We start from the raw sequence: 205502 nt of genomic DNA, 5'->3' as shown, positions 1-205502 counted from the left end.
ATAACCAGGTCAGGATGTAGCTCAGTGGCACTGCGCCTGCCTGGCAAGCGCAAGGTCCTGAATTTGATCCCTGGTACCAAAAAAACAAAAAACAAAAACACATGAAAAAAACAAAAATAAGCTAGTTGTATGGTACATGCTTGTGATTCCAGCACTCTGGGAGGCTGAGGGGAGAGGATCATAGGGTTTGGGGGGGGGGGGGGTACCGGGGACTGAACTCGGGTCCTTGTGCTTGTGCAGCAGGCATCAAAACCACAAGCTAAATCCCCGGCCCAAGAATCATAGGTTTAATTCTCAACTGGACAATTTAGGAAGAGCCTTCCAAAAAAATAAGTAAAGGCTAGGGTCTGACCTCAATGGTACAGTACCTCTGGGTCAATCTTTCCCACAAAAACAGGCGGGGGTGGGGGGGTGGGGGGGGTTCGTTTCCTGGTAGAAAATGTACCAAATTTCAGCTAGGTGTGGTGGTGCACACCTGTGATCCCAGCACCTGGGAGGCTGAGGCTGCAAGTTCAAGACCAGCCTGGACTACATAGTGAGACCCTGTCTCAAAACCCAAAAAGTAAAAAACAAAAAAAATTACCAGATTTGAACTTCCTGTGAAATTTATAATACAGAGCATGTATCTTGTCTCAAATTTTAAAAAATTGAAAAAAGGAAACACAAGGTCCTGAATTTGATCCCCGGTACCAAAAAAAATTTAAAAAGGATTTTGGGCTATTGCTCAGTACAAAGGTTCTGGGTTCCATACTGCTCATTACTGGGGAAAAAAGGGGTGGAGATGAGCCTTAGATGGACATCACGTGTCAGCCAGCTCTAAAACAAACAACTGATTTTTTTAAAAAAAGAAAAGAAAAGAAACGACTGATATGCTGAATCCTCAAGTTGCATTAAAAAAACAAAGGTACTGGACTATATTATGTGAGTCATGGAAATGAAGTCAAGAACCTGGGCCAGGACCTGACCACACTGAAGGTGCAGGAGTGACAGGAAGTAGACCAAGAAGGTCTTAAAATAAGACCTGTGAGGTTCATCAGCAACTCCCCACAAGGAACGAGCCATTATGTACCGCAACATGGACTAATCACAATAGAAATGAAGAAAAGACTGTCTTCAGTGGACAGCACCCACAGGAGCACCCGAGGAGACAGAAACGTTAATGGACGTGTCTGCTGCTCTGCAGAGGCACCGGGCCACGCTGCCCAGGGAAGCACTGTATCCCTGCCCTTAGAAATGCTGGCCACTTTCTTCTCTCTTGAGAGTGGGGTAAAGGTTACTTCCCCAGACCTTAATTCAAACAAAACTCTGCAGAGAAATATAGTGGTGAGCTCTGTCTCCCCCTAGTGGACGGCAGATTTTTCACTCAAAAGATCTAAAGCCAAAGGGCTGGCACCAAAGTCTTTGTGAGGGGAATGAGTGTCTAAGTCTAGATCTTTTCTGTGCATTACGATCATGTGTATTTTTTTGAGACAGGGCCTCACTCTGCTGCACAGGCTGCCTCCAATTTCTGGGCTCTAGCAATCCTGCCTCAGCCTCCAGAGCACTGGGGCACAAGCAGACGCCCTGCACCCAGCTCCCAGGTGTGTGGATGCCCCTCTGTCTTCATGTAGGCATTTCGTCGTTCCCAGTACCATGTCATTTTCTGTTCTTCTTTTTCCTGTGTCGCTGTTGAGCTGGGGCCACCACAGAGTGGCTGAGGGGCGGCCCAAGAAGACAAGCAGGGAGCTGCAACTTCGGGCAGGAAGAGGGCAAAGTAAATCAGGGCAACAGTCAAGTGAGCAACTGAATGTAGTCCTTGAGATAAGAAAGTGGGGGAAAAAAAAGAAAGTGGGGTGCAGGACCAAAGACAGCCCCAGGTCCAACCAGTAACTGGCCCTATGCTTCTTTCACTGCAGTGCTTGTCAGCAGTCCCAGAGGGGACATAACACTTCTGGTTCTTTGTTTTGTTTTTTTGAAACAGGGTCTCACTGTGTAGTGCAGGCTGGACTTCGACTCACTACATAGCCCAGGCTGGCCTTGAACTTGAGGTGATTCTCCTGCCTCAGCCTCCTGAGTACTGGGATTACAGATATGCCAACATGCACAGCAGACATAACACAATCTTTTTTTTTTTTTGTACCGGAGATTGAAAACAACACATTCTTAAGCACATTTTGGGCCCTGTGTGAACTCACACCTGCACAGAAACTGCCCAGCCACCAGTTATGAGAAGGAATCCATAAATAATTTGGAACTCCGTGAAAGCAGAGTGCATCCTTTGTTGCAGCTGTCTCTGTCTATGGCAGAGCCAGCATCTCTTTCCTGGGGCTGCCTACAAGACAGCCAACTTTGTTTCTTTTCCGTGACAAACTTTTCAGTTAAAACCTCTGCCTGAGCTGGGTGTGAGGGCGCACACCTGGGATCCAAACAGGAGGCTGAGGCAGGAGGATCAAAAGTTCAAGTCCAAGGCAGCTGGGACTATGAACTGAACTGTGAGACAAACATTTCCTCCTTAAAGGGCCGGGGATTTAGCTCAATGGTTCCGCCACCTGCCTTGCAAGTGGAAGGACCCAAGTTTGATCCCTGGTACCAAAAAAAAAAAAAGAAAAAAGATAGGCCCAGGGATTTAGCTCAGTGCTGCCTGCCCTGCACGTGCAAGGTCCCGAGTTTGAGTCCTGGTACAAAAAAAAAAAAAATACACACATACACACACACACACACACACACACACACACATATATATATAAAAAAGGCATCTTAACAAACAAAAAAACCCTTTGCCTATAGATTTATGCTGTTGCCTCAGTTTTAATTTTTTTGTTTGTCTGTTTTTTGGGTTATTTTTGGTACCAGGGATGGAACTCTGGACCTTGCACTTGCGAGACAGGCAGCAGCACTACTGAGCTAAATTCCTGGCCCCTCTATTTTAATTTTCATTACCACTGAAGCATGACCCCAAGGTTCTATTCAATTAATATTGTTTTATTTCCCCTGGAGAGGCTTGAATTATATTTTTATTCTTTTAGTAGGTACATTTTTTTTTCACCAGTAAAATCATCTCTAACAAAATTATGAGTAATTTAGTGTGTTCACCTTGCACCCCAGTAAGACTTGGCTGGTCCCCCTGAGACAGAGGGCATGGGATTTCGTAGGTGGATCCTATTCCCACAGCCAGAAGACAAAGTCCCAAATGGGAAAGCAGCTGTGAGTAGTGAGACTTTTTTTGATGTTTGTTTTGGGACAAGGTCATGTTATACAGTTCAGGCTGCCCTTGAACTCAAGGCAATCCTCCTGCCTCAGCCTCTCAAGTGCTGGGATTACAGGTGTTTGCCACCACACCCAGCATGGTCAGTGAGACTTCCGAGGTGTCTTAAGTTTTTATGAGAACTGCTAAAGTTATCTTGCTGAAAACCTGAGGCCAAGACCAACTCTGAAGATGGAAAGCAAGCCGGGTGTCATAGCACATATCTGTAATCCCAGCCTGAACTGCATAGTGAGACCCTGTCTCAATCCATCCATAGATCAGAGATAGTCCCATAGTGAAAGAACTAACTAAACAATGCACTTTATAAGAAAAAAAGCAAACCAGTGGAAGAGTAAACATTTTAATTTCCTACTGGTTAGTCAAGTAAGTTTTTGTGCAGAAATAAAAGATGGAATTGTTTCTTGAGACAGGCACGGTGATACACATCTGTCATCCTAGCACTCTGCGAGGTTGAGGCAGGAGGACAACTAAGTGGTTCAATTAGATCTTGTGTCAAAATAAAAGAGAAAGAAGCTTGAAGCCCAGCATGGGCAATTTAGTGACTTAGTGAGACCCTGTCTCAAAATTAAAAATATAAAAAAGCCAGATGTGGTGCTGCATGCCTATAATCCCAGCACTCAGGAGGCTGAGGCAGGATCGCTGTGAGTTTAAGACCAGCCTGGGCTACACAGTGAATTCAAGGGCAGCTTGAACTACATGGTGAGACCCTGTCTATAAATAAATAAATAGTTGGGCCGGGATTTAGCTTAGTGGTTTTGCCGCCTGCTGTGCAACTGCAAGGACCCGAGTTCAATCCCTGGTACCAAAAAAAAATAATAATAATAAATAAATAAATAAATAAATAGCTGGGGATGAAGTTCAGTGCAAAAGCCCTGAGTTCAATCCCAAGTACTTCCTCCCAAGAAAACACACACATAGAATCTCAAGTAAGAATAAAAGAATACATGGGCATGTCATATGGAATTCTTTAGGCAATGAGGAATAGAAATCCTCACTATTAACAGGCTCAAAGTACAAGGAAATATATTTTTCCATTTTTGCTTGTCTGTTAACATACACCACAATGAAAATGTCTACTTTTTTTTGGTACTGGGGATCGAACTCAGGACCTTGCACTTGCAAGACAGGCGCAATCCTGCTGAGCTAAATCCCTGCCCCGAGAATGTCTACTTTTATAAATTGACATTTACTTGGTGTTCTAAAACACTCATTGAGCATTTGCAATGATTAAACCTGCAGGCATTTATTTCAGCAGTGTGACCCAGTCAGATCCCAGTTACTTCACTCAGTGAATAACAACTATGTCCTGGCAGCATCCAAGCTAAAAGGGTGGGTGCCTGGTCCTCCCACCTCTGGATGTGCATGAGGTAACCAGAGAGGTTTGTTCTTGTTTTTGTTTTTTTTGAGACAGGGTCTCCATATGTGGTTCAGGCTGGCCTTGAACTCACTGTATAGCCCAGGCTGGCTTCAAAGTTGTGGTGACCCTCCTGCCTCAGCCTGCAGAGTCCTGGAACTACAGGCATGTCCCATCACATCTGGTTTAGAGCTTTTGTTTAAATACTTGGGACCTGAGAGTGGTACAGCATGTCTGTAATCCCAGCACTTGGGAGGCTGAGGCAGGAGGTTCACTCTGAGTTCAAGCCCAGCCTGGACTACAGACAAGCAGGTTTAAACACAGACTGAACTACAAAGCGTGCCCTGTGAGCTCTGGCTCTCCAAGAGGCAAGTGAGTGGGAAACAGAGTTGAGACCACAGCAACTGTGATCTGAGGTAGAGCCCACCAGCATGGGTTGGCTCCAAGCCCTGAGGAAGTAGAAGCAAGGTGCTTGGCTCCAGTCTTGACTGCAACTCCAAGGAAATGTGTCATCTCACATAACAGGATGTTCTCTGGGAGGGCGTGTCTCAGAGGTGACTGATGGAGGGGCTCAGTTCCATCATCAGGGACACAGGTTCTAGCCAGGCGTGGTGGCACACACTTTGTAATCTTAGCATTCAGGGGACTGAGGCAGGACCACTGTGAGTTCAAAGTCAACCTGGGCTACACAGTGAGCAATAAAGAAAAAAGGACGCAGGCAGGCACAGGTTCTCTGCTGTCCACGTTTTGTTTTGTTGAGACAGGGTCTCCCTATGTAGCTCAGGCTGACCTTGATCTCGGGGTAATCCTTCTGCTTCAGCCTCCTAAGTGCTGGAATCACAGGTGTGCACCACCATGCCTGGTTAATACTTCATTTTTTAAAATAAGTGAAAGCTAAGTCAGCTTTTTCATACTGCAGGACATAATACTTATCTCCCAAGACTGCCTGCTGAAACCCCAACCCTGAGGAACAGCCCTGGCTCATGTATGTTTGACATAGCCAGTAACAATTTGTAGGGACGCGCGGGTTGGTGACAGATTGTCTCTCCTAAGAAATACTATCCATTCTGTGGACATCTGAAATTATTCATAATAGAATGAACATTTTATTACTAGTTTTTTTTTTTTCAGTAACAGGGATTGACCTCAGGACCTTGAGCTTGCAAGGCAGGCACAGTGCCACTGAGCTAAATACCCAGCCCAAAAAGTACATTTTAAAAAGAAATGTTCAATAGGACCTAGGGTGTATCTCAGATTGCATTTGGGAATAGGGCCTTGAGAGAGATAATTAGGGTTAAATGAGATCATAAGCCGAGGCCCTAATCAGGTACGATTGGTACCCTTTTAAAAAAAATTTTATTAAAAAAAAAATTATTAGTCCATGTTTGCAGTACATGATAATTACATTGTGGGCAGCTGGCACAAATTTGTAACACATCTTAATTCTTCTCACATCTCCTTCCCTCTCCTCCATCTCTTGGTGGTCATCGTGCAAGAAGAGCTAGGTCTGTGATGTGCATCTGCCACCCTAGCTACCAGAGAGCCAGGGAGACAAAGCAGTTCCACTGCAGGCCAGGTGACAGAGACTGTGAGGGGTAGCTTGGCGGCACAGTGCATTCTCTAGGGGCCTTGGTTCAAGCCCCAGCACTAGAAAAAACCCAAAACAAGCTAGGTGTGGTGATGCATGCCTGAAATCCTGGCACTCTGGGAGGCTGAGGCAGGAGGATCCCAAGTTCGAGCCTGCCCTGGGCAACCTGGTGAGCACCTGTCTCAAAAAACAAAACAAAAAAATGGCCAGGGACCCAGCTCAGTGTGAAGGCTCTGGGTTCAATCTCCAATACAGCAAAATAAATAAACAAACCTAAGTAAATAACATTTTTTTAAAGGGCTGAGGATGTAGCTTAGTCTCCATCTGAGCTTGACATTCCCAGGTCTTTCTTTTTCTATCTTATCTAAATCCTGCACATACCCGGAACCTTCCCATCACACTGAACTCTGTGTATTATTAGGACTTAGCTCCTGGGCACCTGGCTGTATCCTCTCACTGGGTACTTGGATTTAGTCATTCAGTAACCACTCCTTTCCCTGCAGCCCTGCAACATTTGGGGGGGGGGGGACTGGGATCGAACTCAGGACCTTGCACTTGCAAGGCAGGCACGGAACCACTGAGCTAAATCCAGGGCCCCCCTGCAGCATTTTATACCTCCCCTCCAGCGTTTCTCACTTCCTTCCCCTCCAGGGGATGTGTGGACCTGCACTAGTGACTAAGTGGCCAGGGGCAAGGTCTCTGTAGTCTGCACCTGCTTAGCCTCCAGCGTGTACGGTGAGTGTCTGGGCAAGGATCTCTACATTTCCCCACACAAAATACTACCAGTCCCTTTCCAAAGAAATAATTATTTGAATGGCATGTCACTCCTACCCCCCAGCTTTCCGTCCCACGTAGAGCAAAAAATATTTTTTTTAAAGATGGGGGTCTCCGCCGCCTGCCTCACAAGCGCAAAGACCCGTGTTCGATCCCCGATACAAAAAAAAAAAAAAAAAGATGGGGGTCTCGAAATGCCCTGGCTGGTCTGGAACTTGTCTTCTTGCCTCAGCCTCCCAAGCAGCTGGAGCTACAGGTGCACATCACCGCGCCTGACTACCAAACAGGTTTAATTGGTTGGATACAAAAATGACGGGCTCTTGCAGTATTTCTTCATATATTCCGAAAGGACACATCTTGAAACACCGTCTTTCAGCTATGCAACTTCTGGCCCAGCCTCAGAGCTACGCTGTTTTTTTTTTTCTCGAGACAGGCTCTCACTCTGTAGTGCACGCTGGCCTCGAACTCACGGCGATCTTCCTGCCTCGGTATCCTAAGTGCTGGGATGACAGGCGTGAGCCACCACGCCCGGCTTAGGCCCCCTTCTGAGGCCAGATGGCACCAAGCCCACACTGGAGCCTCCACTGGAGACTACTGCACACCGCCGGGAGAATCCTTCGCCACCCCGGGGCCAGGATGTGGCCGAGGGGGACCTTCAGACCCGCCCAGCGACCAGCGGTGTCACTTCGCCTTTTCCTAGCGTGTGACGTTCACAACTTCGTGAGGCCAACACGCTCACCTCCCTAAACACGCCGATCCGAGATGCAGGAAAGACAAGCGCGGCAAGGAACCGCGACTCAGAACGCGAGCGGAACCCGGAGCCCGGCGGACGTAGTTTTCGCCCCAGTCGGGTGGCAGAGGGCAGGCAAGACCTCCCCGCTCGCCCACCTTCGGAGGCCGAGGCTGCAGGAGCTGCGGCCCGGCCGAGCCCTCTTGAACCCGCCGGAAGCTCCGTCCGTCGCGCCTCGGGCCGTGCGGAGGTCTAACCACAGGCTGGCTGGCCGCCCCGGGCCCCGAGACCAGGGTAGCCACAGGGAGGCCCGGCCGAGCAGCGCCTAAGCGGCCGCTTCTGCGCGGGTTCGCGTGGCGGGGGGGGGGGGGGGGAGAGCGGGATTTCCGCCCCGGCACGGAAGAGATCGCGCAGCTGCTTGTGGGAGTTGTAGTCCGGCCGCGGTTGAGGGGCTGGCGGCTCATGCGCCGTGCACTGAGGCTTGTTTCACATCTGTAACAACAGGTGAATTGGGCTTTTAATTCTCCCGTTTCGTGCCCCCTGGAGGAGCATGCCGCGGCCAGGGGTGGTCGGTGTGAGGAGGGGGTCCTGGTCCGGCCGCCGGCCCCGCGGAGAGTGGGGCGGGGGAGCCGGCGCGCCGAGGAGAAGGCCGGGCATCCTGGGCCTGCCCGGGAAGCCGGCCCGGCGGAGCCTGGGACAGCCAGGCCTTGGCCCGCCGTTGCCATGGAGCCGGGGCGGGGGCGGGGGCCAGGCCGGTCGGCCGGGGCGGGCCAGGCCGCCTGGGGCTTGCCAGAGGCTGCGGGAGAGGCCGCTTCATTGGTGCAACGACGCCTTGGCCTCAAAGGATGCTGCGATTCCCTAGGCAGGGCCCAGGGGAAGTCTCCCGAGGGCCCCAGACCTTTGTCTGCCCCTCCTCCCCCGGTCTGGCCTGGACCTTTCGCGAAGAGGGAGGCGTGGTGCATTCTGAGCCCCCTGCTTTGCCCCGTTTTGCACCGACCTTGTCACTGGGGGAGGCCAAGGGGTGAGGTGTTCTTTGTTAGCTGGTGGCGACTTGCCCCATTTTGCAGGGGAAGACTTCATGCATGTTGGGTCCTTTGTTTGCAGTGAACTGGAGTCCCAGGGGTCCTTAGAACCCCCAAGCCAGGAGTATGGCGTCAGTATGCTTTCTATCGAGTCCTTGAGTGGCAACTTTGGTGATTTGCCATTTTGCAAATTGTGAGTGGCAGTCCCACTCACAGCCCCGGTTCTGGGGGTTTACCATGCACCGTAGCAGGTAGACTGCAGCGGGCCAGTTGCAGGCTCTCGACCTGTTTTGGTTGCAGCTTACTGGCTAGTATGAAAGGAGACGTTAATTTACACTTTAGTCTCACTGTCTTGGTGTTTGTAGGAAGGAGGAATCTTTTCCTGATATATGCATAATATTTGGGATTTATGCAAATGGCTCTTTTCTTGTGCACTTATATCCACTGCAGTCTGTTCTACCAATGTGGGTTGTCCCTTTCCTGCCGAAAGATAATCTCCAGTTATTTTAATTTATGTAGCAGTGGTCCAGATTCCAGCTGTTGGACCCTTCTTGTCCCCTTAACCTTTGAAGATGTCCATAGAAAATGTTGCCTCAAGGAATGAACCTTGGCACATTTAGGTGATAGCATGATATCCTAGAAATAAGAACAGTAGTGTAGTGTAAGCATGGGGTGCTTTAGCATCAGATATGTAAATGCAGATTTCCATTCTGCTCTGAGGCAGTTGTGCATCTCCGGCAAGTTTTATAACCCGTACATCAGTTTCCTTCTCTGGGAAAGCTAATTCCTACCTCACAGGGCAGTTGCATGTATTAAAGGGGATAAAGTCTAGGATAATTTTTTACCTGTAAAAATGGTATTCAATGTTAAGTTATTGTTATTTTCCCAGTCTAGAAGAGTGTTAGGCCTACTTTATCTGCCTTAGATTTATGTTACAGCCATTATGGTATTGGAACGGAAGCTGGTTCTGCTCCGGGCTTGGAGAAATGCCTTGCAGGCCTGTGGGCCCTTTTACCTCCTTGATGGCTCCTTCTTGGTGTCTTCCAGGTGTTGGTGTGGGGAGGATGGGTCTAGAGTGGGTCACGGCAGGTCCTGAAGGTAGGCCACTGTCTCTGTGTGTCTCATGCCACTCAGGAATCTTGTCCTTGTTGTTGGAATTGGTAAATGAGAGTGTATGATTGGAGCACTTCTGTTCCCTGTGGGGGCCACCACTCTAGTGACCCAGCACTGTCCTTCCCAGGAGGAGGCCCAGCCTCGTGATGAGGAATAGCAAGGAGAGATTTCAGCTCCAGTTAAAAAACTTGCAAAGCCTGAGCCCACTCCTGCTTTTATAAGGTGAGTTGACTGAACCATGCTCATTGCCCAGGGGTGGCTTCGTGCTCAGCCACTCTGGAAAGCAAGAGTCATGTGGCGGTTCCACTGTGACTGTCTTTCGAGGGGATTGTCACTGTCAGCCATTATGGAGTCTCTCCTGGAATCATCCCGTAGAAAGGCTACCTGAAATCATGTTATACTGTGGAAGAAGTCTTGACCTGATAGAATTGTATTTCTTTCTGATATTTGAGAAACTGAAGCACAAAGTTTTCTGCTTTTTTTTTTGGTACCAGGGATCGAACTCCAGTCCTTGCACTTGCAGGGCAGGCTGCAGAACCACTGAGCTAAATCCCCGGCAGTTTTTTGCTTTAACATTGCCACATTATGTTCTTTTAGATCCCTAGAAAATATTTTTAGAACTCTGTAAAATGTATCAAAATGATCCTTTTTTTTTTGGTACCGGGGATTGAACTGAGGACCTTGCGCTTCCAAGGCAGGTGGCAGCACCACTGAGCTAAATCCCTGGCCCTCTATCTTGAATTTTATGCTGTATTTTTTAGGCTAGTAGTATATGATTAGCAAAACCCAGAGTCTATTTACAAGCAGACTCACTTAAAATTTCTTAATGTCTCTCCTCTCATTTTTTCTTTCTCTCTTTAAATAAATGAGAAAATGGCCCGCTTCCCCAGTTTGCGCACCGTCCTTGCGCTGGGACCATGCTGATTGAAATCTTGGGTTCAGGTGGTCCTCTTGTCTTGGCCCTCTGAGCACCTCCAGAGTACAGGCACTTGCCATCCCACCTGTCCTGACTTAAAATTTCTTAGCAAGAAAATATTCTCACTTTTTTGTTCTTATGGTATTCTACCACTGAGCTACATCCCCAGCTCCCCCCACCCAAAATACTGTTATTTAATAATTGCTTAAGACATTTTTCATTTTAAATTATTTAGGTTTTCTCTAAAAGTAGAATCCCAAAATACACCCGTTGTCTTTATTTTAATTCGGATAGAAGGAGTTTGTAGAATGTGTAAAACATGTCACCGTTGACACTGGATTGAAGTTTTCTCTTGGAGCTACTGTCTATGTCTGAAATTTCTGGCATCCCGGGAGACAGGAAGCCACCAGGGCAGACCTGCTGTGGACCTGAAATATGTAGCCCCAGGTTAACCCTCCACATTCCCCCTCCCTGCAAATTTTTTTTTTTTTTTTTTTTTTGGTACTGGGGATTGAACTCAGGACCTTGTGCTTGTGAGGCAGGTGGTGGTGGCACTGCTGAGCTAAATCCCGGCCCAACCTCCCTGCAGTTTGAGAGTGAGAAGGACTAGCAATCAGGAACTAGTATTAGACCCTGCAGACGCCTGGTAATGTTGGACATTAACCTGGTGCACTAAGACATTGTGTGGATTTTTCTTTTTCTTTTTGGAGACAGGGAGGGTCTCACTATGTTGTAGTGCAGGCTGGCCTTGAACTCACTGTGTAGCTCATGCTGGCCTAGAACTCATAGAGATCCTCTTGCTTCAGCCTCCTGAGTGCTGAGATTACAGGTGTGCACTACTATGCCAAGCCATTGTGTAGATGTTTTTAAATTATGACTATTACAATTTATTATGCCCATTCCAGTAGTACTTATTACATTATAAAAACATCTACCAGTCTTGGGATTGAGTATTTTTCATAGCAAAAGTGTTAAATCAAAGTATTACTTTATCTATCATTTCTAGGTATGTTCCTCAGTTAAAAGTACTAATGTGTAAAATCTATCAAAACTTTTCTGCAATAGGTGTACTTTAATTTTAATATTTGTTATTTATAGAGATTCTGCTACAGACGTTTTACTCTGAGTCATTGTGCAGTTCTTTTGCTGCTGTCAGTCAGATCTTAATGGAAGCCCAGTAAGTCCATTTTTCCTCAAGAGTCCTCAGTCCCAGCCAGGTGTGTTGGTACATTCATGTAATTCTAGCACTCTGGAAGGCTGAGGCAGGAGGATCGCTGAGAGTTTGAGGCCAGCCTGGGTTACACAGCGAGACTTTGTCTCAAAAAACTAAAACAAAAGAGCCCTCAGTCCTCTTTCAAGATTCCGCCTGAGTCAGACTCTGTGTGGAATTCAGTTTCCTCTTGGATCTCTAGGAAATCTGCAGGCGGTGTCTGTTGTGATAAAATGCATTCCTTTCTGCTCAGCGGGCCTCAGGGAGGTTTAGGACGGCCAGAAGAAGAAAGCAGAGCGCTCAGTTAGCAGGAAGCAGGCAAGCTTGCGGACCCCAGTGCGGAGCCGCCTCCCACCCTGAAGCCTGGGGAGCGGTGTTGGGCTTTGCCTCTCCCCGCCTGGGCGGTGGTGTTCTCTGGGTTCCTGAAGACCAGCCACTCATCGCCTTGTCTGCTGACCTCTTCCTCCTTAGGACTCCAGCTTTCCCGTGTGGCCAGAAATGTTCACCCTGGACTCATTCAGAAAAGGTAGGACTGACTGACTGTGGCACCCACGCCCTCCTCCCTGTACCAGGCCTCTGGGAGGGCCGTGGAAGTCCCTCACCAGTGTGTGGCCCTGGGACCTCCTTCTGGTGGCTTCCCAAGGCCCTGTCCTAGCCGTCCTCATGTGTCTCCTAACCCTGGCCATGGTGTCTGTTTGCCACTGTTTCTCTGAATGCCTTCTCAGGGATGCTCACTGCTCATTAAAATCCTACCCTTTTTTTTCAAGCTAACCCTCCCGGGCCTCATAATGGGCACTGAACCCAGCGCCTTTGCACAGAGGTACTCCTCAGCCTTTTTTTTTTGGTACCGGAGATTGAACTCAGGACCTTGCGCTTTCGAGGAAGGCGCCAGAACCACTGAGCTAAATCCCCAGCCCTCCTCAGCCCTTTTTAATTTTTTGTTTTTGTTTTTATTTGTGGAGACAGGTTCTTGCTAAGTTGCCCAGGCTGGGCTTGAGCTTGGCCATCTTCCTGCCTCAGCCTCCAGAGTGCAGGGAATACAGGCCTGTTTCACTACACTCAACTCTAGGCTAGCATTTTACACCATCTCCTCCATGAACCTTTCCTGATTCTGTCGACCACTTGCAGTCTTTCTCCAGCTTCTCCTAGCATCATGTCCATGCTTTCTTGTGCTTAGTCTAGGCCAGATTAATCTTTGCATTCCTGAACTGGAATTCACGACATCCAGAGGTTGCTGCCTATTATTGTTGTTGTTGTTATTTATTATCCACAATACCTGGTATAGCATTTTGTGTGCTGAGGTAAGCCTCAGAAAGCACTGGGGGAAGTTGTCAGTTATTGTTATATCAGTGTCTCAGTTGCTCTCCTCATCACTGAGATGCAGCACCCAACACCTACAAGTTAAAGGAGGGGAAGTCTATTTTGGCTCACAGTTTGTAGAGGTTTCGTCCATAGTCAGCTGGCTCCAAGGCAGGGTGGCATGGCAGAGGGGCCTGGCAAAGGAGAAGCAGCCCATGGCAGGGCAGACAGGAACCGGAGAGGGATCAAGGGAGGAGGGAGAAGGCCACGCCCAGGTGACCACCTCCTCCCACCAGGCTTCAGCTCCCAACATCACTTTCGGCTATAAACTCGTCAGTGGACTATGGGGGCATCTCCTGTGATCCAGTCATCTCCCAAAGCCCCACCTGTGAGCACATGAGGCTCTGGGGGGACAACTAGGTATAAACCATAACAATTAGTGTTCGGTAGAAACTGGAAAGTCTTAAAAACTAGCAGTCTCTAAGAGACAGGCAAGGGGCTGCATGAGCCACGCACCATGGAACTCTGGCTGGGCCCTGGTGCTGTGGTGCTTGGTGTGAGATCTGCTTACAGGAAGTGAGGTAGCTGGTGAGAGCTCGAGGGGCCAGGTCCTGAGGGCTCTTGTACAAGAAAGGAACCCACAAGGAATGAAGAGTGAAAAGCCCGTCACTGTACTGAAGCTATTTGACAAAAGGAACCAGAACAGAACTTTCTTAACTTCGGATTACATAGCTCCTCACAACTGTGTCTCCTCTCCACGTTGTGTTCCTAAATTCTTGGGAGCCCCTGGCCCAGTGGTGCCCTGATCAGGCTGGAAGGAAGGCTGCAAGCACAATGTCCCAGGACTCCCTGCAGCCTCTTCCTGCCTCTGTGTTTTCTTGCTTTTTGTTTTTTGCAGTACCAGGGATCGAACTCAGGACCTTCCACTTTGGAGGCAGGTGCAGTGTCACTGAGCTAAATCTCTGGCCCCTGCCTCTGTGTTTGTCTTCAGTCCCTCTGTTTTCTTTCTTTCTTCTTCTTTTTTGTGGTACTGGGGATTGAGCCTAGGACCTTCACACTTTTTAATTTTTATTTTGAGACATGGTCTTGCTAAATTTTCTAGGCTAGGCTTGAATTTGGGATCCTCCTGCCTCAGCCTTCCAGCCTTCTGGGATTATAGGCATGTTCTAACCTCTGTCTCTTAGTATTTGAAAAGCTAATTTCTATCGTCCTGTTATTTCTTGTTTTTGTTATTGCTATTTATTTTTTTGGTTGTTTTTTTTTTTTTTTTTCTTTTTGAGACAGGGTCTGGCTAAGTATCCCAGGCTAGCCTCAAACTCATGGTGATCCTCCTGCCTCAGCCTCCCCAGTGCTGGGATTATAGGTGAACACTACCATGCCCACCTATTGCTGTTTATTCGTTTAGTGATTCTGGGGATTGAATTCAGGCCCTTTGCACTGAGCTACATCCCCAGCCCTTTAGTCATTTATTACCTGAAAATAGTCTTACTTGCCAGGCATGCTGGTGCACACCTGTAGTCCTAGCACTCGGGAGGCTGAGGGAGGAGGATCACAAGTTCAGGGCCAGCCTGGGCTACATAGTTGGTTCAAGGCCAGCCTGGACTGTATAGTGAGACTGTCTCAAAAACAAACCAAACTGGGCCCAGGATTTAGCTTAGTGGTTCCATCGCCGGCCCCGAAAGTGCAAGGACCTGAGTTCCTGAGTTCAATCCCTTGTACCAAAAACAAACAAACCAAACCAAACAACAACAAAAAAACATAGCACCTCACTAAATTGCCGAAGTTGGGCTCAAACTTAACGATCCTCCTGCCTCAGTCTCCCACCTGGGATTACAGGTGTGCATCACCACCCCTGGCTGGGTTTTGTTTTGTTTTGGTACCAGGGATCAAACTCAGGTCCTTGCGCTTGCGCAGCAGGCATCAAAACCACTGAGCTAAATCCCCGGCCCCTGGCTCGGTTTGGTTTTGTTTGGCTGTCAAAGGTAAAGATTGAAGTTGGGATTTGTGTGGAAAACACAGTGTTTTGAGCTGAACATTAAATATTCCTGAATTACGTTGTGCTGCCTCAGCCTTGGTGGGCTGTGTTTCTGCCCCGCGTGAGGGTGAGGGGCAGGGGCAGCAGTGGCCCTCTCTAGGTGCAAGGAGGGAGGGAGCTGGGTGGTTAGTGAGGATAGGGAGCCTGGTAAATCAGTCTCCCTTTTCCTTCTGTTTTTTTCTCCCCGCTGGGCTGGGCTGTGGTCCCCAGCGGGACCCCTGTGCTTGGTTTGTGATGTGATTTCTAGGGCACGGATGGCTTGGCCATTTGCCTTGGTTGTGACATCTGAAGGGCTTAGTTTTGGGGGAGCAGCAGCAGGTACCTGAGCAGAGCTCTGGACTACAATGCCCGCATCACATCCCGGCTCCGTCGCTTGCTGCCCAGGGACAAGGACAAGAGACAGGGCTGGGCAGGTGACCGAGCCTTCTGTGCCCCTTTATCTCCTGAATTCAGTGCAGGAAATCACAGGGTCACTCCCAGGACACAGGAGTTAATGCACATAAAGAGCTTAAACCGGTGCCCAGCCCAGCGGCAAATCACAGCCGGCAAATCACAGCCCGCAGCATCCCTAAGGAGCTTCGGGTGTAATGCACCCAGATTTCAGGCTGCTCTCTGCAAGGGTGAATATTATGTTCCTATACTTGACTGGCTCCGAGAAAACCACTAGTCAGAAAGATTATTGCTTTGAATATTCTGTTTCATGATTTCCTGGCCCTAAGGTGAAGGTAAATTCCATGGCCTGGCAGTCCTGTTGTGTGATGCCTTAACACTATCACTGTCTAGGACTGGTTGGGGTTTTTTTAAGACAGCACTATGTACCCAGCTGGTTCGGAAGGTGTGACCCTTCTGCCTTACCCTTCTGACCTCAGCCCTATTTATTTTTTGTTTTGAAGCAGGGTCTCTCTAAATTGCCCAGACTTCAAAAAAAAATAAATAAAAGTATCTATAATACATACCTATAATCACCACACTCTTGAGGCTGAGGTGGGAGGATCATTGTGAGTTGGAGGCCAGATTGAGCTACATAGTGTGTTCGAGGGCTGCCTGGAATACATACCAAGACCCTGTCTAAAAAAAAAAAAAAATTGCTCAGATGAGCCTTGAACTTGTGATCCTCTTGCCTCAGCCTCCCAAGCAGCTAGGACTACAGGTGTGCACCCCCAGCCCCTAGCAATGTTTAGGCTTTACTGATATCAGTTCCCTGTTTATCACTGGCATCCAAGCCACTCTGCGTTACAGAAATGGTCATGGGAGGAAACAGGCAGATCTTCAAAGGCCGAGTGTACGAGGCTCTCTCTGCAGTCCTCTTCTGCCCCACTTAGTATATCAAGACCAGTAGAGCAAACAGTGAAGAGCCCATGCATCTTTCCCCGGACCAGAGTCTCTGACGTGTTCAGTGCTCAGATGGCGTAAAAGGCCTTTGATCTTCCTCACGTGCATTTTTGCCTTCCTGTGGCCGACAGTGAACGTTGTAGTTGTATGTACTTCACCTAGCTCAGATTTTTTGGAGTTTATGTTTTGTTGTGTTTTTTTTGAGACAGGGTCTCACTTTGTAGCCTAGGCTAGCCTCAAATTCAGAGTGGTTTTCCTGCCTCTGTCTCCTGAGTGCTGGGAGTATAGGTATATGCTGCCATGCCCAGTGTGGAACTTCTTAAAAATGTTCTTTGTAGGGGGCCGGGAATTTAGCTCAGTGGTTTCACTGCCTGCTGCACAAGTGCAAGGACCTGAGTTCGATCCCCAGTACCAAAAAAAAAGTTCTTTGTGGGTCACTGACAAGTAGTGTTTAATCTCCAAATGAATCAAAATATAGGAAATGGCAAGTTACCTTTTTTTTTGGTTTTAAGATGGAGTCTTGGGCCAGGGATTTAGCTCAGTGGTTCCACCGCCTGCCTCGAAAGCTTAAGGACCTGAGTTCGATCCCCGGTACCAAAAAAAAGAAAAAGAGTCTTGCTGTGTAGAACAGGCTGGCCTTGAACTTGCCATCCTCCTGCCTCAGCCTCCTGAGTACTGAGTTCACAGGTGTGCGCAATGACACCCAGTTGAAGTTCACTGTTACCAAGAGGAGGGAGGGTTCTAGTGAAGAGCTAGCTAGTGAAGTGATCTGCTTTTAGCTCTCAGGCTGCACACCACTGATCAATTAGTCTTGCTGTCTTCCTAGAGGGAAAGAAAACTTTGAGGTTGGTAGCCATGGTGACCATCTGGGTGCCCACGGCCAGTGCTTGGATGGTTGCGCTGAGTGGAAGAGGCCATTGCTTGGGCTTCCATGGTACTGTGGATTTCAGCCTTCAGCCGCTGTCCTGTCTTGTGGGTGTCACTTCGTACTGGAGAAGCACACAGCAGGCTCGTTAACTCCCAGAGGGTCCTTGAGGAGAGAGGAAAAATCTGGTGACTTGTTTTTGTTTGTTTTGAGAAGCACACCACGTAGCCTAGGCTGCTCTCAAACTTGGGGTGGTCCTCCTGCCTCACCCTCCCGAGTGCTAGGATCACAGGTGTGCACCACCACGCCTGGCAGAGTTTGATGGCCTTTTGAGAGCTGGGAAGTGATCTCTACAGTGCTGTCACATGTTCCATCTATACAAGACAATTGCCTTTTCCCGGTGTGGCGTTGCCATCCCTATTCCTTTGAACCTGTGCAGAGCTTCCCAGGGTGCTGGGGGTGCATTGCAGGTGTTGTACTGTGGAAGGTGAGAGCCTGTCACTGACGCCGTGTCTCTCCCTAGATCGGGCCCAACACAGGCAACGACAGTGCAAGCTTCCACCACCCCGCCTCCCCCCAATGTGTGTCACCCCTGCCCCCGGAGGGACCATCTCTCGAGGTAAGCGAGGGGCCCAGCAGGTGGCTTGGGGAAGCCAGGGAAGAGGTGGCCTGGCAGAGCTGTTGCCTGGGGACTTGGGGGCCTGGCTCTGATTCCACAGTCTCCTGGGCCCTCAGCTGTGGCCTGGCATCTGGAGTGGGCTCGGCTCGGTGTGGGCTCCCCAACAGCCCCTTGTGGCAGGGACAGCACAGAGCCCTGCCTCAGCCAAACACCCCCCACTTGAAGGCTCTGGGGATGCTCCCAAATCACCTCCCTGTCCCCGCAGCACCTCAGGGCACCTCCCTGACCTCACAGCCTACCTCTTGGCCTTTGCTACAGTAGGCTTTCCCCTCACTGGGGTGGTGAATGTCACAGCACCCAGAGAAGTGGCAGTTCGCCCCAGGTTCCACTGGCCCCAGGGCCCAGGCCAGTGACAGGACCGTGGAAGTAGACTCCACTCTTTCCGGCTCCGCCATGTCCAGCTCTGCCGTGGTCACACCCCTGGTGGCCCATGGTCCTCCGTTCCTGCCCCTGGATCTCTGCTGTCTTCTGAGCTCTGTCTTGGAGGGTTTTGAGGGCCGAGGGCTCGGGAGGACACAGGGAACACAGCACCCTGTGTCCCTGCCACATGCTGCTGCCATGTTGCTGGGCAGTTCCCAGGCACACTGTCCCCTGGGCAACATAGGAATAAGCCCGGCCAGCCTCCTGATGCCCGGCTTCAGCTTGAAATGCTGCCCTACTGCTGCCGAAACTGGTGTTGATTGCCCTTTTTCCCCCTTAAAACGCCCTGTAACTTGAAAAGCCTGCACGTTAACGTTTCTGCCATGGCAGGTGAGTGGCTCGAGTGTCAAGAGTGCTTTGGCTGAGCTTGCAGATGGCCAGGGGGTTCACCAGGCTGGGCACAGGGTTGCTGCGTGGGGGGAGGCGGCCACCCTGCCACAGCCTGGCCTGGTTGTCCCTCCTCGAGCTGAGCCTCCTCAAGGCCTCTGTGAGTGGCACTTCCTGGCCGCTTCAGGCGTGTGACCTTTCTGCTATGCTTTCTTTCTTGCTGTTTCGTTTTTGTTTTGTTTTGTTTTTCGTTGAGTGGGGGCCTCACTGTGTGGCCAAGGCTGGTCTTGCATTCCTGGGCTCAAGGGATCCTGCTCCAGCCTCCTGAATCGCTGGGAGCCTGGGTGTGCACCAGCAGCCTGGCCCTGCCAGCCTTCCTAATTCCCTCGAGGCCTGCCTGGCACTGCTGCCTTTGAGAAGGAAATGTGCAGCCCCTGTCGCACCTACATGAGGAAGACAGCACAGCGCCCACCGGAGTCAGAGTTGGAGCATCAAAAAACAATAACCCTGGGCTGGGGATTTAGCTCAGTGGTTTCGCTGCCTGCTGCACAAGCGAAAGGACCCAGAGTTCGATCCCTGGTACCGGAAAAAAAAAAAACAAAAAAAACAATAACCCCCTTTTCCAGCCCTGCTGCTCTCCCATCTCCACTCCCAGCCTCTTTCCCGACTCCCTTCCCCGGGCAAGGGTGAAAACAGCAAGCGCTCACCCCCTCACCCCGTGTCCCTGTGCCCCTCCCCACCCCTAGAGTGAGGCACTGAGGACCAGAAAGCACTCGGTGAGCCTGCCTTCTACCTGAGCACTTTGCACTGAGCAGCAGCCTCGGCCCTCTGGATTTTGAGACAGGATCTTGCTATGTAGCCTGGGCTGGGTTTAAACCTAGAATCTGCTTAGATCAGCCTCCCAGAGTGCTAGGATTACAGGTGTGTGCCGCCACACCTGGCGTGTCTCCCTTTCTTGATGTGGTTTATGCCAAAGGACATGTGACTTCCTCCACTTGGGGACAGGTGACCTGGGAGGTAGGGCCATCGGGGTGCCCACCTGGCCTCGGTGGCTCCCCTTACCCTTCTCATCACCAGCCAAGTTGACCATTTCTTGCCATTTTATCCATCCCTAAAATACCTCAGAGTCCTTGGACAAGGACCCATGCTTTTTCTCTTTCTTTCTTTCCTTTGTTCCTCCTTCCCTTTCCTTTCATTCTTTCTTTTTTTTCTCTTGTGATACTGGGGATTAACCCCAGGTCCTTCACCCTGAGCTACATCTCTAGCCTTCTTCCCCCTTTTTAAAAATGTCTTTGTGACAGAGTCTTGATGAGTCTTTAAGTTGCCCAGGCTGGGCTTGAACTTTAGATCATCCTGCCTTGGCCTCCCAGGCACACACTTAGATGTCAGTGGCCCCTTCCACTTTCCCTTCAAAAGCTGGTCTGCCCTAAAGCTTGAACTCTGCTGCCTGACTCCTCCTTCCCCCATACTTGGGATTGAACCCCAAGGTGCTCCCAGCACCTTGAGGTATCTCCCAGCCCTTTTTATTTTTTCTTTTGTGATAGGGTCTCACTACATTGCTCAGGGTGGCCTTGAACTTGAGACCCCTTAACCTCAGCTGGATTGCAGGAATGTGCCACCATGGTAGGTTTCCTGTTCCCTATTTTGGGGCCTCCAAAGTTTAGAGTTCTAGAACATTCACTGTAGGTATTCAGCAGACCTTTTGCACCTCACTTCCACATTGCTAGATGTCAGTATTTAGGATGTTTAGTACCGGATGTTGTTTTTTGTTTTGTTTTGTTTTGTTTTGTTTTTGGTACCGGGGATCAAACTCAGGACCTTGTGCTTTCAAGGCAGGCGCCGGAACCACTGAGCTAAATCCCCAGCCCTAGTACCAGATGTTGTGCCTGATCCAGAAGTAGACATCGACCTCTCTGAGCCAGTAAATCCTTTCTGTTCTCAAGAACTTCCTTCCTTTTTCACGGGCAAAGGAAGTAACTCTCTTCTCCAGGACAGTGGAGGAGAAAGTTTACTGCTGGTGGGAAGGCGGGGTCATGCCTGGGCCCCTCTATCTCCAGCCTTCCAGAACAGGAGCAAGCAGGCTTTTCTTGGTAATGGTTAGGTGGTAAGTGTCTAGGTTTGGGGACTAGGCCATGTGTCTCATTTACTCACCCATGCTGTGGCAGCATGAGAGCAGCTGTTGATGCCCGGTCCCTGAGCCTGCACTGTGTTCCAGTCACACCATCCCCAGCAGCGGGTGGCAGGCGGCCTGTTCTGCAGGCTGTCATTTGCCAACACTGCCCTGGCCCGGGGGAGAAGATCATGGAGCCAAAAGGGTTCCAAGAGTTACACTCATTTTACAAGAGTTGAAGAGGTTTGTGGATGAAGCACCAGCCACCAGAACCCAGGTGAAAGGGTAAAACCCAGCAGACAGGAGTGGGGCACATAGTGCTCCCTAAGAACCAGCTCATTGATCGGTATCAGTTATTTTTAACACAATGTCAAACATCTCATGCATTCAGAATATGCTTTTTTCTTGAGACAGGGTCTCCTTATGCATTCCAGGCTGGCTTTAAACCCCCAGCAGTCCTCCTGCCTCAGCCTGCTCAGTGCTGGGATTATAGGTGTGCACCACCACACCTGGCCTTTTCTGTGATTTTGAGACAGTCTTACTATGTAGTCCACGGCTGGCCTCCAACTCACTTTGTAGCCCAAGCTGGCATTGAACTTGTGGCAATCCTCCTACCTCACCTCTGGCATGCTGGGATTAAATATAGGAGTGTGCCACCATGCCCTGCTCAGAATATGTGTTCTAAAATAGAGAAAATAATACAGTGGATGCTGTGCACCTGTCACCGTGCTTGAAGAGTTAAGTACTCATGGCCCATCTTACTTGTGTTTATCCCTTCACTCTGGCCCCTCGGAAGCAGATCCAGGAAATCGTGGCATTGGGCCTTGTGGTGAGCAGCAGCCAGAGCAGGTACCACACTGAAAGCTTCCTGAAGCCCACGCTCCCCGGGGGACCTTTCCGTCTAGGCTCCGTCTCCTTTAGCCTGCAGACACCAGTTTGCCACTGTTGCCCCAGCTGGCTTGGTAAACTTCTGAGGGAGATTGGGCTGCTAACAGTCCTCAGAAATAGTTGCGGAGCTCACTGGCTGCCCAGGCTTTTGGCAAACAAACGAGCCATGTGGCAAAACACAGAGCACTGGGAGAACTGTGCCTTGGTCCAGTGCTGGTGATCTGGGTAGAGGTGTTTGATACAGATAGTGTTGTTTCCTTGTCACAAGTGCTGTCATAATTGCTGCCAGAGCCACTTTCCTTTTGCCCCTTTCCTGGTAGAGGCCCACTGAGGCCTAAATAGAGGAGTTGGAATTGAAGCTCTATCATCCTTCCTGGGTCTGTCTCAGGCATCTGTCCCTTGTCCTCACAGACTTTTTTTTGAGACAGACTCTCACTTTGTAGTCCAGGCCGACCTTGAACTGAGACCCTCTTCCCAAGTGCTGAGATTACAGATGTGCGTCACCATGCCATTTGTCCTCTCACACTTCTGAGGCCAAAGACTTCACAAACAGAGGACTCTTTACAACCTTCTTCCAATTTTTTTTTCTTTTGGTACTAGGAATCAAACTCAGGGCCTCAAGCTTGCCAGGCAGGCACGGCGCCACTGAGCTACATCCCCGGCCCCCCTCTCCCAAATATTACTGTTTGATCCTAACCACAGCCACACCACATGAGTAGAGCAAGTTTGGACGAACTATTTCCAGTTGATGGAAGTTGCTCCCTGGGCAGGTGGAAGTGTTGAGTGGGACTAAAGCCAAGCATGAGGCCTCAGACCCTCTGTTCTCTCCATAGGTACTGTATAGTCTGCTCCTAGGCCACCAGTCAGCACCACCTGGGAATTGCTAAAAGGCAGATTCCCAGGCTACACTCCTGACCTTGTGCACATGAACCTGGGAGTAGCAGTCAGGAATGTATTTGAACCAGCTTTCTAGGGTTACGGGAGTCGCAGTCTGAATTCTAGAACAGACAGATGCCTGCGCACCACCTCTGGGCAGGGCTTCTGTGGGGTCACTGCGACCCCGATGTCCCTGCTGTCCGCTGTCACTGCCCGCAGTCTGCAGGTTCAGCCTTTGATTCCCTCCTGACACAGCCCAGAGCCCTTGGGGGCAGAACAGTGAGCCAGGCAGAAATCCAGGGATGGCAGCTGGGAACTGGACCCCATCTGGCTTTCGAGGAAGGAGGGAGCCTGCCTGGCACTCTCACTGTGGGACCGGCTTGGTTCTTGGTACTGTGTCCAGGGTTGGGTGTTTTCACCCTTGATTCCAGCCGAGTGGATTAGTTCAAGACGTCTGCCCTCTCCTGGGTCCACATTCTGGAAGAAATTAGGAGATCCCGAGTTCGATCCCCGGTACCAAAAAAAAAAAAAAAGGAGATGGAGGTGCCCCGGTTAGGAATTACACCCCAAGGGCGGTCTTGCAAAGGGACCTGGAGGGAACTTGGTTCGCTTCCTTGGGCGTACATTAAGCTATGTAAGGCCTGACACTGCCTCCCCAAATCTCACATCCCCCTTCGCGTTCTGGCTGCCGGGGCCAACCTTGGGGACAGGCCAGGAGCCTGGCCCGCCAAGCCAGCAGGGGGCGCGCGCTCTCCGACCGCCCCTTCCTCGCGCCTTTCGCTGGCGCCGCGCGGGCTGTTGGGAGGAAGATGGCGGCCGCCAGGAGGCTCATGGCGCTAGTGGCCGGCGCCTCTCCGCGCCTGCGGCTCCCTGACCCTCACGCTATCCGGCGCCAGGGACGCTCGCGCGGCCTCTCGTCCAGCCTCGCCCGCCTCGACGGTGCCAAGGAGGCGGCCGAGCTAGGGGTGGAGCCCGGAGAGCCAGGGGAGGGCGACGCGAGCATGGTGAACGGTGAGGCCGGCGGCGCGGCGCCCTTGGCTCCAGGGTTGGGCTGGGTGCGGACCAAATGGGCCCGAGGGCACCTGCCCCCGGGGCGAGCGGGCCGTGAGGGCGTAGGGAGAGCAGGTAACATCTAACATCTGCAGGGTCCCTGGGGCCATGCCTTGGCGGGACGTGTAGATTCGGTGTTTCGGCGTCTCAGACACAGGCAAGAGGACACAGCTTTGTGCCAGCTGAACAGTACAAAGCACGGAGCTGGTGAGGACGTCTCAGCCCATCAAGGGACTCCGTGCGCATCCGTGGTCCAGCGGGCCGACGTTGAGTCTGTCGGTTTGCCCCTCCCTGGAGTCACTTTAGACCCTGTTAACTGCTTGATTCCTAGTTGTTTTATAAGATGGCATTTAGGATGAGACAGATCCAGAACTACCCGCAACGAAACAGTTCTAAAGCAGGTATCGAGGTTACGTCAGAACTCCTGGAGCAACATCAGCAAATGGAGTGCACCCCAACATCGCTGTCATTCCCGGGTGCCCTACGGGAACCAGAGTTCCCAGTGCTGTGAAAAAGCTTCTCAATGATTATAACCAAGCAAGTACACCGGTACACAAATGTAGCTAGCCAGTTCCATTCTGGAGCAGGTTTAGCTGGAGGCTGAGAGTGGCAAATGAAAAGGCCCCTGTCTCCTCTGCAGATCTCTGTCTCCGTTTGTTGAAGGGCCACTGTGGTACCTTGGGACCAGACCTTTTTTATCTAACCACTCACTCCCCTCAGGTCTCTTCGTGGCCTAAGCCTTGTGTGGGTCAGAAACTTCCTCTAGGTGGATATCTCACCGATCTGTACTTTGGGGTTGATGCAAAAAACAAATGAAAGAAATGAGATCTCTTTCTTGGTATCTGATGCATTTTCCCCTTGATGGCAGAGAAATTAGGAAATAGCTCACACCTTTGTCTGCCTGGTGATCTTTTATCACCTTACGTATAGCCTGGCTTTAGGGAGGTTTCTGCAGTTTATTGAGGAACAGGTGAAATCTGAGGCATGGTTTTCAGAATCTGTAGCTCATCACTGACCTACAATCTTGTGTGTCTCACTCTGGGGAGTCCTTGGTCTCCAGTTTGTATGTATGGGGGACTTTTGTTCTTTGATTTAGAGCCTTCTTTCCTGCATCATATGTGCGTGTGTGTGTGTGTGTTATTATGTAGCTGATGTTTCATATCAGGAACCTGGGGGGCTGGGGATTTAGCTCAGTGGTTCTGGGCCTGCCTTGCAAGCGCAAGGTCCAGAGTTCGATCCCCTGTACCAACAAACAGACAAGGAATTTGGCTGAGGAAGAGGATATTGGCTGTTTGTTTTCCCCCATGGAGAACTTAGTTTATGGGTCCAGCCAAAGCAATGCAAAGTTGTTTCTGGTGTTCTTTTTAGACCAAAATGAATAAATGAGATCTATTGGCTGGTTCCCTCCTGTGGTGTATGGGTCATGGGCTCTTCAGATCATGCATGTGTGTGTCCCCATTCCCCTGAATGCCCTGCAGCTGGTCCTCCGTCCTTCTCCATTGTGCTTCTGGGTGATTTGGGGTCATGAGCCAGTTGCCTCAGCATCCAGTCATTGGTTGTTTTGTTTCATAGCCCATGGAGTTTTTAAAAGAAAATTAACAGCTGTATTGTCTTTGTTCTTATTTTCTTAGCCTCTAGGGACCTGTTAAAAGAGTTCCCACAGCCCAAAAACCTTCTCAACAGCGTGATTGGAAGAGCCCTTGGCATCTCACATGCCAAAGACAAGCTAGTCTACGTGCACACGAATGGACCGAAGAAAAAGGCAAGTGCACCAGTAGCTGGGAGCCCCGTTTACTTGGAGGAGGCTGTGTGGCCCTATAGCTAAGGTATTTCTTGTCACGGAGGCCAGAGTTAGGTTTTCTGAATTAAGACGGCCAGCAGAGTCTCAAAACCCAGTTAGGCTTGAGGAAGACACAGAATATACATGGGCTTGGTTTGGGGAAAAGGAACACAAGGCAGATGACGGAGGGAGTTGTCCTTGTGCCTGAGTCAGGCCCCTGCTTGGATCCCTAGTTCGAGTCTCCTACTGACCCACTAGGACCACAGAGGGCTGGAGGTGATGGTGAGGATTCCTACTTCTAGACTCTTATAGGTCCTAGGATCCACAGAAGCATGCACAGACCACTTGGAAAAGAAGATTTTTAAAGCCTGTCCCAGTGTGCCCTTTGTCTAGAGCATTTTCAGGAAGCCGAAGAACTCACATTCCTGAGGGCATTAGAGCATTATAGAGAGTCGGTGCTGGGCTGGAGTTCTGTCCTGCATCGAGGCCCAGAGTGGCCGTAATACATTGTGCTGCGATGAGCACAATTTTGCTGTTGCTTCTTCCTAGGATGTGCAACAGCTGTGTAATTTGGAGAGGCCACTTCCCTGATTGTTTCTTCTCGCCCCCAGAAAGTCACCTTGCACATAAAGTGGCCCAAGAGCGTGGAGGTAGAAGGCTATGGCAGCAAGAAGATCGATGCTGAGCGGCAGGCTGCAGCTGCAGCCTGCCAGCTGTTCAAGGTAACTCTCCTGCAGTGCAAACTGCTTGCCGGGACATCTTGGTTGGGTGGACACAGAGTTCAGCCATTCACCTGTTTGGAGCCCTTCCTACCTCCTGGTTCTTTTCCCTTTTTTCCCTATTCCATGAAGGAATAGACTTTTTCTGAGTTTCTTTCTCCTCCTTTGCCATCACACGGTGGTTATCTACTGTCTGGTTTCACAAATTGCAGAGTACCCTTCCATGGAAACTCTGTCAAGGATGGTGGCTATCTTTCCAGTTTGATTTCTGCTCTCCCTGTTCTCTCAAGTGGGTCTCACACATAGCCATAGTTCCCTCCTGCTGTGGAAGCATGGCATCACTGTGCTTGTGCCCCAGTGGCTGGGCATTAGTGGGCTGTCACTATGGCTCAGTGTCTCTCCCCAGCTGACCTCCTCTGTGACTGTGCCAGCCTCGACTCTTCTTGGGTTCCGAGGTCCACATCTCTACCCAGGGAAGAACAAAGCCTGGCACGAGTGTTCCTGCTGCTTCTCCTGTTCCTGTGTGGCTGCCTCCTTGTACGTCTTAGGAAGGGTGGTCCCTTGTCCTGGGCCCTGCACCACCTGCTGCTCTCTTCCTGGGTTGCCTGTCCATCCCCTCTTCCATCTTGATGGTGAACTTTCACATCTGTTCTCTTGTGATTCATAAGTCTCAAATGTACTGTGTCTTGATTGCTTCCCTTGGCTCTGCTCCCAGTGCAAATGGTCCTTGTGTGTGTGGTTTGCGTTTTCTCCACTCCAGTGTTGTCTCTGGTCTCCGTTACCTTTACATCCCCTTTGCACAGGGCATTGGCACTTCTCAGCCTTTCCTTGACCTCACTCAGCTCAGTGCTGTGGGTTTGGCATTTCCTGGTGACCCTGCTTGCCCTTTCTCTCTGGATCATATTCCTCTCCTCCTCCTCTCCCACTCTTTGAAACGTCTTCTTTATTCTTTGGCCCTGGGATCTTAGGATCAGCCAGCCTCTCTTTTGTGTTTAGTGTTTCAAAATCTCTCTCAGGCAGGTGTCTCAAGCGGGAAGGCTTTGGCCCCCCATGGAGTTTTTAGCCTTTTTGTTTCTGTTTTGAGACAGGTTGTCATTAAGTAGCCCAAGCTGGCCTTTGAACTTGTGATCCTTCCGCTTCAAGTCTTGAGTGCTGGGATCACAAGTGTGCACCACCATGCCTCACTCCCACCCCCACCTGGGATTGAGCCCAGGGCCTTTGTACTGATCTGTATCCCCAGACCTTTTTTTGAGACAAGGTCTTGTTGAGTCACTGAGTTGCTTAGGTAGGGCAGGAACTTACAAACCTCTTGCCTCAGCCTCCCACAGTGCTGGGATCACAGATGTGTTTTGGCCCATTTTTTTGTTTCATTTTGTTTTGAGACAGGGTCTTGCTATGTAGTGCAGGCTGGCCTTAAACTCACTGTGTAACCTAAGGTGGCCTCAAATTTGTGGCGATCCTCTTGCCTCGGCCTCCCGATTGTTGGGATTACATGGGGCAAGCCACCATGCTCTTTTTTGGGGGGCGGTACTGGGGATCAAACTTGGGTCCTTGCGCTTGCAAAGCAGATGGTTAAACCACTGAGCTAAATCCCCAGCCCATATTTTTCTTTTGATATAGTACACCTTGCTAAGTTGCCCAACTTGGATTCAAACTTGTGACCTCCTCCTTTGACTTCTGAGTTAGCAGTGATTTTTCTGTTTCTTTGGAAAATTCCACTGGAATTGTGATAGAAATGAACTGAGGCTGTATATAGCTTTTGGAAGTATGGATGTTTTTACAATACTCATTTTTCTAGTCCAGGCATAGCTTCCTATTTGTGTCTTCTTCAGTTTATTTCATCACTGTTTTATACTTTTCAGCATACAGATCTTTTACCTCTTTGGATTAGATTCATTTGTAATTATTCTTTTTTTCATTTTTTTTTATTAGCCCATGGTTGCAGTTACATGATAATCCGTTCCTTGTGGAGAGTCGGCACATGCATATAACACATCTTAATTCTTTTTATGTCCCCTTCCCTTCATCTCCCTCAACCCTGTATTTTTTGTTACTTCTGCTGGTTGGGTGGCTTTTGGTTTGTTCCACTTCACTGTCCCTGGGGTTTGCCTTTGGTGAGCTGAAAGTCTGTAGGGCTGCATCTTGTTTAAGTGTTTTCTCATTTTCTTTTCTTTCTCTTTTTTCTTTTTTTAAGTTTGATTCCTGAGTTAATGCTTGTAAATTGCTTATGGCAAGTAGCTTTATTGCTAGTATTCAGAACTCTTAGGAAATGACTAATGCTCAGAAGCATCTTCCAGGTGTAGCTGGCTTTTGGGCTTTGAGTCTGTTGCAGGATCCTACTTCTTCAATTTATTGGGGATGAGAAGTTTTTGCCTACTTGGCCTAGGTACCAGTTGTTTGGCACTGGCCTGTAGGATTTTGTTTTGTTTTGTTTTTAAGACCCTTAGGCAGTCTCAGTCTTGGTATACCAGGAAGAACAACTGATTAACACAATTATGTCACCTTGGTTAAAGTAGTACAATCAGCAATAACAATAGCATCAAATGTAGCCTAGGGAATGACAAATTGCAGCCCCCAATATGGCTTTTTTACCTTTAGGAGAGAAGATTTAAAAGGGGTTAGGGGGTTAAAAACAAATAGAAGAAGAGGTCAGAAGCAAGGTTGAAGGACAAGGAAGACAGGTGGGAAAGAAAAAAGGAAAAAAATAAAAACAAGAACAGAACAACAGCAAAAAATCAGAAACAGTGTTCAAGAAAAAACAAAAAAGAACTAGAAAGGAAGAAAAACAAAAAAAGAGAAAAAAAACTCCAAAATGTCCAATTCAAGGTGTGTCTCTGCTGTCACTGTTTGGTGATGTGGGCAAACAGTCCACAGCCAAACTGATTAATCCCAGCAAGCCAGCTGCAGCTTCATGGTGGGCTAGTGGAGAATCCCAGCCAGCTTGCCCCTTTAGTTCCTCTGAAGTTGAGGCTGGAACTGGATTCCTTGAGCATACAGTAGTCTCTGTGTCAACTGCCAGCTTGAACTCTGCTCCCTGACCTCCTGCTGACTTGAACTCAGCACCTGGACTGAGGTACCAGAAACCACTAGAATGGAGTCTGCCCAAAGTTGTTCTGAGTTCTGGGCTTAGTAGGCCCCTCTCCAAGATGGCTACCAGCCAATCGCCCTCTCCTGGTGAGGTGTGAACCTGGATAACTCACCCGGCGCTGCAGTCCAGTTTGTTCACTGCTCTGTTCCACTGGTGCGTTTTTCCATGGAGGCCTCTGTGGGTCTGTAGTCACTGTGCGTCTGCTGTTTTGGCCCACCGTTCCCTTTCAAAGAGGCCAGGCTCTGAGAGTGCTGCTTGGCACCTCCCTCCTCTTCATTAGTCTCTCTCTCTCTTTACTCTCCCTGTAGACTTCACTTCTCGCCTCAGATCCTTCCTGGGTCCTGGGGACCCTCTTCCCTCCTCCTCCTTCCACTGCTATATTCCAGTGTCAGGACCCCACATCTCAGCCTCTTTCTCTGTTCCTTGCCACTCCACCATCTTCCCCTCACCCCTGTATTATTGATGCTATTGTAAACAGGATTATTTTCTTGATTTCTTTGTCACATAGACTGTAATTGGAGCGAAGACAAATGCATCTTTTTTTTTGCTACCAGGGATCGAACTCGGGACCTTGCGCTTGCAAGGCAGGTGGTGGCACCACTGAGCTAAATCCTACTGCATTTTATTTTTGTATGTTGATTTTGTGTCCTTCAACTTTTACTGGATTGTTTTTATTGTAAGTGGCTTTAAAAACACTTGTCCTTTCTGTTCAGCCTATCTCCACCTCTGATTCTGCGTGTGAAGTTGCATCTGTTCAGTAGTGTGGGCTGCGCTCACCAAAGCTTCGAGATCTCTGCCCAAGTCTGTCATCTTCTGCCTAGCTCTGTGGGCCTCCTTTCCCTCTGTCTCCTGCTCAGATAGATGCAGGAGATGCAGGGCTTTCTCTTGTCGTTTAGTCAGTCGGGGCACAGCTGCCCTTTATGGCCATCCCTCAGCTGGGGGCGAGGTGGGTAGATGGATGAAAGGAGACTTAGGGTACAGCTGGCCATCGTCCAGGCTGAGCCCATAGCTCAGCCGATCCTCATACGGTCCCTTTTCCCCTCAGGGCTGGGGGCTGCTGGGTCCCCGGAACGAGCTGTTTGACGCGGCCAAGTACCGGGTGCTAGCGGATCGCTTCGGCTCTCCGGCTGACAGCTGGTGGCGCCCAGAACCCACCATGCCCACCACGACCTGGCGGCAGCTGAATCCTGACAGCATACGACCAGGGGGACCTGGGGGCCTGTCCCGCTCCGTGGGCCGGGAGGAAGAGGAAGATGAGGAGGAAGAGCTGGAAGAGGGGACCATTGATGTTACGGAATTCCTGTCCATGACGCAGCAGGACTCCCATACGCCACTCCGGGACTCCAGGTACGGTCGGGAGCTGGCCACACCTGCGTGGGGTGGGTGGGTGCTCCCTGGAGACAGACTCGAGGCTCTGTCCCACTGTCCACCTGTTACGCCCAGGCCCTCGCTGTGTGTCTGCCCACCCGTGGGGACACCCACCCTGGTCTCCATCGTCTCTCGCTGTGGCTGGGCTTCCCTCCATGGCTCCCTCAGGTCCCATAATCTCCGCGCCCCCGCTGCCCATGCTTGCCCTTTGCTCTGCTCTCTCCGCCTGTCCCCTGCACCCTCGCATGTCCCAGCCCCCAGGTCTCAAGCCTCAGGGGAACCTGGCCCAGGAGGAAAGCAGACTTCTTCACCTGAGCTCTTGATCCTCCCAGGGGGGGTTCCTTTGAAATGACAGATGACGACAGTGCTGTGCGGGCCCTGACCCAGTTTCCACTTCCCAAGAACCTTCTCGCCAAGGTGATTCAGATTGCAACATCCTCCTCCACAGCCAAGGTGAGCCGGGCATCCTGGAAGTGTGCCTGGGCAGCTCACTCATCTGCTTCCCCTGAGACGGGGGAGGAAGGGCGCCTCGGGAGCAGAGGGCTGAGGGTGCCCCTTTCCTAGGCTCATGCCTCAGCCAGCTGGAAGGGGAGGAGAGGCGGAAGGGAAGTTGAAACAGGAAGTGAGGTGCAGTGGCACACACTAATCTCAGTGCGCTTAGAGGCTGAGGCAGAAGCATCAGATTGTTCAAGCCCAGCCTGGGAAACCTGGCAATTTAGTGGAGCCTGTCTCCAAACAATGAATGTAAAAGGCTGGGAGTGTAGCTTAGCATGAAGGCGCTGGGATCAAACTCCTGTACAGTCTGTGCATACGCACGCGCAGACACACACAGGGAGCAGGCTGGGTACCAGGATTGGTAGGCCAGAATCCATTCCAGAGTGGGCGGTTGGGAGTGGGTGGCTGTCTTGTCAGGTATGAATCTGACCATCGCTGCTACAGCGGGGGCTAGGGCTAAGCAGGACTTCTGTCCAGGGGCAAGGCTTTTTGCCCTAGGAATGTGTCAGTTCTTTTACAGCTGCCTTAACGTGCCAAGGACACAGGCAGGGGATGGGCTGGCATTACCTGGGCACAGGAGAGGGTGGTCATCCTGCTGGGCCTGCTCATGGCTGTGCGCCGGGATTCCGGGCCTGGTACCTCCTGAGACTGGTTAATGCTCCCTCTGGGGCCCTTCGTATCCTGAGAGTGTCACAACTCCCCTTTCATCCCATTGTGACTTTGCCTCCCCTCCTTGTAGAACCTCATGCAGTTCCACACGGTGGGTACCAAAACCAAGTTGTCCACGCTCACACTCCTCTGGCCCTGTCCAATGACATTTGTTGCCAAAGGGCGCCGCAAAGCAGAGGCTGAGAATAAGGCAGCAGCCTTGGCCTGTAAGAAACTGAAGGTGAGTCCAAGAGCATCCCCAGGCTGTGGTCTGTGCACGCTGGTCCCCCTCTCCAAAAGTGACACTGCTTCACCAGGCCCTTGCCCTGGGCACACAAACAACCGGGGTCCTGGCCTTGCTTCTGGGCATGGACTGCTATTTCCACGACTTCCCCAGAGGTCCTGGAGGCTGCTGGGCCTGCAGAAGTGGCCTCCCAGCTTGGCTAGACCAAAGTGGAGCAAGAAAGGGCCCTCCTCTTCCTGAGCAGTGTAAAGCTGCAAGAGGGCAGACAGGTCCAGAAAGAGCCAGTGACCGGGGGCTGGTGATCCTGGGAGGAAGCTGGGAGAAGGAAGCATCGCAGTGCAAGTGTGAAACAGCTTTGGGATCAGCTGATGCCATGTGCCTGAGCAGGCAGGACCATGACTGTGGGCTTAGTGCCGAGCGCTCGGGCCATCAGCCCTGCTTTGATACGTGTGGCTCCAGTGCAGGTCCGGCTGAGGGCGAGAGGTGCTGCAGGCCGGGTGGAGAGGAGGGCAGAGGGGCGCGGTGTGCAGGCCGGATGGCCACACATGCACTGACAGGAGGAGGCGGCAGAGGCTGTGTGTGTGGGAAGAACGTCTCCAGGTGGCAGCAGAGGTGACAGATGAGCCGAAAGGCTGCTTAGCTCACCAGAGGCTGTGGGTGCCACTCCACGCTGCACTGCCGGAAGCTCTTTCCCTCTCCCGGAAGCTTTCCCTTTCCCGGCTAGTGGGGCCTTCCTGTTCAGGGAAAGGGGATGGGCCCGGTAGAGGGAAAGGGTTCCTTGGGGCAGGTGTGCTCAGTCCAGGCCTTGGAGGATGGGCAGAGCTGGCTGCTCCGGCTGAGGGCATGTGGGACTCGGCTGCTTCTGCACACGGCTCAGGGCTCTTGTGAGGTAGCTCTAGGCGTGCAGGGACATGAGCTAGTGTTTTCTGGTAAAGACTCATCCAGTCACAGCCTTTGGGGAAGTCTGTATCCTCTCTGGGATGGGGTCGAGGATGGGATGAGGGCCATGGGAGACCTGGAGGTATGGTTGGGGTTCTCGGGTCCTGTGCGAGGCCCCTGCGTCGGGGGAGCCTTGTCCTCAGCGCCACGCTGGAGCCAGGCTGGGCCTGTTCTCCTGGGACATGTCAAGCTTAGCTCTTGAATTAATTTTAGCTAGGTGACTTGGGTTATTTTGTGGAGATTCATGTTTTCCTAGTTCCTAATTTCTCGCTGTGGTTTGCAGTGAGAAAACTAAACTCTCTTGGAAAAGAGATCCCTTTACCCAGTGTCTCTCGCGGCGCTCCCAGCCTGTGTGGGCCCGGAGCACAGCCTGAAGCCCACATGTCTCCTCTGCAGAGCCTGGGCCTGGTGGACAGGAACAACGAGCCCCTCACCCACGCCATGTACAACTTGGCTTCCTTGCGGGAGCTGGGGGAGACCCAGCGCCGGCCGTGCACCATCCAGGTGCCAGAGCCCATCCTCCGCAAGATAGAGTCCTTCCTGAACCACGTGAGCGCCCCCTGCCACCCCTCGCCTTCCCATGGCCCACGAGGCCCTGGGGTGGTTGTGGTCTGAGTCCTCTGCCCTCGGGTTCGGCCCTAGCACCTAACCCAGGGAGTCCCATAGTGGAGGCAAATTGTATTGCCCTGTCGCCACTTCGCTTGCCTCCTTGTCCCCCAGTACCCCGTGGAAAGTTCATGGCTCTCACCCGAGCTCCGACTGCACAGTGAGGACATCTTGCCCCTGGGCAAGGACTCGGGGCCACTGAGCGACCCCATCACTGGCAAGCCCTTTGTGCCCCTGACTGAGGCCGAGGAGGTGCGCCTGAACCAGAGCCTGCTGGAGCTGTGGCGGCGACGGGGACCCATGTGGCAGGAGGTGCCCCAGCTCCCCGTGGACCCACACCGGGACACCATCCTCAATGCCATTGAGCAGCATCCTGTGGTGGTCATTTCTGGGGACACGGGCTGTGGGAAGACAACGCGAATCCCCCAGCTGCTGCTGGAGCGCTACGTGACCGAGGGCCGCGGGGCCCACTGCAATGTGATCATCACGCAGCCTCGCCGCATCTCGGCCGTGTCCGTGGCGCAGCGGGTCAGCCACGAACTAGGCCCCTCCTTGCGCCGGAACGTGGGATTCCAGGTGCGCCTGGAGAGCAAGCCGCCGGCACGGGGTGGGGCACTGCTGTTCTGCACGGTGGGCATCCTGCTGCGCAAGCTGCAGAGCAACCCCAGCCTGGAGGGCGTGAGCCATGTCATTGTGGACGAGGTGCACGAGCGCGACGTGAACACGGACTTCCTGCTCATCCTGCTCAAGGGCCTACAGCGCCTCAACCCCACGCTGCGGCTGGTGCTCATGAGCGCCACAGGCGACAATGAGCGCTTCTCCCGCTACTTTGGTGGCTGCCCTGTCATCAAGGTGCCTGGCTTCATGTACCCCGTCAAGGAGCACTACCTGGAGGACATCCTGGCCAAGTTGGGCAAGCACCAGTACCCACACCGACACCGGCACCATGAGGTGAGCGACTCCTGGCCCCAGTGGCCCCAGTGGCCCCTGGCCTGTCCTCTGCATCCCCTCCTCCCTGTCTGTGGCTTGGTGACCTAGGGCAAGTTAACCGCCCCGCCTGAGCCTCAGTTTCCTTGATGGAGACAGGAACGCTAGTGCCCAGGTGGCAAGTACGAGAGGCTTGGAGCACACATGTCAAGTGGCTCTGGCCCTGTCCTGCGCACCGCCCTTCCCCGGGCCTAACTGGGGCCTCTCTTCCCCCACCCCAGTCTGAGGACGAATGTGCACTCGATTTGGACCTGGTGATGGATCTCATTCTGCACATTGATGCGCATGGAGACCCAGGTGGGTGCTTCCGGCCCTGGCCCACCATCTCCACCCTGGCACCCGCTGACCGCTGCCCACTGGCCAGAGCAGCTGGCTCATGCGTGCAGGCCCTTTGCAGGTGGGATCCTGTGCTTCCTGCCCGGGTGGCAGGAGATCAAGGGAGTGCAGCAGCGCCTGCAGGAGGCCCTGGGCATGCACGAGAGCAAGTACCTCATCCTGCCAGGTGAGAGTGGGAGACCAGACTCAGGCACAGGGTTCTGACCAGTCGCACCACTTTTCCATGCGCATCTCGCTGATCTGGGCCTCGGTTTCACCAAGGTGGGGTCAGAATCCCCTCCTGGGGCTGGGACTGGCAGGAGCATGTCTGTAACCAGCGTGTGTCTTGCTGCCCGTCAGTGCACTCCAACATCCCCATGATGGACCAGAAGGCCATATTTCAGCAGCCTCCGGCTGGGGTGCGGAAGATAGTCCTGGCCACGAACATCGCGGAGACCTCCATCACAGTCAACGACATTGTGCATGTCGTGGACAGCGGTCTGCATAAGGAGGAGCGCTATGACCTCAAGACCAAGGTGGCGCCTCTGCCCTTGGCCTGGCCAGTTCCCGGCCGTGCCTGAGGTCTGTCCTGTGGGGAGCTGCCGAGGGTTTGAGCAGTGGGAAGGCACTGAAAGGTGCTGGTGTGTCGGCCCCCTGCCTCCCCCAGGTGTCCTGCCTGGAGACCGTGTGGGTGTCGAGAGCCAATGTGATCCAGCGCCGAGGCCGGGCGGGCCGCTGCCAGTCAGGCTTCGCCTACCACTTGTTCCCACGCAGCCGGCTGGAGAAGATGGCCCCCTTCCAAGTGCCCGAGATCCTTCGCACGCCCCTGGAGAACCTGGTGCTGCAGGCCAAGATCCACATGCCTGAGAAGACGGTGCGGCAGGGTGACGGGGCAGGTGGGCGGGGGCCAGCGGCTTGAGGCCCACGGGCGCTGCTTGTCCTCGCTAGGCGGTGGAGTTCCTCTCCAAGGCCGTGGACACCCCCAACATCAAGGCGGTGGACGAGGCTGTGATCCTGCTCCAGGAGATTGGTACGTGGGGCTGCCAGCCCAGGGGGAGCAGCACAGGGGCTTAGCTGGGGCTGACGGCCGCACGCTTGCAGGGGTGCTGGACCAGCGCGAGTACCTGACCACCCTGGGCCAGCGCCTGGCCCATATCTCTACGGACCCCCGGCTGGCCAAGGCCATTGTGCTGGCCGCCATCTTCCGCTGCCTGCACCCGCTGCTCGTGGTGGTCTCCTGCCTCACCCGGGACCCCTTCAGCAGCAGCCTGCAGAACCGGGCGGAGGTGGACAAGGTCAGCGTGCGTCCCTCCCTGCCCGTCCACGGTACGCGGGAGGTGAGGTGCCCTGGCCTCACCCAGGACCCCGGTGCCATCTCCCCCCAGGTGAAGGCACTGCTGAGCCACGACAGCGGCAGCGACCACCTGGCCTTTGTGCGCGCGGTGGCCGGCTGGGAGGAGGTGCTGCGCTGGCAGGACCGCACGTCGAGGGAGAACTACCTGGAGGAGAATCTGCTGTACGCCCCCAGCCTGCGCTTCATCCATGGTCAGCCCCGCCCACCCGCCCCGGCCGCCCCGCCCCGCCCCGCCCCGCCCCCCTTCACGCCCAGGCCCACGTGCCCCTCCCCAGGGCTCATCAAGCAGTTCTCTGAGAACATCTACGAGGCGTTCCTGGTGGGCAAACCCTCAGACTGCACACTGCCCTCGGCCCAGTGCAATGAGTACAGCGAGGAGGAGGAGCTGGTGAAGGGTGTGCTCATGGCCGGGCTCTACCCCAACCTCATCCAGGTGCGGCCCTGCGGGAAGTGGGAAGCGGGAAGCAGGCCCGGCTTCCCGGCCCCTGCTCATCCCCCTGTCCCTGCAGGTGAGGCAGGGCAAGGTGACCCGGCAGGGGAAGTTCAAGCCCAACAGTGTCACCTACAGGACCAAATCCGGCAACATCCTGCTGCACAAGTCGACCATTAACAGGTGAGGGACAGGCAGGATGGGACAGGGGGCTGGGAAGGGCCGAGAGGGCGGCCTGACTTAGCCGTGTCGCTTCCCCAGGGAGGCCACGAGGTTACGGAGCCGATGGCTGACCTACTTCATGGCCGTCAAGTCCAATGGCAGCGTCTTTGTGCGGGACTCCTCCCAGGTGCACCCGCTAGCAGTGCTGCTCCTGACCGACGGGGACCTCCATGTCCGGGGTAGGTGTCCACACCCTCTGCTCCTTCAATGTGTCCTCGGCCTGGCCTCGCAGTGACTGTCATCTTGCCCCTCCCCTAGATGACGGGCGCCGTGCCACCATCTCCCTGAGTGACAGTGACCTGCTGCGGCTGGAGGGGGACTCGAGAACCGTGCGGCTGCTGAGGGAGCTGCGCCGGGCCCTGGGGCGCATGGTGGAGCGCAGCCTGCGCAGCGAGCTGGCCGCACTTCCACCGAGTGTGCAGCAGGAGCACGGGCAGCTGCTTGCGCTGGTGGCAGAGCTGCTGCGAGGACCCTGTGGTAGCTTCGACGTGCGCAAGACAGCGGATGACTGAGCCCCTCTTCCGCTGGGGCTGTGTACAGAGTGCAAATGTTTATTTAAAATAAAGCTCTATTTATCCCTTGTGAGCATCGCTGTCCAGTAGGGGCGCAGCACTGTGGGCCAGGGGGGCCAGGGGTTGTGTGGCCTCTGCTGCACCAGGCCTGAAGCACGGAAGCCTGTGGGTCACTGGCCCTGTGGTCTGCATGGTGCTGAGCAGCTTCTCACTAAGACCTAGCCTGCCATGGCGACACTGCAGACATTTGCCCTTGGTGACAGCCGCAGGCCGGCTGAGTGGTGCTGCGGATACCCAGGTGGTGTGCACAGTGCATGCTGGGCCCCGATGGAAGGAGTGGAACAGACAGAGGCTACCCAGGGCCTGTGTGTGGAACATCAGGCAGCTTTATTTACTCAGATCAGTACAACAATCACAGACTGGTAACAGCTGAACCACAGCAAGATGGGGAGCACAGAAATGTCCGAGCTACGGTCCCCATCCGTCAGGTCGGCCTTTGCGGATCCTCTGGCTTGCGGGACACTTGAAGGGAGCAGGAAACAGACAGCCTCTTAGGGTGGACTTGGGGCCCAGCCCAGGCTCTCCACAGCCACCTTCCTTTCCCCAAGCCCTGGCCAAGGAGCACTTGGAGCCCTTCATCAACTTCAGCATCAACCCTAGGTAGGGAGAGATGCAGGTGCCTGCAGACCCAGTATCTCCACCTTGGCCTCCTCCTGCTGACCGCTCCGGTGCCCTAGTGTCGCTGGCACAGCAGACAAAATGGACTCTAGCTGGGCTCACTGTCCAGTAGGCGTCTTCCGCAAGGAAAGGACCACCTGAGGCGTGGGGATGCCCTCCCTTAACGTGGGGACCGGGGAGCGGAGTGGAGGGCCAGAGTGCCATCCAGGCTGGCCGCCACCACCACCTCCAAGACAAGTCTGCGCAGCAGGAAATGCCCCTCTGGAGAAGCCCTTGGAAGCTCCCAGGCCGCTTCACTACAAATTTGTTTTAATCCTTTATTAGAAACCATGCAAACTTTAATACAAAAAATACAAGTGCAATAAGAATCTTGTCCATACGGTCCCCGGGATCTCACTGGGGCTTGCCCACGGGCTGGCCCCTCCTCTCAGCCGGAAGGGAGTGGTGGCCCCAGTCTCAGGCCTCATTTTCCAATTTCCAGACCTGACTCCCCACTGTCCACATGAGACACATGGAGACCTTGGGTGTCCCAAGGCGACAGGTCAGGCTGCGGGACTGTGACCCCACGGCCCTCTCCTGCTTCAGCACTGGCCTTGCATCACACGGTGACCACCAAATCCCAGGGAACGAGACAGACAGATGCCAAACCCAGCCTCTTGGTTAGAAAAGAAAAGCAGCATACACACGAAACGCCAACACAAGCAGCCCACGCTGACCAGCGCATCACCAGGCTGCCTCCCTGCACCTCGAGTCCCTCCCCACAGCGCGCAGGGCATTCCCTCCCCACTCCCTTCACACCTACCAAGACCCTCACTTGGACATGGCTTCAACCTGCACAACTACTCCACTGGCTACAGGTTAGTGGGGGAAATGAGAGAAAGAAGAGCGTGACGGCAGCGAGGCAGGTACGGGAGCAGCAGGGTGCAGCATGGCTCCTAACTAATGTGGGGGAGCAGGACGGCCTGGTGCCGCCTGCACGGTGGGTGCTTTCGTGGTGTCACAGGGTGAGGCAGAGGCTTAGCAGGCTCCAGGGGGCACAGCCCAAGCAGGGTCACCACCTGGAACCACCGCACTCATCCCTCCAGGCTGGCCAGGGAGGAGGGAGGGAGGGCATGTCAGTTTCTTTTGGGTTTGGTCCAAAAAAACCAAACAGTGGAGGTAGGAATCCAGTTCCTCCCTCTAGATCCCACAGGACCCCCACTCCCCTGCCTACCCCGAGGCCAGCAGTGGCCAGTGATGGGACAGGAGCAAAGCAGGAGGGCCGGGCTGGGCCTGCGGCCGCCCAGAACCAGGGAAGGGCCTAACAGGGCTGCCCGGCGCCTGAGTGGGCACTCACAGGCCTAGTGGGAAGCCTGGGACAGGGAGCCAAGGGCCGGGAGCCAGGGAAGTGAGGGGCCGGGAGACAATGTCGGCCCCGTGGTCGGTGCGGGCCCTGGCGTTTGCCCGGAACGTCAGCCTGTAGGTCTCAATCTGCAGGGACACAGGAGCGGGGAGGGAAAGGGAGCGGGGGAAACAGGAGGGACACGGGGGAGACGGAAGACGAGACCAGAATGTCATCATTAGATGCCTGGAAAATAAAAGGTGACTTTGTTAAAACTCAGGCCACACTCTAGTCGAAAACAAAGGAGCTCAATTTCCGGCCAGTGGCGGGGCCCCGGCTGGCCCTCAGGCCCTCAGGCCGAGCCCAGCCACTTACTTGTCTCCGGGATCTGGCTGTCCAAGGTCTGGGCCTCCCTCTGGTCACCACCCCCTGACAGGGTGGGGAGGCCACTGAGGCCACCGGCTGGAGTGGGGGCGCCAGCGTCGGGCGCAGCCTCAGAGCCGGCCGGCTCCTCCCCTGCAGGGAGGCCTGGGCACGGAGGGGCCTCGTTGCCACCGCCCTCAGTCTACAATGAAACATGGAGACAGTGAGGGTCAGCGAGGGGGAGTGGGATGGTGGTGGTGATGGCGGTGGCGGTGGCGGTGGCATCACGCAAGTCCCAGACCTCACCGCCCCTCTGCCCCAGGATGCCGCCTGCCCCTGGCACCCACGGGACGAACTGCCAGGCCTGGGAGCAGCAGGCAGAGCAGTGGCACGGCATGGACCACCCTGCCTGGCCACTTTGGGGGTCCTCTCCATTGCCACTGCAGCTCCTCTGCATCAGGCAGCGCTTGGGACCCAGGGACAAGGGAGGCAGGGAGGAGGTGTGCAGGAAGGGGAGCCCAGGGAGAGCTGGAGCTTGAGCGGAGTGCCAGGGAAGGCTCGGCGTGGGGGCAGAGAGGAGGGAGTGGAAGTGGACACGCCTCCATGGGCTTCAAGCACAAGGGGGAAAGGCACAGGCCTGTGTAGTAGGAAAATAACACCAGAAATAGTGAAGAAAGGGAGAGACGGTGCACGCCTGCAGTCCCGGCCCTTGGGAGGCTGAGGCAGGGGGATCGCCTTGGGTTCGAGGCCAGCCCGGGCTACACAGTGAGCTCAAGGGCAGCCCGCACCACAGAGTGAGTACAAAGTGAGACTCTATCTCAAAAAAAGAAAAAGAGAAAAAAGCGGGGGGGAGGAAAGGGACAGAAGGTGAATAAAGAGAGGACGAGGCTTGAGCGTGATGGTGCGCCCTGTCCTGGCAATCTAGGAGGCCGAGGCAGGGGCGATTTAGGGAGACTGGTCTCAGAGGAAACGGAACCCCCATGCGGCTGGGGCCAGGAGAAGTGTGCGCCGCTGGCCTGCGGAGACCAAGCCGAGGCAGCTTCTGTGGCCCGCCCTCACCCCTCCCCGGTGCAGCACAGGGCCCTCACGCTGGAAGCCCACCAGCTGCCACGACTGGGACAAAGGACAGACGGCGCCCTGGCACACAGAGGGTCTCAGCACTGTGGATGGAGGCAGGGCGGGCGGGCGGGAGGGAGGGAGGGAGGGAGCCCGGCTGGCAGAGGATGAGCCGCTGCCGGGATGAAGAGCCTCCGCCTCCGCTGCAGCCCTCACAGGGCCGGGGGCCGGGCTCCCCACCTCTCCTGCCCGCCCACCAGGCTGATGGAGGACGATGGGAACAGCAATGGTGGGGGTGACGATGGCTCCTGGAGACTGAGGCCGGTGCCGACTGAGGCCGGAGAGAACCCTCTCCCACCAGCGCCTGCGCCGCATCGCACTGCGCACTCCTCATGGGGGGGGCGGACACTCACTGTGGCCCAGACCTGCCCGGCCCCACCCCAGCGCCCGGCCCACACCTCCCCCGGCGGCCCAGCGACCCACTCGCTACCTTCACGCTGCCTCCTGCGGGCAGGTGGCCCACGTTGTCCAGGGACCCCACCTTGGCCTGGGCCTTCTCCTTGAAGTTCAGCTTCTGGCTTTCAATCTTGACATCTCCTCCGCCTGGACAGAGAGGACCTGGTCACGGGGGTGGCAGGGGAGTGAACACCGTGCTCACAATGCGGGGAGCCAGGAGGGACCCGAGGCTGCCCCAGGACTCTGTGCCCCATCTGAACAGGGAGGCTCAAATGAGGTGGCCCAGTGAGCACGCTTGTCAGAGAAGGCCTGCTCTTGCCAGACGTGTGGCACAAGCCTGGGACCCCAGCAGTCTGGGAGACTGAGGCAGAAGGACTGCATGTTCAAGCTCGGCCTGGGCAACTTAGTAAGACTGTCTCAAATGTTAAAAACAAGCTGGGGATACAGCTCAGTAGGAAGGGCCTGGGTTCCATCCCCAATACTACACAACAGAAAGCAGAAAGGCTGCCCTTGTGGAAGGACGCAGACACTCAGCCCACAGGGAGGGAGGGAGTGCCGCCGGGCCCTGGGGCAGGCCCCACTCACCCGGCTTGTGCTTGATGTTCGCCTTGGAGCCGCACTTGGAAGAGACCTTGGAGATGTCCACCTTCTTGCTCTGGATCTGGACCTGCAGAGGAGCAGGAGCTCAGGTGCCTCGCACAGAAGGGGAGGCAGAGGCCAAGCCCACGCTGCCTTTGCCACCTCCGCCAACTGAGCTTCCTCTCACCCTCTCCCAGCCCCGCCCCAGGCTGTCGAAGGCCAGGGTCGTCACCCGAGGGCCAAAGAGCACTGGTCCATCCTGGCCCCAGCCCTCACCTCTGCCCCAGCAGAGCAAAAGCCAGAGCAAAGCCAGGTGGTTGTCACACAGCTGCAGAGCCCGACACGCGGCTTTCTGAAATGTTCCTGTAGCTCCAACTGAAAACCTTGCCCCTTCAACTCCTGCCTGGAGAAGTCCTCTGGAGTGACATTCTGGCCTACTTCCTTCCTGTCATGTGTTTTGGTGGTGCAGGGGGCAGGGTGGTGGGGCTGAACTCAGGAGCTGCGTCCCCAGGCAAAATTTTTAGAATTTTTTTAGCTTTGGAGATGGTCTCACTAAGTCACGAATCATCCAGGCTAGGCTTGAATTGCAATCCTCCTGCCTCAGCCTCTCAGAGGCCGGAACCACAAGTGTGCAGCACAGTGACATACGTAGTTCTGTCCTCCCACTGACTTCATGCAGTCATCAGTCTCCCACGAAGGATGGAAATGGAAAGGAAGGGTGCAGAATGATCTACGCTGTGCATCAATTGGTCCCACTGCTCATGCTGAACATGGAGGTCATTTCCACAAACACAGCAACAATGATCTCCATGGCTCTGATCTCCCCCTCAGGCATGATTGCTGGTCAAGGACTGAGACTGTTTTCCCCAGCTCTTTTGAGTTTTCTTTTACAGTAGGGTCTTGCTAAGTTGCTCAGGAGGGACTCAGATCTGTGATCCTCCTGTCTCAGCCTCCCTAAGTGCTGGGATCACAGGTGTGTGCCACCGCCACCGCTTGTTCTCAGGCTCTCAATGCCAACCTGCTTCCCAGCAATGCCACCACTGATGACTCCATCAGCACAGCTGGGCCCACCTCGCCACAGCCTCCCAGGGCTGCGTATTCTTACTAAAACCCTTGCAATTTGTAAGAGAAGAATGCTGCACTTTGGTGCCTTTGGTTATTACTTGTATCATTGCTATTTTGAGGTTTGAACACAAAAAGGGGGAGAAATATGGAGGAGCACTTGTAGAGGTGCCATACCACTGAGATACAACCTCAGCCCTTTGCACCTTTAGATACTCTCGTTAGGTTGCCCGAGTGGGACTTGAATCTGGGATTCTCCTGTCTCAGCCTCCCAAGTGCTAGGATCACAGGCGAAACTGCTGACTGATCTACCTGAACCTCACTATCCCACTACACCAAGGAAGAGCACTACAGGGCAGTGTCGGGTGTGCCCAGGACTGGGCTTTTCCCAGCTAGCCGCCCTGCTTCCTCAGGGTATACTCTTATCTCTCTTCTCCTCTCTCATTCGGCCCAAGCTCGATCTGCAGAGCCAGTTTCTCTCTCACGCTTCATTTACTTTTTCAAATAAACTCTGCTACTGCTAAAAAAAAAAAAGAAAGAAGAAAAGAAAAGAAGGGTGGGGATGTAGCACAGTGCAAGGCCCTGGGTTCAATCCCCCGTATTGCAAGGAAAAAACAAAACAAACAAAGAACAAATCGCCTTACACTGCCTCACAAGATTGTTTATTTGCAGTCCAGCATGGTGGCAGCCACCTTTGTAATTCCAGCACCCCAGAGGCACAGGCAGGAGGATCCCTGCAAGTCCAAGGACAGCCTGAACATCAATGTGAGTACCTGTCTTAAAAAAATCTCCCCAGTGGATCACGCAGCTATGGTCTGTGCTGGACAGTGGTTTACGCACTCTCTGTGCTTGGTCCTGCTGGCGTTTTGAGAGAGACGGACTTGCTGTATAGCCTAGGCTGGCCTTGAACTCACAGCAATCCTGCTGCCTCAGCCTCCCAAGTGCTGAGGTTACAGGCATGTGCCACCATGCCTGGTGCTTGGTCCTGCTTTTAAGGGGGCCAATAGATTGCTGTCAATGTCCTTCCTGCAGGAGCCTTAGGAGACTTCTGTGACCAGCTGACGCCCACCTTAGCATGACAACCACAGGATGGGGCACCAAGGGCCGCCCGAGGAAAAACCCCACTGGCCAGAAGAGCCTTGCCAAATTCTGAGGAAAAAAATGTAAAGTCCATTTCTGTAGGTGCAGGTGCACACCTGTAGTCCCACCTGCTCAGGACAATTAGGCAGGAGGATTCCAAGGTTGAGGCCACCCTGAGCAACTTACCAAGACTCCGTCTCTAAATACCACATAAAGGGCTGGGTGGAGCTCTGGTAGAGAGCTTGCTTGGCAGGTGTGAGGCACTGGGCCCCTCCCCCAGCCACACACAGGTATGTACATCAACAGAAGAAAACAGACAAAGGAGTTGTGCTGCAAATAAAAAACAATCCAGGCCCTAGGACAGCCCACTCATCAAAAAACAGTTAACTCATTGAAAAACAGGCACAGTGGCACAGAGCTGTAATCCCAGTACTCTGGGAGGCTAAGGCAGGAAATTTACAAGTTTGAGCCCAGCCTGAGCAAGCTAGTGAGATCCTGTATCAAAGTAAAAAATAAAAAAGGACTGGGTAGGTAGTACAAAGGCCCTGGGTTCAACCCCCAGTGCTGAGGGGGAAAACACAAAGAAGCACTAGTAGGGTACAATCTAAGATTGAAAGGGAGCATGTCACTAACACACCTGCCCCTATCTGCATCTGTCCTAAGGAGGTGAGGATGGAGCTATGCCTGCTATATAGAGACCCCAACACCAGTCTTGCAGAAAGTAAACAGAGCTTCATAAAAGATGTACCAGTACCAATTCACCTGATGAGTTCTGCCTACTTTATACATTTTAAATTCTCATAATAAAACATATTTTACAAGCCTGCGCTCACTCCCTTAACAAGATCCCTCCTCAGACTCAGCTCCCTCTGGAGTGAGCCCCATGTGCCGGCCCTGAGCTCCAGCTTCAGGGAGCCATGTGCTGTACCCCCTTTACAGCTGCCCCAAAGGCCCACTCACCAGCACAGCCTGCAGCTAGCAAAGCCACGCCTGTTCCTGGAAGGACACCTTCTTGGTGTGCAGCCAGCACTGCACCCTGCCCTTGCCCTCCTTGTGGGCCTACTGGGCATGCATGCTGACCAACCTCTGCTCAGAGGCAATACCTCAGCCCCAGGCAAACTGAAGCCAAGCTGCCAGCACACTGTGCCCCGGCCCGAAGGACCAAGGAGGCCCTGGGCTCCCATCAGGACATGTCTGAGTGCTGACTGGGTCTGCTCTGAGCCTGCATGTGCAGAATTCGCATGCACATGCGTGCGTGCGTGCGTGCGTGCGTGCGTGTGTGTGATGCTTTTCAGTCCACACAGCAGGCCTGTTAGTGACAGTGGGGTTCTGGGGTATGGGGGTGGAAGCTACAGGAGGAACCAGCACCGCCAGGAAACACCACTTGAGGCAGCTTCCCAGTGCTATCTATCTGTGGAAGGCCTGAAACAGGACATTCACACTACGAAAAGCCCTGCTGCCAGCCACGCACAGCCTGCATGGAAAGGTTGCAGAAGGTGACGGGGTGCTGATGACCATCCTCAGAGCTCCTGTGCACCCCGCATGCCACACGCAAACCAGCCTCTGTGTCGCACACTCCAGGGAGCCGATTTCCTAGGAATCCTTGCTCCCTGCTTCCCTGGGGGCAAAGAACCTAAAAGGGTCAGTGTCTTGGGGGCCCTCACAGGCTCACGGCCACAACCTCAGCTACGGTGGCCGGCCTTATTGCAGGGGCCACGATGAGGCCATCACCTGGCCAGGCTCCCATGTAGCCTGCAGGGTGTTGGGAGGCCAGGGCAACACAGCTGAGCTCTGGGAAAAGGGCCACCAGGTGAGATAACTAAGCCAGAGTGGGACAGGGTGTCACCCTGGAAAGGACAGGAAGAACACGGAACTGAACAAGCCCAAGGGAAATCCACATGGGATGTTCTCTCTTGCTGGGGCTGAGGAGAAGCAGCGAGAGGTGATGGCTCCCAACATGCCTCTCTGGTACAGCTCTGCAGAGCCCAGTGGGCTGGGCACTGTCTTGTGGACAAGGGGAAAGCACACTGGGTATTTTTTTTTTGGTACTGGGGATCAAACTCGGGTCCTTGCACTTGCGAGGCCAGCGGTGGAACCACTGAGCTAAATCCTGGCCTACACACAAGGTTTTAAGAGAGGGTCTTACTAAGTTTCCCAGGCTAGGCTAAAACTTGAGATTGTCCTGCCTCAGCCTCCCAGAATGCTGGCATTACAGATGTATGCCACCACATCCAGTTAATCAAGGGACTGAAAACAGAGGAATTGGGGAAAAAGAGTAGAAAGGGAAAAAAAGGTAGGGAGAGAAAGAAAGAAAAGGAGGAAGAGTGATCAATATAAAGGGAAAAGCAGAGATGGGGTAGGAGGAAAATCTAATTCTCTGACTTTATAATGGCAAGGACTCAAGGACGGGCTGGGGAAGAGGTGGACACTGGGAAGAGGGACTCACCAAGGAGCGCCACGACTGCAGGACAACAGGCCTGTGGCACTCAGGCTGGGTGTCTGCCCATGGGGTTAGAAGAGATCATGTGGGTGTCACTGGTGCGGTCTCGGGGCTCCAAGGGCACCAAGTCCATCACCGTTGAGCACCCAGGCCTCCCCTCTCTTGGCTGAACAGCTTCTTCGCGAAAGCCACAGCCTGGCCACCATGGTCCTGTCTGCAGGAGGTGGCCCTGTCCCTGGGGTCCCCACAGGAGGCTGTGCCTCAGATGCCGGTGTGTATACTTACATTCCCACCTCCAGGGACATGCTTAATATTGTCCTTGGAACCACACTTGGACTGAATATGGCTGTAGCTCACTTTTTTGGAGACTATCTGGACCTGGAATGTTAGAGAACAGAGAAAACAACACAAGGGGAGATGGCTGGTTAGAGGTGACACGGGGCAGGCAGGGAGTCCGCACGTGATTACAGTGACAGCGAGAACCCTCCGACCCCACCTGTGGTAGAGCAAGTGTGGGAAAGCACAGGAAAAGGATCTGGAAGGAGCAAGCAAGGGAACGAACACATGGACAAATAACATGACGACACAAGCAGGGGCGCAAGGTCCTCACTGTGCCTGGGGAGCTGGATTGTGGTGCACAAGGTCTGGACAATGGCCAGCCCCGGATGCCCACAGGCCCATCCACCACCTCACCCTGCCCACCCCCACAGGCCAGGCACAGGCTTGTCAGCTCTCTGCGAGGAGAGGACTGACCCTCAGTTTGGGGCTGGAGTGGATGCAGCCAGACTGTTTGGAGAAGCTGACGCGACAGGAAGAAGATGCTGTGCATAGGAAAATGCAAATGGATACAGACGCTGGGCAGCAGGGGAGCACAGGCCCCACGGCTGCCCCCATGCCTGGCCCATTTGTCTCAGGGCTCAAGAAAGAGAGCAACAGAGGTTTGGAACTAAATGTATTGTTTTCTTCTTGATTTTTGGGACAAGGTCTCACTATATGTAGTTCGGGCTGGCCTTGAACCTGCAGCGATCCTTATGCTTCTGCCTCCCAAGTGCTGGGATTACAGCTATGCCACCACACCCAACCCATATTATTTCTGTGGTCCTCGGGACTGACCCCAGGGCTCTGCATTGAGTTATGTTCCCAGCTCTTTTTATTTTGATTTCAGACAGTGCCTTGATAAGTTGCCAGGCTGGGCTCAGGTTTATGATCTATCCCCCTGCTTCCTAAGTAGTTGGGATAATGGCCTATGTTACCTGCCTAGACAGAACTAATTTTTTTTTTTGGTGCCGGGGATCAAACTCTGGACCTTGTGCTTGTGAGGCAGGCGGCGGAACCACTGAGCTAAATCCCCGGCCCCCAGAACTAATTTTTGATTCAAAGGTCCAACATCTCTTCCTTCTAGAACCCTCCAAATGTCTAGTCCTGCATCCTGTGAGTTTCATGTACAGAGAACAGCTGTAGGCAGGGCTACAAGGTGTGCGACCCTGAAAACAATCACTGTGTGTTGTTCACCAGTGGCTCCAGTAGTCCTGGCTCTCAGGGTCTGGAACAGAGTTCTTCCTGGGCCTTCTCGAGAACTGTCGCCAGCTTCTTTCTTCCCTTTGTGCTTCACAAATGATGCAGCCTCTGGACGGCAGAGCTCCCCACAGGATACAGAAATCCACCCTGAGAAACTCCAACCCACATCCCTTGTTGCATGCCTTGCCACTTCCTGCCTTCTTCCCACCTTCAGCGACGAGGAACGAGCCCTATCTGAACCTGCAGGCCTCTCCAAGTGACCAGAAGCTATCGTGTAAATTCCGCTGGCTGAGACTTCTCCCCCTGAGCCCTAAGGTTGGGCTGTGCCTGGGGTGCAGAGGCCTAGGGTTTCTTTCACTCGCCTCCGCTGAATTCCCTGTACTGGGGGGGATTTTGATTTCTACCGAGATGAGGATACAAGCTTGCAGTTAAAGGTGATGTGGGCAGCAGGATAAACAAAGTTATTGCTAGGCAGCAGTTTTATGAGAGGCATCAGGGTTCCAAGATCTGCCACATCTTATCAGGAATAACTCTGGGTGTGCCACATGTCTGCATGTGTAACAGCTGGATTTCAGAGCAGCATCAGTGAAGGAAGTGACGAGTTCTTGGATCCTATCTATCCATCCATCTGTCTATGAATGACTGAACCCAGGCCCTCTGAACTGAGCTGCATCCCCACCCTCTTTTTATATTTTGGGACAGGGTCTCACTAAGTTGCTAAGCTGCTCAGGCTAGGCTTGAACTTGCTATGATCCTCCTGCCTCAGCCTCTCAAGTGCTGGGATCACAGGTGTACACCATCCCACCAGGTTTCAAAATACAAACTTTAAAAAAAGGGCTGAGGGGCTAGGGATTTAGCTCAGTGGTTTTGATGCCTGCTGTGCAAGGACCTGAGTTTGATCCCCTGTACCCCTCCCCCCGCCAAAAAAAGGGCTGAGGATGTGTCTTATTGATAGACTGCCCCCAGGTTTGATCCCGAGTACCCCTCCACTCCCAAATAAAGAAGAGCTAATGAGTTCCCAACTCTGCACTTTCAGGGTTTATATAGAACTTTTCTGATGGGTGAGTCATCAGAGGCGGGAACATGGGGAAGAAGTGAAGCTAGTTAAAGACAGTACAAAAGTACAATAGAAGGGAAAGTGACTCAGGCTGGAAGAAAAATGTTACCATCTTTTTACCTCCCAGAGGTGAATCTAAATAAAACTCACTTTCCCAGCAGGTGATTTCTGTGCACTCGCAATGGGACCAGCTGTTTTAGTGACTGCATTAGGTTCAGGCTTTCGAGCTGTGACAGCCGCCTCTGTTTTTTTCTCTACTTTGGCCTGGATGGAGATAAAGGGAGGGCAAATTTCAAACCAAGAGGATGAAAGAGCCCAAATGCAAGAATGGAAGATGGCCGTAGAGATCGCAAATCCAGGCTAGGCCACCGGGCAGAAGCAGGTTCCCCTGGCCTGTAGAAAAAGCACCCCTTTCCCAGGACAGACCAACTCAGAGATCCCCGACCATAGGAGTGTGGGGAGAAGAGGCTCAGGCCGAAGTCCTGAGCCAGAAGCAGCAGCTGGGACATCATTCACAGCAACGTCAGAAGCGAGGTCAAGAAGAACACATTCGCGTGCACCAGTGTCCCCCATTCTAACATGCCGCTCTGCCTCAGATTAGCTGCCATGGCCACAGGGAGCCCTAACAGGTGGCAGGAGTGTCACACTTTTTTTTTTGGTACCGGGGATAGAATTCACGACCTTGCGCTTGAGAGGCAGGCGGCGCCACTGAGCTAAATCCCTGGCCCAGCAGCGTCACCTCTTCAAGTGCACTGAAACAGAAAAGAATTCAACCACCAGACCAAGTTACTCAAGACCTCCTTAACTCTGACATCACAAAAGAGTAAGAAGAATAAAGATGAGGGGAGCAGCAGGGCCAACAGCAACACAGGTCAGCCTTGCAGAGAGCGCCTCCAAGGCCATCGCTGTGGAGCTGAGCAGTGCTCCAGCCTCTGCCTTGCCTGACACTCAATGAGCATGCTAAGAACCCAGCATACTTCAAGTCTCAGGCCTCTACACAAAGACGTCAACCTAAACCCCAGGTACAGGACAGGAGTCCCCCAAGAAAGGAAGAGCAAGCCCAGCTTGGCCCTTCCCAGCCACCAGAGAGCCACCTGAGGTCTCCAAAGCCACACTCTGCAGCTGGCAGCCCCTATGAGTGGCAGATGCAGCAGGAAAGAAGTACCAAGGATGGGAGCCCCTGACTCACCCGGCCTCCTCCGGGCTGGTGCTTGATATTCTCCGTGGAGCCCACTTTGGAGCGGACATTCTTCAGATCGGGGGCAGGGGCTGCAGTGGCTGGGCGGCTCAGCTTAGGGGCAGAGGAGCTGGGCTTGGTGGTGGTGGGCTTCTTGTCCATGGAAGGAGACATGGTGGGCCGGGAAAGTGGAGTGGGCTTGACTCGAGTCAGGGCCGCTGCGGCCGTGGGGGCTGCCCCTGCATGAGTGGTGGTTTTCTTCACAGAGCTGGTGGGGATGCTCTTGGAGCGACTCAGGTCAGCTGCAAGGCAGGAGGGAGAGGTAGCAAGGATTGAGAGCAAGAGAGGAAAAGGGAGCCTGAAAGCATAGAAGTGGGCTTCGAGTGAGGCGTCTACAGCGGGGTGGGCATTACCTGGTGCAGACTTCGCCACTGTCTTCTTAGCATCTGCAGGTTTGCCCTCAGTCTTAATAGCTGCACAAACATATTAATACCACATTTAACAAATGGACCAAAGGACTAAGACTTGATGAATATATTCATTATGTATCACAAACATGGACTAATAAAAAATGTAACATAAAAATAGGAGAGAGCATTAAAAACCTGAAGGGCACATCTGATGCTAAGACTCATCATTCATTCATATTACTGGATGTCCAGTCTGAGCTGGACTGTGTGAGCCTTGGGAAGACACCACAAAGCTCTGAGGTCACTCACAAGGCCGGGAGCTGTGCCTCCTTATCCCCTGCAGTCCCAACAATGATTTCCACATGGCCTTAGAAGCAGGTGATCAACACATACTTGGGAAAGTGAATTTCCTATTTTCTTCTCTTCTCTCTTTTCTTCTTGCAGTGCTAGGGATTGAACTCAAGGCCTCACATATGCCAGGCAAGAGCTCTACCACTGAGCCCTGAATTGCCTTTTTTCCCAATTTTTCAGACAGGTTCTTCCTTTGTATTTCAGGCTGGCCTTGAACTCACTATGTACTGAACTGCCTTTTTTGTCATTTTGTGGTACTGGGGATTGAACCCAAGGCCTTCATACTGAGCTACTTCCACAGCCTTTCTTTTAATTTTTAGGCAAGGTCTTGCTATGTAGTTTAGGCTGGCCTCAAACTTGTGGCAATCCTCCTGCCTTAGCCTCTCGAGTGCTGGGATTACAGTGTGCACCACCACGCTCAGCATATTTTTTGTTTTGAGACAGGGTCCAAATTGCTAAGTTGCCCAGGCTGGGTTTGAACTTTCAATGCTTCTGCCTCAGCTTTCCAGAGGACTAGGATTCCAGGTGTGCACCACCAGCCTGGGTCCATTTCTTTCTTTTTTTTTTTCTTTTTTCTTTTTTTTTTTTGGTACTGGGGATCAAACTTGGGTCCTTGCACTTTCAAGACAGGTGACAGAACCACTGAGCTAAATCCCCAGCCTATTTCTTAACATCATTTAAACTCATGGTCACAATGTACTGGGAACTGTAGAGTTGCTAGGACAGGAACAATAAATTCTACCTGGGATTACACAAGATTCCTCTTTACTCTCAATGTTTCTGAATATGCACGGCTGCTAAACTCACATGGAGATCAAGGCTTGGTAAATACCCAGGACACCCTGCTCTCCTCCCCACGGGCCCCTACAGGAAGGAGGGACAGGTAATACTCACCAGCAGGCCTCTTGGACAGCAGCGCTGGGGGGCTTCTACTGCTTGGCCCCAAGGAAGCAGGAGCGGCAGCTGATTCGACCTTTGGAGCAGCAGAGGTGGTCTTGGGTCCAGGTCTGAGGGTCGGGGCTGAGGCGGGCTTGGACGGTAAGGCCTGCTTCTCAGAAACCTTCGCCTCTGCAATGTGCTAGACACGGGAATGTGGGAGGGGTAAGAGTGGCAGGTGAGCAACAGCCCTAAGACACGCCACAGAAGGTTTTATGTGAACTTGTCCCCAAGACTGGGGCCCTCAGGGTATGGCAGCTACTGATAGTGATAGTGCACACAGCTCTCAAACCCAATCCTCCAGACAAATCAAGAAACTAGCCTTGGAGGGGCCCGTGTGATCTGAGGTGAGGAAACAGGGAATCAGACTAGCTTGATGATGTGCAAACAAACAGGCCTGAAAGGTGCACCACACTGCCACAACTGCCTTGGAAGCTACTGCAGGCATATGGCCAGACAAGACTAAATCCACACATCAGCAGATCAAAAACTAACAGTGATGCTCAGCCACTGCCACCTTTGTTGCCACTGACATGCACCAGCAGGCATGTAACAGGGCAGGGCTGCTGTAGGTGGCAGGGCCGCCTGCCACATCCAGTCAGAAGCCTGAGCTGCAGCCCTAGTCTGGCCTGACTTGCAGTCCGGTCTTGGAGAGAGAACTGAGCCCCTCTGCGCTTAATTTCCTCATGTGGATACAGGAGATCAAATAGAGCAGCACTAAGACCACCTTAATGGTACATAACCTTAGGGTTAGGAAGGGAAAGCACTGATCTGGCCTAGTGGCTATGGCGATAGGGAGCAAAGACACTATTCTGATAAACAAACACCATGTCACTTGAAACAGGAAGCCAAAGTACAGACACAGTGACCTAGCATTTTTTCTAAGAGAAATGCCACCCAGAGGGCAGGGCACTGGTGGAGACAAGCAGGACACTTAAATGGAGTCTGCTAGGGAGGTGCTTAGAAATTACAGGGTATGCCAGGTGTGGTGGCGCACACCTGTGATCCCAGCTCTCAGGAGGCTGAGGCAGGAGGATCGCCATGAGTTTAAGGCAAGCCTGGGCTATACATAGTGAGTTCAAGGACAGCCTGAACTACACAGCAGGACCCTGTCCAAAAAAAAAAGTAAAAAAAAAAAAAAAAGTAAATAAATAAATAAACAAACAATGGGCTGGCATCTAATCAAATCAAGCCTAACTGCCAATATAGGGTAATGCCCATTTCCACAAATGGAGGCCTGAGTATGGGGCAAAGAACCTTGAGATTGGAATCAAGAATTGGCTCTGCTACCAGTTCTGATGGTAATGAATCATAGAACTTTATATAGAAGGGTTCCTTTGCAGGTCACTTGAAAATCTGAAGACAAAGCCAAATGCTCTATAGGATGTTCTTCAATTATCCAATATGATTATAATTCAGACAAACCTAATGTAGCCTTAGTATTTCACTAGTAAGAGTAACAATGATAAGCTGGGTGTGGTGGTGCACGCCTGTAATCCCAGCACTTGGGAGGCTTCGGCAGGAGGACTGGCAGGAGGATCGCTGAGAGTTAGAGGCCAGCCTGGGTTACAAAGTGAGACTCCGCCTCAAAAGAAATAAACGGGGCTGGGGATGTAGCTCAGTGGTTCTACCGCCTGCCTCACAAGTTCACAAGCACAAGGTCCTGAGTTCAATCCCCGGTACCAAAAAAAAAAAGAGTAATAATGATATAAGTTAGTAAAAGTTACTTGAGGAGGCTGAAGCAGGTTGCCTGCAGTGAGTTTGCAGCTAGCCTGGGCTACAGAGCCAGTTCAAGGCCATCTTGAACTACATAGTAAGACCCTATCTATCTCAAAGCAAAAACAAAATAAAACAAAACAGTTACCTGAGATGGAAATCTCTAAAGGATATGAAATCCTTCAGAGACACCAGGCTCTTGATCTCAGCAAGCTGACTCAAGTCATTTTGCTATTTCTTTTTTTTTTTGGTACCGGGGATCGAACTTCAGTCCTTGCGCTTTCCCAGCAGGCGGAGAAACCACTGAGCTAAATCCCTGGCCCTTGCTATTTCTCAGTTTATATTTTCTCCCCTGCCAGAGATCTACTTATTTTTCAGAACAGATTTTTCTCCCTTTGTTTTCTTTTATAAATCTTTCTACTAATAGGTAAAAATGATTTTATTAGCCTTCTGTTGCTATCAATTTCTCAAAAAGGTTTCTACCTGTGTCTTAGGTAAAAAGCAAGCCCAGCTACAGCTTGAAATGCTAAAAAGCTATACTAAAAAAGGTTGTGGGCTCCCACAAGCTCCAAACACTGGCTCTGCCACTTATTCAGACTTTAGGAAAGTGACTTAACTGAGCTTAATGTTCCTCAATATAACATGAAGACATTATTAGCTATATCATCAATGGCTGAGAGAGAATTAAAGGAGTTAATATATATAAAAACTCTGGGAGCATTTGCTTCATTACCGAAACCTCAATGGACACCTCTCCTCCTCCTTGTCCTCAGGAACCAAATGCTGAATAAGCCTCAGGGGGACCTGTCACCATGGCTCAGTCACCTGTCCTCTGTTCTCTCATTCAAATAAATTGTTTCTAAAGATATAGAGAAGCAGCCAAGTTGGTAAATGAGGATCAGAGAGAAAGCATTACAAGATTTTATCATTCCTACTCTATGAAACCATCTCTCACTTTCTTGGCTGGGGTTTCAACCTAGACGACAATTCCTAGGTTCTGCCAGTTTTCTTTACCAGATTAAATCAGCCCATGGCATGTTCATATGGGAGGCTTTGCCCACCACAAATGTGGAGCACTGGTAGACCAACGTACAGGCCCTTCTCCAACAAAACAAGAGGGTAAGGAGGCAGCTCAGCTTCCACTGACTCTCTGCTCCTCAAAAACTCTGTAAAGCTAATGTGGCTCTCAGTGTGATCGTTTTCTGGGTGATAAAGAAAGTGAGGGTGACCTGGGAAGGTGCAGAGCTTAGGAACAGCCTGGGGAGAAGTGGCCTAACAGCAAAAGCAAAGTAATCGGTCATGTGCTGCTGGAACATGCTGAGACCAGCTGGAAGACTGGGATAGCACTAATGTAATGCAGAAAATTCCCCTCTGTGGGATTAGACATTGGCAAATAATTAAATTAGATGTGGGAATTATACCTACAAAGAGTATCTGATTAGTATGTGGAGCTGGGGAACCTGGTTCATGGGTACATAAATAGGCAGAGTAAGAAATAGCTCTGAAAAAGGGAAGAGGTACCAAAGTAGAAGAATATTGCTTCTAAATGAGGCAGGGAACAGTAGAAAGAACAGAAGGGTTTCAAAGGGCCAGCGCTGTATCCATGGACCCCCAAACTGATTCTACAAGCACCCTATCCCTTCCTCAACTCTACCAGTCTGAGTCCACCGACGTGCAGAGGAGAAACTGCTCCCTGGCATGGGACTTGGAGACGACTTACCTTTGGCTTTGCATCTCTCGAAGATAAGGTGGAAGTCCTGGCAGTGGCAGCAGCAGAGCGTTTGGGTGGGGCAGCTGGTACTAAGCCTGAAGCAAGACTCATGGGTTTTTTATTCGCCCCACCGGAGGTGGCGGGGGCTGGCTGCTTAGGGACAGGAGTGAGCTGTGTTTTGGCTTTCGATGTTGCAGTCTTTGCTGGTTGAATGGTGGCCAAAGGCTTTAGGTTGATTGTTGTTTTTTAATATTTTATATTTTTATTTTTTAAAGACCAACATCAAAGACATAGACAAGAATAAAAACAAATTAAAAAAGTATAAATTGCACAGTTCAAAGTAAAATTATAAATAATGAGGATGATGCAACTGAAAATTAGCATTTTCTTTCTTCTGAGCTCAGAAAACAGGGAAACAATACCAGGATAGAAAGAAAGAAAGTGAAGAGATTTTTTTTTTTTCTTTTTGGTGCTGGGGATTGAATCTAGGGCTTCACGCATGCTAAGCATGCACTCTACCACTGAGACACACCACCAGCCCTGTGGAAATTCTTTAACGACAATACCACAAATCCCAACAGTTTGGCATCTGAATATTTAACATCAGTAATAGCTTTATATTATTAGTTAGCTTTTGGTAGCTATAATAATTGTATAAAGAAAATTATCAGCAAATGATTAAACCATTATTACCTGTATTTTTTTGTTGTTGGGTTTTTTTGGGTTTTTTTGAGATAGAGTCTTGCTATGTTGCCAAGGCTGGCCTTGAATCCACAATCTTCCTGCTAGCTGGGATTACAGGCACATGCTATGGTGCCCAGATTGTTATTCACTTATTTGTAATACTGGGCAATGAACCCAAGGCTACTCCAGCCCTTTTTATTTTTTATTTTTTTGAGATGGGGATTGCAGTGAGTTCAAGACCGGTCTGGGCTACACAATGAGTTCAAGGCCAGGAAGAACTACATATCAAGACCCTGTCCACTCTACCCCCTAAGATATTTTCTAAGCACATTCACACTTGAGGAAAGACTCATACTGGCTCAGAAAAAAGAAAACACATTCATGATTCAAGCAATAGTAGCAGAAGGCACTGTTTTTTAAAATTACAGCAGTAGAAAATAACCACCATTCTGCCACCTACCTTGGCTTTCTTCTCCGGGCTTGGTGGGAGCTCCTTGTTTGGTGGGGTAGAGATGTCATTTCCGGTCACACTCACCGCCGCCTTTCCTTCTTCTGGCCTGGCTATTCCTAAGAAGGGCCGTAACTGGGAATTACTCCAGGCAAATATTTTTTACATCCATTTTGAAAAAGCTAGGCATAGCAGACAGAGCAGTAACTCGGACTTCATTCTGAAAACAATTCCACAGGTTTGTGCTGCTGCAATGTGGACAAGACTCCCAAGCTCTCACTGTGACAGAAGACCATTTTAAGATTCCACAGTTTCAGGGAGCTTGTCCCCATGGAGAAGAAATCTATAAGGGTTTTGTACAAATGATCAGAGGAGGGAAACGGCACCTAAAAGTTTGGTTTCCCTTCCCTAGAGACCAGCAAAGAGTTGCTGTCACCCAACCAGTCCACACAGGGGACAAAAACCTCTTCAACCGGAATCTATCTCTTGGAATAAAGGTTGGGGAGAGATGGGGTAAAAGCCAGAATATCATCCAGTGTCCTCCCTTTCCTTCCTTTCCCTGTAAAGAACCACTGTATGGAGGATGTGAGATTAACCTGCTCCAGTTCTAGCAATGACCCAGATTTGCAACAAGGCAGAGGAGACCTTGGAACTAGACCCAGTGCTAGAAACAGTCAACTGCCTCAGGTAGCACCGCCGCCTCCTGGTGGAGGGGCTACTGCAGATTTCAGCAGGGCTGCACCTGAGAGCACTAAAGCACCACAGCATTTAGAACCCTGTGATAGGGAAGGTACAAGAGGTACAACATTCTGAGCCACAACAGCTAAGTGTAACTAAGAAAGAAAAACAAAGGCAAAGGCAAATGACAAGCAGAAAAAAATTTTGAGCCTCATATCAAAGACAATGAGCTTATAACATATATTATTCCTACAAATCAGTGACTCACAGGAAAAAAATGATCTAAAGAATATGCACACATTAAAAAAAAAGAATATGGGCTGGGGATTTAGCTCAGTGGTTTCACCACCTGCTGCGCAAGTGCAAAGACCTGACTTCTATCCCCGGTACCAAAAAAACGCAAAAAAAAAAAAAGAATATGCACACAGTTTATAGGAAATAAATGTCTTCTGAAAATATAAAAAAGATGTCTAATTTTAGTTATCAGAGAAAAGAAAATTAAAATTATGTTGAAACACTTTTTTTTTTGGTATAGAAACATCTTTTATTTGGATAACATGTCTCAAAACAGGTCAGTTAGTAAAAGAGATTTTAGAGAATATAGCCTATGCACAGACTTCTCTCCCCAAAAATGACCCCGGGGTGGACATTTCCTCTCCCTAGGCTCTTTGGGTATAAAAATGTTCTGGCAGGGCTGTGTTTGTAACCTGGGCATGGGACACCATGTCCACCCCCCTATGCCTAGGGTTCAGCAGCAGTAGGCAGCTGCAGGTCTTCACTCAGACCAGCCCAGACAAGATGTTTGCCCTATCTCAAATATGGAACCAAAACAAAGAGCAAGGAGCTTCCCTCCACTAGCCAGGTGTGATGGCACATGCCCATGCCAGCAATCCTAGCACTCTGGTACCCTGTCACAAAACAAAAGAAACATTTAAAAGAGAGAACGAAGCTTAGTATAAAACCCTTGGGTTCAAACTCCAGTACCTTAAAAAAAGAAAAGGAAAAGAAAAAAGCTCTTTTTAACCCAATATATTATCAAATGTCCTAAAATTTAAAAATAAGTTATTGGTGAGAAGGTGAGGTGAGGAAAAACACCATTGGTAATACTGGTAAACTGGCACCGGCCTCCGGCAGGGTGGTCTGATCTGACAGTGGCTCTGAAAATTGCATTGCAGAAAATTTCACTCGAGAAATACAACTTTGGGGGGGCCGGTTTACCAGGGATCAAACTCAGGACCTTGTGCTTTCCTGAACACAAATCCCCAGCCCTCAGAAATCCAACTTCTAAACCAGATGTGGTGGTACACACCTATAATCCCAGCACTTGGGAGGCTGAGGCAGGAGGATCACTGAGAATTCAAGGCCAGCCTGGACTAAGTAGTGAATTCAAGAACAGCCTGAACTACATAGTGAGACACTGCCTCAAAAAAAAAAAAAGAAAAGAAAAAAACAGAAATTCAACTTCTAAAGTTCATTTTAGAGATATATTTCACACAATAGCAAATATGGAAGATTTTACACTAGGCAATTATCTTGAAAAACAAAGCACTGAAACAACCTTTCAAAGTTTCTTAACAGGAAACAGAAATATCAGTGCGTGAAGGCAAATGCCTGCAATTCCAGTTATTTGGGAGCCTGAGGCAGGGAGACTCCAAGTTTGAAGCCAGGATGGGCAACTTAGTAGGATTCTGACTCAGAATAAAATAAACAAGGCTGGGCTTGAGTTCCATCCCCAGCACTGTAAACCAAGAACGCAGATATATCAGTATAATGTCTCTTCTGAAAAAATAAAGTATAAAAAGATTCTTTTATTACTGATATAGAATTATCCTTATCAACTGAAAAGTAACTAAAAAGGGCACAAATAACAGAATGTATAAACAGGAGACCATCTGTCTAAAAAGGGACTGGGAAAAATATACTACTGTAAATACCATTGTATATACAAAATGGTAACCTAATTTCTTTTTAGGTGAGGGGAAGGATGGGATACAAAATTGAAGAAGTCAGGAGGCTTAAAACTTTTTGTTTAGGGCCCGGGATTAGCTCAGTGGTGCCAGCCACCACCTGCCTCTCAAGCTCAAGGTCCTGAGCTCAATTCCTGGTACCAAAAAAAAAAAACCTTTTTGTTTAGAGAAATGTAAGAGATTCTCAAGAAGTTGCAAAGACAGCAGAGAGAGGGCCTGTGTACCCATCATCCCATCTCCCCCACTGCCGACCCCCTGCAGAACCTGAGCAAACTATCAAAATCGGCAAAACTGGCACAATCTTTAGAAGTTATTCAGATTTCTCCAGTCTTAAATGCATTCATTTGTGCGTGCTTCTATTCAATATTATGTGTCATTTCATGTTACCTCTACCAACAAGGAATGATTCTTCCATCCCCAGAGTGCTCAGTCGTGTTACCCATCCCTTCCTAATCCCTCAGTCTCCGGCAGCCACTTTGCTCTCATCTCTGAAATAACTTAAGGCCTATGTTGAGTTGAGTGGTAAGAAAGACACCCTCGCCCTACCCTCAGCCCTCGGAGGGATGCACTGAGTCTTTCGTCTCCAAGTGTGATGTGAAGTGTGCAGTCGGGTTGTCTGGAAGAGCTGAGTCTCACTGTGCTGCCCAGACTGGCTCCGAATCCCGGACTCAGATGTGGCCCCCTCAGCCCTGAACCACCAAGCCTGCTGCTGGAGGTTTCCTGAGGGTGCTAAGGAAGTTGTTGCTCTATTTCTCCTTTGATGAGAGCTTTCTCATGAATGGGTGTTGCATTCTGTTGAATGCTTTTTCCATGTTTATAATTTTCCTTTTTTACACTGCAAATATGGTGGGTTATTCTTGTTATTTTGATTACTGAATCAATCTTGTATATTTGAAATAAGTCTCACTTGGCTGTTATATATAATTTTTTCATATACTGCTTGGTGTGATTTGGTAACATTTTTTGTTAGAATTCCTCCATCTTAGTTTATAATGGCTATTAGTCTTAAATTTTCTATTTTTTTAAATATTGCTTTGTCTGGTTCTGGTCCAAAGATACTGACCTCATAAGAGTTAGGAAGTGTTCCTCCTTTAATATTTTATGAAAGAACATATGTAAAACTGGTATTAACTATTCTTTAAGTGTATAGTAAATTCTCCAGCAAAACAATCTGGATGAAGGATTTCTTTTTCAGGATCTTCCTTTTCTTTCCTTTCTTTTCTCCCTCTCTCCTTTTTCTTTCTTACTGTGGTGTGGGGGATTGAACATAGGGCCTCATACTAAGTAAATGCTTTATCACTATACCCTCAGCCTCCTTTTTATTTTTGAGACAGAGCTATGTTCAGCCTGGCTAAAACACAATTCTCAGTCAGACATGGTGGGACACATCTATAATCCCAACACTCAAGAGGCTGAGGCAGGAGAACTGCTGTGAGTTCAAGGCCAGCCTGAACTACATGGCCAGACTCTGTTTAAAAAAACCAAAATACAGGCCGGGGATTTAGCTCAGTGGTTCTACCGCCTGCCCTGCAAACACAAGGACCTGAGTTCAATCCCTGGTACCAAAAAAAAAAAAAAAGAAACAAAAAACCAAACTACATCTGATGTGAGAAACCATAAATGGAAATTAGGGCTAAAATGTGTGGGTTTTTTTTTTTTGGTACCGGGGATCGAACTCAGGACCTTGCGCTTGCGAGGCAGGCGCCAGAACCACTGAGCTAAATTCCCGGCCCTAAGGCTAAAATGTATAATAGACACTGAAAAATGGGAAGAAAATGTTCAAATAAGAAGGGCAACAAGAGAGGGGCTGGGGATTTAGCTCAATGGTACCACCGCCTGCCTAGCAAGCACAAGGTCCCGAGTTCGATCCCCAGTACCAAAAAAAAGGGGGGGGGGGGACAAGAAAAAAAAGTAAATAGAAAAAAATGGAAAAGCTTTTGTATATAAGGAAGGGAAGAGGGGTGGAAGGACGGGAGGATGGAAAAAAAGCAGTAAGAGATATCATATCATGTACAGGTACAAATTCTCTATGACGAATGTTATCATTTTTTGTATCTAAAATGTATTAATAAATGTTGTGCTTTAAATTTAAAAAAAACCCAAAACACAATTCTCCTGCCTCAGCCTCCCAAGTGCTGGGATTACAAGCATGCATTACTATAAGCAGACAGAATTACTATGTCGTTTTATTTATCTTTTGTGGGGGATCAAACCCAGATGCTCAGCAAGAGCTCTCCTCTGAGCTACACCCCCCGGCCCTTCTTATTTTTTGAGACAGGGTCTTATTAAAGTTGCTCAGGATGGGCTTAAACTTGTGATCTTCATGCCTCAGCCTCTCAAGTAACTGGATTTGGAGTCATGCACTACCGAGTCTGGCTCAACTTTTTTTTTTTTTTTTTTTTTTTTTTGAGACAGTGTCTTGCTATGTAGTTCAGGCTGGCCTTGAAATCACTATGTAGCCCAGGCTGGCTTTGAACTTGCAGCAATCCTCCTGTCTCAGCTTCTCCTGTGCTGGGATTACACGTCTGCACCACCATACCCAGCTAATAATGCTGAGTACACTGTTTTGGATGCTTTTTATAGTGGTTGCTCTAGGGATTACCCGCAATATACACATAGCCTACTGGTACCAAGGTTTCACTGCTCAGAGTAAACTACTGAAACCTCACTTCCGATTAGGAGCCTAACCTCTCCATTTTAAAAATAAAATATCAGGCCGGGGATTTAGCTCAGTGGTTTCGCTGCCTGCTGCGCAAGCAAAAGGACACGAGTTCGATCCCTGGTACCCACTCCTGAGAAAGGTCTATTATAGTCCTTCCTATTTCCTACCCATTCCTTTGCTATTCTTTCACTTGTGAAATTCCCAGCTTCCTCCTGTTAGCTTATCTTTCTGGAGAGCATCCTTCAGCCATTCTCTAGGGCATGTCTACTAGCAACAATACTCTCCTTTTCTTTATCTAAGAATCTTTATTTTCCTTTCATTTCCAGATAGCTTTACCAGACACAGAAGTTGACATTTCTTTTAGCACTTGAAAAGCACTGTGCCACTTCCTCTGGTGTTTTAAGGACTTTAATCTGTGTCCTTTACAAAAATCATTGTTAAATAAAGTTTGTGAGATATCTCGGCATGGATTTATTTGTATTTACCTACTGCAATGTGTTCAATCTCTTGAACCTATATGTTAATATCTTTTGCCAATTTTCAGGAGTTTTTAGTTATTATTTCATTCTTTTTTTTCTTTTCTTTTTTTGAGACAGGATCTTGCCAAGCAGTCCAGCCTGGCCTTGAACTCACTATGTAACCCAGGATGGCTTCAAACTCATAGTGATCCTCCTGGCTCAGCCTCCCAAGTGCTGGAATTGCAGGCATGTGCCGCCACTCCCAGCTTTAGTTATTATTTCTTTGCATAGTTGTTCAGCTTCACATTCCCTAGGACTCTGATGACACAAATGTTAGGTATTTTGTTACTGAACCACAGGTCTCTGAGAATCTATTCTTCCTTGGTCTATTTCCTTTTGGTTATTCAGATTTCATAAATTTTATTGATATATCCTAAAATTCATTGATCTTTTTTTCCCCAGATCTGGGGACTGAACACAGGGGTGCTCTATCACTGAGCTACATTGCAGCCCTTTTTTGAGACAAGTTTTCCCTTAAATTGTGCATTTATTATCTTTCTGCCTCAGCCTTCTGAGTAGCTGGGATCAGAGCCTGGCCGGCATCTCACTCTGCAGTTCAGGTTCCCCTTGAATGTGCAGTGATCCTCCAGCCTCAGTCTCTGAAGTACAGGGGTGATGGGCACAGCACCAGCTCTTCTCCTGTCTCTGCTATCCTGAGTCCCTCTGCCCAGAGGCCCTCCCTCCCTCCCTCTGCCTGCTCAGGCATCCACCTTTTGGAGGCCCAGCTCAAATGCCACCTCCTCCAAAATCCTTTCATGCCAGGCATGGTGGCGCACACCTGTGATCCCAGCACTTGTGAGGCTGAAGTAGGAGGATTCACATGAGTTCAAGGCCAGCCTGGGCTACATAGTGAAATCCCGTTTCAAAAAACAAAAACAAAAACAAAGAAAAACCCAAATCCAAACCTTTCATGATTCACAATTCTCTCAGTCTCTCTGCCTCCAACGAGGTCCTAAATTGCTTGAGCACAAGGATAATTTCTAGTGTCTAGATAGCAGTGGAAAACTGTAGGCACAATGAGTGGATGAGTCTTCACAGTTTTACCTACACGGTGTTTAGCAGAGCCCCCATTCAAACATTCACCAGGTGAGTGGGGCAGTGGATTTTTCAGCCACCTGAAATCTTTTTTCATTAGCACCAACTGCTCTCAGCGTGAACTAGATAGAATGAACTCGTTCTGAAACTAGGCTCCGCTCATTACCATCTTTTGTTTATTTATTATTATTTTTTTGGTACCAGGGATTGAACCCAGAACCTTGAGCTCGCCAGGCAAGTACTGTGTCGCTGAGCTAAATCCCTGGCCCTGCTTAGTTTTTGAGAAAAAGTCACACACTCTAGGGTGGCCCTGAACTCGCTGCATAGCTCATGCTGGGCTCAAACTCACAATCCTCTTGCCTCAGCCTCCATGCCCGCCTCACTCCTTCCCATCTAGACAGTACAAGGTACTGAGCTGGGTGGCTAGGGATCAACTGAAGATGACTGAATCAGTTCAGGAGGAGCTTGCAGTTCTCACAGTCAGAAGCCCATGACAACATAAGGGACCTGAGTTCTTAGGACGTGGAATTCTCAGAAACCCTATTTTCATGAAAAAGAAATAAATCTGGCTTATTCTGCTTACCACTGCCCTAGAAAAATCACATTTTTTATTTTCAGAGAGGGAAAGAAGAAATTTCATCAAAATGTATTGAAAGGAATAGAGGAAGAACAGTCCCCAGGAAAAGAGACTATTTTTCACTAATAAAACATATCTTTTAAATTATCATTAACAAGCTGTGAATCCTAGTCCTTTGTACTCAAAGTGGACTCAGAGAAAACCAGCTTTTTGAGACCACCAACAATAAGAGCCCAAGGGTGGGGATTGGGGCTGGGACACAAAGACCATAGCTCCACTGTTTAATTAGACTGCAAGTCTCTCCTCTCTGCATTCCCTTTCTTCTCCCTCTCCCCGAAAATCCTCCCAAAACACGCACAGAAAGAGAAAACTAGCAGCAAGATTAGGTCAAACATGACGAACAGGAAAAGAATATTAAATAGCCAGCTCTAAAAGGCTCTTTTTCAGCTTAAACAAAAGTAAAATGTTCTCAAAAGCCGAACGCACAACAGTTTCCACCCAGACTGCAACTTAATGAGAGGAGGTAGCGCTGATAAAACCATTGTGCATCCGCACAGTGATAGGTTTTCAAGCAAGACCATCAATCAGCTATGATTGGATGGTTTACAGCTCAGGATGCATCTGGTTCAAACCAAGTGGAGCTGAGGGGTGGAGGATGGGGGATGGGGTGAGCAGGGTGCCAAGAGATCAAGGAAGGGGCTCTAAATTTTGTGCGTCCCCGTCTGACCCCATCCACTGCCGGCGCAGCCCGCCTGCCCCCCAACTCCGGCCTGTCTGTCACTCGTGGAACGCCAGCTTGCCCAGCCAGATGTACTTGTTCCGCCCCACCTCGCTCCCAGCGAGAGGGATTGAGATTTGGCGTTCCCAGGGCAGGAGGGCAGGACAGACTCCACTGTGCTGCTGCCTGGTGCCTCTGGTGATCTATCACCTTGGTTCCTTCCTTGCTGTTTGCTTGTTCCCCACGGAAGCAAAATTTAGAAACATACCATCACGTGGGGTGTCCTCACACGGCGGGGATGGAGCGCTCTGGGGTGCACTGACCTCGATTTCTTTCTTCCCTGGTCCTAGCTGTTTCTTGCCTCCTTGGCAGACCAGAGAGAACGAATCAACTCTTATTTCATCAGTATCTTCCTGTCCTTTTTCCCGGCCGCTTCCTTCAGGAATCTGCTCCAGCTTACTGTGGGGGTGTAACCCAGCCGTGCTCGGTTCCTTCTTCCCAAAGTGGGTCAGCGCCTCTCCCCTTCTCGCCGGCGCTTCCTCGCAGAGGAAAGCAGGTGCCTCCTTAGTAGAGCGCAGCTCCCCGGGACTCAGCTGGCGGCTGGCCGTCTGCTCCTCGGCCACTGTCAAGGAGCGCCGCACGGCCGGGGGCCCCAGCTTCCTAGGCATGGGGCTGGGCGCCGGGCTACCATAGGGTGGCAGCAGGCCAGCGGGCAGCTTGCCTTGGGCAGGGAGCTCTGGGTACTTATCAGCCAGGTTCACGGTGGGGGGAACTGAGAGGTGAGAGCACTCAGACAGGGCCCGGCGCACCGCCTTCTTCTGCGGGGGCGCTTGGTCAGGCCTGGTCCCCTCCTCAGAACTCAGTTTCCCCAGCCCCTTGTCCTGGTCTCGGCTGACAGAGCCAGCATTCACGTAATCTGGAGCGAACTCCACCATGGTGATGGGTGGAATGGCAGCGGGGCAGCGCTCACTGGTGGGGGTGGGGTGGGTGACAGCCACCAGGAGTGGGGGCTCGCACTTGAGCTGCCCAGTGCTGTCATTAATCACCCCCAAGCGCGGGCAGCCAGGGGCGAGGCCATTCCCCTCCTTCTCTGGATGTGCTACCCTTGAGCCCCAGGGGGGCCCAGCCACTGGATGAAAGTTGGGGTTCCAAACACTGGTCTCCTGCTCCTTACCAAACCGGGTGGAGACTTGGGCAGCCTCAGGACAATCCAGATCCGGCTGGCTCTGGGGCTCCAGCCCATTCTTCCCTGGCTCGCTCTCCTGGACTGTGGTGGCTTTGTTTCTGTCTGGCCCCTCTACGAGTCCCAGATGGAACCTGGCTGTCTTCTGGTGTTCCAAGTTCCTCTCCAAGGGACAGCAGCTTTCTGAAATCACATACCTGCTCTCAAGGCGACCTGAGGTTGCTTGATACTCGTCCTGTACTTCAATGCTGAGCGCTTTGTCTTGCTTCCCCTTAAAAAAGCAGAGCTTATTCTGCTCCAGGAAGCTGGCATTCTTCACAACCCCGTCTTTCAGCTGTCCGTCCATGCTGACATTCAGCCCGATTTCATTCAGTTTGCCCTCTGTCCTCTGCCACTCAAATCCCTCTTGCCTGATTTCTTTTGGGAGATCCATCCGGCACTCTGCAGGCTTGCCCTGACAGAGCTGGCCAAGTGCAGCAGCGAGACAGGCTGGCTGGTTGTCAGAGAGCGACATTGCCTCTTCCACTGCTCTCCCCGGCTGGCTCCTGGAGCTTTAATACCACCTACGAGCACAGAGAGCTTGCGGTGACATCAGCAAGTCCCTGGCATTCAGGATGAAACTGTCTTTCCCCAGTGCCCCTTTCTCCTCAAGCACTGGATGCTAAACGTATTTACCAGGTAAGGAAGGAAGGAAAGAAGAATGAATGGAAGAGAAAGGAAGGAAACTACTGCTTTCCGCACAACCAAATGCCACGGTTAATCTGAAAATGTAATTTCCTGTTAACTAGCTCTCTGCTCAGACCTGCAATTTAAAATACAGTACAGTGTCAATCTGGGCACCAAGGATAGTCATTATTTTGGGTTTCACTGATATAGATACATGTGTGCCCACATATTCCCTTATGTGATACTATGCCTAACCTTCTACATTCACCCACTCAAAACACTGCTTTAAAAATAAGATTCATTTGACAATCCCCAGCTATAACCCTTGAAGAATAATGACTCCAGAAAATAGTTCAAAATTTCACTTAAAAAAGGAAAAAGCTTAATCCAATATCCCAATTGCAAGCATTCATTTCTCAGAGGAAGAGTGGGTTTGCTGTCATAGCAACTTACCAAATTCACTTGAAAACTGACTCGAGTCGGGTCCCCAAAGCCTCAGGAGACTACTGCTAGCAGCTCAGCTTGAGAAGAGCTCACTAAAGGGCTTATTTAAAGACACCCGCAGGGCTCTGGGAACGCACACCCCAACTATTAAACACCGGTCCAATTATACAACACACCCTTTGTGCTTCTGCTCCTGTCCTGCTCCCATTTGGTCCCTTGCGTGAGCTGGGTCCCCTGATGGCCCAGCCTCCCGAACTATTAGGGACATGAACACATGGAGGACAGCTCATCTTCCTCTGACTTCTGAACCTTAGGGACTCTGACAATCTGTGGCTTAGAATTTTTCCCACCCACCAAAGTGTACTACCCAAGTTTAGCTGAGGATGGTCCTTTGCTGTCCTGAACTTTAAATTTACGGTAGTACATTCAGGACGGAGTGATCCATAAAGCAAGTTATACTCTCAAGGACAGAGCACACTTTGAACAAAGCTGATTTTTGTTGTCTAGCCTATAAGTCATGTGATCTTGCACTAACAGAGTACCTGTGAAATAGTCTGTCAAGAATCCAAGGGTAGAGGGCTGGGGATTTAACTCAGTGGTTCCGCCGCCTGCCTCAAAAGCGCAAGGTCCTGAGTTCAATTCCCAGTACCAAAAAACCCCAAAAAGCCCCAAGAATCCAAGGGCGGGCCAGGGATTTAGCTCAGTGGTTCTGCCGCCTGCCTCAAAAGCGAAAGGTCCTGAGTTTGATCCCCGGTTCCAAAACAAAAAACAAAAAACAAAAAACAAAAGAATCCAAGGGAATCTCTTTTTTCCGACAGCAAGAAAAGGCAGTGTTGTGCATCCTAGCTACTTGGGAGGCTGAGGCAGGAAGACTGCTTTGAGGCCAGGAGTTTGAGGCAAACCTGTGTAACACAGTGAGACCCTGTCTCCATAACCAGAAAAGGTTTAGCTTGGTTTTTGTCAAACCAATAAACTTCAACAATTTGATTATAGTTGTTAAATAATGATTTTAGGGAATAAGAAAAAAGGGCAGGTTGAGATTGTTCCATCTCTGGCCTATTTGTAGACAGTGATGGCGAACCTTTTAGAGCTTTCAATGATAACAAACAGCCCACTGCAGCATGCATGCTAGAGGTTTGCCACCAGTGACCTATACTGGATATGGTGGCACACGCCTAGAACCCCAGTATCCAGAGGTTGAGGCAGGCAGACTGTGAGTTAAGTCCAGTCTGGACTACATAGTCTCTCTCAAAGAAGTAGATATTTTGGAGGTCTAGCCCAGGAAAGCTTGCTTAACTGGAACATTTGTCCTCAAGCACTTACCTTCTCTAACACTCAAATCACTCATATAATTTGCTCAAGCCCCCAAATAAGAGTGCAGCAACCACCCTTACAAGCCTTTTTGTTTGTTTTTTGAGACAGCCTCTTATTCTCCCCAAGTGTTGGGATTATAGGCATGCACCATGCTGGGCTTACTTCTAAGATTACATTATAAAAGACTGTAGCTTCAGGGCCAGGGATTTAGCTCAGTGGCACCGCTCCTGCCTCAAAAGCATAAGGTCCTGAGTTCAATTCCCAGAATCAAAAAAAAGGACTGTAGGGGCCGGGGATTTAGCTCAGTGGTTTCGCAGCCTGCTGTGCAAACACAAGGACCCGAGTTCGATCCCCAGTACCAAAAAAAAAAAAAAGATTGTAGCTTCTGGGAAAATAGCTGTTAATTTAGTAAGCAGCCCTACTGAGAAGTCTAAGCCACAAGGAACTGAGGCTTGCTGGGGACCAGAAGTGAGGTGGAAAGTGAATCCTCCATTCTCAACCTAGCCTTCAGATGCTAGCAGGGCTCCTTATATGTCTTTTGCATTAACTTCATACCCACACAGGGCAAATTGGTTCATAGTTTTAAATACCAGTGGAGCAATGCTTAAAAAATGTGAATTTCCATTTGAACTCTATTTGAACATGAACTGAGCCTCACCTTCCTCTTGGTCTTAAGCAGTTTATGTCAAAGCACAATAAGAGTTCACTGGCAAGGAATGAGGTGTCTGTAGTCTATAGCAAAGCTCTTGCTAAGCAAAGGGAAGTAGGATATATAATGAATGAAGGGGATGGCAAGAGGGTCATGATTCTAATTTTTTTTTTTGGTACCGAAGATCGAACTCAGGTCCTTGCGCTTGCGAGGCAGGCAGCGGAACCACTGAGCTAAATCCCCGGCCCTCTAATTTTTTTTTGTACCGGGGATCGAACTCAGGACCTTGCACTTGCAAGGCAGGTGCAGTGCCACTGAGCTAAATCCCTCGCCCCATGATTCTAATTACTAACAGGAAAAAATAAGAGTCTTTTGGGTACAGACAGACATTGTTATTGAAAGTTGAATTCTGCCTTTACTTTTTTATACATATATTATAGCTGAATAACATAAGTATGCATAATATGCAATAAAAATGATTACGGTCTGGGAGTGGGAAGGTATCATTGTAATGCAGTTCAAAATACCAGAGGAAGGACCTGAAGGCGATCTGGCTGTGACATCTGTCACCTCACTGATGGCCAGGGTTGATTAGGCAGATCTGGCTGGCTGGCGGGTGTCCCCTTCCTCCTTCAACACCCCACAAGGCTAGCCAAGTAGCTGTGCTCCCTTGCTAGAACCTCCAAAAAAGCTCTCCAATATACCAGAGGCAAATTTCAGAAACTGTATTAGAAATTCAGGCAAGCCTCAACCCACTCACTTAAAAATTAGTTGCTGCCCCCAAAACACACATATACAAACTTTTCCACTGACTGACACTGTTGAACTTTTGCTGGTGGGGAAAACACTAATTCAACTTGGAGCCAGAAGACCAGATTGTCCAAGCTCTTGGTCACTTAATAGTTAAGATTCTGACCAATATATTTAACCACTCTCTGCTTCTGTTTCTCCATCTACAAAATGTGGGGCATCTTTAAGGTGCTTTCCAGTTTCATAGTTTTACAGTCACATCTCAATTAAAAGGCCTGAAACATACATTCGAGGAAGCAGAGGTCTGCTGCTATGTGCATGTCACAAGGTGACTCCAGGCTGGGCTCCAGTGCCTTGGGCAAGGGTGCTGCCTGGTGGCAGAAGTAGGTGTGAGGCTTGCAGCAGCCGGTCCCAGCAGGGTGGCAGGCTGAGTCGGCCCTCGCTTTGAGCAGCAGGAAAGCCCTCACAAAGACCAGACATGGAGACTTGCTCCTTACAGCCAAGTAGTTTTAGCTCTAGCTAGCCTACTTAGACCTTCTGTACTAGTGCCAAACAAACCAAGGCTAAGACAGTTACTAGAACTGCAAGTCCCTTCAAATCTCATGTATCCTGCCTCAGTGGTTCCATTCATAAATAGCAGACCTCAAAATGCAAGTCAACCAAGAAGCCAAGAGCAGTAAAAAAGAAACACACCTTTCATATCATAGCTTATGTCATATAGACCAGAAATGTGGTCCCCCTGGAAAAAAAGCTAAGTGGTATGAATTGTGTGAAAGATAAGACGTGGAAGCCATATGGCAATCTTTTCTTTATATGCTGCTCTGGGAACTTCCATTTCTGCAAGAATGTGACCTGCCCATTTCTGCAGCACTAGTGACCAGTATAGGGCTTGACACGCAGTGAACTGGTTCTCAAAAAAGATCTGCTCAGAAGAAGAACAGATGCATTACTACACACTGCCTCCATTTATTATCTGCTCTGACTCGCGCCACCATTAAAGCTGTCTCCAACTCATCCTATGAGGCAAGGACATGGAATAAGGTTCTGGTTCATTCTGTTTACATCTGACAAGTGCATGGATTTCCCCATGTGTCTGATCAGAAGGGGGTTTCTAAGACTCTTACCAGACTTGCCAAGCTTCGAAGGGCTTTGGCACTGTCTCTAGTTCCCTGGTCCCAGCAGATGTACTGGTTTCTGTTTTTCCCTTGAGCCTAGAGCTGGTACTCAAAGGTTCAGGGCCTTCAGCTTTTTATATGTTGCATGACTGGTTTCTCACATTCTTTCTTATCAGTTACCAAGGCAATGTTTGTCTCCAGACTGACCAACTGTTCCTTGTTATTGTCTCAAGGAAACAATTCTAATAAATTAGCATTACAATGAAAGTCAATAATTCTATTTATTACAATGACTGATGACATTCTTTTTTCTTTTCGGTACCGGGGATCAAACTCAGGACCTTGCACTTGCCAGGCAGGTGCAGTGCTGCTGAGCTACATCCCTGGCCCACTGATGACATTCTTTACTAATACAAGCTGACGATTGTGAAGTTACAAATCTTTTTTCTTACCTAGAAACAAAGGGTGGCTGTGTAATATATACGCAAAACCATCTTGGGCTGGGGATGTAGCTCAGTGGTTTTGCCGCCTGCTCCCCAAGCACAAGGCCCTGAGTTCGATCCCCGGTACAAAAAAAAAAAAAAAATTCTCAAAACCATATTCTACTGAAGTTTAGAAGGGTTTCTTAGTACATGTTTAACTCAAGAAATCATGATGCTCCCTGATTAATTTTCAAAAGCTGAAAAGCAAACTAACAGAATGAAAAAGAAACATTGAGCTGGGGGGTATAGCTCTTTGGTAGCACTCTTGACCAGCATTTGCAAGGCCTGGGTTAAATTCCCAGCACCATGGGTGGATGGGGGAATTGAAGCTAGTAATTGGATTTATGTGAACCCAAAGCATTAAAATGCTTATATATGAAAAATTTGCTGGGCATGGTGGCGGACACTCTAGAGACTTAGGCAGCACTCCAGAGGCTTAGGCAGGAGGACTGCTTCCAGTTCCAAGCCAGCCTGGGCTACATAGTGAGTTTAAAGCCAGCCTGAACTACATAGCCAGGCCCTGTCTCAAAAATAAAAAATAAATAAATGAATCTTCCAAGTACAACTTGGAAATTCCAGGCCTGTGTTCTTTTATGCATGGTACTAACTCTCCATGGCCTCCCCACAAAAGAGGAAATCATTCAACTAAAACTAGGTAAAAACACCAGCCTTTGCTCCACTTGTCCCAGTATGTTTCTATGATCCTCTGCCTTAGAGGTAGGTACACTGGACATTAGGGCCTTGTAAGAATTTATCTTCCTTTTTCTAATCTCATCTCAAAACCCTTCTCAAATCTGTTTCCCAAACAACTTCTATGCCAGTCACAACCCAATGTGTGCTATTCCATAAACATTCCACAAACCTGTACATCACTATGCCATTATTCAGCTTCCCTCATTTTGCTTGACAAACTATTGACTACACTTCCAGACTCATTTCAGGCCCCAGACTCTCTTACTCTCCCAGGAGGGCTCTCAGTCCCATTTTGCTCTTTATGCCCAGGACCGGGGATTTAGCTCAGTGGTTCCACCGCCTGCCTAGAAAGCTAAGGACCTGAGTTCGATCCCCAGTACCAAAAACCAAAAACAAAAACCTGCCTCCTGTTCTATATGGCCATAGCATCTAGCTCGTGCTTCTATTCTCTCTCATAAAAGAACTTCTCTCACTGGGAGTAAAATCCTGTTTAAATTTGGTTTTCTCACTCTGGAATCCCTGGAGAGAATGTTTTATTATCTACTTTGGTTTTTTTTATTATTACCTATTTTCAGAATGTGGGAATAGCCTCACTTTGTATCTGTGGAATGGATGAAATATCAAGTTGTGTGCCCTCTATTTGCAGAACAATATACAGAGTTTATATGACAAGCAGATTTTGTCCAAACTTACACAAATCACTACCATTGCAAAATAGTTTAAAGGCTCACAATTTCAATCTGTTCAGACATGAGATAACTTGTTTCAGTGGAGGTATCATAGGGAAAAGTGAGAATGATAGCCCCTTGAATGTTTCCCTCATATTTTAAAGAAGGGAATATGGCCAGGTATGGTGGTGCACGCCTATAATCCCAGTACTTGGGAGGCTGAGGAGGACCACTGAGAGTTTGAGGCCAGCCTGGGTAACATAGTGAGTTCAAGGCCAGTCTGAACTACATAGTGAGATCCTACCTTAAAAAGAGGGTGGGGGGGGGGAATATATCTACAATGAAATTCAAAAGCTGAACTGTTTATTATTTTCTCCCAATCCCTTAAAACTATTATTACCTAGATGGTAAAAATGAGAGTGGAAGTGAAAGGTGGATGAGACTATAAAGGAAAAACTTCCTGAGCTAAACCCCAGCTCCCCTTTCTAAAACTTTTTATTTATTTGTTATTATGGGGGGGATTGAACCTAGGACCTTTGCACTGAGCTATATACACAGTTCCTTTTTGAATTTTGAGACAGGGTCTCTCTAAGTCATTAAGTTGTCCAGGCTGGGCTCAAACTTTTGATTTTCCACCCTTAGCCTCCCAGAATACTGAGATTATAGGTCTGTGCAACCGTGCCAGGCAAGAACCTCCTTTTAAAAGCAGGATATTAGGAGGCTGTGGATGCAATTGAATGGTAGAGCTCTTGCATATCCTTTGCCACCAGGTTTGATCCTCAAACATTCCAAAACACCAAAAGTAGGACACCAGCTCTGTGGTAGGGCAAGCACGAGTGAGGTTCTGGGTTCAATCCCCAGCACCCTCAATCAATCACTGTAGGATAATCAATAGTTTAAACCGATATTACAAAAAATACTTAATTTTTTTAATAAAACAAGAAAAATACTAGCACTGATCACATAGGATTGTTTGAAGGTAAAAGGGTTTAGAGCCAGGCATGGTGGTGCACCCCCGTGATCCTAGCCCTCTGGGAAGCTGAGACAGGAAGATTGAAAGTTTGAGCCCTGCCTGGGGCAATTAACTGAGACCCTGCCTCAAAATAAAACATAAAACTTTAGCCAGTGGAACATGCCTGCAATCCTAACACTGGAGAGGCTGAAGCAGGATGATTGTTGTTGAGTTTAATGCAGTCTGAGCTACATAGAAAAAAACAAAACAAAAAGACCCCGCCCAGGCACGGTGCTGCTTCCGCACCTTAGAGGCTGGGCAGGAGGATTCCTGAGAGTTCAAGGCCAGCTTGGGCTACATAGTGAGTTCAAGACTAGCCAAACTATACAGCAAAACAAAAACCCTATTAAAAAGGGGAGTTTGGGTAGCTCAGTGTCCAGGCCCTTAGTGTGTTCAATACCCACTACCATACCCACAGACACACATAAGTTTAGAATACTGTTGGACATATAAGAGTTTCAATAAATGATCGGTATTCTTAGCTGTGTGACATACAGAATCCTAGTAAATTTTAGTTGATATGATAGTAAGAAAAAAGCCACCAAAGGTGAGAGCAAGTGGGGAGAGCAATGAACAAAGGCCCCTCCCAAGGATACTATAGTCAAGGAAAGACACTGTAAAGTGGGTACTCCTTCAGTTGTAAAACAGTCGCAAGTTCTAAGACTACAAATGATTTTTTCATCTGCGGAGCATATTTTATTTATGTACAAGGACCTTGAAACTGTTAGGATTCTGGATTTATAAATTACTTTGAGTTTCACACCAAGAGAATTTCCCACCATAAACTGACATTCCCAGCTGCTGGAAGACAGCTGATGAGCTAAAGGAAACTGAAGAAACAGAAATGAAGCCAGATAAAAAGGAGACCAGGCTTCAAGATGACAAAAGAAGGGCCTCCTTCCAGGGGTCCCAGTAATGACACCCTACGTGCACTGCCATTCCCTTGGTTTCCAAGGATGCAGCTAACGCCAAGGAGATACTAGAGTGCAATATGGAACATCCTTTCAAATTGTGTTTCTGGTCCACAGAAGGATTTTTTTTTTCCCTGAAATAGGGTCTCAATAAGTACTTCAGGCTGGCCTTGAACTCACTATGGAGCTCAGGCTGTCTTCAAACTCATGGCAATCCTCCTGACTGAACCTCCCAAGTGCTGGGATCACAGGCATGTGCCACCACACCTGGCAAGAAGGCCTTTTCTGACAGGTTGAGCTCTGGCTTCCTAAGTGTTTTGTTAATCTTCCCTGCCTAGAACAATCTACACAATGTGAATAAGCCTTCTGCTTAAATTTCCCTAAATTTCAGAGTGGCTTGACAAAGAAACAGGAGAGAAAACAGTCGCTGGAAGCACCTGGAACAACATATCCATTTTGCCACCTTTAAAACAGGGTAAGGTCTAAAAAAGATAATTCATTTATAATTAAAACCTATCTTTAGGCATCACATACATGTAAAACTTTATGCTGTATAGGAATAGTGACACACAGACAAATCTACCACAGACTCTATGGGAAGAAGAAAATGCTAGACTGAGTCAAATGACCTAGATACTAATCCTAAATTAATTTGTTTCACAATTTAAGTCCTCATGATGTAGCTTTACATCTCTAGCTAGAAAGGTGTTTACTGGTACCTAGATACGAAAATAAAAATACATAGTTACTAATTGCCAATGCTCGTCTTTTTCTTTAGAGGTACCTAAAACTTCTGGAAAGTTATTCTAAAGGAAGAATAAAGAAAGCATGAGTCTCGGGCCAGGAATTTAGCTCAGTGGTTTTGCCAACTGCTGCACAAGCACAAGGACCCGAGTTCAATCCCCAGTACAAAAAAAAAAAAAAAAAAGAAAGCATGAGTCTTAGAGTTAAGAGACTTGGGTTCAAATTCTAGCGTGGCCACTTCACTATCTATGTGGCATTAATCTTGAGATTGCCCATGTTCTCACCTGTAAAATGGAGAGAATCTTTTGTAGTGTTGTGCACGCGCCTGTGTGTGTGTGTGTGAGAGAGAGAGAGAGAGAGAGAGACAGAGAGACAGAGAGACAGAGAGGCTAATCTCATCTATCTACAGATAACAGACACAATCTTCACTCAATATATGTTAAGCGTTATCATTTCTATTGAGACCACTAATATCTTTGCTCATGAAATATTGAAAACCATGGGTGATATTACCTGACCATAACACAAATGAGGACAGAATATGGAAGAATCAGTGGCATCTGGAGGTAGGACAGTTAGCACTGATGATTCAGAGAGGAGCAAAGATGACATTTACCAAGGCTGGTCTAGTAGCAGTCACAGATGACTGTCAGAGACACAAGCTTGCCTGCAGCTCAGCACCTGCCTCCTGGACACCGTGGAATAAGCTATACTAAGAACGTACAGGCTCTGCCCAGAGAAACATCACCATACAGTGACAGGTTAACACTTGGAAGTATGAATAGCATCAGTTGCTGAAGAGAAAAATCCAACCAACTCCTGGGACTGATTGATTATTTATCTATTTATCTATTTAAAGACAGGATCTTGGGCCGAGGATTTAGCTCAGTGGTTTCGCCGCCTGCTGCACAAGTGGCAAGGAAGCGAATTCGATCACCAATACCAAGCAAAACAAAACAAAAAGACAGGGTCTCACAATGTAGCCTAGGCTGGCCTCAAACTCACAGTAATCCTGCCTCCGCTTCCTTAGTGCTGGGATTACAGGCATGCACCACCATGCCTGGCTCCCTGGGGTAATTTATTTAGAACTTTCTTGCTTTCTTGTTTTCTTTTTTTTTTCCAGTACCAGGGATCGAACTCAGGTCCTTCCGCTTGCGAGGCAGACAGCAGAACCACTGAGCTAAATCCCTGGCCCTTCCCTGGGGTAATTTAGAAATGTTGCAATTTCAAAAAAAGTATTGACCAAATTTTTTTTTCTTTTACAAAATTATACAAGCCAACTCTCAAGTTTATTTGTAACAATAAACAAGCAAAAACCATCAGAACCACCCTGAAAAAGAGCAATAGGGGAAGGGAAGATGTGTAAAATACTTCTACAATTATTTTCCTCTGAAGAGTGAAAATTGGAGGGTAGAAGACTTAGACTTACTGCATATTCCTGGGTACCATGTAACAGTGCTAACCCATTTAAAACTTAGCAAAAATCAACTAAAAAATATGGAATGTTGCCAGGTATGCAGTCCCAGCATCCAAGGCTGAGGGTTCAAGGCCTACTGGGCTACATAGTGAGTTCAAGGCCAGCCTGAATACAGACCCTGTCAGAAAAAAAGCACAGAATGGCTACAGGAAAAAGGCTTGATGGGGAGTCCATTCTATCTAAACCTCATTATCCTCCGTCACCCTCAATCCCTCAGCTACTTGATCAGGTCACTCCCAGCACACACTCCCTGAGCTGGCCTGCCCAACACGGCACTCTGCAGCACTCATCTGCTTCCCAAGAAGAACAAACCCTCCTTTCTGCAAAGGCTACAATCCCTGTATTTTAGGAGGCTGAAGCAGGAGGACTGCATGTTGGAGCCCAACTTGGGTAACCTGGAGATTGAACAAGACCCTATCTCAAAATTTAAAAAAGGCTAGAGATGTAGTTCAGTGCGAAGACCCTGGGTTCAATCCCCAGTACTGCAAAAGAACAAATAAAAACCAACCAAAACAACAAAAGAAAATAATGAGTAAAAAAGTGTTTCTTTGGAAATGCAGGCTAGGTTTTCACAGAATTTACACATTGCCCTTTGGATCACTGCTAAAACTAAAGAGCTAGTTTACAAATCCAAACTAAAGAGCTGGGCAGGATGCTGGAAGGCCCTCTACACATGACTGTACTGCATTTCTGTCTTGGTGACAGGGTGGCTAGAGGAAGGGGAAAAGCAGAAACCATGAAAGTATCACATGTAAATAGCTATGGCTAACATTCTTCCCTCACAGCAAGTATTCCTTCCTGGGTACAAATCCATGCACAGCACAGCACACCCCAAGGATGGCCCACACCATGCAGAATGCACTCTCACAGCAAAGCCTCTGCAGAAGCTGGACTGGCTACTAAGATCAACATGAGTGCTTTTGTTGTGGCTTCTACTTTTTAAACTTCTAGTTAGCAGCTGTATCATGCATGCTGGAAAACTGTGATTAAGAGACAGCATCATTTGTGCACTGTGAAAGGCAAAGAAACAAGTTTTGTTTGTTTGGGGTTTTTTTGGTACCGGGGATTGAACTCGGGTTCTTATGCTTGTGCAGCAGGCGGTGAAACCACTGAGCTAAATCCCCTGCCCAAAGAAACAATTTTTAAGGTTAGGCTCAGGGAAGTCATTATTTTAAGTGTATGCTTTTCAGGGAAATAAAAAAAGTTATTTCTAAATCTTAAAGGAACCACTTCAAATTTTTTTTTTTTTTTTTTTTTTGAGACAAAGTCTCACTGTGTAATTCAGGCTGGCCTTCACCTCATTATGTAGCTCAGGCTTGGCTCTGAACTCACCTCAGCCTCCCAAGTGCTGGGATTATAGACATGTGCCACCACACCTGGCTTCTTTCTTTCTTTGAAGGATGGATGGTTTGATTGAGACAGGATCTGCTATGTAGCTTGGGCTGGCCTTGAACTCATAGTGATCTTCCTGCTTCGGCTTCCCCAGTGCTGGGACTACAGGCACATGCTATTAATCCCCCAACATCAATTTCATTCTAATTTGGTTAGAGTCCAAAAGGGCAAATTTACAAAGACTCCAATATGAACCAGTTTTATAGACTGTTTCACAGACACTGAGTATGCCCAAAACTAAGTCGCATGCAACAGTGGGCCAGCAGCTGTAAGCAGCAAGCTGGTCAAAGAACGTGGCTACATCACTGAGGCATCATTTTCTACTACTAGAAATGAAGTCTGTGCCTGTAATTCTGGTCTGAGGCCACCATATCCACAGAAGAAGATAGACCATTTTTATTTCATCTAAAAGCAGTTTAGATGTTTTGTTCCATGAGCACAAGCTATATATATATATATATATATACACCTACACATACACACTTATATTCTAAGCTAGGCATGAGTATTTTCTTTCCTCCTTTGACTCCTTACACCAAATAATGATTAAAATTTGGCTGTGAACTTTCCACATAGGAGGCACTTTTTTTTTTCTTCCAGATAACCAAATAAATGGTTTTATTTTTTTTTCCCCATTAACTTTATTGGTACATTTTAGGTATAAAATACAGTTACATTCATCATTGGGATAGGAGGCACTTTATTTTCCCTGACAGTGAGGGCTGAGGATTGAACCCAGGGCCTCATACATGATAGGCAAGTACTCTACCACTGAAATATATCCTCCTTCCTTAGGAAGCACAATTTGTTTTAAAATTAAGAACAGTGGGTGGTAATAGGGTTTCTAATTAACTTCACCTAAAACCCAGGGTTCGGTGCGAGTTAAAGGCATGCACCCAAGTTACCAGCCTTCTCAAGCTGGACAAGAGGCATGCCTTGGCTGCGGAAAGCATGTAAATAGCAGTTACAGGTTTTCATGCCAACAAACCAGTGATTATTGAGGATGATTAGAGTCTGGATGGCACCAAGGCACAAACTTTTTGCCTTGTGGATGCTGACTCAAGTCACAAGCACACACAATTCTCCATGGCAGGTTCATACCACTGGACTTTGGCTGCCTGGGTCTCTCTCGTTCCTGGACTGCAGATTTTGGCAAAAGTGGAGTAAGTCCTCGGGACTTGGTAGGTCTCATGTAGCCTTTCATTGGTTCTGCTGTTCTGCCTTTATCTTCCCTCCTCTCTTTGGCCAGTGTCTTTGGCTCAGATTTTTCTGTCATTTTCTGAGGTGCTTCTACGATGTTATCTTTGAGTGCTGGGAGCTGGAGACCCTTAGAAGCAGTCGTTACTAACTCATTGTCCATCCCTGTGGGAGGAACTTCAACTTTGATACATGAGAAATTGGAATGGAGTTCTGGTGTTGGCAAGGAAACACATTCCAATTCTGTGACTTTACAAGCTGGACTACTTTCTTTTGATTTACCCTTTTCACCTTGTGGAGGCAAAAGAGTCAAATCTACCTCCTTCTCCAAACTATCTGAGCCCCTGGAATCTCTATCTTTAGCATTTTGGTCCTCACAGAAGTTGAGTTTCTGTGCTTTGTCTCCCAGTGAGTCAGGAACCTGGGCTGGAACAGAGCCTCTGTCAGTTGCCTGCTCTGAGACTGCTGGAGATGCTGGGAAGCCACCCCTGTCTGTCTTTTCTCCTAGGCCTCGGGCCTCTCCTGGCAGATTCTGGTCTGCAGGCGCTCCAGGAAGAAGGTGACCTTGTGCTGCTGGCTCGGCATTTTGCCCTACTGACCACTTAGAGGCATTGTGGTGCCCAGAATCAGATTTCCCTGCCACTCGCCCTTCATCTGTCCCTGCTTCATTTTTCATGGGATCATTAAGCTCACCTTTATTCTTACGCCAGGGATCTCCATGACTGCTAACTGTTTCTATGGCTGCTGTGGAAGGCAGGGCAACTCGTGCTCTGCCTGTGGAGGGCAGAACAGCAGAGGGGGCCTTGGGTCTTTCTTGCCGTGAGACTTCATCTTTCTTGCAGCTATCTTCTGCTAATAACTTGGACATCGGGATTGGGGTTATTTCTTGCCCACTTTTTGCCAAAGTGTCTGGTAAGGAATCCCCTTCCTTTACTATTGGAGGAGCAAGATGGGGCAGTTTTTCAGAGGCTGCTAACTCCAGAGTCTTTGGAGGAGCTGACTTATTTATTAGCCCTGACAGTGTGCTGGGACAGGTAAATGTAATATTTCTATTTTCGTCCACATAACCCATTCCTTCCATTCTGTGGCTCCCTGAGGTTTCCATGGGAACATGTATTTTTGCTGTATCTATCTTATTCTCTAAAATGTGCTTCTCCGGCAAACTATTTTTAATCTTTTCATTTTTTCCGTCATTATTCCTGTTATTTGGTTTGTTAGCCCCTGTGGTGTGTCCCTTGGCTGCATGGGTCTTGTTCTCCTCAGACACGACTAAGGGAACAAATCCTGCCACCTGGGCTTGGTCTGGGCAGCTCACATCTGTCACACTGATAGCTGGGTCAGTAACAGCAGAATTCTTGATTGTGCATGTTTTGCTTCCCTCGAGAGCCCGAAGTTCAACAGAATTAACCTCAACGTTCTTACCCTTTCTGTCAGCTACTTCTACTGTGGGTGCATCTGATGTATGTGAGAACACAGGGCCTGGCGCTTTGGGGAAAATGAGGCCCAGTTCCTTATTTTTCAAGGAAATACTACAAGTACTGTCTCCATCTTTCCCTACAAAACATGGGTTGAGGATTTCCTCTTTGTCCTCCATTCTAGTAGGCTGTACAGGATAATTATTTTTAAACTTTTTGGTTTTGCCTTCATTATCTCTCTTTCTAGGCTTTTCAGAAATCCAGGGAGTTGGCTCATGTTCCACCCAAGGCCACTTTCCTTCCTTGCTCTGATTACTTACACCTACATTTTTGACTGTGGCTTTTTCTGTCCCATCAGAAGGCTGAGTCAAGCTTGACCCATTTTCCAGGGGACTCAGGGCCTGCATGGTACTTCCCACCCTCGGGCTGGTCATCTTCTTGGGCTCTCCTGTCGCCCCTGCTTCAGGGAGACCAGTCATAGTCCCTGGTAGCTTTGAAGAACTCAGTCCCAGCCCTGATCTCTTATCCTCAGCAGTCATCCTTTCGGTCTTGGGGACGGGCTCACTCAGCCCCAGAACAGCCCTTCCATCCTTCTCACCATCCAGAAGCAATGGCACCTCTGATTTTGCACTCATCTTCCCAGAACCCCCCCTCGCTCTTCCAGAACTTCCCCGCCCTTTCTTGCTTTTGCCATCACCTGTCACTCTCTTCAATGGCTCATTTCCTTGCCCAGGGGCCTGACCTAACATTTGGCCCTGTTCAAAAGCAAAGATGCTAATTTCTTCTCTTGGCTTGGGAAGTGCTTCCTTTTTTAGTTCTTTAACCTCTTTGGCTCCTTCTGAAAACTCTTTCTGTTTGACATCCTGGAATTTAGTCATTTTGCTTGCATCATTCCCTTCTTTTAGACTATTTTCTAATGGGTTACTTGTCACTGTGGCTGTCACAGTAGGCATTTCTTTTGAAACTCCACCCATAACCTTCAGGTCCAAGACAGGACAGCAAGTCACACCCTCTTTGGGTCTGGTCTCTGAAGAAGCTGCCACTGTGTGTGTAGGCACCTCTGTCAGGGGTCCTTTCAGCCCAGGGCCCCTGGTCTGGCTTTTATCCACAGTCTCCAGGTGGAGTGCAGGCTCTGGCTTGTATTTATTGTGCTGTGGCAATTTCTTATCTTGGCTCTTCAGCACCAAACTATTATCTTTTCCCTCTTCCTCTACTCTTAGTTTAGGCTCAGCACTGACTGTAGTTGCTGGAGGTTCTTCCAGACATGAAGGAGCTCTAATACTCTCTGAGAAGACGTTCTCACCTCCCTGTCGGGCTGCTCTGGAGTCAAGCATATGCTTTCTTCTCATGTCTTCTCTGGTGACAAATCCATATTCTGAGCCCAGCATGGAAGGCTGGCTGGAGAGGACAGCAGGTTGGTGGGGGCCAGCTGCAGAGGGGTTACCTTTAGGCTCATCTGCACTGTCACCATCCCATGGTCCCCCCACCCGGGGTTGAGAATATCTCTTTTGCTTTGGTTTCTTCTTCTTTTTCTTCATCATCATTGGGGTGCTCTCTATTTCCCAGGCCTCCCTGCCAAGATCCCTCTGGGGTTCAGGGAAGTCAGTATGAACATTCTTCTTTTGGCTCCCAGGCTCACCACAGAAAAATGAGCCAGAGACCCAATGTGACTCGGCCCAAGGGCCAGGGCCCAGCCTGGGCTCAAGAGTCTTCCAAGGAGAAGAGCCTCCCGGCAGCTCAGGAAGGTTCCTGGCGGGCCTGGGTCGGGCTGCCCTGTGGTCACTGGGTCTGCAAACTTGTCTGCCTTGTGTGAGAGGGGCACCTGTAATACATGAAGTCAGCTAAAATTCCAAACAACAAATTCCTGGTTATAGTTTCTTAACAACAACAAAAAAAGTTCATTTTAGTGACTCAGTTAAGTATTCTATTTTCACCATCACAGTTTTCCAAACATTTTTCACCCTTAACTGGGTTTACCAGAGGTCATCATCTCAGGCATGGATCTTTTTTTCAAAGATATTTACAAAATTTTCAAATCTTCTAAACTCTATAATAAGCACTTACTGCCTATAAATCTCACTTAATTTATTTCTATTTGTCATTATTCGTAATTCATATGTAAGTCCCAATTCTACAAGATAGTTAAGTTTCTAGTCCTTGTCTCTTTTTTGTGACATTTATTGACTGAATAAACTTATTTATGATTTTCAACAGAATTTACAGTTCTAAGAGTCTGTCACTAATATTACATGAATCCCTATCAAACTAACCAGCTTGGTTCTGGGAAGCAGACCAGAAGGCCAGCCTTATGCTACTTAAATGAAAGAAAGAAAACAAAATGATAGTGAATTTGTATTTTGGCCAGAGAAAAATTCTCATCATTCCAGAATCAGAGCTTCCTACTTTGGAAGACAAATATGCTACATTTCAATGTTCTGTTCCTAAATGTACTTCCCAAAAGTCAGAGAAATACAGATAATGTTAAATAATTTTAAAACAATTGTAACAATTAGGATGAGCATCTCCAGAAAAGTTTCAGGATCACAATATGGATTCAAACTCCTGGGAAGAGTCTCAGAATTGTAGGTTATGACTACTCCTGTTATGTCTGACCCAATGAACTGATTCAAAAAACTTTAGAATATTTAAAAATAGTACCCTTTATTCTTGTCCATATCCATTCTTTTTCTGGTACCGGGGATCAAACTCAGGACCTTGTGTTCGAGAGGCAGGTGTAGTGCCACTGAGGTAAATCCTGGGCCCATTGTCCATATCTTTTCAATGTCCTCTAAATCCTACTCTAAATAAACTTAATATCTCAGGTTAACTACAGCTTCCCTCAAAAATTTTGAAGCTGCAGCAATCTCCAAGTGCTTATACCATTTAATTTGGCAATTAATCAGAAGCTATTTGGTACCATCTCTTTTTCTATTTTCTTCAATTATTATGTAAATCTTTGTTTTCAGAGTTCATTCCTGGGAACTTCTCTTTTCATACAAGTTATAAACTAATAATAACTCAAGGGGAAGGACTAGGACTTTGATATATATATGCTGTAGTAGGGTCTACTTTGTATTTAGCAAGCACTTAATAAAATAGACCGATATGTCCCTAAGACATAAGTCCCTAAGATAACAGTAAAGAACTGACTTATTTAGCTCCTACTTGGTGCTAGATAGAATGCAAACAACTAGCAATTCAGCGTGAAATAAATCATGGCCTCTGTCCCCAAGGAGCTCATGTTCCAATCACAGTTACAGAAAAGGAAAAAAACCTGATAACCATGTTCCTAAATTTTCTGGCTTATCAACCAAAATATATCACCTTAGGGGTTGGGATTTAGCTCAGTGGTGCCTCGGCCTGCCTTGCAAGCACAAAGTCCTGAGTTCAATCCCCAGTACCAAAAAATAAATAAATTTTATTACCTTAGAGATCACTGAACAATCAAACTTTAAATTGGAAAGTATCCTAGAGCAGTACCTCTCAAAGTTTATATAAAGATTATCTTGGGATCTTGTTAAAAGGAGAATTCTATTTGGAAAGGTCCAGATCCTGCTTTTCTAACATATTCACAGCCAGTGGGGTACTACGGAGCCATGGGAACACATGTAAGGAGGAAGGGTTTACAGAGCAGCTGACCAATTTATTCAGCTAACAGCGGAGTAAACTGAGCTAAAGTAACACGCCAATAACCAGAGAACAGTCGACAGCTGGACTGGAGCAAAATTCAGTGACCTGAGTTGACACAGGGGTACCAAAGAGCCCTCTCTGTTTTCCTGACTTACCTGAAGTCGCTGAAGAAGGTTCAGAAGGCTGACTGTTGAGTGGTTTCTTCTGTTCTAATTTCTCTAACCCAAAATCTTCATCTGTGGGCAAGCTGTACTTTTGGCCTGAGGCTTTGATTGGTTCTAAAGGTAATAGTAAAAACCATATAAATTTCAGAGAAACATTATTTTAGCTACCTTTGCAACCACCAGATTTGAGAACAGAAATGGGTTTGTGTGTTTGTGTATGTGCTCTGTTTTGCTTTGGAGACAGGGTCTTGCTGTGTAGCCCAAGCTGGCCAGGACCTCAAGATCTTCCTGCTCAAGCCAAGTGTAGTGGTTCATGTCTGTAATACCTGCACTGTGGGAGACTGAAGCAAGAGGACTGCAAGTTCAAGACCAGCACGGGCAACTTAATAAGACCCTATTGCAAAACTTTTAGAAAAATTTAAAAAGGCTAATATGTAGGTCAGGGTGAAGACCGTGGGTTCAATTCTGAGCACGGAATCACAGGTGTACACCACCATAACTGCTGATGGGAACTGGTTTTTTTTGGTACTGGGGATCGAACTCAGGTCCTTGCCCTTGCGCAGCTGGCAGCAAAACCACTGAGCTAAATCTCCAGCCCCTAAATCTTTTTTTTGGTACCGGGGATCGAACTCAGGAACTTGCACTTGCCAGGCCGGCGCCAGAACCACTGAGCTAAATTCCAGGCCCTGTTTTTAAGCAATCTTCCAATAACAGGCAGCAGAAAAGTGAAAAGGTAGATGGAAGGTACAGTTAGTGCGGTGTCTGTTTTTGTCTATTTTTCTCTTTAGAACTGAGCTATGTTGCCCAGGCTCATTTTGAACTTGAAATCCTCCTGCCTCAATCTCCCAAGTAGCTAGGATTATAGGCGTGTACCACTACACCTGCTTTTGTCTTTTGAAATGAGAAAAATTACAAATGTTTATTAATTGGTAGGAATGGCCCAGTTGAAAGGGTATTAAATTGGTGAGTCCCAGAAAAGAGAGTAACGGATAGGACAACATACTTGACTAGGAAAGGAGAGGTGGAAACTAGTGTCAAGTGAGAGGAAAGGCTGGCCTTGATTAGCAGTAAGAACAGTTGGCTTATGAAAACAGGGAAGAAGGCAAAGTCTGTAACTACAGACACATTCCACTGGCCAGATGGGGTTAACAGAAGTTTGTGGATGTTCTAGTTCATTGCTTCAAATATCTGAAAGAAAACCAAAAAGATCAGCAGAGAATAAGGATGGACAAGATGCTGAAGTTGGAGGAGAAGGAAGGTGGGGAACCACTGTCAAGGAGAGGAGGAATATGAACAGACTTGGACAGCACAAGAAGCCTGCCTCCAGCTTACCTGGCCTGACATCCATCCCTTAGTCCTCTGGACATCAGACCTTCAGAACAGTAAAAGTAAGCAGAGACCCATACCTGCTGAAATCAGGCCAGGAGCTGCAGGTGCCTCACTCTGGAGAGACTCTAGCTGAGGATCCTCACTTAGCCCTTTCTGGCTCTGTGCCATTTCCGTGTCTTTCAGAACTGCTGCCACCTCTGTTTCTAAGGGTGGTGTAACATCCTTGACTGGGGTCACATTGTTGGCCAGCATCACATCTGTGCCAGAGGGCAGCACTGCATCCTTACCCAGGGCCACCTTTGTTTGTGGAGGCAGTGCTGCATCCTTTTCTAGGAGTGGAGTCACATCCTTTACTTGGGATACCTCTGCGTCTGGTGGGAGAATCACATCGTTGCCCAAAGCCACCTCTGTTTCTTGGGGTGTGGCCATATCCTTGGTCGGGGCCATTTCTGTTTCTTGGAGGACAGCCATATCCTTGCCCAGGCCCACCTTTGATTCTAGGGGTGAAGTCATATCCTTGCCCAACCCCATCTCTGTTTCTAGGGGTGGAGCCATATCCTTCACTGAGGCCCCCTCAGTTCCCAAGGAGAGAGCCACATCCTCGGTAAAGACCACCAGGGCTTCTGGGGACAAGGCCACATCCCTTGCCAGGGCCACCTCTGCTTCTGAGGACAAAGCCATCTCCATGGCTGGAGATATTTCCATGGATGATACACTGTCCTTAGCCAGTTCTGCCTCTGTTTCCGAGAGTGACATCACACCCATGGCCACAGTGATCTGTGTGTCTGTGGGAGGAACTATAGCCTGCCGTGGGGCCAAATCCTTCGGTACAAGTGGTGTACTCTCTGTCACACCCTTGCTTGGGGCCGCTTCCGGTTCTGTGGGCAGTACCATGTCCTTCATTGCAGCAGCCTGTGTTTCTGTGAGTAGTGCCATGTCCTTGGCCAGGGATGTATCTGATTCAATGGATGGCTGTGTGTTCTCAACTAGTGCCACATCCAGTTTGCTGGGTTGTTCTGTACCTTTAGCAGAGGCCACTTTTGTTTCTGTGGCTGGTCCCATGACGTTGGCCAGCACCACCTCTGTTTCTCTAGATGGTGCCATGTCAGTTGACTTCTGTCCTGTCATTATATCCAATGCGTTGGTCAGTAGTTGCTCTTCTACTGATGGCAGATCTATCTCCTTGGCCAGCTCTAAGAGAAATAAACATTAAGACCCTAAATAAACATTTAGCTGTCCACTCACAGTTCTGGATTCAAAACTTAATTTCTTAGGTCACAAGAGTATTTGGCTTTTGTGACCACAAAATACAATTAAAACACATGTATGCTGCCTGTTCTTTGATAATCCCAACACTTAGAAGAACAAAATATATGATCGGACAAGCAGTGTAGGAGAAAAGGCAAAGGAGGGAAAATATAGGCTTCAAGATATATATTATATAATCAGTAGTGGGACAGAAACCTGTGAGACATCTGGTCAGTACCCGTCCCATCAAGGAAAAAACCCCAGAGTTCTAAATCTGCATTCTTTGCTGCTGTGAGAAATGGGTTCACTTGTCCAGACTGCCCCCACCCCAAGGACTCCACAGGCAGAAAGAACAGCAAAAGTGAGGCTTCAGTGCGGTCAGTCTTGCAAGCCTGGGTGTCTGATGGACAGGCACACACAGAGAGGTCACAGCAAACAATTTATAACCCCAACACACAAGTCCCTTTCCCCACTGTTTTTGTTTTTTCTGGTACCAGGAATTGAACTCAGGACCTTGTGCTTTCGAGGTAGGTGTCAGGTGTCAGCACCACTGAGCGAAATCCCCAGCCCTCCTGTTGTTTTTTATTAGCTGAAAATTATGGGAGGTACAATCTTCCTGAAAGAGACCTATGAGTTCCCCAATCCCCCTCCCAATTTGAGTTTGGATTTCTTTATAGTCCTGGCTAGTCTTTATTTTGGGATTTTCCGAGAAGGAGACGTTTCAGGTGACTATACTCATGCCTATCTTCTGTACCAAGGCTCTCTTTTTGTCTTTTTTCATTCGTTTTGTTTTGCTTTGTTTTGTTTGAGACAGAGGCTCCCTATGTAGCCCAGGCTGGCCTCAAACTCATGGCAATCATCTGCCTCAGCCTCCCAAATGCTGGGATTTTCAGGCATGTACCACCATGCCTGGCCTACCAAGGCTCTCTTACTCATTATTTTTCTTTCCCTCAAGGTCTCACTTGACCAGACACTCACCAAATCCACGAACTCTGTCAGACAATTAGAAAACTGCCAGTAATTTTTCACTCAGAGTTTAACTATCTTTTTTTTTTTTTTTTGGTAATGGGGATTGAACTTGGGTCCTTGAGCTTGCGCAGCAGGCGGCAAAACCACTGAGCTAAATCCCCGGCCCCAGAGTTTAACTATCTTATCTTGAAAAATGGACCATATTAAATTTCCTTTCCCTATAGCTCCTTAACCCCAACTATCATAGTTCTACTACAATTCCCTCAGCTGTATCAATAATATAAGCTTAAAAATATTTGTGATAGCTGGGGATTTAGCTCAGTGGTTCCGCCGCCTGCCTCAAAAGCGCAAGGTCCTGAGTTCGATCCCCGGTACCAAAAAAAAAGTGATAGTTCTGAAAATTTTATGTGTGTCTTCTATAAGCTGCTAAAAGTGTGTCTGATGATTTATACTGACTATAGATACTGCACCCATTAACTGACAATAAAAGTGTAAGTAATTTATACCTGCAGCTGGCTGTGGAGGTTCCCCAAAGTCCTCCGGGGAAACAAAGGATTCTGAATGGGCAGAGTTTGGGGCTGGCATAGACCATCCGTGAGGTGCAATAGTGGCAGGAGCGAATGTGTCACAGGAAGACATATCTAATATTGAGACATAAATAACAGAGGAAAAAAGCAATTTGATACGTTAAACCAGCTGTATATATTGCCGAGAATATATAGGCCTGAGGACCAATAAAAAACAAAGCACTAAAGTTTTTTCGTTTGTTCTTGAGACAAATTCTCTCTATGCAGCCCAAGGCTGGCCTCAAAGTCAGATGATCCTCTTGCATCAGCCTCCGGAGTTCTGAATTTACAGGTGTGTGCCACCATACCTACCTAGCAGCACTAAAGTTTTCAAAAGCAACATTGTGGACATTCTTCAGGTTTTGGGTAGTTGTTAATATGCAGGATAGTATCATTACATCGTAGTAGTGCCATTAATCAACATTTATTGGCTATCTTCTAGAGTATGATAAAGATCCAAAATAAGTTGGGCATGGTGATATATAGCTATAACCCTAGTTACTTAGGACGCTGAGGCAAGAGGGTCGCTAGCTTAGTGAAACTGTCTCAAAATGATGAAAACAAAACAAACCAAAAATCTGGTCATATTGGTGCAGGCCTACAATCTCAGTACTTTGGGAGGCTGAGACAGAAGGATCACAAGTTTGAGCCCAGCTACGGCAATTTAAGGGACTCAGTGAAACCCTGTCTCAAAATAAAAAGGACTGAGGATGTAGCTCAATACAAAGGCCCTGGCTTCAATCCCTAGTACTACAATTAATTAATTAAGGGTTTTTAGGATTTTTGAGGCAAGGTCTCGCCATATAGCTCAGGTTGGCCTTGAACTTACTATGTAGCCCAGACTAGCCTCCAGCTTGCAATAATCCTGTGTTGGGAGCAATTCTACATGACTTTGGGGAAAAATCATTTCATAATTAAATCATGATTAGGCCTAGTTTTCTTGACTATAGGCAAGCCAAGGCATGTGGAGACATAACTCAGTTTTTGCCTCTGGTCACAGCTAGACCTAAATGGTCCTGTGATGCTGTGATGCTCCCAGGCAGGACCACACCAGCTGGAAACATCCTGGGAGGAGCCAAATCTTCATCCGCACAGTTCCTCATTGTTCTAGGATCACTGCAGAGCCCTCTGAGTCATCTGGTACTTTTGTTTTTGATTACTAAATAAAGGTGTGGCAAGCTCAGGGTCTGGGGTCTTTGCAGCCCAGAGCAGCATGGATCAGGCCAAAGTTCACCTTCCCTAAGTCTCATTTCTGTCTATATATTAATTAATTCACCTTGCGCTGCCGTGGCTCGCAGGAGACTAGGACCTGATGCAGAGGTTCTAGTAACGTGCTCTTTCCCTGTTCCCTACACTCCTGCCTCAGTGTCCTAAGTGCTAAGATTACAGCCATGTGACACCACACCTAGCTTTGCAATTAATTAATTAATTTAAATAAATAAAATTTTTAAAAGAAAGGGCTGGGTGTGCTCCTCTGTGATAGAGCGCTTACCTAACACGTTCAAGGCCCTGGGTACAATTCCCAGTAATGGAGGGGAAAAAAAAAAAGATTCAAAATATCAGAGACTAAACCTAGCAATACCGCAGCCAATGTAAAATAGTGTATAGTAAGGAACCATGAGCCTTAATTCATCTGAAAAGTGAGATTAACATCACCCTTTGTGAAAATGCTTTGTAAATTATTAACAACTAGAGAGCCACAAGAGGAATATTATTATGTCATCCTATGCCACATACCTTAAGAGTTAATACCAGCTAATTCTGGATATTAAGATCATGACAGAGCCGGGGATTTAGCTCATTGGTTCTAGCACCTGCCTCGCAAGCGCAAGGTCCCAAGTTCGATCCCCGGTAACATAAAAAAAAAAAAAAAAGATCATGACATTTTTTTTTTTTTAGAAATAGTCATGCTTTGTTGCCCAGGCTGGCCTGGACTCAGGTATCCTCTTGCCTCAGCCTCCTAAAGTAGTGTTGACTACAAGCACATTGCCACTATGTGTGGAAAGATTTTTACATTTCAGCTAAATTGTTACCATTTAGGCAGATATACATACACCAAATAATGCATATTGTATAGTACACTATACTATTGCATAGTACGGAGCAAGTTCTATAGGAGTTCAGAAGAACCGGATGGGAGGACCTACCACAGAAGGTCTCAGAGAAGAGAGCGGATGGTCAATTTCAAGGACAGAGACACTGGGCAAAAAAAGCATAAAGATGCCAGCAGGCCTTGGGACCAGCAGATCCATTTGTATATTGTATCTCAGAGATGGCAAAAAGGAATAAAATAAACAGTAGAACAAAGACCTTAAAAGCCAACAAAGAAATTTAGAAATGAAGAAAAAACAGTGTCTTTTAAGGTCTTAATCATGAAAATCAGATGAGTACACAACAGGAATTCAGGATGATGAATGTAGCAGTAATATTCAGAATGGATTAGAAAAAGGAGTTAGAGAGCTAGGCATGATGGCACACACTCATATACCCAGCCACTCTGGAGGCAGAGGCAGGAGAACCACTGCAAGTTCAAGGCCTGCCTGGCCTACATAGTGAGTTCAAGGCCAGCCTGAAACTACGTAGTGAAACTCTGTCTCAAAAAACAAAAATAAAACATAAAAAGAAAAGGGAAGACGACGAATTAGGAGGCAACTAAGGTGAAAGCAGAGGAAACTCAGAGAAAGAAAAGCACTGTGAGGAAGAAGGCAGTGCAGCAGGATGACTCACTAACTAGTGAGCTCAAAGAAAAGGGTCAGAGTCAACATCATCAAAGTATCAGGAGGCCAAATGGGGAACGTCAGCAGTCGACTCATTTAACATCCTTCTTCCAAAAGATCTTAAGTCCACAGAAGAGTAAAAGTGAAATATATTATCCAGATTATTCACAAATACAAAATTATAACCATTGTTTGAAGTGTCTTTTGTTATATGGGTCTCAAAAAATGAAATCTAGGAAACATTTTTCCTTCTCTATAGAATAAATCTGATTGGAGAAGCCATACCATAACTGTCCTCCTGGGGATCATTTTGCCCCATAAGCACTGGAACATTTGTTGTTCCACTGGAGAGAAAGAGCAGATCTGCAAGATTATCATCATGGTGCATCTTAAAGGGATCTGGAAGACAGAAGGGATCCAAATCTCACTCCCAATGTATGCAATCAGAAGGACTACCACCACGTAATACCCTGTGATGAATATGGTTACTTACATGTTGACCCTAAGTAAGCTCAGGTAATATGAGGCCATACCTGTAGGAATCAGTACTCACTGTATGATTTAATTCTCTTGGATTATCTAAATCAGTCAACAAATGTATAAAATGAAAAAGAAAACTAACATCCTAGAAGGTACAGACAAATCTAAATTTTCAAATATATTTACTAAAACTTGTTTTAAATTATTAAAAAATAATGTTTTCAAAAAAAAAACCCCAATGTTTTCCGAAAAAGTTCAAGGGACATTTTCACCTCAAGCAGACATAATCTGAAGTGGACCAGGTGAGCAGCTGTCATCCTGAAAGAAGGGAAAGGCTCTGGACTCAGGGTTGGCATGAGCAAGCCAGTCTTTGCGCTTTCGTACATAGAAAAAAAAGCCAAGCTGGTCAAGACAAAAAGAATCTTGCTTTCTAAGGAGGCTTTCTCAAATTTAGCTTCTGCATCAATTACCCTGAGGTTTTCAGCTGGGCCCTGAGAATCTGGATTTCTAAATAGCACCTCTGGTAAGGCTAATGCATCACTCCCTCAAGATGCTTCCAGGCCAAGCATGGTGGCGCATGCCTGTCATCCAGCACTCTGGAGGCAGAGGCAGAAGGATTGCCATGAGTTCAAGGCTAGCCTAAACTATATAGAGAAACCCCAATCTAGAAAAAGAAAATAAAAAACCAAAACCAAAATAATCTCAGAAAAAAACAAGTAGACTCAGACTTCCCAATTGCAAAACTTACCAAAAAGTTAACAGCAATCATGCCTGTGTACTACAGTTGTCCCTTGGTATGCACAGGAGATTGGTGATACCCCAACCACCACACGTATACCAAAATCCAAGGATGGACAAGTCCATTGCATAAAATGGCAAAAAATTTGCATAAAACCTATATGCATCCTGTGTATACCTTAAATCATCTCTAGACTACTTATAATACCTTAGGTCATGAAAATGCTATGGAGATAGTTGTTACTAAATATTAGTTAGAATACTTGTTAATAATGTATCATTTAGGGCCGGGGATGTAGCTCAGTGGTTCTGCCTCCTGCCTTGCAAGCAGAAGGACCAGTATTCCATCCCTGGTACCAGAAAAAAAAAAATGTATCATTCAGAAAATAATAAGAAATACATGTCTTTTATTTTAAGAAATAGATGTCTTTGCATGCTCAGTAAAGATGCAATTTTTCTTCTTTGAATATTTTGGGGTTTCTATTTTTGTTTGGTTTTTTGAAACAGGATCTTGCTATGCAGTTATGCAGTACAGGCTGGCCTTGAATTCACCATGTATCCCAGGCTGGCCTTGAACTCACAGGAATACTCTTGTCTCAGCCTCCCAAGTGCTGGCTGTAATACCTCTCATTATATATTAAAAATATGCTCAAAATGGACCAAAGAACCAAATGTAAGAACTAAAACAAAACATTGGGATAAATCTTTATGAATTTAGTTTTGGCAACAAATTCATAAATATGAATACCAAAAAACACAAGCAACAAAAGAAAATATAGATAAATCGAACCTTATCAAAATAAAAACTTATGCATCAAAGGACACTACCCAGAAGAGTGGAGAAAATGTTTGCAAATCACAAATCTGTTAAGCGCCTCGTTTGCAGAATATGCAAAGAACTCATAGTACAGTAACAGAAACACAAACAAAATGGAAAATGAGCAAAGGGCCTTGATACATATTTTTCTAAGAAATACAGACAAATGGCCAATAGGCACCTGAAAAGATGAAAACAAATTCAACATCATTAGTCATTATAAAAATGCAAATCAAAACTACAAGATGCACAATGCACTGGCTATAACTTTTTTTTTTTTGGTTCCGGGGATGGAACTCGGGTCCTTGCGCTTGCGAGGCAGGCAGTAGAACCACTGAGCTAAATCCCCAGCTGGCTATAACTTTTTTGAAAGGGAACACAATATTGGCGAGAATGTGGAAGAATGACTGATATAAAATGATGCAGTTGTGGGGCTGGGGATTTAGCTCAGTGGTTTTACTGCCTGCCTCACAAGCACAAAGACCCAAGTTCGATCCCCGGTACCAAAAAAAAAAAAAAAAAAACAGAAAAAAAGATGCAGTTGTTTTGAAAAATGGCTTGGTAATTTCTCAAATAATTAAGCATATAGTTACTATATGATCAGGACTTTCAATTTCGGTATCCTCCCCAGAGAAATGAAAATACATATCCAGATGAAAATTTGTATGCAAATGTTTGTAACAGCATTGTTCCTAATAGCTGAAAAACAGAAACCCCAATGTCCATCAGCCGATGATACACCCATACTGGAATATTAAAGGAAAAGAAATGAAGTGTTGATATCCACCACAAAATGCATGAGCGTTGAAAACATCCTAAGTTAAAAAAAAAAAAAAAAAAATGCCAGTCGCAGGGCCGGGCATTTAGCTCAGTGGTACCGTGCCTGCCTCGAAAGCACAAGGTCCTAAGTTCAATCTCCAGTATGGGGGGGGTGGGGGGATGGGGAGCCAGTCACTAAGGACCACATATTACATGACTCAATTTATAGAAGCTAATGTACACAAACAAATAGGTGATCGGTGGTTGCTTAGGACTGGAGTGGTTAGAGCTAGAGGGTACTATCTCAAGGATACAGAATTTACTACTATGGTGAGGAAAGTATTCTAAAATTTATTCTGGTGAGTGCTGTATATCTGTGAATATACGATATTTCACTGAACTATATACTTCAAATGGATGAACTGTTCAATGTATGAATTGTATCTCAATGAAACACTTTTAAAAACTTACTGTGTATTTAAGAAAGCCAATATTGGACAACAGTACAGAACACCAGGCACTAGGATACTTGAAACCAACTAAGAGCCCACTAGAAGTTAGATGGGCCAGGGGCCAGGGATTTAGCTCACTGGTTCCATTGCCTGCCTCGCAAGTGCAAGGTTCCAAGTTCAATCCCCAGTACCAAAAAAAAAAGAAATTAGATGGGCCAAAGGAAGCCCTATATGCATGGAAACAACTGGAGCTCTCAAAGTGGCCAACTGACATGTGAGAGGGGAGCAATGCTGCTCCTGGGAAGCCCTTTTATGGTTCATTCCTCCTGCTATCTCGAGCTCGGAGCAACTACAGATATGCTTTTTTTTGAGTAGGGTCTGTTCAGGCTGGCCTTGAATTCACGGTAATCCTCCTGCATCAGCCTCCCCAGTGCTGGGATTACAGGCATGCACACCACACTTGGCTCAGCTATGCTTTTTTTTTTTTTTTTTTTTTTTTTGGTACTAGGGATCAAACTTGGGTCCTTGTGCTTGCACAGCAGGTGGCAAGACCACTGAGTTAAATCCCCAACCCCAGCTATGCTTTTTAATATAAATTTTTTGTTTGAATTTTATAGAAATTGAGTTAGTTTTCTGTCACGTGAGAATAATAATATGTTTGGCACATAAGATCCATTTAGAGGCTGGCATCATGCTTGGCACAAAACAGTCAACAAATGGCACGATTATTGCTGTAATAATTCCTTCTTGAATAATTGAGGTTCTGATAGCCAGACATGGTGGTGCCCACCTGTAATCCCAGCACTTGGCAGTCTGAGCCAGGAGGGTTACCATGAATTCAAGGACCACCTGGGCTACACACTGAGTTCAAGGCCAGGCTGAACTACATAGTAAGACCCTGTCTCAAAAACAAAAACAATGGCCAGGGATTTAGTTTAGTGGTTCTGCCTCCTGCCTTGCAAACCCAAGGACCTGAGTTCAATCCCTGGTACCAAAACCAAAAACAAGGGCCAGGGATTTAGCTCAGTGGTTCCAGCACCTGCCTCACAAGTGCAAGGTCCCAAGTTTGATCCCTGGTACCAAAAAAAAAAAAAAAGAAAGAAAAATAAAATTAAAAAAAAACCCCAAAATAAAAAACAAACAATAACAACAATAAAAACAGGTTCTAAGACATTATTGATCTTTTAGTTTTTTGGGTTTTTTTTTTTTTTGGTATCGGGGATTGAACTCTGGTCCTTGCGCTTGCGCAGCAGGCGGTGAAACCACTGAGCTAAATCCCCAGCCTGATCTTTTAGTTTTGAACACATGAATTTCAAATACTTTATTAGAAACAGATTTTGAAAAGGAGAGACCTGCAGAGCATTAAGTGCCTCAGAAGAAAGGATAAAAAGGAGATAGGGGTGGGGATTTAGCTCAGAGGTGCCGCTGCCTGCTTCGAAAGCGCAAGGTCCCGAGTTTGATCCCTGGTACCAAAAAAAAAAAAACGAGGAGATAAAGGGCCAACCAGAAGCTCAGGAGGAATAATGACATTTTGGGTGTAATTTCTGAGCTGCATTTAGGCTAAAATGTTTTTTTTTGTTTTGTTTCTTTTTGGTACCAGGGATTAAACTCGGGACCTTGTGCTTGTGAGACAGGCAGTGGAACCACTGAGCTACATCCCTGGCCCTAGGCCAAAATGTTTTATCTGAATATCTTTCTGGTATACATATCATGCACACAATTATTTAGCAGGCACACAGGCCCACACTTACCAGTCTGGATTGGGTTTACCACTTCCCCAGGCTGGAAACAAAAGTCTGCATCTTCTGGCCAGTTCTGGCTGTTCTGATATTCTTGGAAGGTCATCGTCTCATCCAGGAATCCGGCTGGATACCCTTAAGACACAGATGCAAGACAAGTTAGACAGTACTGTTTTCTATAAAATGTCACAGCTAGTTCAATATAACATAATCCAATCTAGCAAATGCCTTTCAAGAAAACTTTTAAAAACTTTACAGATAGAAAAAAATAAATTACTGGAAGCATAAGGTCCTAATTAAGATTAAAAACACTACAGATTGGGCTGGGGATGTAGCTCAGTGGTTCTACCACCTGCCTTACAAGTGCAAGGTCCCGAGTTCGATCCCCAGTACCAAAAAATAAATAAAATAAAATAAAATCCCAGCAGAATTTTAAAAAGATACCAAGCTCATTCCATAATTCATAAGGAAACTTTAAATACCCAGAAAAGTCAAAAAACATTTTTAAGAAAAACAAAGGTAAAGGAATTACATTACCTGATCTCAAAAGTTACTATAAGTGCACTGACTTATTGTAGTACTGACCACACACTTAAAGAAATAGAACAAAGTTCAGAAATAATCCTACACAGTTATAGTCAGTTGGCTTTCAGCAAAGACGTCAATAAAATTCAACAGAAAAAGGAAAGTTTTTTCAACAAACACTACAGAAACAATCTGACACTTAACTCATCATTACAGACTGATTCCTGGCTTCAACTTCAGAGCACCAGACACATTGCTTTTCTCTTACAACTTTCTAGTTAATTTCTCTGTAATAACCTAGAAGGAAGTATATTATTACATTTGCACCTTTATGATTTAAGAACTGCAGCAAGCTGGGAATGGTGGTACACACCTGTAATCCCAGCACTCTGGATGCTGAAACAAGAAGATTTTCAAGAGTTCGAGGACAGTCTACATCACAGAGCCTGAACTACACAGCAAGACTCTGGCTCAAAAATCAAACAAAAAAACAAATGTAATAATGCACCCCCCTCTAGATTATTACAGAGAAATTAACTAAACAATTATAGCAGAGGTCCAGGGATTTAACTCAGTGGTTTCACCACCTGCTGCACAAGCGCTAGGACCCAAGTTTGATCTCCGGTACCAAAAAAAAACCAACCCAATTATAGCAGAAAAGAGATGCTTGTGGTGATCAGAAGTTGAAGCCAGGAATCAGTCTGCAACTGATTAAACAACATTCTTGAAGCCTTTGGTTACCTTCACAAACACAGGGGTTTTTTTCCCTCTATTATTATTAAATAGTCTAATAAATCTACAGCAGAGTTTAAACAACAAAAGGAGAGAGAGAGAGAGAGAGAGAGAGGAAGGAAGGAGAGCAGTCAAACAAGCATAGGGTTGGGCACCAGCAGAGATAATTGAGTTCCTTGTCCCTGGCTTTGGCACACGCTAACTGTGCAGTCAGGACAGCCAGACAGACCTAGCTCCTCTGCCCTGCCCTGCCCTCCCCTCCTCTCCCTTCCCTTCCCTTCTTCCTTCCTTCCTTCCTTCCCTCTCCCTTCCCCTCCCCCATTTCTTTCTTTTCTTTCTTTCTTTCCTTTCTCTCGTGTGTTTCTCAGCAGTGTGTGTGTTTTTAGCAGGTATGGTGCCGCTGATGTGTGTTGTTGTTGTTGTTGTTGTTTTGGAACCGGGGATCAAACTCGGGTCCTTGCGCTTGGGAGGCAGATGCCAGAACCACTGAGCTAAATCCCCGGGCCCTGTGTGTTGTTTTTTGACACAGGGTCTCAGTTTGTAGTTCTAGCTGGTCCTGAACTCCGTATGTAGTCCATGCTGGCTTCAAACTTGTGGCAATCCTCCTGCCTCAGCCTCTGGAGTGCTGGGATTAGAGGTATGCACCATCAGACCCAGCCTTGAGAGACCTTTTATTTTTCTTGGTCTCAGTACAGGTCTCTAAGGAAAACTGTTCAGTTCTACAATCACTATAACAAAGGAATATTCAGTAATCTTCTAATCACGTCCTATATAGGAAAGGCACACCTCTCTTCTGTTTCTAAAGCTAATAAAGACAACCTGTCTAGGGCTCAAGAGCACAAAAGCTTTTCATAAGACATTCCTCAGACCTGCACATGCTGGCCCCTCATTCCTCTTATACTTTGGTAAGGAATTAGGGTTTTTGTTTTTTTGGTACCAGGGATCGAACTTGGGACCTTGCACTTGCGTGGCAGGCACCAGAACCACTGAGCTAAATCACCGGCCCAGGAATTAGGGTTTTAATCGGAGAAGCAGATGTGTTTTCCTCATGCCTCTGGAGCAGGAACGTGGGGTATGCCGTTTGCACTTTCCAAAGCTGCATCAAGCACCATTAATTGATACAAGCTCCTGTCCACGCCTTCGCTCAATGCTGCTGACCTAGATTTCCTTCTTAAAACTCCACAGGTAAGGCAGGCAATGTGGGCTTTAAAAAAACAAATGCAGGGCTGGGGATTTAGCTCAGTGGTTTCGTCGCCTGCTGCGCAACTGCAAGGACCTGAGTTTGATCCCCGGTACCAAAAGATAAAAAAAAAAAAAAAAAAAATGCATAAATGCAATCTAGTCAGAGAGTCTAATTCAGTAAAAAAGTGAAAAATGAAATTTGAAACAAGAAACAATAACATAACACACAACAATTAGTCCATCCTAAATACCTTAGTTCTCCTGTTAAAGTAGAAGGAGGAAGAAAAGTAGCTAGTTCCTCTTTCCATGAAACTGAAGGCCTTAATAAGAAAAGGAAGGGTCTAAATGTCTGAAGTACTGAACAGCATATCTATGTATCAAAGTCAAACTAATTCTACCAGAAAATATCCCTTTCAAGTGTGAGAGAGACCAAGAGACCCTAACAATATAAAAAGCTAGTGATTTGGTTTCAGATTCTACACTGCAAAGAACCTGTAAGAAACTATCATTTGTCAAGTGTTTTTTGTTTTTGGTACTGGAGATCGAACTCAGGACCTTGCACTTTCGAGGCAGGTGGCACCACTGAGCTAAATCCCCAGCCCTCATTGTCAAGTTTTTTTGGTTTTTTTTTTTTTGGTACCAGGGATCAACCCTCATTGTCAAGTTTTGATGTCAATGCAAAAAATATCCAGTTACCTCCCTCAAAAAAACTACCAAAATACTCCTCCTCCTGACTACTTATATGTGTAAAACAGATCTTCTTCTTTCTTCCTCTTCTTCTTCTTTCCTCCTCCTCCTCCCCCACTTCTTCCTCTTCTGCTACCGCTGCTCCTTTCTCCTTTTCCTTCTCCTTCTTCATTTTTTTTGAGACAGGGTCTCATTATGTAGGTTTTTCATGTTTTCTTCATTATATATAAAATACTATATATATAAAATGATAGTATATAATGATAACACTCATTGTAGGGAATTTGCACCTGTAGCACTATGTAGTTCAGCCTGGCCTTGAACTGACTATGTAGCCCAAGCTAGCCTCGAACTCAGAGCAATCGTCCTGCCTCAGCCTCTCAAGTGCTGGAATTACAGGTGTGCTAGTCCTCTCTTCTTTTACATAAGCTGCTGCTTTCACCTACAGTACTGGCCTTAGCTTCTTTCACACTATTGAGCTGCTCCAGCCTACTCATCTTTTGGGGGTCACCCCTGTAGGAAATACTTCAAGCACAAGCCCTCTTAGGCCTGTGGAGCCATCCCTCCATGTTCTCACAGCAGCCTACACAGACACTCTGTGCTCAGCCCCCTAAGGAGGACTGTGCCTTTCAGCTGTGTCCCCAGCCTACCAATCTCACCTGACACCCAGCTAGTGTCCAGGAAATGGCTGCTGAGTGTTGTAATTCAGACAAGGAAAATTCACTTGGAGACAAAAATATTGGCTGGTAGGGTTTTCTTATAGATACAACTTGAAAATTAAGATTCTATTTTTGTAACATCTTTGCTCCACTGAATTTTATTCACATATTTTTGCTGAATATAAACTATTATAATCAGTGTATAATTTACATTTTCTAAACATACAGAACTATTACACAATAGAAATTTACAATAAACTAAACTGCTCATTCAAAGACTCAAATCTGTCTGGTCAGAGTAGACCAAGACACATAAGAAAAAGGGAGCAACCATTAATAATTAGGTCAGGACAACAGACACAGTAAATCAGGACTGTCATATTTATGACGTGACATACAGCTACTTTACTCAGAGAAATACGGAACTAGGCTCTTGGTGCAGTCACAGTAGGAATTAAAATATTTCCTTTCTGTCAAAAACTCATAATGAACCCCATTTATATATACTGTTTGTTTCTGTTTTTTGAGACAAGGTTTCACTATGTGGTCCAGTCTGGCTTTGAACTTACAACCATCCTGACTCAGCCTCCTAGGATTATAGGCACTCACCACTATGCTTAAACAAGTTACATACAGAACATGAAAGTATTGAAATTATAGTAGATGTTAACAAACCTTCGGGTTAAAGACAGGAAAATTACAAATAGCCATAATTAAAATTCAACCAGGGTAGAAATCACATGTGAACAATGAACTGCATTCTTCTCCATATCCCATATTCAATGGCTTCTATTCATTTGACCAATTTATTCCAGACAATTATGGCTGGCTGACCTTCTAGCTCTAAAGAAAGACGAAACACCACTCTCTAAGGAGGGTAAATTATTCAAGCACATTTAATATTCTCATTATGGATGATTACTGAAACCCTAAACACAAAGAAGGAAATTAATATTAATATCCACACCCTGGACGTGGTAAAGCAAAGCGACTCACTTCACCGTGGCCAAAGAGAGATCTGGCCCCAAAGGGACCCCCAGTGACCCGCCTCCATCTGGGCCCCACCTTCCTACCAGCGCGTTCTGCTAGGACATCAGCAGTCAACTCACTGGTGAGGGCACCACATGAGCCAGGCTGACAATCAACCTGATCCCATCCCCTTGCACACCAAGAAAATCAAGACACAAGTAACAATGCAGTGCTGGAACCCTGACAGCACATAAGGCAGCAGATCCCATGGATGCTGGTGTGACACTACGTGGACACGGGTGCCCTTACTAGAGATCCTGGATTGAATCTGCTACCTCATGCGGCTGGAGGTGGCTCTGACAGAATGTTCAGCTGGCCAACGAAATCTGGGGTGAGTGGTGTTTAGTGAGGCAGGGATGCCAAGGCTCTCCTGGCAAGGTGCCGAGAAGGGCTCCAAAGGCTTAGGGAGGCCAGGTGTCGGCACAGACTTTTCACATGTGAACTGTGCTGGTTAGGAGGGCTCAGAAGACACTCCTTTCACTCAGGCTTTGGGAAACGCTGTAGTGAGGGAGCCACTCCTCTTTCAAAAGCTCTGTGGCTGTTCTCTCGTGTAATGTGGATCTGTTCCTCTCGACTGGGACTGGCAACTGTCACAACCTCCCACATTACCATGGAGGACACCACCACTCGAGTGAGCTCCCTGATTTCACAGGGATGATGGGATGCTGGAATAGCAGAGTCCAAGGGGCAGCACTTAGTCATCAAAGACAAGGCAGAAACATCTGCTATACAGATGGTAGGGTTGTACCAGAAATCAGAACGCCTTGGCCCACCTGGTTTTGTTTATTTGTTTTGCTTTTGAGACAGGGTCTTACTATACAGTTCAGGCTGGCCTTGAAACTCATGTTAATCCTCCTGCCTCTGCTCCCAAGTGCTGGGATTACAGCCGTGCACCACCAGACCCAGCTCCTTGGCCCACCTGGAACTTTGGAACTATTAATTGATCACTGTTCCAGAGGCAGCCTTACTAAAAATCTGGTCAATCTGTATAACTGGAAAACAAAAACGAACAAAGCCCCCAACTCTCAAAGTAAAAACCTGACTTGAAAATCAAGACCTCTTTCCAGTCTCCAGACCCAAGTCAACCTATATCCCCTCAATCCATAAGACCACAGTGTTTCCACAAATGCACGCTACAGGTATCTCATCCATGCCTCCTTGAAGGCTACTTATTAGGGCAACTGTGGATTAGAGAAAAGGAGTCAGAAGGGGTCACTTCTCAGAGATTAACAATTCCTGGGGATACAAAATCCCACCATGACCCACTAGTTAAATGAAGGCTTACAGTGGGGTTAGGTAACAGATGGAATGCTAAGCTCGAATCCAACTCACAGGGCACCCAGTGTGCAATGGACCTACTTTGCAGTTGTTTCTTCAGTCCCTGAACTAATTAGAATAGACATATTTGGCTACTGGCAGAACTTTCAAATTGCTTGTCTGACCCAAATGGTAAATGTTATGGCTTTTATCTAGATGTCCTCCCAAACCCTCAGATCATCACACTGTGGAGCTTTTCAGAGGTGGCTGGGTCTAGAGTGTGTGATGCTAGGATCAAGGAAGTGATGCTGGGACTGATTATGGTGCAATGCTAGGATTAAGGCTGCCCCGCCCTGGGTGTGAGTGCTACCCACCTAGATAGGATATAAGGGACATCACTTGCTGCTTGCTGCCTTCTGCCTGCCATGAATTGTTTCTCCTCTGCAATGCCCCTCTGGCATGCCACCCTGCCTTGCAGCAAGCCAACTATAAACTGAAACCTTTACAAACTGTGAGGCAAATAAACCTTTCCTCCTTTAACTTTGGGTGTCAGGTATTTTGTCTCAACAACAAGAAAAGTAACTACGGCATTAAGAGTCATTATAAAAGGAAGGGCTAAGAAGAAGCCCCTTGAACTTCCCATCCCTACTAAGATATACTGCACCAGTAAGAAAATTAAAGTGATTAATGCCACCATCAAAGATCTGAAAGAACAGCAGTGAGGATACCTAGCCCATCCCCACTGAACTCACCAGCTTTGCCCGTGCAGAAGTGAGATGCATCTTGGTGAATGACTATGGGCTATCATAAACTGAATCAGGCAGGGATTCCAGTTATTCCTGAGGCCCCAAGATGCTGCATCTTTACTGGAGGAAATCAGCATGGGTCCCAGCACACTTGCTACATTGCTATTAACTTGACTAGCTTTTGTTCCTATACCAGTTTCCAAGTACCACCAGAAACACTTTGTTTATACCTGCCTATGATTTGCCTAAGAGTGCCATCAATTCTTCCATCATAATGTATCCCACAGGGATCCTGAACGCTGTGACATTAAAAAAAAGTCAAACTAATCCAATATGTCAACATTGTGCTAATTGGGTTTGACGAAGAGTAACAAATAAAAATTCAGGGATTCTTCATATTAATCAAATGTCTAAGGATTCAAAGTCTGGAGCGTGTGAAATGTAGCTCAGCAGCGCCGTGCCTGCCTGGCAAGTGCAAGGTCCTAAATTTGATCCCTGGTAAAAATAAATTAATTTAAAAATTTAAAAAAAGAAAGTTCTTGCAACTCATTGTTACATGAGTAACAACGAAAAATGAGGCACAAAGTCCTGAGTAGGTCTTTCCGGATTTTGGAGACAATGTATACACATTTGCATATTCTTTAACCCGTTTACAGGTGGCTTACAGACTGATAGTTTACAGAGGGCCTCAAACAAGAAAAGGCTGTAGCAAATGCAGGCTGCAGTTCAAGCTGCTTTGCCACTTGGCCCTTAGGATCCAGCAGATCAATGACACCTGAAATGTCCACAGCAAGAAGGAATGCTGAGTACAGCCTCTAGCAAGCAAGAGTAAAAGAATCACAGCCTAGAGTCACAGAATTTTGGAGAAACTGATGCCCTTTGAAGAAAACTATTGACCTTTTGAAAATTTGCTTCAGGCTTGCTGCTGTTCTTGGCAGAGAACAAATGCCTAGCCATGCAACATACATGATGTGACTGTGATAAAGGCTTCGTACACAAACTGGATGTTATCCAAATACCTACTCTCAACTGGAAACAGCAAGAGGCCAAAGTGCAGCAGGCTCAGAGACATGAATCGTGGCAGGTAGCTCAAACTCCTTCACTACTGACTTCTATTGTTCTGCCCCCTCTCCATCAATACTGCTAGGAAGCTCCAGAAAGTGCCATTTGACCAGGCGACCATGCAAGGGAAAGACTCAAGTCTGGCCTTCGAAAACTGCAACACTCCAGTTTACTGAGGACAGAGGTGAAGGAAAATCCTCTCAGAGGACAGAATTCCGAGCAGTACCTTTGGCTTCCTGTCTGCAGTGAGACATGGTCAGCAACACTGACTATACAAGCTTCCTTAGCAATTACGAATCATCATTGTGCTGGCTTGTTAGATGCTTGAATAAACAGTGACACAGAAATCTGTGGGAAAGATGGGTAAATAAAACTCTTGAATGGTACAGACTGTGAAGATATTTGTGTCCCAAGTCATTGTTAAAGGGTATTGTAGATGAGGCTCTCAATAATCAGGTTGACAAAATGACATACTCTATAGCTATTGAACTCTTTTCCCAGCCAGTAAAGTGACCCATGCAATACAAATAAAAATAAAAACCCATGAAAAGGTGGCCACAGAGGCAATACATGGTTGTAATAACATTGTCTTCCCCTAAACAAAGCTGACCTGGCTAAAGCTTCTGCCAAATCCGTCAACACCACAGACCAACAATGAGACCATTCCCTGGGAGAGTTGATGATAGTGCAAGTCTTCCATCATAGGGGTGGGGCTGGGTGTGGGAGAGGAACAAAGATTTGTCCTTATCAGACAGAATAAAATGTCTTCTGTATACAGATTTGCCTTTTCTGCCTTATAATTCTTCTGTCAGCACCACTACTCATAGAATACAGAATCCCAGCTCTTCCATCATGATACTCCACACAGCTTTGCCTCTCAAGGTTGTCCTTTCACAGCAAAGAAGTGCAAAAACGAGTTCGTGCCCATGGGATTAACACATTCACGATGGGACTATAATTCACATGTCTTGATGCCAGAGTATTGGGGGCTGCCCAACACCCAATAGAGCACAGCACAGGATGAAAGAACAATAGACAAAGACAAAGAACAAATTGTTTTTTTAACGGGGGTGGGGGGAGGACTTGATCTTAGCTCTTCTTGGCTAAGTCCATGAGCTCCACACTATTTATTGTTTACACAACATTGTGGGGGCAAAAAGGCAGATATAAGGAATACCAGGACTAAGGCACTACTGAGCCAGGCTTGTAAAAGGGAGGAATGATGCACTCTTGTGAAGGACAGGTCCTAGTTAACAAGCCACTTGTGTTATCTTTAGCTAAGGTTTGATCTGGGAGAAAGACTGCACAAGAGTCATAAATCCCCAGCTGTAGTGTCATCTTGCTATCAGAGATGTCACAGTATCATCAATCACTGAGATCTCAACTGTGACTTTCATCACAGATAACTGGATTTTATAGAAATATAACAGCACTTTCACTGTTACATGGGAGTTCAAATGTGTCTAGAAAAGAACAGATAGAGCTAAGTAACCAAATGACAGACTGTGGTAGTAATTAATGCCTGGCCCCTCAGCTCCAAATATACTCTTGATCACCGTATTTGTAATCCCTGAGTTGGACTCATAACATTTCTCCTCTGGAACTGGCATGAGGTTAAGCTGAATAGAGGGCACTGAGGCAGGGGCGTATCTTCCTGGGCCAGTGTGCTTTCTCTATTTTCCTGTTTGAAGGATGCTCATCCAGTGTGAAGAGCAGTCAGTGCTCCTGGGCACTCCTCTGGGCATCTTCCCTGGCACACTGTGCCAGCGCATCCCACCTCAGCTCCCTGTTAGCCTGCACAACACAGCCCACATCTTCATCACCCAGCAGACACCTCCAAGATACAAACCCGGCTGTGGAGGACAGCACTCTTTCAAATGTGTTCTTTCCTTGGGAATTTCTTCCCAGTCTGGGGGAGTGTCTGTTTCCTTTCCATCATTCTTCTATTTGTTTTCTATTCTTGTGGTACTGGGGGTTGAACCCAGGGAGTGCTGCACTACACCTTATTTTTGTTTTTGTGAGACAGAGTCTCATTAAATTGTCCGGACTGGCCTCGAACTTGTAATTCTCTTGCCCCTCAGCCTGCTACGTAGCTGAGAGTACAGCCATGCACTACCATCCTCAGGACTCCTAAACTCTTTACAGTCTTCTTGAGCCCTTAGTAGTTAGTTCTCTGTTCAAATTACAGCATGGCTTCTATCCTCTGACTAGCCACTGACTTAATGGAAATTACAAACAGTGAGAAAAATCAGAAAGCACATACTTTTCTCTAAATGTTTAAAAAGCTACCAAGTAAAAGAGAACATATTGTGTCTTTGTTGCTCAGCATAAAAAAGCAGCAGCAGCAGTAAGTAGCATAATGCCTTTTTATTTTGCTCAGCAAAATGAAGACCAGAAATACTAAGTCAATAACCAGAAAGCAAAAGTCTTCAATGAAGATGTTTAAGGAGTTTAATACTTAAATTTATAATTTATGTACTTTTGCATCTCACTTTAAATGGCTTAAAACTCACTGGAGGGCCAGCCCTGCCAGTTCTGTGCAGTGACAGAGTCTTGCTAATTTTCTCAAAAGAAACAAAACAAAAGCTCCTCCTTTGGTTTACCTGGAGTTCACTTTTGAAGCTTCACCTAAAGTTTTGTTCTCTACAAGTCGAGCATTTCTCTTTCACAACAGACCAGATAGGTTCCAGTTACATCCAATTAAAACACTGTTATACAACCATTTAAGCAGGAAAAGGAGCTGATGGCCAAACAGAAGACAATTTAACAGCAAAAGTAAATTCTCTGTTGAATCTGTAAGGACTTTCTATGTGGACCATTAATCACTATCCAAATATCATCTTACATTTACTTTTTAACTTTTATTTTGATTAGTGCATGTTTGCAGTACATAATGATTACATTCATCATGGGGAGTTGGTACATGTACACAACACACCTCAACTCATTTTATATGCCCTTCCCCTCCCTGTCCCTCCATTTCTCGGTCCCCTTCCCATTTACAAAAAAAAAAAAAAAAATCTATCTTCCTGTTTCTATTATCTATCTCTTTTTTTTTTTTTCTGGTACCAGGGATCGAACTCGGGTCCTTTTGCTTGTGCAGCAGGTGACAAAACCACTGAGCTAAATCCCCGGCCCAATCTATCTCTTATTTTGCTCTTTAATTTATTTATGCTTTGGGTTTCTCATACAAGAGAAACCATGTGATATTTAAATTTATATGTCTGATTTATTTCACTTAACATCATGACTCAAATTTATTCTTCTCTATGACTGAATATTATTCTACCATGTAGAAATACCACAATTTCTTTATGTATTCATTTGGTGATGGACACAACAGGCCTCTTATAAGATGCTGCTATATACATGAGTATGCATGTATCACTGTAGTACAATGTCTTTTAACTCTTTCAGAAGATATCTAGAAAGGGAATAGCTGAGTCAAATGAAATTTCTATTCTAAGCTTTTTTTTCCCTATTTTAAGTTTTTAAAGGAATCTCCATGCTGATTTTCATACTTTACATTCCCATCAACAATGTGAAAGGGGGCTGGGGATTTACCTCAGTGGTTCTGCTGCCTGCCTCATAAGTGCAAGGTCCCGAGTTCGATCCCCAGTACCAAAAAAAAAAAGTAGAAGGATTCCTTCTTCCCCACAGCCTCATCACCATTTACCTTTTTTTTTTTCCGGTACTGAGAATCAAACTCAAGACCTTGTGCTTGCAAGGTAGGCACAGTGCCACTAAGCTAAATTCCCAGCCCTACCATTTACTATTTGATTCCTCAATGGTAACCATTCTTTCTGGCCTAAGATGAAATCTCAGTGTTGCCTTAATTTGTATTTCTCTAATGGCCAGATATGTGGAACATTTTTTCGGGTATTTATTGGCCATTTGTACTTCTGAGAAGTATCTATTCATTTCAGTCCCTAATTTGGGGCAGGGGTCTAATTTTTTGGAGTTCTTTATATATTCTAGATATTGGTCCTTTGTCCAAGGAACAGCTGGCAATTGGGGGGGGCTCGCTATGTAGCCCAGTCTAGTCTCGAAATTGCAGCGATCCTCCTGCCTCAGCCTCCAGAGTTCTGGGACTACAGGCATGCCCACCAAGTCTAGCTAATTTTTCTCATTCTGTGGGGTTGCTTCTTTTGCTGTGCAGATGTTTTAATTTGATATAATTTCATTTGTTGATTCTTGATGTCATTTCTTACCTAACTGGGGTTCAGAAAGACCTTGTCCATATCTAGGTCTTCAAGAGTTTTACCTATTTTATCTTACAGGAAATTAACTCTTTCCATTTTAATATTTAGGGGTTTTTTTTGTACCGGGGATTGAACTCTGGTCTTTGCATTTGTGGGGCAGGCAGTGGAACCACTGAGCTAAATCCCTGGCCCAATATTTAGATCTTTGATCCACTTTGGTTTTGATTTATAAAGATAGAGATGGGTAGGATTCAATCTTCTGCATGTGTATCATACATTATTAACATCTTCAGTTAGGCTACAATACAATGAAAATATTTTGTCCCTTAATCTGAACAATTTTTTTGATAGTGCTGATAGTTGAATGCAAGGCCTTGTGCATGTTAGGCAAGCACACTAACCCTGAGCTACATCCTCAGCCTCAACAATTTTTTGTATTGTTAGCTCTTCTTCTATAGAGGAACCAAAGCTAGTAGACTATAGAGCTAGGCCTGCTCATTCCACAGATTCCTCAAACTGTACAAATTCACTAATGTGAAACAAAGATATTTAACAAGATTATTCATTCAGGGGCTGGGGATTTAGCTCAGTGGTTTCGCCTCCTGCCTCACAAGTGCAAGGACCCGAGCTCGATCCCCTGTACCAAAAAAAAAAAAAAAAAAAAGATCATTCATTCAATAGCTTTTGAGTATCTACTGTAAGCCAGACATTTTTCTATGTGCCAGGGCAAAGTAATGATCAAAACAAAAACTGTCCCTCTCCTAATACTTATCTTTGTGATATCTATCTTCTAGTGGGGAAGGACAAACAAACACAGGTAATTAAACTGTACAAATAATTAAAAAGTGACAAGTGACAAATGCCATGCAGAAAATTAAAGCAGAGAAGTAGTTCAAAATAATGGAAAGAATAAAATTTAAGGTAAGATACTCAAGAGAATGGTGGGAATGATGGTGCATGCCTGTAATCTGAGCACTCAGGAGGCTGAAGCAGGAGGAGCTCTGTGAGTTTGAGGCCAGCCTGGGATACATTATGAGTTCAAGGCCAGCCTAAACTACATAGTGAGACTTTATCTTAAGAAACAAATAGTCACTGAGAAGCAAATCACTGAGAAGACAAAGAGTGAATCCTAAGTAGTGTATTGGAGAAAAGAATACTTCAGACAGAGAAAACAGCTACTGCTTGGAACCCAAGGCCAGGCCACAGAGAACAGCAATGAAGCGAAGCTGACCACAGAGGAGGACAGGGCTGTGGCTGGCCCATGTGGTGTGTGGTAAGCATGCAAAGCCATTACCAGCAGGTGAGTGACACGAGGGCCACTCTAGGCCTTCTGAGAGCACTCTGCAGGGAGCTGACACCCAGGAGCTGGGAAACCAAGCCAAGAAGTTCAGGGAGCAGTCAAGCGAGAGGTGGGGGCTCCCACCAGGGAGAGCATGCTGGGGGACGAGGTGGTCAGGCCCACATCGACTGTCCCGACAAACTACATGTGGTGCAAGAGGAGGAGGAAGAGGAGAACCTAAATGTGTCAGCCGAGCAACTTGAGGGACAGAATCTCCATTTAGTGAGATGAAGAGCACAAACCGAGGTTTTGTGCGTGTGAGGGGTTTCTGGAGAGGCGAGAACATGAATTCAGCTAAGCACATCTCAAATTTCGACTTCAAGTCTACATCCAAATGGAGATTTCAAACTCTAATTTCAAATTTCCTTAGTTCTCACCCAACTTCCTTGTGAATTTATATCTGTTCTTACAAAATGTTCCTTACAACTGTTTAGCATTTAAGCAGTATTTACATATTTATGCGTTTCTCTCCCTAATTGGACAAATGAGAACAAATTTGTAAGGCTGCTAACATACAAAGCATCACTTTAATTCTGAAGAGCTCTGTAGTTCATTTGAAAATCATCTTTCTTTCCTTAAATATAATCTAACGTTTCTTAATTCTTTCTTTCTTTTTCTTTTCCTATTCCTTGTCCTCCTTATTCATCTTTTTCATTCTACCAATTTAGCTTTTTGAGACAGGGACTCACTATGTAATTGAGGCTAGCTTTGAACTCACTATGTAGCCCAGGCTAGTCTCAACACTTGTTTTTTGGTGGTGGTGGTGTTGAGACAAAGTAGTAGTTTTGTAGTTCAGGCTGGCCTCGAACTCAAAGAAAACCTCCTGTCTAGGCTTCACCAGGGCTGGGATTACAGGAGTGCACCACCATTGTTTTCTTTATGAGAGGTCTCATTATGTAATTGCCTTGAACTCACTATGCAGCCTAGGCTGGCCTCGAACTCAGACATTCTACCACAACTCTGCCTTCCAAGTGCTGGGATTACTGGAGTGCACCACCACACTCAGCTTTTTGTTTTATACTGGCCCTCCTAATGAATGTGACTCAGTATCCCACTATGGTTTAGATTTACATTATCCCTAATGACTAGTACTGCTGAGCATTTTTTCATGAGCTTGTTGGCCATTTTTTGTTTTATTTTTAGCAAAACATTTATTGGTACATTTTAGATATACATTATAACATTCATCGTAGGGAATTTGTACCAGTACATTATATATCTTGCTGTTTCTTTTTTTCCCCCACCCACCCCTCTTATATACAAAAGCTTTGATTTAATTTTTTCCTTCGATTTTCTCTCGTCCCTTCTTTCCTCCCCCCCCACTCCCTTCTTCTCCTTCTCATTTGAACATTTTCTTCCAATTTCCCAATGTCTATTGTATATTTTAGTCCTTATTTCCACTTTCGGTTTCTCACACTAGAGAAACAATGCAGTACTTAAACACATGTGTTCAATTTATTTCACTTCAGAGTATGGTCTCAAGGTTTATTTAGCTATAAATATCTGAAGCTCATCCACTTTTATGGCACAGTAGTACCCCATCGTATTAAAAGATCACATCTTCAGGGCCAGGGATTTAGCTCAGTGGTGCCGCCGCCTGCCTCGAGAGCTTAAGGTACTGAGTTCAATCCCCCGTACAAAAAAAAAAAAAAATCAGAAGGTCTGATTTTTTGAGTTCTTTATATATTCTAGCTATTAGCCCTTTGAGGAACAGCTGCCAAAATTTTTTCTCACTGTGGGTTGTTTTTTCACTCTGTTGGTGGTTTCTCTTGATTTGCAACAGCTTTTTAATAAGGTGAGATTCCATTTGCTGATTCTTTCTGATAGTTCCTGTGCGACTGAGGTTTTGATCATATTCTTTGCTTACACCAATGTCTTCAAGAGTTCTACTGATTAAGTGTTTCTGTTTTAGTATTTAGATCTTTGATCCATTTCAATTTTAGGTTAATGCATAGTGAAAGACATGGGTCTAGGTTGTATTTTTTTGGTACCGTGGATCAAACTTGGGACCCTGGGCTTGTGAGGCAGGTGGCGGAACCACTGAGCTAAATCCCCGACCCATGGGTCTAGTTTAAATCTTTGGCAAGTGGAAAGCCAGTTTACCAGCACCATTTATTAAAGAGGTTATCTTTCTTCCTGTGAAGGTGGTTGGCTCTTTAGTCAAAGATAAGGTGCTTGAGTATGTCTGGAGTTGTTTCTGCATCTTCCAATATAATCCACTGATCCTCAGGTCTGTTTTTGTTTTTGTTTTGCCACTACCATGCTGTTTTTATCACAGTAGCTTTGTGTAATTTCAAGTTAGAAATTGTGATGCCCCCTGGCTTACCTTTGTTGCCCAGAATTGTCTTTGCTATTCTACGTCTCTTCTGGTTCCAAATGAATTTTAGGATTGTTTTTTCTAATTCTGTGAGATACACTATTAGAATTTTGATGGGGATTACATTAAATCTGTGTAAGAATTTTGGAAGTACGCCCATTTTCACTATATTAGTTCTTCCTACCCAAGAACAAGGAATATCTTTCCATTTTCTGACATCTTTTTCGATCTCCTTTTTCAGCATACTATAGTTTTCAGGGTAGAGGTCTTGTACTTCCTTTGTTAGATGGATTCCCAGGTATTTCTTTTTTTTTTTGATGCTATTGTGAAAGGTGTAATTTCCCTAATTTCTCTCTCAATGAGTTTGTTATTCGTGTACAGGAAGGCTACTGATTTTTTTTGTTTGTTTTTTGGGTTTTTTTGGTACCGGGGAATGAACTTGGGTCCTTAGCTTTCAAGGCAGGTGGTGGAACCACTGAGCTAAATCCCCGGCCCAAGGCCACTGATTTTTGAGTGTTGACTTTGTATCCAGCTACACTACTGAACTTGGTTATTAAATCTAGAAGTCTTTTGGTGGAGTTTTTGGGGTCTTCTATGTAGAGCATCATGTCATCCGCAAATAATGATACTTTAACTCTTCCTTTCCTATTCTTATTCCTTTTATTTCTTTCTCTTGTCTAATCACTCTGGCTAATGTTTCCAGAACTATATTGAATAAGAGTGGTGACAGTGAACATCCATGTCTTGTTCTTGATTTTAGAGTGAAAGCTTTCAATTTTTATCCATTTAGCATGATGTTGGCTATTGGTTTGTCATAGATGGCTTTTATCAGATTGAGATAAAGACCATCCATTCCAATTTTCTGTAAGGTTTTTGTCATGAATGGGTGTTGGACAATGTCAAACTCCTTTTCTGCATCTATTAAGAGGATCATATGGTTTTTGTCTTTGGCTCTGTTAATACAGTGTATTACATTTATTGGTTTGCGTAAGTTGAAGCATGCCTGCATTCCTGGGATAAATCCTCCTTGGTTAAGGTGTATAACCTTCTTGATGATTTGGGGGTTTTTTTCCTTGATGATTTGTTGTATTGTTTGCTGGTGTCTTATTGAGGATTTTTGCATCTATGTTCATTAGGGAGATTGGCCTATAGTTCTCTTTTTTGGTTGGATCCTTCTCTGGCTTTGGTATCAGGGTAATCCTTGCTTCCAGAAATGAATTTGGGAGTACTGTTTCCCTTTCAATTTCATTAAAGAGTTTGACAAATAGCAGCATCAAGTCTCCTCTAACTTTCTTGTAAAATTCAGCAGTGAATGCTCAGGGCCTGGGCTTTTTGTTGTTGTTGTTGGTAGGTTTGGGGGGGGGGGTTGGTACCGGGGATCGAACTCTGGACCTTGCACTTTCGAGGAAGGCGGCAGCAGCACCACTGAGCTACATCCCCGACCTCACTGGTAGGTTTTTAATTACATCTTCAATTTCATTGCCTGATAGTGGTTTATTTAGAGTTTTTGTATCTTCTTGATTCAGTTTTGGTAATTCATATATATCTAGGAATTGTCCATTTCTGTGTTTTCCTTATTAGAATATAGGTTCTCAAAGTAGGTATTGATGATCTTCTGGATTTCTGCAGGATCTGTTGTGATTTCACCCTTTTCATTCTTTTTTTTTTTTGTACCAGGGATCGAACTCGGGTCCTTGCACTTGTGCAGCAGACGGCGTCCCTTTTCATTCTTAATTGCATGGATTTGAGTCTTTACTTTTTTTTAAGGTTGGCTAAGAATTCGTCAATTTTAATTTTTCAACTCTTCAATTCATTGATTCTTTGCATTGTTTTCTTAGTCTCCACTGCATTAATTTCTGCTCTGATCTTGATAATTCTCTCCTTTGTACGAGCTTTGGGCTTGACTTGTTCTTTTTCTAGAACCTTGAGGTTCAACATTAGGTTGCTTATTTGAGCCCATTCTGTTTTCCTGATATGGGTATTCACCACTATAAATTTCTCTCGTAGGACTGCTTTCACTGTGTCCCGTATGTTTTGGTAGGTTGTACTGGCATCATCACTTAATTACAGAAATTGTCTAATTTTTTCTTTAATTTCATCTGTGACCCATTGGTTGTTCAGGAGAGCATTGTTTAATTTCCATGTGTTTATGAAGTTCTCCTGGTTTCTTTTGCCATTGATTTCCAATTTCACTGCCCTACGGTCTGATAATGTGCATGGGATAATTTCAATTCTTTTGCATTTACTTAAGCATGTTCTATGAGCCAGTACGTGGTCTGTTTTGGAGAACATGCCAGGTGCAGCTGAGAAGAATGTGTATTCTGATACCATGGGGTGGAACACTCTGAGGACATCTACTAAGTCCATTCGTTCAAAATTTTGGTTCAGTTCTAATATTTCATTGTTGATTTTTTTGTCTACTTGATCTGTCTGTCTGTGACAGCGAGGTATTGAGGTCCCTTATTACAACTGTTTTAGTGTTCATTTGACTTTTCATGTCTGTTTTTTCTTTTATATAGTTGGGTGTGCTGGTATTTGGTGCATATATACTTATGATTGTCATCTCTTCCTCTCGGATTGTTCCTTTTACAAGGATGTAGTGACTTTCTTTGTCTCTCTCAATCAGTCTTGGCTTGAAATCCACTTTGTCTGCAAAAAGAAGAATGTCTGGGTTCCTGTCACATAGAGTATTGTTTTCCATCCCTGATTTTCAGTCTATGAGTTCCTTTCTGAATTAAATGTGTTTCTTGTTTGCAGCATATTGTGGATCTTGCTTCTTGATCCATTCTGCCAGTCTTTTTCTTTTGATTGGTGAATTGAGACCATTAACATGGATGGTTATAACTGATATGTACTGACTTACCCTACCATGTTATTTACCCATTGTTGGCTCCCTTCCTTCCCTTTTCCCTTCCCTTCTTGTCTAATTTCTTGCCTTGCCTGGTGGATTCATTCTGTTGTGGTTTATGGAGTTGTAATCCTTGTTATCTCTTTCTAGAATATCCTTCAGAGCACTTGGGAATGCTGGTTTGGTGTTTATGAATTTCCTCAGGTGTTCTTTGTCATGGAAATATCTTATTTCTCCATCAATTTTGAAAGATAGTTTTGTGAAATTTTCCTTTACAGCTTGAAATACTTCACTCCAAGGTCTCCTTGACTTGAGGGTTTGTGTTGAGAAGTCTGCTGTGATTCTGATGGGCTTTCCTTTGCAGGTGATTTCTTTTTTCTAACAGCTTTTAATATTTTCTCCTTGTGTTGAATTTCTGGGATCTTCACTATTATATGCCTTGGGGAAGGTTTTCTTTGATCAGGGCTAACTAGAGTCCTATATGCTTCATTTATCTGTATGTCAAACTCTTTTTCCCTGTTTGGGAAGTTTTCTGCCATTACTTCTGTGAACAGGTTTTTTTATGTCATTTGTGCTACCTTCTGCCTTTTCATTAACTCTGATGAATCTTATTCTTCTTTGCATCATCTAGCAGCTGCTGGGTCCCCTGCTATTTTTAAGAAATCTTTCATGATCGATAACCACAATCCTGTCTTCTATATGTGATATTCTGTTCTCACATCGGCTCATTCTGCTGTGTACACTTTCAATGGAATTTTAAATCTTCTGGAAATCTGTTTGAATCTGTTTCATGGATTCTACTTCTTTCCTATGCTGGGCATTCATGGTTTCTATTATTTTCCTGAGCTCTTCTATTTTTTTACCTGTATCTGCTCTAGGGTCACTAACCATGTCTTTCATTCTGGTCACTATCTCTGTAGTTCTCTGAGAAATTATTTCTGCTTTGTTTTTTTCTAGAGCCTCTTCATCTGCTTTCGTTACTTCCACTGTTGCCACTTCAGACACTCCAGATGGGTGGTTTTTGGATTGTTCTACCTCATTTGCCCCTAGGTTTACACCCTTGGTGAGTCTGAAGTTTGAGGAGGTTGCATCTTGTTGAGGTGTCTTCTCATTTTCTTTTCTTTTTTTTTTTTTTTGGTACCAGGGATCAAACTCAGGACCTTCTACTCGCAAGGCAGGCACCGGAACCACTGAGCTAAATCCCCAGCCCTCATTTTTTTTCTTTTTTTAAAGTTTAATTCCTGGGGTGATGCTTGTAAATTGCTTATGGCAAGTCAGTCATTTGGATGTCTTCTTTGAAGGAACATTTAAGTCTTTTCTCCCTTTTTTCACAGTTCTGAGACCTGAACCCTTTACACTGAGGTACATCCCCCAGCCCTTTAAAAAGAATTTTTTTTTTTGAGACAGGTTTTGAAAAGTGGCCGAGGTGGGACACAACTCACAATCTTCCTGCCTCAGCCTTCCAAATGCTAGGATTACAGTCATGTAGCACCATGTCTGCCTCCTTTGCTCATTTTTTTTCTTTTTTTTTGGTACCGGGGCTCAAACTCATGACCTTGCACTTGCAAGGCAGGCGGCGGAACCACTGAGCTAAACCTGTGGCCCTCCTTTGCTCATTTTAAAATCTTATTATTTTTTGATGGAGTTATAAAAGCTTTTTATATATTCTGAATATTAAGCCATTTTTAGGCACAAGGGTATAGTGGTGTACATCTGTCATTCCAGCATTCAGGAGGCTGAGGTAGAAGATCGCCATGAGTTCAAGGACAGCATAGGCTACATATAAGTAAGTTCAAGGCCAGTCTGAACTATATAGGAAGACCTTGTCTCAAAAAACAAAAGACCATGTCTCAAAATATATTTTAAAAGGAGGGTGATATAGCTCAGTAGATCCCAGGTTCAATCCCCAGTATTGCAAAAACAAACACACATACATACTTTCTCTCTCTCTCTCTCTCTCTCTCTCATAGAGTAGTATAAAATCCTTAAATATTAACACAATTGAAGGGCAAAAGGGCCGGGGATTTAGCTCAGTGGTTCCACTGCCTGCTTTGCAAGCGCAAGGACCCAAGTTCAATCCCTGGTACCAAAAATAAAAATTGATGGACAAAAAATAATTCTGTAATTACTAGAGGCTTCATCCTACTTCTATTAATGGGTAGAACTATTAGAATATTTTAAAAAGTTAAAAGGACATAGAAGAACTAGACAACACCATAAACCAAATCTTCTAGAACACTCTGCCTAACAACAGAATATGCACTGTTCCCCAAGATAGACTGTAAATTGGGCCATAGAGCAAGCCTCCATATATTAAAAGTACCAAGCCGGGTGTGGTGCTGCACACCTGTAGTCCCAGCACTCAGGAGGCTTAGGCAGGAGGATCACAGCAAGTTTGAGGCAAGCATGGGCTACATAGTGAGTTCAAGGCCATCCTGAACTACATAGTGAGACCCGGTCTCAAAAAATAAAAACTAAAAGTATGGAAAGCATACAAATCGAGGCCAGGAGAAAGGGTTCACCCCTTAACCCCAGCTACCCAGGAGGTAGGCTGAGGTGCAAGAACTGCAAGCCGGAAGACAGCCTGGACAACACAGTGAGACCCATCTCAAAACAAATAAATACAAGGTATAAATCACACAAAGTGTATTCTTTAGCTACAATGGGTTGAAATTAGAACAAAAAAGGAGGTAGAAGTTTGGAAAATTCACAAACATAACACAACGATTACAAATTAACAAACACAAATTAACACAATCCTCAATAATCAATAAGTCAAAGAAATAAAGGAAATTACAAAATACTTTGAAATAAGTGCAACAAGACATAACAAAACTTACAGAATGCAGTTAAAGCAGTACTTATGAGTAAATGGACAGCCATAAATACTTATATTAAAAGAATAAAAATTTTAAAAGATCCCAAATTGGCCAGGTATAGTGGTACACATTTGTAATCCCTGTACTCTGAGAGGCTGAGGCAGAAGAATTACAAATTCAATCCTGGGCAACTTAGCAAGACTATCTCAAAATTTTAAAAAGGGCTGGGTATAGCTCAGTGTGAAGGCACTGGGTTCAAATAATAACCTGGGAGAAAAAAATTATAAATCAGTATAATAATCTTTCACTTTAAGAAAGTAGAAAAGGCCGGGGATTTAGCTCAGTGGCACTGTGCCTTCCTCAAAAGCACAAGGTCCTGAGTTTGATCCCCAGTACCAAATAAACAAATAGAAAAAGGTAACTCACTTTCTGGTCCCCCTACAGTCTCTCTTAGACAGAAGCTGTTTTTCTCCCCATAAATTTTTCCTACTCTTGAAAAAAGAAAGAAAGAAACAAAGAAACAAAGTAGAAAAAGAGCAAACTAAACCAAAAGCAAGCAGAGGGAAGGAAATAATAAATGGAAATAAAGGAAATAGAGAAAATAAAGAAAACTCAATAAAACTGAAAGTTGATTTTTTTGGTTGCATGTTTGTTTGTTTGGAGACAGGGTCTCAGACTGGCCTTGAAATCCTCTTGTCTTAGCCTCTGCAGTCCTCGGATTAAAGGTGTGGGCCACTACACCTAACTCTGAAAGTTAGTTCTTTAAAAAGAGATTGAGGGGCTGGGGATTTAGCTCAGTAGTTCCAGTGCCTGCTGCGCAAGTGCAAGGACCCGAGTTCGATCCCTGGTACCAAAAAAAAAAAAGATTGACAAAACTTGAGGTAGAGTTAGCAAGAAAAAAGGAGGGCTCAAACTATTAAATGAAAGAAAATATATCATTACCAATCTTATGAAACTAAAAAGGACAATTATAGGCCTACAAATTATAACATAATGGATGGATAAATTCCCACAAAGAAATACTGAAACTGATTTAAGAAGCAAATATTAGGTCGGGAAATCCTAAAACTTGTGTGGCTAGTTCTATATTTTCTCACAATTACACTAAATAATTAATGAAATGCTAGACAGAGTTCCTTCAAGTTTTCGTACATAGCATCTAAGGATTCTGTCTTCAGTCAGCCCCATCCTTTCTACCAAGGCATGGAGACAAATCTCATGTTGAAAGTCTTGGGTTGCAATAATGTCTTGCTTCACTGGACACTTCTTTTAAGTTTTGTCTTTTACTCCAGCTGTGGTGCAGCATTTAGCTGCATGGGTGCACGGGTGTGACCTGGCATTGACTGATTTCAACCAAACCAGAGTTTTCTGCTTCCCAGCTTCTCTGACACCACAGATAAGAGCCTGGTACTACACAACCCACATCCAGAAGCACAGTGCTAACCACTGAGCTAGTAAATGATAAACGCTACTCACGACCTTGACTTGGAGCAGGACTACACCTCCTTTTCAGAAAGTAGTGACAGAGTTAAGAACACCTCACTGTTTTACCTTTCCCTCTTTCCAATCCCCATTTCCCAGCCTCTCGCTCTTTTTTGGTTGTTTTATAACTTTTTGCAGGGCCTCAGGCATAACACCAAGCTACAACCCCAGGCCTAAGACTCCCAATTTTGTTCCCTGGGATGGCTTGCCAAAATAAATTACCTACATGCAAATCTCTTCTTTCAGTTTGGAATTGACTCTAAGCCTTTAAAATAGGCCTTCCGGGGGCCAGGGATTTAGCTCAGTGGTTCCACCGCCTGCCTTGCAAACAGAAGGACCCAAGTTTGATCCCCAGTACCAAAAAATAAATAAATTAAATAAAATAGGCCTTCCAGGCTGGGGATTTAGTTCAGTGGCACTGTGCCTGCCTCGCAATCACAAGGTCCCGAGTTCGAGCCCCAGTACAGCAAAAAAAAAAAGCCTTCCAAGAGCATTCCCTTTTTTTTTTTTGGTACCATGGATCAAACTCGGGACCTTGCACTGAGCTAAATCCCTAGCCCCCACGAGCATTCCTGATACTAAATACTTAAGAAGACCTGGGCCAGGGATTTAGCTCAGTGGTTCCGCTGCCTGCCTTGCAAGCGCAAGGACCCGAGTTCGATCTCCGGTACCAAAAAAAAAAAAAAAAAAGAAGACCCTCTGTGCTGGGCATGGTGGTGCACACCTGTAATCCTAGCATTCAGGAGGCTGAAGCAGAAGGATCCACATGAGTTCAAGGCCAGCCTTAACAGCATTAGTGAGGGAAGGAAGGAAGACGGACGAACAGTGGTGACTCCAGCTACTAAGAAAGCTGAAGCAGGAGGATGGCAAGTTTCAGGTCAGCGTGGCCAACACAGCCAACATAGCAAGACCCTGTCTTAAATGGGGGGGAGGGGCTCAGTAATAAGAGTGCTCAACTAACAGTTGCAAAGGCTAGGTCGGCTCCGCAGTGGGGCAGAGTGTGTGTGGAGGGGGTTCAACTGTGACACAACACACTGGAGTAGGAAGACAGGGCTTCTTTTCAGAATAGATTCAAGTCAAGCTCAAGTATTAACTTCAACTTCATCAAATGAAAAATGGATATATTATATAGTCAAAGAATTTATGGGGCCGGGGATTTAGCTCAGTGGTGTCCCACCGTCTGCCTCGCAAGCGCAAGGACCCGAGTTCAATCCCTAGTACACACACAAAAAAAGAATTCATAAGTTCAAATGTGCATACAAACGGCAGTAATTCTTATTAATGATATGTATATCAAACAGAAAAATCTGTTCAAGACTAAAATCATGTAAAAATACATGATTAATTTATATTAGCTGTGTGTGTCAATAGTTCCAAGGGGGAAAAATCCTCTAATCTCAGATAACATGTTTCTCTATAATGCTTTAAATATCCATAAGCATATTCATGTATTCATGTTATTTATGAAATTCTCAAAGGTAAAATATCCTTTGCTTAGACGAGGCTTCTTAGACTCAATTTTAAGAGAGTCCTAAAGACCCTAAACATCAGAAAGGGGTGGTGCACACACTTGTAATCCCAGCACTGTGGGAGGCTGAGGCAGGGGGATCACAAGTTCAAGCCCATACTGGGCAATTTAGAAAGACCCTGTCTCAAAATAAAAAATTTTAAAAAGTGGTTGAGGGTGTGGCTCAGTGTAAAGATGGTAAACTCAATCCCCAGTAACATACCTTCCCCTCAATGAAATGTGCCCTGAAAATAAAATTTAGAAAGTTAGCTTTCTAGAGCTAACTGTTGTATGTGGATTTTTCTGAAAATAATTGTGGTTTTTTTTGGTACTGGGGATAGAACTCAGGTCCTTGCACTTGCGAGGCAGGTGGTGGAACCACTGAGCTAAATTCCCAGGCCAGAATTCTGTATTTTTAACAGAAAACCATTACCAAAAAACCTTTAAGAAGCATTAGGAATTGATATATTATTGCTGTGTCACCAACATTCAACTCATATCTGAAAAACCAAAGAACAAAAACTTTGCCAGATTCCAGTAGGAGGCTGGGGAAAGGATTTTTTGCTGTGTCTACACCCGGGAACATCGAGTGCTGTTTTATGTTGGATTTCAGTTAGGAAACACAGTATCAACAAATGGGTTGGTTGTAACAGCTGTGCAGAAACTCTTAACACATCACAGATTCTTTTATCTGTTAGTATTTCAGAGTTTGGTGCTTTCAAATCGTTCTAAGGTTAAATTCTTTGCATCCTCACAGATGATCAAGGAACGGATGAAACACACAAGGAAGGATGCTCTATGTCCTGACAACCCAACCAAGAGCTTTTACTGCTTCACATTTGGGATGGCCTTGGGGACTGACATCACAGCACATTCAGAAGAGTTATCACAATAAAACCATCCATCTATTCTGATCACACCCAGTAACACTGCTATCTGTGGAGAACTCAGTGTGTCCCACCTGGTAAACAACAGTAATTTATCTCACAGTAGCACCCAAGGTTATTCCACAAATAATCTGTGGTTAAATCTCATTCAGCCTTCACTATAATGAAACATCATCAATATACAATCAAGGATAATCCAGTTTTACACATGGTAACAATATATGTGCCCAACCAGACCTGTGTCATTGCTAAGAATTCTCTCTTGCCTCCCAGCCCCGTCAAATGAAATCAGAAAAGAGGAAGAATCCACATGGAGCCAGCTTTCACCTCTCTTCAACAGTATACATGATAAACAAAACACAAGAATTGCTTCTATAACAGGTAGCTTGAAGCCTAGAGTACCTATAAGAAAGTCAGAATTGTAAATTACTTACACTATTTTAATCTTTTTCTTTTTTTAAATATTGGGGATTGAACCACATCTCCAAGCACACACACACACACACACACACACACACACACACACACACACACACTCTCTCTCTCTCTCTCTCTCTCTCCCACCTGCCTTTCTGAGACAGGGTCTTATTAAATTGCCTAAGCTGGGCTCAAACTTGGGATCCTCCTGCTTAGCTTGAGTGCTGGGATTATAGGTGTGTACCACGATGCTCAGTTACACTGAGCTTTCTAAATTTAAAAAAGAAAAAGAAGGGCCGGGGATTTAGCTCAGTGGTTCCATGCCTGCGTCTCAAGCTCAAGCTCAAGGTCCTGAGTTTGATCCCCGGTACCAAAAAAAAGAAAAGAAGGCCGGGGGTTTAGCTCAGTGGTTCTGCCGCCTGCCTCACAAGCCCAAGGACCCGAGTTTGATCCCTGGTACCGAAAAGAAAAAGAAAACAGTCTGCCAAGTTAAAAACAGAAGTTCCTATACCATGTAAATCTTCTTAACCTTTTCAATGTCTTAATTCAGCTAACGTATTATAACCTATCTATTGTAAAGCAGCACTAACACAGCCAGTCATGGTGGTCAGCAGGCTGAAGTAGGAGGATCACCATGTGTTTGAGGCCAGCCCAGGCTACACAGTGAGTTCAAGAACAGCTTAAATGACATAGCAAAACCCTGTCTCAAAAACAAATGGGGGAGGGGGCCCACGGGGCGGGGGCGGGGCGGGGATTTAGCTCAGTGGTTCTAGCCAAGGATCCAAGTTCCATCCCCGGTACCAAAAAAAAAAAAAAAACAGGGTCAGGGATTTAGCTCAGTGGTTTCGCTGCCTGCTATGCAAGCGCAAGGACCAGAGTTCAACCCCCAGTACCAAAACAAACAAACAAACAAAATGGCTAGAGAGCTGGACATTCTGCTGAATTCTTTCTAGACACAGCATTCTGGACTATCATAAAGTTATAAAATTAAATGTAAATGTAGCACATTTTATTTGATAACTCAGAAGGGATTTCTGTGAATGTGAATTTTAATTGAATTAAACAAATGTAGTATTAGAAAGTATCTAATAATAATTGATATGGCATAGAAACTGCTTTTTGGAAGACCTTTTTTTTCTTTTGCCATTCTTTCAACTGTCTTTCTCACCAAATGCTATTAAAAATCAATAGTAGGGCTGGGGATTTAGCTCAGTGGCACCGCGCCTGCCTTGCAAGCTCAAGGTCCTTGAGTTCAATACCTGGTACCAAAAAAAAGAAAAAGTAAAACAAAAATCAATAAAAAAAAAAAAATCAATAGTCATCTGAGCTTCTTAACTCTTACAGATTCTAGATGAAAGAATTTTTACCCTGATGATCAAAAAAATGATAAGTAAAAGTATTTGGTAAAAGGTCCATACAATTATGGAATTATGATTGGTGACATTAGAAGTTTTGTTAGATTGGTAACTCAGGTTTCAAAGAATATTTATGAAAACTGTGTCTTAGTTACATTACACTTCAATAATTGAGATCCCAACCAAAATCCAGTCTCTGAGGTGTTAATGCAAGACATTTATTAGTTATTTTAGCACAATAATTACATTAAAATGTCCCCATATACAAACTGTTAAAGTCTAAAGTCACAAAAAATACAAACTTAGGTATGTGAATGAAGTTAGAAAAATATTATTTGAAAACAAGTTCTACATCATCAACACTGGGCCAAAAAAGGAAGAGAGAGGGGAAGGGGGGGAGAGAGAGGAAAGGGGGGGGGAGAAGAAGAGAGGGAGAGAGGGAGAGAGGGAGAGAGGGAGAAAGGGAGAGAGAGAGAGAGAGAGAGAGACAGAGAGAGAAACATGGAAAACATCACATTTCAATAGAGCAACCCTGAGCAGTCTGGCGTGTCTGAGCATTGCAACAATACAGCATGTTTTATGGGACTGCCTACTTCAAATGTATGCGAAACATTACATTCCTTCTTTCAAAGTTAAACATCCAATGGAAAAAAGAGGTAATAAACCAATTTTTAGCTAGTTGTCAGTAGAAAAATTCAACAATTCCATACATTCAAAAAGAAAATACATTTTTTAAAATTCTCAAACAAAAGCAAACATAATCAAATGGAAATAAAACTAGAATAAATCAAGGCCAATCATGAAGTATGAGTGTGTGCGAGAGCTACACCCAGCCCTCTCTGTCCACCCGGCCCTTGGACAAGATACAGACTGGTGAGAAGCAGCAGAAAGATGTCAACACAATCTTTAAAAGGCAGTACTACCAGTTTTGAAGTCTTCTACACAAAAACCTACAAAACAACTGCACACCCAAAATGGAGAGAATTGTGTGTGATTTGATGGTGTACTTTCCTGGGGTAGGAGTTTTCTATTTCATAAACTGATAAACCTAAACTCTTCCCTCTCAAATGTGGTCCCTCCTGGGCCAGGGATGTAGCTCAGTGGCACCACACCTGCCTTACAAGCACAAGGTCCTGAGTTCAATCCCCGGTACCCAAGGAAAAAAAAAAAAAAAAAGTGGTCCCTCCCTCAAGCATCTCCTGCTGAGATTCCAGGGCCAGAGTACTTGGGAGAGACATCAACCCTTGCGACTAGATCCCTGTTGAAGAGGAGGTGCTTCCTGAATGTTAGAAGTCCTTGCAGGGGGACTGCTTATACTTTCATGATCCAAATTTCACCTCTCCAAAGTAGTTTCATACCAGAGGATCTGCAATTACACTTACTTTACCTTCTTCTGGATATGGTACCAATTATTTCCTTTAATCTGAAAGGATCAGTACCTTAAGAGTTTTTAAAAAAACTCTATACAATCAGTAACAATAAAAACTTAAAAGAGCACTTTATTCCAGATTTGAAACCAGAACTGTTCTCTAAGATTTCAAAACATAGTCTATCATTTATATTCTATTTCTAAAAACTCATTCAAAGTTTACTATTGTGAAGATGCACAGTACTTATCCTAAATGACTCTAGATTTTTTTAACCTATTAATTTGGAAAAATAAAGAACAATAAGAAAGAACCATCGAAACAATCCTCAGAACATGTGAATGTAAGGTTAATGCTCACAATAAGAAATTTTACACCCATGTCTTGGGTGTGATCCACCAATCCTACTGGAATGCAGTATAAAAAGTTATCTCGAGTTCAAAGAGCTATCAATCCTGAACAGACATTGAGTCAAATCAGAATCTGGGTGTGGCAGTGTGTGCCTGCAGTTCAGAGCTATAAGAATGCTGAGGTAGGAGGACTGCTTGAGCCCAGGAGCTCAACACCAGCCTGAGCAACTCAGCAAGACCCTATCTCAGAACCAAACCAAACCAAAACAAGGGCGGCTGAGGATATTAGCTCAGCAGCAGAGCAATTGGTTAATTTGTACAAGAGCCTGGGTCTGATCCCCAGGGCAGGAAAAAATAATCCCATTAGAAACTTGCCTAATTGTAGTTTTAAATATGTTGCAATTTATATTCACTTTGGTGTTGTTACAGAAGTTACTTTTTATCTTATAACATCTCAGTATTCCAACAATACAGGATTGGAGGACAGTATGACTTAGTTCCATTTTCTTTAACTTCTCAATTTTTATTTTGATAGCTGATGATCCTGCTCAAAAGGCTAACTCTGATTATAAAAACTCAATACAAGGGCTGGGGATTTAGCTCAGTGGTTCCGCCAGTCTGCCTCGCAAGCGCAAAGACCCGAGTTCGATCCCTGGTACCGAAAAAAATTCGATACACAATAATAGAGTAGTCAAATTTTCAGAAGACTGTAGCTCTAGATAAACATAAAATTTCATGATAAAGATAACTTTGGCCCAACTTCCAAATAACAAAAAGGAACTTAAGGGCCGGGGATTTAGCTCAGTGGTTCCGGTGCCTGCCTTGCAAGCACAAGATCCCGAGTTCAATCCCCAGTACCAAAAAAAAGAACTTAATTTGGAGAAATACTCTTCAAAGTTTACCCAGAGCTACTCTAAACTAGAAAACTTTAAATTAAAATAGGTATCATCCAGATATTCATAAAGTGAAACAAATAGGCTGACAGATTAAACTTCACTAAAAAGCAAGCTTACAGAAGGGAAGAGGAGGGACAGGGAAGGGAAATTCACTGCAGTACTGGTGACCTCAGCCCCTTTATGAAAGCACATGTTCTCATTTGGGTTACAATATCCTGATTCATGCTGAATATTCAAAAGCAAATGAAAAAGTCCAACCAAAAATGTGTAAAGAAAAAAATGTGAGATTGAATTAAATAATAAAATTTTAAAAGAACAAGAAATAAAAGACATCAGATGACTTTTATAAAATACTAAAATTAAAAAGAATTGCTCTTGCACACTGTGCTCACAAAGGGAAAGGAGGTTCCATCAAGCCCTGCAGAGCACAAGGAGGAGGAGGTGGTTTGCCCAGGCATCAGCAGAAAGAGGCCCCGAAGAACTACCCTCAGCTTCTTCTACATCGTGTCCCGGAAGGAAAAGCAAAGCTGCAAAATGCTGAAGGTTTTAGGAGTGTAACGGTGCTTAGGAAAAATCACTGGTCTGGTGTTGCCGCAGCCCCAGTGTTGAGAGACACGCTAGGTTTCTGGGAGGAAAAAAATAGAAAGGGCGGAAAAAGAAGGAGGGGAAGGGGAAGGAAAGGGCAGAAAAGCACAGGTCATTAGTAAACAGCAAGTTCAACAGAGCAAGATGCTTATAAACCCCTACATGTGGTTATTTGTGGAGCGGAGCTGCTCTCAGGACTATAGATAGTGCTCTGAGAGAAATCAAAATAGCAAAATCTAATGAGCTAGATGCTCATTAGAATTGAGTCACAACATGCACATCACCCCCTCCCTATTTCCTCCCTTCTCCACTGAAACATGCATATTCTTAGTAAAATGCCTGCTTTAAAGTACTTTAGAGATTAAATTCAGAATTCAAACAACCCAGAGGTACAAGTTATGCCCTACCTAGGGGTAGAAAGATACCTGCGACCAGAAGGACCTGCTCTCGTAATGTCACTGGGTAGTTCCTTAAAGACTTCAGCTGCTTTTGTCACCAGCAAACAAAGTCATAAAACACTAAGGCCAGGCTGCATGGATTCCTTCTCTTTCTCCCTGCATTAGTAAGACCTGGGAGTGCAGAGACTACTGCATAGAGACTGAGTCTCTTCTGGGCAGAATCAACACCTGCTGCAGAAGAAACTGAGCCTATTTTGGGTTGCTCATTCCCTCTTAGGTGAAAATGGCATCCACTCTTTCCAAATGGATCATCGAATCAACACCTCTAGCATTCCCTTCCTCTAACACTATCTCCTGGTAAAAGAAAGCTGAATTTACTCTTTTTTTAAAAGTTCATGTACCAGTTTCTTCTTTAATCACAGAGATATTTGCATCTATTATCTTAAAACCAAGCATGTGGATGACTGCTTTCAAAGCATACCTAAATTATCACTTGCTAATGTTAATGTCACTGGGTAAAACTAATATCCATATATGTCACAACAAATAGAACTTAATTATCAATAACTCTGAGGTACAGAGATATATACAACAGTTCTTAAGTCACGGAATAAAGACTAACTCCTGCAACAGCTGCCATTGCTAGCCTCCAGCTTTCTGGAGGCCTCAGAAGCTGAACAACCCCATGGCAGCTCCGGGGAAGGCTTCTGGTGGCCGAGGTACTCAGCCAAGTAGAGAAACACAGCAGCAGTAGTGTCCAGTGCAGGCCTCCACTCTGCTAATGCACCTCAAACGCTGGGCCCAGAACACAGTGTGCTGGAGCACCAGAAGCCAACTCATTCGGGTCAACTGCGTCAGCCTGGTCACAACTGCAAATTAAGTGCAGTTATTTATAAAAGCACAACACATGACTCTCACACAGGCTACCTAAGAAAAGATTTATATAATGCACCCTGCTGTGGAGAGACTCCTGCTAGAACACTGAGAACTCTGCTTGTCACAAAGATACTAGGCCAGGGGTTCATGCTGGCTATCAGGGGAGCACCCACAGGAGCTCAATGCAAGCTGAGAACATCAAAGCCTCACTAGTGGGCCAGGGTTAGAAATAAATCTCAAAAGCAATAGTTATGGGAAAGATATAGAAAAAACAGACCGAGGACAAAAGACAAAGGAGAGCGCCTGTAATGTATCCCTGGCAGATTTCCTAATATTGGGGTTGGGAAAGCAAACTAAGTACAGCCTACACTCAGGAAAGAGACCTGCCTTAAAGAGTTGGAGACGCCAAATGCCTCCCACGTAACACAATCTGATGATAAGCACTCTGCATCCATAAGAGTATTTTTAAGATAGATCCAATCATGACTAGTACAGCTCCAACAGATATTTAAGGACTATCAGAGGAAACTCATTTTTCTCTTTCCAACATTAGAGATTTTATGTAGCAGATGGCCTTACGTCCAACAATAACAATAACCTCGGAAATAATTCATGTGCTTCCACTAGCAATCCTCTTCAAAGGAGCATGCCAAGGGTTTCCTGTGCATGTTTCACTCACACATCTGGGGAACTTGGGGACCACTTACCTGTAGTATCATTCCCTTCTATGGCATGGTCACCATTGGCTAGCACAGTTGGTTTAGAAGATGGAGTACCTGCAACAATCACAGAGAATAACTGCCAATGTAACAAACAGAAAAATAAAAAATCATATCCAACTACTGCCTTGTTTTGGAACTTAAGATTGAACCAGTGACTTCACAGTGACCTATATCCTCAGCTCTTCTTTTTCTTTTTGTTTTTTTTGTCTCTTAATTTTTTAACTTCGTCACTTTTTTGAGACAGAATCTAGCTAAACTGCTAAGTTGGCCGGGCTGGGCTGGAACTTGCAATCTTCCCATCTCAGCCTACCAGAGTGCTAGGATAACAGATGTGTACTACTACTCCCCACTCTAACTACTGTTTTGTTTTGTTTTTTTGGTACTGGGGATCGAACTCGGGTCCTTGCGCTTGTAACTTCTGTTTTATTAGTAGAATTTTTATTCTCTTCATAGTATTAGCTTAAAGTACATAAAAACTGTCCACAATTTAAAGCTTTAAAAAATGGAAACTCAGAACAGAACTGAGTCATTCATTTCTACTTGATCCAAGCACTATAAGTAATACCATTACAGGAAAGGCCTTTCCAATAAGCAAGGCTGTCCTTTTCCTTCTATAAATTACCATCAAAGATTATCATTAAACGCAACAAAACCATCATGAAGCACCACAGGCTCAGGATCCGTGATGGAAATCAAATACTCCAAAGACACCGAGTTATTTAAACAATTCCCAACAGGAAGTTCAGGCACCGTTGCTGCCCTGGAGATGAGGCTTGCACAGAAGACACTAGAAGCACTTCTAGAAGCCGAGGGCTGCGCTTCTGTGCTTCCTTTAAATCAGCTCACACAGGACACTTATGTCTCATTCTTTTCTTTTTTTTTCTTTTGGATAGAACTTGGGTCCTTGCGCTTGCACAGCAGGCGGCGAAACCACTGAGCTAAATCCCCGGCCCTTATGTCTCATTCTTAATGAACTAAGCATGATGAACATCGCATATGTGTCTGCCATTCCTTTATCTTTGGCAAACTGAATGGTCACTTTTTTTTTTTTACAACTTTTTTAGGTACCAGGGATCGAACTCAGGAGCTTGGACTTGCAAGGCAGGTGTGGCGCCACTGAGCTAAATCCCCAGCCATTTTTACTATTTTTAAATTGGACTGTTTGTTTTATTAGTGAATTCTGGGACTTCTTTATATACTTAAAATAAAAGTCTTTTATCAGATGAGTTTTGTAAATTTTTTCTGGTCTTTTTTTTCTTTTGTAGTACAAGAAATTGAACTTGGGGGCCTTACAATTGCTGGGCAGGTGCTGTACCACAGATCTACATCTCTGGCACAAGTTTTGTAAATACTGTCTTTAATTTACTGTATTTTCTTTTTCTTTCTTTCTTTTTTTTTTGGTACAGGGGATTGAACTCAGGTCCTTGTGTTCGCAAGGTAGGAGCAGTGCTGCTGAGCTACATCTCTGGCCCTTGATTTTCTTAACAGTGTCTCTCAAATCTATCATTTTTTCCTGGATCTTTTGATGATGTATCTAAGAAATTTTTGCTTAACCCAAGGTCACAGGATTTTCCATGCTGTCCTTTAAAATGTTTTATAGTTTTCATATTTAGGTTTCACATTGAGGTTTATGATATATTTGGAGTCAAATATTGTATGTGGGATAGGATGAGGTTCTAGGTTTGTATTTGTATGCACAGATACCTGATTGTTCAGCATCATTTGTTGAAAAGGCTACCCTTAGTCTATTGAATTGCTGGGCAAATGTGCAACTCTGTGGAAAATCAATTGACCATATTATATGCAAGTCTATTTCTGGGCTTTCTATATTTTATTCTTTTCCTTTGACCTAGGAGTCTATTCATTTTACCAATACCATGTCTTGATCATTGTATTTATATATAGTGACTCTAAAATAAGATAAGGCCACCACATTGGGTCTTTTCCAAAATTGTTTAGTTCTTTTGCTTTTCCATATAAATTTTAGAACCAGTTACTGATGTACACAAAAATCTTAATGAGATTTTGTGTGTAACATACAGACGAATTTGGGGAAGCACAACCCTATGTGAAAGGCTCTGATTCTAACATTTTAGCAATCTGCCTAGCTCTAAAGTGAGCCTGCTGACCCAAAAAATTCCTAAAAATCATTCTCAAGATCCTCAGAGACATTTTTCATAAGAAAAGCAAAAATCAGGGCCGGGGATTTAGCTCAGTGCTTCTGCCACCTGCCTCGCAAGCGTAAGGACCCGAGTTCAATCCCTGATACCAAAAAATAAATAAATAGATAGATAAATAAATTAAATAAATAAAAGCAAAAATCTAGAACATATTACTAAATATAAATGTCAGATTTTACTTTAGAAGATAACAGATAAGTGCTGTCTAATTCCTGGACTTCAAAAATCCAAGGCCAAAATCCTTCACACAATCTTCCTTGAAAAGACCACTCTGTTATCTCAGAGGGGCAAATGAAGAGAGCCATTTAAAAGGACATGGCAGACCACACAGAGAACATCAATTCAATAAGGATAGAAGGAATAAAGAAGTGAAGGATGATAAACTTTTACTAAATATCCACTATGTAACACATACCCTAAGTCTTCACATACTGTACTTATCCAGAGAGATGCCAGATATGTTCCATACCATTTGGCAGAAACAAATTCCTTTTCACCCTCACACAATAAGCTTTTAAGATTTATTCTTCTTAGCTCAAGAAAGAATGTACATTTTGGGGGTTGAGGATTTAGCTCAGTGGTACCTGAGCCTGCCTCGCAAGTGCAAGGTCCTGAGTTCAATCCCCAGTACCACCCCCCCCCCAAAAAAAGGAATGTACATTTTTAAATATCTGCCTCATGGGCTCGGGATTTAGCTCAGTGGTTATGCCACCTGCATCCCAAGTGCAAGGTTCTAAGTTCGATCCTTGGTACCAAAAAAAAAAAAAAGAAAATCTGCCTCATTTTAAAATGCAGATTATAAGAAAATGGAAATTATAAAAATTGACACCATCTTTTGGTCATAAGAGTGATAAAACCATCTTATAATTTGATAGTAGCTGGTGTTGGCAAATAGGTAATGTCGTATGCCATTAGGAGAATTATAAATTGGAACAACCTTTTTATGTGATAGTCTGGCAACCTATCAAATTGTGAAATGTCCATTTAACTCAACAATCTATTTTTGGTATTAAATTCATAATGAGATACAAAAGCACACAAAAATAAATGTAAATAGGCTGATTATGGCATTGTTTAAAATGATCAGAAAAAAACATGAAAGACTATATACCAAACACATTGGGAACTGCCAAGAAAGGATGCCAAGGCTAAGGGCAGGAAGGAAGGGTTTCACAATGTCCTATTTTTAATTGAGCACATTCAAGCATTAAGAACTTAAAATGGAGGGCCAGGGATTTAGCTCAGTGGTTCCACTGCTTGCCTTCCAATTGAAAGGTCCTGAATTCAATCCCTGATACCAAATAAAAAACAAAGAACTTAAAATGGATAAAGGTGGGCCAGGGATTTAGCTCAGTGGTTCTGCCGCCTGCCCCACAAGCCCAAGGACCCAAGTTTAATACCCGGTACCAAAAAAAAAAAAAATGGATAAAGGTAAGACACATGTGTTAGGTATAATATACTACCACAAGTATTTTAAAACACCACAGCCGGGTGTGGTGGCGCATGCCTATAATCCCAGCACTCAGGAGGCTGGGGCAGGAGGATCATGTGAGTTCAAGGCCAGCCTGAACTACACAGTAAGACCCTGTTTCCAAAAAATCAAAACAAAAACTCAGCAGAAAGTGTGTGTGTTGGGGTTTTTTTGTTTTGTTTTGTTTAAGAGTAAAATATTAGGGCTGGGCATGTTGACACACACCTGTAATCCCAGCACTTGGGAGGCCGAGGCAGAAGGATCACCAGGAATTTGAGTCCAACCTGAGCTACATACTGAGACCTTGTCTCACAAAACTAATAATAAAATTTTTTTTTAAAGAATACAGTATTGGGCCAGGGATTTAGTTCAATGGTGCTACCACCTGCCTCTCAATTGGAAAAAAAAATTTTTTTTTTTGGTACCGGAGATTGAACTCAGGACCTTGCGCTTGCAAGGCAGGCGGCAGAACCACGGAGCTAAAGCCCCAGGCCCAAAATAATACAGTATTAAAGCTGAGCATGTAGCTCAGGGTAGAGCACATTACTACATCCCTACGAAAAAAGAAAAAGCAGAAGAAATAAAACATCTAGAAATCAAAGGTAGCCTTCAGTGACCAGAAATTATGAGAACTATCCAGGAAATTCAAAGCCACAGAGACCACAAGAGGAGAAACCACAGCCCCAAGAAGGCAACAGGAGTCCTGAGTCCCCTACCAGAAGCTTCAGGCTGGCTGGTCCGAGTTCCCTCATGCTCAGCTCCCTCCACCCCAGTCAGCCAGCCTGTGCCAATTCCAGATGGCACAAGAGCAAGCCACTTCACCAGGGTCCTAAGACACCCAGAGGATCATCTGCTGGCATATCATACCCGTCCTGGCAGCCCTGTCGAATACCTGCCTGAGGCAAGTGTAGAACACTCAAGTATCAAAGCATCAAGCATCAGGTAGACGGTATTTGCAAACAACCGAGGCAAGGGCAGCACATTCACAGGGATTAAATGCCACTCAGGGAAACAGCAAGTAGGAGACTTATTAAAAAGAAACACATTTCCCTCAGAGAGACAAGAGAAAATATCACACATCCACGAAACAAAAGCAAAGCCTAAAGAAAGTGAATTATCTAATGACTAACAAATTCTTTTGCAAGTCAGATGGTTTCTAATCCTTGGTTTTCATCATGATTGAAGGAGTTCATAATGGAATTGTTATCTAGTAAAACTGAGAATTTTGAAAATATTACTCTACACACTCTTGGTATATAACTCAAAATATTAACATTGCCATAATAAAGCTCCCATTACTACATACTGAATTTGGCTATCTGAATGTTTCTTGATGTCTTCAAAATTAATAGAAATAAAATTGCTAAATCCTATCTTATTATAGCAAGAAATACTGATTCACAGATGCCTGATCTAATTTTAGAAAAATAATAGGTCCCATCATCTCATCAAGAAAAGCATTTCCAACCAAATCAACTTTTAAGGTTAAAAACAACTTATCAAAAATTGTAATGTATGTTATTTCTTTGGCATCTTTGTCCTAGGTAGCTCTCAGATTAACTTGATAATTAAGTTTAAAAAGTGCATGATTTTTCTGAGAAACCCAAAGTATAAATAAATTAAAGAGCAAAATAAAAGATAATAGGAGCCAGGCATGGTGGTGCCCGTGGTGCCCACCTGTAACCCTATTACTCGGAAGTTAGAGGCCAGCCTGGACTATGTAGCAAGACCCTGTCTCAAAAGAACCAAAAAAATAGGACAGAAGATAATCAGAAACTGGGAGATAGATCTTTTGGAAATGGAATAGAGACCAAGAGAAGGAGGGAGGAAGGAGTCAGAGGCAGAGAAAGAGATGTAAAAAGAATTGAGATGTGCTGATCTGGGCACAGCGGCCCATGCCTGGAATCCCAGCATTCACGAGGCTGAGGCAGGAGGATCGCTGAGGTCAAGTACACCCTGGGCTATACAGTGAATTCAAGGCCAGCCTGGGCTACACAGTGAGATCCTGTCTCAAAAGAAAAAAAAAGAAAAAGAAACAAAGAATTGAGATGTGTTGTGTACATGTACCAACTCCCCACATTGAATCTAATCATTGTGTGCTACAAATATGTGCATGAAAAAATAAGAGATTTTTTTAAAAGAACCTAAAAAGTAAATGTTTTAAGAAATTCCTGTTTTGGGGCCAGGGATTTAGCTCAGTGCTTCTGTCACCTGCCTCGAAAGTACAAGGTCCCAAGTTCGATCCCCAGTACCAAAAAAAAAAAAATTCCTGTTTTTCTTCTTATACCAGCATACTACTATTTTTTCTTTTCATTTCCAAAAAGAAACTATTAAAGAGTATGTGGTTATCCCTTGGTGTCCAAGTAAGACTGGTTCTAGGACACCCTACAGACATGGACAGCCAAACTAAAATTAAAGTCAGAAAACAACTCTTTTTGAAAAATTGCCACATTGACTTTATTTATTCATATATATATACTTCCTCAAATCTGGTTATTGAGCTAAGTTAAGATGGCTTAGGATTAGATATGTATATCTACCTAAATAAATACCTACCCCTTTGGTTTCTAGACACAACTGCTTATTAGTCTACACATCAACAAAAGCTAAGTGTGAACAAAATGATTTTAGTTCAGTTTAATAACCTGATAAAACTATTCCATTTCTTTTTCTTCCAATTCAATTTAATAAACAATGACTGCATATCTACCACAGGCCAAGAGCAGTGATTGTTCTGTTATGCACACCTGGCCCTGTTTCCTACTGGTCCCTGCATACAACTGCATGTGCTTCTCTAAGGGGTCTCTCCAGCCACTTGTTTCACTTTTTTTTTGCAGTACCAGGGATCGAATTCAGGACCTTGCGCTTACAAGACAGGCAACAGTACCACTGAGCTAAATCCCCAGCCCCAATTTCTTTTTTCATCTTTGGTTTCTTCCTTGAGGTTTCTGGTAAACTTTTCATTAGACTGTGCCTCTCTGTTTTTGCTAAATGTTACAGAAGCCATCATGGAGGGATAAATTGAACCCAGGGCCTCATGCATGGTACCTAAGTGCTGTACCACTAACCTACATCCCTGTCCCTTTTTGCTTTTGTTAAAGATGACATTCTGTGTGGAATACAAAAGTAAAGAAGGGAAGTGTAAGAAGATAAGGAGAGGCTGGGGATTTAGCTCAGTGGTTAAACACAAGGTCCCTAGTTCGATCCCTGGTACCCAACCCCCCCCCCAAAAGAAGACAAGGAGGGAAGCTTCAGTAAGAGACCACGCACAGCTTCATTATGACCCTACAAGTTCCATGACACCCAGGGATGTAGCTCAGTGGTTCCGTCACCTGCCTCGCAAGCACAAGGTCCCAAGTTTGATCCTGGGTACAAAAAACAAAAACAAGTTCCATGACAGAGGGAAGGCTCAAAGAAGAAAAGCACTTACCAAGAAGGTGAAAAGAGGGTATGGAGTGGTAGGAGTTAAAGGTGGGGTGGGATGAAAGTGAGGGGATGTTCTTGGAAGATTACATCTAAACTTAATTAAAAAAAAAATTGTGAACTGTGGAAATCAGTATGGAGATACCTCAAAGAACTAAGGCTAGAGGTCCCATTTGATCCGGCTATTCCCCTGCTGGGTATCTTCCCAAAAGAATTGAAAGAATCATACCACAGTGATATATGTGCACCCATGTTCATAGCAGCACAGCTTGTAATAGCTAAAGCTTGGAAACAGCCCAAATGCCCATCAACTTGAGACTGGATAAAGAAAATGTGGGTTTTTTTTAATAAAATGGAGTACTACTCAACCATAAAAAATGAGAAATTAGAGACATTTATAGCTAAATGGATGCACATTGAGGCTATACTCTTAAGTGAAATAAATAGGACACACGTGTAAATACTGAATAGTTTTTCTAGTGTGAGAAACTGAAAGTGTAAATAAGAACTAAAAGGTATAATAGATAATGTGAAATAGGAAGAAAAGGGGCAAAGGGGAAGGGGAAGTGGGAGGGGTAGAGGAAAGGAAAGAAGGGAATGGAATTAATATGAGAGAATGAAAAAAATGGAAAGAAAGTCTTTGTAAATAGGGAGGGATGGAGGGGTTGAAGGGAAGGCAGGGGAAGGGGGAAAAATAAGAACCAAGAGAGATTATGTAAAGGAGCAAATTTTCAATGATGAATAACATTTTATTGTATACCTAAAATGTACCAATAAAATAATATTTTTTTAAAAAATTTTATCAGACAGGGTCTTGGTATGTAGTTCATCCTGGCCTTGAACTCACAATGCAGCCCAAACTGGCCTCCAACTCAGCAATCCTCCTGCCTCAGCCTCCTGAGTGCTGGGATTACAGGCGAGTGCTGGAATTACAGGCATATGCCACCACGACCAGCTAAACCTTTTTTGTGTCTGTGTGAGATACTGAGGATTGAATCCAGGGGCGCTGTTCCACCAAGCTATAACCATAGCCCCCCTCCTTTTTTGAAGCAGGATCTCATTATGTAGCTCAGGTTGGCCTTGAACTCACTATGTAGCCCAGGCTGGCCTCATACCTGCAGCAATCTTCCTGCCTCAGCCTCCCCAGTGCTGGAATTACAGGTATGTACTACCATACCTGGCTCATTTTGAGAGGTTCTGCTAGTTGCCCAAACTGGCTTTGAACTTGTGCTTTCCCCCTTCAGGCATGTACCACCACACCCAGCTAAATCTAACTTTAAAGGATCGCATAATAACACTGTTAGCAAAAGGTGTAAATGACATTAGCCTCCAGACCTGTAGCTTCAACCCAGAACTCTTCTCTGAACCTTCTCATCTGACTGGCTGTTCATTTTCTCCAATTGGGTATCTAACAGATTACTTACTCACTGAATATATCCTAGCCCAAATTTCTTATGTTCCCCTCAAATCCTACTCCTATAGTCTTTACCATTTCAGGTGATACAGATTCTTTTTCATTTTCTCAGGCCGAAATCATCAAAATAATCCTGGATTCATGCTTAGCAATTTAAAGTCTCATACCTTAGTAAGAGCAAGTCTGGTGGCATGTGTTAATGTCTGATGAAAGGGGGTTCTAGAGTGAATGAGGAAAAAAGAAACTGAAGACAGATAGTAGATACATCTCTTTCAAAGAAAGGGCAAAGTAAAAGAAGTGAGGTAGATGTGGAATTCAGATAGGACTTTAATGGTGGAAAAAAATACGTTTTTATTTGGGGCTTTTGGTTTTGGTTGTTTTTTGTAGTCCAGGCTGGCCTAGAACTTGCTATGATCTTCCTGCCTCGGCCTCCTGAGTCCTGGCATTATACACATGCATGGCCACGCCTGGCTAAAATTATGGTATGTTTGATGCTGATAAATAACCTGGATAAATGAAAGGAAGTGATGAGCAGAAAATGGAAGCAACAACTAGCACAGTACCACCCGGAGCAGGACATGGGGAAAGGGGCTCAGAAGGCAGGTCACGTGCACGGACTAGGTATGTGGAAGCTCTCTTCTGACTGCCTCCACTGAGTCTCCACTGAAAAGGTCATCAGCTGAGAATAAGAACTGAAGACAAGTGCTTGAAGTCTGAACAGAGACAAGATGAAAGAGCTGTTTAGGAAAGCGGAGGACTTTACAAACTCATATGAGTTAGCTGACTTTTTTTTTTTTTGGTACCGGGGATCGAACTTGGGTCCTTGCACTTGCGCAGCAGGCAGCGAAACCACTGAGCTAAATCCCCGGCTCATATGAGTTAGCAAGAGAATCCCTCAAGTTGGTGCTTTTTACCAAAATAAGACTCATTTACGTTACTGAAGTTAATACTGATATTTCTATCTATCTCTTTATTTATTTTGGGTGTACCGGGGACTGAACTCGGGACCTTGCGCCTGCAAGGCAGGTGCCGGAACCACTGAGCTAAATCCCCAGCCCAGTATTGATGTATCTAATAATTCTTTTTGAATTAAATTCATGAATCCTTAGCTGTTAATATAAACAGCACCTATTAAATAGTAAATCAAGCAGAATGCACTCATGAAAACTGTATGATTTTTAGGAAGAATATGGGATTTAAAATAAGACATGGTTCAAGTTGTGGTTCTGTCTCTACTGACTAAAGGATCAAATGCAACACCCTCAAGGTTTCTAAGCCTCAACAGCCTCCACCTGTAAGGTGAACGTGTAGATAGTAATACAGGAGACAGTAATCTTACAGTGCTAAATGTTAATGACTTTCATTATTCTCATTATTAACTGTAAATTGATCAACATATATAGAATCCTTAATCTATCACTGACGATAGGTTAACTTAGTTGATCAATAAGTTGTAAAGCAACTTTGTGAGAACACTGGACTCAGTTTACTTTTGCATTGAATAAAGATCTTGTTAAGTGACATTTGTAGAGCTAAGACTGCTCTAGACATACTTGTGAAAGCTAACACAGAAATTTTAAAAACTCACCAGACTAAAACAAAATGAAAGTAAGAAAAAGGGGTTGGGAGGAAATAAGAGAGACTGTGACTACCATATACACAACATATTGGGCTGGGGATTTAGCTCAGTGGTGCTGGTGTCTGCCTCAAAAACGCAAGGTCCTGAGTTCTATCTCCGGTACCCAAAAAAAACATATACACAACACATACCATTTTAAAAATCTAAGACCAGGAAAGGTGAAAAAGCATTATTACAACAACAAAAATCAGGTTTTACACTAGGAAAAAGGCCTGTAAATTTCTCTTCCAGTTAAGATCTGTTGAACCCTAACCCCTGGAATACTGCAGATTACTAAGTCCTAACTCAAAGGATACAACCCAGCCTTCTCTCACTGATCATTTTCCCAAAGGGTCATTTCATGAAATAAACTTCTGAAGCTAATCACATTCTCTGGGACATAAGGATATTCAAATTTACTTTGTTTTGCTTAATCTCCTCTTCCCAAGCGATTTTAGATTCCCACAGCTGGCCAATCAAGCTGGGAGGGCAGGAAACTGGAAGACGTTGAGGGGGGTGTGTGCTGTGAGAACAGAGGCACCAGGGCAAGGGTGATGTCTCATGCCAGCACTGCCCCCTGGTGCCCTGCTAGGTTGGCTGCAATGTTCCATAAAGACAGATCCAAGGAGCAGAACAAAGAACTCCTGCAGCATCTATTTATCATCATTCCTGGGACTGACTTAGGCCACATCACCGGGGCTCCTGTTTCTCAGTCTAAGATGTGTATCCAGGTCACTCATGAGGGCCTGTTGAAAACATGCTGACAGACCGCATCCCCAATTTCTGATTCTGTTTGGGCCTAATAACAACACTTCAAACAAGCTTCCCTAGGATCTGAGGAAGCTGGTCAGGGAGTCACACTTTGAGAACCACCAGTTTTTTAGAGCTTTCAATGATACAAACAGCCCACTGCGGCACACATGCCATAAGTTCCCCACCACTGTCCTAGGTTAATTTTTATTCTACAGAAATAAGCTTTTGCGAGCCAACAACAGTAAAACATCATGATAAGGATGAGTCAGTATCTCTCAATTATAACTATCAATGATAATGGCCTCAATTCACCAATCAAAAGAAATAGACTGACAGAATGGATTAAGAAGCAAATTCCAGCAATATGCTGTATACAAGAAACACACCTAACTCAAAAGGAAATCCATAGACTGAAAGTAAAAGGATGGAAAACAGTTCTCCACACGACAGGAACCCAGAAGAAAGCAGAAGTGGCAATCTTATTTGCAGACAAAGTAGATTTCAAACCAAAACTAATTAAGAGAGACAAAGATGGTCACTACATCCTTGTGTAGGGAACAATCCAAGAGGAAGAGATGACAATCCTAAATATATATACACCAAATACGAATGCCCCCAACTATACAAAACAAATATTAATGGACATGAAAAACCAAATAAGCACTAATACAATTGTAGTCAGGGACCTCAAAACCCCTCTATCATAAATAGACAGATCGACTAGAAAAAAAATTAACAATGAAATTCTAGAACTGAACCAAGCTATTGAACAAATGGACTTAATAGATGTTTACAGAGTGTTCCACCCCACAAAATCAGAATACATATTCTTTTCAGCTGCACACAGGTCATTCTCCAAAACAGATCACATGCTAGCTCATAGGACATATCTAAGTAAATGTAAAAGAATCTAAGTTATCCCCTGTATATTATCAGACCATAGTGCAATACAACTGGAGATCAATAACATAAGAAACCGCAAAACTCCCACAAACACATGAAAATTGAACAACACCCTCCTGAACAACCAATGGGTGACAGAGGAAATTGAAGAAGAAATTAGACATTTCTACAAGTGAATAATGCCAGTTTCTACAAGTAAATAACGTCCCACAGGAAACTGTGGGACACAATGAAAGCAGTTCTAAGTGGGAAATTCATAGCAGTGAATGCCCATATTAGGACAACAGAGAGAACTCAGTTAAATAACTTAATGCAGAACCTCAAGTTCCTAGAAAAAGAGCATAACAAACCCAAAGCTCATACAAGAAAGGAAATTATAAAGATCTGAGCAGAAATCAATGCAATGGACACTAACAGAATGATACAAAGAATCAATGAATCAAAGAGTTGGTTTTTTGAAAGAATAAATAAAATCGATAAACCTTTACCCAGTCTTATCAAAAGAAGGAAAGGCTCAAATTCATGCAATTAAGAATGAAAAAGGTGAAGCCACAACAAATCCAGCAGAAATCCACAAAATCATCAATACTTAGAGAACCTGTACTCTAATAAAATGGAAAACACAGAAGAAATGGACAGATTCCTAGATACATATGAATTGCCAAACTTAAATGAAGATATAGAAATTCTAAATACCCCAATAACAATGAGTGAAATTGAAAATGTAATAAAAAACTTACCAACAAAGAAAAGCCCAGATCCTGATGCCTTCACTGATGAATTCTACAAGACATTTAAAGAAGAACTAATGCCATTACTCTTTAAACTCATCAAGGAAATTGAAAGGGAAGCAAGGCTTCCAAATTCATTCCTGGAAGCAAGTGTTACTTTTGATCCCAAAACCAGGGAAAGACCCAACCCAAAAAGAAAACTACAGACCAATCTCCCTAATGAACATAGATGCAAAAATCCTCAACAAGATACTGGCAAACAGAATACAGAGGGTCATCAAGAAGATCATACACCCTGACCAAGTTGGATTTATCCCAGGGATCAAAGGATGGTTCAACATTCGTAAATCAATAAATGAATACACTATGTTAACAGAGTCAAGGACAAAAGCCACATGATCATCTCAATAGATGCAGAAAAAGCATTTGACAAAATCCAACACCCATTCATGATGAAAACACTACTGAAGCCGGGGATTTAGCTCAGTGATTTCACCACCTGCTGCGCAAGTGCAAGGACCCGAGTTCAATCCCCGGTACCAGGAAAAAAAAAAACTACAGAAAATTGGAATAGAAGGTCTTTATCTCAACCTGATTTAAGGCTATCTATGAAAAAACCAACAGCCAACATCATACTAAATGGTCAAAAACTGAAGACTTTCATGCTAAAATCAGGAATAAGACAAAGATGCCTACTATCACCACTCCTGTTCAATATTGTTCTGGAAACATTAGCCACAGCAATTAGAAAAGAGAAAGAAATAAAAGGAATAAAAATAGGAAAGGAAGAAGTGAAGCTGTCATTATTTGCTGATAATATGATACTTTACATAGAAGATCCAAAAAACTCAGTCAAAAGTCTTCTAGACCTAATTGACAGATTCAGTAGAGTAGCTGGATACAAGGTCAACACTCAAAACACAATAGCCTTCTTATACGCAAATAGCAGGCCCATTGAGAGAGAAATTTGGGAAATAATTCCTTTTACAATAGCATCTAAAAAAAATGCAATATCTAGGAATCAACCTAACAAAGGAAGCAAAAGACCTCTACACTGAAAACTACAGTTCTCTGAAAAAGGAGATCGAAGAGGATATAAGAAAATGGAAAGATTTCCCTTATTCCTGGGTAGGAAGAACAAGTATAGTGAAAATGGCCATACTTCCAAAACTACTATATAGATTCAATGCAATGCCAATTGAAATTCCAACAATATACTTCACAGAACTAGAGAAAACAACCCAAAAATTCATTTGGAAGCAGAAGAAACCTAGAATAGCAAAAGCAATTCTAGGCCACAGAGACATGGCTGGGGGGGTATCACAACCCCCAACTTGAAACTATACTACAAAGCTACTGTGATAAAAACAGCATGGTACTGGCAAAGAAACAGACCCAAAGATCAGTAGAATAGACTAGAAGATGCAGAAACAACTCCAGACATACTTAGCCACCTCATTTATTTTTTGGTAACAGGGATCGAACTCAGGTCCTTGCGCTTGTGAGACAGGTGGTAGAACCACTGAGCTAAATCCCCGGCCCTCAGCCTCATTTTTGACAAAGGAGCCAACCATCCTCATTGGCGGAAAGCCTATTTAATAAATGGTGTTGGAAAAACTAGATTTCAACCTGCCAAAGATTAAAACTAGACCCATACCTATCACCACGCACTAAACTAAGATCGAAGTGGATTAAAGATCTAAATATTAAGTCAGAAACACTAAACTTGCTGGAAGATAAGTTAGGTAGAACTCTTGATGACATTGGCATAGGAAAACTTTTTGAACAAATCTTCAGTAGCACGGGAGCTAGCACAAAGAATCAACAACTGGGATCTCATCATATTAAAAAGCTTCTGCACTGCAAGAGAAACTACCAACAGAGCTAAGAGACAACCTACAATGTGGGAAGAAATATTTGGCAGCTATACCTCAGACAAAGGTCTACTATCAAGAATATATAAAGAACTGAAAAAAATCAGACCCTCCAAATTCAAAGAGCCAATTCAAAAATGGGCATCTGAAATGAACAGACATTTCTCAGACAAAGAAGTAAAAGCAGCAAATAAATATATGAAAAAATGTTCAACATCACTGGTCATTCAAGAGATGCAGATGAAAACACTGAGATTCCACCTCATCCCACAAAGAATGGCTGCTATCAAGAAATCAACCAATAACAAATGCTGGCGGGGGTGTGGAGAGAAAGGAACCCTTCTCCATTGTTGGTGGGAGTGCAGACTGGTGCAACCACTGTGGAAATCCATATGGAGATACCTCAAAGAACTAGGACTAGAGGTCCTATTTGACCCAGCTATTCCACTACTGGGAATCTTCCTCAAAGAATTAATAGAATCATACCACAGCGATACATGTGCACCTATGTTTAGGGCGGCACACTTTGTAATAGCTAAAGCTTGGAAACAGCCCAAGTGCCCATCGACTGGAAACTGGATAAAGAAGATGTGTTTTTTTTATAAAATGGAGTACTACTCAGCCATAAAGAATGAGAAACTAGAGACATTTATAGCTAAATGGATGCATATTGAGGCCATACTCAAGCGAAATAAATAGGACCCACATGTGTAAATACAGAATATTTCTCTAGTGTTAGAAGTTGAAAGTGTAAATAAGGATGAAAATGATTAAAATTAATAATTGATAATTTGAAATAAGAAAAGGTCCAAGGGTTTGGGGATGGTGGGAGGGGAAGGGGAAAGGGAAGAAGGGAAAAGAAAAATTATGCGAAAGAAAAAAAATGGAATCAAACTCTGTGTAAATAGGGAAGGGTGGAGGGGATGAAGGGTGCACAGGTAATGGGAGAAAAAATAAGAACTAAGATACATGGGGCCGGGGATTTAGCTCAGTGGTTCCACCGCCTGCCTTGCAAGCAGAAGGATCTGAGTTCGATCTCCGGTACCAAAAAAAAAAGATACATCACGTTCTGGTACAAATACCTAATCATAAATGTAAATGTATTTTATACCTAAAATCTACCAATAAATATATATATAAATTTTGTAAAAATCCAAAAGAAAAAAAAGAAATAAGCTTTTGCCTCCAAGGCCTCCTGGAATGCTAAAGAAAAAGCATTCTCTCAACCTCACACACAGAACTGCTCAAACACAAAGGATACAGAATAACGTAAATGATGTGTCCACAAATTTGCCAACTATTTGTGACTAAAGTTCAAAAACGTGCTAGATGTTCTTCTGAACCAGAAAGAGCAACAAAATAACTACTTTGTTATTCTTATCTGAGAGAAAGCTTCTGTCTGCTTTGCCTAGAAAATAAAGAGTTCTGACAATGAACAATTATTAGGATGATAAAGTTTCTGAAGCAAAAACAAAACAAAAAATCAAGTAATAAGAAACCAGGCATGGTGGCGCATGCCTATCATCCCAGTACTTAGAGGGCTGGGGCAGGAGGATTGTCGCCAGGTGGAGGCCACCCTGGCTTACATAATGAGTTCAAAGCCAGCCTGAGACCCTGTCTCAAAAGAAAAAAAAAGTCAAGTAATAAACAGGCATGGCCGCACACACCTGTAATCCCAGCACTCTGCCGCCCCAAAGTAGAGTGCAGCCTGGGCAATTTAGCAAGACTCTGTCTCAAAAATTAAAAACAAAAAAGGAAATAATAATAGTATGTCCACAGAAAGGCCTAAAAACAATGACCAAACCAGTAGCAATAAGCATCTGAAGCACTCACATTGAGAATTTGAAATATCATTTGACACCTTCAAAAATACAGCACCTATTGCAGAAACCAGTGTTTCCGGGTTTAGAGCAGGAATTGTACTTGGAAAAAAAAGCAACTTTCCTACTCTGTGCTGAACAACATAAGGCAGCCCCGTTTCCTTACAGTCATTTTAAAGTTGAAAGCAGTTAGAGTGGGTATACAAGAATTAAAGGAAATAAAAACACTATTGTCCAAAGAATTCTATTATGTATAACCCATTCAACTGAGCCTTCTAACACCAGATGCAGGAAAATGGTCAATAAAGTTCCAGTGGTTGGCCTGTGACTGCTACAAAATTACATATCAAGAGCACCAGCAACTGCTTACTGAACTTGCTCCAAGAACAAAAATTGAACTTAAAATTGGGATCTATAATGAAAACAATGAAGTCAGAGCCCTTCCATCAGAAGAAAGACCATCTTTACAATGTTGTCCAACAAAACACAAATACACAATTTATCATTCTGGCAAAAATTAGTGTGTTAATTTATAAAAATCAGATCTGCAACAGAGAAGTTGCCATTCATTGAGAACTCACTGCAACAGATTCCTACAACATTAAATAAGGAAACTCCTTTCCTTTCTCCTTTTATCTCTGAACAGCCCCCTCCCCTTCTTCTCTCTTGTACTCTCAACTAAACCTTCTACAAATAACCTTTAGGAAGCTGACGTGGGGGGAAAAAATGAGCAATTTACAAATTAATTCCATTAATTCTTATAAACATCAGCATTATTTTTTAAACAAACTAAAAAATGCTATGTACAAAATCCAACTGATCCAAAGAATACACAGAAAAATAAGTCTCCTCCTCAACCTCTCCCTCCCAGTCAGCCAGTCCTCCTTGCAAGAATAACTAACCACTATTACAAATTTCTGAAGTAGACTTCCTAAATCTATCCTACTTTTACTTGCAAGTTATTTACATATTAAAAATAGCAAGGGAAATAATTTTTATAAGCAAAATAGTTCCTAAAAACTTTCCTCCCAACCATAGGGTATAGTTCAGCAGCAGACACCTACCAGGCACAAGGCCTTGAGATCAATACCTGATAACACAAAAACAATGAAACTTTTTCCTCTTTGGTCAAGTTAAATCTTACCTGGATCAAGTCACTTAAGATAAAGTACAAGGAAATCTATTGCTACTGCTTCATTGTGCTTACTCACCTAGGCTTGGGCCCAGATGGCGGAAGCAACATGTGCTAAAGGAAAATAGGAAATGAAAGGCAGCCAGCTTCCACCTAGGACTACTATAGAGAATGGGGCTGGGAGGCCTGTCTTACCATGACTACTATTATTATGATGTTCCAATCTTACCATTCTCTTTCTTCCTAAATTTCTTTAATTTTTAGGGTAGGCAAAGAAAAAACTACAGATTAGTATGGACTACATGAAAATACTTGTAGAGATTCTTATTTTCCATCAAGAAATCCAATTGGTCTCTTGGAATATATATATATATATGGATATAATTAAATTTCAAACTCAATACTTTTCTTTATGATTTGTGGATACCACCTTCCCCAAATAAAGCATATGCAAAGCCAGTAGGTTTTCCTTTTCTCCTTAGGCTGTAGAAAGCCAGAAGCAACCACACTCCCATCCTAACGGGAAAAGGCCAGAACAACCACAAAGTCATAACTTGAATTCACCAGGGAGCTCAGGTGTCCGGGTCACAGTAGTATGAAATCCAACAAACCTCCAGAAGCCAGAGATGGGCACTGGCACGCCTGTGTCAGAGCACGTAAAACAGAGATGCTGGTAACATACAAGTCGGTGATAGGAATTCAACTAAAACTTCTAGTGACTTGTTTAAAGGTGAGTGAGGCCTAGCCTGAGACTGTCAAGCCTCCAACATACAGATGTGCAAAGAGTTCACACCCACTTGTAGAACTGTCTTCACTAGACACACAAAGAAATCTCAGGCAGGGTGAAGAGCAGAGGTCCCCCGGTGCTGTAGACATGGTGATGCAGATATACAGAGCTACCACTCAGGGAAAGGCACAAAGCCCTGCCCTGGGGACCTTTCTCCCCTAGGCAAAGGGGTGCCAACCCCTATCAGCCACAGGGAACAGGTGAATACCCCTGCAGCTGGGAGAGCAGCAAAGTGCCCTGTGATGCTGAGAGAGAAGCAATACAAAGTCTGGGCCCTGACTCTACACCCACACACCAACAGCAAGGGGCAGAAGGAAGAAAGGCCCTGCCACACAGGTACACAGGACTGAGCAAAAACATCCAGAAAAGGGACTGAAACAAAACAAAACCCTGCCTACTACGAGGCTGACATTCTTCTGAGAAAAGAGGGGCAACAATAGAGAGAAAGACTCTCCTGAGAGATGATTACACATGTAAGACCCAAATCTGCAGCACTTTGGGAACATGGAGGAAAAACCTTCCAGTTCGTCACTCCCTACTCTAGGCCAAGAAGAAAAGCCCAGGGGCAAACACAGAAACACATCCCAAAACCAGCTCAGTGCCTGCTACAAGTTGACTCAACCCAGCAGACATGCCCTATGTCTTGAAACCCAGCATTTTCTCAAAAATTAAGAAGCATGCACGTACACACATATGTATGCGCACACACACTGGGAAAAAAGTGCTATTAAGAAAAAAAACAGCCAGGTGGCACATGCCTGTAATCCCTGCACTCAGGAGGCTGAGGCAGAAGGATCACTTTGATTCAAGTTTGAGGCCAGCCTGGGCTACATAGAGTTCAAGACCAGTCTTAACTACAAGGCAAGACCCTATCTCAATCCTACCCGCTAAAAACGTACACACACGGGACAACAGATTTTCAAAATATATCAAACAAAAAAACTGATAGGACTGAAGGGAGAATTAAAATGAATCCACAAAATGACATACAGACTTCAATATTTCTCTCTCATAAATCATTAGGACAAGTACATATAAAGATGATGAAGACACAGAAACCTGAACAATACTGTCAAACAACTAGACTCCATTCAGTAACAGCCAGCCTGAACTACATAGTGAAACTTTGTCTCAAAAACACCAAAAAAAAAAAAAAATTTTAATTCCTTGTTTAAAGCTTGACAAAGAAAACTAGACACAGATGGTTTTACTGATGAATTCTATCAACATTATAAAGAATCAATTCTACACAAACTATTCTAGAAAACAGTAGAACACTTTCTCAACTCCTTTTATGAAGTTAGCATGACCAACATTCCTCAAGAATATAGATGCATGGGCAGGGGATTTAGCTCAGCAGTTCCGCCGCCTGCCTCGAAATTTTGTACCAGGGATGGAACTCGGGACCTTGCGCTTGTGAGGCAGGCAGTGGAACCACTGAGCTAAATCCTCGGCCCCCAAAATTCTTAAATATTAGCAAATCAATTCAGGACACATGAAAACAGGAAACTTCTTTGAAAGTTTATTTATGTTTATTCCATGTTTTAATCCTGCTCTAGGATGACCCCAAACACAATAAATGATTTAATTCCAGTCTTAAATTCTAAGCTTAAGAACAGAATTTTATGTATCTAACTTTACAAAACTACTTTCAAGAAAAGGCTCCACAGGCATTTTAATTTGGGGAAATTAAGAAGAAGACTACGTGGTGGTTGAAATGTAAGAAACTTTAGGATTAAAAGTAATCTACAGCCTCGTGGACAGACTCACCACCCCTTAGTTGAGTATATCTCCTTGGTTTCTTACCAACCTAAACTAAAAAGAACGCAACTCATTTTCCTCAGGGTTTCTAAGATTATGACACAAAGCATAATCTCTAATCTCCTTTCTACAAAGATGGGTCCCATTTGGTTTAAATACTTGCCTTCAACCTGGCTGGTATCTGAGCATGGTTTCCTCTTTGACTCCAAGCTCCCAGTTTTCTCATCACCATCCATGAGAGGAATATAGTCTGTTTTGCCAACAGTTTCCCCCACAACATCATCATAGGCCTCTGCTTCCAGGGTGGCCATGAAGTCCCGCTTGATCTCTTCCTCGATTTCCGGAGGTGGCTCCGTTAACGCATCTGCTAGACTGAGGTCAGCCATTCTGCACCGCTACAACTGCCTGTTGAGGGACAGACAAGTTTTATATGATGAGCACTCCAAATGGAAAACATTTCTATAAACACTCAGCAATTGCTTAAAACCAAAAAGAACCAATACTAAAATGTGAGAGCTAGAGGATGCTTTTTTATTTGAAAGATAAGAAAAATAAAGCTCAGAAATGAAGTCTTACTCAAGATAAGTCATTGCTATTCATGTTTTCTCACATTTCTGGAAGGTAGACAAAACAAGTGCCATTTTGCCCTTTTTATTAATAAAGTGCAAAATATCAACTTATTCAAAGAAACAGCAAGTAAGATTTAAATCATGTCTTTTGACTTCAAGTCTCAGTCTTTCAACTATCCTATACAATACATCTTCATTGCTAAGTCACATCCCAAACTGTTTTAAAAATAATATACAAAACAAGTCAGGTGAGTCAATAAAAAAATATTAAATTTCTAATAAATGAAACTACTTGGGAGGGTGCAGACTCAACCCAGGGCCTTCACATTGAGCTACATCTCCAGTCCTTTTTTATCTTGAGACAGAGATTTACTAAATTGCTAAACTGCCCAGGGTGGGCTTGAACTTGTGATCCTCCTGCCTCAGCCTCCCAGACTGCTGGGATTACAGGTGTGCACTACCCTGCATGGTGAAATCATCTTTCTCGAATGAAGACTGAAATAGGCTTTTAAAAGTCTAAGTTGAGGGCCAAGGATTTAGCTCAGTGGTTCCACTGCCTGCCTCACAAGCGCAAGGTCCCGAGTTCGATCCTCGGTACCAAAAAAAAAGTCTAAGTTGATAGAAACTCCGAGATAAGTCGACATATTACCTATACTGCTGACTAGGTCAAACAGGAAACCTTATGGCTACTATTCATACTTGGCTAGGAATTTATTCTTCCTGATTTCCCCTTCATAAAAAATAATCCCAATCCCCACAGGTTAAGACTAGAGTTGGAGCGATCAGATCACAAGAAAAAAAATGAGACAGGACCATTTTGTGACTACTACAGATCTTTTTCAATCATTTTATAATTTCCCCCATAGGACCACGATGGGAGGTGACCACAGTTACCAACATGCAAAAAACAAATGTTTCAGTACCCTAAAACATCAGAAGTCATCCCACTCCAGTACCCAAATGCAACACTTTACAAGGCTTTGCTGCATGTTTCAATGTACAAAGTATGAGAGGTAGCATAAAGGATTAAGTGCCAATATATAAACTGACTATGGGGCCAGGGATTTAGCTCAGTGGTTCCACTGCCTGCCTCGAAAGCACAAGGTCCCAAGTTCAATCCCTGGTACCAAAAAAAAAAAAACTGACTGTACCAGCTGCCAAATTCTTCTCCACAAACGAAGTACAGAGGGGATAAGTAAGCCCAGGGGTGAGATCTACTTGTAGGCAGGTGCCTAGAATAAAAAAGAGAACAATTCTTCCAGAACAGGGAATGCTGGGAAGGTTTGTCCCTATCTGTATGTGGCTGGGTGAAAATATTCATCTCATATTCTTTATATTGTATAAGGGGAAAAAACACCAAGAGGACTGTGATATTGATCATGCCCAAAGCAGGCTGTGAAAAGTTAACACCAAGACTGGCTTGTTTATAGAAGTGAGTCTGGGCCAGGGATTTAGCTCAGTGGTTTCGCTGCCTGCTGCACAAGCATAAGGACCCAAGTTCGATCCCTAGTACCAAAAACAAAGAAGTGAGTCTGGCTGAAGCCCATGTGCCGAGGTCAGAGTAACTCGCACCCACATTCCGTTCCCACAACTTAAACCTTCAGATTAGAAGGACAATGTTCTAATTACAACCATATATTTTGTCTATTCTGTTCCTAATTTAAGAATGCTTTGTCTTGTCCTTTATGAGCCTTGTTTACATTAATTTCCATAGAAACCAACTGTAGCTCACCTTTAACCCAATTGATTGTCAATAAAAATCAATGCCTGGGACTAGCCAGGCCTTTGTCGGTTGCGCCGGCATTGGTCATTCTGGCCCCCGCTTTCTCTCTCCTAGCTCTGTCTCTTAATGTATCTTTTTCTCAGGTCTGCATCACACACTGGACAGGTGCAGAGTAGAGACTTTTTCTGGGAATCTCTGGCAGATATTAAATACTGAATTTATATAGACTTCTGTTATAGTTTATACCTAGATGTCCCCCTCAAAGTCGCATGCACTCACAGGTGGAGCTTTGGGGAGCTGATTGGATCACAGGGGTGTGATACTCAGCAGTGTTAGCCCATTGATGAATTTATAGCTAAATGTGACTGGGGGGGTGGAGCCTGGTCAGAAGAGGTGGGTCACTGCGGGTGTGGTCTCTCTCCCTCCTCCTCCCCTGATCCCTCTCTGCTTTCAGTCTGCCATGCCATGGGCTGCTTCTCCTCTGCCAGGCCCCTCTGCTGCGCCACCCTGCACTGGGACCAGCTGACTATGCACTGAATCCTCTATAAACTGTGAGCCAAAATAAACCTTTACTCCTTTAAATTGTGGGTGTAAGGTATTGGGTATCAGCAATGAGGAAAGTGAGACAACTTCCAAATAAAATCTTTTCAAAAATTTTTATCAAAAATGATAAATTTGAGCCTTCCTCCATGTGCCTAATGTTTAACTATCAGGTTTCCTATTTGAAATGACTACTTTGATTCCTGACCAAAAATTTTCCATGATTGGGCAGGGTATAACTCAGTGTTGGAGCTGTTACTCACTGAGCTGGAGGCCTGGGTTCAATCCCAGTACTGCAAAACTAATTAATTAATTAATTAATTAAGGTGATCTTTCAAATTCTAGATAACTCCATCATACAAAAAAGGGTAGAATGCCAGGAGGGATTTAGCTCAGTGGTTCCAGTGCCTGCCTCGCAAACACAAGGTCCTGAGTTCGATCCCTGGTACCAAAAGGGGGGGGGGGGTAGAAAGAATTATTTGATTCATCCAAAACCAGGGAAAGATACAACCCAAAAAGAGAACTACAGACCAATCTCCCTAATGAACATAGATGCAAAAGTCCTCAACAAGATACTGGCAAACAGAATACAGAGGGTCATCAAGAAGATCATACAACCTGACCAAGTTGGATTTATCCCAGGGATCCAAGGACGGTTCAACATTCATAAATCAATAAATGTAATACAGTATATTAACAGAGTCAGGGACAAAAACCATACGATTATCTCAATAGAAGCAGAAAAGGCATTTGACAAAACCCAACACCCATTCATGATAAAAAAAAAAACCTACAGAAAATTGGAATAGAAGGTCTTTATATCAACTTGATTAAGGCTATCTATGAAAACCCAACAGCCAACATCATACTAAATGGTCAAAAACTGAAAACTTTCACACTTAAATCAGGAACAAGACAAGGATGCCCACTATCACCACTCCTGTTCGATAGATAATGTTCTGGAAACATTAGCCACAGCAATTAAAAAAGGGAAAGAAATAAAAGGAATAAAGATAGGAAAGGAAGAAGTTAAACTGTCACTGTTTGCTGATGATATACTTTACATAGAAGACCCAAAATACTCTGCCAAAAGACTTCTAGACTTAACTGACAGATTCAGTAGAGTAGCTGGATATAAGGTCAACACTCAAAAAGCAATAGCCTTTTCATATACAAATAACAGATCCACTGAGAGAGAAATTAGGGAAACAATTCCTTTTACAATAGCATCCAAAAAAATGAAATACCTAGGAATCAATCTAACAAAGGAAGCAAAAGACCTCCACACTGAAAACTATAGCACTTTGCAAAAAGAGATTGAAGAGGATATAAGAAAATGGAAAGATATCCCTTGTTCCTGGGTAGGAAGAACCAATATAGTGAAAATGGCCATAATTCCAAAACTACTATATAGATTTAATGCAATGCCGACTGAAATCCCAACAATGTATTTCACAGAACTAGAGAAAACAATCCAAAAATTCATTTGGAACCAGAAGAGAATAGCAAAAGAAATTCTAGGCAACAGAGACATGACTGGGGGTATTACAATCCCCAATTTGAAACTATACTACAAAGCTACTGTGATAAAAACAGCATGGTGGGCCGGGGATTTAGCTCAGTGGTTTTGCTGCCTGCTGCACAAGCATAAGGACTCAAGTTCAATCCCCGATACCAAACAAAACAAAACAAAACAAAAAACAGCATGGTACTGGCAAAGAAACAGACCTGAGGATCAGTGGAATAGATCAGAAGATACAAAAACAACTATAGATATACTCAGCCACCTCATCTTTGACAAAGGGGCCAACCACCCTCATTGGAGGAAGATAGCCTATTTAATAAATGGTGTTGGAAAAACTGGATTTCAACCTGCCAAAAATTAAAACTAGACCCAAACCTATCACCACGCACTAAACTACGAACAAAGTGGATTAAAGATCTAAATATTAAGACAGAAACACTAAATTTGCTGGAAGATAAGTTAGGTAGAACTCCTGAAGACACTGGCATAGGAAAAGACTTTATGAACAAATCCTCAGTAGCACGGGAACTAGCACAAAGAATCAACAACTGGGATCTCATCTTATTAAAAAGCTTCTGACTGCAAGAGAAACCACCAACAGAGCTAAGAGACAACCTACAATGTGGGAAAAAATTCTCAGCAGCTGTACCTTAGACAAAGGATCACCATCTAGAATATATAAAGAACTGAAAAAAATCAGACACCCCCCCCCAAATTCAAAGACCCAATTCAAAAATGGGCATCTGAAATGAACAGACATTTCTCAGACAAAGAAGTAAAAGCAGCAAATACATGAAAAAATGTTCAACATCACTAGTTATTTGAGAGATGCAGATGGAAACAACACTGAAATTCCACCTCACCCCAGAAAGAATGGCTGTTATAAAGAAACCATCCAATAACAAACGCTGGTGGGGGTGTGGGGAGAAAGGAACCCTTCTCCATTGCTGGTGTGAGTGCAGACTGGTGCAACCACTGTGGAAATCACTACGGAGATACCTCAAAGAACTAGACTTAGAATCATACCACAGTGATACATGTGCACCCATGTTTATAGCGACACAGTTTGCAATTGCTAAAGCTTGGAAACAACCCAAGTGCCCATCAACTGGAGACTGGATAAAGAAGATGTGGTTTTTTAATAAAATGGAGTACTACTCAGCCCAAAAGAATGAGAAACTAGAGAAATTTATTGTTAAATGGATGCATATTGAGGCCATGCTCTTAAGTGAAATAAACAGGACACACATGTGTAAATAACAAATCATTTCTCTACTGTGAGAGAAAATGAAACTGTAATTAAAGATTAAAATGCTTAAAACGAATAATGGATAATTTGAAATACGAAGAAAAGGTTCAAAGGGGTAGGGATGGCAGGAGGGGAAGGAGAGAGATCAGAGTTACAGGCTGGAACCTGGAAAGAATCCATATATAGATTGTGTTTAAAACTATAGGAAGAGATGTAGACAGAGACTAGGCTGGAACTCATCAGTGGGTTGGGAAGGAAGAATCACTGAGATCAAAGGAGAGAAGGGTGTTTCCAGAAGAAGCACCTACAACTATGTACAGTACACAGTACTCAATAGTGTGATAAATGACTGTTACTGTTTTAGGTACTTCTCATAACATGCTGTGCTTTTCATCCTTTAGAGCATAATCCTACTTATATAAAAGAGTTTACTGTAAAACAGTGTGCTGCTATGCCAGTTGTAGCCTCATGTATCTCATGTTTAACTACGTATTTGGATTATATCAAGGGGCCATCCCAGATGACTGATGTACACCTTTTCAGTTTGCATTTAGAAGTCGGCACTCTGTGTGGTACTTTGTGATACACATGGATGAAATTGTCTAATAACATATTTCTCAGATTATATTTCCATCACCTGTCACATGACTGTATTGAAATTTAAATTTAAAAAATTTGGCCTATGTGGAGGGGGAAAAAAAAGAATAATTTCATTCATTTTCTAAAAACAAATGTGTTGTGCCGGGGATTTAGCTCAGTGGTTCCACTGCCTGCCTTGCAAGCACAAGGTCCCAAGTTTGATCCCCATACAAAAAAAAAACTGTTAAAATTTCATGTGATTGGGCCTGGGATTTAGCTCAGTGGTTTTGCCACCTGCTGCACAAGCACAAGGACCCAAGTTTGATCCCCGGTACCAAAAAAAAAAATAAAAATTTCATGTGATTTTAACTTCCTAAATCACATCTTTTTTTCATGACTAGCATTTCAAAATAGTGAAACATGCTTCATATATACTGAGGGCTTATACTATAAATTTTAATAAAATTCAACTCCTAAAGAAGAAGGGCTAAACATCGCTCTTCAACATGCATTGATTCATTTATAACTTTACTTTTTCAAAGCTTAAGAGGATTTTTATTGTTTTGAAGCCATAAACTCTGCCACTGTTATACCATACTTGCTTTTTCTGCACCGGTGATGAACTCAGGACCTCATGCTTGCCAGGCAGGCATGGCACCACTGAGCTACATCCCCAGCCCCCATACTTGCTTTTTTATACTAAGAATTAAACCCAGGATCTCTCATTTGCTAGGCAAGTCCACTACTACTGAGCTTCATGCCAGCCCTTTTTTTTTTTTTAGTATGGGGATCAAACTTGAGTCCTTGCCCTTGCGCAGCAGGCAGCAAAACCACTGAGCTAAATCCCCAGCCCTTTTTATCTTTTGAGACAGGGTCTCAAAAGTCCAGGCTGGTGTGTGCTTGTAATCCTCCTGCCTCAGCCTCTGGAGTAGCTCAGATTACACACATGTGCCACCACGCCCACCTTATACTTGCTATTTGATTAAAATCATTCGGGTCGCAAAAACATCCATTTAGAGTTTCTGTGCTCTCATGTCATTGTAGTGCTGTACCTGCAATTTGATTAAATTCATTGAGGCACCTGTGCCCTCATGTTCATTGCAACATTATTCAGGATAGTCAAGCTAAGGAAATGACCTAAGCATCTGGCAATGAATTTTATGGTTTGGATCTTTCCCTTGAGGTCCATGTGTTCTAAACTTGGTCCCCGCCTCATCACGCTGGGAGGAGGTGCAGCCTTTAGTAGCGGCCTAGTGGGAGGTCATCTTCAAGTCATAAGAGTGTGCCCTTGAAGGGGGTGGTAGAAGCCCAGGCTCATGCTTTCTTTTTCCCACTTCCTGCCCCGGAGGTGAGCAGTTCTGCTGTGCCACCCCCCACCCCCTTTGGATGTGCTGCCACAGACCCAAAGTGATAGACACGAACCTCTAAACTACAGTTTTCTTCTGTATAAGGTGATTCTCTCAGGCTCTTATGACAGTAATGGAAAGCTAATACAGTAGGCAGATTAAAAGGTGGTTTAGGGCCAGGGGTTTAGCTCAGTAGTTTCAGCACCTGCCTTGCAAGCGCAAGGTCCCGAGTTCGATCCCCAGTACCAAAAATAAATAAATAAATAAATAAAAGCTGGTTTATATATATGTGCAGGAGAGTATTATTCAGCTTTGAAAAGGAGAACCTGCCATCTGCAACAACATGGATGAACCTGGAGAACATTATGCTACGTATAAAAACACCAGACACAGGAAAGAAAATACTGCATGACTCACTTATTATGGAAATACTTATTAGATTAAGAAAACACTTTTTTGTTTGTTTGGGAAGACAGGGTCTCTCTATATATGGTAGTTCAGGCTGGGCCCTAACTCATGGCGATAGTCCTGCCTGAGCCTCCCGAGTGCTGGGATTATACAGGTGTGCACCACCCCACCTGGCCAGATTAAAAAGGTATTAGATTCGCTTATATGGGGAATCTAATAAAGCTGAATATATACAGAGAAGAACAGTGCTTGCCAGGGGCGGAGCAGTGAGGTAAAACAGGAAATACTGGCCAAACGGTAGAAAGCTGTAGAAATGCAGGATGCCTAAGTACAGACACCCAGTGGACAGCATGATGACAATTAAAAACACTGTCTTGTGTACTGGAGATCTGCTACATAAACAGATTTCAGGGGTTCACCACTGCAGACACACACAGTAAGTTCCCTATGTGAGAAGATTTATCAATTTGCTTGACTCATCATTTCACTAAGTGTGTGCACATGTTAAATATATACATATTTTTAAATCAGCTTAACAAAACCATTGTTTTAGGTCAGTAATTATCTTTCGAGGAATATACAAAGCATCATTCATAATTAAATTTACAGCCCATTAAAATTTTCCTCTGGACAACCAACACACTTTAGTTTCAAACAGCCAACTGGTAAACTGATTCCCTGTCTCACCTATAAAGTTGAAAGGAAAAGCCCTCCCTGGATACTATAATACCTGCCAGCCCCTGAACTTCCTAGCCTTTGAAGTTGTGAGGAGAAAAAAAAGTTGGGCATGGTGGCATGCACCTGTAGTCCCAGCTACTTGGAGGCTGAGGCAAGAGGACCATTGAACCCAACCCAAGCTGGGAAACAGCGAGACCTCCATATAACAAAAAAAACCAAACACTGAAAAATAAATTTCCAGTCTGAAGTATAGAATCTTGTTATTACAATCTAAGAATTTTTTAAATTTCTAAAACAATAAAATCTTACCAAAAATCACACTTGGTTACACATTAACACTAAGGCCAAAAATAAGTATGTATATAAATAGTGAAGAAAATTAAAATGAACTCTAAATACCAGTATCTCTAACTATTAAACCCATTTTAGTCTGTAACAAAAGTCACAAGGCGAAATTAGTCCAAGGAAAGCATACACTGAGGAATTTTAGTTACAAGGGCATGATGGAGCTAGCGAATCCTCCCCATTAAAAAACTGGGGATGTACCTCAGGCACCGCACCTGCCTCGCAAGCACAAGGTCCTGAGTTCAATCCCCAGTACAAAAAAAAACAAAAACAAAACAAAACAAAACAAAATGGTATGAAATTAGACAAAACTACCAAGATCAGGCATCCAACACACTGGAAATCAATGAATTTCAGAGCACAACTGAGCAGCTTTTCACTCGCAGCCCCCACCTCTGCACTGGATGGGACCAGTGAGAATCCACAGCACTCTGTGCACAGCTGCTCTCACCCCAGTCCAGCCCACACTCAACCAAACAGCAACAATGATACCTCACCAGCGAGGGGCCATTGACTAAAACTGACAGCTCTGCTGTCACAGGAAGAGTTCGGATGGGGTTCAAAATCCTTTGGCATTACCAGGCATGGAGGTGAACACCTGTAATCCCACCTCTCTGGGAGGCTAAGGCAGGAGGATTACAAGCTTGAGGGTTTGGTTTGGTTCTGTTCTATTTTGTTTTGTGGCAGGGTCTTGCTGTTTAGTTCAGGCTGGCCTTGAACTCACTACAAACTTGCAGTGACCCTCCTACCTCAGCCTCCCAAGTGCTGGGATGACATGCATGCACCACCACATTTAGAACACAAGTTTGGGTTTTGCCTGGGGAATTTAGTGAGATCCTGCCTGAAAGAGGGGCGGTAGGGGGAGCTTAGTAGTAAAGTGTCCCTGTGCTCTATCCTTAACTTGGGGAGCAGGGGTTAAATGCCTAACAAATCCTAATGTCAAGAGGTTCCATGAAAAAATAATTGCTTTCCCCTTTTCTGTCTATGGTAACTATTACCAGTTAGCCTTTGAGAGCTGTTGTGTACTATGAAGAATAAAAAGTATCTCTAATTAAATGATTTCATAGCAAGGAAACCTGAAAGGACATTTGTGCCATCCTTAGCAACATGCAGTAAGAGCCCACAAGATTTATTTTTCCCCAGAAATATGTGATGACTCTTACACAACACGCAATTACTCAAGATATTTTCCTAATTTAGAACAAGGATGAAAATACAAAAACACCAATACATTTTAAATACCATTTATCAAAGTGTAGGTTCTAAAAAGCAGTTTTCAATCCATGGTGACCTTTCCTCTCCTGGAACCTGGCCTCCACACTCCACAGACCACCTCCTGGGCAGACATGTAGTTCAGGGAATATGAACAGTAGTTTAAATTTAGCCCAAGAAGGTAAACTTGATCTTTTATAAATGTAAAACTGGAAACTGCGAAGGTCTCCAGGCTACAGATGCATCTAGCCAACCACCTCAGCATCTGCATCACAACAGTTTAGCTCTTCTTGTCAGTATGCATAAATAGAGGCATTAAGGAAACACACACCCACTCACTCTACCAATGAAAAATAATTCTATAAAGGCAACACTAGTAGTGTGCTAAAAGTGAAAGTCCTGGCGTCTAGTCAGAAACCCTGAGTTTTCAATAAATTAAAGATTACTCAGTTCTCTAGTTTCTCTATTTTAAAACATGTACCAGGACAATATATTTTTAATTGCTCTTTAGATTTGTTCTGCAAGTGTTCTTCCAATCATAAATTCATGCATGAATTTCATCCCACACAGAACCATTTGAAGTTATTTTAAAAATTCAGTTATGCCTTAAATGTTGTTATATATTTTATAGACAAAAGGATATGACAAATATTGTTTTCAAATCAAGACACTCAGGGGCTGGGGATTTAGCTCAGTGGCGCCGTGCCTGCCTCGCAAGCTCTAGGTCCTGAGTTTGATCCCCGGTACCCAAAAAAAGCCCCAGTCATCCCCTCCCCCGACCCCGGGCAGATGCCAGTCAGTCCAGGTGCCCTCATGGAGGCGAGGAGTGCAGGCCTGAGACTGGCACCCAGGAGGTGGAGTGGATGTGGCCTGCGCTCTCTGCCTTCTTGCCCTGGCCACAAGAAGCCGGCATAGCACCATCACCCTCCTCACCCTCAGCACCCTGCCGCTCTCTCAGGAACCTGGAGTATCCACCGCGATGGCGGCTCCCATAACCAGATGGGACAGTAGGCTGCGTTGCTTGTGCTGGCCCAGCTCAATGGCCTCCATACCCTCATCCTGGCTGCCATGCACGCCACGCTGGCCCCGGGGTTCCAGATCACCTTGCCTGAGCTGGCCCCCAAGGTGGAGAGCCACATGTTGTGGCAGGAGCTGCAGCTGCATGACTGGATGTCTGAGGAGTACTTGCGCTTGAAGGACCCCTTTTTGAAGCTCTTCGGCTTCTCCTGCTCTTGGACTACCTTCCACCATCTCCTGGAACAGATCTGCAGTGAGTTCACCCTTCATGACCACCTTTCGGAGGGGCCCCAGGGCTTCCTGAGGGAGCTGTGTCTACAAGGTCAGGCCCGGCACCTTCCTGAGGGTCCTCGTGCACCTCGGAGACACGTGCAATGATGCTCCAGTGATGCAAGGGTGTGATAGGCTGGGCTTCCCTCCAGCAGGCCATGGACTGGCTCCACCCGACACGAGGATCTCATTTTTGTGGTCACCAGCAATGGCATGAAGTGGTATAGGGAAAACACTGATACCTCCAAGCATGATGTGGTCTTTGCAGACAATGGGCAGAAGGGCAACCGAGGGAAGGACTTTGCCCTGCTCACAGCAGTGCAACCACACCATCATGACCATTGGCACTTTGGCTTCTGGGCTGGCTACCTGGCTGGCAGCAACAACACCATCTACCTGGCCAGCTTCACCCTGCTGGACTCAGTTCCTGAAGATCTTCAAGCCTGAGGCTGCCTTCTGCTAGAGTAGGTGGACAGCAATGCCAACTTGCCTCCACTTCAGGGACTGAGCATGTGGACTGGGCCTTGGCAGAAACTAGGGAGACTTTTACATATAGATCAGATCAACTTAAAGCTGCTCTCTGGAGGCCTGGTGGCTTCTGGGTAAGCCAATGGGGTGGTCCTGGAGCAGATGAGCACCTATTTCACCGTGATTCTCGTTGGCCAGACTTGGAAAGAAGGAGGGGCTTTCTGGAACTGATAAATACTCTAGAGACAGCAGAACTTCTTTTCCTGATAGCTAGCAATGTCTAGAGAAGCTCATGGCAGCTCTAGAAGATACAGCATCCATCAGCTCTTTCCTGCCCATATCCATAGGACTTCTGGGTGGCTGCTTTCCTTCTAGAGTTGACCACCTTTATCTTTTCTAGAAGAGATGTTACTTCTCCCCTGGATCTCCAAAAGACTGGAGGAATTCATGAGTTATGTAGAGCAAGCATGTACCAACTCTGTTTCTGAGTGATGGGGGGGGGGGGGGTCAAGAGAGGGCCAGGTCTAAAGCTTGTAAAGAACGCTGTAGGCCCCTTCCAGAGGGGACAGCCTCCAGAATTCTAGTTCACTCTAGGGAAGGATCTACAAAGCTACGAAGTACAGAACCCCATCACTGCCAGAGAGATGGGGACAGGACAGCCTCTTGCTCTGTTCAGAGACTCTGGAAAAGCTGGGGCAGTCGTGAGCAGAACCAAACTTTGTCCAATTCTCAGCCCAGGAAAATGTCTCAGAATTGTGGTCTGAGCAGACAGACTAACTCATAGGTGAGAGGAGAGACAGATACAATGGAAATGCTGCAGCTTTAAAGCACAACCTTCCACAGATCCTGGGACACTTTATTGTTTTAAGCTCAAAACTGCCAAAGAAAGAAATGGCACATACTGGCTCTGGGTTTAGGATCAAGGAAGCTTCCTTCTTTACAGCCAGATTGTAGTGGATCCAGGGTCTGTTCTCTGCAGGTCAGCAGCCTGCAGAAAGCTAGGGTGATTGTGGTCCTTGCCAACTGTTGTGTACTCCTGACCTCTGAGAACCACTAAATCTGGCTTTGGTCAGGTCTGTGATGAATGGATCCTAGGGTGTACAGACCCTCAACCCAGCTCAAGCCTAGCCAGGAGCACAGGGTCTAAATAAGGAGGGGATTTGGACTCAAGTTTTCAGGAGCCCTTGCTGCTTTGTGCATAGTGAGGGAAGATCCCTTAGAAAGAGTCAAATTTAATCACACCCCCATGCAAGAACCTAAGTGGCCGTCTTTTCAGGAAACTTCAGGATACCCTTCCCAACTCCCCTGCCACAGATAGGAGAGTAGGAATATGAATTAAAAGTGTACATCACCCCCCCCAAAAAAAAGACATTCAGGAAGATCAAAAACCATACCCTTGTGAAAGAGAAGTGTCTACTTTATTTAAAAAATCATCTCTCATTGACCACTTACATTATTCTTGTATCTGTATAAAAAAGTTAACCTTGGGGCCGGGGATTTAGCTCAGTGGTTTCGCCGCCTGCTCCACAAGCGTAAGGACCCGAGTTCGATCCCCAGAACCAAAAAAAAAAGTTAACCTTACATGAATTTGTGAGAAGAACACAAGAGACTTTGAAAGCTCGGTATGGGAGTTCCTACATTTCACTGAAGCTGGTTTAATCTGACACTCACTGTGGCCTTGAGTGAGTCAACTTTGGGGCAGAGTTCCCCTATCCGTACAATGAGTGTTATGCTAAATGATTCCTCAGGTTGTTTATTCTATAAGCTACTTATAGTCCATCACTTCAGCTAGCTATCTGTAAACAAGCATACCTCATACAGACCAGACATTCAATTTTTTAATGTATGACTATTATATATCAAGTGCACTCAATTATAACTACATTCAGGTTTATTAAAAGGCTTTGTTGTTTTTCACAGGAAAGGACCAAATATAAACTCAGCAGTGCACCATGCCCAGCTTCAGCCAATCCAACTGGCAGTTAAGAAACTCCACCCAGTTCTGGCTGGCACTAAAGGAGAGCCGACACCACTCTGCCAGAAAATGAGCCCCACATCATCAGCAGGCACTGAGAGGTCACATGGCCCCCAGACACAGTACTGCAGACATCTGACCTTCCATTGTGACACACGCCTGCTGAAGTGGAATTATCTGGTGAGAAAAGTTTTCAAAAATAGGTAAACTAAGGCAAGAGGAAAACTACATGACATGACGATGAGGCACAGAACAGAATCTTGGGCTCCTGACTCCTGCTTTGCTATTAATACCTCTGTGTTCACAGTAGTGCCTGAGAATATATGATGAGGTCACAGGCACTTTCTTTGTTGTGTGGTTTATGTAGATAGTTCACAAGCTCTGAAGTTACTAAACCAAAACAATTTTCAAGGTATAGCCAGATTAAACTGTACTTATATCTCATTTAAACACAGTAGTTTGAGACAACGTTTGAAGCTCCAGAAAGTGCTCCTGAAAACCGTTATCAGTCTCATCTGCAACCACTTATCTTGGTCTGTGCTCATTCTGCCTGACAAGAAATTGGTGATCTGGCTTTAAAATGACCCAAGACCTGCTGGCCAGGTGCACACCTATAATCCCAGCACTCAGGAGGCTGAGGCAGGAGGATCACACCAAGAGATTGAAGCCAGCCTGGGCTACATAGTGAGTTCAACACCAGCCTGAACTACAGAATTAGACCCTGTATTCAAAAAAAGAAAAAAAGAACTGTTGCTGCCTCTGTCCTCCAATTCTCTCCAGAAGGTGCTGCTATGGAGGTAAAGAGGAGAAAGAAAACTCAGGAAAAGCAAGCACAGAAGCCTAAGTCCTACATTCACAAACATTTTCCCAACCACTAAAATATTTTCATTTCACTCTCTCACATTAGCTGTATTTCTTTGTTTTTTGGGTTTTGGTGGGTTTTTTGCTTTTTCTTTTTTTTGAGACAGTGTCTCACTCTGTAGTTCAGGCTGCCCTTGAACTCTTGGTGATCCTCCTGCCTCAGCCTTCTGAGCACTGGGATTACAGGTGTATACAACCACACTTCTAACATGGGATCTCTGCAGTGCCAGCATCCTCTTAGGATGCAGAGTCCTAACCAGGTCTGGTCTGAACCCAGGAGTTTGAAGTTGAAAAAAAAAAGAAAGAAAACCAGCAACAATACCACCAACAATAAAACCTCACATCACCCACAAAAAAATTTGACAAGTGGGTAAACACACACTCCTGGAAGGACCACCGTTCAAAACCTGAGTGTGAATTAAATTCTTATCAAATAGCTTTTCCCCTAATCCCAGAAACAGGTTCCACTGAAAGTATCTGAGTTTGGAGTTTTACTGAGAAAGGGAAAAAAAACAATTTAGAAACATAGAATGCTTCAGGGAACAAAGTAGGTCTGTTGCCAAAAGCAAGCATGACATCTTTAAAAAATCTGTCTCCTTGTCACTTTTAGAAGGAGGAAACTGTCTTCTGTCATCTGGATTAGTTCAGAAATAAAATTACCATTTATAACACTGATTCCCTGAAAAAATGTATTCTGAGTTCCAAAAGACCAACTTTAATAAACTTTCAATAATTATTATGAAAGACAGGATACTGCTCATAGGCTCCCTTGAATTTTCTCTACACTTCACATCCTGTCCTTTTTTAAGGAGTGGGGCGCTGTGAGCAAGACAAAGAACTGCAGGTATCTAGATTAATATTTTCTTCCACAGTTGTTGGTTTTTTGGTGATTAATTTCAATAACATAGAATTCAGATATTAGTGAGAATGCTACAGCCAAAAAGCAGTGCTTGTTTCTCAGGCTTAGAAGGAACACAGCGTCCCTCCCAAGCCCAGAGACCATTTATAATCTGACGCACTTCAAGGTATATCCTGCAGCATGATTTCACAGTCAACATCAGAAAGCCTAGCAGGCTTTCAATTTCTAAGTGGTAACTTTATCCACCAGATTTTTTTTTTTTTTTGGTACCGGGGATCGAACTCAGAACCTTGCACCTGGCAAGACAGGCGCTGGAACCACAGAGCTAAATCGCCAGCCCCAGATTTGTTTTTAATGAATTTCTTTCAAAAACCTATTACATATCAAGCTGAACTGTATTGTAACTATATTGTTTTTAAATTTATTTAACCAGAAAATTTTTTTTTGGTACCGGGGATCAAACTCAGGACCTTGCGCTTGCAAGGCAGGCGGTGGGACCACTGAGCTACATCCTTGGCCCTGGAAAACTTTTGTTTTAATCAACATGGTATTTCATTTGAAATAAATCAGATCTTCAGCAGGGATCTCTAGAGCAATCAGCTCCCAACTGACAGGGTTCAGAGGCACATATGCTCCCTAAGGCAAACCTGAACTTTGAAGGAGACTTAAGCAACACACTCCAAATCCCGAAGAACAAATTATTTCCCACCCCCAGATGCCTCCCTAAACACTGCAAGGACAACAGTTGTATTAGGAACTTGACGGAATTTCCAAGCTTAGCAGGGTTCCACTCATAGCCACCATTTGTCCTGATCATCAGGGGATTAGCAACAAGAGAGAGCCCTTGATTACTAGAATAGCTGAGGCTTCACCCTGCTAAATCCCCACATGAAAGAACACACTGATATAAGTAAGAAGACACACTTTACTTCCACGTAGTCCCCAAAGACAAAGCTCCTTTATCCACTGCTATTTTAGAGAGCGCTGCTCTCTCAATATAAAACATGACAAGCGCGCGCGCACACGCATACACACACACACACACACACACACACACACAACCTTGCATCCCAAGGCTCCAAGCCTAGCTTGCTCACTTACAGGAACTCTGGGGGCAGCTTGTGTTCAAGCCTGGCTCAACAATCTTTAAGACTGAATCTTAAATTTAATCCCAATAAAGATAAAATGACTCTTAAGAAAATTCAATACTTTATTACATGTATCCTTCCTCTCTTTAACTATTTCTAATCACCTAAAGATATCTGAGGACTTGGGCCAGGGATTTAGCTGTGGTTCCGGCGCCTGTCTCACAAGCGCAAGGTCCCGAGTTTGATCCCAGGTACCAAAAAAAAAAAAAAAAAAAAAGATATCTGAGGACTTTTAAAGACTCCAGTTCAAAAACCAGGTTGGGGGCTGGAGATTTAGCTCAGTGGTTCTGGCGCAAGGTCCTGAGTTCAATCCCTGGTACCAAAAAAAAAAAAAAAAAACAGGTTGAGGGGGGCCGGGGATTTAGCTCAGTGGCACTGCACCTGCCTGCCAAGTGCAAGGTCGTACCAAAAAAAAAAAAAAACAGGTGGGGTAGATCACACCTGTAATCCCAGCACTCTGGGAGGCTGAGGCAGGAGGATCCCCTCCAGTTCAAAGCCAGCCTAGAATACACAACAAGACTCTGTTTAAAACAAAACTTCCATAAAAAAAAAAAAAAAAAAACCTTCAGGGCTGGGGATATAGCTCAGTGGCACCCTGGCTGCCTGGCAACCACAGCTTCTGAGTTCAACCCCAGGTAACAACAACAATAAAAAAGCACAAAAATTTGCAGTTCAAATTATCTAGGTTTTAATCCCCTCACTAACAAGTGACAAAAGTGAGACCCACAGAAAACTAGTCCTTTATAAATGGAGCTAGGACTAAGGGACTGGCTAAGAGGACCAGAGAACAGCAGGAAAAAAGCAGAGTGACAACCAAAACCTTGCAGTTTTATGGTTTTTGCTTATATCTGAGACAATGACATAATTATACTCCAAATAAATTTTGAAGTAAATTTTTTATGTATTTATACCTATCAATATACCTGCTTTTGGGCCAGGGATTTAGCTCAGTGGTTCCACCACCTGCCTTGTAAGCCCAAGGTCCTGAGTTCGATCCTGGGTGCCAAAAAAATATATATATATATACATATATGTGTGTGTGTGTGTGTGTGTATGGCTGCTTTTTTTTTTTCTTACAAGATGGAGGCAGTTAGTGCCTTGATATCAGGAAAACATCTCAGTGCTTTTTTGTTTGTTTTTTGTTCTGGGGGGTTTTTTAGACAGGGTCTCACTATGTAGCCCAGGCTGGCCTTGAACTTGCTGTGATCCTCCTGCCTCAGCCTCCAGAGTGCTAGGATTATAGGAATGGGCCACCACGCCCAGCTCATCTTCCATTTCCTAAATATGGTTTGTGACAAAACAATCATGATGTCTGCAGTTAGGGAGAAAAAGCTAACAGAATTAACCACACAAACCAGCCCTCCCTGCTGCCATCTTACCATTATTAGAGAAATAAAAATAGATCTCTGCTTTGAGAAAAGCACAACATGATGCAACATGGCAAAAACAAATGTTTACGAGATCTGGTATCACCATCATGTTAATACATAAACATCAAAACATACAGTTATTAAACTGCTAAGAATCTATGATACTAACTCATATCTATCAGGGAATAATATGTAATCTTAAGATTACTTAGTGCTGGGGAGATTAAATAAAGAATATTCATAGTTGATCAGCTCTTAGCTTTTGAGAACTATTTTAAGAAAAACCTCTCCAACAAGCATAGTAAAGTTTCCTTCTAGTGGCAGAAGAATTAGGGGAAGATGAAGATGAAGAAGAGGAGGAGGGGATGGGGGATATGGCTCAGTGGCACCGCACCTGCCTTGCAAGTACAAAGTCCTGAGTTCGAGCCCCAGTACAAAAAAGAAAAGAAAAAGAAGAAGAGGAGGAAAAAGAGGAAAAGGGAGCCTACTTCATAAGTTAAGAGGGCCAGGGATTTAGCTCAGTGGTTTCGCCGCCTGCTGCGCAAGCACAAGGACCCAAGTTCAACCCCGGGTACCAAAAAAAAAAAAAGTTAAGAGATGTGATTGAAAAATATGGTGAATGTTTGAATTTTTAATTTATTACAGTAAAAGATATTGCGATTAAGTCCCCTGTATACCGCCCCCCCACTTTGCACACACCTATCCCATCATTCTTGACACTTTCTGAAGCAGCTCTGCAAGTCTTCTTTCCTGCCTTCAGTTGTTCTGTCATGACTGCCTTAATGTCCTGAATTAGTTCAAAATGTTTTCCTTTCATGGTGATTTTGACTTTGGGGAAGAGCCAGGAGTTGCACAGTGCCAAATCTGGTGAATAAGATGGATTCACTGTATTTTTTATTGAACTCTGTAGAGACTCAGAAAAGAGGATTTTCACAACTGCTTCAGAAAGTGACGGGCCGGGGATTTAGCTCAGTGATGCCACTGCCTGCCTCAAAAGTGCAAGGTCCTGAGTTCGATCCCCAGCACCAAAAAAAAAAAAAGTGACAAGGAGTTTGGGATGTGTTTGAAGTGAGGGAGGTTAATAACAATGTCTTTTACTGAAATGAATTTTTTTATTCAGACACTGTACACTTTGATTACCCCTTATATTGAAGCATATACTCATAGCTACTTGGATATGACTTTCCCCAGCTGCTACCTGCCCTGAGGAATTCAGGAAATGACTAAAACATCCTCAACCAACAGCAATGAAGAAACAGTGCTGCTAACCTACAAAAAAAAATGAACTCCCACAGTGATAACGTTCTAGAAACACCTTTGTCCAAAATTAACTTTTCAACAAACAGTATAAATTAAAACACTGAATGATCTAAGAATGCACTTAATACTTAGGCTTGGAAGAGTCTCAGCAGATTTTCTAACATGACGGCTCCATGAGGAGGGCTACGCTTTGTACTCATGTACAAAAGAGCCTCTGTAACATATTCCGGGGGAAGGAGAGGAGGACGGTGATGGCCCTGAAACTGCAGCTGAAATCAACTGGAAGACTTGTGCTGACTCTCCAAGTTTCTACTTAAGTGGGCAGGAGGCAAAGAGAACTTTGCTCCCCAATGGAATGCGTTTCTCCAGTAGTCCCGAAGTATAGATGTGCTGACCTTTAGGAGACAGTATCAGGCTTGTCTGCTCTCCCTTCTGCTAGCGGGCTGACAGACTGGACATGGGTGGACACTGTGTGGCTCTGATGCTGGCTTTGTTCAATATTCTACTGTATTTCTTACACAAGCACTGGAAAATGTTTGCAATGGATGCATTTTTATTCATTCAAAAGTAAGCAAGACTGAGATAGGAGAAGTTTAAACCTCAAATGAAGTCACAAATGAAAATAACATGACATAATCACCCAGGAGGCAAACTCTCCTATAAATAGCAAACACTAGAGCTGCTTTGACTTACAAAGTATATCACTGCCAAGAAATCTGGAAATAAATTCTGAGCGACCAAGAGTACAAAAAGCGACATGCAATAGGGTAAGGATTTTGGTAGTGAATTTTGAATCAAAACATGTTAACCACTGTCAGGTGTGATGGCACACACCTGTAATTCCAGCACTCAGGAGGCTGAGGCAGGATTACTGGGAGTTTGAGGCCAGCCTGGTCTACATAGTGAGTGCAAGCCAAGTCTGGAGTACATAGCAAGACTATCTCAAAAGAAAAAAAAAATGTTATAGCCAGGCATGGTGGCCCATACATGTAATCTCAGCACTCTAGGGGGCTAGGCAGGAAGATTCCAAATTCAAGCCCAGTATTCCTAGTACCAAAAGAAAAAAAAAAAAAAAAAAAACCAATACAAATTTAAGAAGCTGCAATGGACACAGGCACTCCTGTTTCTTCTTCCTGGTACTGAAAAGATATTTCCTTACCTGCCTTGCAGTTAGAAGTTGAGACTACATGACTAGATTTTAGTTAATGGACTGTGAGCTGAACTAAAATGCTTCACATCAAAATATCTCATAAGATCCTCCTTCCTGCTGGCTCTTTGCTGTCAACCAACTACTCACAGGCAACCCAGCGGAAGACTCCAAGACACCAGATGGAGGAGCAGAGATACCTACATCACATCATTTGAAGGGCACAGGCCAAACAGACTATTACTGTGCTAAGCCACTGAAATGCTAAATATGGTTTGTTTTTTTATATTGGTACCAGGGATCGAACTCAGGACCTCGTGTTTGCAGAGCAGGCGCTGTGCCACTGAGCTACATCCCAGGCCCCTAAATATGTTTTAAAGGATAGTGTTAGTGACTCTGATACAGATATCTTACACATCTAACATTCCCATTTTACAAATAAGGAAACTGATGAAGAGCATTCAAAAAATCATACTATTTGGTAGAAGAACCAGGTGTCCTGTCCTATTCAAGGAATTTTACACAGATTTCCATGCTATATTTAGAAGTAAAATTATCTCAATATTTGTTACAAGAAAGACCATAAAAAGGAAGCAAGGAAGTGGTTGTTTTGTTCTGTTATGTTTTGAACCCCAGGCCTTTGCACTGAGCTTCAACCCCAGACCATATTTTTTAGTTTGAGGCAAGGTCTCACTAAGTTGCCCAGGTTGGGCTCAAACTTGTGATCCTCCTGCCCAAGGCACCCAGAAAGCTAGGATAACAGGTATGTGTCATTACATTTGGCTAAGATAATTTGTAATATAAAATTCTACCTGAAATTTCTACCAAAACGCTGTGAAAGTCCGAGAGATCCCTCCCAAATATTATGATTGACACTGGCCCTCACATTCTCTCGTGTCAGTAAGGCTAAAACTATTAAAAATTTTGGATACCACAACAGACTAATAAATAACATAAAACTTTATATAAATTGTTATTCTACTGGGCCAGGGATTTAGCTCAGTGGTGCTGTGCCTACCTGGCAAGCACAAGGTCCTGAGTTTGATTTCTGGTACCAAAATAAAATTGTTGGTCCGGGGATTTAGCTCAGTGGTTCCGCTTCCTGCTGAGCAAGTACGAGGACCCAAGTTTGATCCTGGTACCAAAAACAAAAAAATTGTTACTCTACTACCCTTCTTATTTTCTCTTTTTTTTTTTTTTTTTTTTTGGTACTGGGGGTCGAACTTGGGACCTTGTGCTTGTGAGGCAGGTGGCAGAACCACTGAGCTAAATCCCCGGCCCTACCCTTCTTATTTTCTTTTCTTTTTTTGGTACCAGGGATCGAACTCTGCTCTTTGTGCTTTCGAGGCAAGCGGCAGAACCACTAAGCCAAATCCCTGGCCCCCATCCTTCTTATTTTCTAATGAGTATTTTTAAATTATTATACTAGTAATACAAGTATATCATGGAAGGCAGTGTTTGTGATCATTTCTATGAAGAGCACCAGGGGCATCAGCCCATTAGGTCAAATACATAGCTTCTAATTATGCCTTTCTTTGTATAGAAGAAGAAAAAAACAAGCTTTTAACAATACAGCACTCCCCTCTGATCATGGTTTTACTTTCTGTTGTTTCAGTCAACCAGTCTAAAAATATTAAATGGAAAATTCCAAAATACACAATCCCCATCAGTTTTTTTGTTTGTTTGTTTTTGGCACTGGGGATTGAACTTGGGTCCTTGCACTTATGAGGCAGGCACCGGAACCACTGAGCTAAATCCTCGGCACCCCCATCGTTTTTAAATTGTGTACCATTCTAAGTAGCACGATGAAATCCCACAGCATCCTGCTCCATCCTGCCAGGGACATAAATCATCCCATTGTTCAGCATGTGCTATCCTTCTGTTAGTCACTTTTAATAGCCCACAGGGTCACCAGAGCAACAAACAGTCTTGGTATCACAGTGCTTGTGTTCCAGTAACTTACTTTACGTAATTGTGGCACTAAAAAGCAGAGTCGTAATGCTAGCAATTTTATTACAGTATATTGTTATAACTGTTAATCTCTCATTGTGTCTAGTTTATAAATTGAACTTGATCACAACAGTGTTGGGGACCATCTGTGCCTTCACACGTGCACCAAGAGCCTTGGAACTTATCTCCCGTGGATAAGGCAGGGCTACTGCATCTCAAGTCGGATTTACCGCCCAGGCAGGAGGATCACTGTGAGTTTGAGGCCAACCTGGGCTACATAGCAAGACCTTGTCTCAAAAAAAAGAAAAATCATCACCACTACCACCCCTCCCCCCAAAAATCTCAGATGAGATTGTTTAGTACTTAGTCAAAAATATTAAAAAGCAAAATCTAAAAAATAAATAATCACCATTAGCAGATCATTTCCTATCTCTACCTATGATACAAGCTGAATACAGTATCTTAGACCAAGTCATCTTGCTTTGTAAAAAGATAATTATCCATGAAGTTCTTTTTCAGTCTACCCTTTTTTTTGAGACAGGGTCCCCGCTACATAATTCAGGATGGCCTAGAACTCTCAGCAATTCTCCTATCACAGCCTCTTGAGTGCTGGGATTATAAGCATGTGCCACTATGTCCAGCCCAGTCTAGGATTTTATGATTTGACTGTCTGAGTCAACAAAATTTGAGCATCTAGAGCCAGATGTGGTGGTGCACACCTATAATCCCAGCACTCAGGAGGCTGCAGCAGGAGGGTTGCGGAGAGTTCCAAGGCCACCCAGGGCTACATAGTGAGTTCTTAAGGCCAGCCTGGAGTGCACAGCAAAATAAATTTATTTTGCCTCAAAATAAATAAATACATACATAAAAATTTAATTAAAAACCATAAAATACTAAAAAAAAAAAACCATAGAAAACTATTGATATTTGTCCAATTTTTTACCTACAAAAACTCCATGTGGCTTAAATTGATACAAAGTGGCAAAAAGCACTAATTTTTATTAGGTGTACATATACACATACATCCTTTTTTTTTTTTTTTTTGGTACCGGGGATCGAAATCGGGACCCTCAGCTTTCGAGGCAGACGGTGGAACCACTGAGCTAAATCCCCAGCCCTCATACATCTTTTTAAAAGAAAAAAATAGGGCCCAGGGGTTTAGCTCAGTGGCATTGCACCTGCCTGGCAAGCACAAGGTCCTAAGTTCGATTCCCAGTACCAGAAAAAAAAAGTACAGAAAAAAATAGCATGCTGACTTAGAGGTTTTTAAAAAGCGAAGTACATAAATCTGAAACGCTTCAATTTCAGTTAATAAATAAACAAGATTATAATTAATGTTTATTTGGCCAAATGTTTTGGCCAAAACTGTTGCAACTGCTGTGTAAGTGTAAATCATTTAGACTTATTTTAAAGATTTAGGAGTAAGTCTACTTTGTCAGGTTCTCAGCAGTTGAAATTACTTTTAAGTAGTTAGACACTCCTAAAGACTACATCATGAATATTCACATTATATTCCACTCAAATATAAAGCTTTCTCTGAAAAAAACAGTATATAGGGGTGGGGATTTAGCTCAGGGGGGCTGCACCTGCCTCGAAAGCTCAAGGTCCTGAGTTCGATCCCCAGTACCAGAAAAACAGTATGTGTATGTGTGCATGGCATATGTGTGTGTGTGTGCTACTCAGTCTCAAAATCTTCCAGCCAGCCTCGGCAATCTAGCCAGACTCTGTCTCAAAATGAAAAACAAAAAGAGCTGGAAATGTAGCTCAATGTACTCCTGGGTTCTATCACCAGTACAGAAGGAAAGAGGAAAAAAAGGCAATTCATACAAAACAAGAACTCAGATTGTTTTGTTTTGTTACCAAGGATTGAACTCAGGACCTTGCGCTTTTGAGGCAGGCCTGGTCAGGTATGTTTCTTTTTTTTTTGGTACCGGGGATCGAACTCAGGACCTTGCACTTGTGAGGTAGGCACCAGAACCACCGAGCTAAATCCCCAGCCCATTTCTTAACAAAGTATATTACATGAAGATGCTCTATTCCAAAGACAACAACAAGAATCAATTTAATATACTTCTACAGAAATGCTGTAACTGATCTGTGCATATTAGGTAATCATTACATTATATTCTTAAGAGTATAAAAAAATTTATTTCCCTTCAGAATTTTTCTAAATGAATCTTTTTTTTTCTTTTTTTTTTCTAAATGAATCTTAATCTCCCTATAAAACCACTACTTGGTAAAAAGCATCTAAAGTCAGGGGATAAAGTAACAGGATCTCTGTAGAACATAGTTCTTCAGACTAGCTTCGCTGTTTGAGTGATTAGTGCTAAGTATTCCTGCAATCTTAGGCTGCTGATTTTAGGCAGAGAAAACCAAACATATAATTACATCCTTCAACAACTGCCATTAATGAATTAGTTCAAATTAACAACAATGAAATAAACTACACAAATGTTCTCCATAACTAAGAAAATACTTTTGTCAGCTTTACTACTTCTATAGATCACCATTATTAACCCCCTTAAAACTCCACCTATCAATATAGCTTTCATCACAGTAGAATCCATTTACCATTTACTTTCAGAAACAGAAGCTTAATGCCACCTGCCAGGTAACAAAGGCAGGAACAAGTATGCCAAGGGTTCAGGAAAGAAGCAAGAAGCTACACCCAGAGAGCACGTTTCTTCTACGACTAAAGTGTTTGCACTGGTGAAATTTCCTGATGTCCAAAAGTCACACATGGTCACTGTTCCACAGCTCACATGAAATACAAGTACAAAATATAAAGCAATAAAGAGTAAGGGAAAACCTTAAATTCTCTGGATTACTCACATATTTACAACTCAGAAAAGCAAGACATAAGTAGGTTTCCTCTTGTCAAAGACATTCAGCTAATGAGTGGTACGCCAAAAGAACTAAGGTCTCCCAGTGTCCACTCAACTCAACGGTGGAGTGAGGGGCTGACAACATTACCTAAGTCAGGAGATGAAGACTCACAGCATGAGATAGGAGATCCGGGGATAGCAATGCTGGCTGGGGAAGTAGGTGTGGCCTGTTAATTACAAGATCCCAGCACTACCCAGAACAGTTCCCAAAGCCCTGCTAGTTTGCGCTGCAGAGCCCGTTTCTCCCTCACTCTTCACTTTTACTTTCGCAAATAAACTTTGCCACTGCTTTTTGCTTTTGTTCAATTCTTCGTTCCAGATGAGAAGAACCTGGAATCTAACTCCAGAGAGAGAGACAAGCAACCCAGGTTAAACTAACGTTTACTTGGCAAGCCACTTTTAGAAGCAGGCTACCTGGTAACAACTGTATGTACCTTGACACAAAGACATGAGAGTGACACTTTACCTCTGTGATCTTCCTCCTAAGAACCAAAACCCCAGTTTAATCAGGAGAAAAAGATCAGACAAATCCCAACTGAAGGCCATTCTACAAATTAGCAGACTAACATTCCTTAAAACTGTCAAGATTTTGAAGAAACAAGAGAAGTCTGAGAAATGGTCAGGGACAAGAAAAACCTAAATGTTGCTGGGGATGTAGCTCAGCGGCACCACGCCTGCCTGGCAAGTGCAAGGTCCTGAGTTCGATCCCCGGTACCAAAAAAAGGAAAAAAGAAAAACCTAAATTGTGACAAGTAAATATAATGTAATATCATAGATGAGATCCTAGAACAGAAAAAGGTCTTACACACTATACTTCTTTAACATTCCAGTAACAGTTAATATTGGTTTCCGACTTAAACCTGATCCATGACCTAAAACTATACTAACACAATCTACAATTCTCCAGAGAAATTTAGTAAGTAAAAAGGAAAGTCTGTATATCAATTACTTGGTTTTTTTTGAGACAGGATCTCACTATATAGTTCTTGCTGATCTTGAACTCCTGGCAATCCTCCTGCCCCAGCCTCCTGAGTGCTGGGATTATAGGCCCATGCCACCACACAGGGCTCAAAGTCTCTATTTTATAAGTGAGAAAAGGGCCCACAGGAATAACAAAGATATTTGTTCAAGGTCATCCTTGATTCTCAACTAGAACCAGGATTTCCTCTCAGTTCTGTATTCCAAATCTGAGAGCTGGTAGGAGGCATTATAATTCTAAATGATTCCTAAACCAAATTAGAATGCTTTCATTTTCTCAGGGGTCCATAAGACAAACCTAGTTCTATCTCCTATAGCACCAAGCAGCTACCCTTCTTCAAATGGTACACCTCGCCTTGGATTTGTCTCCCCGTTTTGGTTATTACACTGTGCCACTGTAGTCAGCATATATCGTGTGAAATTTAGAGGTGTGGCTAAAGCTCCTAAGTGTCCTGTTTAATTCTGTGTAAACAAAAAATATATTAGTTTTTCTCTTCCATTATCCTTAATCTGTTTTGTAATTGAGATGAAATTTTCATAACAATTGGCCATTTTAGAGTGTATAATTCTGTGGCATCCAACATCTCTCTAGTTTTAAACTATCCTTAATCATTTCTAACCAGTAAATGCATCAACCTAAATATAGAAGAGCTACCCTGTTTTCAATGAATTTATCATATACAGTATTAGGGTGCCATGGCCCCAGCCCCAGATTCCGAGTTTAGTTGTCTCTGAGGCCCTTAATCACACTAAGCTCTCTCCATACATGGCCAGCAGAGTGCACAGAATTGTGCCAATACCTTTCACCCTCTCCTACCTATCAGTAGTACTCTACCACACAGAAAACCCACACTACTGCTCGAAACATAACCACAGAGTCTGGCTCACTTTGTGGTCAGACTCTCTGATACACTTTTGTCTCAACAAATTCCTAGGACATTGCGTACCCATTAGAAAGGAATGATCTCATCCAACTAACCCAACAGCCAACTTTATCAAAAAGCTTTCTGTTACAAGATGTGATAACCCTGGAAACCAGACCTTTCTGACAAGGAAAAGGAAAAGAAGAAATTATAGGGAAAGAACACATTAAATACATCCTTAAAAATCACTCATTTTGGGCTGGGGATTTAGCTCAGTGGTTTTGCCTCCTGCTGCGCAAGCACAAGGACCTCAGTTCGATCCCGGTACCAAAAAAAGAAAAATCACTCATTTTACAGAGTTGTCCTCCTTCTTTGGTATTGGGCTACAAGAATTTCAGAAATTTTAATGCTAGAAAAATAATATTTGTGACAGTTAGGAAACATCATTTGCTACAAATTTTTCTCCTGGACCTCAAGAAATAAATCAGGCTCATATAAAAATTAAAAAATAAAACATCAACATCAACAACAAAAGAACAAGCTGGGCATGGTGATACATTTGTAATCCCAGTATTCTTGGGGGCTGAGGCAAGAGGATCACAAGTTTGAGTGTAGCCTTGGCAATTTAGCAAGACTCTGCCTCAAAAAGGGGGGGCGGGGCGCCAGGGATTTAGCTCAATGGTTCCACGGCCTGCCCCGCAAGCGCAAGGACCCAAGTTCAATCCCCAGTACCAAAAAAAAAGGATTGGGAACGTGGCTCGGTGTGAAGCTCCCAGGTTCAATCACTAGTGGGGGGCTGTGGAACATGTAATGAAAGATTATACTTCAGAGATCACTTTCATCACTTTACACATATTCATTTATTATGCTAAACAATCCTAGAATGTAATGTAGGTATATTATTATCTCCATTTAAAATGAGGTCACCAAGGCACTTAGAATTTAAATAACTTCCCTGAGGTTACTCAGGGGGTAAACTGATGGATCCCAACTCTTAGATTACTACCAAAGCAGACATTTTTACAGAAAGTTCTAGGCACAGATAAAAGATCATCAAATACACACTTAAAAGCCACAGGCTCTAGAAGCCCACCCACCCCCTCCATTCATATCCACAGGCAGGCTGCCGGAACCAGTGTTACTTCTTTCATTATCTACTGACTCAGTAAAAAGCGCTAGCATTCACCTCCTATTAATGTTGCCTTCCTATTTTGTAATTCTTAAAAAAGTTATTATCATCTACCTTTATTTCTTTTTGTGTGTTTGTTTTGTTTTGAGACAGGGTCTCACTATGTAGCCCAGGCTGGCCTTGAACTTGTAGCAATCCTCCTGCCTCAGCCTCCCTGCTGGGATTACAAGAGTGCACCCCCATGCCTCCACATCCAACTATTTACCATGTTTCTGAATACTCAAAGTACAAGAATAAAAAATTTTTTAAAAAGTACAAGAATATGCCTTCAAGGGCCGGGGATTTAGCTCAGTAGTTCCACTGCCTGCCTCACGAGCAAGCGCAAGGACCCGAGTTTGATCCCCGTACCCGCCCCCCCAAAAAAAGAATACACCTTCAGTTTGCTTGGCTTTCAGCAAGTGCATCCTGGGCACTATCAACTACAGTGCTTGGCCAAATGTCTGAACAAAAGTGATCCTGGCCTACGCTGCTCCTTTTTGCTTCTGTAAACTGTACACATCAGTCTCTGCTCGAGAACAACCCAGCATAAGAGACCAAAAGCAGGGCCGGGGATTTAGCTCAGTGGTTCCAGTGCCTGCCTCGCAAGCACAAGGTCCGAGTTCAATCCCCAGTCCAAAAAGATCATTTTAAAAAAAAAGAGAGAGACCAAGAGCACTGTTTGGAGTGAACCATGAAGTCTGATACCGTATCTTCTGGTGTGCAGACCAGCTGTCTGACATTCTAAAGGTGAGTGTTGGCTAATTAGTAAGATAAAACAAAAAGATTACAAGGCCCAAAGAGAGATAAATAAAACAACAACAGCAAAATTAGATTAATGACTTAGAGTCTTTCAGAAGACAAAGGCAGAGAGCGTCTGTCCCTCTGGAGCGCATGCACAGGCTTCCCTGTGTCAGCTGGACCTCTCCACCCTGTCCAGTTCAGGAGAACACTAACAGTGTCCACATGAAATGACATCTAAAAAGGAAAAGGAAACGAACTCCAGAGCCATTCTAGGGAAAGCAGAAAGGGTACATCTGGGAGAGGAGGAGCACACAAGTGTCCTTCCATCTCCTCATGCACAGAATGATTCCTATGTTCTCAGAGCTCCAACAGAATAAGGGTGGACAGGCACCAAACCATCAGGTCTCCCTCTTCCATCCTAAAATGATCCTCAGATGCTTTTCACTAATATTTGGGAAGGGCACAGGAATCTGCATTTCAAAGTGTTACCAGCTAGCATGGGTTCTTGCTTTAGTGATAATGAGAATTAAATCTAAACCACAAATCTACAGAATAGATTAAGTGGAAACTAAGAAAAGATAGGAAAGGACACCGGCTTGAGTAGGCGGAGGGGCACAGTCTGATACAGGGGTTCAGAATGGTCCACCCACAAAAGCAGGAGGCCAGTTTTTAAGGATCAGTTTATCTCAGTCCTGGTTTCTTAGTTCAAATTGAATCCTTCTGACTTGAGCGACTATTTGGTTCCCATAATAGGAGTCCTTATGGCTGGAATGGCGGATCTCAAGTCACATGAGGCACTGCTGGGCTCCCAGGTGACATAGGTTTAGAACAACAGAGATTCTGGGCATAGCTGAATGTCCTGTAGATTTCATATCCTGCTGTCCTTAGTCTTCAAGGGTAATGAAAGGCTAGTAAATTTAGGGTTAAAGAACCTTGCTTTGCCAGCTTTTAAACAAGACACTCCCTAAATGACTTACATGCTTCTATGCAGAGCTGAGAAGGATTTGACCCACAGTTCCATAAAATGAAAGTCAAGCTTTGTTCACCTTTTAGTTACCTATCAAGCATTTGTAGGTCCAAGTGAGGAGTCATAGCTTTTAACAAAAAACACTTTTGGGCCAGGGATTCAGCTCAGTGGTTCCCCCACCTGCCTCACAAGCACAAGGACCTGAGTTTGATCCCCGGTACCAAAAAGAAAAAAAAAATACTTTTAAGACTCCTACTGCCTTAGGAGAAAACACAAAAACCCGGGCATGGTGGTGCACACCTGTAATCCCAGAACTCAGGAAGCTGAGGCAGGAGGATCGCTACAGAGTTCAAGGCCAGCCTGGGCAATATACAGTGAGTTCAAGGCCAGCCTGAACTAAATAGCAAGTCCCTGTCAGAAAGAAAAGAAAAGAAAAGAAAAGAAAAGAAAAGAAAAGAAAAGACAAGACAAGACAAGACAAGACAAGACAAGACAAGACAAGACAAGACAAGAAAAGAAAGGAAAAGAGGACAAAACTCAAATCAACATTTAAAGAAGTGCTGGGCTAAGGGCCCAGGCTTCTGCCTGACCACTGTACTTAAGGTGGTTTCTGGTGTTTTCCCCTAAGGTGGTCAGGGACTTAAAAGCAGTTCTTGCTAAAAACCTTGACTCTTCCCTTTCACCTACAAATGCCCAATAGATAAATAAAAGTAGAACAAAGCTTGCCTCTCATTTTGTAGCCTTTGTACTATAAATCTTCAGGTCAAATTCCTTCTCAGCTCTGCATCTTGACCACTGAGGGAGCTCATCTAAAACTTGCCAAAACAAGGTTGATTAGCCCTAAATCTACATGATGATGTCCCTCCCTTTTAAGACTGAGGACATCAAGATAAGGGACTTACAGGGACATTTACTACACCCAGAAGCCTCCAGCCATAGTCCTGAACCTGGGATCACCTGGGTTCTGGGAAAAGGAGACAGAGACAATCATTTCCTGGGAACAGAACCACCCTCAAGCCATGAGGAGTCCAGAGCTAGGCAACCAGGAACTAGCTCACCAGCAACTCTTTAAGAGCCTCAGCCAGTCTGATTCCCTCTTGCAGTCTTCACCAAGGGCAAGCCTGGCCTACATCAGCTCCTCCAGCTAAAGCCCCCACACATTTTTTTAATCAAAGCTTTTTCCATCTAAGTGTGCTTTAGTTTTAATTTCTATTATTACTACATCCAAAACCCATGCTAGCCAGCAACAAAACCATGCTTTTGATGAATAATAACAAGTTAAGGGCCCAGGAATTTGTCCTTTGTTTTTTTGGAGGGGGGTACTGGGAATCGAACTCAGGACCTTGCACTTGCCAGGCAGGTGTGGTGCCACTGAGCTAAATCCCTGGCCCTGTCCTTTGTTCTTTTTTTTTTGGTACTGGGGATTGAACTCAGGTCCCTGCACTTGCGAGGCAGGCGGCGGAACCACTGAGCTAAATCCCCAGACCCCTGTCCTTTGTTATTATGGTGGTCTCTATGTCATGATTATGTCAAAAGTAGCCCAAATGGTTCTTTTATTATTGATAAAATGATCTGTATCAATATATCCCTTTATAATTTATTCTCAGAAGTCATAATGAACTCTTCTTAGACTAAACTACAGGTTAACCAAAGTATCTGCAGAAGTCTTAGTCCTGCTAATCTAAAGGCTGTGCAACTCAACAATTCTTTTATGAACTTCTTCTAAAGCAACTTGGTAAACCACCATAATCTAACTCTTCCTCCTAACTACAGTCCTTAGCATCAAGAAATGAGAAGAATAAAAAAAAGAAAGAAATGAGAAAAATAATACGAATGGAAGGCATTTTTGTTACCAAGTCATTTGCATTATCACTGAAAGGGATTTTCAAAACTAGTCACTGAGAACCACTGAGCTAAATCCCCGGCCCTATTCATTACGGTTTTAAAAGAGCACCAGCCAGCGATTTAGTTCAGTGGTTCCACAGCCTGCCACGCATAAGCAAGGTCCTCTGTTCGATCCCTGGTACCAAAAAAAAAAAAAGAGCACCAAACACTTGCAATGAAGAATCCAAGAAAGAAATTAATTTACGGCCGGGCAAAGGAATCTAGACTGCTGGGGCTCAGACTCAGGCCTGATGGCCCCCACTGGCTACAGAAAGAACTCAGCAAAGGTGAGCCATGTCCAGACACGAGGAAAGAGGCTTGGTGAAGAATATGATGTTCCAGAGGAAGTAATGCTGGCAAGAAATTGCACATAAAGACAGCTCTGGAAAGTATAAAAGATAAAGTATGGGAAGGTATTTCAAACTTAGAATTATGACAGCTTGCTAAGGCACAGAAAAATGCCTTCTGTACCATAATTTTTTTGGTTTTTTTGAGACAGGACTTCTCTGTATAGTTCAGGCTGGTCTTGACCTCATTGTCTCTTAAAACTGGTACAGGGCATGGTGGCACATGCCTGTAACACTAGCACTCAGGAGACTGAGGCTGGAAGATCACCTAGAGTTCGAGGCCACCTGGGCTATATATTTCCATAGCCAGCCTGAACTACATAGGAAGACGCTAACTTCCACCAAAAAATAAAATAAAACAAAATTTTAAATTTTAAAAACAGAGAAAGAAAAGTATAAAAGATAAAAGGATAGAGGAAAATGAGTGAAATATGCCTATAATCCCAGCTACTTTGGAGCCTGAGGGAAGGACCACAAACTTGAGGCCAGCCTGGGCAACTTAGCAAAAGCCCCTGTCCCAAAAAATATAAATAAAAAGGGTTGGGGATGAAGCTCAGGGGTACAGCGCTTGTGTAGTATGCAGGAGGCCCTAGGTTCAATCCCTTGTATTAGTTCCCCCAAAAAAAACAACTGGATGAAAAAGAAAAAGACAAGAACAAAGAAAGCAAGCAGGCAATATTAACTCAGAAGCTAAAATAGGTTGTAGAGCTGAGATGCTGTAACCTGATCATGATGTAGACCGATAATCTCCCATTACACCAACAGAAGAAAGCCACAGATAGCAAGGCAAGCCGCCACCTTCTTGTGTTACAATCTCATGTACCACTGGATGTTGAGCCTGCTATACAAAATTACTTGTAAAAGTAACATCACATATTTGGGAACATCCAGCATTTATAACCAAGCAAAAGCCTGAAAGCAATTACCAGGCAAGGAGGCACAGCACTGTGCAAAGAAAACCTGCATTCTTGTCAGATGTAGATTTGAACCCATCTTTGTACTGTCTGTGCAAGCTTGGTCCTCATCTTCTCTGGCCTCCATCATGCCCACTTTTACAGATACAGAAAACGTCTACACAGAAAGATTACTGTGAGCACTGAATGAAAAGGTGTGTAAACATCCAGTAAAAGCCTGCCTTGCATCAGCTAAAAGCAGATCATAAAATCCCTGAACAAGTTATTCCAATATACAGACAAAATTGCCCACAAAGATTGCTTATATTAAACTCCATTCTAACATCTGAGTTCCTTAATCACAGCAGTTAAAAAGTAAATTAGTAGAAAAAAAAACAAACTTCAAACTGGGAATTTAGCTCAGTGGTGCCACCGCCTGCCTCAAAAGTGCAAGGTCCCAAGTTCCATCCTGAGTACAAAAAAAGTGTTATCCAGGAAAAAAGCCTTCAGTTCAAACTGCAAAAAAAAAAAAAAGTTAATTAGTAGAAAAGAGAAATTTCCCACAGAACAAAATATAGAAGCAGCAAAAGCACTCAAAATCACAGCCATTTGAGGAGCTTTAGAGCAGTGGTGGTGAATCCATGGCACACATGCCATAGCTGGCTGTTTCTTACAGATAGCTCTAAAAGGATCGCCATCGCTGGCCTACAGGTAAAATCTACCCGCTTTGACAAACCTCAAGTGACACTCTGTATTGTATTCCTTCGTGTCTGCTATCCAAAATGATGATCTAGGTTCCATGGTGTAAAGGTGAGCACTCTAGACTATGAATCCATTTCTTTTCTTTTCGAGAGGTCTCTCTATGTAGCCCAGGCTGGCCTCAAACCTTCTGCCTTAGCCTCCCAGGCGCTGGGATTATAGGCGTGCACTCTGGACTCCAATCCAGAGATCCAAGTTCAAATCTGGCCAGGACCTTTCTGTCTAGCTGGTGAAAACAATTTTCTGCTGGGAGTGGTAGCACACACCTGTGATCCCAACACATGGATGAAGGAGGCAGATCACTTTGACTTCGAGGTCAGCCTTCCAGTCAGTGAAACTATGTCTCAAAAAACAAACAAAAAAGATGGGAAGTCACTAAAGAAAGATAAATTATAGGACAGGGGATTCAGTGGTGCCATGCCTGGCTGGCAAGAGCAAGGTCCTGAGTTCCATCCTTGGTACCTAATAATAATAATAATAATTTAAAGGGCTGGGGATGTAGCTCAGTGTGAAGGTACTGGGTCAAACCCCAATACCACAAAAAAAATGTTTAACATTAAAATGTTTACCAGGATCCTTGGCTTTGTGCTCTGCAGGCGGTAAGAGCACATCCCAGTTTTAACAATGAAAATTGTCTCCAAATACTGTCAAATGTCCTCAAAGGAGCAAAAACACAACTCCATCCCCAAACCCACTAAGAATCACTATTACACACCATAAAAAATCTGAGGCTGGGAGTGAAGGGCAATAGAGAGATTGGGTGATGTGAGAGCTAAGCACAGTTGGTTGGGTTTTTTGGTTGGTTTTTTGGGGTTTTTTTGGTACTGGGAATCAAACTCAGGACCTTGCACTTGCAAGGCAATCGGTGGAACCACTGAGCTAAATCCCTGGCCCTAAGCAGTTTTTTGGGGGGGTAATAAAAATGTTTTAAAACTGATTCAGTGACAGATACACAACTCTATGAAAATACTAAAAATCACTGAACTGTACACTTTTGGGGGGGGGCTGTTTTTTGAGACAAGGTCTCACTATATAGTCCAGACTGCCCTTGAACTGGTGGCAATCCTCCTGGCTCAGCCTCCCATGTGCTGAGATTACAGGTGTGTGCTCCCACACCCAACTGAACTATATACTTTAAATAGCTCAGCTATGTGGTATGTAAATATTTCAGTAAATCTGTTTTTGTAAAAAATTCAGGAATAAAAAAAAAAACACTTACCTAATAGGCACAAGCCCCTCGGTTCAACCCCAGCACCACTAAATAAATAAATAAATAAATATTCAAATTCCAGCTCCACCCCAGATCTGACAGATCAGAATCAAGGTGGAAAACCAAACTGTTCTGGAAGACCCTCTAGCTGATCCCAGTGAAGCTGTTGTTGGACATTAAGAGCCCACTGCCAGACAGCAGCAATGAATATTGTGCACCACAAAATGAGATCTGTGCCTCACAAACACAAGGACCCAAGTTCCATCCCCGGTACCAAAAAAAAAAAAATGCAGTCTGGCCAGGAGATCAAGGGCACTGAACACTTCTCAATGGCGACTGCTTGCAACAGAACATGAAAATGATGATCACCTGGTCGTTCTTCATGTAACTTTTTAATGTTTTCATAGATTTGTTCATTGCTTTTGCAAAGAAAAAACCTCTTAAATGTAATTACTATTAAGTTTTGCTGGGTTTTTTTTTTTTTTGGTAAAGGAGATCGAACTCGGGTCCTTGAGCTTGTGAGGCAGGCGGCAGACTATTAAGTTTTAAAACATGATCAATAACATCTCAAATTCACATCTAATAATCTATTGCAATGTCAACTTCATGTCATGTTAAAAAATATCTTCCTGAACAAATTATGATACTGTGTGTGTACCTCCACCATTCCAGAAACACAAATACCTCCAAATATTATGTTTGTATATCTACACTCATTCACCAAGTGGTTTTATAATTATTCTGGTTTCTATCTGAGTGGTAATGCAGCTTTCTACAGTACAGTAAGAAAATGAGTATGCAAAGGTCAGGCACAGACCACTCAGAAGGTGGATCCCAGCTACTCAGGAGGCCTAAGCACATTCGAGGCTGGTGCGGGCAACTTAGCAATACCCTGTCACAGATAAAAAACAAAAATAAAAAAGGCTGGGGACGTAACTCAGCACAACAGCTCTGGGGTTCAATCCCCAATATCACACACAAGCACATACTGTACATGAAAAGAAAAAATTCTTCTGGCGCCTGCCTCGCAAGCACAAGGTCCCGAGTTCGATCCCCAGTACCAAAAAAAAAAATGTTCTAAATATGAGAAAATTGAGTAATATCTGATTAGACCTATAACATAAATTTAGATAGCTAATATTAAAAATCTCAAGTATAAAATTTAAATTTCCCAAAAAGTCTAAAAATCTCAAGTATGAAATTTAAATTTCCCAAAAAGTCTAAACATCTGTTAGTATAGGCATGACAATTAGAAAAAACTGCATTATGGAAAAATTTTAAATCATTTTGGTTTATATTTTGCAAACTCCAGCAGAAAACTAATGTTAGGGTTTGCTAAAACTGTTAGTATCTATTTCCTCCAAGGGAAAACAAGAAAGCAATTATTATCTCAGATTTTCTTCTGAAAAGTATGATCCCTCTTATAATATTATGGAAAATATGAACAAGGAATTAATCAAAATAGCATTTTGTAAAGTAATATGAACATTTTTATTTTTATTTTTAAACTTTAAAACCTATTTTTTCCTTTTTTTTGGTACCAGGGATCAAACTCAGGACCTTGTGCTTGCGAGGCAGATGCAGTCCCACTGAGCTAAATCCCCGGCCTTAAACTTTAAAATCTAAACACCCAAACACCAAGCATTTCTGAAACTAGTAGCCAAATCTGGTTTACTTCTACTGCCTTAAAATGATATCTAAACTGTGATATTCATGTGAAAGAGTGCATCCTTTATTTGTATATAAACTATCTTTCAGTATTTAACCAAATAACAGTCTAATAATCTCCTGAACGTGCATATTACAACTTAATAAACCAGGGATTTAGCTGAGTGGTTCCCGCACCTGCCTTGCAAGCGCAAGGTCCTGAGTTCGATCCCTGGTACCAAAAACAACTTAATAGAAACCACCAAAAATGGTGTTTCAGATAAGTATTTAGTGACAAGGAATGATATTTGCAATATACTGAAATTTTGGAGGGGCCAGGGATGTAGCTCAGCGGTTCCAGCACCTGCCTCATAAGCGCCAAGGTCCCAAGTTCAATCCCTGGTACCAAAAAAGAAAAGAAAAGAAATTTTGGAGCAACAATGGCACAATCAATTAGTGTGTGATACTTATACAGCATATTGAAATTTCGTAAGTAACATGTATTGTTCTTCTTTTAGCAAAAAAAATGTGTACATATTCACAGAAAATGTCTAAAAGAATATATATCAAAAGCTTATCGGGGCCGAGGATTTAGCTCAGTGGTCTCGCTGCCGGCCTTGCAAGCACAAGGACCCGTGTTTGATCCCTGGTACAAAAAAAAAAAAAGCTTATCTTTTATAGCTTTTATACTTTTCAATTTTCCTATATTAAATATATATTTATAAAAAGAAAAGATACATGTCTTTTTTTTTCTGTTTTTTTGAGATAGAGTCTGGCTATGTAGCCCAGGCTGGCCTCGAACTCTCGGTGGTTATCCCTGAACTTGCAGCAACCTTCTTGCCTCAGGTTTCCAAGTGTTGGGATTCCAAACTTGCAACACTACACCCAATTTGGTTTTATTTTTAATTATAGAACCAGGTGATACTTCATTCTGTTAAATAGAATAACTGTTCCAAGGAGCCTAGCAGAGGAGGTTGGCTTCATAGACAGAAAAGAGCTGAAGAGCAAGGCATGGTGGCACACACCTGTATTCCCAACACTCAAGGAGGCGGCTAAGGAGGGAAGATGATCTTGAGTTCAAAGCCAGCCTGGGATACATATAGTGAGTTCAATGACAACCTGAACTACATAGTGAGACCATCTCAAAGTTTAGAAAAGGGCTGAAGAAAGCGGAAACAACAATAAAAAAGCAGACTGACCATTTCAAAGTTACTTTCCTTAAAGAAGGGGACATGGAAACAAAACAACAGAAAAACGATTGGTTAGCATCAGGTAAATTCAAGTTACCTTTTTTGTGTAAGAAAGCAGAGGGAACTTCATTATCATGGAATTAAAACTGGCCTGGTAGGAAATTTGGCTACCTCTCTAATCCTGCTTTTTCAGAAGGGCAGGTAACACAGCTTAGTTTCAGGGTTGTGACAGGGAACTATAGTGTGAGCAACTCCACTATGATTTTCAGCCTAGTTTGTTGAGGCCTAGTGCAAGAGCTTAGATCAAAACAATGGTTCCCTGTAATTTTTATTTAACAACCCAAAACTGCTGGAGAAAAAAAAAGAATCTCTGCATGATAAAAAAATAAAAATTTTCCGGTACTGGGGGATGAACTCAAAACCTTCACACTGAGCCACATCTCTAGCCCTTTTTTCATTTTGAGACAGGGTCTTGCTAAAATGCTCAGGGTGGGCTTGACCTTGTGACCTTTCTGCCTCAGCAGTGCTGTGATCCCAGGCATTTGGCAATATGTGGCTTGTTTTCTTTATATACTGCTGTATCACTTCTTACCACAACATCATTAATACCATTAACATACCAGACTATTAATACTCCTTGCTACCTGAAGTATGATCTATAGACCAACAGGATCAGAATCACCTCAAACATCAAAATGCAAAATCTAGACAGACAAGGGGCACTCTTGGAGGCTGAGGAAAGAGGATTACAAGTTCAAGCCCAGCCTGGGCAATTTAGTGACTTGAGACCCTATCTCAAAATTTGTTTATTTTTTGTTTTGTTTTGTTTTTTTGAGATGAGGTCTCCTTTTGTAGCCAAGACTGGTCTTGAACTCACTATGTAGCATAGGCTGGCCTTGACCTCATAGTGATCCTCCAGCCTCAGCCCCCCAGTGCTAGAATTACAGGACTACATCCAGTGCTCAAATAAAAGGGCAGGGAATATAACAGTACAAAGGAACTGGGTTCAATCTATAGCATTGGCCCCCTCAAAAGGCAAAATCTTGGGCTCCATCTTGACCCTTCAGAGTTGAATCTGTATTATAATAAGATCATATGATTTGCAAACACACTAACATGTGAGAACCTTTAATCTAGAGCTTCAATTCAAGAGCCACAAAGAGTCAGTGAAACAAAACCAAGACCTCCCAAGGTTAAAACTTATGGAGACACCACCACACCTCTTAGATCTAAACCACTCTCATTTAGTAAGAGCCTGTCTCAAAATAAAAAGGGGCAGCACAATGGCACACATCTGGCACACCCAGGCTAAACTCAGTGACTTAGTAAGACTGTCTCAAAATAAAAAATTAAAAATAAAAGGGCTTGGCCGGGGATTTACCCCAGTGGTTCCATTGCCTGCCTTGCAAGCACAAGGACCCGAGTTCGATCCCCGGGTACCAAAAAAAAAAAAAAAAGGGCTGGGGATGAAGTGCAGCACATTCTTTCTACTATACTGATTTAATGTCGCTTACAGGTAATCCAAGTTCCACTGAAAACACCAATGTTACACCAATTCCACATACAAAAATTACTTTTTAGTTTGAACCCTTAGGCAGTATATTACCAACATTCTAAAGGTTGTTCTATCACATATCCCTACCTCCTCACAAGACTCTGTGCAGTATTATCACCTCTCTGATTTTTAGGTTTTGGGGGGTTTTTTGGTACTGGAGATCAAACTCGGGACCTTCCCCTTGCAAGGCAGGCAGCGGAGCTAAATCCCGGGCCCTGATTCTTAGTTTTTTGAGACAGGGTCTTGAGATGCAGTTCAGGCTGGCCTTGAACTCACTCCTGACCTCACCACTATTACAGGTAAAGCTGAAATACAAACCTAAGTCTTCTGACACCCAGGCTAGGGCTATCAATGCCATCCTACAGTCATCTGCACTGGTTATTGCGAAGTTTATTAATTTTAGCACATCCACCTCAGACTCTTAGGCCAGCTCCTTGCTGAAACACACTTGTCCTCAGAGTGATGTTGCTCCTGAATTAAGCTGGTTGGTTTGCCTCTGAGGCATCTCAGAAAGCCTCACTCTACACTGAGCGTATGAAGTTGTTCAGAACACTCTTCAAACATTTTTGTCCCGATTATAAATGTTATCCCATTTTGGCTTGCTAAAGAACAGCTGCCTGGATAGCCTGCTTGACACTCTTAAAATAACCCAGCTCAAGACAACCTGCTAAAAGGGAACCTACTAAACTGGCTGAGTAGCTAGCAAAGGCTTTATCAAAGAACCTCATTTTAGGTATATAACTATGCAATACCTATGTCACTGTTTAAGAAAGAAAATCAGGGGGGCTGGGGATTTAGCTCAGTGGTTCTGCCGCCTGCCTGGCAAGCGCAAGGTCCCAAATTCAGTAGCCGGTAACAAAAAAAAAAAAAGGATAATCCAGGTGTTTTTATCTCATCTGATTTTCTTTCTTTTTTTTATTATCCTATTTTTAACCTAATAAATTAATATTAGTAATACTAATGGAAATTTTAATGATTTTTTTTTCCTGTGCTGGGGATTGAACCCAGGACCTACAGCATGTCAGGCACAAGGTCTACCAGCCCAAGGATAAAGCTGTTTTTTGTTGGCCCCCCCGCAAGGATAAAGTTTTTTTAGTTTTTTAGGGGGTTTTTGGTACTGGGCATCGAATTCAGGTCCTTGCGCATGCGCAGCAGGCGGCAAAACCAGAGCTAAATCCCCGCCCCCCAAGGATAAAGTTTTAAAAAAATTCTCATGCTAACAAGAGTATAATGACATGCGCTTTGGTAAGAACTATACCTTTCTGTAAAGTAATATTGCAACGTATCAAATGTCTTAAATTTACACATCTTCTGAGAGTAATAGGTGCTTACAAATCTATCATAATAGAGAAGTTAAGACATTCATACATCACTAGTGGGACTGAGACAGGAGGTTAGGGTGTGGCAAAGCTGGCTGGGGAAGGAGATGTAACTTATTTATCAGAAAATCCCAGGGCGAGGGATTTAGCTCAGTGGTGCTGCACCTGCCTTGCAAGCACAAGGTCCTGAGTTCAATCCCCAGTACCAAAAAAAAAAAAGAAAAAGAAAGAAAAAATCCCAGGACAAAGGCATACAACAGTTCACAAAGCACTGCGCGAGGATTTCTGATGAGAACTTGAACAAGTTTTCCATAGGACGGCCTAGACCTGACATCAGCCTGAGGAGTGGGTGATACAAAAGCACAGTCCACACTGAGATTTTGCCACTGTGTTCACTCTTGCACGGTGGCCCACCCTCACACCTTAGGCTGTACTTCTTTTCCTACTTTTACTTGGCCCAAACTCGCTTTGCAGAGCCTGTTTCTTTTCCTACCTTCAATAAAACTTTTGCTACTGTTTGTTTCTCTTGACCAATTCTTTGCTCAGGACAGGAAGAACCTAGAAACCACCTCGAGGAGACTCCACCAAGCCAAAACCCAGTAAGAAGAGTGTAGGATGGTGCAGTCACTTTGGAAAACAATCTGGTAGCTCCAGGTTAACACAATTACCATATGATCCAGCAATTCTACTACTGGTATATATTCAAGAAAAACGAATACATATATCTATGCAAAAACTTGTGCACAAATATTCACAGAATTATTTAAAATAGTTAAATAAAATAAAAACAAGTTGGGCATGGTGGTAATTTAGCAAGACCCTATCTCAAAAAAAAACAAAAACAAAAACAGAAATTCCCAAACATTCAACTTAAGTGATGAATGTATAAACAACATGTACAATGGAATGCTATGCTATGTGGCCATAAAAATAAAGTACTAATACATGTTTCAAGAGAGAATAACCTTGGAAACATCATGCTAAGTAAAAGAAGCTAGATACAAAGGCCACAAATTATATAATTGCATCTGTATGAAATATGCAGAATAGGCAAATCCATACTTCAGTGGTTGCCAGGAGCCAGGAGAAAGGATAAAGTATAACTGCTAATTGGTACAGTTTCTTTTGGAGTGGTAAATTAGATAAGTGGCGATGGTGAAACAGTTTTGTGAATTCACAAAAAAACACTGAAAGGGTGAATTTTAAAATACGTCAAGCTGAGTGTGGTGGCTCACGCCTGTAATCCCAGCACTCAAGGGTGAGAGAAAGATCACTGGGAGTTCGAGGCCAGCCTGGGCTCCATGGTGAGTTCAAGGTGAGCCTGACTGCACAACGAGGCCCTGTCTCAAAAAAAAGAAAAAAAAAACCACCTAAGCAAATACGTCCAATTTTTTTTTTTTTTGGTGCCAGGGATCGAACTCGGGTCCTTGTGCTTACGCAGCAGGAGGCAAAACCACTGAGCTAAATCCCCAGCCCAGTGATTTTTCTTTTATCTCCTAGAACTTAAATCACACATTACCTATTTTTATTAGTGGTGAAATAACTTGATAAAATCTAATTGTTAAGAAAGGTTCAGCTTCTGTCAAGTGATTCTATCATATTGGATCATCATTTTCAAGAATTAGTCAGTCCTTTTTTTTTTTTTTTTTTTTTTGGTACCGGGGATCAAACTCAGGTCTTTGCACTTGCGCAGCAGGCGGCGAAACCACTGAGCTAAATCCCCAGCCAGTCCTTTTCTAAGTGTCTGTATGTGTTCTAAAACTTCAACTATGTTTATACAAGTTAGAAAATGTTACATTAATCTAAACTAGCAAGTCTTACTGGAGTACTTACGTTTGTTTTCTCAGTACTTTTTTTCAAAAAGTTTAAAAGTGTAATTAAACCTACATTTTGTGATTGTTTTTTGGTCTGTGTTTTGAAATTCTTTCCCTCCTCTTTTTCCCAATTTCATAAATGAAGATATGTTTACATACTGAATTTATTTAGGCAATGAATGATCTTTTTAAAGGCACAATTGTTCATACTGGTTGTACTTTGAAGACAGACTTTTAAAAATAAACAATTTAAAGCAAAAAAAAGATCTAAATATTAAAACAGAAACACAATCTGCTGGAAGATAGAATACGTAGAACTCTTGAACACATTGGTGTAGGCAAAGACTATGAATAAAATCTCAGTCAAATAGGAACTATCAGAAAGAATCAACAACTGGTATCTCATCTCATTAAAAAGCTTTTGCAAAGCAAGAGAAACCACCAACAGAGTGAAAAGACAACCCACAGTGTGAGAAAAAAATTTTGGGAGCTGTTCCTCAGATAAAGGAGTGGGCCAGGGATTTAGCTCAGTGGTTCTGCCACCTGCTTCCCAAGTGCAAGGTCCCAATTTCGATCCCCAGTACCAAAAAAATAATAATAATAAAGGAGTAATAGCTAGAATATATAAAGAACTCAAAAAATCAGACCTTCCAAATTTAAAGACCCAATCCATAAATGGGCATCTGAAATGAATATACACTTCTCAGACAAAGTAGAAAGAGCAAATAAATATATGAAAAAATGTGCAACATCACTGGTCATTTGTGAAATGCAAATTAAAACAACGCTGAGATTCCACCTCATTCCAGAAAGAATGGCTGCTATCAAGAAATCAATGCGGGGGCGGGGTGCGCAGAGAAGTCAACCAGGGCAGGGGATTTAGCTCAGTGGTTCTGACACCTGCCTCACAAGCATAAAGGTCCTGAGTTTGATCCCCGGTACCAAAAAAAGAAAAATTTTTAAAAATCAACCAATAACAAATGCTGGTGGGGCTGTGGGGAAAAAGAAACCATTCTCTACTGGTAGTGGGAGTGTAGACTGGTGCAACCACTGTGGAAATCAATGTGAAGATTCCTCAAAGAACTAAAACTGGAGGTTCCATTTGACCCAGCCATTTCGCTTCTTGGTATCTTCCTGAAAGAATTAAAAGCATCATACCATGCAATATATGCACACCCATGTTTATAGTAGCACAGTTTGTAATAGCTAAAGCTTGGAAAGAGCCCAAATGCCCACTGACTCACAAATGGATAAAGATGTGGGTTTTTTCTACAATGGCATACTACTCTGCCATAAAGAAGGATAAGCTTAAGACATTTATAGCTAAAAGGATGCACCTTGAGACCATACTCTCAAGTGAAATAAATCAGACACACATGTTTAAATACTGCATTGTTTCTCTGGTGTGAGAAACCAAAAGTGGAAATAAGGACTAAAATCTACAACGGACATTGGGAAATGGGAAAAAAATGTTCAAATGAGAAGGGGAACAAGGGAGGGGAAGGGAAAAAAGAAGGGACAAGAAAAAAAGAAAACTGAAGGAAAATATGGAAACAAAGCTTTCGTACATAAAGGGGGAGGAATGGGAGGAAAAAAGCAGTAAGATATATCATGTACTGGTACAAATTCCCTATGATGAATGTTATCATTATATATATCTAAAATGTACAATATTTTGCTAAAAAAATTAATTAAATAAAATAAAGTAGTCCAGCAACAACCTGGCTGTGGCGGCACATGTCTATAATCCCAACTATTCAGGAAGCTGAGGTAAGAGGACTGCAACCTTGAGGACAGGGCAATTTAGAAAGACCCTGTCTCAAAATAAAGTCTAGGAATCCAAACCAGGACCTCAAACATGCTAGGCCAGTACTCTACTTGCACAGCCAGCCCAGGAAACATTTTATGACAGTTAAAACACTCTCACGATCCTCTGTTTCCCTTTTCGACGCCATTAGTGGCATTAAGTGAACATATAATCGGCAGTAGCAAAGGAGAAATGAGGTACAGGAATAACATCCTGGCTGTGTGTGTGGTGGTGCACTTAGGAGGCTGAAGCCAGAATATCACCAAGAGTTCAAGACCAGTCTGAGCCACACAGTGAGATCAAGGCCAGCCTGAACTACATGGCAAGACCCCTCGCATTTGTGAGGCAGGCGGGAGAACCACTGAGTTAAATCCTCAGCCTAATGAAATATTATTTAGACATAAAAATGAATTATATAATAATACATGGTACAATGTGGATGAACCTAAAAACAATATGTTAAGTGAAAGAAGCCAGGCACAAAAGGTCATTTTTTGTACAAATCCATTCATAAGAAAGGTCCAAGATAGAGACAGGAAAAACAGTCATTACCAGGAGACTCAGAAACAGGGGGAAAGGAAGAGACTGCTAATGGGGATGGGGTTTTTCTGTAGGTGATGAAAATGCTCTGGAATTAAACAGTGCTGACTGCTGTAGAACACTGTGAATAAACCAAAAACCACCAAATTGTACACTTTCAAATGGTGAGTTTAATGGTACATAAATTACTGTATATCTTAATTTTTTAAGTGTGGCGTGACATACATCCAGAGATATATATTAATGGGCAGGAGTGGTGCCTCATGCCTATAATCCCAGCATTTGAGAGGCTAAGGCAAGAAGACTGCTGCAACTTTGAGGCCAATCTGGGCCACATAATTGTGAGTTCAAAGCCAGCCTGAACTACACAGTGAGACCCTATCTCAAAAAATCAACCAACTGCCAAGGATTTAGCTTAGTGGTTCCGCCACCTGCCTTGCAAGCACAAGGACCCAAGTTCGATCCCTGGTACCAAATAAATAAACAAATAAATAAATAGAATAGCCCCTAAAAGCATTTAAATTTTCCATGGTAATCTCAATATAAGGCAGAAGAAGAATAATAAGGCAGAAGCTGTAACTATTTTTGGTTTTTTTGGTACCGGGGATTGAACTTGGGACCTTGTGCTTGCAAGGCAGGCGGAGGAACCACTGAGCTAAATCCCTGGCCCCTACTGTAACTATTTTATGTTTAAATGAGATTATGTCAGAAACTACCTACACTTTGTCATAATAGAAAAGAATCACATAACCTAACTGATTAACATCAATAACCACCATTAGGTTTAGCTATGGCTTTAGAATTTTAAGATGTAAAATACTGTAATCTTCCAGGTGTGGTGACAGACACCTATAATCCCAGCTACTCAGGAGGCTGAGGCAGGAGAACTGCAAATTCTAGTCCAGTCTGGGCAACTTAGTGAGACCTATCTCAAAATAAAAAGGACTGGGGATGTAGCTCAGTGGTAGAGCACATACCTAGCATGGGCAAGGCTCCCCCTGGGTTCAATCCCCACTACAAATAAGATAAAATATTCATAATTTCACAAACAAACTATGGCAGAATACCACAACCAAGATCTCTTAGAAATATTTCATAAAGTAATACAAAGAAGGAGAAAAACAGAAAATGTCAGTTATGCAGAAAGATAAGGATAACAAAAGCACATGATAATGGAATCAGAATTCAGAAAGATCCCTTTGGAACAATGACAGAAATTAGCAAAGGAAAATAAGAGTGTAAAAAGTCAAATACTGCCAGGCGTGGTGGCACATGCCTATAATCCCAGTGGTTCAGGAGGCTGAGGCAGGAGGATCACAGCAAGTTCAAAGCCAGTCTGGGCTACACAGTGAGTTTAAAACCAGCCTGATGCTGGGGATTTGGCTCAGAGGTACCATGCCTGCCTTGTAAGTGCAAGGTCCTGAGTTCGATCCCCAGTACAAACAAATAAAACCAGCCTGAACTTCACACTGAGACCCTATCTCAAAAAAAAAACAAAGAGGGCCGGGGATGTAGTTCAGTGGCACCTCGCCTGCCTGGCAAGGGCAAGGTCCTATGTTCCATCCCCAGTACCAAAAAAAAAAGTCAAATACAGCCAGGTGTGGTGATCCACACTTGTAATTCCAGCACTCAGGAGGCTGAGGCAGGACTGTGAGTTCAGGGCCTGCTTAGGCTATACATCAAGACCCTGTCTCAAAACAGAAAACAATCCAACCAAACCAAGCCAAAAACAAAGAGTTGGGGTAATAGTTCTGGAGGGGGGAAGTAGAGATAAATTCACTACCAGACAGGTATAAACATTGAAAAGAAGGTATTAAAAGGAGGTGGAGAGAATAGGAGCCTGAGGCAGAAGAATCACAACTTCAAGGATAGCCTGGATTGAGACCTTGTCTTAAAAACAAGCTGAAGGGCCAGGAATTTAGCTCAGTGGTTTCGCTGCCTGCTGTGCAAGCTCAAGGACCCAAGTTCCATCCCCGGTACCAAAAAAAAAAGCAAGCTGAAGAGGTAGCTCAGTGGTAGAGCACTTGCCTAGCATGTGCTGGACTCAAGTTCAATCCCCAATACTGAGAGAGAAAATAATTAAAGGAAATTGGACAGTTTATTTTAAAGTAGCACAGATGGAAAATGACTATGTGGTGAGTTCCCCAAGTGTAGGGATCATAATTAACATATTTTTTAAAAAAACAGAGTCTCAGCCAGGCATGGTGGTGAATGCCTGTAACCCTAGCAGTCAGGAGACTGAGGCAGGAGGATCACCACAAGTTCAAGGCTAGCCTGGGCTGTATAGTAAGTTCAAACCCAGTTTGAACTACATAACAAGACCCTGGCTCAAAAAAAAAAGACAGGGATACGCCTGTCTCAGCCACCCAGAGCTGGGATTACAGACATGTCCCACCATGTCCAGCCACACTGAATTTTATCATCACTACATCTCCAAGGCCTAGCAGATGGCCTGCTCAGGTCACACCTGTCAAACTGCACTGGATGACGCACAATGTGGTACAAGATTAGAAAGCACACGTCATGTGCAGTGTCAGAGAAAAGACTTTAGTCTGGAAAAGAAAAAACTTAAGTAGGCCAAAATAACTGTCACTGAATGTTTAATAAAGCCACAATGGAGCTACACAAAATAAAAATAACTATAGTGAGCAAAATTAGAACCACAGACTAGAAACTCTTTGGAGACAGGACTGAGATTATTATCTGGGATATCTTCCAGAAATGACAAATTTGCAGCTGGGCGTGCGTGGCAGCGTATGCCTGTAATCTCAGCACTCAGGAGGCCCAGGCAGGAGGACAGCCACAAGTTCAAGGCTAACCTGGGCTATGTAATACATTCAAAACTAGCCTAAATTGGGCCGGGGATTTGTCTCAGTGGTTCTGTCGCCTGCCTCCCAACCACAAAGTCCCGAGTTAAATCCCCAGCACCAAAAAAAAAAAAAAAAAAAAAGCCTTAATTAAATATTAAATAGTGAGACCTTGTCTGTCTGTCTCTCTCTCTCTCTCTCTCTCTCTCTCTCTCTCTCTCACACACACACACACACACACACACACACACACACAAAACCAAAGAAATGACACATCTGAAACCCTGGAATTGGTAATCACCAGCTGTAAAGTCGCTATTATGAGAAACACTCGCACAGAGAACTGGATAAATCACATATTGCATATACTGTGTGAAAAATGTGTCCAGATAATCTCCAAAATCTCTTCCAAATCTCTGTAATTCTGCAACTAGAAAGAAGCCCACTGGGAGGCTGAGGCAGGAGGATCACCACAAGTTTGAAGCAGGCCTGAACTATACGGTGAGTTCAAGGCCAGCCTGAACTACATAGTGAAATCCTGTCTTAAAAAAATAAAGGGGGCCAGGGGTTTAGCTCAGTGGTTTCACCGCCTGCTGCACAAGTGCAAGGACCCAAATTCAATCCCGGTACCAAAAAAAAAAAAAAAAAGTCCAGAAAAGGAATTATTCTTCCTCTCAATCAGGCCAATGGTATTAAAAAAATTGCTAAAAACCAGGAGCTTCTTTAATTAAACATCCACCAAGAAGGGACAAAGGTTATTTTCTGAGGGAAAATACTTATTATGAAGAGACTACTTTGCTTAGGATCAGGCACAGCCCTGGAAGAATAGGTCATCAATTGCAGCTATAGTCACTCACTGCCTTTTTGGCCAGAGGCCAATGACTTCACCTCTCCATTTGAGTTAAAAACAATAATTTAAAATACCCAAAGGAGCTGGGAATGGCACAGGACAACACAGCACTTTCCAAGCATGTTTGGCCTCTGGATTAAAAGAATAATAAAATACCAGTATTTTTTACTTTTTTTTTTTGGTACCTGGGATCAAACTCTGGACCTTGAGCTTGTGAGGCAGGTGGTGGAACCACTGAGCTAAATCCCGGTACTTTTTTTTTTTTGCCAGTATTTTTTACTTTATACACATAGTAGAGTTGAACAAGTATGCAGATGTGTTATTTGTTAAAGCACCCAAATTTCTTTTTGTCAGAAAATAATTTACAAATAAATGCAAGGAAAGCTAGCACGAACTCTGCAGTGCTGGATTAGAGTCAGACATGTGAGATATGAATTTATGTTTATGCTTAGATTTCTACAAGCATACAGAAATAGACATATATGTCTGCATGAATGTATTATTTCCCAGCTCTGTCCTGAGGGACCCAGAAGCATTAATACCTAGAAGCAAGAAGTGCATAGACCTGGGAATGGTGGAGCACGCCTGTAGTCCCAGCACTCGGGAGGCTGAGGCAGGAGGATTGCCGAGAGTTCAAGGTCAGCCTGGGCTATATATTGAGTTCAGAGCCCAGCTTGAACTACGACAAAGGGAGACCCTGCCTCAAAAAAAAAAAAGGAAGTGCACTTACCATATTCAGACAGCAGATTTTGGTTTCTAAATATTTTTCTCTAGGGCCAGGGATTTAGCTCAGTGGTTTCGTTGCCTGCTGCGCAAACACAAGGAACCAAGTTCGATCCCCAGTACCAAAAAAAATAAATAAATATTTTTCTCTAATAAAAGGAACCAGGGCTCCTTGGAGAAATGGCTGAGTTTACAGATGGGGCAGGGAAAATATGGTAAGACTGGAACTTCTCCCCAGAGTGCCAGAAAATAAAATACTCCTCAAAGAAAGAAAGGGGAAGCCAGGAGTAGTGGCACACTTGTAATTCTAGCACTGGCTGAGGCAGAAGGATTACAAGTTCTAGCCCAGCCTGGGCAACTTGGCTACATAATGACATGAGGTCTCAAAATTTTAAAAAAAGCTCTGAGGTGCAGCTCTGCAAAGGCCCTGGGTTTAATCCTTGGTATGGGGGCGGGGAGTTCCAAAGAACAAAGGTGCCAATGTTAAAATGGCCAATGCTGCAACAATTTTAGCAACAAAATATATAGTATTGGGTTCCAATCAAGGAGAAAAATAATCATGAATCCATATTGATATAAAAGAATAAATGGGAAAGAAGCATAAATCTTCCTTACAGAAGAATTTCAAAGAAGAAAAGTTAAAAAAAAAAATTAAAAATAAAAAAGTCGATGGAAGCTGGACATCGTGGTGCACGCCTATAACCCAGTATTCAGGAGAGGCAGGAAGACTGCCGCCAAGGCCAGCCTGAACTACACAGTGAGACCCTGTCTCAATAAATAAACAAATAAACATTTAGGGAAAGGAGGAAGTAGATGCTCACAAGGCTGGTGCAAACACATCTCAGTAACTACAGAGCACTTGTCCCACAGTAGGGAGAAGAGGATGTCACCATCAGACCACTGTAAGTGGAGATGTGGAGGGTGCACCTGTAATCCCAGCACTCAGGCACCTGAGGCAGAAAGATTCCAAGTTCAAAGGCAGAAGGCAATTTAGGAAGATCCAGACTCAAAAATAAAATAAAACGGCCTGGGGCTTAAATCAGTGGCAGAGTGTTCCCCTAGCATGTGGGAGAGGTCCTAGGTCCAATACCAAGCATCAGGGGAAAAAGAGAGAGAAAAAGAAAAGAGCACAATTATTGCAGCTGCAGGCAAGATTCATTGATAAATCAAAGAGTGCTGGGACAGGCCTGTAATCACAGCACTGGAGAGGCTGAGGCAGGAGGATTGCTGTGACTTTGAGGCAAGCCTGGGCTACATAGTTCAAGGCCAGACTGAACTACACAGTGAGACCCTGTCTCAAAAAATTAAAAAAAAAAAAAAAGAAAGAGGGCTGGGGATTTAGCTCAGTGGTCTCGCTGCCTGCTGTGCAGGCACAAGGACCCAAGTTCGATCCCCCATACCAAAAAAAAAAAGAGAAAGAAAGAAAGAAAAGATTCACTAATAAATGCTAAAACAAAACTTTCAGAGGACTCAGATCTCTGTATAGGCCCATGAGTATTTATTATACACTGTGGTGACTTTAACATAGATCCACAAATTCTTGGATACTCCTCCCTTGTTGGGGGGAGCTTAATTCCCTTCCCCTGGAGCATGGGTTTGCCTTGGTTAACTCATTTTTAGCTAACAGAAAGTAAAGAAAAAAAAAGTCACTTTACTTGAGAAACATCACCTTCATCAGTTCATCAGAGTTACTTGCTGCCATTTAAGTATCAGGCATTCCTTGATCTGGTGTGACAGAAGGGCAGACCAGGCCACAGGTATAGCTCAGAGTAGAGCTGGTACTTAGCACCTGTGAGGCCCCCAGTTCAATCCCCAACACAAAAAAAAAAAAAAAAAAAAAACAAAGCGAAACTGATACTTACTTGCTTTCCTTTTCAAATTGACTAAATCAAATGAACCCACCAAGATGCCAACTGCTGGGTCAAAATGTTCCTCTCAGATCTTCTTTCTTTTTTTTTTTTTTTGGTACCGGGGATCGACCTCAGGTCCTTGCTCTTGGGAGGCAGGCAGTGGAACCACTGAGCTAAATCCCTGGCCCCAATTTTCTTACTTTTTAAAGAAAACTAAAAACCTACAAACCTACTACTTATGCTTAATATTAAAAAAAAAAAAAAAAAAAGGAAAAATTACGCTAAAAATTTGTAGTGTCAACAGCAAAAATTTTGAGAGTCAAAAGATGGATCACCAGGGCCAGGGACTTAGCTCAGTGGCACCACATCTACCTGGCAAGCACAATTTCCTGAGTTCAACTCCTGACACCAAAAATTAAAAATGTATCACCAGCCAGAAAAGAATGGATTCTAGCACTCAGGAGGCTGAGGCAGGAAAATGGCTGTGACTTCAAGGCCAGCCTGAACTGCACAGGGAGACCATCTCAAAAAAAAAGAAAAAAAAAATTATCACCAAATTTAGAGGTAAGAGAAGGCCAAGCTATACAGTGAGTTCATTGCCAGCCAGGCCTACAGAGACCCTATCTCAAAAATTACACACACATACACACACACACACACACACACACACACACAAACAAGCCTAGTGATAAACATCTCTAATCCCAGCACAGTAGGAGCCTGAAGCAAGAGGATCACAACTTCATGTCCTGGCTGGGCAATTCAGCAACTTAGCAAGACTGTCTCAAAATTTTTTTAAAAAGCGCTGGAAAGTAGCTCTTTGCTAAGAACCTGGATTGAACCCCCAGTCCCCACCCAAATAAAGATTAAGAAAAAGACCAGGGCACTGAGATTAGGAAGAACAAATTCTGCCACCTAAACATAAGAACATCTAAAGCCAGGTTCAGTGGAGCACACCTATAGTTCCAGTACTCAGGAGGCTGAATAGGGAGGCTAGCTTGACCCAAATGTTCAAGATGAAAAGATGAATGGATGGATGGATGGGAGGGAGGGAGGGAGGGAGGAAGAAAGGAGGGAAAAAGCCAAGTGTTTCAGGGTCAGCTAACAATGGAAAAAAAAATACAATGCAACCTTGTTTGTATATTTGAGATTTTAACACAGGGATGCTGAGACAACAAATACATGACAAGATGACAAAAACATTAAGAGTGTAGGAAAATGTGTCAACAAAAAAAAAAAAGCGAAAAACAAAACAAAAAGGGCCAGGGATGTAGCTCAGCAGCGCTGCGCCTGCCTGGCAAGTGCAAGGTCCTGAGTTCAATCCCAGGTCTCAAAAAGAAAAAAGGAAAATGTGTTAAAACATGCCTCAGCAGGGCCGGGGATTTAGCTCAGTAGTTTCGCCGCCTGTGTCAAAACCGCAAGGACCCAAGTTCGATCCCCAATACCAAAAAAAAAAAAAAAAAAAAAAAATGCCCCAGAACTTATTAACTTGAGCATGTATGTTCTTACAAAGAGACAAGAAGGAAAACTCACTGGACTTCATAACGATTAAAACATCCCCTAAGAACATTCAGTGACCTTCATTCCAATCAACTGCCTGGTTCGTACTACTGATCAGGCTCCCAGGAAAAATGGAGGTGTCCTGGCCAATAGATAATTTTTTTTTGCTTTTTTTTTTTTTTTGGTACCAGAGATCAAACTCGGGTCCTTGTGCTTGCACAACAGGCAGCGAAACCACTGAGCTAAATCCCCAGCCTAGGGACCTTTTGCTTTCGAGGCAGGCACGGGCACCACTGACCTAAATCCCCAGTCTCACCCATGAATTTAAAAAACACCCAGTGCTGTTGCACACTTGTAATCCTACCACTCTGAGAGGCTGAGGCAGGAGGATCCTGAGTTCAAGCCAAGCTGGGCCAATTCTGTGACTTAGTGAGATCTTGTCTCAAAATAAATAAATGTAATTAAATCTGGATGTGGTGGCATGTCTCTGGGAGGCTGAGACAGGAGGATGGTATCAGTTCAAAACCATCCTAGGCTACATGGTAAGTTCAAGGCCAGCCTGAACTACATAGCAAAAAACTCATGTATAATAGATATTGGAAAGTGGGAAGAAAATGTTCAAAGGGGAACAAGGGAGGAGGGAGGGAGAAAGGAAGGAAGGGACAAGAAAAAAGTGAAAATAGAAGGAAAAAATGAAAATAAAGCTTTTGTACATAGGGAGGGTAGGGGGGAATGGGAAAAAAGAGGCGTGATGGATCATGTACAGGTGCAAATTCCCTATGATGTTATCATTCATGTATACCTAAAATGAACCAATAAATTTTTGCCAAAAAAAATTTTTTAAGCTAAAAAATACAAAACTTGTCCCCAAAAAGCAAAAAAGCCAAATAAATAAATAAAAGACAATCCCTGGAGAAAGTCCCATTCTAGGGAGTTGAGAAAAGCAAAGTTGAAAAGTTGTACAGATAGAGTCTCCTGCTTAGCAACTCTAATGTTTGTCTACCAAACACCAAGCCTGTAATAGAGCGTGACAACTGTTCGCTCTAAATCCATGTGCTCAGCTTGGATTCAGGATTGATTTATAAAAATAGCTGCTGCTGGTCTTTGAATCTCTGGCTGATGACTGGGCAGTGCTACCCTATAGTCCTGGAGCAGCTGAATTTCCCTCACCACACCCAACATCTCTCGGCCTACCCGCCCGAGCCGGTAGCACCCCCCCCCCATCTCTGCAGCATACTATTCTCCCTCCTCCCAGGCTGAGTGAGCAAATTACAAGCACAAATATCCCCTGATGCAATGCCACAACCATCCCTGGGAAAGAGCAAAGGCAGTTGCCAAAAGCGCAGCAGCAGGGAAACGGACGAGACACACACACACACACACACACACACACACACACACACACACACAGAGCAAGAAAGTCTGCAATGATATGCAGCCAGAGAGAGAGAGAGAATCGAGAGGCCCTGGGGAGCAATAGTGTAACTGGACCAGAGGGAAAGGAAAAAGGGGGTTTCCAGCTAAAAGCTGGGGTAACCCTAGCCTTCCCTAGGAGTCCACGGTTCAACCTAGATCTGAGACCTAAAAAAAGCCCCATCTCCTCAGCAAAGCAGCAAAAGCATTTAATTTACACACGTTCCTGGAGATAAGCAAAACCCCTAAAACCATCCCACGAGGCGATTTCAACTAAAAATGAACTCTGGCAACACACCGACGAAAAATGTGCTCCGGCGCAATCTCCGCTCTGGGCGTCGTCTCCAATCGCCCCTTCGGTCCGGATCCCCACTCTGCAGTTCCCACCCTCAAGGTCGGAGATCTGTCTGCACCCCACAGCTGTACACAGGGAAAGCTGGCGTTCCCCAAGCGCCAGGGCCACGCCCGAAAGGGACACCACGCAGACCTCCCGTAAACCCCAGGGACGGTCCCGCACCAGCGGCCCCCCAACTCCTCAGGAGGCGACCCCTAAGTCCCGACACCCCGACCCCCCAGGGCCCGGCAGCCCCCACTTCCTCCGCGCCCAAAGAGCGAAGGTCGCCCGCAGGCCCCTGCCTGGCGCCGCGCGAGTCGCCCCCGCGTCCCTCAGGCGCGCGGCCGCCGCCCTTCCCCGCCTCGGGCGGGCCCTGCGGGTCCTGGGCGGCCGCGGGGCGCCGATAGCAGCCCCCGACACTCTGAGGCAGCCGCCCCTCCGATGGCGCCCGCCCTTACCCGCAGCAGCCGTGCAGGAGGTGGAGCTGGAGATGGAGCCGGAGGGAGCCGGGAGAGGGCCAGGAGGAGCCGGGAGAGCCGGGAGCCGACGCAGCCTGCTAGCGGCCGAGCCGAGGGGCGGGGCGCAGGGAGGCCACTTCCCCGTCGCGCTCCAGAAGGCCGGTGCGGGGGCGGGGCGCCGCCACCGCCTACCCAGAGGGCGCTGCTGCTCCGGCCAATAAGTGCGGTGGGGGGGCGGGCTGAGGGCTGCAAGCCAATGGGCGCCGGCTTTGGCGCCTCGCCCTCCCCGTGGAAGCGGCGCGAGCAGAGGCCGTTGAGGGTGAGGAACGCCTGGGGTCTACCCTGCTGCTCTGGGGTTCGGCAGTACCCACGCGGGCCGCTCACCGCACCCGCTGCGCTGTGACAGCGGCCGCTCGCTTGTGGAGCCCTGGAGCCAGGAGGGTGCGGGGTCGGACACGCGGGCCTGGGCGCGGGTCTCAGGCCGGGCTGTGAGCTCTTTGACGTAACCGGGGCGAGGCCGAGGCGGGGCCTGGGGCGGGGCCAGCTGCTTGCTGCTCGCCGGAGGGGACCGGGATGGGGGGGGACTTCCAGGCTGGGCCGCCGCGGTCTGCGCTGGAAACGTGGCCGGTCCACGTTGAGAATGGCTGGAAATGTAAACACACTGTATTTCCGAGACTTAGTACAGAAAAAATACACAATGTTTCATTTATCCATTAGTCACAAGTGAGATGATTGATTACAAAACTGAATCCACTTTTGGGTGTAATATTTGGTTAAATCAGATATATGTAAAATAATTTGGGGGAGAGGAAAGAGGAGGTAAAGAGAACTAAGGTGTGTTAGGTACATAGACCAGTTCCCCACAATTAATGTAATCATGTGCTGCAAATATATACAGTACTAATTAGAATAAAAATGTTGAGAGCCGGGCGTGGTGGCACATGCCTGTAATCCCGTTACTAGGTAGGCTGAGGCAGGAGGATTGCTGAGAGTTCAAGGCCACCCTGGGCTACATGGCAAGACCCTGTCTCCAAAATAAATAAATAAATAAAATCAAAAGAAGTAAAAGCCTTTATCTAAGCACATTCATCTTGCAGGTCATCTACCTGTTTTTTAGGGAAAATTGTTCTGAAATTTGTTTAAATGCCACCTGTTGTACCAGGGTCTCAGGAGTCACTAAATTGCTCAGGCTGGACTCCAACTTGTGATCCTCCTTCCTCCGCCTCCCAGGGACTACTACCAGGACTGCTGCTGGGGATGGAGCCGGGGCCTCCTGCGCACCAGTGAAGGCTCTGCCCCTGAGCCGCCCCTGGACCCACAGCCTCCATGTGCTCCCTGTACAGCTTTTTCACATTTTAAACAGAGACCCTTCAGGTCGGTAGACAGAAGAGGAAAGGGGGCTGAGCACAGCGTGGCCTGGTTCTGATCACAAACAGGCTGGATGTCACAGTGCTGTGTCACTGTTTTTTCTTCGGAGCTGGAAAGGCCTTAGTTCTTGCATTCAGCTGGGGAAGTACAGAAGGCGGCAGGCCAGCAGGACACCGGACAGGCACCAGGGAGTCCCTTTCTCAGCACAGCTGTCTGGGTGTCAGTAGGGCCTGTCCTCCTCCCCAAGGACCCTGTGGACTGGGGATGAAGATGTAACACACACACACACACACATACACACACACACACACAAACCCCATTGGAGCCACTTTACTTCAGATCCAACAGAAACCCTACTCAGGCGTGCTGAGGATGGGGATGGCAGGGCGACATCAATTCGTGTGCTGGAAGAGGAGAGGGGTTGGGTATCCTTGATCCAAAAGGCCCAGGACACAAAGGATTCAGATTTACAGAACATTTGTTTCAAAAAAAAAAAAAAAACAAACTGAGGGCCAGGGATTTAGTTCAGTGGTTCTGCCACCTGCCTCGCAAGTGCAAGGACC

The 205502-nt window shown here is 44.7% G+C and overlaps 2 protein-coding genes, 2 long non-coding RNA genes and 1 pseudogene across 58 annotated transcripts; 3 read left to right on the top strand and 2 right to left on the bottom strand.

Annotated features, from left to right (window-relative positions):
- Positions 1-5940: 5940 nt before the first annotated feature.
- On the bottom strand, positions 5941-8033 carry LOC147825442 (uncharacterized). The gene is made up of 2 exons (XR_015441165.1): positions 7849-8033; positions 5941-6245 (listed from the first exon to the last, which is right to left on the bottom strand). It is a non-coding gene; the product is annotated as an uncharacterized LOC147825442 (long non-coding RNA).
- Positions 8034-8059: 26 nt separating this feature from the next.
- Positions 8060-37612, top strand: Dhx30 (DExH-box helicase 30). Of its 6 annotated transcripts, none has more exons than XM_087187082.1 (25): positions 8060-8194; positions 9953-10047; positions 12205-12269; positions 12423-12477; positions 18006-18101; positions 19300-19487; positions 20453-20531; positions 25464-25594; positions 26224-26334; positions 30465-30766; positions 31120-31240; positions 32022-32171; positions 33510-33662; positions 33834-34670; positions 34928-35003; positions 35104-35208; positions 35382-35557; positions 35689-35895; positions 35970-36051; positions 36123-36316; positions 36407-36566; positions 36651-36808; positions 36885-36988; positions 37067-37206; positions 37286-37612. In XM_087187082.1, the coding sequence occupies exons 4-25, from the start codon at positions 12450-12452 to the stop codon at positions 37537-37539; spliced, it is 3852 nt and encodes a 1283-aa protein (XP_087043208.1). In that variant the 5' UTR covers positions 8060-8194; positions 9953-10047; positions 12205-12269; positions 12423-12449; the 3' UTR covers positions 37540-37612. The 6 variants fall into 6 exon arrangements, with proteins under 6 accessions (XP_087043208.1, XP_087043207.1, XP_087043205.1 ...); XM_087187081.1 differs by having other exon boundaries at positions 12154-12269; XM_087187079.1 differs by lacking the exon at positions 12205-12269.
- A 280-nt stretch (positions 37613-37892) lies between these two features.
- Map4 (microtubule associated protein 4) lies at positions 37893-203731 on the bottom strand. 50 transcript variants are annotated; one of them, XM_004834954.4, is made up of 20 exons: positions 203572-203731; positions 148734-148975; positions 128689-128757; positions 96470-96592; positions 91758-91871; positions 88696-88830; positions 86050-87165; positions 84635-84757; positions 79339-82671; positions 56595-56701; positions 55460-55675; positions 51982-52165; positions 50740-50799; positions 50339-50628; positions 49300-49413; positions 46860-46952; positions 41999-42080; positions 41448-41575; positions 39914-40103; positions 37893-39784 (listed from the first exon to the last, which is right to left on the bottom strand). In XM_004834954.4, the coding sequence occupies exons 2-20, from the start codon at positions 148954-148956 to the stop codon at positions 39777-39779; spliced, it is 6708 nt and encodes a 2235-aa protein (XP_004835011.2). In that variant the 5' UTR covers positions 148957-148975; positions 203572-203731; the 3' UTR covers positions 37893-39776. The 50 variants fall into 50 exon arrangements, with proteins under 50 accessions (XP_004835011.2, XP_004835012.2, XP_004835008.2 ...); XM_004834955.4 differs by having other exon boundaries at positions 37893-39687; XM_004834951.4 differs by having other exon boundaries at positions 37893-38061.
- On the top strand, positions 159608-160637 carry LOC101719054 (galactoside alpha-(1,2)-fucosyltransferase 1-like; annotated as a pseudogene).
- On the top strand, positions 168675-173826 carry LOC147825441 (uncharacterized). The gene is made up of 3 exons (XR_015441164.1): positions 168675-168739; positions 171176-171320; positions 173654-173826. It is a non-coding gene; the product is annotated as an uncharacterized LOC147825441 (long non-coding RNA).
- Positions 203732-205502: the final 1771 nt, after the last annotated feature.

Source organism: Heterocephalus glaber, unplaced genomic scaffold, assembly GCF_053883595.1.
Source record: "Heterocephalus glaber isolate CG9 unplaced genomic scaffold, H.glaber_assembly_v1.0 deba00001504, whole genome shotgun sequence".
Lineage (NCBI taxonomy): Eukaryota > Metazoa > Chordata > Mammalia > Rodentia > Bathyergidae > Heterocephalus > Heterocephalus glaber.
This window is presented reverse-complemented; position numbering and strand designations above follow the sequence as displayed.

Coding starts and splice junctions, on each gene's coding strand:
- Dhx30 (XM_087187079.1), top strand. CDS start 12,450: ATGTTCACCCTGGACTCATTCAGAAAAG. Junction 34,671..34,927: donor ACCGACACCGGCACCATGAG/GTGAGCGACTCC, acceptor CCCCCACCCCAG/TCTGAGGACGAATGTGCACT. Junction 36,567..36,650: donor CAGCCTGCGCTTCATCCATG/GTCAGCCCCGCC, acceptor GCCCCTCCCCAG/GGCTCATCAAGCAGTTCTCT.
- Map4 (XM_004834951.4), bottom strand. CDS start 148,956: ATGGCTGACCTCAGTCTAGCAGATGCGTTAACGGAGCCACCTCCGGAA. Junction 56,702..79,338: donor CAGGCAGCCAAAGTCCAGTG/GTATGAACCTGC, acceptor GGCCCTTCTTAG/GAATAGCCAGGCCAGAAGAA. Junction 52,166..55,459: donor CGAGAGATGCAAAGCCAAAG/GTAAGTCGTCTC, acceptor TCCCGTGTCTAG/CACATTGCAGAGGCGAAGGT.